General features: G+C 39.1%; 1 protein-coding gene, 1 long non-coding RNA gene, 2 other non-coding genes and 1 pseudogene across 5 annotated transcripts; 1 reads left to right on the top strand and 4 right to left on the bottom strand.

Moving 5' to 3' along the window:
* Window positions 1-42103: 42103 nt before the first annotated feature.
* On the bottom strand, window positions 42104-42240 carry LOC111754818 (small nucleolar RNA SNORA2/SNORA34 family). Its single transcript, XR_002789488.1, has one exon. It is a non-coding gene; the product is annotated as a small nucleolar RNA SNORA2/SNORA34 family (small nucleolar RNA).
* A 33803-nt stretch (window positions 42241-76043) lies between these two features.
* On the bottom strand, window positions 76044-257000 carry Zswim6 (zinc finger SWIM-type containing 6). Of its 2 annotated transcripts, none has more exons than XM_063258220.1 (14): window positions 256289-257000; window positions 138095-138451; window positions 123763-123911; window positions 119972-120122; window positions 99276-99455; window positions 94929-95105; window positions 94510-94656; window positions 91036-91182; window positions 89733-89993; window positions 85689-85824; window positions 82833-82990; window positions 82040-82203; window positions 80228-80309; window positions 76044-78765 (listed from the first exon to the last, which is right to left on the bottom strand). In XM_063258220.1, the coding sequence occupies exons 1-14, from the start codon at window positions 256941-256943 to the stop codon at window positions 77903-77905; spliced, it is 3627 nt and encodes a 1208-aa protein (XP_063114290.1). In that variant the 5' UTR covers window positions 256944-257000; the 3' UTR covers window positions 76044-77902. The 2 variants fall into 2 exon arrangements, with proteins under 2 accessions (XP_063114290.1, XP_063114291.1); XM_063258221.1 differs by lacking the exon at window positions 256289-257000 and adding an exon at window positions 159800-188533.
* Window positions 193912-194017, bottom strand: LOC111754821 (U6 spliceosomal RNA). Its single transcript, XR_002789490.1, has one exon. It is a non-coding gene; the product is annotated as a U6 spliceosomal RNA (small nuclear RNA).
* A 309-nt stretch (window positions 257001-257309) lies between the features above and the next one.
* LOC134478103 (uncharacterized) lies at window positions 257310-258796 on the top strand. The gene is made up of 2 exons (XR_010050497.1): window positions 257310-257391; window positions 257740-258796. It is a non-coding gene; the product is annotated as an uncharacterized LOC134478103 (long non-coding RNA).
* Window positions 258797-270311: 11515 nt separating this feature from the next.
* Window positions 270312-270396, bottom strand: LOC111754819 (U2 spliceosomal RNA; annotated as a pseudogene).
* Between the last annotated feature and the right edge of the window lie 17962 nt (window positions 270397-288358).

Below are 288358 nucleotides of genomic sequence, written 5' to 3'. Positions count from 1 at the left end.
AAGAGGTGCGAATCCTCTCTACTGACTTGTGTACTTTCTGGGTTGGACAACCCATGGGACTCACTGTCGCAGGCTTCAACCACCAGATGCTGGGAAGGAGCAGGGCTCCTCTGTGGCAGTGGTGCTGCACAGTGATAAAGAAGGATGAGCCCAGGGAGCCAGCTCTGCATCTGGCAGCAAGGTCTCGGGGCCAGGTCAGGACAACAACCTCAGTTGTCCCTCCCCACAGTAGTCTGCTGATCCTGGAGGAAAGAAAGCCATGGGGCCATTTGGACCAAGCTTCTGCAGGAAGAATGCTGCCCTTTCTCTGCAGTTCTGGATCCCAGAGTCATGGAATCAATAGCTCAGAAGCTGGCAGCCCCCTCAGAGGCCTGGGCAGACTCCCTTACAGTCACATGGCTCAAGACACTCTGTTCTTTGTGACAGCTGCTTGCCCTGGTGGGCTGAGGACCTCTGCAGAGAACAATGCTTCAGGTGCCCTGAATTCCAGAAACTGATGGAAGATTTCCTTTCGTTCATGCCCCCAGCATGCCCGGCTCACCTGGAGCCCTGTGCCTCCCCATGACCTGAGGCTCAACTGTCATTCATAGTAGGAGTAGAGGCTACACCATATTCAGGGTGCACAAGGGCAGCACAAATACCTTCAGGCTTTTGCTTCATGTAGCTAACGTCAGAGATGTTTTATAAAAACAAGATTGGAGGTCACATTGCTTCTTGGATAAAAGGAACTTTGCTTCAAAGAAATATGCTGGGTAAACAAAGCTAGGAAAATTGCCAAGATACCAGTAGGCAGAGCCAGCCACCATTGATGTTGCCAGAACTGCCAGACAGGTCACTCCCACTGATCAGGGATCCAGAAATCTGCTGGCTGAGACCCTGGGGCTTTAATTGCCCCCTCTCTCAGAATGCAGGCTGGATGATACAAGCCCAAGCTCTTTGCAGCTTTACATTCTATGCATATTTAGGAACTTCCTCCCTCTGGGCACTTATGAAGGAAAAGTCAGCCAAGAAAGGAAAGGGTACACAGCATAACTGAAGCCAGAATGTCCGGATTTGAATCCTAACTCCACCGCTTACCCTCTTTGCAACACTGGACCACGACTCAGTTTCCTCATCTGAAAAGAGGGATTAGTTTTAGTTCCTGTTTCAGGGGCTTGTCATGAGGATTAAATAAAATCATTATGGTGAAGCTTTTAGAAGAGCAGTCTCCAATCTTTTTGTATCTGGGACTGGCTTCATGGACCAGTAATGCTGATGATGAAGAGCAAATTTAAATACAGGTGCAACTTCACTTGTCCACTGCTCACTCACCTCCTGCTTGCAACCCAGGTTCCTAACAGACCACAGATCCATACCAAGTAGGGAGTTCATGGGGCTGGGGTCTTGATTTAGAACACACCCAGCACAGAATAGGCACATGGTAGGCATTTGCTATCTTAACTGCTCTTTTTCCTTTTATGGGCCATCTGAGTCTTTTCCTGTCACTAGCTCAACCTTGCCAAATGGAGTTTGACAAATAGGTTAGGGCAGGGAGTAGCATTTATTCCCTCGTCAGGTAGGGAGGATGGGTAAGGGGTCCCACATTCCTTACAGATTTCCCAGATAGGAAAGGGAAGAGAAACATAGAACCTCGGTGCACAGTGTAACCTAGGTTCCATCCAGATCCCAATCCTGTAGTAGCTTCTCCATCGCTCACCACATCCCCAACACAAGCCCCAGGCATGTGCAAAGTAGTTGCTGCCAACAAGTCATCTCAGACCATTTCCCAACTCCCCAAAGCCATGGCCACCAAAGTACTGGCCAGTAGCTAAAACTAGGTGGAAGCTGAGGAGCTATTAGCTCCAAAGGTCAGGAAAATAACCCTGGAGGACAGGGCAGGTCTCTAGCTCTTCTGGCTACAAAGGGTGAGAATGGAGCATGCCCTTGAAATGCCAGTCATGCAGGTCCTAAGAGTCATTATTCTAACAGTGCCAGCTGTTAGTGGCCAGATATGTTAACAAACACGTGCTGGGCTGGTCACTAGCTCTGTTCCCTTTACTGTCCTGAATCCCCCTCCAGTTTCTCCATCCAACTCTTTCCTTCTAAACAGTACTTAGTTCCCTTGCCCTCAGGTTTATAGTTGTGTGTGGCCAATAGGAAGCACACACAGGAGAAGGAAGGGACAAAGGAAAGTGAAATGACCCAGTTCCTTGCCCTCACCCGCCATGGCCGTGCAGGGTTCCTTTCCTCAAAGTGCAGGTCCCATCAGAAAGTCTTTTCTACAACTTTCATTCTGCCTGTTGACCCTTTGGGGCCTAGAAATGAGTAAGCCTCTTCCTGGCCCCAGCCTTCTTATCTCCCCTTGACACTGCCCTGCCTTGTTCACAGCCCCTAACTCTCCTCAGCTCCCCCCACCCCTGCACGTGCCACCTCTTTCCTGCAGGACCCTGAGAGAGGCTGAGTGCCGGCTAACGGCGCAGAGCTCCATCAGCTTTGTCTTCCCTTTTATCCATATCTGTGTCACAAAGCACATATATAACACATGAAGTACCACTCATGTTAAAAGTATCAATATTTTGAAATGTTCTATTTCACAGACACCTCACTATCACCAGATACTCTCTCTCTCTCTCTCTCTCTCTCTCTCTCTCTCTCTCTCTCTCTCTCTCTCTCTCTCTCTCGTACAATTTACCATAGCAGAAGACTGGAGAGAAACCACAAGCTTCTTTCCTACTTGTTAGCCAGGTTTACAACCCAATCACTCCAAGAGACCACATCAGGGAATGACATGGATCCAAGTAGGCAAAGTTAAGAGCCTTCGTGGATGGGCACACACTGGGACAAGAGCCCTGAAGTCATTTGATCATTGCTTCTGCTTCCTAAAAGGAAGAGAGAACAGAGTGCCACACACCCAGAACTTTGGGGTAGCTTTCCTTCCTTCCTGCTGGGATAATCATGACTGTATGCAGCACACAATTGGCACATCAGCAGCCAAACTCCTGGTAGGTGCCCTGGATTGACCATTACAGAGAAATATTATGATCATGATTACAGGATGCCAAGCCATCCAGCAAAGTCACCGATAATTTAAAATCTGATGGCCATTCAGTGGTGGGTAATATCGTGGACCTTACCCTGCAATTGTAAAACAACTAGCCCTTTCTAATGTAGCAGTTTTCCCATCAAAAGCCCAGCATTTGCTTTTGATTTCTGCTAATCAGTAGCTGCCCCAGTTTTGGCTTTAAATTTGGAAAAGTTAAACAAGAGAGCATGGTATGACACATTCTTCTTAGAGCTCCTGAATGGGATGTTTAAGCAGTTCTGTCAAGTGGGGACGACCCAAGTGAAAGAAGGATTAGGAGGTCAATTTCACTTCTTTTTTTGATCCCAGGAATCAAACTCACAACCTTGCAGCTTCCAGGCAAGTGCTGTGCAACTGAGCTATATCCCCAGCCCACAATTCCACTTTTTTTTTTTTTTCACAATTTCACTTCTTAAAAGAGTAACAGAAACTGGTCCGCAGAGCTTTGCAGAAGACAGGAAGTGTTGCCTGGGAATCTCAGAGACCAACAATGCCAGATGTGACATACATGAACAGGCATAGTGTACATTTGGGTGCATGCCATGGCCCGCATCTATGAATGCATGCACACGCACAAAGACACACACATACATAGAAAAATACAATTCCTCCAACCTATGGGTCTCTCTTGCATCTTATCCACAATTCTTCTTGAGGTCATAGCTCAGTGCCATCATGATTAGAAACTTAAGTCACACTTGAGTCACAGTCCACTAGAATACCTCAGAACTGTGCTTTCAGCCAACAGGAACTGCTGGACTCCAGCAAGTCCAAATCCATCACTAACGACCAGCTTACCAGAGTGGTTAGGTTAGCTAAACTGGTACAGCAAAGAGAAGCAGAAAAGAATCAGTGATTAGCTTGTTGAACAATTAGTGGCTTTGTTTTCCTGAATCTTGGTTTCCTTAGCTGCCAAGCGAGGATGAAAATACATTCCCGGTCTATCTCACAGGAGATGTGTGTGAATTAAGTGATATCTTTTGTATTTTTATTTTAAAAAGTTTTTATTAAAAAAATAAAACAGAGACTAAGCCACTCTGAATCCTGGCCCTGTGGGGTAGTGAATTGATTGCACATCCTTCCCTGGCTCTAGCCTCTGCCTCAACCTGTTCCCCCTATCTTGGCTTTCACAGTGAATGTCCTAGTCATTGGGCTGGCAGGTATCACTTCCATTCCACAGTAGCAGCTGATGCTCCAGCACAGCCTCTACTGCACAGCACACCACCACCACCAGGTCATCCTGGATAAAAGGAAAGCAGAATGCAGCAGAAGAGAGAAAAGTAATAGAACCCAGCTCTCTCATTCTTTGATCGTTGACAGTAGAAGTGGAGAGCATTGGCTTTCCATTCACATGATATAGTCTTGCTTTTCTAATTCCTGGCTTCTTTGCTGAATAGAAGGAATAACATGCCATGGCCTCCACCATTCAAGCCTTGATGGATTCTCAACCGAGCAAACTTCACAAGCACAGAGTCTATACCAGCTCTATACCAGCTCACTCCCAGAGCAAGGAATTAGTGGCGGCACACAGGTGATAAGAACTTCCACAGGTACATGGTGGTGTAACTTAGAAAGAATAGTACCTTCCAGGTCTCATTACATATCCATGTGATCAGAAAAGAAGACAAGAAGAAATTATGAACTGTGAAACTTCCCCCAGCCCTGAATTGAGCTCCAGCCTGTTCCTGCCCCACTCAGGGGCACGAGACCATTGAGTATACACAGCAATGGAAAAGGAAGAGTCCTAAAGGCAGGTGATTCAGTCTAAGAGAGGGGAGGAACAGATGTGATTCTTGCCATTCCTGAACTCAATAGAATCTAGATGTGGGGTGCCACCAACAGTTACTTCAAAAGGGGCTTTCAATGGAACTGGAAGGCAAAAAGGAAGAAAATTAGCAAATAGGTAAAGAGAAGTAGGACCATGCATGAAATCAGACAGATCATGCTATCAACCAAGGAAAAAATGTAACACTGGAAATCATGGTTACTCTTGACTCCTCCAAATCCATACTTCCTGAGAGAATTAATCTAGATCAATCAAATGATTCCAAAAGAATCACAGCCCATAAGACATAAGAGTAGACTTCTTCCATTTTAAGAGATAGCCACAGACAGAGGCAGTGTTACTTCTTCCTTTGAATTCATCACATCCACATGTGATGCCTGGAATAATCTCGACCATCTGCTCCCAACCAGATGACAAAGTTAATGTCAAAGATAGCAGAGGGAAAGAAACACAGAGAATGACTCTTTGATGATATCTCTAATCTAAGAAGAACCTAGCCTGGTGCCTACCCAACTTGGATCCTTCAGTTACCTGAGATAATGGATCTTTTTGAGAGCCAATCTTGATAGGGCTTTCTATTAATTGCAGCTTAGAGTAATTTAACTGTTATAAGAACCCAAACCAGGGGAAACTGGAACATTTGGGTCAGAGTGGACCCACTGCCAGACTCACTGCCCATCTACCAAAGACCCTTTCCCCCTATCCTTTAAGGCAAGAGCAGCCCTGGAGAAGCTGGAGGCCAGTTGAGCCTACAGGTGTGGTATTACCAGTTTCAGCTGCCCATCAGAGTTGACAAGGCACAAAGCCAGCCAGTTACAAAGCCATTCAAGGACTTCTGGAGCACAAATGTCAGGCAGTTGGGGACTTCCTTTTCCCCTTGGGATCTCCCCTCAGCCTTCTCATCAGCTGGCCCCACAGCTGCCAGGCAGAGACTGATTCCAAATGGGGATCGTGAGGCCCCTCTCAGAACGCTATATCCTCTGAACAGCTGGGGCTTTGGGGCACTTGCCCCTTAGGAAAACTCATTCCAGAGCAGGGGATATGTGTATTAAAAAGACCTCCTCTCTCGGCCCCCTGCTAGGCATGCTGGATGGGGTGAAAAGGTCAAGTTGAGCATGTTTCTGGTAGATGTCAGTATTTCTGACTTAGTGTCCTCCAAGACCCATTTCTTGTGCTATTAGTGACCAAGGCTCTCCATAGAGAGGGAAGCCCAAAGCACATCGGTGTTGACTTAATTACCCTTCTGAGATGCACAGGACACCGAGGGTACGAAGCTCCACAAGTATAACTCTTGGGTTTACAAATGAGCCGGTCGGAGGTCAGGGATGACAGAGGTGCTCACCACACCCTGTAACCACAGGAGCCAGAGCTAGAGTCCCAGTCCTCACTCATAGCCAGTATTGTTTCCTTCCTCAGCTGTGACACAAAGTCAAAGTGAGGATGACTTAGGCTAGGAAAATCGCTGTGCTACTTCACACAAGTCTCTGGAAGTGAAGCTCCTTTCTTATCTAATCTTTCTTCTTTGCAATCATAAATTGTGAGTGCCAGAGTTGGACATCAGGCTGATCAGTAGCCAACAGAAACTTCTGGAAGTGCCAGCAACCTGCTTCCTAATTTAAGAAATAGGGAAAGAGGTTGTATGCCCATGGGTATTCAGGCCAAGCTTCATGTGAGCTGGATCAGCAGGGATAAGGGCACAGAGCAAGCTGGGGCGCATACGGGTCTGCAGCAGCCATGTGTCCCCTAAAAACAGGATGTGCGAGCAACTAGAGTCCCAGAGTTGACCTTGCCCTGTTGTTGGGCTTCAGGAGGAGACCCTGGGGTGATGGCCAGGCTCACACCACTGCCAGCCTGAGCAGGCCCCACAGAGCGTGGGAAGTGTACTCCCACCCCTCAAGAGGACAGGTACCACTAGCCCAGCACCATGGTTTCCAAGGCCAGCAGCAGGCTAGGATCGTTCTGGGACATTTTTCCTCCAGACCACTTCCACCGGGATCTCTGGAGCAGCCTGTGCACCGTGACTTACAGAAACACCCGTAGGCAGTTCCAGTGTGCAGCCAATGGACTACGGATCCAGAGGTGGTCAGCGTGGAGCACACAGCCCCCACCAGCGTTTTCCCAGCTTGAAAGGAGGAAAGGAGACCTTTCCTGGGATTATTCTGAGGTTGAATAGGAAAAAATATAGACAAAAGGAGGCAAGAAAAATTACAATTTTGAATGTGTACTTTGAACTATGAAACACTATAGCTCTGGAAGGCAAAAGTTACTCAAGCCTTTTTCGTTTTCAGGAAACGCAGTCCAAAACCATTTTTATCTAAGGCACAACAAGCTGAAAATTGGGCACTGGGCCTATGTTTTTCACCTGTAAATTGTGCCTCATCCCAGCAGACCTGCTCCTCAAGAAAACCCTCTACTAAGTGGGCAGCACATCTCAGCCTCAAACCCATGAATGGTTTGCATTCTAAAACAGCCTAGCAGTTGCACAACCTGAAGGACAGTAGGAATACATACCCAGAGTCACCCAAACTGAAGACACCCCACGACCTCACAAATATACCCAGCTACAGACCATAACCTGTCTCTCTCTTAAGGGCCCCCACATTGTTCTGAGTGCATATTTTCAAAATTCTGCATAATAAATTTCTTTATGCCTCACACTGATTCATCTTGAAAATTCTTTTTCTGTGACAGAAGTTAGCACACCCACAACCTACCCTCTGGGTGGGGAAGAGCCCATGTCCCTGTCTCCTCTTGGGGCATCTCCTTGGGCACAGTTCAGTGTCATCTCTACTTGTAGCAAAGGATTTTCCAGTCCGAAGAACTGGATATGACTGGAGCTATTCACAGGTGAGACTGCTCAGGGAATTCCCTGGCATGGGGGAAGAGAGCAGAGTGGGCATCAGCCTACGCTGCAACCCTGTGCCTACCTCCACATCCATGAGTAGGATGACTTGGGCATCTGAGATTGTGTTATCCATCAGGGAGCCACACCACACCATGGAAAAGGGGAGAAGGAACAGACACCCTGAATTGTCTCCTCTCACTTCCTCCCTGATAGCTAGAGGAGCTGCATGGAGGGGCAGTGCAGTCTGTATGTAGACTGTTCTGCCTCCTGCGAGTGCAGAATTGTAGGAGATCTCAAAGAGAAAGCTGGTGCTCCCCACACAGGACAGAGGAGCAAGATGAACTGACTGAACAGAATGGAATTTAACTGCAAATCAAGGTCTCCAAGTCAGACTCCCAGAGACTCAGGTTCAGCAGATCCAGAAGGTTGCTTGTTTAAGAAACTCTGCAGGTAGATATTTTTCCAGCTCCTGCAGCAAGCCATGCTCCCACAGAGGCAACCTCCAGTCCAAAGGCCAAGGTCTCTCAGCTATGGAGAGCCCATGGACTTGATTCTTTGATAGGGTCATTTATCAGCTCTGCTGCTCACTGCCTGGGAGACTGTGGTCAGCATCTCACTATTACAGATTCTTTGAAGGCACAGACACCTCCCCCCATGGTTCATAACAGTGCCAGTCTGGAACCAGTCCGCTATTCGTCAAGGAAACACATGTGAACTTTGGCTTATTGATACTGTGGGACACGATGAAGTTTCTGATAGGAAGGCAGCCACATTGCAGCTCCATAGGAGCTGCCACAGGAAGCGAACAACAAGGCAAGGGCCACAGCTCACATCCTCACTGCCACAAAGATCTCTTCCTCCCCACTCAACCCTCACACCACTGGGAAGGCCCTTGTCCTGGTGGATGTCTCCCCAGCATATATGACTTGCCATGCCCACTCATCACCCTCTGTAGATCTTGCCTCTAGGCACGCCCACCTTACAAGCAGATCTCTCTCTTCTCCCTCTTCCACCGCTGAACCCCTACAGGGCTTTCTGTAACCCATGCCCGCAGGGCCTGGATAGTCACTCCCGACCCTGCTTACTTCTTCAGCCTTGTTTGGTGCAAGATCCCATTAGATTTTATCACCATCAGACTTTCAATTCCTTGAGGCACTGCCACTACTCCACCACCTCCCGATCGGCAGTTCCTCTTCCCTGTACCACAGTGCCTCCCTACAACCACTCATGCTTCATTGCCTAAGGTCCCACTCCCTCCCTTCCTCAGTCCCAGTGCTTTCCCAGCGCTCCAGTGCTGACCCTTGCACAGTAAGTTCCTTCCACACTGCTACTGAGTCATTCTGACTTCCAGCCCCTACTGCACACCCTAAACTTTGCAACAGGAGGGCCTTGATTTATTTTACCCTTACATCTCCATGGCACTGATAGGAATTAGATGCTGAATAAAAATTTGTCTGATCAATAAATAGTAGTGCTTATAACAATGTATGAAACATTCTCTGTCTTAGTTTGAATTTTAAACATCCCCAAAGATCCATGTACTAAAGACTTGGTCCTCAGCCTGTAGCACTATTGGGAGGTGATGGAGTTTTTAGGAGGTGGGGCTTAGTGAAGGAAGTTAGGTCCTTGGAGGCATACCTGTGAGAAGCATGTTGGAACCCAACCCTCTTATCTCTCCTTATTTCCCAGCCAGAGGGAAGACTACTTCTGCCTCAAGTTCCGGTATGATATGCTATCTCACCACAGGCCAAAAGTAATCATCCAAATGATGATGAACTGAAATTGCGACCTGAAATAAACCTTTCTTCTTTTTCAGTTGTATCATCTCAGCTATTTTGTAACAGTGATGGAAAGCTTTCTGAGCTCATTAATGTTAAACTGTGTGGCAGGTTCTGAGGATAGAAAAATGACTGGGACCAAGACTAGATCACAGGGAAAACTAAAATGATCAAGTGAGTCCAGGACAGCTCTCCTCCTCCTGTCTTACATTCAACCATTCTAAATCCCACCCACCATGGAAGAGACAGAGAATATCACCTAATGATAACTTAGATCTCATGAAAAAGGGTAGAGAAAGCAAATGAGATGGTCATGCTGGCCAACAAAACTTCAATAATAACTGACTTTTCCTTCAGAAAATCAGATCACTTAGCCAGGTGTGGAGGAACATGCCTGCAACCCCAGCTACTCAAGATGCTGAGACAGAATTGTAGTTTGAAGCCAGCCTTGACAATTCCATCTCCAAATAAAACATAAAAAGAACTGGGGATTGTGGCCCAATACTAAAGTGCCTCTTAGTTCAGTCTCCGGTACTGCAAAAGAAAAAAAAAGACACTTTAAAAATTTATTTTCTTTTGCAGGGAATAAAGAGAATCATTTAAGAAAAATGTCATCTGGAGGAGACTACAAGGTAACTTGTGTGTCATTTCTTGGTGCTGAACATTGGTGTCCCTCAAAACGTACTGAGATGATGCCATGCAAGAAGATGAGCTTCCTCTTCTTTTTTGAAAATGAATTTACCTCAATCTCAAAAGCATATTCAGTTGAATGTTTATTGAATATCTAACTCTTTACTAACCTTTACTGCTGCAGGCAAAGATGATGCCTGTTTTATAGCCCCAGCATCAGCATAGTGTCCCAGCACTAGTAGGTGTTTAGTAAATATTTGGTGAGGGAATGAACAAATGAATAACACACAGCGAGGTCAGCAGGAGAGTTCATCCATCACTGAACGCTGACCATTAAATAAGAAAATACCATCCTGATGCACTCTGAAAGACAAGGAAAACAAGGAGCAGGGGTGAGCCAAGGTCACCACTGAATCTGATTTTTAAAAGACAAAGACAAAGAGAAAACCGAAAGGTTGGAACCAGGAGAGATGCTATTACACACCACTGATGGATAAATTCAGAGCACTGTTACACCACTGAGCTGTGAATAAAATTCTGCTTACCTAGGCCGTGTTAGCAAGTTTACACATTGTTTGTGTTTTGCTTAGATGAGAACACCAGGGCTGCCCCGTCAGCCTCCATGTTCAACTGTCCCCATCAACTGCCGGCTGTAATTAGGGAGTGCTGAGAACAGGACGTTTGAGAGAAATCAGCTTGCATATTTTTCTTCCATTGTGGCTGGCTCATTTGAATGATAATGGATTGCAGTCTAGGCAGTAACATTGGCTGCTTTTAATAATGAGGCAATCCTGGCCCTGGTCTCAAAGTACCTGTGTGGCCGGTTAGTGGCCAGTGACAAAACAGGAGAAACATCTTTGGGCAATAAAAGGCTGATCTGTGTGTGGTGGGAGACAGATGCTAGGAAATACCCCATTGAAGGCACCATCAGGAGCTTCCATCATTGAGAGCTTCATTTGTTTTATTCATAGTCGTTTTTCCAGCTGAGAGATTTAAAGGCACCTAGCCAGCGGCATCTCAAGGTGATAAAACACTGGGGTAGGCATCCAAAAGAGATGCAGAATCCCTGTCCCCAGGGAAAGGAGTGCTTGACACCCACAGAGCCTGCTTTCTATTTTCAAGGCTGAGAGGTAAACTTGTAAAACAGTTCAGGGGACAGAAGCTGATGACAGCTGAATGGCCCTGCCAACTTGAGGTTTTCAAATACCACTTCAGTTTGAACATGGATATCTTTGGGAGACGGTCACACATGTAGACACTTGACTCCGGACACCTGAAGCTGGTCCGAGAAATGGTAAGGTCAGTGATGAGGGGGCAGACTTTGGATCCAGCTGCCTGAGTCTGAAGTTCAGCCTGTCAATTTCGCAGCTGCAGAAAAGTCATGTGCCTCAGTTTCTCCATCTGTCAAATGGAAAGATGATTAATAGCCAGCTGTGGTGCTGCGCACCTATAATCCCAGCACTGTAGGAGGCCAAGGCAGGAGGATCAGAAGTTTGAGCTTGGCCTGGAAAAGTTAGCAACTTAGAGAGACTCTGCCTCAAAATTTTAAAAAAGGCTGAGAATGTAATGTAGCTGAGGGGGAAACCTCTGGGTCCATGGGGATGGTGAGATGAAAGATGAATAATAATAGTATTTACTTCATACAGAAGGTTTCTCTAAGATTTGATTCTGTAACTCATTATAAAGCCCTTAAAACAGAGCCTATACATATTTAAAACCCAACAAATATTTGCTGTCATCAGTATTGTTCTATGCTAATGCCAGAATGTCCTTAACTCAAGGAGGCAAAGCATGATTTAATGAGATGAGTGCAAGCTCTGGAATTAGACTGATCAGAACATGGCTTAGCAGAAACTAGCTGAGTAATATCAGGCAAGTCACTTACCCTCCTGAGACTCAGTTTCCTCTTACATTAAATAAGAATTCCTAACAGTAACTACTTCATAGGATTGTTTGAGGGATTAATTAAACAATCTATTAAAACAGTACTTGATACACATAATGTATACACAATAAATCTTGGATAACAATGCCAAAATTATGATGCTGCTAACATTACAACATAAGGAGTCTGGGCTTTAGACCGTGAGCAATGTGTCTTTGAGGCATTTTCTGTCCATGACTGTGGACTTGAATTTCACTCTCCCAGCTAGTAAGAAAGAGAATTGAACTGGAAACCAATCAGAAGCTTCTGTGTTATCAGAATGACCGAGGCAGAAGATGGCAGTTGCAAAATCATCCATAAGCCTACCATAAATGCCTCCCATAAATAACCAGGACCTAATCACTCCCAATTAACTTATTTTATTTCTGTTTGCTTCCTTTCTATGCCATCCTTTCCTTCAGGGCACTGATAGGCAAGGTCAGATTGCAAGAAAATGTGACAACCCCCCCCCATCACCATAGTCGCATGTTGTTTAATTTGCTTCAATTTAACAATGCAGCTCAATTGTACTAATAATGCATCACAGCAAGACTTCTCAAAACCTTTCTGGAGTTATACAGGATATTTATACACAGATAAATCTTGTCAGTGACGCAGTGTTTGGGAGTCTGGAGGAGGGAGCACCATAAAGATATTTTGAGTCTGAATCTAGATGCCTACTCAGATAGAAGGCATCTTGGAGAACAATCCACCGTCTTTGGGCCCAAGTCTCAGAAACCTCACAGGAACTAGGCTGTTACTGCTTCCCTGTCCCTCCTCACATTGGTAGCCCCCTTCCCCAGTTCACACCCTCAGCCACCAAGCATGCTTCTCTCTGGGAGTTTGAATCCCCCCAGTCCTTCCCCACTGTGCAGGAAACCCCAGGCGTGGCGACAGGACCACCTTCCCCATCCATCCTCAGGCTGTCAGTGGAGCCAGAATGCATGAACCGCAAAGTGTGCAGAACTGGAGGCCAGACAGTGATCATCATCCTGTCACTGGGACAAAGGGAAGAAATTCCATTATGTCACCTTCCGAGAGCAAGAGACAGCAACAATTTCCCCCATAAACACTGCACTGACACTGTTATGATGTATCTCAAGCACTTCTAATCAGTATGGAAGTGGAGACACTGGGGAAGCTCTCCAGCCTGAAAGCTGCCATTCAGCTGGAACTGTGGGCTTCTGTTGTTATTGAAATGACCTGGCTGGGAGCAGCCACTAATCAGAATGCATCCATCCCATCATCCCATACAGCGTAAGAGTGTTCACAGGGCACGTGCATGTGGAGCACATGTGCACACACCACATACACAAACACACACACACACACACACACACACACACACACACACACACTGCTTCTCTGCAAGTTCAAAATACAACAACAGGCACCAGAGGCCAGCAGTATTTCAAATTAGATTCCACCTTTTCACTTGTACTTACCCATCGCTCCTGCATTTCCTTCCCTCCATATTTAAAAAATGGAAAAAGGTCATATTTCTTCAAGAAGTACTTTTTGAAATTGTGAAGAGAGAGGAGAGGACTTTCATCTTCAAACTCTTCTTTTGCCAAAAGCAGCCGTGGGCTAGAGTTTTTAATGTGTGGTCAACAATATCCAACTATGAGTGTGTTTTAGCTTCATATTTGATTGCTTTCCCTCTAAGTGATTCAATGATTACAAAGAAGGATCAAAGAAATCTGATAGAATGCCACCAAGGTCATGTGACCAGATTTCCTATCACCAGTAGGGGACAAACAGATGTCACATGCTCCCATTCATTAGGTGCTGAGGACAGAGGTATTCTAAAGCCCATTTGGGGTCCTGAAGTAGAAAGTGACATGGGCACATTGACAGTGACCCAGGGAGCCCCACCACAGCAGTGAGGCAGGGCGTGCACCCTGGCTATGGAAAAGACCTCTCAGCTGAGCAAGGGAGAAGCCATCAAAGACACCTATCTTGGTTACCTTTTTCTCATTGCTGGGACAAAATACCCAATATGCAAAGTGAAGGAAGAAAGGGTTTATTTAGCTTACAGTTTTGGGATGTTTCAGTCCATTCTCAGCTGGCTCCAAGGTAGGGTGGCATGGCTGGAGGCAGCCATTCATTGCGGCTGCAAGCAACAAGATCGAAAGGGAAAAAGAGGGAAAGCACTCCTCCTTCCCTCCCCTATATCTTAAACTGGCTACCCATCCCTGGGTGGGCAGCACTCACAACACCAATCCCAGCACTAGACAATGAACCAATCACAAATGCTAGATTCAGCTGCCTTTAACTGCATGAGGCTTTGGGGGGACATTTAAACCATGACAGCACTTATTCAGCTAACGTTAGTCACTTTGAGACCTCAATTCTGTTGCTTTCATTAGTTGCCCTCTGGAGAAGGTCCCCAACATTGGAGATAACAAATAAAACACAAAGCTCCAATCTTACAAACCAAGTGCTTAAGAGGCGTGTGGTCTGAGTCACAGTTTCTCTAACCGTCCCTGTATCATTAAGGTATGTGCTTCCTGGGCTCCCTCTGCTCAGATGACTTGGTTTGAGTTTCTCATCCATGCTAAGGTACTCACCCAGTGCAGGACTCATGACTGAGATCCTCTCAGGGAGTTTTCTGACAAAGGCTTCTGAAGACCAGACCATTACTGGAGGGGGAATGAGGTGCTGGCCCTCAGGAGCTGCTTCTGACCTGTTCTTCCTCAAGTTCCTGGTTAGATCAAGAGGCAGAACCAGCTCTATCCCTTCTAAACATGGCATTGGGGTAAAAAAAAAAAAAAAATGGGCCAAGCTGTAAAAATAATGCAATATTAAGTGAAGCCTCTGGCCTTTTATGGTCTCCTCTGAGGGAGAATCTGATGCTTTCCGTCTCAAAGGAGCAGCTTCCTCCTTCTGTCTGTGGCCTTAGAGGGCCTCTCAGTGGCCTCTCAGTGACTCATTTTCCTCCTCTATCAAGTGGGAAATATAATAGTACCCATCTCACAGGAGTCTCACAAGGATTAGATGAACATAATATGTGTAAAGTGCTTATCATATGTTGAACACTGAAGAATTATTAGTTTAGTATTGCTATCCTTAAACACAAAGTTCTCAACTTTTATGTATATTGGTAAGAGGCCATATTTGAATTTTTCTGACATTTCCTCATCTAGTGTCCCCTCTACCTCACCCCCTCCCAACCACCATCTTCTTATTTAATATAAAAGCCATCTAGCATCAAGACAAGTTTGAGAAAGGGACAAACTAAGGTGAGAGGGCCAGAATTAAAATCTCAGCTTAACACTCACCAGCTGGGCCACCTTGGAAACATACCTAACTTTTTGGTTGTTTAGTTTCTTCTCCAATAAAGAAGAGGATAACAATAAGCCATATCCCTTAGAAATGAGATGAAGGTTGAGAGAATATATGGAAATACTTAGAATAGTCCCTGGCACATAGTAACTACTTAGTTAATCATATGTTTTATGATATCTTGGGGATTACAGAGTTACTTAGAATACAAATTGAATGGAATTCTTTTTAATTTTGTTCTACTTAAATAGAAAGACATTAATGATAAGATCCATTATAGAGATCTTTTATCTCTCAGTTTGCGAAACTTCTCATCTTTTTTAAAGCATGATTTTTTTGTCATCAGTTCATCTAGGGACTAGTTATTAAACTCCCCATAAAATTGTAATAAAATAAGGTTCATAAAATTAAGGTTATGGCATAATACCTGTGTTAGTCAGCCATCTCTAGGAAACAGAACCTACTGAGTTTCTATCTAGAGAGAGAGATTAATTTTAAGGAATTAGCACATGCTATTATGGAAGCAGACAAATCCAAAATCTGCAGACTGCCATGAAGCCAAAGATAATTTTGCAGTACAAATCTAAAGTCTGTCAGTGGTAGAATTCCCTCTTTTCAAGGGAAATCAGTCTTTTTGTGATGGCCTTCAACTGACTCCATGAGGTTTACCATATCATGGAGGGTAATCCACTCTATTCAGTGTCTAGTGATTCAAATGTTAATCCCTATCCCCCCGCCCAAAATCCCCTTGCAGAATCATCTAGAATAGATTTTGACCAACTATCTGGGTTCTATGGTCAAGTCAAGTTGACACAATATCCAACATTAAACCACTATTTATACAATCTATTCCAATTGTCTTTATTTCCATATACACAACCCATAACACTGCCTTCTGGGCCACCATTTAGAAATTCAGACTGTCTAGAGAGGACAAAGATTCTAGCTCTCCACCTCTTGTTCTTCTATTTCCAGCCCTCATGTGGATCCAGGTCCCAGGGCCTTTCAGATCTTCATCTCAGGACTGTCCAAGTGCTACAGATGGAATTAGAAGCACTATGTTTTGGAGGGATATTGCACGCTTCTCTCTCATTAGTGCACAGAAATTCTTTTAGTTCCTATACTTCTTATTAGCTAGATCATCAATTAGTTGGAAGAATCACACAGACTTAGTATCATTTCTCAGGCAGTAACTCTGAGGACCCTCATTTCCACTTGCCTAATGGATCACCGAATGCCTATGTTCCCTCTTGGGATTCTAGTGAAGGAGAGCAGGAGATGAGGTTGGCAAAATCTTTTAACAGAATGGATTCCAGCAAGATGAAGAAAACTTCTCTGAGATGGAGAGGTTACACTGAAGGTATGAAGTGAAAAAGAATTGTGGTGAAGAGGAATCAGGAGAGCAAGAGAGCAACAAAGGCAAACAACAAAAAGGAGAATGGGCCAGCCCACACTATGGGACACCTGCACATCAACCCAAGAAGCTCAATGGGTTTTGGGTGTTTTTGCCTGAAGGTGTTTCTTGCAGTACTAATAGGTGAGGGGAAACAACCAGTATAGGGCGGTCAAAGCAATGCAGAGCAATGGAGAGATTCAGAACTGGGGGTGTAGCTCAGTGGTAGAGTCATTGCCAAGCATGCGTGAGTTCTTAGGTTCCATCCCAGCACTAGAAAAAAGAAAAAAATTAGATGTCCATAGAGAAACAGTGCACAGGGCCTCATTATACATGTGGAAGGCCAAGAGAAAGAGGTGTCAGGGACACTTTGATTATTCAGGTGTTTGTAGCCTCTCAAGCAATCCAGTCCAGGAGTCTCTGGCTTCTTCTGTCTAGCCAGATATTCCAAGTGCCACCTGTACAGCAAACTTCATCTCTATGTAAGAGTGACTGGCAAAGCCAGGAGCTTGGGGCCTCCATCACACAGAGCCAACCACGCACCAGAGGCGGGGCACTTCCATGACGCTTTGGGCAGTCTGCAGGGTTAGTTCTAGGAAGGACAGTGTCCACAGGGCTGGGCTGCTGGCCAGCAGGACTTCTCTCAGCATTTTCTTTTTCTTTTATTACCTTCCCACAGAGGATTATAGATAGCTGGAGTTTGTGAGTTAGATTACTTCCATCCATAAAACAAAGACTATAAAATCTTTTCACCCTAATCAGAAAAAGCATTCGTTTGTCCCACTATATCCATCAATATGTCATATTTAACAGTTACAATTATTGACAGGTGTATAAAACACTTGGTGGCAAAGAAAATGGCCCCCTATAAAGTGTTTATTCTTTTTTATTGATAATAAGTTGGCTTCTCTAGTCCTACCGAGAGAATATGGACCACTAACAAGAGATCAAATCCATTTATATGGTTTCCTACAATCACCACTGTTACTCTGGGGCCCTGATCTAGGCCCTGTCTTTTAAATTTCAGCATCGGTAGGAGCTCAAAGCCCCAAAGCAGGAGCACATTACTTCTATAATAAGGAGAGTAGAATTCTAATAGCATCATTTGCTACCCCCTGTCATTTTTCTTCTTCAAGGCAGTTTGTGCTACTGTGTGCTTACAACTTGAATTTTTAAAACAAGAAAATTCCAACTACAAAGGAATATTAATCAAAGGATCTGCGGTGCCAGGTGGGTACCATACTTAATAATAATAATAGTAATGATAATAATGTGTTAATAATACCACAAGTATAGCTGCTATTTTTCTTTAATGCCTATGTGTCAGGCATTTGACCAAGGCCACAATTTGCCATTGTTCTCTGCACAAAGTTGTCTGGCGAGGGATCTGCTGGGGACTGATATCCACTTGTCAAATTCTTTGTCCTGGTGCAGGCTATGCTGTCCTACAGCAAGGGGCACCATTTTGTAATGACTATGATATGCACTAGTAAATTCTTTGCTTATTTACATATTATTTCTGACTCCTTGGACATCAGTGCTTTTCTCCAGTAAGAAAAAATCCAAGTCTCTCTGACTTAAAAACTCAGCTCTTTCTCATATAGCATTGCCTTTACAAGAAAGAAAACTTAAAAATTGAATTTTTTTAGTTCTAAGGGGGTCATCAACTACAAATATAATTGATACTATTAGAATTGATTATTCTAGTTCATAAATACTTGTTTGATCTATCTATTGACTTCTCTATTGATCTAAGAGATTTGATCATGGATTTCACAAATACCTGTTCACCTGACTTCAGTGAGGCTCTGGAGACCACAAAGTTGAAATTACCATGATCTCCAGTTTTGTATTATCATGAGAAAGACAAGATATCTAGGTGAATAATTAAAACCCTAAGAGGACAGGAGTCAGGGGGCTGGGGATTTAGCTCAGCGGCATAAGCGCCTGCCTTGCAAGCAGGCAGTCATGAGTTTGATCCCCGGTACCGATAAAAACGAAAAGGACAAAAAAAAAAAAAAAAAGCGGGGGGGCGGGGACAGGAGTTCAGTGGAGGGAGACATGTTGGCTCTGAGAAGTTCAAATGGCATCGAAGTCTTAAAGAAGAGAAAACCAAGTACACACATATTGTGGAGGGGCTGAGAAATCCCAAGCAAAAGCCAAAAACCTCCCCCAAAAGAGAAAATGTCACCTCCATTATTCCTGTTCTGGCCTCAACCTCATGATCTCATGACTTCTCCTCTCTAGGACTTACCAGGTCTTTCAGTCTTCCTGCGTCCCGAATACCCAGTCAAGGGCCTGCACCTTCACGTGCACCTTGTCCCATTGCACCTGCTCAGCAGTCCTCCAAGCTTTGATGGGTCTCACATCCCTTCTTACCTATAAGAAAAAGGTGCCACAGTGGTGGGAGGGAAGCCGGTGTTTCAGTGTCAAGCTGTCCGAGACTCGCCATCCCTAGCCTCTCTCTTCCTGGGTCCCTCATCTTATAGCTTGGATCTAGAGGTCCCCACACAAAGCCTCCCACAGCTATAAGTGGGCATTTCTGGACCTGGTGGGAGTCACGGTGTGCTAATGTGGATGAAGGGTGCGATACTGGGATTAAGGCTCTGGATAATGGAAGCCCTACCCTGAGTGTAAATGGCACCATTCAGTAGATTTGTGGCCTGCATGGAATATAAGGGGACAAAAAGAAGGCTGTCATTGCTGCTATTGCTGTTGTTGCTGCCACCGCCGCTGCTGCTTCTGCCTGCCATGCAGGAGTTCTCCTCTGTGGTGCTGCCCTGTCGTAGAACCAGTCAACAATGGACTGAAAACTCTACAAACTGTGAGCTGAAATACACCTCTCTTCCTTAACTTTGGGAGATGGGTACCTTGTCTCAGCAACCTGAAAAGTAACTAAGATGCTTCCCAACTCCATGGAGAAGTGCAGCCTCCCTCAGGTTGCCCCGTCTGCCACCCGAGCTCCCTATCACCAAGGCGGAGGCCAGGTCTCCTCAGTTCTTCCTCCCCCTCTCCTCTCCCTCATAGCTTGTTTCCTAGGTGTTCCTGGCATCCTAAACTCCCCACTCCTGTCAGAGAGAGGCTAGGCACCTCCTCCATCTCCTGCTGGGGCTTCCCCTTTCTGGTTCCCTCCAAGATGTTGTGGGGTCACGGTCTCCCCTTGCCTCCATTTTTAACCCCTTTCTTTTCACATTCCTTTAGTCAATCATTATTTATTGTTTATAATACTGTTAATTATTATTCCAAATGCCAGACACTGCTTAAGATACAGATTTAAAAAATGAAGAAAAATCAGACAAAAATGCTGGCCTTTGCGTGGAGGTGACAATCTAGCTTTCCGCCCCCTTGGCCTCTTTCTCCTCACCTCCAGGTCCCCAATGGCTCGACGCCTCCAAACTACCTTGCTCACTCCAGCTTTCATATCTTCTTCTGCACTCCCCTGGCCTAGACTACCTCCCCTCCCCCCCACCTCCCCGCCCCTCTACCACCCTCCTGCTTTCCTTGCAGAAGGACCCCGCTGTGTGTTCTTACCTGGCCACACTTGTCATCACCCACCTGCTAGACTACCACTGCCTCACTCAGTCTCCACAGCTAGACTCTGGGACCCGTGCAGCCCCAAGTCTCAGTCTTCAAGTCATGGACACCAAACCAAGAACTGCACAGCAACAACTGAAGGAGAATTGGAGCACTGTAGATTTAAATATGACAACTATGTGGGACTGCCTCACTGCAGTGTGCCCCACACTGTTCTAGGCTCAGTTCTGAACTCATTGTCTTAGTTCATCAACTCTCCTCCTAAGACCAAAGTCATTTCTACTCTTACTGAGGAAGACCCTGAGCTTTAGTGAATCCATGCAACTCCCCCAATTCACACTGCTAGAAAAATGTGGAACTTGAATTCTAACCTCAGTCTCTGTGAAGCCAGCTCTCACTAGGAACTCCCTTCAGATTAACAGAAAGTAAGGCATGTTTTATAATCAGTGATTAGTGCAGGCAAGAAACTAACATTTGGGTGACTCGTTTGTGCCCAAAGTTCAAATATATCCTATTTAATTCTTACAATGTCTCTGTACCACAAAGCTACTCAGTATTACTGGGAAGTAACTCCACTAATTTGACTGATAGGCTCAGAGAAGGTAAAAAATTTGCCCAAGGTCACACAGCAAATAAATGATGGTCCTGATTGGGTCCAGGCCTCTCTCTTTCCAGCAGAGAACTCAATGCTCTGCAGCAGGCGTGGGTTGGGGGCAGGGGTCTCAGCACCCCGTGGGAATATGTGGGTCAGCCCAGCACTTTGAGAGCGTAGAATATTTTCTCAATTTTAGCAGCATGATTAACTCCTTTCCAAGTTCCTTTCACAGAGGTTTAAAAGAAGGAAAAAGCTGACCTAATTCCTCTTTTCATATGTTTGTTTTGTTTTTCTCTGCTTTTTTGTGTCTTTAATTCTTACTGCTTTAAATACTAAAATTTGTGCTAGACCTCACTGAGCTTGGAACACAGACTTCTGGATTTCTAAATTCAAGCAGTGGTTTCCCCACCCCTGGGAAGCATTATTTTGCCAGCAAAATGCCTGACTCATCATCCTCAAACAGTGGGCTGACAGATGACCTCAGTTTCCCCACACCAGGCACCATTTTAGAAAGGAAGAAGCAGAAGTCTGAAACCTACTCTACAGGGGCTCAGGTTTGAATTCCAGGCGTAAGACAGGGACTGTTTAAACTGAACAGGATGGAGAAACAATTGAGTGAAAAAAATACACCTATTCCGCACGGTTCAGGGGAGTGGGAAGGGGCAGGAGAGCTGCCCTGGGCTCAAGAGGACCCAAACTGACCACAGAAAATAAAGAAGCTCTGTGGTTGGGGGCCAGAGACAGGAGTGAGATGGCTCAGCATCCCCCAGGCCTTGCCTTCTCAGTTAACAGTGGCAGGATGAACTTGCACACTCTGTGGGAATTTGCCTCCCCACACCCCCAGTGATCTTGCTCAGGTTCCTGTGCCCCGTCTACTCAGCTCCAAGGAGTGTTCAGCCCACTGGCCAGTGAGCACAGCCTGCCTGGAATGGGGTGAGACACCCCTGCTCCAGGAAGTGAATAGTTGTCTTCATTCCCATGAAGAAGGGAAAATGTCATGAGAAAGGCAGGGGTGTGCTTGTTGGGTCAAGCCCAGTGGAGATGTTCACAAGTCCTTCCCAGGTCAAGCGGGGGCTCCCCATAGCCAGGGGACCAGCTTGAAGGACTCAGACACGGTGGCTGGGGAGGAAAGGCAGGATCCTCATGGCTGAGAGCTTGTGACAGAAAGGCTGAGCAGTTGGGGACTGCAGTGTTTCTCAGGCTCAGCAAGTAGCAGACAGACGTGGAGAGCTGGTTAAACCCAAATGCCTGTGCCCCATCCCCAGAGATTCTGATTCAGCAGTTCTGGAGCAGAAGCCCATGAATTTGCGTTTCTTGTGAATTCCCAGGGTCGCTGCTGCTGCTGGTACATTCTTCATACTTTCAGGAACACTGCTTCACTGCCAGTAGCCTAGAACTGCAGGAATCAATAGGGGATTAAAACATTCCCCGCATCTGCCTTGTGTGGTTCTACAGACTGCACACTGCCCAGAGGCACCTGGCTGAGATGATAAGGAAGGATGCTAATTGAGTTCATGCACCACCAACCAAGCCAGCTGCACTGGCCTGGAAAAGGAGGCTCATGTGTCCAGAGAGGGTGCTTTGTCAATTTTGCATTTTTGCACTAAAGCACGCTTAGGCAGTGGTGGCCTTCAGTAAATGTACCTTGTCCCCCAGGATGTTTAACAGGACATCAAACGTACAGCTACTCCGAGACCCTTAGAAAAGTTACAAGGTCACAGAAAACTGAAGCATCCAGGAGTGGAGGAAAGAATCCACATCCCACTCTCACTCTGGCCTCACAGGAAGCCCTATGCCTCAGGAAGAACAAGTCCTTCCCTGGCCTCAAGGCAGGTGGTTGCATCATTTCCTGAACAATCTCAGGTTAGCAGGGAGCCCTACCACAGAAGAAGTGCTACACAGCTGTTCCAGAGCAGACTGCTGGCGTCCCCTTAGGAGCACCTTGGGCCCCTACCACTGGCAGAAAAGTGCTCTGGAGCAGCCTCCCCTAGCCCAGACACCTTCCTCCTCCTCTCCAATGCCTTCATCTGCTGCCCACAGCAAGCTGTGCTCTTGGCTGGTGGATTGTCCCTCTAGGATACCCACACTGTGTTCTGCCCACCAAGAGTCACTATGTGTGTCCCCAAACCTATTGATGCCAGCTGTGGGAGTCCTTGTGATCAAATCCTTTAATTAACTATCCTGTAAATTGGTAAAATACAAAAAAAAGAGAGAGAACTTTTTGTTTTCATGAATATTAAGCTGATTGCTTTGGAAAAGCTCAATGGGGCACATTTCCAAAAAAAAAAAAGATTACTGTCAAGTTAGATAGTGATGGAGAAACAAATGTAAAAAATTGAGGCCGACACAGAAAAGTCTCACAGAATTCCAAGCTCTGATGAGTCCCGTGCATTAGAAGCATGTCCTCTAAACACGCTGAGGGGAGCAATGGGGCACCACACATCTTGGAAACAGGCTATATGCAGGATGTCGGGAACAGATAATCAGCAAATTCCACATCTGAAACAGGTTTTGGCCTTAAATTAAAGGGTGATTAATAAATGCATGTTCATAAAATTTAAGTAGAAATATTTAAGGCAATGTAGGTGGCAGAGAAAGGATGTTGGAAAAGTCTAAATCAGGGTTCCCAGGCCACTTTGCCCCTTTCCAGTTGAGTGACCTTGACAAATACTCATGTTGAACCTTAGGCTCCTTCCCTGAGAGCAAAGGTTTCATGGGAAGAAATCTGCAACTGTGAAGAAAGTGGCTGGCTGCAGAGTTTCCAGCCAGCACCCGTGCACCTCCTCCCATAATGCCTCCATTTTTTTATGAGGAGCCACTCTCCCCCGTAACTATGTAAGCCTCCGGGGCAGGACACCTGCCTCAGGACAGAGATCCCCACATACCACCTGCCTGGCCGCCACTCCCACTTCCAAGATGGCACCTGGCTCAAGTCTGGCCAGTCAAGACTCAGCTTCTCTTGGACTTTATATTATCAGGAAACTGGACTCTGTCCTCTCTGACTTCACTGTTGTGATGATGTGAGTCTAGAGTTGCCTGGAGGGCAGCTAGAAAAGATGCAGGAGACAGCTTAACAAGGGAGGCAAAGTCAAGAATGGAATTGGGAGCAGACAGTGGTGGACGTTATTTGAACCCTGAACTGACCAGTTCTAAAGCTAAACCTTCAATCACATGAGCTAATTAGCATCCTTTTTAACTTAAAACAGTCTTATGAAGGCAAAAACAACTGCAAGCAGTTGACTGGACTGATGGCCCCAGAAAATATGGGAAGAGAATTGAGGGTAGGCGAGAAGAGAGGGATGGCAGGGGCAGGCAGAGATAGAGGGACATCATCTAACAAGTGTCACTGAGGGCAGCTAGAGCACAGTCCTGAAGAGGAACTCTGGAAAGAGTGCAAACCACTTCCCCATCACATTGCCCACCAGACGTGCAAGGGAAGGGATTTCTTAGCTGTGAGACCACATGTCATTGGGTGAGGCTACTCTGGCAGGGACAAAGAACATTACTTCCTTAGTATAGCTAGCAGACGTAGTAGCAAACACAGATGTAGTAGACTTCCACTTCCAGAAAAGATTCCCAAATTGTTGCTAGGGGTGGCAGCTGGAAGCTGAGTTGGCATACACAAAAATGAAGGGCCCAAGAGGATGTGGTGGAAGCCTCTGATCCCCACTACCTACGCAAAAAGTTTTCTCTGAGGTTATCATGCTGAGCATGTGGCAAGTTACAAACACTCAAAATTGTAACCATTATTGATATCATTACTACTGACCAACGGTAGCCACTCTAAACACTCAGCTCCTTAAATCACCACAAATATTATCTTTTTAATCTAAGAACTCTTTAGGTTAAGGTGAACAGGGATATCTTCAAATCCCAGGTTCTCGGGTACTGGCACTAATCACAGCTCCAGGCTTGGGAAACCCCACCATGGGCAGGGCCTTTGCTGCCCCAGAGCATATCTGAAGCCCCGAGCCAACTAGAGCCAATGTTTCCTGCAGAGTTGCTTGTCTTCTAGCTCCGTAAGCAAGCACAGAGGAGAGCAGGGAGAGGCAGGCTGCCAGGCACTTGGTTACAAAGATTGAGAAAATAATGACAAAAGAGACCGATTTTGTCTTCTGCCTCCTCTCTCTCTCTCTCTCTCTCTCTCTCTCTCTCTCTCTCTCTCCTCTCCTCTCCTCTCCTATCCTCTCTTCTCTTCTCCTTTCTCCAAACTCAGTTGTGGTTTCAAGTTTTCTTCTGTGTGTGGCTGGACTAAACATGCTTAAATATTTCAGAGGCTTAGACTGAGAGGTTTCAGTCCAAAGCCCAGTGAAGAAGAAAGCTTTCCCCTTCCAGAGGCCACGGCCAGTCGCTCTATTTGGATCTTGCGGTGGATTGGGGGTTAGAAGCCAGAAGGGCTCTGTGGGTTTGACCTAAGCTGCTCCCTCCCAGGCTGCCTGGATGCACCACCCTCTTCCTGCATTCCAGCCACTCCTGAGTCCCAGGACACATATTCCAGGCACTTCTGTAAGCACTTTACTAACCTATGAGGTACAAAGTATTAATACCTCCATTTAGCAGATGAAGAAGCTGAGGTGCCAAAAGACTGCAAGTTGTTGAGTGAATAAACCAAACATTTGGGTTGGTGAGATATAGGCTCTGTGTTTCAGAACAGCACACTTGGAATGCATGGTTTATACAAGCTGCAGTAGTTTGTAGCTAAGGTGTCCTCCAAGGATTATGTGTCACTGTTTGGTCCACCAGTCCATAGGCCCTGGGGGTTACTGTAACCTTCAGGGGGTGTGGCCTAGGGGGAAGAAGTTAGGCTATTGCAGAGGTAGTAGGACCCTTCTCTTCCTCTCTCTTTGCTTTCTGGTCACTAAAAAGTGGACAGTTTGCTCAATAATGTGCTCCCTCACCATCTTGGTCTGTCTCACACAGAGCCAAAAACAAAAAATGGATCCAACTGACCATGGATTAAAACTTCTGAAACCATGAGTTGATTGTGCTGGGTATTTTGTCACAGAGGCAGAAATTCAACTAACACTCAAGCCCAGGTCAGGTACAAGCTCCCTCCACCCAGCTAGAAGATTGTCCCCGTCTCCCCCAGTCCCTCTCTGCCTCTCTCCTCTGCTCTGCCTGAATATGGAAAATGGTGGCTCACTTTCTAGCTACCACTGTGTTCAAAATGTTTTCAAAAGGCCGTTCCTCTCCTAGCTCTCTTGCCAGTCCTGGCTGAACAAGGTATGGTCTATTCCTTTGGCCCTGTGAACTGCTACACTGCACAAAAGCTACATTTCTGAAAAACCAAGGCAAAATTTTAAAAGAAGTCAAAGAGTACAAATGTCAGATAGAGCCTTTGACCTTAAGCATACCCAGAACCAGCCAAACATGAATTCAAATGGCAGCTTTGCTCAGTTGGGTTTTTCTCATCTATCAATTGACAACGATAGTGTCTATTTGATATGGTTGATGCAAGATTTGGATTAAACAGCCTAGGCATGGTTGGTGCCCAGTACAGGGCCTGGCATACTATGGGCTTCCAATATATGATCTCTTTAATGGATGAAAGCAGTAGAACATGCAGAGGTTAACTGCCCTTAGCTCCCAGGGTGATGGAGGTGGTTTTGCTGATGTTGTGAGAAGGACAGCCTCCCTGGGAACAGACCCTGTCTGGGGAAGAAAGTCTACTCAGTGTCTGCATGCAATGTAGGGCTCACTTAGCCCTGGTTTCCTGTGGGTTGTAGCTGTGAACCCATGGCAGCAACTGGCTTGGCTAGGGAGGGGCAGGGGAAAGAGTCCCTTCTTGGTCCCCACATCCTCAGCCCACACACCACCTCCTGGGACTCCAGCCTTGGACTGAACGTGAACCCTGCAGTTTGTGAATTTGTTTGCTTTGGACAAATAATGACTTCCTGTTTCTTAGAAGACAGAGAAAGCTTCCCAAGCTCCTCTGCCAGGCAGCAGCTCCGCCCAAACAGCAGGGATGTGGCGAAACAAATCAGTGAGTGGGGGAGGCCCACATACCCAGCAGCCCCCAGAAGCAGGGCCAGGATTTGAGGAACTCACAGGGCACTCTGGCTCTCCAGCCTCCCAAGCTTTGGTGGGATCCTGGGAGCAGTTTTAAGTCTCAAGAGGCTCACTCCCACACACAGCTTCTGCACTAGGGATGTCTCCCCGGGCCTCAGGGAATTGGTGCAACAACTCTGCTTCCCATGCCACTTGGCAGCTCTTCCTCCCCACTAGAAAGTCTAAATGCCTCTCTGTCCAAACAGCATGCCAATCTTATTCCCATCTCCAAGCTCGGTACATCGTCCACTTGTCTTCTGCTCCTCTTACAGGCCCAGCTCAGGCCTCACTCCCTACAAGAAGCCCTCTGGGATTGTTCTCAAGTCTTGTATTCACAGTCCTTAGCACTCAGTACTGCTCACTTGAGTTAGTCTCATTTCCACAGCCCTAAGCTGTAAATTCTCCAATGTAAAGGATTTTAAAAATTATCAATGTATGCAAGAGCTTTACAGACTAACTTCTTTTAAACCTATACAACCCTTGTGAGATAGGTATGCCTTGGAATACGTAAATAGTATGCCCAAGATCACAGATAAGATAGCTGTGGCTGAATTAGGCAATGACCTAGGTCTGATTCTAGCTCCTATTTTTGAGAGCACTATGAGATGTTGACTCCTGATAACAGTTGATTGCCTGACTGGATCAGTAGTTCTCAAAGGGTGTTCCTAGGCAGCTGCACCCAGGAAATCATTAGAAATGCAAATCCATGGGGCCTATCCCGACCTATTGAACAAGAAACTCCAAGGGTAGGACCAAGCAATCTGTGTTTAAAGCTCTTGCAGATTTTTTTGGATGCTTGCTGGTGTTATAGACAACCTAACAATGCCAGAATTTGCAAAACTTTTTCCTTTGGGGATTGCTCTGGGCTGGGTAGGGTGTGATGTGTCCCCTAAAGGATGATGTGCTGAAAACTTGGTCCTCCATGACGCAGTTCAAGGAGATGGAACCCATAGACCATGGGAGATAATGCAAGGTGATTTGGCACAGTCCTTGGACATGATTAATGTCATTCTGATGGGGTGAGTTTGTCCTCAGGAACCCAGGTGGCTATTAAGTGCTGCACACAGCCTCTACTGCATGTGGCTATTTCCCTTCTGTTCCTCTACGTGCACCACTCACCCTCTCCACCTCACACCACAATGCCATCTCATGTTGCAACATGGCAGAGTCCTTTCTTCCCAGAGGCTGAACAGACAGTGCTGATCAGTTTTGAACTTCTAGTCTCCAACACTGTGAGCTGAGTAAGCCTCTTCTATTTAGAGAGCACCTCAGGCTCTCAATCATAAAAACATGGAATGTACTAAGCCTGGAGAGTCAACATTTTCGTGTGGATCAATGGGCAAATCTGCAGCACGAGGCACTTGTATAACAAGACAGAAAACAAATTTCTAGCTTATAGGATGAAGTTCAATGTATTATCATAATCATCATTATGATTTTTTGCAAATACAAATATAATAATAAAAAGAATGAAATTTGTTTGAAAAAGACATCGTCTAGCTTAACTGGGTCTCAGAGTTAACGTCAAATCAATCACAGATATTTATTTGGAAAAGGTTTTCTGGCTGCCAGTACAGAGTGGGAGGGGCTGGATTGAGCAGACTCTCAAGTGACACCTGGATCCCTGCAGATCCCAGTAACACTGGGAACCTCGGGTCAATTTCTGTCTAAACTGAGCAGTCCCTGTAGACAGTTTGGTGAATCCCCACCTCCAATCCCACTCCCCCTACCCCCCAGAACAGTTGTTCAACCAAATTGACAGATTTGACCAGGCATTTTGGCATGCTGCACCTCTCGGCTGTCCTTGCCTTACATAGCTCCCTGATAGGGAGAACAGCTGTCCAGCCAGGTGGCTGAGCAGCTGCAGGAAGCCCTCAGCCCTGCTCCTGCCACCACCTGTGGCTTCTGTCCCTGCCTCATCTGGCCCCTCCTGAACGTCCCTTGGGCTAGTCCCATAAAGCCAGTGTTTCCCTCCTTGCTCCAAGAAGGTGAGTGTCTGCAGAGAGCTTACACTGACCTCCTTCCTCCTCCAGTCTGTCTCTTTGGCCTGACCTTTTCAGCACTTATCTGAACTGAATTTGCAGCTGGAATGGACTGGAGAGCTGAGACACAGAAACTTACAATCTGCATTGCTCTCTTAAAAAAAAAGAGAAGGAAGTAGCAACAGCTAGGGTACTTGAATGGACTTGTGTTCCCCAAAAACAATGCATTTGAAGTCCGAGGTCCCAGAACCTGTGAATGTGAGCAGATTGCAAGTGGGACCTGGAAAGTCAAAAGACAGTTGAAGAGGTCTCTGAGAAACCACTTTGGGAACAGCTAAACGAAAATCAGCCACCAAGGCCACTTCGCAGCCACACGCTGCACATTACAATCACCTGGAGAGGTTTTGTTGAGAATTGACAATCACCTGGAGAGGTTTTAGAAATAATCTTTGCTCATATAATGATGAGATCATACAGGATTATGACAGATCCTAGCCCAGAGACTAACATCCTTATAATAAGAAGGAAAGTTGGACACAGAGACACAGAGAGACACAGGCAGAACACCATGTGAAGATCAAGAGACAGAGAATAAATGCACCTTCAAGCCACAGAACACCAAGTTTGCCAGGACCTGCCAGAGTTAGACCAGCGTAGAGCAGGTTTCCTCTCGGGTCTCCGATCGTGTCTATGCCTTGCTTGCAGACTTGTAACTCCAGAACTGAAGGATGTAGTTCTGTTGCTATCAGCTACCCAGTCTGGGGCTTTGTGACAGTCTCCCCAGGTAACAAGGGAATTGTAAAATACACAAGAGCCATCAGAATAACAAAGGAGGAAAACTCATTATGGTTTCAAAAACCCTTAGCGTTTGAGATTGTGCTTATGACACAAAGTTAAACACAGATTTCAAAGCCAATTTTGCCACTTTTAAAACATATTTTTGTACACATCAATACTTTAAAAAGTTGAATGAAAATACAATATACCACAGAGTTCACCAAAAAAAAATGTATATACAAGAAGAAGAAAAACTTGTGTCCATACTTTATTACTAAATTTATCAAGGCATCATGAAATTCATACAAGTTACTTTATATCTCCACAGTTACAACAGGTGCTCACAGTGGAGGCCATTAGCTTTCAGACATTTATTAGTACGGCGAACTGCCAAATGTATATACATTTTCCTGGCTGCCTCTGTTTTTGTTTTTACTTCAGGTAGTTCTTAAAAATCAGAAGACCATAGTAACTTAAAAAATTAAATGAAAGCAATGGTCCCTCTGAGTAACAAAAGACAATTGTCTAGACTCAGAGCGGTTTCAAAGTGGGCCAGGAAAAACCTAAGGACCAGGAAGCCACTGTGGGAACTATGGAAATAAAATCAACCACCAAGGCCACATCACAGTCATACACTGCACATTACTATCACCTGAAGAGGTTTTGTTGCTATTGTTTTGTTTTTGTTTTTTTAGGAAACCAATGTTCAGGTCTCATCCCAGGTCAACTGAATAAAGCAGAAGAGATAATTGTATGAAATTTAAATTTTATTTTAATCAGTCTTTATGTTTAGAAAATTCTACATGAGAAAACCTGACTTTGGTCCGTTAGTGAGGCAGATGACAATTTTACTAATAGGTTAGGACATTGGTCTGTTATTAGCACTATTAAAATTTATTCACATGGACTTTCTTCCTTTAAAATCATAACATCAAGTCTGGGAGTGGTGGTGCATGCCTATAATCCCAGCACTTGGGAGACTGAGGCAGGAGAATCACTGCAAGATTGAGGTCAGCCTGGCCTACACAGTGAGTTCGAGTTCAGCCTGAACTATACAATGAAACCCTATCTTAAAAAAAAAAAATCATAAGATCAACATCATCATTATCACAGTGGCCATGATTATGTCCATTTTAGAGATAAGAGATCTGAGACTCAGAAACTTTCAGTAAACAGGGTCATAAATTGATGAGTGGCAGAATTCTAGATCTCTAGAATCTGAAAGGAAGAATTTAACTCATCGCCTTCTATATTCCATCTTTGGAATTTGAGACATGAATATACAAGTTAGGAATTGGTTAAGCTTTTGTACTTACTCAAATTCAGACCAGTATCTGGAGCTCTACCTTTCCCAAGCCTTACAGTGAGCACACATCAAAATTCCTCCTGTGTGGATCTTGCTAGTGTAAATCATTTCAGAACTCAAAGTCAGGAGGCTCCCCACTTTTGAAACTGAAAATAGTGGAACTATATCCTTAAAAATCTTCACTTGAAAGCCAGGACACAGCTCAGTGGCAGAGCGTTTACCTAGCACATGTAAAGATCAGGATTCAATCCCCAGAACTCTCCCTAAACACACACATGACAGTAAGGTGGCAAGACCAGCCCATCTTGTTGGGTATGGTGGCACATACCTGTAATCCTAGCATACCAGTGCTCGGGAGGCTGAAACAGGAGGATTGCATGTCCGGGGCCAGCTGGCTAAAGGGTAAGGTCCTGTCTCAAAACAAAAAAGAAGCTATTGCTCAAATACACAGAACCCACCTCTTATGGCAAGCAACTAAAGAGTCACCTAAGAAGCTTTGAAAATTCCCAGTATCCAGACTACACCCCAGACCAAATAGCAGCAGGGCCTCCTAGTGGGACCAGGCATTGATTGCTTGAAGTTCCTTAGCAGGTGATGAGTAGCTCAAAGCATTCCAGAATTCTTCCTAGAAAAATTCTGGAGCATTAAATAAATAGATAGATAGATAGATAGATAGATAGATAGATAGATAGATGAATGAATGAAGGCTTTGCCCTAGGCCATATAACAAGTATGGATCATATTTTAAAAAACACTCCCTGCCATTTGACCTTGAAACCCTTATGCTAGTAGAGGCAGGTGCAAAATTTTCTTTCTCCTATCTGCACCTCCCCCTCAGCTCTCCTTCAAACCAAGCCACCTGCCTCTTATCACTCAGAAGCCTCCTCTCACCCTCCTATTTTAGGGACCCCCCCCCCTTCCTACCATTTTCTAATATCTGCACCTCCACAAGGGACTTGAAGAACAAACCCAAAACCACAGCAAACCACTCTTCTGTAATTTGCTGGGCTGTCAGCCTAAAAAAGACTAAACATTCCCCTTTTTTGTTGTTTAAATGATCTGTAAAACAAACCGTAGTTGTGGTTTTGTTTTCCAGAAGCAGTTTAGTGAATTAGTTTGCAGAAGCAGAGCCAATGTACCCATGTAGCTACATAACTCAGAAAGGAAGATAATTCTCCAAAGAAGCCTAAGTTTACATTCACTTTCAGGGTATAAGACACACACATGCAGTAATAAAATACGGGGAGCAAGCCCAAGCACACAAAAGGATCATCTTTGCCATGCAGGACATAGGAACTGGCAGACAGGAAGATGAACAATACCGTCGAGACAACAATACAGATCATGACTCCCTGTAGCTGTGGCACTGCCCTTGCTTTCCACAGACCCTTGGCCTTCTTGCCTATTCAGTGGTGCCAGGTTCTCAAGAAGCTCAGCCCACTGTGGGCCTGTGACCACCCACTGAGTATTTACTGTCCTCTACTCTGTTCCAAGTTCTGCTCCAGATGCCACAAGGGAGACCAATGACATAATTGATGCAAACATCACATGTCAACAAGGAGTTACTAGATGTCCATCAGGGCTGAGAGCTGCAGAGATCATAGATGGGGACCCTGCACCCAAAGACTCATGATTTCATTGAGGAGCAAACCCAACATAGCTGAGTCACAGGGTGCATGCAGTCCTTCTGCAAACTCCACTGAGCACACTTTATGCATCAAGCCCGCTGCCTCCTTTCTGGGGTCCACAGTCCATGCCCTGAGGAAGTTTCCAAGCTCGGCTGAAGCCGGGCTGGACCCACATGAGGGCAAAGTAAAGGTATGCTGGGAGGCCATGGGTGGTGGCTGAGCCCAGTTCCTCCTGCCTCCTTCCTTTCCTCAAGCTCGCCAGGCTCTTTCTGGATCCAGAGCCTCTGCCCCGCCAATCACTCTCCCTCCTGATGTTCTGCTAATCCTCACAGGTCTGGATCTCCTTTACAGGTCATGCCTCTGAGGAAACATGCCTACCATATCACACCTGCTCCTCCACAAAGATGAGCCACTCCAGCATTTTTCCATGTCTCTTGCTAGTTGCTTCTTTTCTTCATTACCACAATATTGACTCATTTTATGCATTCATCTGTATAATCAGATCTGTGTCTGACCCCCTTCCCTTAAATACACATTCCATACAACCACACAACCTATTCCTTACCTAGCCCCTACCATAACCCAGGAGTACACCTGTGATCAATGTGCTCCAAACATGTGTCAGTTGACTGAATGACCAAGGTGATGTAAATCTGATTGCCACCACCAGTGATTCCAAGAGTTTCAACAGCCAGGAGAAGTATGAGATGCCGGTACAGAGGGTTTTCAGTCGTTTAGTAATATTTGAACTGATTCTTGAAGGACAAATAGGCAGAAAAAAGGAGTAAGAGGTTCTGAGTCAAGAGGACAGCACAAGTAAGGGCTAGAGCTGTGACAGCATTCAGCCCACTCTGTAGTTCACTAAGGTAACAGTGAGTGAATGTCACGGCTATTTTTCGCTCATTGCTGAGACCAAATACCTGATACCCAAAGTTAAAGGGGGGAAGAATTATTTAGCTCACAGTTTGTAGAGATTTCAGTCCATAATTGGCTGGTTCCAAGGTAGAGTGTCATGGCAGACAGGCATCACTGAGGAGAAAGAGTTTATGGTGAGCTGAAGGTAGCAAAACAAGCAAGAGACAAAACAAGTCTCTTTTTGTGCCTTATATTGTATCTAGGCTACTGGGATTAGGATAGTACCAAACCAGTCAGTGGATGATGGAAATCGCTCACTCTTAATCTTACCACCCTTAATTCTATAATGAATCTATCAAACACTTTAGATTCAACCACCTCTGAGAAAGCCCCACCTATGACTGCATGATGCTTTGGGGGACATCTAGGCACAAGTTATAACACGGGGAAAGAGCAATAGAAGAGGTCTGAGGCCAGCTGGAGAAGAAAAAAATTCAGAGGTTTGGGCAAACAAAGGTGTGATTTCACTCCATTGTGAAGTGTGATGGTCAAGGAAAGCATGGGGTCATTCCCCTGTGGTTTAACAGTGCTGAGAGTCACTTGCCAGCTCAGGAAGCTTGGTTATCTTCTTGGGCTTTATGGCTACTTTTCTGCACCCCAGAACACATCCTCTGTGGTACACTATGTCTATTGTGAAAGTTAGTTTTATGCCTCATCTTGACTATGCTAATGGGTGCCCAGATATATGGTCAAACTTCTGGGTGTGCAGATATGTCTATATTAGGTCAACATTTGAACTGATAACAGATTACTAACCCCATTGTGGATAGGTCTCAGTTAGTCAGCTGAAGGTTGGATTAGAACAATAATGCAGAGTCCCTACCGAGCAAGAGGGAGTTTCTGCTGGCTCTGGATTGCAGCTGAAACAACAGATGTCCTGGGTCTCCAGTGACCTGGGACTGACCAGTCTCCAAAATTGCACTAGCCAGTTCTCCACAATAAATCACCTTGTATATCTAAATTTATGCTGTTGATTCTGTCTTCCTGAAGATCCCTGACTGAGTATCAGGCAAAAAGGAGAAGGCAAAAGGCAACATAAGGACCTCACAAGAAAGAGGCAGGTGAAGGCAGAGCCCAGCAGCTGGATGGAGGTCTCTGTTTCCAGCTCACTCTCCTGGTCATCGGTTTCCCAAAGCCAGCCCCCTGGATGGATGCAGGTCCCAGTGCATCAGCAGCAGGCTAAGCAAGTCAGTGCCTAAGAGATTCTAAATGGTGGCCTAACCCCAGTCCATCAATGAGCTGTACTCTAGCCATAGGTAAGAGTAGGTCTTCTGGCTGTTGACCAGTGCACCAACAGGAAGTGACCACCTGACTGCTTTTTATCAATACTCTGTAGACAGCCATCCTCTACAATCCAAGTCTTCCCCAAGAACAAAGACATCCCCAGGCATCTGTCATCATTTCCTGCTGTTCTGCTCCTCACTCTACTGCCCTCCATTTATTCTTCAAGCAAATGGGACTACAATCGCAAGGGAGAGTTCCATAAGGCAAGGAGGTAAAAATGAGTCTCCTCCAGAGATAGTTAGGGAGAGTTCAACTGGGGGATTTGGGTTCTCAGACCTGAGCTCATCTCCTCTTGTGGACGTGGAGGCAAATATCTCTCTATCTCTGAGTCTCTGTTTCCAGTGGTATCTTCTAAGGTCTGTGGTATCTGCTAGGTCTCTTATTTGCAGCAGCAGACTCAGGATCCTGTAGGACTCCGTTCTAACAAAACCTCTCAGGATATGAGGGGTCTGCCCCATCTTTTGCATTTGGGCTCAAGAATGCTGACACTCGGGTTTGTATGAAGGGACTTATCTGTGTTGAGGGGAGCCATGGGGAAACATTGGAAGAAGAAGGAGAAAGAGGAGGAGGAAAAGAGGACGACAGGAGGGGAAGCAGGGGGGAGAGCAGGGGAGAAGAAGGAGAAGGAAAATAACAGGAGGAGGGAGAGGACGAGGAAAAGGAGGAGAAGGACAAGCCAGGAGACGGACCAGCTCACCTTGAATGACCATGAAATCAGGAAGTGTAGTTCTTACAAGTTCATGCAGTATGGACTCTGTGCATATGTATATGTGTGTGTGTGAGAGAGAGAGAGAGAGAGAGAGAGAGAGAGAGAGCATTTTTAGAGATTTTTATGCTACCAGATTTAGAGGATGGAGAAGTAATTCTCACTGATAGATTTGCCTAGCATATATGAGGCCCTAAGTTGAAATCCCTACTACCAGAAAAGGAAAAAAGAAACCACCAGATTTAGAGTCAGCAAACTTGCATTTTATTCAGTCGTGGCACTTATTATATCACTAAAAGCAAGTTAATTTTGTTTAAAATACATTGAATGAAACTCTTAATAGCTACCATGGTAGATTAAAATGGCCCCAAATTCTCTGCTATTCCTCCCAATGCAAGGGGCAGGGTTTTTTTTCCCCTCCTTTCAGATCTCAGCTGGCCTCTGTGACCTGCTAGCTAATAAAACATGACTATCTACCAGGTATAATTTATTTGCAGCCTTGAATGTTCACGGAGGTCCTTGAAACTCTCACTTTCAGATGTTTCTCAGGATGCCCGTCTTCATGTTCTGAGAATCCCAAGCCACACAGAGAAGGCCTTATGCCATTCCAGGCCTGCCTGCCAGCCACGTGAAGGAGCTGTGTGAGATGCACACACCCAGGGACAGATCACTAGCACACCTCACTCAGAACAAGTGACAACGGTGCAAAATGAATTGACAAAACTATAAAAAAGAGCATCACAAACCACACAGCACTCCATAAACGTGAAGGGTCACTGCTAATGTCATCACTTCCTGTACTGCCCCTCTTGTCCTGTCCCAAAGGGTAACTCTGGACCCTTGTTTCCGCCCCTGGAAATTTGCTGCCTTAGCTCTGTACCTGAGCTCTGGGGTTCTTTCTGGTGAGCTTTAAAAGAGGCCTGGACTTTAGAAAGTTCTGGGGTTGCCTACCTGAGGTTCCTGACCTATGTACCTACACTCTCGACCCTAGCTGCTCCCAGCTGACATTTGAAAGCCTGGGCTTTCCAACACCCAAACGAAGGTAGAAATGGGTGTCCACTTGTGCTCTTAGAATTGGATGCTCAGAAACTGTCCCTGAAGTGACAGTCTCCAGACAGAATCTGCACACGTGGCTTCTATGGACAAGACACTACCGTGAGGCACCTCAGAGTTCTCCATTCAAGCAGAGGGTCAGAAGGACAGCAGAAGGAAGCAGGGTCATGGTCAGTGTACTGTGCTTTCTTCCCTGATGGTTTTGATAAACACACTTCTAGAGGTGAGACTAACTTCACCACGGCACATCCACTGACAGACCCTTCGAAACTACCTTCAATAGAAATCTTTATCTTTTTCACTGCTTCCAGAATGACATCAAGTAAGAGTCAGCAGCAGACACTTTTTAGAAATTCATTCAACTGTTGAGATTTCCTAGTCATCTGTGGTAGAAATAAATGAGGGGAACTTTGATCAAGAAACTAGTTTTTTGAACATACAATTAACGACTATTCTGGGTTCCCCGCTGGATTCATGTATGCAGTTGGGTTTCTCTTGTTATCTGCCCCCTTGTTTCCCTAACCAGTCAGCACAGACTAAGCATAATGTGTCACCCTGCTGCCTTGTAAGTCACTGTCCTCACACCCTCTTCGTATAACTGCAGGGGGCAATGTCTAGGGCATTATTTGTCTAGTGCCCTTTGCTAGCTGTGCTCTCCTCTGAAGAATGGGGCCTTTAGAGTGTTAAAAACCTGAAAACAACATCTCCTAGATCAGTTCCTACACCAGTTGGCTTCCAGTTAGGCTCTACAAATGGTAGGTCCTGGGGAGACTAGAAAGAGGAAAAAAAAAAAGGTACCTTTATGTTTCTTCTTCTAGTGGAGTCATTAGCATCACCAGTGGCAGGTAAAGGGGGCAGTCTTGGGCACAAGTGGCAGGAGCTCTGGCTCCTACAGTAGTAATGTTCCAATGCAGATTCTTCAGCATTCCAGGCTCCTGCTGTGTCTGCGCAAGCACAAGCTTTTGGCTTCTTGTGAGTTGCAAGCAACAGCAAAGGTTCGTCTTGAGTTTGGTGTAACACTGCATACCCTTCTGCAACTACAGCCTAGGAGAGGTAGTATACATATACTTCCTACAGCCTGGAAAAGTGTCATGATTTATGTCTATCTAGATGTTGCCCCAAGGCCTCATGCACTCACAGATGGGGCTTTTAGGAGGTGACTGAATCATGAGGGTGTAACACTTGTCAACAGATTAGCTAAATATGATGCTGGGAGGAGAAGCCTGGTCAGAAGTTGTAGGTCACAGGGGCCATGGCCAGGAAAGGTCTATCTCCTGATCTCTGCTTCCTGTCAGAAACGTCACCAGCAACCCTCTCTGCCACGCCACCCTATCCGGGAGCTAGTCAACTATGGACTGAACCATATACAAATCATGAGCCAAAATAAACTCCGTCTTTAAGTTTTGAGTGTTGGGTATTACGTCCTAGAAAGGGAAGCAACAAAGACAGTAACTTTATTTTTCTTTTCCTTTTATTTTTTTCCTAAGTCCTGTGGTACTTCTGACATGTCCTGTCCAGCAAACAAATCCTTGTGTTGGATTCCTTCTGTCTGAAATTCCTGGAGTGGTTTTTAACACCTTCATTAGACTCTGCTGCTGCTACTTAGTAGTCTAAGTTCCTGTGGAAGACACTGTCATTGGCCATTTATTATCTATCCCTCACCTTTCTTGTAAATGAAACTACAGCTTTGATCAGATCAGGATGATTTCCCAATAAATACTGATTTTGCTATTCTCCTTTATAGTCAAGAGTAACCATGTACCAGTTTGGAGTTTTCAGAAAAGGTTTTGTTTTCCTGATAAGATGAAACAATAGGACTAGTGCCTTCACTTATATCCTCTGATTTTCTTTTTTGAATGAAGATTGGATGTTTGGACTGTGGCAGCCGTTTGTACCCAAGAATCAACAAATAAAAGACAATGCTCTAAGGATGACATAGTGGCAAGACAGTAAGAGACCAAGTCCATGACAGCCTTGTTGGGCATGGTCTACCTCAACCCTAGTCCATGCATCAGTCCCATCCCTGTCTTGAATTCTGGAACTTTCCTTATAATTCCAGTTCTACTCAGTTCATTCTGCCTTTTTTGATTACACAGGTACACTGGAAAGTGGTTTCCAACTCCTGCTTAGCTCAGTTTGCATATATAGTCAAAAAGGACTTTTTCAGCAAATAGACAGTGACAGATTCAGGAAATAAATATAGGACTATTTCCACAGAGAAGCTGATGAAGGGTGTAGTGCATCTGTCAGGATCCACCCACCAGTATTTGACCTCCCAGCTCTCATTTTGGTTGCCCTTTATAAAGCTCATCACATAACTCTCATTAGAGCCTCTGAGATAAGATGGAGTAAGTCAAAGTCTGATTATTCGGGTCATGCCTAATAACATAATATCACAAATCCTTCCTGTTCACCCTACTTTTTCCGTTTCTTGTCTCGCCACAACTGGCTGGGGTGTCCTGCCCTCCAGGAGAGAAGGCAGCAGATCTGGCAGCAGGTCTGGTGTGATCAGTACCGAGCCTCACTTGAGTCTCCCTCCCAGGGTGATGCTGCCCACTGCCTGCCCAGGCTTTAATTAAGTGGACATCTTCTTCCCACAGAGGTACAACTGCTGTGGTTTGCCAGTGTCTTGAAGCCAAATTAGAATTTTAAAAATCCTCTGCGTTATTTGTTGAGTTCCCTGATCCCTTGTGGGAATCACTCTACCCCTAGTTCTTTAGGAAGGGTGGCCAAGGGCAGTGGGGTGGGGGAGGACTGAACTGGTCCCCAGTCCCAGGCATATGCCTCGTTAATGAGGGTCCTATTTGTGAAGAAAGGGAGGGAATGAGGAGAAACCTCATTTCTCTCCTTCGATTTGTTTTTTAATCAAATCAAATTCTTAATTACATTTGCCTGGAATGAAATTATGCCTCTGAAGAGCTTCCAGATGGAGTGAGGAAAGTGACTTAGCTGAACTCCACAGCCATTTTGATCAGAATTCAGTATTTTCTCCCCCAAAGAGCTGCCACCCCAGGGCCTCTGCTCTGGGGGACAAAGGGCACTTCTTTGCCACCTCACCCTGCGACCATTGCAAGGGACTTCTTTCCTGGATGGGCCAGGGCCTTCCAAATTTAAGGATTTCTTATAAGGTGGCTGGGTGGGGACCTGGAAAGCAGTCCGCTGAGGAGCCTGTGAGAGTTACCATCAGGAAGACCAGGGTCCAGAGCCAACCACTCCCTCACCAGCTGTGCAGTACCAGGAAGCACACAGCCTCTCTGGGCCTCAATTTTCACAGTAGATATTTCTTACCTCACAGGATTATTGCAAAGATTAAATCATGTGGTTTGTGCAGAGCTTTGATTTCCTCTGCTTCCCTTATCTTCATCTGTTTTCCTCAGAGAGAGGCTGCCCATTAACACAATTAGAATAAATTCTAAGATGCTTCTTCACTAGGAACTTTTTTCTGTCGGCCCAAAGTTTTCAGGATTTCATGAAATGCACAAGCACATAGGAATGCCAATTGTCTTACAGAAATTTTTCTTTTCATCTCTACCCTTGCCCCATCACCAGTCCTGAGGGTCCGCCATCTTTGGCTTCATGACAGGGCTTCCTGAATCTTCCCTCTCCTCTCTCAGTACATATTTTTCCCACCGAGTGCCATATTCCACAAGTTTTATTTTAGTAGAGCAAGTGTAAATCTAACTAAAGGATGATAGTCATGTGTGTAGCCTCTGGGAGCCTAAGAGGGACAATTCCTCCATACTCCATCCTGAGCCCACCGCTAGGAGGCTCAGTCCAGGACTCAATTCCAGTCCAGGTGGAAGAGAAGGCAGCTGGAAGGAACGTAGATGCAGTGATGTGGGCAGAAGAAACTCCCATTGAGCTCATCTGGATTCCTTGGATAGGATCAATTGACTACCTGATCAAACAGAGGAAGTGAGATTGTCAGGATGGACATACTCAAGAACATCTCATGCCCTGTGTGGGGCTGGCAAGCAGGGAAGATGGCATTGTACTCAGTGGGGAAACCCTCAGAGTGGTGCAGCACACATCTAGGATCCAAACCAGTTGTTCCCTGTTGGTGAGATGTGTCACCATGTCACCGTGTACACATGTGGAACTCCCTGAGAGCCCTTGCTTTGAAACACACTTCTAGGATTCTTCCTTTTAGATTTCATCAGTGGTTTATATCCAGCCAATCTGAAATATTTCATTTATTCTTCCCTTGGCCCAGGTTCGTTTCCAAGAGGAATTAAAGGCAGAGGCTGCTCCATTTTCTCAGGAAAATGAAGAAATTCTGCTCCTTTCCTTTTCCCACCATCTTCTTCACTCTCCGGCTTTCAATTGAATGGAACCATGGTGAAACCCTATGCTTCTTAATCCAACATTATGAAAAGTCCTGTTGAGATTCCTTCATATGCAGAACAACAACCCTAGAGTCAGTTGTAAACCATTGGGTTTAATTCACTGGCTTGTTAAAAATGGTGTATATATATATATATATGTGAGTTCTTGTGCTTCAAAAATTCCAGTCCAGCTTCTTAGGTGCTTGACATCCAGTCCCAACTGCATCCGTCCTCACCTGTTTATAATGTAGAGTTTGAAAAGCTAAAAACTGTACTCAGTTTTTCGGGAATCTCCCAGTGAGGAATACTATATTCTGCCCAAGGAGATGTCAGCAGAAGCCACAGGGAAGCACTTCCCTTTCTGAATGAAAAGCTAAGGCCTCTGGGAGAAAAGGCTGTGATGCTCCCCTTCTTCTTGCCCAGGTACAGTCAGTCTCAGAAACAGGAAACTCCAAGCTGCATGCTGAGAATTGGGGGTCCAAAGACAAAGGAACTGACAGCATCCTGGAACAGTTATACCAGCCCTGGTCTGTCTACCTCAGGACTTCTTGTTATTTAAGGAAAATAAAGTCCAACTCAGTAATGTAAATGCCTTTTGGTTAAGTTTGCTGTTATTTGTTCTTTGGGGTTTTTTAAAATTTCTTTTTATTTTTATTTTAAAGGGGGTAAAATTAAACACAACAAAACAGAACAAAATAGGACATAAGAAAGCAATGTAGAGGGCCAGATTTAGCTCAGTGGCTTAAGTGCCTGCCTGGCAAGTAGAAGTCATTCAATCCCTGGTAACAAAAAAAAAAAAAAAAAAAAAAAAAAAAGAAAGAAAGAAAGCAATGTAAAAGATGTAGAAGTTAGACCAACCTGAGATCTTCACTGTCTATCATATTGTCTCTTGTTTTCTTCCAAATAGTTGTCCATGTCTTCGCATACAGAGAATTCATGCAAAACAACATAGTATAAAACTGATCCGAACAGAATCAGGAAGGCAATTTAGGTCTTCAAAACCAGACAATAGGAAAGTCACTAATGGCTGTTGTAGAGTCTCTCATTCTCTTCAAAATAGCTGTCCATACTTTCATGTATATTGAAGTTCAACAAAACAAAACAGACAGGGAGGGAGAGGCTACTTGGTTTCCCAGTGCTCCAGGTACCAGCATGGCAGGGTCCCAGTAAACACTGGTGGCTCCCATCCCGGGCTGCCACAGCCTGTCACACTCACAGCTGCTCACCAGGTGGGGAGGGGTTGCTTCAAGTTGTTTCTTTCTAATGAATTGATCATTTCACTGCCCGAGTTCTGAAAGGGTCAACAGACCATACAAAGATATCTCTTTAAGCTCCTGCTTGAAATCAACAGTGTCAGGAAGTTGCTGGCCTTGATTCAGGGCCAGGGTTTACTCTTATTTGTAACAAACTTTTTCCTAAATTAAACAACCATGATCCCATAGAAATACTGAAGACTCAACAGATTTCTTTCCCTCTTATCCTAAAGAATCACAAAATAAAGGGCTAAGTTTATTTTGGTGGTATAGGGAAACCAGTCAAGAACAGGAGTTCAAAATCATCATCTCTAGAACTGGGGTTAGAGCAGCTAGTTTTGAATTATTTGTGTTACAGATTTTCTACTTCTTTGTATTGGAGGATTTTTCAAAATCTGATATTTAGAAGGCTGGATGAGAATCAAGTCTCCTGACACAAAAACATGAATGGTTTCACTTCTCAAATGTTCCAGCTGGATGTTTGCCAAAGTTTTTATCTCAGGGAAACTATTTGCTGAGGTTCTAATATTATGTAAAATGCTGAAGCAAGGCTTCTCCCAGGGGATTATATTAATATTTAGTTTTATATTTCTTCTGATGCTTCTAATAAATTATGAACTTCTTAAAAGATGTCAGAGGTCAGCTATCTTTTTATTCAAACTGATAAGCCACAAATAAATGCACAACTCTCTGGCAGAGAGGTTTCCAAACCATCTTGATGTCTTTGGACTCCAGCTTGCTGTTCAACAGTTGCTTGGTAGAATCTGGTTTCTGACATGATGGATAAGTTCTGGGATGATCAATCACTGTAAATCCCCAGAGCCAGGCAAGATATCCAAAGCATCAAGAGGTGGCTATAACTTCCAAGAGAATGAAACTAGAAAACTTCAGAGAAGGCAGCCTATGTGTTCTAGTCTTCTCATGTAGCCTAAATCTCCCCCTGGCCAGTCCTGGTTCCTTACAATTTCCTATGGTAGTTCTTGGACCTTGATAGTGGTCTCATAGGTTATTATATGAAAAAATGAACATGCAAATGGAAGGACAAATTGATGAAACATGCATGGAGGAATGGATGGATGAGCTTCCACAGGGGGAAAAAAACCAAGACAAAGTGTATATGATTATGTGATTATGAAGAGTAGATTATGATTATGAAGAGTAGATCTAGTTGTTTTTTTTTTTAATCTAGTTGTTAATAAAAGCTTGTTTATCAAGTTTCAGGAGAAATTTAATGAAAATGGCAAATGGGGAAAAGAACAAGTATAGTATTACTTTAGCAAAAAGAAAACTTAGTCTACTCACTTGAATGTAGGACAGGTTTCCTGTCTTAATATAATAAATATTTCCATCATCCCTCTTGCCTACTCATTTGTTACTGAACCCCCAACAGAACAATGTATGTTAACCATCAGCACAAGTATGTTATAATCTGGTGTTCCCCTTGACTAGCCTACTGAATTTGCTGTCAGATATCTCAATGGCCTCCAATATCCTTGTCTATAGCCTCTTATGTCATGATTATGTGAGTTTTGACATTTCTGACTACTTGTTAAATTCCCTCATATTTTTGATGTCTATATCTCTACACTTCCTTACTCTTTCACAAACTCTGACCTGTTTTTCAAATGTTCTGTCTCCTCTGATCCCAAACCTTCCCTCCACCTTTCTCCTCATGCTGCACTCTCCTGACGATCTCAGCATATCTATGTCTTCTAGCTGTCATCCTTTTATAAAGGATGCCCATGTGACATCTTTGCCCTCGATGTAAAACCTGGTCATCTGGTGTACATATTGACTTATTAATGAACATTGATACAGACTTTGTGATGTATGAAGTCATGTTGCTGAACATTAGAGATACCAAGAAAAACATAGCCTCCTTTTAGGATAACAAAACGTAAAAGAAACAGTAGTAAGATAGTAATACAGCATAATAATTGTCAGCACAAAGAAAGCCCAAAGGCAGAACTTCAAGGGAAGGGTAAGGGGAGGGTGGCCCACTGATGTGACAGCAAAGGACATTCTAGGCAAAGAGAACAGCAAAGGTATGAAGACTCCAGAAGTCATGCACTGGTCAACCAACAATGACTTCCATCAAACTTAAGCTGTGTGTTTGAAATTTTCACAAAATAACAGTCCCTCACATTTATATTCAGTCATTATCAAACACCAGTCACTTTTCTAAGTGCTTTTCCTACATTGACTTATTTAATATTCACACATGCCTGAAAATAAATAATATTACCTTCCTTTTCAGATAAAGAAACTAAAACCCATCTGTAACATGAGCTCAGTGACTTGGTTAGAGCTTGTAAGTAGTAATTGCCAGAGCAAGCAGCTTAAAGATTGATGGTTTGTTTCATGAAACAGAAACTTTTCTCTCTTTGTTTTGTTTTGTTTTGTTTTTTTGTATAGGGAATCAAACTCAGGACATGGCACTTGCCAGGCAGGCACTGTGCCAGTGAGCTATATCCCTGGCCAAAGCAGAAACTTTCAAGCTAACTTAAGCAAAAGTGGATTTGCTATAAGGTAGCCGGATGCGTCCTAGAACCCAAATGTGACAGCTGATAGTCAAGGCTCAGGAGAAGTAGCACTGGGGCTGGGAATTCTCAGACCAAAGCAGCTACTTCCTTTCTCCTTCCTCCATCGGATTGTCGCTCATCTCGGCTCCTCCCTAGCTGTGCGCTCCACCCTGCTCCTCTCTCTGCAGTGGTAGACTTGCTTTCTCTACTTGTTCATTTGGAGACTCAAAAATGGTTTCCTTTTCCCCCAGACTACAGCACCTTAAAAATCCAGTACCTATGAAGACTATCATAATCACGTGTACTAATTCCAAATTTTCATGAGCTTGCGGTCACCACTTCCAACTCCATCAGTTATGCCCAGTGGAGGACCGTGTGGGTGCTTGGGAGGGATTCCAAATGTGGCTACAGGAGAAGCAGCTGTCAGAGAAAGAAGTGTAGGATGACTTGGCACACATCTGCAACGGTACCTTTTACAGTTTCTCTTCCATCCAAGTGTACTGATTCCATTCTTACTTTTCTAATCTCTCCCACACCGCCTTGCTACAACCCAAACATAGCAAATCTCGAGCCATACTCCCTTAATCAAATCTGTCTTGCTTCCCTATTTCAGTCAATGACAACATCAACTTATTTCCTGCATTTTAACATTTCAAAATTAACTCCCATGGCTCCCTTTCTTTAATACACCTAGTTATTCTGCCTTGCAGTACTCAAAAAGTCTTCTGGATTGGTCAATTTTTTCCATACCAAAGGGTCAGCCACTGTGATTAAAAATGCAACAGTGACCATCATTATTTGTAAATCAGAAAGCCAGACCAACAGACCTATTTTGCTCATGAAGCTTGAGTGAAATCAACTGACGAAAAATCAAATAGCTAAGCTATCTTGAATTGAATCAAGAAGATTATAGCCACAATCACTATCACTTGTATAAATATGAAAAGTGTTAGAAGATGCAGGATGACCCAGTGAGTAACTTTCATCCAATTAAGCAATGGCATTGGCTTTAGTCTGCTAGTTAAAGCTGAACTGATGGAACTGCTGAGAAAATAGTGAGTGAACAAGACGGCATTGCAGCAAAGAAGGCAACACACTGAGAACAATGAAGGTTTCAAAACAAAAATGGCCAACCAGGATTGAGGTCCCCAGCACCGGGCTGGTAAATGCTTAGCAACTGGGCTCTCAGGGGGCAAAGAGCTGAATTTATACTGATTTATATGGTGTAACTATTCCCACCCTGGGCAATTTTAAACTACCAACATGACCTCACTAAAGGAGGAAGGAGGAAGAGAAGTTTGCATTTGACCCTCCTGAGTCAGTGGAACCCTGTCTCCATCCATCTCCATCCTGGCTTTCAGTATGTGCTAGAATGGAGGGAGTTCACCTATGTGAAAACACTCTGGAATAAACAACCCCTCACTTCAGCCGAATAACTCATCCTAATGTCTTTCTAGTATTTAAAAACAAAATGGAAGCGGCCTATATGTCCACCAACAGATGAATGAATTTAAAATGTGGTATTTACGCAGAGTGGAGTACCGCTGTCCCATAACGTAGGATAAATTTGAGTCATTTATAGGAAAATGGATGCACCTTGAGTCCATAATTGTCATAGCTTGTCTTATATGAGAAATTGAAAATATAGATAAAGAGTGAAATAAAAGATAAATAATAGGAAATAAGGAAATAAATTTTGTTCAAATGGGAAGGGGATCAAGAGATGGAGGGAAGGGCCAGGGATTTAGCTCAGTGGTACAAGTGCCTGCCTGTCAAATGTGAGGTCATGAGTTCAATCCCCGGTACAAAACAAAAATAAAGAAAAAAAGAGACAGAGAGAGATGGAGGGAATGGGAAGGGAGGCGAGGAAAGGCTATGAAAAAAAGAACTGAGATTGTTATGTCCATGTACCAACTCCCCACAAGGGATGTTAGTTCTACAAAAATGGATTAATAAAAAATTTTTCTTTTGAAAACTGTAGCACTCAGAAGTCTGAGACAAGAAGATGAACACAAATTTGTGGTCAGCCTAGGCCACATGGCAAATCCAAGGTCAGCTTGAATATACACCAAGACTGACTCAAACAAACAAATGCCAGCAATGACAACCAAAAAACCTCAATAAGAGCAACAAAAAAACTGTTCCACAGCCAAACACTTCTTCTGTTCTACCACAAATCAATTTGTAATCTACTACATAAATGTATAAGACTGACTTTAAAAAGGGGACTTGATAGAGAGAGGAAAGGAAATTCCTGCTGTGATGGAGTTGGACTTTGATCTGGACATGGTGGGCAGCAAAGAATTGGAGTGAAAGAGGCAGTTCGGACAGAGAGATGGATTGGGACCCTGCAGGAGGAGGGAGGAGGGAGAACGCCATAGACCCAGGTTCCTGCAGCTTCCTGTGGCCGTAGCATTTGGCCAGGGCTGCACTGGATGGAGGACACTCTAGAAGCAATGTGATCCTGGGGTGGGCTGGCAGTGAGGAGTGTGCATGCATGTGAGTGTGTGTGTTGTGTGTATACAGGGCGTGATGGAGGCGAAAGTGTTAAAACTATTCCAAAAGAGACAATAAAGAAGCCCTCTAGGGTCAGAGGCCTAGCATTTAAGGGAGGCGGCAAGGGGAATGAAAAGGAAGCAGTAGACTCACGTGACCCTGGTCAAATAAAGAAGCAGCTATTCCTGCAGGCGCCGACCTCAGGGTGGGAGCACAGCGAGGAAGTGGCCTTAGGCCCTGAGCTCGGATTTGCACTAAGTGAGCCAAGAAATTCATTCATGGGTCAGAGGCAAATGCACATTGCATCTTCCCACCCATCTGCGTGGACATCATAGGTCACTGTGACACTTTCAGTGTTGGCCTCTGGGATTCTGGGCGTGAAGACATTTCACATCTGGAGATGTTTCAGAGATCTATTTTTTTCCCAAAGCTCTTTAGAACATGCTCAGAAACTTGATTAAATTCTTCTGTTCACCTTCTATTTTTGTGAACTTGAAATTTTTAATTTAACTTCTTAAATATAAAAACCATTTCTATTGTTCAAAATTCAAAAAATATGAAAAATGACAGAGAAGGTATTTCTCTCATCCCCATGTCCCACATCTGTGCTGTGCTTACCTATAGTCACATGTGTAGTCACTTGATCAGTTACCTGTCTTCCTAGCCAGCGTCTCTTCCGCCCCTTGCCTCCTTCCCACCAGTCCCCACCACCTCTTTACAGTTCCACCTCACATGTCTTTACTGCCCCTTTGCCAGCAGTCTTAGCCCTTACACAACCCCAGCTTGTGTGTATGCACTCACGCGCACACGCACACACACTGAAAGGTGCATGCTGCTCACAGCTGCCACCCCACCCACACACCGCACTGCTTCCATAGTGACTGCCACCCAGTGCAGCCCTGGACAAACCACTTTGTGGCCAAAGGAAGTTGCATAAACCTGGTGACCAGGCCAGCCCCACCCAGCCTACTTTTTTGAACTCATGCTCTGCCCATCCAAAACCACCAGTGCGCCTGCCTCTTGATCCCCCCCCCAAGTGGACCCTCCTTTCCTTCTTCCTCCCTTGGGTCTCAGTCTAAAGTAGCATGGAACTGCTTCTTCCTCTCTCATTCTTTCCATACACACGTCCAGATCAAATTCCAAATGAATCATGTCAACGAGGATTTCCTTTCCTCTGTTCAAGTGCCCTTTTCAAAGACTGCCGCACACATTTCCTACAAAGTATGCTAGATTGCATGTTCCTTAAATGAAATGAATTTGTGGTGAATAGATCTCATCTTGTTTCTCCAGATTCAGCACCTACTTAACAGAAACTGCAAACCTCCCCCAACACCCGCCCTGCCTGTTTTCCCCAGGACTGACATTTTGCCCAGGCACGGGGCCCCTTGGCAAAGGTAGCATTTACTGGCTTCCTGTGTGTTTACTCTGGCTCTGGCCTATGTTGTTGTCAACAGCCGGACCGAAGGACACATGCAGCTTCCAGTTTTCCTCTTACCAAGGAAAGCACTCTGCCCTCCCTTTCTCTAGCTGCAATGCAGATGTCTGGGCGGTCGCATTGGTCCCAGCAGAGGTGAGCAGAGTACCCAGGTATCAGAATAGAACAAACATAGGAGCTTGCCTCAGACATCACAGGCTGCCTTCCTAGCCAATGATGTTTGGTCACACAAGAGAGAAATACTTTCCTGCTGGGTTTAAGCCATTATCACTTTGGGACTAGCTTCCAACAGTTGCCTTTGTATTCTAATATTCTTCAATTCTGTGTTTACTGAATTAGGTTCCTGGGTGATAGGTTCAAGGTTTGTATAGGAAATAAGAAAATGAAAAGTATTTTCCTTTATTACTTCAGATTGAAGAGTTAGGTGGCCATACCTTGCAGAACCCATTTCACGAGGTCCTATCAAACAGAACTACCTTAGAAACCAGAGTGAAGCTGCGCTTGCTTTTTGATTAAATGGTCCTAGATCAAGTATACCCCAGTTGTGCCAGAAATCAGCCTCACTGTAAGTCTGGCACTGTGTGGCACTTATCACCCTGCGGGCTTTGCCACATTAGAGGAGACAAATGAAAAATTTGGTCACAGAACTGTGTGACCAAGAGCAGCTGCTCAATCAGGGCCTTGGCGAGCATTCTTTCAAAACTTCCTACAACCCTGAATGTCCTCTGACTTTCTTCTGTGTTTAACGTTCTGGTTTTCTAAAGTGACAGAGTCCCCAAGGAGTCTGTGCATAACACCAATGAAGGGTCATTTCCTCATCTGTGAGTTCAGCTGACACTTACCCACCCCCACCTCTAAAGCCAGCCTCCAGTCCCCTGAGCCCATCAGATGAACCCCATCCCAGGCTGCTCAGAATGTGGCATGAGGGCCAGAGACAGTGTGTGGCTGTCATTCAGCAGAAAGCACCTCAGCTCCCTGCACTGCCACCTCCTCTAACCACTAGACTCGCATCTTGCGCCTTACAGGAACTGTGTGCCACATGTCAAAGGAAATGGGAGATACAGGAAATGGGCTGCCTTGCTAACCAGAGGGAACCAGAACCAGAGCAGCCACACAAGGCACACAGAGCCCTTGGCAATCTGTACAAGCCAGGCAGTATCCACCCATTCTAGAGACAGTTAGGGCCTGGGTTCTGGAGAGTTAATTTTGTTTCTTTTTCCCTAAGCACAAAGCACTGAAGATTCAAAGTAGTTTCATGTGTGTGTGTGTGCCCCTGTGTATGTGCACATGCATGTGTGTACATGCATGTGTGCATGCATCGGTATACATGTGTGTGCATGTATGCATGCGTGTGTGCGTGTGTGTGTGTGTGTGTGTGTGTGTGTACACAGCTTTAAACATGGCTGAGGAGCAGTCTGAGAGTTCTGTAAACACACAGAATGGACAGTAGGAAAATCCAATTCTGAAAAGGAGTCCACACAACTTTGGGAGGTACCCTGACACATCTACTCAAACCATACATCCAGTCCACCCTTTCAGAGCCCCATTGTGGCCTTTATTGCTGGGGTGACAGGACCCCCACAGGGTCTGAGTATCAGGTTGGGGTTTTCCCCTTAGCTCATCCTCCCTCCTCTTCAGACTAAAATCACTAAGCCCTGCTCTTCCACAGCAAAAAGTAACGTAGATTTTACTTAAACTCTTGTGTGTGTGTTGGGGAGATACTGGGGCTTGAATCCAGGGCCTTTGCACTAAGCTACAACCCCAGTCCTTTTAACACTTTTTTTTTTTAATTTGGAGAAGAATCTCGCTAAGTTATTAAGTGGCCCAGGCTGAGCTCAAACTTGTCATCCTCTCACATCAGCCTCCCAGGATGCTGGAATTACAGGACTGATCGACCTTGCCCATCTTGGGCTTTCTTACTCCTCTCGTTGCTCTTTAAACTCTATTCCCACCAATAACATGCCTATGGAGGGACATGGCACCATGGTACCACTGGGACTGGCACCTCCTTGGGGCAGGGATGTCAGCATCTATTCCTGCAGTATCTATGGTATGCTGCATGACACCTAACATGGGGGACTAATGAACATGTGATTAGCTGCATCAATTTGCTCAGAAGGATTCATTTTCAATGCACTTTGAGATAAGGTAATGGTCAGGCCACCCCCACCGTCAGATCCACTGTATCCTCCACTGCGAGCAGACAAAGCAGGGAAGAGCACACACTGCCTGTGTGTGGCCCTGGTAGTGGCCTTGCCTCCTTCCCTCCAAACCTCCCTCCTTCAGGAAGAAGTCAGTAGAGAACTCAGCAAGTGTCGAGATTTGTGATTAGAAGGCAAATGAAAGGGTATAAATTACTGCTTCACAATTGCCGATGAAGATTAAACACCAGAAGACCATGACTACCTGAGGTGACAGATGGAGGTACCATCCTCAGAAGAAACCAAGGGGCCTACTGGCTTTAGGGAGGCTACTCCTCACCTCAGACCCATGAGGGAAGGCATCTGAGCTCAAGGCCACCACCTCTCTTGTGCAGGTTGGCCTAGGGTAAGAGAGGAGGAGGGAGCCAGTGGGGACAAAACCTGCTCTATACCAATGGCTTCATAAGAGGCTGTTTTTCTGTTGGCACCAGAATAAAAGTGGCCTTGATTTTTCCTAGCAGGCAAAGAGCCCATTTCCCAAGTACCTCCAGTCACCACAGCTACAGATTCAGCATATATTTGAGGTGGTCCCTGGTCCATTTCTGGGAGGTTTCTGGCCAGTCCATCTTCCTCCTTGTCACTCTCAGGTCTGTGTGGCAGAGAGCATCAGGGATCAAGGTATGGACTCAAGGACAAGCACACTGTCATATCCTCCCTTGCTCCCACCACTCCAGAACTCAGACAGAAATAGCTCCTATTGTGCCCGCCAGACTCCAACCCTGGGCCTTGCTTCTGTGCCTCTGCCTGGAACATGCCTTTCTCTCATGTCCTCAGGACATTCCCTTGCCTCCTGGATCTCCTCCCTGAAATTGCTCCCTGCTCCCTCCACCTGTCCTTAACTCCTTCTCTAGTTTTATTCCTCTCCATTGAATTCATTGCTACCTGATTATTATCAGCTACTCACGCATTTTGTTTGGGGCTCCCTCTCCCCACCCCCTTCCCCTGCTCCAGAATGTAAGTTCCCTGAGGGCCACTTTGTTCCTTGTTCCACACTGAATGCTCACCACTCAAGACAGGCCCTTAACATAGTAGATGTTCAAATGCACTTAAGTGTTTGTCACATACATGAAGAATTGTTATTCCCATTATTGTTACCACTTCGATGTATAAGTCACCCTGGCATCAGAAAGGGGCACTAATCCATCCAGGAGCTGCCCTCTAAGGGAGGAGGGCTTGCATTAGATGCCCAGGGCCAAGCCACAAGATAGGCTGATTTCTTTGCTAGGGCTGCCATGATAACAACCACAAGTTGGTGTGTTCATAGCAGAAGCTTTCTGTCCCACATTTTTGCTGTGAGATCAAAGTTGGAGGGTCTGACTCTTTCTGGCCAGAGCATGTTCCATGCTTTTATATGAGTCTAGGTTTTGCTGACAACCTTGGTGTCCCTTGGATCACAGAGGTGTCACCTCTTCCTGACCCTACCTCCACCTGCATGCAGTGCTCACCCCACATGTGTGTCTGGGCCCCAGGTCCCCCTTTTTATAAGAATCTCAGCCACTCTGGATTAGGGTTCACATCTGCTCATTACATCTGTAGTGACCCTATTTCCAGTTCCACGTTCTGGGGTTCTGGGAGTCAGAGCTTTAATAGAGGAATTTTAAGGAAGGCAGTAGGGACAGGTGCGTGATTCAGTCTTACCACTCCCCGTCTTGTCTGGAAGCCAATTGCCTTCCTGGCTCTGTACTCTCTTCCTTCCGTGCTCTCTGCTTCTCAAGGGAAGGAGCTTGGACTGCAGATGGAGTTGGCTCCAAACTGGCCTGAGAGCCTGCATCACTCTTCCCAATCCCTCTCCTAAGACGGTCATTGTCTGGGCAGTGAAAGCCTCCTGAGCCCCTACTCTAGCCTAGATGTAAACTGAGTCACCAGGAGAAATAAGCTATGTCCCTTCTGGATCCAGCCACTACCCATGTCTCGTAGGATTAGTCACATCCAGACACAAACCATCCACACACTGCTCCTCAGGGACCCTCTGGTCAACCCTGCAAACCCAGACATGGGGATGAATACAATCAGATCCTTAGCGGGCAAGCGCTCTTGTGAAAGCAGGTTCAAAGTAAGCCGTGCTGCCACTGTTGTCAGGTGGAAGTCCCAGGGGCTGGCCAGACAACAATACCAGTACCTACTTAGGGCTACTGATGTGAGCACTTTGAGAATGGAAATGACAAGATTTACCTTAAGCAGCAGCCAATATATTCTCTCTGTGTGGCATGTAGATCTTTGGAGGCCTCATTGGGGTTTATTATAAAGCTGCCCATTCACATCAGCACATGAGGCTGGTGTCATAATGGCAACAGGAGCCCTGCCTGGGTGTTTCATAACCCACAGTGACGTGGTGGAGCCGGCCCTGCTAGACCCTTACTAGGGTTAAACCACGTGCATGTCACCCTCTCAGGAAGGGCTCTACAGATCATGGGGATGAGTCAGTCCTGCAATACCTGACATGGGGATTGTACCAGAACTAAACTGGACTATTTGAAACCCAGTGGACTGAGCCCAGGTATGTGACCTTGACAAAGCCTGAGCCCCAGTTCCTAGTACTGCCTAGAAAGGACAATTTCCTTCCCTCCCTGCTAGTTGTGATGATGTAGAAGCCATGCACATTGCTCATATGCAGTAGGTATTCACTCGTGCCAGGAGGGCCTTTATTGAAGAAGGAAAATCCTCCAGGAGCATGTGGAATGTGCATCAGCCCTTGCATTGACTAGCGCTGTTGCTGCCTCCCCCACCCTGGCGGTGTCTGCTGCAGCCAGAGATAGGGCGGAGCCTCCCACACCAATGCTCTCCGTGGGCAGAGGGTCTGTGGCACCTTTTCTCCTGCCCAGATTTAAATTAAAGTACGAAATTTGCATTTCTGTCCCTTTGGGACTTGGCTCAGTGTCCGAAGCCTCAGGTTTGAAATACTTCTGCTCCAAGGAACTGCAGGTTCAAATCCCTGAGGGATTTCTGCTAGGCCTGGCATCGTTCTGAGACACATCATTTGTATAAATGCAATTTAGGGAAGGCAGATCTTGCGGAGGAGGCCTCTGGAAAGGAGAGATGGAAAGCCAGGGTTAGTTTCGTCAGGGTTTCTCTGCCTCTTTACCAGATGTCAGGCGGAATTGTGTAACTTTGCAGAGGCCAGAGAAAGTGCAAGGCGTGCCTGTGTGCCAAGGCCTCGTCCCTTCTTGTTTTACTTGTGAATCCTTCATCACTTGCTTTCGTCTCACTGCTTCCTGCTCTTCGATGGTGTGTTCTAGATTGCAGGGCTTCTGCCTAAACCCCTGCGGTCTGGAGCGGGACCTCACCTTCCCTGCGCCACAGCTTGTGAAGGGCAGTTTCATCTGGTGGTTTCTGCTGCGGCCTCCAGAACCATGGCTGATGCATGTGCACATCCTGGCTTTTCTACACCCTGCCTATAGGACCTGGGACACCTTCTGTGGCTCACACCCGGAGTAGACTTAGTTCTGCATTTTGTGAAACATCCAAGTGTTACTGCCTCCCAGGGTTTGTCACATAATTTAGCTGCCTTGGCTTTGGGGACTTGCTAGATAAAGGGTCTGCAAAAGAGCTTCCTGATTTCCAATTGCCTGGACAGGGACATCAAGGACAATCAGATTTACCAAAGGCTTCTGTACTTCTGAGACGCACGGGCTTCTCATGGGTCAGCACACGCTAATGCATATGGCTTTTGAGGGGCCCTGGTTCTCAGGGCTCTGAACTGCATGGGAACAGTACAATGGGCCCTTGAGAGAAACCAGAGGTGGAACCAGAGGGGCCTTTTCCCAGGGGGACCCCAGGAAGGGATTAGTGAGCAACATGTTCACTAGGGAGAGGTGTGTGATCAACCCCCACACTCTGGAAACCAGACAGTGGACAGTAGGGGAAAGCATGTTGCACAGTCTCAATTGGGCCCTTAGTTGGCCACACAGCCCACTCGGGAGCTGTAGCAGCCTTACAGAGTAACACTGGCTGGAAAGGGAAGCTCAGCCTCAAACCACGTGTTGATCAGTGGTGAGTTTATTCCTTGGTTTTGAAGCGGGTGACAGGCAGTGCACCATAGCATCCATCATGAGCTCCCACCGAACCTGCCTCTGTCTTTATAAGTAGAAATGTTACTCTCTTGTGTTTTGGGAGCCAAAGATCTTTACCAATTAGTACAATTAAAAGACAGTGTTTCATTTTGGTCAGGGTACTCCCAAATATATCTTGGTCACTCAATTCATTGGCAAATGGCAAGAAGGATTCAATTGTAGAATCCTTGAGTCAGAAAGGAATTGACAGGTTACTTACCAAACTCTTCCCCAGGACAAGACCCAGGGCACTCAGCTGATGGTCTCCAGCCTCTCTCTGCCTGAATGTCCTGGTGGTGTGAGGGAGTCCCCCCACAATAAGGCCTGAAATCACTGTTCATCAGCCAGATCTCCCTAGCATTCCAACCTCCCAAAAAATATCACTGACAATTTACAAAATGAATTCCTCAGCAATAGATCATCCTTGTGCTATCTGAAGACAAACATTCTGTCTCTACTTCATGAGCACCAACTCTGTGCCATTTACTGGACAAATGTGACCTCTGTGTCTTCCTCCTGAGCCTTTGTGTGCACATGGAGTTGCCTAGTCTGCAAGAAGCGTCACTAGGGTCACACAATCCCTGTAACTATCCTTGGCCCCCACCCCAGGAAATCAGAGAAGTTTGCATGGGAAAGAAGGGACGTTGTGTTGGATCTGGAAAGATGAACACACGGTCTCTTATCCTGGAAGGGACAGCCTTTCAGTTTGGGGGATGGGACTTAAAAAGACCTGGAACATTGGAGGGTAAGAGTGAGCACGTTTGGAGAAAGCTTTAAATATGGCTGGAGCTGTGGTCTTTCCTGAGGGCTGTTGCTCCCCAGGGGACATTTGGGAAAGTCTAGGGACATTTTGTCACAATCAGGAGTGGTTACTAATGACATCTAGTAGAACTCCTGCAATTCACGGAAACCCGCACAGCCAAATACTTTCTTGTCAAACATGTTACAACTGCTAAGGGTGAGAAAGCCTGATCCAGAGCCTGCAGCAAAGGTAGGATTGTAACTAGGGAAAAATGGGGACTAGATTCTCCACCAGAGCCTAGATTCGGTTGAAAAAAAAATTTAAAGAATGATTAAGAGTAACTGGAGTCAGGAAGATTATTTAGGACACTATTGGTATTATCCATTCCTTTATTCTATGTTGCTTCCCCTGACAATTTATTAAGTATTTAGTGGGCATCTATTATGTACTCATTTCTGTGCACATCACTGGAATGTAATGATGAGTAAAACAGACCCATAGTCTGTAGTTTCATAGTCTGAGTACAGAAGAGAAATGCTATCTAAATAATCCTACAAATATAAATACTCACTAGCAGATATAATGGGAGCTTCCAGCAGATAGGACTAAGATGACTGAGGGGGAAGAAGTTTGCAATGAAAATCTTGCCAAAGAATCAGAAGAGACCTTGTCGGTCAATGTACAAGAGAAGACAAGCATTTCAAGGTAAATTTTCGAGGCTGAATCACAGGACTTCCCACTCTTGCTGTAATGGGCAGGCAAGGAGATGTCAGTGCCTGGACTAGATTCTGGCTCCAGGCACTGTGTTGATGACAGTGGCCACAGCAAGACAGGGAGGGACAAGAGAGAGCTCAAGGTGCAATCATCAGACCTGTGACAAATGATTTTGCAGTGCATGGCAGTTCCCAGAACCCCCAAGTTTCCATGACACTGAAGCAATTCAGTAACAGCCACTGGTTGGAGCTGCCTTTTTCCACTCTGGCTCATTTTATTTCAACCTGTTATTTCTGGAGGAGCCCATTTACGTGTGACACCCCCAAGGCCAGCAGGGTGGGTGACATTCCCAAAGTCACCCAACTTGTTAAGGCCTCAGATAGACCTGGCCCCAAGTCCCCGGCCCTGAGGACTCAGAGTAAAGACAGAATTCCACATTCCAGTCCCCCACTACATTCCCCAAACTGCAGCACCTTGGACCTTCTTCCAGGGGGGCAACTTGAGCTAACTGGATTTGGAAGCATTTCAGCTCCACTGTGTCTTGTCCTCTGCAGTGAGATCATAGCAGGAGAATGGGGGAGATGAGGTCATCCAGGAAGCAGAGACAAGCTGGGGATGGAACCCAGGAATTCATGAGTGAGAAGGCACAGCCTGCCAGCCCTTTCCAGGATCAGGACACCAAAGAAGCCACAGTGGATGTGCTGATGCCCATAGGAATTGAGTCACCCCAGTTCTTCTGTCCAACCCCAACCAGCTGTTAAACAAGACTTTTCCTGTCTCTCAATGTTGCCTGAAGCCCAAGAAAACAATGGAGGCTTAAAGCTGCCTCTGGAGAGTGAGGTACTGGTCCTTCAGGAAACATTCTCTTTGTCTGGAGCCTAGAGCCGGAGAAGAGGAAGCTAAGAAAGCTGGAGACAGTGGAGCAGAGAAACTGATGGCAAGTGTTTCCCAGAAAGGGTCACCTGTACGAGAGGCTCTCTACCAGAGAGTGAGGGGACAATGTAATCTGGTTCTCAAGGAATCTACTCCACAGGGAGTGTGTTTGAAATGCTTGGAATTAGGGGTGGCACAGAGGCTGATCCTTGAAAGAAAAATGCAAGGTGCCTGAGAAGGAGGTAGAGACTTGAACGGGTCAAGTGCCACCTGCTTCCACGTGGGCCCTGGAAAGGAGCCAGCCAGAGAAGGCAGAGAGAGAGAGGAGGGGAACCCAATGTAGTGTTACACTTCTGGAACCCCAAAGTGGAGAAGCATTGCTTATGTGAATCGTTACAAGCAGAAGACCACCAGGAAGGGAAGAGTCTCTAAAGAACCCTCAAAAGCAGCCTACATTTAGGAATCCTTGGGGCCTCGGCTCAGGTCAAAGCTCATTCATGGGTCTGTGTGCTTTTCCTGTCATGTTCCTCCTGGTCTGTACCCTGTGAGGCCAAGAGAATAGCTACAGGGAAACAGAGGAGGTAGGACCTTCCTATGACAGGATTCCAAGGTCAGGCCCCAAGTTTGTATGTATGTATGTATGTGTGTATGCATGTGTGTGTGTGTGTGAAGATTGTGTGTATGTTGTGAGAGTGTGTGTGCATATACATGTGCATGCACATGTGAGGATGTGTGTTTGTGTGTGTGTGTGGCTGTGACAGTCAGACAAAGGTAAGGATGTGAAACATATGAGTGAATAGTGCTTTGGTTTAGGTGCACTGAGTTTTTAATTTCTGTAGATAACAATGATTCTGGATGACAGAACAGGTTGAGTGGAACGGTGCATGTGTCCTTCCAGGCATGGGGAAGGTCTGATGCAATGGCACATGCATTGTACAAAGTCTAACTCAGTTGATAAGCAGATTGCCTATCTTCAAAGAAGGTAGGCGGTCAGACCTTGCTTCTGAACTTCCTTGGCCAGGCTGATTGCAGTGGCAGGGAAGGACAGCAAGAACAGGCTGGCAGCCTGGGACACACCATGGCCTCTCCAGGTATCAGGAATCCGGCACAGAAATAATGTCCCTGGGCTGAGGAGAAAGAACTGGACTCTACAGGAAGAAATTCCTAGCCTTGGGACCAACACAGCCCACAAGAGGCCCCAGCCCCAGGATCGCATCCAGGCCAGGGAGTTTGCCTCTCTCCCACACCATATGGATAGGGTAGTGGCACCTTGTGTCCCCTTTGTGTCCCCCTTGCAAGGATACCGATGTGAGGGCTATGTGCTTTCCCAGGAAGTTGATGACTTTGTGAATGAATTCCTCACCTTGAAGCAGAGAAGGCTGCTGTCTGCCTCTCCTCACTGATGCTCTGGGTTGGGACAATGAAGCCTAGGGTAGTTTTATCCCTGAGACTGGGAACTGACCAGTTTAGTGTTCATGATGTGGACTTGATAGAAAGTAGCCTGGGTCCACAGGCCATAGCTGCACAACTGCAGAAAAGAACTTGGACCAGGCTCTCATGCGAACTAAGAGGAAGGGCCAGGGATAACCAATGACAAGCCCAGACCTTCACCATTGTACTCTACCAAAAGTCAAAAGCAAATCTCTTATTGTGACCGGTAGTGTGATCGTGGAGAGGTGGCTCAGGGTCAGTTCCTTCCACTGTGAAGTGAGGGGAATAATGCAAACTTCACTTTATTGGGCCGTTGTTGGGATGATTAAATAAAAAGGAGAACAGAACGATGACAGCAGTGCAGCCACACAGGAAGTATTTAGTAAACGTTCTTAGCTCAAAAATAAACTCTAGGAATAGTGTCTTTGGCTACCCTGTGTCATGTCAGCTTGCCTGTCAGCTCATTATTCCATCTGCTGTCCCTCAGAGGTCATGCATACAAGTCAGAAAGACAAATGTAGGGTGTTAGCAGGGCAGTCTGCAGGCAACCAGGTTCACCAATGGACTCACAGTGTGAAGGCTGGACTTTGTCACCCTAGATTTGTCATCAACCATCTTTTTTACCCTCAGTGACCTGTCAGTGCTGGAGATTTAAGCCAACTATAGTCACATATGGCTTGTGGATAAGCCAGCCTGCTACCAAGTTAATATGAAAGAGAGAGGAGGAGGAGAGGAAGAGGTGATCCCTTCCTGGTGTCTTCCTGGTTTCTGCAATTTAGATCTCTTGTGCCTTCATCTAGTGTATTAACAGCACCAATTGTGAAGTAGATGGTTCTGTGGGCCTGGGAGACCTCAGCGTTCTCTATTATGTATTGGTTGAATTAGTTTGGTCTTCAGAACCTCTAAGAACTTACTTTTTTGTTGTTAGCAGTGGTTTTGTGGAACAAGGTCTGACTCTTTGGTCCAATCTGGTCTCAAACTCGTGATGCTCCAGACTCAACCTGCCACAGGCTGAAATTGCAGGTGTGGCCACCACCATGGCCTGAGTGACTAGCGATGATGTTCTTGGACTCTGTCTCCTGAAGCCCAAGACGGTCCCAGCTGTCATCTCTCGGAAAGCCTTTATGCAAATGTCTGACCCAGGCCACCAAGGCAGTTGTCAGCTCTAATGCAAACATGGCAATGGTACCATAGCGTTATCTAAAGAAATACTCCTGTGATTTCTTCTAAATCATTATTCCACATGGCCAGAGCCAAGAAAGAACCAACAATTTGAGGAAAAAGGGAAGAGTTGTTGTAGAAAGTATACGTAAAGAATATAAAAATGAGAGTTGAGATCAAAGGATGCTCAGCATGGAAAAGATTCAACCTAGGTGCTGGATTGTATGAATTTTGCTGCTGGACAAGAAATGTCCACTTGCCTCAATTCCAATAATAGTCAAATTCTGTACCATGATGCATTGTTGTGTCTTTGGTGTAAAACCTTGGGTTCCTGGGGTAGGTGTTCCGGCTACCAGAACTTCCTCCCACTGGGCTTCCCCTGTAGATGAGTGGACTTTGGAGCTGGGACCAGGATGCTAGAGAGGCCCTGGTTGCTGCTTTGTAATACAAACTTGTTGGGTAACACATTAGTCTGAATGTGCCCCTCTGAAACCTAGGAATCACCAATGTGATAATATTAAGAGGTGGACCTTTAATAAGTGATTAGGCTATGAAGGCTCCTCCATCATGAAGGAAGTCAGCCATCCTTATAAAAACAAAGTCTCCACAGAGGGAAGTCTTTTGCCTTTCTGTTCTGCTGCAGGAGATTATAACTTCCTTTCCCTCTATTTGCCACCCCATAAGGTGCAGTGTGAGAGGTGCCATCTTGGAAGCAGACAGCCCCAGCTCTCATCAGACCACATAACTGCTGGCATGTCAGTCTTGAGTTTCTCCATCTCTAGAACTGTGGAAAATCCAGTTTTGCTCTTTACAAATTAGCCAGTCTTTGATATGGTAGGACAACAGTACAAAACAGACTAAGACAAGTATGGTTCTCTCAGCCCAAGAGTGGCAGGAATGTGTGTGGCAAAGGATGGCATCCTCAGGGGATTCAATGGCTGCATAACAGGCTCAAAAGTGTTCCCAGTGGATAAGGCCAAGAGGAAGCTCAAGCCAGCAGAGAAGGACCCAGGCAATGAGTCCTGATGGAAGGGACAGTGGAGAAGTCCAAGCCCTGCAGTAGGGACAGAAAACAGGACTCTGAGCTATGTTAAGTCCTGACCACCTTTGGTTCTGGTCTGAGTAGCACTCAAAATAAACACTGCTTTTCAAGGGTGACTGAGTGTGTTTGGTCCTTGAAATGGCAGAATCACTCATCAAATTGTGTGCAACCGATGAAGAATAAAAGATAAAAAGCAAAACAAACACACAAACAAAACACTCTGTGAGCTCACAATGATTTCTCCTGGATGCTCCCCTGCCACTGCGCCCTTTGAGAATCAAGGGGCCATTTCCTGAGCACTTCCGCTACCCCATGGACTGAGGAGGAGATCCCATTCTTACATTATATTCTCCAACCCTCACAAAAAACAGGCAGGGAAGATATTGTTAATTCCATTTTATAAGTGAGGAAACATTAACAAAATGGGTTTAAAAAATGGCCAGAACACTCTTACATTACTCAGGGGAATACAAATGGTACAGCCACTTTGGAAAACATTTTGATGGTTTCTGAAAATGTTAAGCAAAGTTATGTGATCCATAATACCACTTCTAAACATATACCCATCAGAATAAAAAAAAAATGTCCACATAAAACTTGCATGTGTGTGTTCACTGCTGCATTATTCATAAAAATCAAAAGCAGAGAATCTAAATGCCCATCAGCTGATGAGCAGATAAACACAATGGAATATATCCACTACCACATAATAGAATATTACTCGATAAAAAAGGAATAAAATATGGATACATGCTATGACATGAATGAACCTTGAAAACATGATGTTATGTGAAAGAAGTCAGACTTACATAAAACACCACATTTGCCTGCATTTATATGACACAGCAAATGTATCATGACAGAAAGTAGAATAATGTTTACCAGTGGCAGGGAGTAGGGAGGAAGGGAGGGCAATTATTAAAGGTTATGGCATTGCTTTTTGAAGTGATGAATATGTTCTAAACTAAAACTATAGAAAATGTATTTAAATCACTGAGTTGTATACTCCAAATGGATAAATTCAATGGTATGCAAATATTTCCCAGTAGACCTGTATCTCAGAACTAACATTGGTGGATAAACCTAATGGACATCTGTGCTTAGAGAACTGAATGTTCTGTACTGCTTTTCCAAGAGCAAAATCAGGTTGCACGGACCTCTGGTCCTGGGTAGATCTGGGCATGTTGACCTTGGGTTAGTTAGTTAGCCCTTGTATGTGAATGTCTAAGTCTTTTATGGAGACGAAATAAGAGAATATTTGCCTTAAACCCCCATATACCTGTGCATAAGTATTTAATTGTACCATTAATCTCATATCCTAGCAGAATGACTCAAAAGAACAAAACAGGGGAAATCAAAAAGATGGTGGATAGATAAAAGCAGAATACAGAGGCTCCCTGAGACAGACAACTCAGATGCTGAAACAAAATATCATGGAGTGGCCCGGACAGAGGGAGATGGATCTTCTCGACCCAGGAAGGAACTAAAGGGAAAAGAACCAGTCAAATATGCAGTCCAGGGCTATTATTGGAGCAGCTAAGATTCCATGCTCTTGCTGCAGTGCCCGAATTCCCGCTGCTTTGACTCACTGGAACCGCAGTCGCGCTAAAGTCGGAGGTCAGTGAGCCTAAAGGAGAACGGAGCCAGCAAGGAACCTGCATTGGCCTGCAGTGAGCGCTGGGAATAAGACCTTTCCACAGGAAAGGGGCACCAATGGGATGACATTTTGGAATTGGGCAGGGCTGGCAAGAACAAGGAATAGATAGCAGTGACTTCAGTCAGGTGTTCCTTTCCCAGACCAGATTGGTGGGGTATTCTTGGTTTGGGTCACACTCCTGGCTGGGACCCAATAAGTTGGCCCAAACCAATTCCCTACACAGTGTGCACTCTAACGCAGTGAAGGCCTCAGCAGGTTGACTGACCTGGAGGGGAGGGGCCAGCATACACCGCCCCTGTTTGCACCTCAGTAGCACACTGGAGTGGGCAGAAATACCCAGCCAGCTGCTTCAGAAGAACGATAGCCAACAAGGAAAGGAACTGGGACTTCCTGTATACATCTGTATGGAAGAAACCAAAAACATGACAAGAGGAAGAAAAAGTCCCCAGCCCCCATCCCTAAGAGCACTGATCCAAGAGAGGTAAATACAAAAGAGACTGAGGGTAACAAACATGTAATATCAGACACGGCATCAGTGGGCATAAAGAAATAACTTCAGGACCTCATAGATGAGCTCAAAAGTGAAATATTTAATCAAATAAAGCAAGATATAAGTAAATTAATAAAGGAAATGCTAAGCACCTCTCAAGAAGACACAGACAGAAGAATGGAGGAACACAAAAAAAAGAGAGAAACATTCGATGAAGAAAATAAAGAAAATATAGAATACATGAAGCAAGTTCAAAGAGACTACCAGGAAATAAAAAACTCCACTGAAAGCTGGCAAAATTGCTTGAAAGAAACTAAGCACAGATTATCAAAACTTGAAGACAGGTTTGCAATGTGTGATCATGGAATAATTTCTTAAAAATAACAAGGAAACAGGCAGTAACAATACAAAAGCTAGAAGACAACAAGAGAATCTATAACTTAAGAATAAAGAATGTGAATGAAGAAGCAGGGGTACAAACACAGGAACTACAAAGGCTATCCACAGAAATAATTAAGGAAAACTTCCCCAAAATAAGAAAAGGAAATGATATTCAGATGTATGAGGCATACAGAACTCCAGCCACCTAAAACCAAAACAGAGCCACACCCAGGCATATAATAATCAAGATCCCAGAAATATAAGAACAGAATATTAAAAACCATCCCAGAGAAAAGTAACAGATCACATATAAAGGAAAACCCATCAAAATCACGGCAGACTTCTCGACACAGACCATCAAATCAAGAAGAGCCTGGAGTGAAGTATTCCAAGCCCTGAAAGAAAATAACCTCCAGCCCAGATTGATGTACCCTGATAAATTGTCTCTAGAAATTAATGGATAAACAAGATGCTCCCAAGACAAAGAGGAACTGGGGGAATTTGCGACCACCAATCCAAACCTACAAAGAATACTGAAGGACATTCTAGAGAGAGAAAAAAGTACTAGGATTTCAGGAACAGTGGCAGAGAGGCCTCAATGAATGGAGCAGAAAGTGGAATGAAGGAGAAAAGCAGACAACTAATGGCAGAAAAAGAGCACAACAGAAATGAGGCAGAGAAGGTTGGCTATAATCTCTAATATAGATGGCCTTGATACACTAAAAAAAAAAAAGAGAGAGAGAGAAACACAGGCAGAGTAGATCAAGAGGTAGGATCCACCGAGATGCTCTTTATAGGAAATATAATTAACCTGAAAAAGGGTTACGGACCAAAAATCAAATATGAGAAAACAATGCTTTATGTGACAGGGAACCAGAGAGTAATAGGGGCAACTCAACCAGCAGCTGCAGATAGGTTGGAAAGACAGGCTTTAGTAGATAAAGGAATACAGCTTGAGATCAAGTCCAGGATGGAGAAGGTTCAGAACCACTTAGGTAAATAGCAGGTTGCCCCCCCAATCTAAAAATGGAGGGTATTGGTGAGACCCAAAAATGCACAATGCACCCTGAGGAGTGAAAGGGGAGAAATAGTCTTTAAAAAGAAGGCAGAGGATATTGTTAATAGTATATCAGGATTTAAAACTCACATTACTCACTCTTCTCTGCTTAGATTATATTCTGTCCCAGTTTGTCTACTTGCACTAGATCTGAGGGCACAGATAGCTATCCCAAAAATAACAGTATATAGTACAGTAATCATCCTCCATTTCCTATTAACTTAATCTGGAGCCCTGTATAACTTATACTGCTTTACAATGACTGATCTTAGTTAAATCTGGTTTCTTTGATTGCTGTTTGATATCAACAGATTTTATTCAAAACTGTTATGATTGATAGTATCAAGTCTGAGAGTACAGGCAACTACACTGAAGATGACAAGATTTACTATGATACCCATTCTGGTTTGATTATTATCTGTTTTTGAAGTTTAACACTATCTACAAAGTTTTGTTTTTATTAATATTGTTATGTACTTCTATATTCAATTATGCTATGTCTGATGATATAGACAATTCTATTGAAGATAACAAGAGACAATACAGTAACCTTTGTAGAACACCTTGTACTATTGTTTTATATGACTTCTTCATTTCATGTGTTTATAGGAATATGTTTTGTTTTGCCTTGCTTTGTTTTGTTTTTTCCTCTAATATAGGAAGGATGGAAATACATGCTGAGACTCATGCATGTGTAGAACCTATAAACAGTTTACGAGAACTGATCTTATGACACACGACGAAATGAGCAGATACTTTGAAGCAAAAAAGACACTACAGTGCCCAGTGCTGACCTCAGGTGTCATGATGTGAATCCAGCAATACTATTATTCTTTGTTCAGAGTGGTTTTAGCCTGATTTTGTTTGTTTAATCTTAACATAAAGGTGTGGATAACTGCATGTATGTTTAAGTGTACAGGATTGATAACCATATTACTAAGTTTTGTTGGATAGTTGAACAGAACTGTTTGCAGTCTCGCTGTTTGAATCCTCACTTTGTATGCTTCACTTTTGTAACTGGAACAACTATAAGAGGACAATACGTAATCATCAACTAGTGATATTGTAACTGTTTATTTTTTCTTTGAAAGTGCATATTATTTCTACCCTTTTTGTTTTGTTTAGTCTTTTTTTTTTAAATAAAATTAAAGAAAAAAAAAAAGAGAACAAAACAGGCTCCAGCTCTGGAGAGTGACAAGGGCATGAGTGAGGAGTCCACAACAAGAATCTGGGAGTAACAATAAAGTCGAAGGCTGCCCTCGTCGAGGACTGAGGCTCAGGAACAAAAGCGCAATTCATGAGCCAACAAATGATACTGAGCCTTAGGCTGGTAGAACTTTAGAAATGGAAAGCTCTGTGCTCTGGCTACGCCTGGTTCTGCCCAAGAGTGCAGAGGCTGACTGCAGCAGCAGGGAATGGGGTACACTGGAAATAGGGCTCAAATGTCTGGCATTTTCAAAACAAGCAGCACAGAAACCCGAGTATTCTCAGTACTTTAATGATTTTGCCCCATCTCAAGTGGCAACCTGAACTTCAGAAACCTATTTCATTGTAAAGGTTTTTTAAGAAGCCGTGAAGATGAGGGAAAGACCATGGAGCTATTCTAATGGCCTCAGCCCTGAGGGGGCGAAAAGGAAGCAACACCCCTTTACAGTGAGTCCCAAGCACTGCCATCCTTCCTTCTTCTACCGTACCTTCCAGCGCTTCTCTTTTGTTGAAAGAACAGGGAAGGAAAACCATGTAAGTATATGGTTAAAAACTTGGTTCCCGATTTTCAATGCAATCAGCCCACTTAAAATTCAAGAATAGGACCATTCTTGGTGATGGAGGAGCTAGAAATATGGTTAATAATAAGCTCCTCAAAGATTACCAGAAGGTAGAATAAGATGGTGAACAAATTATAGATTCAGAATCAGGTAGAAGCAGGGTTATGCTTGAAATGTCTTTAACCTCAAACACCAATCGCAAAGCTATTGTAAATATGACTTCTAAAATTCCTAGTGTGGGGTCTGACATCGTAGGCCTCAGCACACTGTAAGAAGGTGGTGATAGGCACAGCCACTGGCCTCAGAGGATGCTGAGAGTCAGACCACCATGACGAATTAAAGGCCATTGAGTGGAGAGGCATTGGCCAGGTAGATGGCTCAGCTGACAGGCACATACCCTTGGCAATTTGACTTCAGGTCTCAGGACTGAGGCAGATTCTGTATTAGCTGGAAGCTTCCAGCAGGGACAATACTACTTCCAGGGATCCATCAAGGCAGCTGGCATGAGGTCAGAGAGGAAGGCACATCTTAACATGTGCATTTACAAATGCGATAGAGAACTAACATCCAGCAGTGTTGGGCAGGCAGTGCTTGACCTCAGCGAGTGGCAGCTGGCCCACCCAGACCATTCACAATGCCCCAAATTCTGCAAGGCCTATGGAGATGCAGTGGTTCGGAACAGCTCATCACCCAAGTCTTCCTCTGTCTTGGTCTGAGGCTTCTTTTGAGATCTTGGATAAGAGACAGAGAGAGAGAGAGAGAGAGAGAGAGAGAGAGAGAGAGAGAGAGAGAGAGAGAGAGAGAGAGAGAGTTTTTCCTCAGGGCTATAAAATTTCCATGATGAAAAGCAAATAGTGCTTGTATTTTCAGGTGGCCTCAGGTCTGTAACCTGGAGTTACGCAAAGAGAATTCAGAACCAAGCCAGATAAGCCAGGGGAGACAGAAAACTCTGCAAAAGGGTTGAAGAAAAAGACACAAACTTGAGGCTCAAGAAGATATATCAAAGCTTGGGTTAAACTGTTGATTGGTTGAGTGGTTCATACAAGCACATGGCATAAATAAAATTATAAAGACAAAAAACAAAAAATTGTCTCTCTTACCTTTATATCCTAACAAAGCAGATCACTTCCCAGAGAGTAGTATTAGTAACAATTTTTGTACATTCTTTGAGAGATAATCTATCAATTTTATATATAACATGTACAATTCATATATATATATATATATATATATATATATATATATCCCTCCCCACTTTATAAATGGCAGTATATTGTATATTGTTGTGATTTGCTTTTTTCTCTGCTTAATATATCTGGGGAATGGCTCAATAATTGTTTACTTAAAATTAAATCTTTTTGTGCTATCATCATTTACTGCTTTTAAAAGTATAGCTGACTTCCAGCTCTAAAATATTTTTGATTCATTGTGTGTGCCTTCTTTTTTCACCTCTGGAGGAACGTATTATTTCTACGTGGAATGGCAGATTGACATACACTCTTATTTTTTAGCCACAAATTTCACAAATGATCTAATTCTGAATTCACAGCTAAGTGGATTCCATGCTCACCACCATTTCTTTTTCCAGGTACTCTGCTGATCTCTTGGCGATCAAAATTGGCCTTGGAGTTTTCAAAATGTGGTCGGTGAGACTGTCGGTCTCATGTATTTGAAAATGTTTTTAATTTGATCAACATGTTTCCTGGGTGTAAAAGTCTTAAATTTTCCATGTTTTCTTTTCCTGTTTTGGAAACGTGTTGGTTCGTATGGTGGAGAAGTTTAATATGATTGTCCCTGGTAGATAGATAGATAGATAGATAGATAGATAGATAGATAGATAGATAAACAGACAGATGGACAGATGGACAGGTAGACAGGGTTCTGTACCTTTCCAATTTGTTACTTCATTTACTCTGACTTGATGTTTTCTAGGCCAGATTTCCCTGGACATGCTGTGCCCTTTCATAGCACAAATTCAGGGCTTTTATTTATGTAAATATTCTTGAACTGTGTCTTTGAGCACTTACTCTCTTCTATCTGTGCATTCTTTTTAGGGAGATTTTTTATGGATCTTCTTAGACTGATATCCCTACCAGTATCTTCACATTTTTCTCAAACTCATCATTTTTAACTCATTTCACTTGATTTTCAACTGTTTGCTTCCTGCCTTCTTATGTTCTCATCATGCTTTTTCCAACATTCACTGCTCTGTGTCTCTTCCTTGCTCTCCCAGCTCCTGGGAAGTGCAGCACAGTGGTTAAAGGTGAGGGTCTTGAAGTCAAGGTTGTGGAATATAATTCTGGTCAAGTTCTTTTATGTTGTTGTTGTTCTTCTTCTTGTTGTCTTCTTCTTTCTTCTTCTTCTTCGTCTTCTTCTTCTCCTCCTCCTCCTCCTCCTCCTCCTCCTCCTGCTTCTCCTCCTCCTCCTCCTCCTGCTTCTCCTCCTCCTGCTTCTCCTCCTCCTCCTCCTCCTGCTTCTCCTCCTCCTCCTCCTCCTCCTCCTCCTCCTCCTCCTCCTTCTTCTTCTTCTTCTTCTTCTTCTCCTTCTTCTTCTTTTTCCTCTTCATCTTCTCCTTTCTCTTTTTTGAGACAGAGTCTCTCTATGCAGCTCTGGCTGTCTTGGGCTCACTTTGTAGCCCAGGCTGGTCTCAAATTTGCAATGATCCTCTGGCATCAGCCTCCTGAGTGCTGGGATTACAGGAGTGTGCCACCATGCCCAGCTTGATTTCTGCATTTTTAATATGAGTAAATCAAAAATACTCATCTTATAAAGGTATTGTAGGGCCGGGGATTTAGTTCAGCAACTCAAGCAGTTGCCCGGTAAGTGCAAGGCTGTAGGTTTCATCCCCATTCCAAACAAAGCAAAACAAAACAAACCCACGAAGGTATTGTAAGGGTGGATGGATTAACACATAAAGTCACTCTGCACACACACACACACACACACACACACACACACACACACACATACACACACACACATACACACACACACACCATAAATTCACTATAAACTACAGTGGACACCTTTTAAGGTTTATATATTAATAAAAGGAAGTAATGATGTTAATAGTAATAGCTATTTCTTCCTTCAGCTTCTATTTCTCTGTTTTGAGCTCTTCCATGTGTAATTTATAAAATGCATTCATTTTTTTTCAAATACGGCCATCGTTTTCATCTACTTGATGTTCAATTTTTTCTGGTATCTGTTTTCTTAAAAAGTTGTTTCGTTTATTACTTTTTACTCCTCGATTATTCCCTTTCAATAAGGCTAGCTCTCTAGACAAGCTTTTTGTCTGGATTTCAGACCTGAGCTTTGGACCAGCAGAAATTTTCTGCACATTCATAATGCTATATATGTGAGGCATTTTGGCTTTCACTGAACTCAGCGGTCACAAGACTGGGTGCAGTTAGAATTCTCTCCCTCTTCAACAAATTGCCAACTTGAGAGATAATTTCTGTGTGTTCATCCAGCCTCAAATTCTGCCAGTTGCTGGGTGGCATCAAACAGGACCTGGAGAAGACCCTCCTGCCTCCCATGTACCTATGGCCACCATTGCAAGCAGGCAGGGGCATGTGCAATTTGATGAAGCATGACTCACAGTTGCTTGGTTTCTCTCTTTACTTCTGGTAGGTGGTGGCTTTCACTCTTGGGAAAAGGGAATACAATGCCATAGCCATGCCTTTCTGTTCCACAGCACTAATGGAGTACTCAGACCCCATTAGACAGGTGAGAGAGAGAGGCTTTGGCAAAGGCTCCCCTCCACTTCGCTGAAGCCACCTTCCCTGTAGAGTAGAGCTCACTTTGCATGGTTTATAAAAATATTCTGAGATTCCCAACCTGCTGAAGGTGAAATAGAGAGTTTCAACACCTCTGAGGATCTCCTCATTATGCATATATACTTCAGAACCATAACAACCAGGATACCTTTAATTGGAGAATCAAGACAAACCCATTCAGAACTTTGGCTGTTTTACAGTAGAGAAGTTACAGTCACTCCCAGACGAGGAGCCTTGCGAATCTTGGAATTACCAGAACCAGAAGAACCAACTGGGTAACAGTCAGATGAGAAAATGTTTAAATTTTCTTTAAATTAAAAAAAAAAAAAAAAGATGAACAGCATCTGAACCTGTCTAGTTCCTCTTCAGTGTACTTGAGTAGGCCAGGCAGGGACTTCCAAGTCACCAAGGAAGTGGGCAGAAAGTTATTCGCTTCCTGAACCGGAAGTGCCTAGCAAATACAGGAAGCTACTTTCTCTCTAGAGGGAGGTTGTATACACAGCAAGGCCTGCCAAGACCCAGGACCCAGAAAGGCCTCAGAGGAAACAAACCACTGACTCAAGGTCACTGCCTTTATAAAGTTGGTGTGGGAATCCAGGGCTGTCACACAAAGTGTGCAGAGAGAGAGGTACTTGAGCAGATCATTGAGCTAGAAGGATGTGCACCGCCCCGCTTCGGTTTCACCTGTACCACTAGCAAGTTACTCAGGACTCCCAGGGGGAAACTGAAGGGTAAGGAGACCTTGAGTTTGAATTCGCTGCCTGGCAATCTAAAGAAATATTTTTCACACATCATCATTAGTCTGGAGTTCCCCAGAACTCCGAGAGTAACAGCAATCAAAATTGATTTGGGGAGTTTTATCTGTGAATTCAATTTCCCCGTTCCCAATATGGAAGCTCAGTGGCTTTGTTTCACTGCCAGTGAGGGGACCTACAGGTTTGGTATGACATGTAAAAGACAAAACAAAAAGGCATTTGATCACCAGGCACAATGGAATGGTTTCAAGTAGACGGGATTCAGTGTCAGCTTCTTGCACGGGCCTGGCAGGGAACTGTAACTCTCTGGGCTGCTGCAATTTGTAAGAAGGCTCATGGCTTCAGAGTTCACTGCCTAATTTTTTCCAAGCTCTCATGTTTTCTTAGGTGCTGTAAACATAGCATAATGTATTGGTTCTCTAGGAAGCCGTCCCTGTCTGAACTTTTGCTGCGAGAGTGTTTTCTTCCTGAATGCGTTTGGTTTCCACTCACAGTTTTCGCCTGTGCCAACATGTGGATGTCTCTCTCTAGTTTACTGGGCACTCTGTGCTGCAGCATTCTGTGCCCTGATGGTTAACTCAGCTTCCAGAGGGAAAAACAGCTTCCTTGTGTGGGGCTGTGGTCCAGCTTTGCCCAGAATTCATTTTAAAAAACAAACACTAATGGTTGAAAAGCAAAATTCCTCTAAACCGGGCTGTTTGAGAGCTCACGTCTCCTTTTCCAGTCCATCTTGTTGCATAACCTACCCTTTATGTAACACCCTTTATGGGAACACTGGATGTGAAGTGCAAAATAAAAACGCTCCAAAAACAGAGCTTCATTATGCAGATTCCTCCTCTAGCAAGCCAGGCTGGGTTGGGGGTAGGAATGAGCAGGTCTGATAGTCCCTTGGGTGATCGTAATGTGGTAGCCGTGATCAATGCGCGAACTCTGCTAGTCTAGATGATTCAAACACTAAAAGATGTATTAATGTGAAAGTAATTAATGATCCTGTACTCTGATTTCACTATCTTTTGCTAACCACTGCTGGGATGCAGATGTGATGGCAGAATTTAGATTAGTCAACTTGGACCCAGAGTTGGGAAATGTGGTTGTACTTTGGACTGCCAGATGAGCTATTATATTTTTATGTGATTTCAGATAAAGACATCCATATACACATATATAAAGGTGGATTATCTTGACTTGGGTGAAGATAAAATGATAAGGTCAATTGCTCCATGGAACAAAAATGTGAAAATTCAGAATAGTTAAGAGTTTTACCCACTTTGACATTTAAAGTCTATTGACAATCTCTCTTATGGGGCAGAACTACATCTTGTATGTCTTTGGGTCCTCTACAGTGCTAAAAGCATAGCACATGCTCAATAAAAATAAAAATTTCATGAGAAGGAATAGAACATGATTATTGATGGGTGTGACTCTGGGGTCAGTTGCCTGGATTCAAATCTGACGCTAGTGGTGTGACTCTGCATAAATTTTCCCTACCTCAAATTCTTCAGTGGCAAAATTGAGATGGTAATAGTACATGCCTTATAGGACTTTTCCAAGGAACAAATAAGCTAATCCATAGAAAGCACACGTAAACAGCACCTGCTACATACGACAGGTGAAATGGGCTAGCTATCATTGCTGTGATTATTACAGCAGTGACGATAACCAAAACCATTTTATGGGACCAAAATGAGCTAGTCCAAGGCCTTATTACCCTTCAGTATCTGCCGATTTTAAAATGAAAGCCATGTTCAAACCATTCTATAGTATTTCATGCACTTCATTTTGTATTCATGAAAGGTATTTGTAAGTTAGCAGCCCACTTAAAAAAAAAACACTGATGACAGAAAACCAAAATTCCTTTTACCATGCCTGTTTGAGGGTCCATATCCTTCTAATTAGGGTTTATCAGTGCAGCTGGAAGGATTCTCTTCCTCAGTGTTAATACACACAATGAATTAAGGAAGTCCTCTCAAGAAGTAAATTGTTTTTTCTTTTTTACCTTCTTTCCATCTCCTCCACTAGGCATTTCCACTTTGTCTCTAAGGGAAAAGAACCAGAAGGCAGTGGCTGTTTTCTTCCTTGCTAAGTGGAAGCTGCTTGCCTGAACAAGGCCTGCCTTCCACACAGAGGGGGATTCCTAGCAGGCCTAGGAGTGCCAGTCACTTCAAAAAAGGTTTGCAGCTTGTAATGGTTGATATAGTGTGTCAATTTGAGCAGTTTAGTAGTTTAACTGAGAGACTTAGCAGAGAGCCAGGGTTCTTTGTGAATATCCTCACCCTGTGCAAAGGAGGGCCAGGAGATTTTGTGAGTGCTACACCTGTCCTGAAGCGGGTTAGGCTGGGGTGGGGGTGGGGGTGGTCTGTGTACAGTATAAGGGAAGAAGCTTGTTTTCCCTTTGGGCTCTGGTTGCCGCCTTGAAGGGTTGCCCCAGTGCCCTGCCATCTTGTCTTGGAGTCAGTTGATTATGGACCGAAATCTCCACAGTGAGCTAATAAACCTTTCCTTCCTTCATTTTGGGTGTTGTGTATTTTGTCCCAGTAACAAGAGAAAAATAAACAAGTCACATTTTGGGGGTAATGTTTGATGCTTCTCATGTGCCGCAACTAATTTCAGGAAAAAGCTCGGCTCTGAGGCTGTGACTACTTGCCACTATCTCCATTGATCCTCTGGACCCAAGCGCCATCATCTTCCCCTGGATTATTTGTAATAGCCTCCTATCTGCCTGCCTCTCTTGCTGTCCTGAACATACAGCTGCCATGTCTCAAGTTACTTCATGATTTTTCTCTATTACTGATCCTTTTTTTTTTCTTTTAAAGAGATTAAGACAAATCAGGACATAACAAAGCAGATGAACAGAACAATGTAAGCAGAAGACAACCCATAATTAACAGTAACTACCATGATCTCTTTGCAATAGTTGAGTATAACTTCATATACAATAGTATATGACTTCATATACAATAACAAAATAGCACAAAAACATTCAAGAGAATGAGAGTATGCAGGGTCTATTACGGATTCTTTGGAGTACTCTTCACCTACAAGCTCCTGTAGGAATGACAACTCTCTCCCCATCTCTTTCGCACCCCTCCTCCACCCATCACTGTCCCTCCCGTCACAATGGCTTTGCTGAGTGTTCTACATGATGCTAGCACCTTCCCACATTCCCACCATGAATCAGCACTTGCCGTGGCAGCTGTTCTAGCTCTCACATCACATCAGAGGTCCTTTCTGACCCCTACACCTAATCACATACCTTTCCCCTACTTTTCCTTGTGACATCCTCCCTCTGAGAATAAGCATTTTACTGTCGATTGTCTTGCTTGTGCCAACAACCCCATGAATGATGATCAACCCCCAACATTTGATGAATGAACCACTTAGAATCCTTCCAGTACCTATTTTGTTTTGTATTAGCTAACCTGGCCCACATGTTCATGTAAAATAGCACTTTTTTTCCCCTCAGCCGCCATTTACTAAAATGTATTGAATTAATGACATTTTCCCCTAAATTTTCCAGTCTTCTGACCATTTATCTCCTCAGTCAGCTGCTGGTCTAACTACTTTTTCAGCAACTTAGAAGTTCAAATTCTCCTTTGCTACGTATTATACTATTACAATATTGTGACTACAGTGACCGGTTGACTTTTGTTCAATTGATATTAATATTTGAAAGTTAAATTTATTTTTCTCCAAAATTATAGCTCCTATCCTCAAATATAATCCTAAATAAAGTTGAAATTCAGAATTCCTGTCTGGGTTCCAATTGGGAACTCACTGTTATTAAATTAAGCTTATTATTTCTATTGCTTTCTTCTGCTATTCAGATTTTAACACCTGGACTTTTTCTAGCACCAGACCACTGGAGATAGTAAAACACACACATATCAAATCATTGACCAAAGAACTGAAGGCATGCAGTTCAGGCATGACGACTAAAATGGGGTGGGCAAGCAAAAGCGTCCTGATCTCCTTCTCTTTTCTAAAGGCCCACCCAAAGACGGTCAGTGAACAGAAATTTTTACTGAATGACTGTATCTACTATTAACCACCGTCATCACCAAATTCAGGTGCAGTAAGAGGTTGATTTGTCAGAATATCTGTCTCGGCTCCTTCTAGAGCCTTTTCTTCTTCCTTGGATGCCGTATCTCTCCCCATTTTAGCAGTCCCCTTCATTATGAAATGTCTCAGTATTTCAGTGATCTACAAATATACACTTGTCCTTAGGTAATTTCAACTTTCACAAAACTGAGATTAACTTGCAAAAAAGAAGCAACCTCATAGCACTTTATGCTTATTTTTATTTCTTCTTGGCAATAATGGGATTTTAAATGTCGCCATAGACTCACTTATTTTAACTTCCACCTACTGGCTTAACCTTTTGACATTTGCAATCTACTCTAAGACTGCATGTTAAAAAGAAACTTCTAGTATATTTTCAGGAAGTATGCTGAAAGTTGTACCTTTAAAAAGTATTTCTCAATTTCATTTCTGGATAATTCCACAAGAATTAAAAGGAAGGTCTCTGAGAGGCTGCATTCATTAACAGCGTTATTCACAACAGCCTGGATGTGTAAGTAGGCCAAATGTCCACTGATGGACATATAAATAACAAGCTATGTATTATACATACAATGGGATACCACCCAGCCTTACAGAGGAAAATGTTTCTTCTCGGGCTACAACATGGATGAGCCTATTACTTGTTAAATAAGCCAGTCATAAAAAGACAAAAAGACTGCATCATTTCCCTGCAGCAGGTATCTAAAGTAGTTAGATTCATAAAGACAGAAAGTGGTGTTTACCAGATCTGGGAAAGGGGGTGGCAGTTGTGTAAGATGGGGAAATTGCTAGAGATGTATTTTACAGCAATTCCAAGGTGCTTTACTGAATGTACAATTAAAATGCTTAAGATGGTAACTTTGGTATTTTTTTATGCACAGTGATCACAGTGATCCTCTAAAGTGCTATTTATAGCTATATGGTGTAGGTAGAATTTACCCCTTATAACATCATTTCCTCTTAAACCACACACACACACACACACACACACAAGGCCTCTCTTGAACTTAGTATTTATTAAACATACCAAGTATGAAGCATACTATAGTTATTATTTAGAGAGGGATGACCACTTGGTACAGACTGAAACACATCAGCTATTTTGTCTTTTGTTTATCCTTGTGACTATGTTATTTATGTCTGTCTTCTCTACTAAATAGACAGTAACCTCCAGGGGCTGGTTTGGTTCTCTATTATATCTCCAAGGCCTAGAACAGTGCCTGGAAAATAGCACAGAAATTTCTACTGAATGACTAGATCTACTATTAAACACTATCATCACCAAATTCAGGTGTAGTAAGAGATATACCATAAAGGACACAGAATCAACTTTCAAAAAACTAATTTTAATCAAAACAAAAATTGTTGATCATTAACAAGTTTATAAAACAGTGATTTAGTTACATAAATAAATTGATATCAGTGTATCAAATCTTAATTACTTTCAACTTCATGAGCATGTTTACATGGGTGATGAAGTACAACCTTTTTTTTTTCTTTTTAGCTATTATAATAAATAAAATGGAGCGCATGAAATAGTTCTAAACAAAAATACCTACAAACATACTTCTAGCATGTTCTCTAATGAAGGGAACAAGAGACACTGGACAACTTTTGCACCAAAACATAAACATTGCTTTAAAAAGCACAAGGTTACAGAACCATCAGCTAAAGAAAAGACACTATACTGTAACCAAAGTTGGTATTTTAATAATATAATGAACAGTTTGGTAGTTAGATCTCCAGTTTGGTTATTTTAAAGCATTAAGACAAGGCAAGATAGAAGGCTGCTTTTGTTTTGAGTAATTCTAGAGAAAATAAAATATATCTTAAAAAAAAAGAAAGAAAACTGAAAAGTAGAACAGTCATACCTACACAACTTTCTGTCCTGCACAAAGTCAAAATACCTATGCAGAATAGATATATAATATATATAATGTTATTTGTGCACAAAGGTTAGCTTATTATTAGCTCACTGCAAAGGCGTAATGTATCATATGTCAATTGATTTGGAAAACATTTTGTGTTTTGTGTCAAAAGGATATTTCTTTTAAGTTTCCTAGGCTAGGAGGCACGAACCCCAATTCCGGCATACTGAATATTCTTAATGCTAAGGCTTGCTGCTCTGGCTGTGTGTTTTGTTGTCCTTCTTTACTCTAGTGCCTGTTACAAGCATGTGTGGTGTAGTGGTTGTTGTTGGTGGTGTGTCTGTGTGTATACATATATATATGTATACATAAATTGTATAAATATATATACATATATAATTTCTCCCAACAGATCTCAGTCCAACCATGCAATCCAAAAAGTGGCTCTGCACAGATGCCCAGCACGAAGTTCCACCTGAGCCAACCCTGAAGCAAGGCGCACTTTTAGTCCTTCTGGTAGGTTTTCTCTCAGTTGTTTTTTTTTTTTTGTTGTTGTTGTTGCTGTTTTTGTTTAAAACCAAGCTACTGCAGCTTCAAGTATTTTGCATTACATAGAATATTTTTATAAATTAGTTAATGTTATATTTTCAATATTCAGACATATACTATAATATATATACAGTACAATAAATGCTCTCATTCTTTTTTTAATTTTTTGGATAAATCCCTGAGAATGTATGTTGACAGTCGCTAAGTTTCCACATGCACAAGCATCGTGTGCCATGCTTCTGGACGAACAGCACTGCAAAGCCACGTGGGTCAGCCTTTTCACTACTAGTATTTCATGTTGTTGGTTTGTTTAAATATGCTGAAATGTAAAGATGAGTTACAAAGGAGTAAAGCTGAATCCATTCGAGGTACTTATCACAGGATGGAGGTGTTCTGTTTGGTTTTTAAAGCCATTTCAATTATTTTTTTTTTGAGGCTGTGAACGTATACAGAAAACAGGAGAGCTATGTGGACTTTTGCCACTTGACAACATATACTCAGTGTAAACCAAACCTTTTAACCTCTCTCTCATACAAAACCAATAAAAAAAAAGAATTAAAAAATAAAAGCAAAGAAAGAAAAAGGGAAAAACTAAAACACACAAACTTTCACAACATGACAATTTAGTCTGCAAACGCAATATAACTATACACATATAATACCGGTGTGGCTCTGTTCTTTAAGTTAAAAAGGGTACAAAGGCAGGCTCAAGTAAAAACAAACCATCCCTCCCATCCCCTCCCCTCACCCCATTCATACAAGTTCTATCAACCAAATCTCTCCCGGACCAACATCATCAGTTTCTTTTTGCCTTTGTAGATTTGTTTCAGGTTGTCAATAAACTGTGTAAACTGAATGTGTCCATCATGCGCCATGAGGAAGGTCTCTCGGGCCTTGCTGAGGAACTCTATAAACTCGCTATAGTGCCGAGGACTGATGTGTGTGAGTCGTGAGTGCGTTGTGTTGATGTAGGCCCCGATGGTGGCATCCAAGAGTTGCCTCAAAGGGGCTTTGTCCAGTGACATGAGCTTGCCCGAGTTCCTCCTGCCATGAAGTCCCACCATGCCCGGAGTGGTCAGAGTGCATCTGCGCAAAATGTCCGACAGTACCGTTGCACACTTGACACTCTTGACCACCAGAGGTATTATAGCTGCCAGCTCATTTTTACCAAGGGAGTGGCTAAGTGCACAGGCCCACAAAACATCATTAATGGCAGGGTGCGTGTCCTGATTGTAGCTCAGGTTGAGGTGGGTCATGGCCAGGGTAGCCAGCTTGTAGGCCCTCATGGGGTACCCACGGTGCTCCATGTACCGTGCTATGGTGAAGAGCTGTGTGTAGCTCATGCCGGTGGTAGCAGCGTCCAGGACAATTTGGTATGCCGTCTCAAAAGCTATGTGATCCTTTTCACACAGGGTTAGCGCAGAGAGGGCACAGTTCTGCGGGTCCTTCATGGCACACTGCAGAGCAAGTGTCCGGGCACTGCTGGCCAACTTCTCCTGCTGGTGGCAGTCCAGATGGAGGCGGACGATTGTGCTGTTGGACATCACGGTGGTTGCAACAATACTCGTGGCTTCGGTGGGAGTAAACAGAGTAAACCAGCTCTGCATGATGCTGTCTAGGGCATAAACACCTGCAGGGAATACAAACAAGCCCTGTTACTGACGAGGAGGCTAGCTAGGTCTCACTGCCACTTTTATAATCAATGCTTACATTGTTAACCATCACAGGACACGAGCTAGCCAGAAAATCTTGTACAGTAAGGTGTCTGGGAGCAACCTTTTAGAATAAAGTTATTATGGATTGTTATTCAGTGAAATGCCTGAAAGGAACATGAACTTCCTATAATAAAGAAGCAATCCTCTTGGTAGCTGGTATTTGTACTGTGCTGCTTGCCATTTCAGACAATGGCTTTTTGCTAATGAGTGCTAGTTCACTGGGGCCTCCTGTGAATTATCCTCTAGAGAACTTGAGACAGAAGTACAATATTCACCCAAACAGGGACTCTATGTGATGTTTCTGTGTGCAAGTTTGTCCACACACAGAATTTTAAGATACATGAAGATGCAAGAAAACGTTACTTGCAATCAAGAGAAAAAAGAGTCGAATAGAAGTGGATCTACAGATGACTCAGTTGTCGGCAATGGCTAAAAAGATCTTTAACCACCTTAATTATACAAACCCCATATACCCCATATCTAGGAAAACCCTGAAAGCACATGATCTGATGAGAAGGTAAGTAAGTCACAGAGAGAACTATATAGTAATTTTAACTCATATTAGCTTTGTATTGCTTCAGTAACATATGACCTAACATAATATCTATTTTGAGACTAAGTACTCAGTCCCCAAAATAACAAATTGTTACACATTAATAAAAGAAAAATAAGAATGATTTTATGAGATCTCCTGGGCTAGCAAGAGGTATATATCCATATATTTTCAATGCAAATAGGAAAGAGAGAAAGAGAAGGGAAGGGGAGAAAACAATAGAGAAGAGAAGAGAAGAGAAGAGAAGAGAAGAGAAGAGAAGAGAAGAGAAGAGAAGAGAAGAGGAGTTTAATCAATATTCATCTTATATAGCCACAATTCTGTTTGCCTTGTCTTCTTTCTGGGAATGTGCATTGTCTTGGTAGTGATCTAGTGGAGCAGAGGGGAAAGAGTAGGCTGATGGGCCTCACAAATTGAACTTTATAAACAATTGGGATCATCTTTTGGCCAGCTACCATCTCTCACACGTCTGACAGTCTACCAAATTATACCCAGAGGTGGTCATTTCTTTGCTGGGTACTCAGAAGATGGGAAAATCTTTATAATCTTTACATGTGCTGAATAAAAATAATTTAATCATAGATTTATTGTTTTAAATAAGAAATTGGGGATCCCAAAATATGCTAGTTTAGCAGATGAACAATGCAAGTGTGCAAATGAAGGCTGGGTTGAGGAGGTGGGAGGGTAGGAGGCCCTGTAGGGATTAAAAGAGCCAAGGGCCTCGGAGAAGTCAAGGTGACAGAACAGTAGTTGTCCAGACTGGGGAATGACAGGGTAAATCCTATCATGAGACATCACGGAAAACTCCAGCAGAGTCTACCTACCCACTTCAGTAGCACACGTCACTAGCCACCTCACCATTTCCCGGCGTCGCCAATTTAAGGTTGACAGTGTCATTCGCATAACCTATCAAGGCAGAAAAACAATGCAGAAGATTATCCTAAATCAACGGAAGAAGAAAATATTTAATTCTAAGGTATAAAGCAGTAGGCAGATTCTCTACTACCAGAAGGATGAAGAGTACTTTATTTACAGCAAAGATAAGCACATGCACCTGGGATTGTCCTGGGTGACACCCTGACTGCTTCCTGGGAAAAAGCAGTCCACAATCTATTAATTTTGAGTTCACTGGGCATCCTGGGCAACTCACTTAATCTGTTTTCATGTGAAAAACCAGAGAACTAACCAGGAGCTTAGACATAGTCCAGGCCCTCTTCTACCCAGCTTTAATATTTCACGGTTTAATTTGTGATGTTTTTTGTGAGCTTATTTAAACAAAGAACCTTCCTTGATAATGAAGCATTTTAAAAACAATTTCAGTTACTGTTTCAGTCTCTGGCTGCTACTTCTGGTAATTCTTTCTGTGAAAGAAATAATCTTGGGCAAACTCGGTAATTTGATTTTTATTTTTCACTTTCTAAAAAAAAGTCCCTATCCTCTTCCTATTATGTTCACTTTTTATGATTCAAAACACCTAGTGACATAACATCCTGAAAGCCTCAGAAAGCGCTATAGGATTAACTTATTAGGTCCTAGGAAGACGGATGCAGGGAGTAAACTCTCACTAATCAGCCATTTACCCAGAACAGATAACATTAATTTTTCTTTCTGCATCATGTTTTTAAGATGAGGCAAATAATAACAAAAAGCCAAATAACAAAAATACATTTTTAGGGGCTGGAGGTTTAGCTCAGCGGCATAAGCGCCTGCCTTGCAAGCAGGCAGTCATGAGTTCAATCCCTGGTACCAATAAAAAAGAAAAAGACAAAAAAGTATATATATATATATATTTTTTTTAAAAAAAGAAATTTCTAAATTGTCATTTTATAGCTAATAACAGTAATCTCCTATACTCTCTACTTACACAGAACTTCATGGTACAGTGCTAAGTATATTTTCCAATGATTTATTTCTTTAAATTTTATTAATATAATCGCTACACGGAATCTGTAACTAGAAAACTAAATTTGTTATATAATCATAGCATTCTATTTCCCATACTTTAGGTAATTAGAGTATAACAAATTCTTTCACTGTTTTTCAGATGAGAAAAATTAAAAATGTTAATAGAGATTCCATGAGAAAAATAGAAACGAACTTTCCCATTCCTGGTTTATACCATAACCTGTTCCAAAACTGTAAAGAAGCAAATATCTATCTGTATGATCAACTGAAAACGTTTTCTGTCATGCTGAAATCTGAAACTGGACTCTGGTCCAATCATCCCTGTCTTTATCTAATTGTCTCAGGGTTACTGAAAGGGAGCTAGAACTGCCAAATGCAAATTTCAGTAAAAATCCGTACTTCCTTTAAACACATAACCCTACAATTGAGAATTACACATTCTAGCTTTACTCTGGTCTCTTACCGGCAATAACTAGTGTCCACTCATTCAAAAGAGAAACAATATTAAGGTCATACTTTAATTTTATAAGTTGAGAAACAAGGCTTCTAAATGTATAGTCTCTGTACTGCCCACAACTCTCAAATACAAATACAGTACTCTCCTGAAGTCTAACAGATTCGTTTCTGAAGAATCATTTACTTGCACTAAAAGCTCAAACAAACACAACAACTCTAAGAAGAGTCTTAATCAGCAGTCGTTAGTACCCCAAAAGAGATAATTGCCATTGTACCTGCAGGCCCAGCTCCAGAGACACTTTCAGAAGAGTGATGTCTGGCAAACTGTCCATGAGAGTTGCAATTTTAAATGCATCTTGGGCAAGCTTGAAAATGTGGGATGAAGAGTGAATGTTTTTCTGGATAGATTCTAATACTGTTTCCAGCCTCCGAACATCACCTGCAATGAACAAGAGCAACCCAAATCAAACCAAATCAAATATAAGCAAAAGATCCATATAACACTCCCAACCCCCCCCCCCACACACACAGAGCAGGAGGAAAACAAGGAGAAAAACAAAACATAAGGCACAGTTTACTTGACCTATCCACAGATGGCCCCAATGTTACAACTAAGTGTCCACAGTTACTGCAATGTCTATGACTTTCAGCTTCCCAGAAAAGTCCACTGAGGGAGAAGTCCACCCTCAATGAGTAAAGAGCACACACAACAGGAATTCACATGTTCTAACTGGTTTCTACTTAGATCTTCTTAATGAATATTTCAAGGACAAAAAATTTTATTTGTAACCAAAAATTCTGATCGGTTTTTTAAAATCTCAATCATTTACCTTTGGCTTGGCAACGAAGCTAAAGTTGCCACCAGGAAGTTTAATGATACTAGTAAATAAGGAAATTGCCAGGTGCAGGTGAGTAGCACCTGTTCTACCTCATGAAGCTAATATATGAGGGAAGGACCCTTTACAAGTCATCTGACATTAATACTACTGTTGAGAATTGGGTTTTTAAGAAAGACTCTTTGAAAAAAGCAAATAAACATACAAATGCAAGGATTCTGGACACTAGTACCTTTGGCTGCAGTTAGCATGGTGGATGCCAGCTCACACTGCTGGGATTCAATGTGGCTTAAAGTGAACCAACGAGGGTATCGGTTGGGAACAACTGATGCAATGTGGTGTGGGCGGGTGAGGTCTCCCGTTGGAGCAGTAGATTCCAATACTAGTAACCTATAATAAGAAGACAAGCAAAGGGGCCTTTAGTCACCACTTTCATACAACCTTGGTGGCAGAAATGGAAATGGCTGGCAGAAACTAGAGCCGTGGTAGATGCTGAAGACCACTGTGCAGGACCCTGATTCAGGAAGGACTGGTACAGTACCCTCTGCTGTCTGGAGCCCAAAGTCACCTTGTTAATGCTCATCATTGCCACCTAAGAGATTTCATTTATTTAACATCATTCAGAAAACTGTAATACTCTAGGAAATTAAAATGTTTAACACTGAGGAACTTTGAAACCCATGTCTTGAGGTTTACCTGCTACTACTGAATCTTATCATTCATTAAAAATTAAAAATCAACAAAAACTGATAGCAAAATGGGTATTTAAGACTGAGACAGCACAGTCAATGATCAGTAGGTAGCTCAGGTAAATAAGCTTAACCTAAATAGGACAAGTTTAAAACAACCTCTGTTTTCTCTTAAATTTCTAATTTCTGCAGTTAGTTTCTCTGACTGCAGGAAATTGAAATTAAAATGTGTTCTATTGGTAACTCAGAGGAAATGGCCATAACTGCACTAAGCATCTGTTCCTTGACAGTTTTGCATAAATTCAGTGATTTCTTATTTCTTTTTTTGGGGGGGAGTCTTTTTTCTTTTTTTTTTAATCGGTACTGCAGATCGAACTCACGACCGCCTGCTTGCAAGGCAGGTGCTTATGCCACTGAGCTAATAAATCCCCAGCCCCAGTGATTTCTTACTTCAAGCTACCTTAAAATAAGCTGATGAAGTTAACAATTTTCAAAAACAAAGGGCATACCTAGTGATCTCTTCTAAACGTTAAGCATCAGTGAGATGAATAAAGTAGTTGCAACTGAAATAATTCCTTTACAATAATCAAAACAGTGGCCTTTATCAAAGTGTGTCACTGTCAGGGACTACGGACTAAGCCAAAGACCAAGAGTTAGCAAGGTCTGGAAAAGATGCTGGCCTCCAGGCCTCAGCTAAGAGCAGTTACTATTTCATGTTCACCTATGGACAAAGAGATGTTAGCACTGGAAAGGGTGGCAAGGTAGGCAATTAAATAATCACACTTCTTACAAGGCTGCTAGTTAGCTTTCTCACAAAGTCAAGTGTTGTGGCAGATCTTGCCAGAGCCACTAGAGAGAAACTGGTCACCATCCTGGGAAGATGAGAAAGTGAGTATTGCAGACACCCTTCTGCAGCCTCCCCACCTGCCTCCCGGCTGCCTTGAGAAGCTCAGGTGGGCTCTGTGACCTCCTCCGTGCAGGCCTGTGGCTGGGATAGTCACGGCAGGTGGAAGAGAAAGGTAGAAAACCGTTTCCCTGTACCCTGCTGTTTCTCCCCATGAAGAAACTGCCTGTGCAGCAACCACAGGAGAACATCAATTAATGCTGAGCATTCATTAGAAAAGCAAGGCTTTCTGCCTGGCAGATACCATTACATAATTCAGAACCTTACTGAAGCCTTATGCTAGTTCGGTGTCATACTCTACCAGTGGTAGTAGCAAAAGCATCTGGTGGTATCATAGCATTAATATCCTTCCCTTTAAAACAAAAGTAGAGTTTTTAGGGTTAGAATAAGTACAGAGCTTCGGTCTCTACAAGACTATTTCAGCTTCCAAAACTGGGAATAGGATCTATTTATTATAAAAATATTCTCTAAATACAAAACAAGTGGGCTCAAGCAATTTGGTGGAACTGTTACTTTTATAAAATGCTAATATTTGATACTTTAAAAACAGACAGGAATACTTACAAAGTTTCTCTAATAATTTACTGAGATTTCACATTGCCAAGGAAGTATACTGAATTAAAGGATATTAGTCTTAAAACACACTGACACAGGTGTACAGACACACACTACCCTACCATGTAAATGTTGGATATAGGTGAGACAGAACAATGCACACTACACTTACAGCAACTTTGGGAACACTGGCAGCTTATAGGCAAGGATTGTTTTTGAATCTTACACTGGTTACAGAATCTTTGATGAAAATCTTATGGGACCACATTGTTCTTTGAGATACTCAAGCTTCTGGGCCTTACAGAATTTGTTCTTACATAGTTAACTATAATGATGTCTAATTATGTGCTTTCCATTAGAAAGACAGGAGGGTTTTTATTAATTTTTTTAGACAGGAAAAGAACAAAAAGATCATGTTGTAAGGAAGGTATACATTCTCTGTTGGCCCTTACAATTTAGAAAGTTATGTATAATATTTAAAAATATAGTCTATAAACTCAATTAAGAAGAATCCACCTTGAACAAATTCATTATAAAAACAATTATTTGATGAACTAACTTTTACTATATTTGGTCAAGAATATTTGCTATTTATCATGGTTTCAAAACTTGAATTTGTTCAAAATGATCACTTAAGGAAGGCTTAAACTGTAGTAGTCTTATGGTTACAATGGCCTGAAATGGTACTCCATTCTCATATTCTCGTATCAAAAGAATTGTCAGGACAAATATAAGTGTGATAGCAGTTAAGGATAAATTCTTCACTTATTTTAAAACAAAATGAAAGCAACAAATCACTTCCACAACACTCCATGAAGCATAAATATGTTTAGCTTTTCTGCTGCCTACAAGAAACATGAATGGATGTGAAGTTGGTTAGCAGCCTTTGCCCGGTGGGAACTTTGGCTCGCCTCTGCCCAGCTGGGCTGGGTATACATACCGCATTGCTCTCAGTGCAATTCTGTATGCCAATTCAGCATCATGAGGTAGGAGAGAAGTGAAGAGATACTTGGCAAAAGTGTGCATTGGAACGCTCTCCCGATGGATTATTTCGCCTAAACCGCTATATGGTCCGGCTGTGGGAAGAGAGCATGCACATTTTACATTCCTAAGAAGTGAACTCGTATTTCCTATAAAGTATACTTTAAAATTTTTTATGTAAAGTTACAACATACACAAGATGATCTAGTTAAAAGTTCAACATAACTGTTATGTAGAAAAGAAGAGAATTCTTAGTCAAGGTTCTACACAATAGCGACTTGATGTCATGAACAACCCTCACACTGTGCCACGGCTAAAATGAGAACCACCGGACAAAGGGCCTCTAAGAAAGGAGTTGCAACTACTCTTGCCATGGGTCACAAGTGAGCATGGGAACTTGAAACTCACAGAGGCCTCTGCAGTCTAACTGCAGAACCTGTCCCTGGACTCAGGCAGTCAAAGGGGCGTAGACATCCTAGCTTTCCTGAACAGGGTTGCTCTCCTCAGGGCAAAGGTGAGGGAGGACCTTAAGCCATGGCTCTCAAAACAAACTGTATATGCTATTGCTTCTGATGAGCACAGATAGACACGTGATTAATAAAAAGTTACCCATCTGATACAATAAGCAAAAGAAAAAAATGAGTGTAATTGGAAATCTACTATTTTGGGGGCCAAGAGGCCAATTTTAAAACATTATATTTAAGCCATCAAAATTCATTTCTTAGTAAATTCTGACAGGCAGGGCTAACTTCCCCTGTGTTCCCTGAATGTCACTTGGAGAGAGCAACACACTTAAAATAAGTTTTGAAAGTAAACCACAGTGGTCAGTTCAACCACTCTACACTTAGAGGTGTAGTTACTATAAAGTGTTTAATACATTAGTTTCCATGTTACCTTTGGGTAACATCTAGTTCATGATTTCTTGCATTATGGGCCATGACACTACTGCTCAGATTACATAATAATACATTTGTTTTCCATAAGAAAAATTCTGGCAAAGAGTTTAGAATGTAAGAAAAATAGCTCAGAAAAAAAAAAAGGTGAGGGGTTATTTGAACTGGGTTTTGGGTAGGAACATGACATATTCTAGATAGTTTTCACAAAAGTTATTTTTAATGCAATTGTTGGTTAGTTTTTTTAAAATTATTCACTAAGTACTTTGAAAAATCAAAGTACTTTAATTTTATCACATCTATTAATCATTTTAAGATATTTTTATATGTTTTAGGTGATATGACACTGTTCAAAAGATATAGCATTATGCTTGCACTTTTAGTTCTATAACAAAGCTACAGTATTTAAATTACTGTCAGGGGCTACATGTGTACATATCTCCCAAATTTATGTTGAGATCTCAAACCCTGATGTTACAGAGATTTTATGACATTAAAGTTAAATGAAGTTCTAAGAGTGGGGCACAAATGCAAGAGGATTAGTGTCTTCCTAAGAAGAGACTGCAGACAGCTCACTCAGTCTGCCTCTGTCATGTGAGGACATGGGAAGAAGGCTGTTTTCAAACAAGGAAGACAGCCCTCTTTAGAAGGAAATGGGCCAGGCCCTTGAACTTGGACTTCCTGGCCTCCAATACTAGAGAAATAAATACCTGCAAGCTGCCCATTCTGTGCTATCTATTAATGCAGTCAGAGGTAAGACACAATGCTATTTTACTTAATGAATAATCATGGATATTTGCAGTTTATCCATATTTTTCATTTCTCTTCCATTTTCTTTCATTATTTCCCTATCAAGCTCCCAAGTTACATTTTTTGCACTATTCATGCAAAGCTATGATATATAATCACTACTTCTGTCTGACACCTCCCAACAAACCTTTCTGCCAGGTATCACAGAATTAGGTGTGGACTAATAATTGGAGTAAACCCCAACTCCAATGTGCTAAAAACCAAAAACTAACAACTGGTGTTAAGTTATTCCAGAGGTGCTTTTCCAGCATGCCAACCATCCATCCAATATTGTGGCCAGAAAAGATTAACGTTCAGTAACAACACAAGTTACTGTCTCCTTTCTTCTATATCCAGGCCTAATTTATCCCTGCAATTTGCAAAGAGTACAAATGCATGCAGAGCATCATGCCTGCTTACACATGAAGCTCTTTCTTTTTGGAGTTTATTGAAATGGTCCCTGGGCCAGCCACTAGACCACCTCTTGTCCTTCCCGCCCACCCTGGGTGAACCCTGCAGGGCCAGGAAAGGAGAGGAGGCAAAGATGTGTCAACAGGGGCCTCTGCTCAAGCAGAACACCCAGAAAAAGGTTTGAAGAAATGAATGGACTAATCAAAGACTAAGACAAGTTCAAAAGTATTCATGAATAATGAACATGGAGGGATATTTGGAAAGGTAAATGATAAACAGGTATTACCAACTTTGAAAACCATATATCCTTTTCCTGAACCTTAATAATATAATGGAAATCACGTCATTTAGTACAGCCAGTGACAAACAGCATTAAAAAAAGTTTATGCTTAATTATATTGCTTAGATATAGAAAAGAAGCAAGGAAACTGAAGATCAGCGTAATTCTTCAAGCTTACCAAAATGTTTTTTTTTATGTTCACAAAACAATGCAAAATAAACTTCAGGAGTTTCAAAAAGTTAAAATTAAAGATATTTACCAAAATAAAAGCATGCTATTAAAATGCATTATCTCAAGATTACTCTTTAAGACTTACAAACATATAATGTATTTGGAGAAAATATTTTCTTTCAAATAGATCTTAAGCTTTGGACAAATAAAGTAGGTTTTAAAATGTTGTTTTCTCCAAAGCTCCTTCCACATGTAACAATTCAGGATAGAATATAAAAACACCACACTTTATCAGCCTGTCAATCACACATACACACACAAACCCACACACACTCCCTTGAAAATAACATACACTTATCTGAAAGACATAATTTTATCAATCAATTTCAATAAAGGTTATGTAACTATACTGATTTCATTTACCTTTTTGAGAAAAAAAATCTGAAAAACAGCATTAGCCAAAATTTGTTGGGCCATTTAAATCATGACCTTATAAAAAGAAAATTAAGAGTTAGCCTTTGAGATTCTCTGAAATCTTTTCCTTGGTGTATTCCTAATGAGGCCTGGGAAATAATTATAGCATGGAAATTCACTCCTATAGTCTTCAATTCTTCATTACATATGTATATGACTTATTAAAAACACAGAAGTCAGATAACAAGAATGACCACAGATTTCTACTTTATATTGATCAAGCAAATAGGAACATGGCCACCACAGCAAAAACTCACTGAATATGAAAATTACACTTAGCGACCCAAAACATTTCTGTTGCTAACTTAGATTATGTAATTGATTTTCTGCGTATCTCTTTCTCTCACCTGGCTAGCCCTATCAAGTTACTCATGTATTCCCCGCCTGTCCCCCATCCTCACTGTCACTCATTCTTGAGCCACCCCTCTTCTTAACACGATAATGAATTCTGGGAGAGGCCTAGGAGCAGGGCTTTTGTCCACATGTCCTCAGGGGGATTGGACATAGGACCCCTTGGCTGCCCTTAACTTGGAACATGTCCTGGTGTCTTTATTCTCATGATCAATTACATTGGTGGTGATAGATTAAAATTAACTTGCTGGAATTCCAATAACGTTGCAATGGGATTACACATATAACTTTCTGGATTGTGAAGAAAACTAAAAAGACGACTACAATACTTGAGTGACTAAATTCAGTATTTGAGATTACAATAAGGAATGTAAAGTTTAAGCATTAAATGGGACTGATTTTAAACAGGCTATCCCTACATGACATGTTTAATCAAGTGATACAAACTTAAATGTTTGTAGGTTTTGCTTTGGGGAGACTATTTTTTTAAAACAGTGAACATGTCTTTGACATTCTGTAATCGTATCGATCAGCACAACTACCATATTAAATACATTTACACAGTACTCTCAATATAATAAGGATGAGCACCTAAATCAAATTGGCTAAGTGGAAAACTTATTTATCAAACTACCTTCTAATAGGAAGACTGCTTGCTTGCGAAAAATTTTCACCAATGTGTCATCCAATTCAATTTCCTGAAGCTTAGAAATAAGCTGCTCCTCATTCCGGCAAACTTTCTCCTGGGTGTACAGCCCGTCCGGCATGATCCGCTGCTGCCCCAGCCCTATCAGGGCTACTTCCACAGCCAGCGTTAAGTAGGATTCCCCTTCTTCTAAGAATTTGTGTGCAGGTAGATGCTGGTATTCTAGAGACTTGCATTGTCCCATACTTTCTGTAAAATGACATAAAAGAAATCAGAACTAAACTATTTTTGTACATACTTAGATACAAATATTTATTCTATCCATTACTAGTAAATGAATTATTGACTTAATTCACAGAAAGCACGCATTTCATGTTAAAGTGCATACTTTTCCAGTATCTTTAAAAGTGACCATGAATGATTAAATGTGTATGATTTACGAGAGAGAATATCAGAAGTATTTTTCTCTCACTGAAAATGAATCACCAAAGAAAACTAAATCCAAAAAGGAATGATACTAAGAACCCTTAGTAATGAGAAAATATTTTAATTAAACAACAGTGTATCTGCATGATCACTACAACAATATTATTTTAAAGACCGGTATTTAAAAAATGGGTTTCCATACTTTAGTTACAATGTTGAAATTTATAAAGAAAACAATAGAGAATATAACAATGTGATTCAATGTCAGGGTGCTTTTTGTTACCTAGATTCACCCTGCCATGAAGGTCTCCACAGGCGGGAAGCTTGCTTCCTGCCTGACCCTGCCATTGCTCCTGTGATCTTCTCTGTGGGGGGATGATTCTTAATTCTCAAAGGGTCAAAGGGAAATCTCAAAATACATTTTAAAGGAATGTGTGATGTAAAATAGTTTGAAATGGCATTTAATACTCATCTTCATCATTTAAACTGGCAAGACCAATTTAAAAAGCAACTAAATTAAATTTCTAGTTCTAAACTCTATGATGTCTATCTTTGTTTTTTTAATCTCTAAGTTAAAGAAAGTCATAAACACAAATTCTTAAGATGTAGAATCCCTGGTAAGAGAATGGTAAGATAATAAATACTTTTGAGTTCTTTACACATAGCGTCAGCTCTCACGCTGACTTCTCAGTCTGTGGAAGCCTAACGGAAAGCACAAATATGCTATTTCCTTGTTCTCCTGCCGACCACAGGACTGTTAACTACACAGCTTCATAAAGCACAGTGTAAAGAAAAATGAAGACTAATGCCACTCAAGATGTAAAAAAAGAAAACACAATTGGACCAACGTGTGGCTTTGCTTTACCTGTAAAATCTGAGAAGCCAGGGCAGCTTTCATCCTCAGTGTGGCAGGCTTCCATGAGGCTACTGAAGAGAGTACCCACAGGGTCCAGGGGGTGTCCGACCCAGCCTTCCAGATTGGTTATGGAGGTGATGCTTTTGTGGGGGAGCTCTGTGTAAGAGAAGGGGATTGAGAGATGGGAGCGGAAGGGACAGGAGAGATGAGAATAGGGGTAAGGTATGCTTTGCCACTCAACTCCGATAAATTAGTTCTGAATTCAAATGAACATTCACTCCCCTTTAATTAAAAAAAATTAACCAATCCAAAACTATTTTAATCCCCAACTTGTGAATAATTACGAGTTCTAAACGTTCATCTGTACATCAATATCAGAAGTACTAAATTCTCAGAACAGCTTCCAGATAGTGATTTAATTCATGTGTCCAGTATGCTAAGTTGATGTCACCACCTGCACTATTAAATCATGTAGTATAGGGAAAAATAAATTCCATATTTTCTTCTGAGTAGCTAGGGACAATTACCCCTGCTTCCTTAGGTATGGCATTGGAGATGATAAAGAATACGCTCTGGAACTATCAACCAGATGAATCAGGAAGCCATCTTTCGATATGACTCACTGTCTCATATAAACTGAGGTCTCGGGGCAGAAGGGCCCAGGTCAGGTTTGGACTCCTACATGAGTATCAGTTACCCCTGTATTACTTTCTTTTTTGTTTGTTTGCTTGTTTAAGGGATCTCCTTATGTATTCCACACTGGCCTCAAACCCACTATGTGGCCCAAGCAGGCCTGGAGTCATGGTGATTTTCCTGACTCAGCCTCCTGAGTGCTTGGATTACAGGCATGTGCCACCATGCCCTTCCTTATTCCTTTATAAAAGTCTTCTTTATTATGGATCTTCATTTGAGGCAGGGTCTTTACACAAAGGTGAATAATAGCAAAAGATTAGTATTTAGAAGAAATATAGTAGTTTCTTTCTTTTTTTTTTTTTTTTTTTGTAAAATGTTAGTGCTTTCAACCTAGGATATTGAAGAGAAAAAGCAGCAAAATTTTAAAGATGTATGTTTCTACTGTTGTAAAGTACTATTTATACTCAGGTGTCTACTCAAATAGTAGTAGTTCCTTCTTAAAGGAAAATATAATAAAATGTATATATACAAAAATTATACAAGCAAGTACTGACTTCTAAACAAAAGAACTGCTCTATGAATTCAGCATTTCTTCAAAAGACTTCTGGTTTGAATTATTAACTATCACCACATAAAATGAAAAATGGCTTGACAGAATGTATAAAGATGTATTTAATTTTGGCCCTTGAGTCCTTGGAAAGATCTGTCCCTCTGGTTACTGTCACTGGCTTTCATATATACAATTAGCATGAAACAAACAAACATGAGCTTTACTCTTGGGAAAATCCAAGTATTTATGTTTTGCTAAAAATAAAAAGATGTAGATGGGTTAAGGGAAGTGCTGTGTTTATACAAACCAACCTATGGTGAAATGATGGGAACTGAGGACATGCAACAAACAAATCAAAAGAGGAGGGTGGTGTTTTTAGAATCAAGAAGCTGACAAATCATGGCAAACAGTATCACAAGTGTTGAAGTACTGCATTCGCTAATCCTGGACCATTAACAAGTAACTGCTTTGGCACTTTGGATTAAGAATAGCTACAAAAACTCTTACAGACGAACAGTAACAACAAAAAGACAGGGGAAAATGGAGGCACTGATATAGAATCCTAGTAATACTTAAGAATGTTCTGAAATGAAAGTTTTCACTGCTTACAGGATAAAAGAAAAACGTGTCTAATGATAATGACCCAGACTTAGGTTATAGAACTGTCTCAAAGACAATGAAAGGAATCTAGCCTAACATGCATTCTAATTTATGTAAATGAACTAATAACATTTCTTAAATATTGCAATGTTTTTACAAAACAAGTTTTTAAAGTTTTTTGTAAAAATCCATGATAATGATTTTTAAAAAGCAGAGGATCAATATGAGCGAGTTCTTTTGGTAGTATTACAAAAGTGTTCTACTCTCTCCTAGTCTGAGTATTATCCTTTATACCATTTAGAAATAAATGCCTTTTGCCAAAGATTGTGTGTTTAGGGAATGAAGGATTTCAGAAAAATTTTCCAAGAGGTCTAGCAATGTATTTTGCAAGCACCATTGATGATGTGAAGAACTGAACATACAGAACTGAACAAAGTAATCACACATCAGGGTTATTTACATTTCAATCCCATCTGAGCTTCCCTTTCTTTGGTTCAAATTGTAACACTGGAATGTTTTTCACTGTATAAGTGACAGTGTTTGTTAGCATTCATAATACTTTCAACACAGAAGGCATTAAAAGTTTCAACAAACACTCGCTCTGACGTCCAGCCCATTTCAACAACTTTTAATAATTTAAACACAAGATTGTGCGTATTAATCCAAGGATTAAAAATCAAAATATAACTAAACAAACAAAGTAAAAACATAAAAGTCAAACAGCAATTAAAACTAGCTTTCTTGATAAAAGATTACAAAGTAAAATTGAAATGAACTAACCAAATAAATATAAAGCTAAATGTGTAACTATAGAAGGAATAATAAATACATAGATTAGAAAAAGCATACACATTTCATTATCTGAGCAGGGCCTTAAGCATGAAATACAACCTTTTGTGACTATTATCATGGTACTTATTCAAAATTAAAAAGATTAATAAACTTAGAAAAGAGTTAATATGTTCTGTCAGCCAACAGCTCACTACCATTTGCACAACAAAAAGAAAAAATCCAGGAATTTAGTTCTAATCACTAAACAAATATGCCCTGATGCACAAATTACCACAGCTAAAAAGTTTCAGAGTGCTTGACCTTGAGGATGTCAGCCTAGTTTTCAGGTGTGTGTGTTTTTTACAGTTAGTTTAAGCATCTTGATAACCCTAAAGACACAGGCTCCCTGTCCCACAGAAGAGGCATCTGACTCACAGAGCACTCAGGTCATTCCCTAGGGTTGCCAAACTGAGACCTATTCCTGGAATTCAAGCAGACGAAGTTTATCCCAACAATCCTGCCAGATTTTAGATGCACTTTCACAAAATAAGTTATTTGACTGGTTTTTTAGATGACTCAGAAATATTTGTTACTCAATTAAAAAAAAAACCCTCCTTTTAAAAAAGAATTAATTAGTCTAAGATATTTTCCCCAGTGCTGAGGAATGTATCCAAGGCCTTGCAAGCACTCTACCACTGAGCAATATTTCCCAGCCCCTAAAAGGTTTTGGTAAAAATATTTTCTTACAATGTTTGACCAAGAAAAAAAGTGCTTAAAATTTCTTACACATTAGTTATCAAGTACCTTCAAAAGAATGGTAAGTACAGCCTTATGGTTAGGGTTAGGCTCTCCTGAAAGAACACAAAACCTAGCGATGCCATCATGAAGAGTCCCATTCCACTGGGAAAAAAAACCTCCTCTGAATTCACCTTTTTTTTGAGTCCGGAACATTTCCAACTGTTTTTGTTGCTGTCGTCTTAATGTGTTAACAATAGCTATTGCTAGTCGCAGTGCTTCTCTGGGGTACCCGTGAGACTGTAATGCATCCACTCTTGCACAGGCTGTAGGAACATGTTCTGAAAAAGAAAGCCAAGGGGCAAAGTTGCCACTGTCAGGTATATCTGTAGAAACAGGATTTAATAGTAAGATGTTTCTCCCAAAATACTATTAAAAAGACATGAGAAACCATTTCTGAACTTGGATTTGAATGAAAAAACTCAGCTCCTATGCCAAGCATTCATCCATCTCCCATTGAATCCCTTAATTCTCTACCTCCCACTCCAATAATGCTATAGAAACTAAACAAAGAAGTAAGTCATGGAAATGTCTTTCCGGTTTGGCCACTTACCATGCCAGAGGGGCCACCCGCGAGAGTCAAAGAGGGAGTTTTCAGTGTCGTCATGGTAACAGTAGTTGGTGTATAGGTCACTGTTGATAATGTGCTGCAAGTGGCTATCCTGCCAGTGGAGATCGCATGCTTCGATGGCTCGAGTGAACACTGTCCGATGTGGCCTGTTCGATGAATCTGTTTTTTCCACAATTCAGAAAGCCGTGTCAGCTATTATTCACATGTGAATAAATCAGTCATACCATTCTGTGGCCAGATGTTCATGAACACACCCACACACATTGTCTTGCACCCCCTAAGCAGAAGGGTGAAGGCTGAATATTCTCACATCCTAAATTGTAAGAGGCAAGTCAGCCCAAAGAGCCGCCATTCATTCACTCACTTGCTTTATCACACACAAACGTTCTGCAGCCATTAAAGCTAAGGTTAAAGGCATCCTGCGAAAAGAATTGTCAAGTCTAGTTTCCATGCCCAATACACTCAAAGAGGCACTCGGCACAAAATCACATGAAAACTCACTGCTCCCCACTTCTGAGGTGCTGTGGTGGGCTGCCCCTGATGGGATCAACAGCTCTCACAAACACTATGCAAGAGATGCGACACCAGCCATGGAACCTTTCAGGAAGATGCAGTCAGACTTTAAAAATATGCATAAGGGTTGTGCTTTTGGTTGTATTTTTTAACTATATTGTGCGGTTTTGCACAATTAAAACTATTATGCTTCTTGGGATATAATGAATAAATGCCAGTTTATATCCCAAAGGGCATAAATGCATATATTTAACATTTCACAAAGCCACACAACATAGCTACAAAACAAACCAGCGCACTTACCTTGCCCCTACAGGCTGCCTCCTGACTCCTGGGCAGGTTCCATGACTGGTGTGATGTCCCCAGCATAGTGTATGCCGGGGCATCACAAAAGAGCAGAAGCATACACTCCGAAGAGGGTTCAAGTTTCAGGACCTGACGGAGAAAAGAAATGTTTGGGGAATAAAGGATATTCTCACCTTAGTTCTTGGGACTATTCAATTTCTAAAGATTCTATCTATATTCCCATCCCTTGGGTCCCCACTCCAAACTTACCTTCAACTGTGGTGCAAGACTTAGCAAGCCTCAACTGGAAATCAGGATAACAAACTATTTGTATTTGTGTGTATTTAACTTAGCTCAAATTAAATACATATACAATAGTCCTTCACTGTTCTCAGATTCAACTAAATGAGAAGAAAAATCTGAAGCTTCTTTAAAAATCTGAAACTTTCATATCCCTGTCCCTGGACATTTGGCTTAGCACAGACATGAGAGAAAACATTTAAAAAAAAAAAAATCAAAGAACTCTGAGCTGAGAAAAGACTGGAGAACTCATCTCGTCCAGGCTCTTTGTTCGGTGGCAGAATTAAACAGTGAGGAAAGGAAGTAAAGAGACTTGCCAAGGTCCTAGCCAAGCAGTGACAATGAAATGAATACACAGCCACCCTTAACTCCAAATTCAGCTAATCCAGCTACTCAGATGGGCTTTGGACAAGTCTTTAACACAATATCACTTCAGTGTAGTCTCAGGTCAACAAAAAGCATAAACTAATGACACCACTATTATGGTCTCTCCCTTCTGATTCCTTGCTAGCACACTGCAAATGGGAAGAGTGGACCCTACTTTTAGTTGCCTTTTGAGCCTATTAGGGCTTTTTGCTAGGCAAAATAAACATGCCCAGACCTCAAAAAATGGTTCTATGGCTTCTCAGTCAATCAATCAAATGTTGCATGGTATAGGTCTCATGTATTTTTTAAGTAGCTTTGTCATTTCATTCAGTTTAGCTCATATTATAGAAATAGAATTTAAAACTAAATAAAGACTTTAACACAGAATCTTAGTATTATGTGTGCATTAAAAGAATGAGCTGAGGTCTACCAGTTGACTTGCCTCACTATCTATGGTACTTCTAATAAAAGCAAGCTGTAGAATGATTTCATTAAAAAATAAAAATAAAAAGCCGAACTGTTTACATGTTTGTGTGTGACTGTGGGAACAGGGTAAGATATAGAGGACACACACCAGACTTTCAACATTAGCTAGCTCTATGACACCAATAAAGCCAATGGTAACAACCACCACCACAACAAAAAGTAAAAACAAAAACCCCAAAGCTAGATTCTCATGAAATTATATTTAAATGAAAAAGAAGACTAAAAAGTCCTATCATTGCCTGAAAAATACAGAAAAATTGATTACATACATAAAAATGATTCAAAAGGTACACACAGTTGAAAATCTACTTTGATGAGGTATAATATTTATGGTCAGTCTTTATCTTGGATATATGTGGTTATTCAATTTTTGTAGTAAAACTGAAAAAGAAAAACAGGCTATCTTGATCCAATTTTTTTTGAATAATATATACTAGAGTTTACACAAAATTTCTAAATAAAATGTATGTAAAATTAAACAGTAAATTTACAGAAGTAAAAAGAGAAAGTTTTAGTTTTTAAAAACTAATTAAAAATCAGCTTATTTGATATATTACAATTTGCCAGGTCAACAAAGTACTCTTCTATAGATTCTAATGGGTTGTTCATGAATTCTAAAAATTATCCCTCATGAGCCCTTCACACTCCCTGTGCTGTGTAAACACATGAAGTCCTGCCCATGGCCTGGCTAGATGCCCTGCAGTTCAGTTATGATGGATACTGCTGGATTCCGGTGGCTACAGTGGCTCTGCCCTATAAAAAGTAGCACTGCAGAGAAAGAGCTGGAGCTCCAGACTCACTCTTGACAGTCCCTCAGGAGGATGTGGATGTTCTGCAAAAAGCAGGTGCCCTGTTGCCTTCAGGCACTAGAATTATAAATACTGCCTTTGGAAACTGCCGAGGCCAAATCATGAGTGAAATGAACCGTGGTGTCTGGAGGCTGGATCACTTCCTACCAGCTTTCTAAAGCTTATGAAATAAATATTCATGTTTAACCAAAGGTAAGATAATAAATGGAAAGCAAAATGATTAGTACAAAATATTATAGTGGCAGTCCCAAAAAAGCAGTGGAAAGCAAAACACAGAGAACTCTAAGTATTAATAACAGAAAAGAATTAACAATTGCTTATACAGGTGTCAGCATACCTTTCCTAACAATGAAGAGAATAAATAACTGACAGCTAAGCTTGAAAAGTCTAAGCATCTGGAAAGAAGTCATAGGTGGGAGGAGCTCATTTACTTAGCAATAAAGACAGGACAGATTTCAAATCCAGGACTGAATTCTCAAGCTATGCATCTCTATGGAAAGCAAAGCTAGACACACATCTTTCCCAGTGATCAGACAGGACCTTGTGAAATAATACGTAGTTTTCCTATAGAGACTGAAGATGCTTTGCTAACATCACATATGAACTAATCATAATGCCAAATTATTATGTGGCCAGCAACACACAAATGATGATAGTTTTCATTCTGTAATCCTTCTAATTTCATTGAATTCCCACTTTGCTTCTATTATGACTTTCAAGTCTTTCATACTTTCTCAAAAAGGAGGAGGGCACAGACAGGCAAACACAGTGGTATGAATTAAGAAATGCAATTTGTATTTGCAAGAGTTAATCAGGTAAGAGTTTGGTTCTGAAAGGAAAATTCTGCAATAGCTATCAAGGTAAACTGAGGCTAAGGAAGAATGTTTAAAGATGGGAAGGATGAGAGTGGATGAATCTAATAGATGAGAAGCTGAAGAAACAAGATAGAAATGGCAAGAAAGAGGTACTTCTGGCAATGTCTGGGAGTATTTTTTGGTTGTTCCTGAAACTGGAGGGCATGATAGGCCTACTGAAAAAAGTGAGGACAAGTATACTGGACAATCCTTCCCAATGCAAAATTTTCCCAGTCCAGACACCAACAGCATACCATGCTCCTCACAGTCTAGCCATTAAAAATTTCCTTGCTATATTTTACAACTAAGAATTTTAAACTAATTACAGGGTGGCCCAAATATAAACCAACCAACAGATATGTACTCAGAACTAGACAAGCTTCTCTGTATTTTTTTTTTCTTCTTAACAAGGTAATATACTGCTAGCCTATTCTCTGAATTTCAAATTAAATCATTAATAGACCTTTATAATGCATACTAACTAATGTGTTAGGATTACATCTATCTGTATTCTGAAAAAAATTAAAAAAGTATAGAAAGGCCTCAGGTAGAATTAAAACACATACACACGTTCGCAATCAAAACATACGAAGTTTTTGAGTTATAGTAGGTTATAAAGTATATAATATCACTTTCCAATATATTAAGTTACCATTATAAACACATGCAGGATGAAGTATACAGACAAGCTGAGCAGAACACTACTGTGGACTCACCTTGGTTGGCATTTGCACCCTGAGGCAGAGCATTGGTTAAGTTGGGTAATTCACTGCCGTGATTTCCATCTTCCCATGGACAGACATCAACACTGTTCCATTTTTTCAGCTGTTTTAGCCAGCTGGCCTTCTGTTCTAACTTGCAGTGGGGGTTTAGAACTATACACATCCACAGAGCACCTTAGAAAGAAAAATTTCAAAAATTAGAAAAACAGCTAAAGATAAGCTACTTCAAGATGGACTGAACTCTGACATTTTTATAACTCAATTCTCCTGTTATAAACCACAAATCTAACACAGAATTTAAAGGGAGGGGGAATGAAAGATCCTAAATTGGAACCAAAGACCTAAATACTGTTATATATAAAGATGAAATGTATTTCACTAGGTTAAGAAAGACCTAACAAGCCAGACGCGTTGGTGCACACCTGCTAGCATTTGAAGATTGAGGCAGGAAGATTACCCAAGTTCAAGCCAGTCTGAGCTACATGGTGAGTTCAAGGACAGCTTGTCTCAAAAAAACAAAAAAGTTATGTGGTGGGAGGTAGCAGATAGAAGAGCGTATTTCTGCATGCTCTATCAAGCCCTTCTGCCAGGATGCTTCTGTGTTGGAGCCAGTTGCTTATGGACTAACCTTCCTAAACCATGAGCTAAACTTTATGATGTCTAGCAATGGGAAATCTGATTAATACAGATATTTTAGACAAAAACATTAATAACATGCAAAACGATGAGGCTCAATAGACAATGTCTATACACTGATGGATGCTGCAATATACCATTGCAAATTAGTTTTGCATAAAAATGGTATTTACTTTCTAAAATTATGTTTTTTTACAGAAAAATAATAAGGGCATATAGTTTCCTTATAAAAATTTCAATTTTATTATGTTTATGAATTGGTATCCATAGATACATATGTATATCAATGGAATACAAATAGTTTTGGGCAAAAAGAAAGTAAAATAGATCTTCCAAAAATAAAATTCACAATGAGGTATAGTGGCACATGCTTATAATCCCAGCATTCTTGGCAAAATAATAACTTGAATTAGGCTGTTAAAAGTGTCTGTAATACTACCAAAACTGGAAAAAAAGCCACAAACAAAAAGTTAAATACAAATAGAAGTTAAACAGAAATTAAATCAAAATATTTAAAAAGACTCAATCAAAATAAAGTAGTAAAGACAGAACAGAAGAATGTGGGAGATAAAAAACAAAATTAGATGAGACCTTAATTCAAAAATATTAATTCCATAAAATACGAATGATCTAAATGTATCAATTATAAGAAACAGCTAAGGGGCTGGGGATTTAGCTCAGCGGCATAAGCACCTGCCCTGCAAGCAGGCGGTCGTGCGTTCGATCCTTGGTACCGATAAAAATGAAAAAGACAAAAAAAGACAAAAAAAAAAAAAAAAAAAGGGAAACAGCTAAATCATATTAAAAATCAAGAACAAAGTCTATGTTGTGGATAAGAAATCTAACATAAATGTAGTAACTGCTTTAAAAGTATGAATATATACCACAAAATACTGTCAGACAAATGGCACATTACACAATGATAAAGGTACTCCAATAAAAAAATAACTGAAAGAAAACAAACAAACGTGTAAGTATAGACGCTTCTTTCCTTTCTCAATCACTGAAGGGATAGGTTGACAGAAAAATAGCAAATGCCTAAACAATACTATCAGCCAATTAAACCAAACCGATGTAAACAGAACATTCTACCTAACATTATGTGGCACTCTTGCTTGAGATATCTAGATTAGTTCATTATGTTATCCAAATACTATTGTTTCTACCATGTGTGAACCCTTCACTTACAGTCTTGTTGGAAGACCAGGGGTTTGCAAGTGAGGCTTCCCTGGGCTATCAAGAGCAGGCTCTATGCTTACCTTTTATACCAACTTATCCATAAATACTTATGAATTTCAAAAAATTAGGCATAAAACTTCCTAAATTATAACATGTATTTGTTTTTAAGATTGTAGATAAGAAATCACACAGGTTTGTCATCAGGGGCTACAGACAATAAACAAAAGAACATAATAACTGCTGAATAAACAAAGAAGCATAACTCAATTCACATACATATATTATGCACACACAAAAATTGTATGTGTAAATATATATATATATATATATATACACACAATTATGCAAACAAAAAGTTGGATAGTGATTTCAGAATCTGTATTTCTAGTATAAGGAGTTTTTAGGCTTGCCATGGAGAAGAAATGTTAGTGAATATTTTCCAAATAAAAAGTAATACTATAAAACATTTTAAAAAATTCTTATTGTTTCTATTCAGCATCACACTGAAGATTTTAGCAAGCTCCATAAAACAAGAAAAGCAGATTAAAAGTATAGACTGCAAAGGAAAGCATGTACATGATAACTAACTACAAACAAAGAACTAATATTTACACAGTCACATAAAAGTTCAAAGACAAAATGAAACAAAAACATCTTGCAAATTTATATGCAAAATAGGAACAAATGGATATCAGGAAAGCATCGTTTATATTAGCACTGAAAAATCATGAAATACTTAGTTTACAATTCTATCAAAACTTGTACTTTGCTTAAAATGATTAAACACTAATGAAGAAATCAAAGGCAATTTTATAAAAAGTAGAGAGTTAGGTTAATACATTAAAACACTCAGAATTGTTGATATGTCATTTATTCTCAAACTATTCTATAAAATGAACAAAACAAAACCTCACCCAAAACCCTAGCAGGCACTTACGAACACACTGATAAGAATAAAATAATCAAGACAATTTTAAAGAAGGGCTGAATCAGAAAAAAGAAAATAAAGGAATCAGAGTACCTGAATTAGAGACTTCTAATAAAGTTATAATAATCAAAATGGTATTGTATTTGCAGAAAGATAGGCACAATTATCAATGGATGAGAATAGCAAATTCAGAAAAAATTACACAAATATGGTCGATTCAAGAGAGAAAAGTCTTTTTAACAATGCTGGAATAGTCAGTCATGTAAAAAAAATCTAAATTCACACATACCACAGATCTCATTTAAAAATTAACTTTAAATGAATCATAGACCTAAACATAAAGCTTAAAACCATAAAACTACTGGAAAAATAGTAAAATAATTCTTGGGTTAAGCAAAAATACTACTAGGTGCAGTACCAAAAGCATGATCCATGAAAGAAAAATTAATGAAATGGGCCTTGACAAAATTAAAAACTTTTGCTCAACAAAATACAAGAGAATGAAAACACAGGTTACAGACTAGTAGAAAATATGTGCAACTCATATAGTGTATGTAATAAAAGACTTTACTGCAGAACAAGAAAAAGTGTCTCAAAACTTAGTAAAAAAAAAAAAAAACAACAGAAATAGACAAAACTGAAATGATATATATCAAACCAGGAAAAGACTTGCAGAAAACATAAATAAGTACTAAATGAAAGAAGTCAGTCTGAAAAGATTGCATACTGTGTAATTTCACACTCTAGAAAAGACAAAACTAGAAAACTAAAAAAAAAAAAAAATCTATCTATAGGCAGCTGTCAGGAGGAGAGGACAAATGAATAGGTGGAGCACAGAAGATTTTTTAGTTCATTGAAATTACTTTTATCCTTAAGTATTTATGATATATATTTTACAATCTTTAAAATTAAGTAACATTATTACAGTTATAACCACCATTTACTGGGTGCTTACTACATATTACAGGTTATATTTTTAGGGCTTTAGAACCACTTATCACTAACTCACTACAGTAATTCTCAGTAATCAGAATTACTATGGCCATTTCGAAGATGAATGCCTCAGTCCACTCAAGCAACTATAACAACAATATAAACCGGATGGCTTACAAATAACAAACATTTATTCCTTCCAGTCTGCAGGATGGGAAGTCCAAGATCAAGGTGCCAGTGGATCTGGTGTCCAATGAGGGCCAGTACCTCAGACAGGAGATGGCAACTTGTTGCTGAGTCTTCACAGTGCACACCGTTCCTTTCAGGCCTCTTCCAATTCCATTGTGATCTAACCACCTCCTAATATATCACCCTGGTAGTTAGGAACTCAAACACACGCCTGGGGGAGGGTGTCACAAACATCCCCACCACAGCCATGGGAAGAGGTTGAGGTCTTTTCAAAGCAAATACTAAATATCTTGGCAACTTTAAACAATTTCTGTGACTTTGAGGGAAAAAAATTCATAAAACTCATTTTAGATTTTTGTGCTTACATTTCTCTAATTAAAAAATTTCCATTTTGAAGATTAAGAGAAAAATTTTAGGAAGGCAAGTCCTTATTACTTTGCCTGTAACATTTTATCATTTACCTTCCTAAAGAGATGTTTCATTCTGAAAGGGTGTTCTTAATGTTAGATTCAAGTTCAGAACCATAATAGATATGGTCTTTTATCTTAAAAGTTATCACTACAAAAGCTGTAATTAGCTTTAATAGCCAAGTTAACCAAATTGAGTGAGTCATTTTCCAAATTTTATTAATTTACAGTCCCACTTTGGGCATTTATCTCCTTTCCCTCCAATAAGCCTGAAATATTGGTAATTTAAAATTAAGCTCTTTGATGATTAAACACTTCATTCTGCCATTTTTGTGAAATATTAACCCTTTTAGCATTCACTTAAAAATAGGTTAGAGAACTTGATGAGAAATAAGCAAACCACTTTTAGCAGCTAGCAGAGGACCTTGGCAGCTTGTACGGTGCTGCTGGTTTTTGCATGAAAGATGTCCAATTGTTTGCTCTGAATCAGTGAAAAACAAATTTGATACCTTTACATTGCTTTCCTAGCTACAATGCTGCAAAGCATATAATGCAATTGTCATATGAGTACATATCATCCAGTTTCAGAATGATGTAGGGCACATTCCAGTTCCAGCTTTCTCTATACCCAGCATGCTTTCACTGTATCTGTCCACCACTACACCTAATACGTGCTCAGTGATTTTAGCTGTAACACAAGGCAAAGTAAACCAAAACTAGGAAGGCAATCTTAGTTTGCGATTTTCCACCAAAGTAAATGATCCTAATCCACTTAGCAGACTTACTTCATTCATATCCTATACCACACCAACCAAGTGAACAGAATATAACACATCCTAAAAGCTCTTTGATTACTTCTATAGTCAAGCAAAAGCAGAACGCCAGTGGATGTGAACCTATGCAATCAGCAATCAACAAATGTGGGCAATACGAGCTCACTCTGCATTCTCTACCAGTTTTCCATCAAATATCTGGGTGTACCAACGGTTACCATCATTCTGCCTCATCTTAGATATTGTCTTGTATCTCTAACGAAAAGAAAAATTTGTATCAACAAGTTTTTAAGTGGAAAGAGCAAAATATGGATCACCAGCCACAAGATCTTGGGCAAACCCACTTGGTCTCCCTGTGATAGCATTTCCCTTAAACAGTAAGGACACAGATTTCATCACCTGCCTTAAAGAGACTTCTTAGATTGAACTACTTTTTGCAAACTTTGTTTACTCAGCTCTAAGATGTACACCCCTCGATCCACTTTTGAGTTTAGAAAATTGAGATTCAAGTTCAAATGCAATTTGAGCATTCAAACTGCAAATGAAAAACACCCTTATAAATATTTTTAATGTAATACAATTAAGACAGCAAGTTAAACAAAAAATAGTGATATTGAATACAAGCTAATACTGTCTTCTTATATAATTAATTTCTACTTCCATACAGAAATATTTTAGCTGCTCATTTTCTTTCAGTTCTAGCATGCTTTTAAAAGTGACTTGTGTTCCCACAGATACTACTTTTTCCAGCCTGCCGGGGTCCACACCCTGTGCTCAAAGGGATAGAGTTACTTGAAGGTCTGAGACACTGCGATAAGGTTTCCCTCACTCCTATGGAGGAGCCCTTCTCCATTCATGCCAGTCCCAAAGGAGCTGTTTAACATTTTCTCTACCGCTGATAACTTCATGTCAAAGGATAGGCAAAGGATGCAGTGCTAACGACCTGTGCCAACCTGAAACCTCACTGCCAAAGCGCTTCTCATCTATCACCCACTTTAAATTCCTTTCACAGTCTGAATACCCCAGTTCCAGCTTTCTACATAAACTCAAAACTAAAAGTGATCACACATGATTAGTGAAAGAGAACCTGTAAGTTAAATCAGGTGAAATTTGGCATGAGAATGTGAATGTGAATATGAGAAGAATTATAAAAATTATAAAAAATGAAAATGTGTTCTATTATTTTCATAATTTAGATTTAATTTTGAAAAATATGCAACATAGGCCAACTTGAGATAAAGTTAAGGACATATAAAAATTCAGTATTATGTATTACTCTATTTTACATTTTAGGGGGACACTTGGCATTTGGTAAGTAACCATTAGAAGAAGCATGAAATATTACTAAATTCACTACTACTGTTCTGATTAAAAAACTGCCTTCAAGTTGTCGGCTTAACGTAACAGTGGGTCATTATATCTCACAATCCTGCAGGCCTGAAATTCTCTATTTCTCTCTGCAGGAAAGCAAATGCAGGCTTTCCCATTGAAAGACAGTGCCACAAAGAACTATTCTCACACATGAACTCAGGGCTCCAGAACTGAGCCTTTCAAGAAACAAGTGGATGCTGCCTGCTCATCACTTAGATTATCATCGCCAGAAAATTATCAAATACAGTCTCATTCTCCTGGTCAAATATTTATAAAGATTGCCCAAGTTTAAGAGAGGAACTCACATCTCAGACAGTAGCAAAGTATGTGTGGCCACAATGACCAAAAAAGATTATAAATATGCAAGATTATGAAATGGAAAATTAAGTTATTTGCCATATACAAGTATCCTTGTTTATATGTGAGAATTTTTATCTTCAAAACAATAAATATTAGTCTTTCCTAAAGTTATAAATTAAATAGAAGTGAATTATTCTACTGAATTTATAAGATTTGTAAGAAACAAGTTATTTTTCTTAATTATCATTATTATACAGAAAATTTAAGGACAATTTTTTAAAATTTTGTTTTTACTGATACCTGTTTACAATACATAATGATTATTTTCTTTATGGTGAGTTGGTACATGTGCATAACACATGTTAATCTTTTTTTATATCCTTCCCATCCTCCATCTTTTGGTCTCCCTCTCTCTTTTTGCAAAGGATCTACTTCCCTATTTTCTATTATCTATTTTTTCTTTTGCTCTTTATTTATACTTAAGGTTTTCCATATAAGACAAACCATGTGATATTTAAGCTTGCGTTCTGATTTCACTTAGTATTATGGACTCAATGTATATACATTTTCCTAGAAAATGACTTAAGTTTATCCTTCTTTATGTGAGAGTAGGATGCTACTGTCAATAAATGTCACATTTTCTTTACCCATCCAGCTGCTGATGGACATATAGGCTGCTTCCGTGATTTAGCTATTATAAGTTCTTGTGTTATACTCACAGGTATGCGTATGTCACTATAATATGATGTCTCTAAATCTTTCAGGAGGACACCTGGTAAGTAGAATAGCTGGGTTGAATGGAATTTCTAGTTTTAGTTTTGTGAGGAATCTCCATAGTGTTTGCACGAGTTTATATCCCTACAATGTAGAAAGCTATCTCCTATTCTCTGCACCCTCACCAGCATTTCTTATATTTGACTTCTTGATGATCGCCATTCCTTCTGGATTAAGGAGAAACCTGGTATTGTTTTAATTTTCATTTTTACAATGGCTACAGATAGTGAACATTTTTTCACATATTCATTGGTCATTTACTTCTTCTTCTGAAAAGTATCTATTTCAGTTGCCCATTATTTGATCAGGTCCTTTACTGGGAGGGTGATTTCTTTGCATTCTTTTTATAATGTTTTAAGATTACAATTTGGGGCTGGGGATTTAGCTCAGCGGCATAAGCACCTGCCTTGCAAGCAAGTGTTCATGAGTTCGATCCCCGGTACCGGTAAAAAAAAAAAAAAGATTACAATTTGAGAAATTTTATTAATAGCAAGGCCCCCCAAATTAGTACTGGAGACTGATCCAGCACCTACACACTGGGCTGTATCCCCTGCCCTTGTAAATCTGTGGGTTGTTGGTTTTTTTACTCTTTATTTATATGATACTGGGGATCAAACTCACAACCTCACACTTTCCAGGCAGGTGCTTATGCCACTGAGCTAAATCCCCAGCCCCTGTGAGGGGGTTTTTGTTTTATTTTGTTTTTTAATTTTGAGACAGGGCCTCATTAAAAGACTAAGTTGCCCAAGCTGGATTCAAACTTGCAATCCCCTTGTCTCAGCCTCCCTGAAAGTTAGCATTACAGACATGTGTTGCCACTACCAGCTCCAATGGCAGTTTTAAAAGACTATACAAATTATAGTGCAACTTTAATATACACATATTCTATAACCTGAATCTATTAAATATGAATATTAAATTTTCTCACTGTTATTTACCCCTTCTAATAGTGGAGGAATAAATATATGTAACAGTGGTTCTCAACCAGAGGCTATTCTGCTTCTAGGGGACTTTAGCAGTATAATTCTGGTTGTCACGAGGTACGGAGAATTAATGGTAGTTGGTGTGTAAGTCTCAGGTTGATGCTAAGCTATTAACAGAATGGACCCTCACACATACAAGAATTATGCAGTCCAAATGTGCCACATAGTAGATACAGATATTACACACATATATTTATATATTATATACATATATTTTTTATATATATGAATGTTGTTAGAACAGTTAAATTAAAACAAAATCATTCAACAGTTAAAAAGTGCTATAAAGTCAAGAGAAAAAGGCATTATAAAAAATTAAATAGTGAAAAAGGTATCCCAACACACTGCAAAATTAAGTGCTGGTTCGTACACTAATATTTAGCCCTTCAAGGAAAATCCTAATAATATCATGTTACTTATGTTGGGTTCCTAATTAAATGCTACATTTAAAGTTTTTAAATGTCTATCTTTAGGGTACAGAGATTACTTCATCTAATTTAGCTAACATTACTAAAAGTGAAAGGCATCTACACTTATTTACCTAACAATAACTGCTGCCATTTACTGAATCTTTACCTCACACTAACCCTGTGCTAAATATTTTATATATTTTATCACATTTCACTCTCATGAAACCAAACAAGCAAGCAATTTAAAAGCACTGTCTTGTGGATAAGAAAACCTGAGGTTCTGAGAGAAGCAGAAAAGTGACCCTGTTATTGAAGTATACCAGGATTTGGTCCAAGGTTCATGTTCCCCCCAAAACCAAATCTTAAATACTATGGTGTTTGAGCTTCTATCCAACTTATGTGGTCATAAATTTCTTATGGAAGTTAGGAATCATACGCATTTTAGTCTTTTGGGGGGTGGGGTACTGGGAATCGAACTCATGACTTCATGCTTGCCAGGCAGGTGCTTACGTCACTGAGCTAAATCCCCAGCCCCACATTTTAGTCTTTTGACAGAATCATTTTATTCCTGTTTCAGCCATATAAATATTATCTAAATTATCTAAATAAAATATTATCTAAAATTATTAAGTATTTTTAAATGTACAGTTAATAAGCCAACCCTATCTTTATTTTAACCATGTGTTCTTAAGATACTTAGCCCATGTCTCTCTCACATGTAGGAAATTACATTCAATAAAAAACACAGGTTCATCTAAAGAGTCTAATTAAACAAAACAAAACTGCATTTTTCAGCACTGATAGGAATAGCAAAGAAATAATTTCACTGTAGATTAAAACAGCAGATACATAATAAAAAGCTCAACTTAAGATTCAAGATTGATTATGTGAGTCAGAAGAAATCTGCTTCCCCTGAAAACATTATGACCAGTTCTGTTAGTTAAGTCTACATCAGCACTTCTGGATAATGTGTGTATGTGACTGAGTATGCTTTCTGTCAGGTGGAGTATATTGTTGGGTAGAGTATTATGCTTTGTAACTGAGTAAATCACCTGGGCATTCTTTCTATTGTTAACCCTGCAGTCAATAAAAGCTGCTTTTTAAGTTCCTTCTTCATGTTTTTGTTGTTAATATCAAATCAATTCAGCAATTAAAAGCTACACTTTTTTGGGGGGGAGATAGATTACTGTAATTAATATAAAGGGTATACTTTTTAAAAATAAAAGGCACCCTTTGAAGTGTTTATAAATGTTGCTCTTCTACTGACAGTGGGGAGTAAGGGCAGGTCACGGGAGACAAAACACGAGGACCACCAGTGCTTGTTTCACACATGCATAGAAATAAAGGCTGCTGTATTTAATTTCTACTTTTTAGCACAATGCCTATTCTTATGAGGTAATAGCAGGCAAAGTAAAACAATTATTTTGGTATTTGCAAAGGTTCAATAGATACAAAATGATTCATAATATTAATTGCATTTTTTTGTTCTTAGAGACTATTTTAATAGTCTAGAATTTTATGCATGATCCAATTAACTAATTGTATTTATTTAGGGGTTATGAAATGCCTAATTGCTATCACAAGTAGTAGATCATTGCAATAATTAGTTGTGGTAGCAAAACTACAGTCACAACATTTTTTGGGTCAGTCCACACTAAAACTGTGACCCTAAATAAAGTATTGTTCACAGTATAGTGAAGTCTTAATACTAAGTCACCCCATGTTTGGAAAACCAGTTTAACTGGTAAAAACATTCCTCTTTAAACCTGATATGCTAGTTTTAAATTCATTAAAATATTTCTGGAAAAAATTCAAAATAAAACCTCAAGGATACTGAAAAGAGTTGCGAGACGGCTCAAGTCAAGAGGGCTAAATTCTCAACTGGTACATAACTGGTTAACATTTAACTAGGCTCTGTGAAAATTCAGAGTAAAATAGTTACCTTTTCTTGTCAAAAAAGAAAAACAGACCATAGATATTCCAAAGCAGTTAACTGGTATCCTAGATAATATTCCTCCTGGGCAAACCTGTGGCCCTTAACTGCTCAGCAGTCTTCTCATCCCATTTAATTTGTCAGTGCTGTGGGGTCAACATGCAGGATTGATCAAAAACTGCCTGACTTCATTAGGAGCCTGGTTCTAAAGGACAAAATCAAGAGCTAGCTTCTCCACTCCTCAAATACCTTTCTTCTTTTCAAAAGAGAGAGAGAGGGAAGGAAAGACAGAAAAAAGCAAAGAGAAAAAGAAAACACAGAGGAAGATGATATCTTATTTTGATACATAGAAAGGGGAGTCACTACTTACAGGGACCTGTAACACTGGCTGCTTAACCAAGGCAACTTAAAAACAGGCCTGGCCCTAGCTCTCTATATTAACTTGTTTCCAAAAAAGCCTTGACTGACAGAAAATTGTGTTTAGAAGTGACTTATTTAATTCTAATATATGAAATAGTTTAGATCCTAAAAATTTTCAGAAAAATGCCAGAAGTAAGATTATAAATGTCAGAAGTAAGATTATAAAATCTTACTTCGACAGCTGTCTTAGGCTTACACTTTAATTTTTCTATTTATTGTTTCTTGACTAAATTATAAACTCTCCAATAGAAGCAGCATCTACGACATAAACATTGGATTCATGTTATTCTTCTTGCTGTTCTGGTAAAGATTCAATGGTCCATTACCCATATTTATTTATAAGCACTTTCCTGAGCCACTGGTACAAAAACCCTCTGCATTTAGCAAGCAAACAAATTTAAGACAGAAGACATTTCCTTAAAAAAATCATTATTAATCTACAGTATCATGTTCAAAAATATGCTTTTGTACTATACTTGTGTGAGAATCCAAAGAAAAAGTGATTCTTACAGCATTCTGTTAGAACAGAAATATTTTATTCATAAAAACAATTTCTTAACAAACCGACTTTTCTGTGAAGTTCAGAGAAAATGTAGGATGGGTGTTGGGTTTTTTGGAAAACAGAACGTTTCATTTTGCTCTAATTCATTCTATTACTGAATTAAACTTTGATGTATTAGCCTTGACAAGTGCTTCATGCTGATTGTATTGTGTATGATAGTATAATCACTCCCCATGCATTTCCCACTGGCTGGCTGATTAATGCAATAGATTACCTGCAGCACTGATGGCAAAGGGGAATTGGTGCCCTTCTGTACTCTACATTGTTTGTATTTCAGTGTGTGTGCGTTCAGGCACACCCAGGCACCTATGAGCATCTTGTACATGGCAGACAAGGCTGGAGAAAGCAGAAGAGCAGGGAAAGAGGAAACTGGGAAGATAAATGCCTTTCAGCTGTTTACTATCAGAAATGTACTCTTTCCTAGTTCCGAGCATGTATCTACTATTATACTTTTGCTGTTGTTCATCAAAACACCAACTTTATGCCAGGCAATTTTTTTCATTTTTACAGGAAAAATAACTTTTAAAAAAACTGTGTTACTTTCAGTATTCTAATTAAAACAGAAAGGGAAAAAAGTGAGAAGATCTGAAGAATGGCCACAAAATTACCTTCAATGTCCCAGTACAAAGATACCAAATGACAACAAAGTATTAATACAATGAGTGGTTTAATCTATCAGCTTAGCTGGTCTACATGTTTAATCAATCTGTCATGGTGAACAGGCTACAGGTTATGCTAATAAGCTCATCAGTGATGTATGCTGAAGGGCAGAAGAGGACTTTTGTACTCTTGATACCATTTTTTCAAGCAAGATTTTTCTGTTTCAAATCTGTATTTTGCTCAATTACTTTGTCTGGCATCTTGTCATCTGAACCTCTGATTTTGCACATCCACAAAGGTACTGTACTGTGCTTTTTAATGTAAACTCGTTTGAGACTCTATCTGATACCTACTTTATGAATGCTTTTCCAGATTTACTGAAGCAAATGCTCCCTTGGAATAAATGGGGATGGGCAGCATGACTTAGAACAGGTGTGGTGAACCCTTGAGAGACTGAGTACCCAAACTGCAACCCCAAATCTGCTTATTTATTGCAAAGTGTCAACACTGCAGTTAAACCCAAACACTGAAGTTTTAGTTTAGAAAAAAAGCAACTAATACGCTTGGCTCGTGTGCCAATGGAAAGGATTCTGTGTGCCCACTGTAGCACCAGTGCCACAGATTTGCCACCACTGATCTAGAGCCAACAGGGCCCAGTGATCATGGATCAAAATCAGAGACATCTGGCTTTCTGTGAAAATCATGAAATTGGAATAAGCCACATTTCAACAACTACTGTCATGCACTTGCTTGTTTTGTCACCAGGTCAAAGTCTGAGAAATAACCTAAGACCAGTTATTAACTCACTGAAGCAAGTTAATGTCAAAAGGCACCAATATTTTACTGCATAGGGTTCGGTTCTTAATTTAGCATTGTACCTCCCCTTAAAACATACAAGGCAAATTTATTTAATCATCTTTGCCACATTTTTAAGACTGACTCCTGAAAAGCCCATTGAAGACAGTGATTATCAAGTACACGTTTTTATTTTGTTTCTTTTATCCTAGAAACATGTTTGCAGAAGAAAGCCTAGCACGTAACGTTGTAAAGCCACACTGCTCTGGTTGAGTAGGATGTCTCCAGTATGCTCTTTCACCACCTACTTCCCTAGAGGCTCTGCTGAGCACCCCTGACTAGGGACAACCACTTCTCACTGCCTTGGGTTTCCTTCCCTCAACAGCCGTGAAGCACTGTGCTTGGTGTGAGCACACATCTAGCACACACGGCCTAAGTGAGCTGCTGCCTGTGGCGGCTCCTTCTCTTAATCCAGCTCCTGGCAGCTCAGAAGCCCTGTGAAGCCTTTGGGAATCTTGAACGGTTTAAAATGCAGCCTCTGAGACCTTAAATTTTGTATGCTGCCACTTCAGGCTAAGAAATAGTGAAAGGACAATTGCCTCAGCCTGGCTTTCTTCACTCTTTCTCCCTACTTTCACCTTCCTCTCTACCTAGAACGTACTACAGAACAGCAATCTAGAAAGCAGACTTCCCTCACCAGATTTCCCTTCCATGGGCGTTTCTTGAGGGAAAGTACAGTATTAACTCTTAGGAAGTAGGAAAGGCCAATTAAGAACTTTTCTAGAAATTATTTTGAGAAGAAAAGGACACATTATGCAGATTTGAGATTTCCACTAGCCACTAATGTGAGATTATCTACTACCAATAAATTAATGTTAAGAGACAGATAACATAAAATAAAGGAACTGTAACCCACTCTTCATACATATATCCTGCCTCTGGCACACTTCATTAAAAAGGTGACTATGAAGTGTACTACAATGAACCTTAAGGTATCCCCTAGCCAAGTCTCCATGGTCTGTAATTAGAATAGTTTTATAAAAACATAATGTATCTACATTTATTATAAATTACCTAATTGTATACCTAAATAATTTAGACAATGACTATCACTAAGAATCTTCTATTGGTTAGGAAACAGAATCTAATCTAACTAATATCTTTTAGTCTTAAGAATCTGCTATTTTCTATTACTACACTAAAATGTTTTTCTCTGTTTCTGCTCTTTTATGTATAGGCCACTCTTAAACCCTAGAAGATGCAACTGATAGAGAAGGATAGGCAATACTATCACACAAGAAGTATTTATCACAGGTTTGCTCACAGAGAAATTCACATTCTCTTTTTTGGCTAACTTCTGACTCAAACTAGAAACTTGTCAGCCTACGTAAAGATGCAGAGAATAAACTTTTCCCATCCTCACGGCAGTGCACAACTCAGAGGCTTCTGGTCCAAGAATTCAGAGTTCTCCGTTTCAAGAGACAGAAAGCAGTAGGACCATACAAAAAGAACCAGCCCCTGGTAGTAAGAAGTCGGCCATCCAAGAGCAGTGCTGGAGGGAGGCGAGATTGTATGGAGACAAGAGCTAAAAAAACAGAAACAGAGACTGGTGCAGAAGCACACTTCCCATTCTAGAGCAGGACAGTCATGTGCAGGAATGGGCTGCAGAGCCCACAGACCTGTGAGATCATTAAGTATTGGTAACTGTGTTATTAGGGCAAGGTACAGGCCAGGGCAGACAGTGAGCTAAAGGTCCTTATTGGTTCCTTAACAAAGGGGGCTAGAGAATGAGATCAAAACCTTGCTGCATCCCATCTGTACCGTCCAGTCATCTGTATTTCTGACAAGCTGAAGTTAGTATAGAATCTCAGCAGCATATATCTGGCTATTTTCCATCAGTGTGCTTGTTTTCTCAAAGAATCTGCAGGTCAGAGTCCCTATAAACAGAAGTGCAAATGAGTGACTACACTGGAGTAGGTAAACGGCCACCTACTATAGCCAGGATGGTGGCACCATGGGAAGGCAGTCGGGTCAGCCAGCTTTTCCACTGCAACCTAGGCAACAATTGTGCCTCTGCTCTGCACAGAAAACTCATGTGCCAGAGAGGCGTTTAACAATCATTTAAAATAAACTGATGATATTATCTAGGCTGGTGATTAAGTTTCTGAAGTCACCTAGGATTAAATTCTTGTTCTGGTACTATGACTTCAGGTAAGTTCTCTAGACTAAGTCTTTGCTTCAGTTTTCTTGCCTGTAAAATTAGGTTTAGAAATTGCCCCCTATCCCTACCTCCTAGGATTGTTTTAAGGATAAATAAATTAAGGTACGTAGCCAGGTATGGTTGCACATGCCTGCAATCCCAGAAGATGGGAGGCTGAGGCAGGAGGATTGTCAGGGCTAGCCTGGGTTACATAGTAAGTTTGAGCTCAGCCTGAACTACATAGTGAGACCCTGTATCAAGAAAACAAAACAAAACAAAAAAGTATGCAACAAAATGCCTGACATGATGATGTTGGCAACTGTATTATCATGAAGACCTGAAATAAAATGGGAAATAAACCAAACCAAATATATATATATATATATATATATATATATATATATCCTATGAAGTCTGTCTACTCTCTCCACCCCCTCCCCTTTTAAGTAATAGTGAAAACAATAACATTAGACTGAAAATTTTAAACCGTATTTTTGATAATAAATTTCAAGCTTGTGTACCCATCTCCACAGAACTCATTCCTGTTTTGTTCATTTTGTCTCTTTTTTCTGAAGTGTTAGCACTGTAACTTAGCTCCATGTACATCTTATACAATCATATTAACTTCAGTCTATACACATTTTGGTTCTTATTTTCCAATGTAATTTAAAATGAAATTACTTTATCAAAATCTCAACTCAATATGAATGTTCTAATTTTACATCTGCTAACATTTCCATCTCTGTACTCCCTCCACAGCACCACCAACACTAAAATCAAATATCAAATGTATCTGTTCCTGTGGACACAGCAAGTGATTAATACATACTGTTGGAAAGACCACCATAAAAAGACTAGAAAGAAAAGTAAAAAGGCATCAGCAATGGTAACAGTGGTAAAGCTGTACTCTCCTCTTGCCCAGAGGAAGACCAACCAGTAGGTAGCAAGAAATCCCTGATATGTGGCAATCAAGACTGCAGTCAACACGGACAGCTGTCTCAAAGTTCCCAAGCCCACAATGACATCTTGCTGCTGCAAGGGAGTTATAGGGATTCCTGTTTTCCCTTTTGCACCAGCAAACAGCTAACTCCTTACAATGGCAAACCACTTGAGAATGCTTCCTAGTTCTCAAAGAGAAGTAGTTACTCCTTAGCCACTCATGAACCACCAATAATTTAAAAAGTAGAAAGCCTAAATTGAAATTTACCATGGGAACTAAAGAGCTCAAAACAGTAGGGGGAGTTATCTGAGAAATGTAAGATGGTGTTCCTCAGGGATTTCTTCATAATTATCTCAACTGCACAAGCTTTAGAAATTTATTTCTGGCTATGCACAAAGACTCTCCTAGAAGATCATTCTGAATATGTGACTTATGCATGTTTTCTGCTTTATTCAAAAATAATGTTTTAAATTATGTGTATTTGTAATACAGAATAGTGATGTTAGTTTTGGTTAATTAGTGCATGCATATAACCTATCTATAAAAAATAGATAAATTTATAAATACTACCAGTGCTATTTTGTATGTTACTTAAAATAAAGTTTCCATTAAAAAGAGAAAAATGTCAGTGCTTGTATTTGGGATGATAGACGGGACGGCATTTGGGGTTCATGAACAGGTAATTTTTCATATTTTGAATAAATGTTGTCCTACTGAGTGTTGTTAGATAGTCTGATTCCAAGTGCCCTGAACCTGTACACCATGCCACCTAGGACCCTAACCTGGAATGTGATAGCTTGCAGCTTCAATACAAGTGGTCAAACTAACCTTACAATGAAATTCAATCAAGAAAAAAAAAAGTCTAAAACTATAGCATTTTCATTCACAGAGAGTTTGGTCCTCAAATGAGAAGATTTAAAAAGAATTCCACAAGATACCATGTAGTTCTTACGTGCTTGGTGAGCAGATCATAGTATAGCCCATCCTTTCCTTGGGAAACAGGATTTAGATTTAGATGCCACAAAGCAAAGCACATAAACTCATCTCAGAGAGAAAGCTAAGTGCTTAAAACTTGAGGAAAACCATATAATTCTTAAAATCAAAATTTTAAGATTTCTTCCTGGTGATAAAACTGTAATTAAATCTTATTTAACTGTTTCCTCTAATGACATCCATTTTAATTAGGTTTTAATAGACTGGCAGCCACAACCTATCGTTTTATGAAGCAAAGTAAAATTACAGTCTAGAAAGACATTTAAGGAAAGAGACCCATCAACGCAGATGAGAGGTTAGGATCTATCCCTAAAGACCCCCCACAGTAATTAAGTGAGCTGAACAGACAGCCATTCGGGCGAACAGTAGGTGTGCTCACCACCAACCAGCACGGGGTTGTTCTTTGAAATCCAACAGTTATTTCTGGGATCTGCTTTTCAGAAAACGTGCATTTCCCTGAATAAAAGACTCCAACTATAGGAGTATGTGTCCTCCAGTTTCTACCAAATGTGCAGCCTCTACCCTATGACAACAGAACTGTCTTAAGCTTGTAATGTATACTTTTTCTTATAAAGGGGTTACGATATGACATTATTTATCTTGAAAATACCATCATATGTTTGGGAAAATGAACATCATGTACAGAAAGTAAAATTAGTATCTGAAAAACTGATTCATGTACAGGATAAATGCATCTGCAAATGTGATGCATTAAACAAGATCTTAATAGCGTGCATCTGTATCTATTTCATACATTATGAAAACCAAGGACTAAATCACGAAAATTAGCTCAGACCAAATGAATACCACAGGCATTTATATATTAAAAAAGAAAAACAGAATAATCAGTCTCTGTATTAGCAAGAGGATGGGGGAGAGATGGGCCTGTGGCTACCACAAATACATTTGCATATATTTATTTGAAAGGGGAAAAGTTAAAATGAATGTGTTCTTTTTAAAGTAAGTTTGAAATATCAACAATTTATAATTTTCATAAATCAAACAATAAGAATGTTAGAAAGAGATATCTGGCCCTATGAAAAAGATTTTTGTAATTTCTGAGCCAACAATCTGATGACTCTATATCTCTCCTGCCAAGAAGCAGTTACTTGGCTAAGATACTCTCACTTATACACTCTCATCAGATGAAAGCTTCCATGCCAGAAATCCTTTTTTGTTTTTTTTTCCTGGTATGTTGGCCACTGCCAGAAATGGACCCATCGAATCTACCGGTGCTAAGGAGTTAAGCATCTGAGATTTAATTTAACAGTTTCAGCTTTATTAAGCTGTCACAGAGCAACCCCACTTTGATAACAGTAGCTGCTCCAATTATGGCTTGGTTTAGGGTTGACAAGTATAATGATTCATTCATGGCACATGAGAAGCAATAAAAGGTTGTTTTGCATTACAGCTTTAAAAATGTGGGCACTTTTTTCATTTAATTTGTCACTTAGCTTTTGCTAAGAGGACATTTAAATTGCAGTAAAAGGCAAATGGGGCTTTTAGTTTAAATGTAATCCCCATATTTAAATGATCTGTAATGGTGCAGTGTTGGAGTGGGAACACTATTGTCTCACAGTGGGTCCTGATGGTGACATGTGACATTTGTATTCAGGTCCTGTATTATCCATGTGGCTAAAGGGCTTCCAATTTCATTTCACAGCCAGAAGCCTGCAGAAAACACCAATTAACTTGCAGATCCCATTTGCCGACAAAACTCAGCCTCTTCTCAATGTCTGGCATCTGGCAGTGCTCAGCATTTAATTCCAAAGCAGAGCCTTGAAGCAATGTGAGCCCTGTGTAGGGGCACAAAGTCAAATTCCCCCATTTTATTAAGAAGCAAAAGCCTTTCCTTTGTAGTCTAGAAGGAACTTTTAGTTAATTTTTTGGTGAATGAATACTAAGATGTGATAACAATTGTTACTTGTATGTGGGATTCTTCACAAAACTTAGAACCCATTAAAATGGCAAGCGCCATTTTGCCATTACAGTACACAGGAGAATTTCTAACAGTTTAATAATGATGGACGGGGTAGTGGGAGGAACACAAGAAACTGCCTTCTTCATCCTAGTCTGAAATCAAGAACTTGTATAAAGCCTGGTTCCTAATTAGAAAGTAATCCTTGGAGGGCATGGCTAGAGTCAGCTGGTAAAAACTTCTACCCAATGAGAATTTATACTTTTGATTAAGGATTGAGATACGTAATTTTCAAGCCCCACTTGGTAAAATGAGATGTGACTATGACTTAAACGTAAACACTGTAAACTTTGACTATGTCACTCATTCTGGTTTTTTTTTTTTTTTTTTTTTTAGTACCAGGGTTCAAACTCATGACCTAGCACTTGCCAGGCAGGCGCTTATGCCGCTGAGTTAAATCCCTGGCCCCAACTTGTTCTGATTTTGGTAACCAAAATATACAGGTGGTACTTTCCAAATCATTTATTTATAATTCTATGTTTTCTAAGCACTAAAGCTCTTTTTTGTCCCTACATGGCCCCTTTTCACTGTAGTTCCTTAACGTTGATTCTTTCTACTTTTATAAGCCAAACAGTCAATTCAACATGTAATACAGTTATAAAACTGAAGAGGATTTATTTGGAAAAGTAAAAATTCCATATCCTATGAAAACGTTTGTTTAAATGATACATTACTTGAGTTATTTAACAACATACTGTGGCCCCAAATATCATTCCAACCATGGAAATTATATACTACAGTTATAGATGGATTTAAATTCTGACTAGGGGAACCATTATTTCAGGAGACTCATACAAAATATCAAGATTTGAGTTTTCTAAGATACATTTTTTTTAAAATGCTAGGAAAAAACATTAACAAGTATTTACTATTTGGCAAATGGATCTAAACCTCCTAACCTCCCTGGACTTCAGTTTCCTCGTCCATAAAACAGTTCATCTCAAAAGTCCCAGATTCCAATTATGGTCATACTGTACCTTCGGAAACGACAGCTTCTCTTGGTCTAGACCTGGGATCAACAAGCACTCAGCTCTAACTCTGTGGCAGCCAAATATAAATATTCAAACATGGCAAAGGGACTCCAAATTTTAGCTGAACTGATTATCTACTAATCTACAAACAAGCAGCTCTATATTAAACGACTAGATTAAAATAATATCTCCCCACCATGTATTTAAAAGTAAGTACCCACATTTACTTTCCTCAAGGAAAAGCAACTCCCCTCAAATCCTGCTAAGGCTAGCTCAAGTCCTCATTCTTCTTCTTCTTCTAACCAGCAAATACTGGCAACAAGTTCATCAGCAATACTGCAACCATATTTTTAAAACATTCCACTGTGGTCTTTCTCCACACAACCAAATGGTACTCTGTAGGAAGCATATTTACCCAGCTCATCCCAGAGCTGCCTGTATTTGTCAGTCATCGCAGTGCCTTGTTGCCTCCAAAGTGACAGGCGAGGGTCAGCCATGAATTGCTCTGTTATCAAGGTCAACATACGGGCGCCATTGGAATCCCTCATTTTCAACATCTCCCGCACCTGAGGGGAAAGCAAACCTTTAGAAAAATGTTGAAAGAAAGAAAGGAAAGAAAGAAAAGAAGGAAGGAAGGAAGGCCAACTTCCTCAATAGCAATATGAGAGACAAACCACTTTTCCCTTTCTTGTCTGTGTGTGTGCGCGTGTGTGAGAGACACAGAGAGACAAAGAGAGGCAGAGGCAGCTTCACACCAACCCTTTTAAGCAAATAGAAGTAGTTAAAATCTGATCTCTATCCTAAATTTCAATTTAATCAGAGAAATGCTCATTGATTCTGCTTAGAAACCATGAGGAAAGTTTCTCTTACTTTCCAATTCCAAAATTTTTTCCTTGTGTTTTACACATATGATTAAGGTAAACGATTAAACTGTGTTTCATATGTCAAGTATAAGCAAATTTTTGATGCCTCCATCAAACTATCTCTTTTACCTAAACTGAGTACACTTAGTGGTCAAGATTATATCCCAACAACATAGATAAAAGGGTAATTTTTCAAAGTAATATGATAATGTTTTAACTTTTTTGAGACAATTTCATATACCATATAATTCATCAACTTAAACTATAAGGTTCAATAATTTTTACTATATTCACAGAGGTGTACAAAAAGTCATTTAGTTTTCTAGATAAATTAGTAATTTTAAAGTCTTTTGCTACATTTTTGTAATGTAAAGATCAGCACACAGTTGCCCCTCACTATCATGGAGAATGAGTTTCAGAAGCTCCTGAAAATACCAAAAGCTGTGGATGTGCAAGCTTCTTCCATAAATGACACAGTATTGCACATAACCTCTGCACATATTCCTGTCTCTTCGAATTTCCACATTACAGCACTTATAATACTAGCCATCATTGGTTATACTGTATAGTTTAGAGAATAATGACAAGAAGAAAACTCTGTACATGTTCAATACAGATATAGTTATCACTGTGGGTCTAGCTACATCTTCAGTCTGCTAAGGCAGACTGTGGATCCAAAGGGCCACAGACATTCACTCAGGTAAGAATGCTCTCAAACAGTAAGAGGAAATTATCCAGGATATGGGATTCAAGAACTCTCTTCCTCTGTTTGAATGATGCACAAAGAATAATCACTGACTTAATAAACTTACTTGGTGTCTCAAGGCAGAACCTCAAATTCTATCCTTTTTGTGTGCTCTACAGTTCAGATAAATGAAAGAATAGAAAAAGAAGGATAAGTCTGCAGGAAACACTAAATGAACTCATCCATTCTCAAAGTAGCTATGTATTCAACAAATAAGCTATGTATTCAACAAATAAGAATCCTAACTGAACACCAGCTGTGACTGTAAGAAATCAGGAAACACTAAATGAACTCATCCATTCTCAAAGTAGCTATGTATTCAACAAATAAGCTATGTATTCAACAAATAAGAATCCTAACTGAACACCAGCTGTGACTGTAAGAAATCACTGGAGCAAGGTGCCTAGCTGTAGATAAGAGAAGAGGGGGTTCTACTTTTCAGGATTCTCCTCATGTGAAAGGCAAGTAAAGGAGGAAGTGGCAGATCAGCAATAAACACAGAAACCCAACAGATCCTGCCTCACACCTTGACCTGACAAACACTTGGAACCCCTCACTTGCTTTACAATAAGCTCTTCAAAAAACTCAAAAGCATTTCTACCCTGAGTCACAGAGGTTGTATTCTCAAAGGGTTATTTCAGTAAAGCTAAAGAATTTATTCTCAAAATGGAAGTGCAAAACAGTCATGGGAGGAACCCTGGGAGGAACAGAGAGAGATGGCATTTACTGCCTAAACAGTTTTATTTATACTTACGCTTATTATTCAATCTTCAAACAACTATGTAAAGGAGGTCACTATTATAATCTCCATTTATGAATTATAAATCCAAGGTTCAGAAAAGTTAAATAACTAGCCTGAAGAGTAAGGATAACAGCTAGAATCAGAGCCCAAACCCAAATCTGTCTTAACTCCAGGAGGTATACCATTTCCAAAATTTGATGTTACTTCTACTTCTCATGGCATACACAATGCATACAGAATATATAGGGGAAAAGTAACAAAGGCAGACCAGTATAATACTCTTTGTATATTGTTTCTACTTGGCCAGTGTTGACATCAAAACATATTTATATGTATTTTAACACTTTTTAGATGTTTCAATACATATTATGCTTTCCATTGTCAGTGTATGAATGGGTTTGAATTGATATTTATCTTTCTGATAAATTTCTAACTTATTACTCAGTAATAGTAATGAAATAAATACTGTAACACATATAAAGTAGAACTCTACTAATTAAATTCAAGTACATCTATAGCCTAAAAGTAATACATTTTCAGAATGTTGACACTGATGAATTACATGAATTTAAAGTATCTGTGATTATTAGAGAATGATCAAATCATATGTTAAGTAGTTTTAGAGTTAAATGTAATTTCATTCACTTCTTGGAAAACTGGAAATCTACAGATGGCCTCTAAGATAGATGTTTATTAAAAATACACTATTTCCTGGTCATACTCAATAACAGAGGTCATCCTAATCCTACAACTTTTAATCACTATAAACGTTAGAGACATAGCTTAAAAAAGTATCAATGAACACAGTTATCTGTTTTCCTACCGTATTTATTTATTTATTTACTATTACTTACTTAGTTAACTGGGAAATCAAATTCAGGACCTCATACTTTCCAGGCAGGCACTGTGCCGCTGCTCTATATCCCCAGCCCTCTCGTACCTATTTTAATATGTTAATCATAATGATGGTGGTACCATCAGTGAAAATATAAAGACGTTTTTACCCAGTATTTAGAAATGTCTATAGTACTAGAAATGCTGCACAAAGCAAGATATGACTTCTGCTTACAGGAACATGTGACAACCTAACTATTTTTTAATCATGAGTTTTAAGTGATCAAACTGAATGCTACACACCATCATTCAACATCACTATCAAAGCAACTTTAGAAGATACGATACTATTAGTTAATTTTATAAATGAGGATGTTGACTTTAATTTGCTAACGTTCATATGCTTAATAAGCTTAGAATGCTGATGTCTGTATGACTCTAAAATCCATGCTTTTGAAATTAACTTAGAGAGATGCTGACATTATTATACTAAATATTTAATGCATATTTTAAGAATTTTAATTAATAAAAGAAAAATCTTTTTTTAAAAAGGTATGTTCAGCCGGGTGTGGTGCCTCACACCTATAATCCTAGCATTTGGGAGGCTGAGGCAGGAGGATTGTTTGTGAGTTCGAGACTAGCCTAGGCTACAAAGTGAGTTCAAGGACAGCCCGAACTGCATAGCATGTCAAAAAGACCAAAAAAAAAAAAAAAAAAAAAAAAATGTATGTTAAATAACATCAAGTCATTTATTTTGTTTTTACTATTCAAAGTAGTTTTTCAAAACTGCATAAATTATCATCACTTTACTAATAGGAACTGAGAAAAGGAAAATATCTCATCTTTGCGTAGGGTCGGCTAAACAAACTAAACCTTTAACACAATACAAAACTTTCTAACTAGTTCATTAATTTGAACTTTTTCTTTAATAAAAAAGCTTTGTCATTTGTAAAAATGATCTTTAACAGTTTCTTTGTATACATAAGTAGTAAGAATATTACTTTAAAAATAAATAGTCATACCTTTGCAAAGAGCAAATTAAGCTGCTTCCCTGATCCGTGGTACCCGCCCTGGGAAAGGAACAGTTTAACCTGTTCTTGAACCTGCTCTTCATCTAAGTGCCAGCAATTTTCATCGTCTATACTAGCACCTGCTGTTGGATCAGGAGCACCTAGAAATAGAAAGAAAAAAGTAATACATGTGCTAGAAAAAACACTGTGTCCAACAGATTCTGATACAAACTTGCAAATAATTAAGATTATCTATTTTTACCTAAACATTTAAAAATACAATCTCAATTTCAATTATACACAAATTTATGATCAAAAATAAAAAGTAAAATCACTTTAATTTCTAAGACTTGAGATTTTTTGATATGCCAAATGCAGATTACTCTACAATGAAAATATTTCTGTTTTTAAAGGTCAGACTTTTGTCTTTAGAGATGAATTTATAGGTTTTTTAAAAGAATTCAAATGTCACAAAAAGTCATAAGTTCTATTGTGTAGTATATACACATAGAAAATTTTTTCAGAGACATTAGAAAAATACAGAAAATTAAAACTCAGCAGAGTGCTTCACTTACTACGTTGATTCATGAAGCCTTCACTGTCATCTGCTGCTGAACAGACTACATGCTGACATAAGTCTTTAGTTGCAGAAAGCTGAAGATTAAAAAGGGAAATCAAGCCACACGGGAACAGGCAGTGCAGCTGTTGTACTAAACCAGGCTGTAGTATCACCTTGCCAAACTGCATAAATATTTTATTGCTGAAGTACACACAAAAGATAACAGCTATGTAATAACCTGTATGTGCAGACTATCGCACAAATACAAAAAACACCAAGATATTTAGGCAAACATTAAATTTCATTATTTATTAAGAAAGTAAAATGATATCTGAAGGCCGAAGACCGGTAAGAAATAGAAAAAAACCCTAAAAACTACACACACACACACACACACACACACACCCATTTCATTTCATCAACCCTAAAAAAGTACATTTGTAGCGGTAGTTTTATATTACTTTTCTTGTCTTGTAATGATCTATACCAACTCAACTGACCAAAAAAATAGTCACGAACATCTCCTTAGTACCAGGAGCTACTAGACCTTAGTAGAGAAAGGCAGTAAGTTCCTTTCCTGAAAAAGCATTTCGTTCACTCATTTACTCAGCCAGTCAGCACGTTTACTGTGTGCCCAACTTGCCAGCTTGCTTCTTTGCTAGACTTGGGGACAGAATGGTACACACAAAATAGACATAATTCCTCTTCTCATTCAATTTAGTTTAATTCCCAGGTTTTCAAACTTTTTTTTTACTGAGAACCACAACAAAAAATATATTTTATCATCATGCTGACAATGCTTACTTGTCTGTGTACTTGCATGGTTAGAGTTATTAATATGATGGAAAAATTTTGTGGGGAAAAAACCAGAAATACTCCTACCATGAAAGAAGAGTTCTGTTAATCTGTACGTGGCCTCATTTTTGGAATGAGAAAAAAAGCTTGCCATAATCTTATACACTGATTGCATAAACTATAAAGGGTTGCAATCCACTATGTGGAAAAACTGCTCTAAGCTAGATACTGATCTCATAATCAGAGCTATTGATCTAAGCTAGATATTGATCTAATAATCATATATAAATATATAAGTGAAGATTACTCAAAGGAAGAAGTCAGAGGTCTGGGAAGCTACAGGAGAGAGCTGAGTTGGCTTGGAAATGTTGGAATAAACACATTTAGGAAAAATGGCCCGGAGCTAAGACCTGCCACGTGCAGATTAGAAGCTAACTGGAAGTTAACTAAACACAGGGAAGAGAAGAAGTAGATCTGCATGTGAGGTGGAAAAATACATGGAGGCAATAAAAGTTCATGTAACTCTTGAGTAGAAGATGAGGGCAGGAGCACTGCAAGTCAATCCTGGAGCAAGAAACAGCAAGATTCAGAGGGTCTTCACTGGTAAGGAGGTTAGTTTCTTTTTCCCTGAGAGTAATGAGTGAAAATTCACGATATGGATACCTGAAGAAGAAGAATGGAATATTTTGCCATAAATAGTAAAAAGTGTTTTGCGCTAATATGCATTGATTTCAACATTACTATGAAATCTTATGCAACCATAAAAATGGAGACATTCCCTACACTGGAAAGATGACTGAGATACACTGTTGAGTGAAAAATATCCAGGGGAAGAAAAAAAAACAAATAAAATGTACCACCTTTGTGGTGGTGGTGGTCTTGGGGATGCTAGGCAAGTACGCCACCACTGAATAGCATCTTCAGCCCAATAATATCAAAAGCATTTATAAACAGTATTAGCATTTCTTTATAAATACAAACACATCTGAGAAGGCTATGTAAAATGAGTACCCTAGTTACACGGGGGGAAGATTCTTCATTGAATAATTTTATATTTTAAAATCTCTGGAACCATGTGAAATATATTTACCTATCTAAAAATGTAACCTTCAACTGAAATATGGAGGATAGACTGGGGAGCAAAATATAGAAGAAGAAAACAAAGAGAATGCTATTCTTGATAGTCTATAGAAGACGGTAACTTGAAATCTACAACAAAACCAGAAAAGGATAATCTGACAGGAACTTAGGATATAAATAAAAAACATTTGACAAGGAAGTGGGTATGTGATATAGGAGATACAAGGGTGTGCAGAGACATGAGTTTCTGGATTAAACAAGAAGACAGATACCTGACTCAGATACTCACTGAGTCACAGACCACTGAAGAAAACTAGGTCTCCATGGTGGGCGAGTGTTAGGTCCTTAAATTCAGTTTAGGTCGTTAAATTCAGATGTGGCAAATCTGAAATGCCTTTTAAAACAGTGAAGAAGAAGGGACAGGATTTCAAGCAGAGAGCTGGCCTAAACTTAAAGGCTGGGAAAAGAAGATGAGCAAGGAGGGCAAGAGGAACAAGTGGCCTCATCAGGAAAACCTGAAGAGACTAGCTCTTCCAGAAGTCAGGAAGAGAAAGTTATTCCACACAGAGACTGGGCTTTCATCTGTCCTATTCATCACTGCTGTCTACTACCTCGCCACTACTGGGCAGCAATATTCTTATGAGGAAAAGAGACAAAGGTATGTAAATAATTTTTTTCCACTAAGGAAAGGACTCAAGATTCTCTATTTGAAAGGTTAAGAACCACTGTAAAGTACCCTTATGGACATCGTCTCATTTTCTCCTTACAACGTTCCTGGAAGTGATTACAGACCATTAATTCCCATCCTACAGAAAGAGAAACAGGTTCCAGTGGTGACTTGTCCACAGCCACACTGGTTAACTCCAGTCTTCTGGTTCTCCCTGCCAAAGAACATGTCCCAAAACCCTACAGTTAAAGTTGAACCCTTAAGTCATCAAGGCAAGGGCTGTCGACCTTAAATCAAAGATAAATTTAAGATATTGTATCCTTGTTAGGATGATTCTTTCTTATATGAAGCTTTATACAGACACATGCTGAGAAGTTAATTGCTAGGTCTACAAACATATCACACAGGGATTCAGGGGCCTTACGTCACACACTCCCAATTCTAGGAATATCTGCAGCCATATCCTTTGCACACAAAAAAGCTATAGACTTTGTACCAGAAGAGATTCTCCAAACAAATGAACTACAGGGTGAAAACTTTAGTTTTAAGTTTTCCCACTATCTTGTTAAAACTGTGCTTGGAAACAACACATTCCTCCTATTTTTCTTTTAGAGAAAATTCCAACTAGCTAGGGATCGAGCATTTTCACTGTTTCTTCTGATGAACTGAGTTAAATACATCTTCTTTCTATCCTCATAGTGATTATTTTCCCCAATTTTTGTGGTTTTTCCTACTTCTTTGTTGGGACTGTCATCACAATAGAGTTCTGGGAGTCCTTTCTTAACATTGCTTGGTTCAGGGCTGACTGCTGAGGCAGAGTCACACTGAGGAAAGACGTGAGCTTCAGTTTATCACAACAGTAGCCAAGTATTTAAAGTGGATCTGAATTTAAACTGGAAAAAAATATGAATTGGCAAAGTGATCTACATTCGGATACACTCCAACAACTTCAGGATATACTCAATTCTTAATTTTTTCCTGCTAAGAACAAGAAGTGATAAGAAGGATCCAGGAGTAACTCGTCACTTAAATTACACAGTGCATTTTTCCTTGAAATCAAATAATCTTTAACATATTCTATTTCAAAAAGAAATGTGAGACTTTGAAGTTGTTTCAATGGACCACTTAATTTACATACAGATTCTGTTTCTTGCCCAAATAAGAGACATATCTAATAGCAAATGAATAAATGCGTAAATCAAATTTTCTCAAGTTTTTAAGACACTTGCTTCTGATTTTACTTTTTATTTTTGGTAAGCCAGTGTCAGAATTAACTTCTTGAAAGTACTAGAGAGAGAGGAAGAACATTAGAAAACGGCCCATGAATAAAGTTTTGCTACAAATAGTCTGAGTTTACACACAAATTGAAAGGCTATTCAGGGTTCCTATATCTGCACTATAATTCACAGATTTTAAGTATGGGGCACAGTTTAGAAAAGCTATATCCTCTGACAAATTACTTAAGCTCCTCAGGTTGCCATTCCTCAACTTTAAAGTTCTATAAATGCAGGAATAGAAATTAACTGAGAAGTGAAACTCAGAAGTCTGCCCATGCAATGTAGAATACTGCCTAAATTATAAGAATGCAAGCAAGGCTGGTCCGAGTGCAGTGGTGTTTACAACTAATTGATCACAACCAGTTACAGGTTTCTTTGTTCCTTCTCCACTCCCACTGCTTCACTTGACTAGCCTTAAAAAAAAAAGAAGAAGAATGCAAGCAAAGGCAACTAGTGCATAAATAAAACATAAGTTTATATGTTCTTAACATTCTTACCCAATGTTTATATTCATTTATTAAACTTTAATACTAAGGTTTAACCATTTAAATCCTAATGTATCTTTATTATACACCATTATATAATAATATATATTATATGCATTAGAGTGTTGCCTAAACCTTACATAAAACGTAAGATCTGCAAAATGTACTTCTACCTGTTGATGACTATCATCAAAGACAAACTTCTTAGCATTTGAGAAGGAAACAAATGCAAAGAGAAACATAATTAATTTATTATTATACATGTTATTAGATATCCATTCCTCAGCTGGGCAGGAATCAGAATTTCTATGTGTGTAAATTAAATGGCCCATTAAAATGTTTTTAAAGTTACCATGTTTTTATACTTATTTATAAGTATAAGTGCTTTAATATTTACAACTGTATAATTAATCTTTGTGGGTATTTTATTACTGAAGCTTAATTCTTCAGTTTCAAGCCTTCAGGGAAAGTGAAATTATCTGGTGAGGATAAAAAGTGAAAAGGTTTAACTGTCACTCATTCCCAAACAGCAATAGTTTAATTTACCTCCTCCTACCTTGGCGATATTACATCACAGCTGGATAGCGAAGGAGAATACACACACACACATAAAGAGCCACAAAGCCTTAGGTTTCCCCTGTCTACCTGTGACTTGGTTCTTTGTTCTGATTGCTCCCAGCACCAAAACTCCCTTGTTCCTACAATTCCCAAATTAAAAGCATACCAAAATTCCTGAGGCATTGTTTCAGGATTCACATACTGATTCACATACTGAATCAGGGTCTCTCCTAAGAACAAAAGTAGGAGAGTGGACAGTGGGTTTTATTTTGGGAGAGAATGTTAAGTGTGGTGACACATTCTGGACCTTACTGAAAAGTATGCAGAGTCTGCAGCAACACACAAATGCCTCTCCAGTATATGGAATGAGACACGTTTAAAGATGTGCTTAATGAGAAAACTATTTCATGCTGTGGATACAGTCACTGCTAAGCATCAGACAACACAAATTATTTTGCACATTTTGAGCTATAAAGATACGTTCACAATGGGCTTATGCTATATTTGGTACACCAAGTTACCTGTAGCTTTTTCTAATGGGGGAGAGGGGCTGGTGGATATTTCCTCTCTTACTCAGCTGAAGAACAAATTCAAGATGTGAAGGTAAAACACTTTGCCTTACATACTTAATATTTTTATTCTGTGACCTAACTGCTTCTAGTAACGCTATAGTCCAAATAATGCTTTTAACTACTTACACTTATTAACAGTGTTCCTTTTGCTGAAATTGTCAAATGTGACCTATTTAGGAAGAATGTAGTCAGCAGATGTCTTACATTGCAGAGGCAATTAATTTAGTCTCTTTTGGGGGACCAATAGAAGAATGCTATCTCCCACAGTTTTAGTGCCTGCTGTTAACACTAGAAAACATTAAGTCTGTGGCTTACAAAGGCATTGGTACACCTGTCTTACAAGCTAACGGCAAGATCCTGACATCAACCATTGGCACTGAGATTAAAAAAAAAGGCAAGACAGCAAACTTCAGTGATCAGACTCAAATGAAAGTCTTCAGAGCTGAGAGGCAGAAAAAAAACCCTAAAAAACAAGAAGAATGCTAAAAAATAATATGCACTGAATAAACACACCCTTTGAAAAGATTTAAATTTCATCCTGAATTAAATTCTTATTTCAAGGTGGTGACTAAGACATGCCTTTATTTCAATTTACAATTTTGCTATAGTCAGAATCGCCGCATCTTCACCTTCTATCCTCCGAGGTCGGCCCATGTAGTATGACTGCCATGACAGAGTGCAGTGTCCTCTATAGAAGTGGTTGAGGGACAAGGTGCCTTCTTAGTTGTGGGGCAGATGGCAGAATAAGGCCTGGTAGACAACGGACTCTGCTCTCCTAAATCACTTTCCTTTCAGCTGAATGCTGAGGAAGGGAACAAGTAGCACTGCTATCAGCATGTCAGGGTTAGGGTTTCTCCGCTATTACTTTCTCTCATCTGCCTTTATTACTCACATTTTGTTATCGTTTAATTTACTTCAGGAGTTCAACAGTACACTTATTCATGTACAGATATCACCATGCATTTTACATGGATAAAAAAGATTTGTACATTCTTCAAAACTCATTAAAAATTGAAGAGTATAATTATACTCAATAAAAATTAATATAATTCAATAAGTAAGTAGAATAACAATGTTCATTTTGATAGATGCAAATCATAAAAAAAAAAAAAAAAACCTCCCCGTGTGAACACGTATCACAGGAGTCACTTCCCAACATTTCTTTAGTAAATGTATTATGACTGGGTGTGATAGTGCCTGCCTGCATTTCCAGGACTCAGGAGGTTGAGGCAAGAGGACTGTTCCAAGTTCCAGACCAGCCACGGTTACAAAGTGAGCTTAAAGCCAGCCAGAATTGAGTAACAACACCCTGTCTCAAAAAGACTGGGAAAAAAAGTATTAGCGAATACTCACTGGATGTGTAATCCCAGCACTAGGGAGGATGAGGGACAAGGGTCACCATGAGTTTGAGGCCAGCCTGGGCTACATAGTGAACTCAAGGCCAGCCTGTACTACAGCGAGAGAGAACCTGTCTCAAAAAACAACAACAAAAAACATAAAACACGAACACTTAATTCAAAGTTCTCAGGTAGTCATACTTTTACAAATGTGACTTCAAATTTATTAAGTGAGATCTACCATGGTTGCACATTTTAAGAACAGTGTGCTCAGATTGCTTTAAAAAAAAGGACAACTGGTTCAGAATTACTTTCCACGACTGGTTTATTTATTACTGCCCTTGAAGACTCACATCATCTGCCATAGATGATGCGGACAACAGTAACTAACTAGCCTTTACTCATTAGTCCTCCTGCTCTTATGAAGTTGGTACTCTTTATTGTTCACATTTCACAAACAAGAATATTGAAGGCTCAAGAGACTGAGTTACCTGACCCAGTAACCAAGCTTGAAAGCACAAGGACCAGTACTCTATAATCTAAGCTAACTTGCAGAGACAGGAGTCAAAAGCTCATCACACCAACATGCAGAGATTCAGGGTTCATTAAAGGAAAGAGGGGTGGAAACCGCTTACAGCTGGTAACAAGCCTTTGTTAAATGTAAGGGCTAAGGTGGTGTCAGAGATCAGTGCAGGGTATGAGAGAAGGCAAAATTTGAAGCTGAAAAGAGAAAAGATGAAGAATACTAAACTAACAATATACTTAGCTGTCTCTGCGTTACCCTAGCAAATTCCTCATAGGCTGGAAATTTGTGATTCCTTCCAATTAAGAGCCTAAATTTTAAAATTTCTTTTGCTAAGGTAAAATGTAAAAACTTCACATGAAGGGAAAAATACAGTATCTGTAGATGATCTTTTTAACAAATATATTTAAATCATATTATAAAAACATCAAGTTTTGATTATAACTTAAGGGAAAACTCGATCATTTCTAGAAGGCAATTTTGGCAGTAAGAATAAAATCCAAAATGCATATACTATTTGCTTTAGCATTCCTACTACTAAGATTATTCAAAAAAACTTGCACAAATTTACACACACATATACACACACAAGTGTAAGTAGTAGGGAAAAAATGGAAATAACTTTCTTAAGGTTTCTCGTTAGCTTAATGGTTAAACAGATCCATGCTATGGAATACTATACAACATTTAAACCAGATATATTTGTACTAAAAAATTAATCCATGAAAGATACATGTAGAGAAAAAAAGCCCGCAAATATGAACTGCTTTTTGAATTATACTCATTTAAAAACTACACATGTGTACACATTCTGTGTATTTGTATACATGGAGAAAAATGTCTCAAATCACATAAGGGTACTGTGGAAACTAAGGGAGTCACTGGGAGTTGGGACCTAGTGATGACTTACTTGGTTTTTTTTTTTTAATACTTCTATCCTAATATAAATTTTTCCAAAGTAAATTCTTATTCATTCAGTTTTAAGTTTCATACTATTACACTTTCAGACAGTATAGTTTGAACAGTGTTAATTCCCTCCTACAGAATATATTTGCTAATTATATTGACCACTGGTAAAGCACACCTTTGTTTCACCAACTGTCACATCAAAATGCTTTTCAGTAAAAAGGATATGCTAGTAATAATCAAATTATCTCCCTTGGATACTTGTGAAACTGGTTGCTAATGCAAGCTCAATTACAATGAACATGAATGACTACCTACTGGAAACTAAAAAGGAGAGCTGTGACACGATGCTCTGCATCACACAATGCCAACTGCCACTCACTGGTAGATCTGGAATATGTATATGGGTAATGTCGTTAAAGAATAGATCTCCAAGTTCCTACTTACAACAAAGCAGAGTGGAAGAAGATAGTATTACATGTTGTGTTTAACAAATACAAGTGCTTATTACATTTTAAGCACTGTGCTTAGGAAGGCTACCAAGATAACAGGTCAAAGTATCTTCCCCAAAGGAGCCCACAAATAAAAAATTAAGACCTATGCTGTGTGAAGAAGACACTGTTGAATAGATATTTGTTTGTTTGCTGCTATGTGGGAGAGCCCGAACAGAGAGATACATAAGATGACTGGGATACAAAAGCATCTGGTGAGCAGGCACAAATGGATTCATCAGTTTGGTTTTGTAAGAATCCTGCACCAACTGAAATAGGAGAACAACACACAAATGCATGTCTGGGCAAAACTACAGAAGGTGTACTTTTGTGGTATGGATCCTCGGCTCCTGGTATCTCTGCAGATGTACTACCAGCAAAGACTGAAAATCAGATCAGAAAGAGATCTTAGCCATCACATATCAACCCTCAGCCAACATGTGAATAAATCCCCTCAATATGGCTCAGATAATATCTTTGGGTCAAGGGATGGTATCTTATGTCAAGGAAGTAAAAGATGGGTCTGCCTTACTTTTAGAACTGACCCAGAATCTGTGAAGTAAAAGGAGTCAGTAGAATAAACTATTTTTTTTCTCTCTTCCAAATCAAGATTAGCAATTATCATAGTTTCCTCTCAGTCTATCCCTATGTTGTAATCCACCTAATACAAGCCAGGGGTAGTAAAACGAAACGACCGAAGAGGAAGATGTACATGCCATCAGTCTATGGAAAGCAAGCTATCTCCGACTTCAGTTTTAATCATCCACTTCTCAACTGGTTTCTGCTCTTTTCTCAATTACGATATGAGGTAAGCTTTGCTATCTATTATTACTGTACATGTCTATATGATATCATTTTAAACATTTCCAACAGTGTTAAAGAAGATGGTGAATGTTTTAAATATAAGAAAAATGAATCCACACATTCCAGATCACACAAGTCTAATACATATCAAAAACATACTGGCCTCTAGTTTCCAGATTTCAAGTGTAATATTCTGGCCCTACACTACAATTTACCAACCTATAATATATCTCCTGTAATAAGACGCATGAAGATCCAGAAAAGTCTGAATTGAAATAACTATGAAAATGGAGTTAATATTTAGAAATTAGTGAACTTCTAAATAAAGTATGTAGCAAAGACATCAAATTCTTTTTTAAGAATAGAGAAGGCAGAAGGTTTTATTTGACTATAAAGGAAACAGCAATTTTACATAAAAGATACAGAACTACAACTGGGAATTTCCGTGGTGGGCCATTAACATTAACTATCTTACAGCCACTTTTAGCATACAGTGGTTAATTTTACAACATAATTAAAATTATGTGGGCAATTTTATGAAAACATGACAAAACATAAAAAGGTCTATTGACAAGGACTGAACTATTATGATGACTAAGGCTATATTCCAACTTCACTGAATCTGTGTCTATGGAGAAATTACTATGTATAAACTATTGCAATTATAAAATTTTAATACCTAATTTATGATTGGGCATGAAACCAATGGAAAAAACCTTCAATTCTTCAAGTGTTTAAAAATATTTTACAACAGTAAGGAAAAGGATTTTAAAAAGCAGTATGGTAAGTTCATATGGAACATACTATTATTAACATACTTTCTGTTTACTTATAAATTGTATTATGCCTTTCTTTCAAAAAGGATTTAGATAAGCTAAACCTTGTCTTCATAAAAGCAACTAAATCCTGCCTTAACTCTATTTAACTAACAAAGTAAAAGTGATAATTCTCCTTAGAGAAAAATTAAATCTTCCCAATAGTCATGTTCAAGATACTTTTCTCGGAGGAAAAATATACCCACAAAACCATTTAAGAAAGTACTGTTTGAAAAAGATATGTAACAAAAAGAGAATGTTTTATGTACAGATATTAGAGGAAGGTGGGGCCACGTAGTCAAATAACTGCAAAATATGCTTAATCCACCCCCTACTTAGTCATTGATCTACCAGTTAAGAGTCTCTAGGGAGCAGATTTCTATTTCATCACTTAAGGTCATGGCCTGTTTCCTAGCTCTTCTCGTTTTTACCACTTGTCACATGAGAATGGAAGGCAGGAAGGTGGTTTGTGTAACTGGCCCATTGCCAGGCTGTGAGCAAATCTGATGATAAATCAAGTGGAAAGAGCTAGTAGTAGTATAAACTGTTCAAGTTTACTGCTCTCATGAAACCATTCTCATACAAAAAACTATTTGAAAATCTCACTGAGTCTAAAGCTAACCTGCATTCTGTCCTTGATACTCCCTTAGACACTCTTCCTTCCATTTTTAGAAATTGAAAGAAATGATATCATGGGAACACTTTCAGAAGCAGTCTTAGTTTATACACAGTTTCACTAGCGCCACTATTCCAGCATGGAAACGACTTAAATATCTTCAGATAAGAAACTCTCCAGGAGTGCTGCTATCCTTCAAAACAAGGAAGAAAAGATAGTCAGCATCTAATTACTGCTGTGGAAAACTCAGAAAACAAAGGTTTCAGGGGTTATATAAACTAAGAAAAAAAGAATGTAAAAGTCTGAAGAAATGCTTTATTCTACTCTTCTCTACTGAACAATTTAATAAGCCATCAATAGGCTCCTGAGAAATTTCTGAGATTGACTGTTAGATGGTCTGAATTTTCACAAGGCAGCAAGATTCGTGACAGATGACAGGACACAACAGACGATTTCTTGAAAAGTTCTTGACTACATGTGCTTTCAGTGGGTCGAACATACTTGTGTAGCACAGTTGTTTACACCATTTAACATCAACAGGCTCTGCCAAGTGAAAAACTTTATGCTTTATACTTCTTGATAGCTACTAAAACTGAACCTGACATGGGTACACTAGAACAAATATGGCTACATGGATGTTTACTGTGTGGGGTTTTTCTTTTTTGACATGAAAACTATGTACCTCATAGTACCAGGGAATTTGTAAAAGAATGTTCACAGCACATATATTCAGAACAAAGGCTGGGCCTAGTGGCACAGGCCTGTAATCCCAGCACTGAGGAAGCTGAGGCAGGAGGATCACTTTGTGTTTGAGGCCAGTCTAGGCTACATTGTGAGTTTAAGGACACCCTAAACTATATAGTGAAACCCTGTCTCATAAACAAAAATAAACAAAACAAGAAAAAAAAGAGGAGAGGGGGAGAGAAAGGTGGGGAGGAGAGAAAGGGAGTCTGCCTTCCTGTCAGTGAAATGGACAAATAATGAGATTCTAATAGCAAAACTACTATAGAGCTGTGTTGTCCAGTATGGTAACCCTAGCGACATATGGCCATGGAGTATATGCAGTTTGACTACAGTGTGATTTGAGATGTGCCCTAAATATGAAAGACAAAAGGCTTCAGATTTAATATGAAAAAGTAAAATAAATTAAAACTCTTGCTGAAGCATTATTTATAAATGTTGTAGCATTTATTAGTATAAATGTAAATCCTTATTTTGTATATAACGAGGAAAGAAAACATTAAAATTAATTTATTGTTTCCTTTTACATTTTAAATTGTATCTACCAGAACATTTAAATGCATACATGTGGGTCACATTTTTCTAGTGGACAGGGCTACTCCAGATCAATGACAATGAACCACAAGTAATACATGAAACAAAATGAACAAATTCAAAAACACCATTTTGAGTCAGGATCATGGGACTCACACTACATGATACATGAAGTTTAAAGATCATATAAAAAAGTTTACAGATCAAACTAAACAAAACCAGGCACAGAAGTACATTCATGTAGTCCCAGCACTCTGGGAGGATGAGGCGGGAGGATGAGGCAGGAGGAGCCCAAGATGGGCAACTCTATCACTTATTGAGGCTCGGTCTCAAAATAAAAAATATAAAAAGGTGCAGTGTGGAAAGCTTGGATTTAATCCCTAGTCCTGCAAAAAGAAAAGAAAACAACACTGCCAATTTAGTGATGACCATAAAAAATCTGCCTAGTTACCAAGGGGAAAACAGAGGGCTGTGACTAGGAAGCTCTCCAGTGCTGCATCTATTTCTTGGCCTCTGTGGCAGTTTATTCAAAGTGCACACTGATATTCTAGGTACCACTCTGCAACTTACAACTTAAAAGTATTTTAAATGATTGAAAATAATTATTTTCCCTATCAAGTAATGATTTCAGAAAACAAACAAACAACAACCACAAAAACTTAATAAGGCTAAGTGACCCATCCTGTACCTCAAATCCATATAACTAAAGAAATGTAACATTAGGTCCCTTAACTGCCGAGGTAAGACTACATTGTTTATTTACCATATTTTAAAAGATTTTTTTCATATGCTTTTTTTCATTGAATATATAGATTAATAGGTTTTACTTTGACAGTGCTATACACACCAGAGCATATTCTGATCATTTTCACTGCACCCCTCATTGTTGGTCCTTTTTGCCCCACCCTCCTGTCCAAATGCTTTTAAAGCACAACTATATTTTGACAATATTATTTCTCCTATATCAGTATACTATATTAAAAAGTGTGGTGGACATATTTCTGAAAAGCTGCACATAGTCTTGTGAATTAGTAGGTCTACAATGCACAAAATAAATACTTGGTAAATGTGTTTACAAATAAGTAACATATTTAATGTGTCAAGATATAAAAGAAACTTTTGTGATTTCTCAAACTACCACTTATAACCTAAATATGCTAAATACACTGTAGTATTTTTCTAAAAATATAACCTGAGGCACCTTCTCAGAAATTTTCCTGCATTGGAAAATAAAATTTTACAAAAAAGCAGCAAGATTCTGAATATGTACAAGTTAGTTTACTGAAATAGGTGAATAAAATTACTTTTAAAATGCTTTTTATAACTAATACCTAATATAAACATAAGAAAATATAAAGAACCATGCTTTTAACACATGAGATTTCTCTGAGCACAAAAGCCTTGCCACCCATCATGAAATCTTCAAAAAGAAATGTTTTAGGATACAAAACTAAATTTGAAAATTTCTCTCAAGTATCAAAGAACTATGCTTCTGACCTATTTCACATTAATTCAGTTGATACAAAACTAAATTTATAAATGAAACAATCTAGATAAATTTATAGAATGAGTGTCTATACTCACCATGAACTTGGTTGATTTCTGAATTCTGGGAAAGAATTTCATCTGCTAATTTTTGAGCAGTTGGCAAAACTTCTGTGTGGTGCACTGTGATCAAATACTGTACAAACTTCTGTAGTTGGTCTCTATTCATTTGAAAGAGAGTCTCTGAAATGGGAAGATGAAGCTTGACCTGATCTGGTTTGCGGATACGGTATAAAGACAGTGCCACAACATGAGCACAATAAAATATGTCCTTGTTTCCACAGCTGCAGGTCACTGAGGTAATCTTGCAACGATCAAAGCTGATGGCCACGTTGCAAACAGTTTCTGGCTCCGATTGTATTGCAGGTTCTGTCACTGTGCCACTCAAGTGGAAACCTACACGAAAGAAAGGGGCGAGTTTAGCTTTTGCATTCAGATGCCATGGAATCTGACTCTTACAAATGTGTGGTACTGGACAGGAAGAAAAAACTATGACAGCCTTTATTTTCAGTTAAAAACCTTTAAGCTATTAACTCTTTAAGCTATTCACTCCCTCATAAAGGTAAGAAAATCAACAGATACGTTGAGGTATTTTATACAGCCAGATGAAAACACTTATTGTAGTACGTCGCCATCACACCTATAGCAAGTTATTAGAACATGACACTTTTAAGCCATCAAGACTCTGTGTCTATAGTAGACAAGACAAAAACCTTCTAAATCACTGAGATCAAAGGCTTGTCTGCTTCCTTTTTCTTATCTTGTAGAATCAGCCCACTCAGCTTTCTTTCAAAAACAAAAAGCTCTTCCTTCCCTCTGCTTTATTCTAGGCCGTCACTGGTTTGCTCCTACCAACATTCCAACTTTGAGGGGGACTCACTTACAAACTTTGATCAGGTAAAATTTTAAATGTAACAACCCTTTCTGATATGGCAGTATTTATGAGCAACTGCTGGTACAGCTGCAAAATTCATGGAATCTCATATCCATCACCAGTCCAAGTAACTCATAGGGATTTCTTTTCTTTCATATTGGAAAGCTGGTACAGATAGATGGTCATACACACAGAGAGTAAAAAAAAAAAAAATTACCAAAAGGGAAGGGTCATACTGTAAACTCAAAATTACACAGAAATCCTCTACAAGCTCCACAACCAATGGCACATACTCCATGACCATTGGCACATATTCAACGGCAAAGGATAAACATGAAGGCAATGAGCAGGGGAACTCTTTGGCTTCTCACATGCAGATTTACCTCAGAATTGCAAGTTCTTGATAGAAATCTGAATGTTACACAATAAAGTCCTTGGCTCTCTGTCAAACTTCTGCTATTTATGCTACTTTAATAAAGTCATGGAGCTGGCAGGCCACTGTTGCTCTCCATTCACAAAAAGAAAGGTCTTTACCCTATGGGGACTCTCAGAGAGGTGGAACACAGAGGTACAAAGATATATGCTTGAGCAACAGTCAGAAAACACCAAGAATTGACACATAGGAAATACGTACCCTCACTTGCCTCCTCTGACAGAGACTACCCAGGCCAGTCAGAAGAAACATTACGTCATATAATTCCATGTTGGTAATTTATGTTTGGCACTACTTAATGGATGAATGTACCACGTTTTTACTAAATGAATCAGTTCTAAAGGAAAATTCATAAAAATGGTACTATCATTGCTTCACAGTAAAAAAAAAAAAAAAAAAAAAAAAGAAATCTGAGAACTATCACAGGATAATCATGTGTTTTGTTCCTCAAACATTATCCCTGTGTCAGATATTCCAGCTTCATTTATCTCTATGGATCAAGAAGTTTTTCTGAAAAACCACAATTAAGGGATACACAGAAAATATAAATTTTTAATGTCTATTTTCATGCAACATTATGAAGAAAATGTAAGATGAAAAAAATACCTGAGAAAATTTCAAATATGAAGAAAAACATAAGAGCAACCTTGCCTTAATCCATATATACCAGAAGCACCACAAACCTATAATAAATCCACAAACCAACTAAAAATCCATTCAACAGGCAAAGACTAAAATAAAATATATCGGTGACCATAAAAGAGTGTCCAGAAAGCTCCTATGCATATTGTGTACTTTTAGTTCAGGTAAAACTGTTTCTGTCACATGTATGCTTACAAGGATCATAACTCAAGTGACTATTATAAAATCAACCTCTTCCCACTTTATACTGTTATATCTCTTGCCTGTTAAGTCCAAGTCTTTGTGTCTCCATATGATTATTAGAGATCTCTTCTAACCATATGCAGAAGCAAGACAAGGGAAGATAAAAAAGAATACGCCTAGTCAATGAAGTCTCCAAGGGTCACTGAGATTCAGTGGCAGAATTCAGCTTTGTATGTGAGAGGTCCTGGATTCAATCCCCAGGACCATGCAAAAGTTAAAATTATTTTTTAAAAGGCTCCAAGAGGATAACCAAGTACATCCTTTAAAAGAGAGTGATTTACATTATGAAAGAAGAGACTCAGGAAAACTGATGGAGCCTTCAAAATGCTTTTTGTAAAAATGACCTCCTTTACTCATGTGAATTGTACAGTACTTCAGAAAGAAGTATACTATCAAATCCTGATATTGTACAATTATGCTGAGGGAAAATTCCACATATCCATTAAACATTTTTATTACATGGAACATTTACTATTCTTGTAATGCATTTTCAAAAGCAAACTATAAAATATTGACACATACACATCTTATTAAAAAGTAATACTTCCTTAATCTGGTATCATCAAAGATGAAGGTAGTTCATGAATGTTCATTTTTTAAGTAATTCTAGGATCATCTTTCGAGTATAGTATTCAAGTTCCCTTAAAATCCCAACTATTTTGGAGGAAACATTTCTAAATGCTGAGAGCTCCTGGTCATCCTAATCTGCTGACCATTTTTCAGGCGTTACCAATCAAGACAGCGGGGACGCAACAACTGCAAGTGGCAGTAGGATTAAAGAGTTCTTTCGGTTATTTTTCTCCACTTATCTCCATATGGTGACTCCTCTCCTATACTGCTGGTCTTTTTTCTTTTTTGGTAGAAACATCTTTTGTCTCAGAACAGCCATATCTCTACTTTGATTACTTCTATAGTAGTATTTAATAGTTCCACTCAAAACACATACATGAAGGGCAGCTGCTGTGTTACTTTTTCAGACCCTGCAGTATAGTCAGGAACCCTACCCGACTTTACTTCAGTAACTGTGTAATAGTGTATGTTGGCCTCACCAACTTGGAAAGCCTTGGAAATTTTGCTAATACTATGGGTATTATACCAAAGATCATACCAAAACACAGGAGAAGCAAGAAGAATATTATTCCCTCAACAATACCAGAAGCCCTCTAAGACAACCCTCCCAGCCTTATCCCCCACTCCCCACTCCTAGGCTGGGTTTCTCTTTTAGGCCCTGGGTGACCTGAAATAAAACAGTGCTCCTGAGGATTGATCTTGCCTTTCTAGGTTTCTGACCAATTGTTTTAGGATAAGAATTAAGCACACAAAAAAGGGCAATCCTGTACTCTGCTGTTAAAACATGAAAATTTAACTTTGATTTCCTTTTTTATTACTATATATATGCAATACATAATGTAGTCATAGATACCAGTATATACACATATCACAACTTGATCTTATTTTGTTTTAAAGAACTAAAACTGATAAAATTATTATAAACCTCATCTTAAAAATGTTTATATGAGTTTATAAAATATAACTTAGGAAAAAGTTAATCTTGCAAGAATAAACCTCACAGGGCAGTCAAATTGTTTTATTATTACAAAGTCACACAGAGCCCAATAAAAAATGTTCCCATCCATGGTTTCAATCTGCAAGAACCGAAAAGTAAGGCACAAACCAGGAGCTCAGCATTGTATGGTCCTTGGGAAGAGAGAGACTGACAGGTTCTGTTATATCAATGCTGTGTGCCCTGGACACATTATTTAACCTTTCTGAGCTTCTGAGCTTTCTGAGCTTATTTGAGCAAGAAAGTGGCTAGAAATATGCCACAGGGATGTTTGGGGGATTAAAATGAATAACATATGTAAAGCACCTGGCACACAGTAAAAGTGCTCATTAAATTTTATTCCCCTTTCCTTCCCTTCCCAGCTAGAAAAACAGGGGGGAAGTACAGATACTCTCCTTTCATCCATAACACTTTCTAAGCTACTGGAATCTTGTGGGAGGAGGTAGCACTCACAGAGTGCCTTGGAAAAAAAGAGATACTCTGGTTGAAGGTAAGGAAACACTAGAAAAATCATTTGACAGCAAACAAACAAACAAACAACCACTTCAGAAAGACATTTGTATCTCTGCTCAACCCAGCTCTTTCCCCATTTTTCCTAAATTCTATGTGTGTTAATTTCATACACGTAGAAAACATCCCATATGATCACACAGAATTGTTTTTAAAAACTTTTAGTAATCATATATACTTCAAAAATGTCATAATGCGATGATTCTTATAAAAAGTATGGTCCTGGGATCCCACAAATTCCCAAATTCCTTTCAAGGAGCTGATGATATTGAAATTTTTTGTAATTGTATTTAGACATTACTGACCTTTTAAGCCATCTCTTGTGAGTTTATATTTCATATTCCAGAGGTTATACGCATTGCAACAGACTGAACACAGTGACAGAAAAATCCAGTTCTCTTCTATTTAATGCAGACATTAGGTTTGCACAAATGCAAAACATTACTATTTTTTACTAAAATATTTTTGTTTGGAGGACTACAGCTATTTTTTCATAAAAGTATATTATGTCTGTTCACATGTTTTATTACTAATATTTATTATGCATTTTAACATTTTCTCAGTTTCAAACACAGTAAGTACCAACAGCTATAACCGTATAACCAGAAGCATGAAAGACTCCTCCATAAGAGACCCGAAAGTTGAAGAACTGCTATTATTGCACATCGCAATGATATCGAAGAAGTAACAAATCCTTTCCAAGCTGTCCTTGCTGAGACTTTATTTGCACCTGGATTTTAGAGTAGGAGTCAATAGTTAAATAAGCAACACTGAAGGGGCAAATTTCTCAGTCATGAATACTTCCTCAATCGTCTACATTAATTTTACAAAGATTAAGATTTCTTGGAAATAAACATTTAATTCTTACTGATGTTCAAAAGTAAGCTTTTTTAGAAGATGGATTTTTTATATCTAAGATTAAATGTTAGCTGCGTAGAAGATGTATGGTGTCAGGTTGGAAAGACAAGTTTTTAAACACGGAATTTCTAATGATTGGCCATTTTATGCATACATCAACTATAAAATGGTTATAAACTCAAAGTATTAGAAAATTTCAAGCTAAAATAAACTAGCAGATATGAAATATACTAAAAACTATTCCTTTAATGGCACATTCTTTTCAGAAAAATATGTGCTCTGTACATAAGGAGCTCAAGTAACATATTCTTTGTTGAAGAATTTAACAGAAGCACTGGTGTAGTACTTACACAAATACATCTTTCACTCTTTTCCTAAATAAAAAGAACCCCAGGGAAATTAAAGGCAGAAACCTACTCACTGAAATGTTATAGCTGAAAGGGTGGCATAGTTCTAAGAGATTTTTTTTTTATTTTCTTACAGTTAAATCTAAAAATGTAGGTGTTAACATTTAACACTCTCATAACAGTATTCACTCCTTAACTGAACACACTGGATTGGCTAATTATATAACAACTAATATTTATTTATGTGTCCATGATAAAATAGGTGATTTGATCACTGTCCCTAAAAAAACCTAATAGTAAACCTCTTTTCAGAACTACTACACATAATCCAACACCCTACACTGCAATGATCAAAAATATTTTAATTCAAATCATGTGCAATCTCCAGATCAGCACTATAAGGGCCCAAAATGGAGACAATGAACTCAATTCAAAACCAACCTATCTAAAATATCATATTCCTTCTTCAACCACATAATTTTCTCAAAGGGAAATCCTAAATTAAACAGTCTGCATCCTGTGAGCTGGCTAATTAAATTCTCTAGTCCTAATTTCTTATACTAAGCTTAAACAGCATAGAAAGACATTAGGAGATTCTGCCAGCAGTCACTAATGAATCAGTTTCCATCTTACCAAAAAAATTATTTTTTAACACAAAAAGCTTTTATTTTAAATCCAATTTGAAAATGCCTGTTTGGAACAACAGAATTACTCCTATACTTCATTAATATTTGAGAAACACAATGGTAAATTAATGCAAAGGCCAGACTGTAAACCACACACACCATATAAACAACATAAAAATTTATGGAGTATGCACTGGATGGGCCTAACCAAGAGTTCCCAGCAGCATTCTGCTCATTATTCGTTTTGCTTTCCAGCTATTGTTGATTCTTAAGACCATCCCATACAAAGATCCAATCAATCAGAATAGTGGTATTAGCTATGAGTGATATTATATAGTTACTTAAAGTTATTTCTGAAGAGATACTTATTCACTAAATTGGCTATCTGCAAAGGGCACCTAGAAATAGCACTGGTTTAAGTGGAAAGTGTTGGATTTACACAACAAGAACACATGATTCTGCATCACCCTAAATCTTGAAGTGGGTAAGGGTAGTATATCCTATCTGCAATCACCACCACCACTGCCTACTGAATCAGGTGGGCAGCAGGAGAGGGTTCTGATAAACACATCTGGTAGAATCTAAGTGTTTCCAAAACTTTGTGTGAAGCGCTTAGAAATGTGTATTATTTGTTTCAAACTTTTAAATTTAAGCTGCTTTCTTGGATACCAACCTTTTCCTGATACAAGCAAATGGCCAATCAGCCTCCAGAAAAGTGGGGAAGAGTAAAGCAGCCCTCATCAAATCTGCAAGGCCCATATTGCCTCCATGTTTGTCAGTGCTGTTTCCTTTCCTCCTCACTCTGGTCTCTTGTCCAGGTCCCCAACTTCTGAAGTACAGATGAAGTACATCAGAACTCTCTGTTTCCAAAAGTCTTACATATCTCCACACCTTTCTCTGTCTTATTTCCTAGAGTTCAGACTCTAAATGATGAGGGGACAGAAGATTCCTTTAAGCAATTATTTTTGTTTTTTCTGCTGTGGCATGCAACCACCTTCGGAAATGTTTGGTTGTTTGCTTAGGGGAAGTGGTAAAAGGGAAACTATGATGACTAATTCTATTTACCAGGACCAAGAGGTAAGGAAAAAAGTGTGCCCAGTCTTGGGAAGGAAGAATGCAATCTCTTTAGCCAAATTCCTCCATCCACACTCCAGAGCTCTGGCCTGCCTCTTCAATCTCAGCAGCAGCACCACCATTTCAGTCCAAATACATCACTACTAGTAATGCATTGAGTCATCCCAGGCTCTGACACAATTCATTCTCACAATCAGTATTAAAAGCAGACCCAGTATTCCTCTTTTCCCATGCAGAAGAACTGGTGTCCTCAAGGAGAAGCAGTGGTGGGGCACATCGGATTAGGTAGCCCTGTTAAGGAACAGAAGGAACACCAGGCTTCTACAATCCAAATGATAAAACTGCGCCGATAAAATGCTTCCATATCAACACCCCAAAGATTAAAATTTTAAAAAGGAGGCAAATTAATAGATCCACTTTATGACTAAATAGGGTTGAGATTTAGAATGCTTGAAAATAAAGTACTTTATAGTAACAAAAACTGGTATTATAACTGTTAATATTACAGCTATACTATCCTAGTTCATGTAAAAACCTAGTTTTAAAAAATCTAAAAGAATATCTAAATTTCTAAATTATTAATCAGTGTTTACTTTCAGAAAGGTTGCTTTACAACATCACATAGGATTCCCCTTAAATGAGGATTCTTTATATATTAGAAACAATCCAACTAATGGGAAAAAATTTGTAACTATTTTAGGAACATATTTTTTCCAAAGGCCAAGCCTATCCCGCATGAGAAAGTCAGAGACAACAGAGTTCAGGATAGCACAAGGAGGGTGAGCATTTCTGAGACAATTACAACCTTCTAAAAGCCTTCCTTCAAGCTCCATCACACCTCTACTAAATTAAATGACCTTAGGCAGATAACTTAGCCTTAACTTTTTCATCTACCAAAGCAAAATGATAATAATAGCTATCTTGCATGGCTGCTGTAAGGATGAGATGAGAACTGATAATGTTTGTAAGCAACCAGGACAATTCCTTTTATGGAATGTCTGCTACTGTCATTATTGTAATACAAATGCTGTGTGCTCTGGGAACTTGGCATTTTCAACATGTACACTAAAACTGGCCTGTCAGAGTGAGTGCACATGATCCTGGAAATGCCAAGCGCCCCAGAACATGCTGGCATTTTGTTATAACAATAGACAAAGGTTTGTTGTTGTAGTAATTCACCTTTTACTATTCTCACACCTTCAAATTAATTGAACTATCATTTTTTAAATTTTCCCACTTTACAGAGCACAGTCTTAAAATGTGATGATTTCAACCAGAAGAAAAAGGGCATGTAAAAGACCTTTTCCTCAAACTAACTGTGAGTTTAAGTAAAACTTCACCCTTCCCTTTAAAGATGTCTCTAATAAAATATAAAACATCCCCTTTATCCTTTATCCTTTATCCTTGAAGTTTGCCTTCCTTGTGGTAGTGCCATGAAGTGAGATGGCCAGAAGTACTTTTACAGCTTAAGTCTGTCTTGTTTCTTACTGGAAGATTAAATAAAAGTTGGAAGACAGTAATACTTGCAATTCTTGCTGTAGAGAAAAAGTGATCACAGCTTTCTCTCTTTTTTTTTTTTTTTTTTTTTTTTTTTTTTTTGGTACTGGGGATCAAACTCATGACCTCACGCTTGCCAGGCAGGAGCTCACACAGCTGAGCTAAACCCCTGGCCCATTCACAGCTTTCTGAGTTCAGCAATTTATGACCTGACAAGCAGAATGAAGTTACAGATCCTGCTTTCCTAAAAGAATCTCAAAGAACACTCTCTGAATGTAAGTTATGGTTATTTCCCTATGAAAATCTGGCAGAGGAAAAGATCCTCTCTGCTCTGTGTGTGTTTACAAACAGTGAGGCAGGTATGCTTAACTTGATTAAATGGTACATTTTTATCTTAAATAATTAAGCAATAGAAGAAAAGCAGACACAGGTCATCTGTTCACAATTTAGCTAAAATCACTGAAATTTACACCCATATCTTGAAGCAGTATAACTACAGGTAATTTTTGAATTTGCCTTATGTAGTTGGTTTTGGAAAAGTGTCTTTTTTTCCTAAAAGTTCTACAATGAACACACATTACTTAGAAGGGTAAAAATGCTTTCACTGAAAGTAAAAAGTGTTCAAAGTGCTTCTAAATGAAGACTCTAACATACAAATAATTTTTAGTGCATGTTCTGGGAGCCTCATAATGAGCCTTCATGCAGCTTGACCCACACTGACACTGCCCCCAAGCCTGCTTTGGCAACAGGACACTGCAAGACTCTTCTTAGACCCATGTTATAGCTTGGCCACAGTCCAGAAAAGATGGATTACACAACTCAAAGAACAACAAAGTAGACAGAGACTGGGTTCTCAATTCTAATTTTAGCCTTTATCTCATTTTACCGCCACGAGCAAGTTACTATTTATTGTTCCCTTTTCTTTTCTCAGTTATTAAATAAAGGAACAAATACTAGATGGTTTATTTAAAATTATAGAAACAGGAATCAGTAATGGCCTGACATTAATGACAAGAGAATTACACACACACACACACACACACACACACACATCACACTCTCACTCATATGGCACAAGACATTTGACTTGCCCTGGCTACTAGTGGTCATCTCAAATGACAACTTTGCCTCGATGTAGAAAGGAGAGAAAGGGTAAACATTGCAGTAGCTATGGTCATACAAGTGCCATTGGCAAGTATTTACCTAAATCTCTCTATGAGATTCTTATGAACACATGTAAGACTAATGTATGCAAAATGCATAAAATATAAAATACGAAACACTTTCAAAGGCCATTAAAAATGGAGTGAAACCAATAGATTGTCTTGTCTGCCTTCACTATCTAAAAAGACCATGTATTCTTTTCCTTGTTTTCCCCCACACTATGAACATAGGTGGTCACAACACAACAACCTGTTTACACTCTCCTACTTGGTAACAGGGAATGTACAAGTCTCTGGGGAAGATTACAGTTCTAACAAATTACTGGATTATTGGACAACTGACAGTTGAGGAGTAAGGATGGGCCAGATTCAGAAATAAGTAAGATCTCTTCAGTAAAAATACCTACTTTTTTGTATTCTAAAAATGGTAAAAGGAGGGAGAGGCATTCCCAAAGGCATAAAGTTTGAATTATGCTGCATTTAGTACTACCCTTTGGAGATTCAGAAAGCACATCAAAATGATAATGGCTTCAAGAAGTTACAGAGTAAAAGAACTCCTACTGAGCTTTAGGTACCAAATCTTTTAAAGAAGAATGGCAGTAAAAGGTACAGAACAGGGCTATCAGAAGTGAAAACAATTCAGGATGAGCAGCGAGGCTGCTAAACAGAATGACAGATTCAAGTGGGTTTAGAAATCATAAATCAGCATGAGCCAAGTGACACTGCCCCTCAAGATTGTTGCAGCCCACATAGACATGTGTACTTTAAAGTTTGGATACGCTGCATCATCAATATTATTCATTCATAATGAAAGAACCAATGATTTATGGAAAGGTAAATTTTCTGAAAACCAACATCAAAGAAATTACAACAACATCATTACATGCATCATAATTAGAAATATTTGATCAGAGTTCTGTGTACTTTTTTTCAGGTCTTGCATGTAGTCCAAATCAACCTGCAACTTGCTATGTTGCTCAGGATGACCATGAACAATCCTCCTTCCTCAGCTCCCTGAGGATTGCAGTTTTACCCTACAATCTTTACTCAGAATGGCCAAGAATGTGTTTATAAGATTTTTATATCCCAATTCTCAAAACTTTGAGTGATAAATCTCACGTATCTTCTTCTGGCATAAATATGTCTTTGTAAGAGGACCTAAGAAAGTCAATGAAATAAACATAGCATTAAAATTTATTTCATAACATACTAAAAAAGACTTGTGGTCCTGTGAAAGATGGTCTGGTAATGTGGTACTAAGAAGAACCTAGACCAGAGAAAGCATGACATATATACTACCTTGTTAGTATTTATTGTGTGAGTGAATAAATGAATGGATGAAGGTAACTTTTTCAAATTAATAGGTTAAATGAAAACTGGTATTATACCAAATTGTACCAAACTGCTCTACTGTAGGAAGCTGCAAGATAACAAAATATGGAAACAAATAATCTACATGCCCTACCCAGTAAGCACATGTGAAGAGCAGTTACTAAGACTCAAACTCTTATTGCAGAAAATATCCCTCTTTTCTAAATGTGACATTTTTAGAATCTTACAAATAGCACTGATGCCACACACTACTCTAAGTAACAATGTTTTTATTCTTATGAAAGCAAAGTATTTATAATGTAAAACAAACAAGCATTCCATTTTAACCTGGGAGAACGTGTTACCAAAAAAATCAGAAAAATTCAGCTATTGGCCCAAAAGATCTACCTACAATTTTTCTTTCAGTATCAAATGTTAAATAAAACTATTTGTGAAATGTTAAATGTAAATGTTAAATAAAACTATTTACTAAACTTTAGGATTTAAAAAAACTACAATAGATAACAGAAAATACCTATGCCTAATTTTTCAGTAGTATCTATTTGTTCACATAGAAATGTAAACCCAAATGGCCTCAAATGTGAAAGAATACTATTTAAACGGCAATCATGTACATAGTTTTAGGTTTCAGAATCAAAATCTGAGTCTGAAGAATGGCTGTGTAAGGGACAGGAACTGGCCTGGGGAAGAGCCTGGAGTTTCTCCCAATTTTGCTACTAGTTGTTTAACTTCAAGCCTTTGACTTTATTTTCGTATTAGGACTTTGTTGGAATGGCTGGAGATTGAGGGGTCAGGGGTGGGCTATACATCCTTGAGGCATCTGAAGAAACATATGTTTCCCCCCAAATTGTAAAAAAGTATTCAAGAGTATTTCCTTGTCACTCTTCCTACAAACCTTTAACTCTAAAATTTTTAGATTCTAATAAAGTCAAAAGCAACCAAAATATGTATACAAATATTCAAACCACGTATGAAAACCTAGACTTTTGCCTAAAATAATAATTGCTATTATATTTGGTTTGTGAACTTTTGAGAACACTTTTTAAAAAGAAATTTTACTGTATTTAAAATGTGTATTTTTATGCCCTTTAGAGGCAAGTTGGATATTATCCACATATCCTCATACTTACAGGCAAACATACTTATCCCAGCTCAAAGAAAATGCATTATCCATTTGTGACAATAGGGAACACATTTAAATATAGTCCCAGATAATTAGGGCATCAAAAGTTGAAATGAGAATAAATCCTATAACAAGTTTTTAATGGAAATTAAAGCAGAGAAAACACAGGAGAATAACTGGAAATAAAATATATGATCTAATGACTGATTACTACCCTATTTCATCATAAAACTAAAATAACATACATATTAAATGCAGACAAGATATTGCGCCTTAACAAAATAAGATATATAGGCCATTTCTTTAATCAATTCAAATTGACTTGTTCATGAAAGCAGTTCCCTTTACATTGCATAAAATGTAAATACAATGTATATATGCAAAAAGGGAAATTACAGTTAAAAGAAAAAGCAAAACAAAACAGTAACAAAAAAACCCTATCTGAGACATGAAATACAGCCAACATTTCAGGTTCTAGAATTTTGAGGAAAAGGTACAATGGTCATATATTTATAAATCAAATATACTAGCTCAACAAATGCTTCATCATATGTAGTTTAAATAATTTTTTTGGCAGAGTGTGAACCCTGCCACTTGGGACGGAAATAAATTCATCTCTTCTCTAAAGTAGAAAGGTAGTCCTAAATTGGAAGGAGGCCTAATCTCCAACAGAAATCTAATTCCCTACCTGAGAAACCTATAAATGTCAGGATTATAAAATGTGTTAGGAGTACAGACAAAGATCAGTAAGAGCTATAGTAGTATCTTCTTAAATGGTTCTTCTGTTTCATTTTTCTTCCCTCTTCTAACATTTGTTCTTTCAAATTCTTTCTACAGTTCTAATCTCTACTAAACATCTTTGTACCTTGCCTCTTTTTATTATCTTTCACTCCACTATCAGAGACATCTCTATGTACATGTGTGTACAAGAAGAAATGTATCTGAAAAAGTTCAAAGAATCTTTTCTTGTAGCCATATTCCAAATCAATCCCAAACCCTACCTAAATTATTTATAATTAGCTATGGGCATCTGCAGTTACTCCAACGATCAAGACTTTCTTCCCCTTTTGGGACAATATGCAAGTAAGTATACTAGGAAAGCAAGTCTAAGTTCACAAAACGTTTTTATATTTCCAAAATCAGCATTTTATTTTAAAACAAAAGTAAAAATCTACTCAAAGTGGAGAAATATTAGTCAAAATAATTTCTAAAAAAAGTAAGCAGTCCTCTTTCACTGTCTAGGAGGATTGGCCTGAATCAAACTGTTTTTTCCTAAATGACTATATAAAAACTGTAACACATAACATCTTTCTGTAAAACTGCATTCTCATGTAACAGCAGCAGCCATACTAATGATAAAATTTTTAAGAAAACCAGAAATCAAAGGTTGATGATTCAAGGGAAACCTAAAATGCATAATCAGACTAAATGAGAATCTGATTTTCATGATCATGACCTTACTACACCATACTCTATTTTTTTTTTTTTTTAAATCTCTCAACAATCCTGAAGAGCCAAAGATTCAGCCTCAGTAACTCAGGAAAAGATTACTCTTGAAACTAACATTTTCATTTTACCACACTGATGGAAGTGTTATGAAAATATATCAACAGCTCATTAACTTTCTTAACAATATTTTAAAAAATCTAATTGAACACTTGCTTGATGACTCAGGTGTATTACAAAACTTACTACACCTGTGTCCTCTCAGCAGGTCCATGAAACCTGCCCCAGTGGGCTACTGGATCCTTACAGAGCTCTGTAGGCCAAGGCCAGCTCTGCAACCTCCCTCTCCTTCCTTGCAGAAGTCAAGGGCGCCTCCCTCATTGCTGACACTTTGCTTTACAGCTGCAACCCTCCTGCATCTTCTACAGTGCTCATTTAAGTTTTCTACAAGTTTGGAATCTCATGGTTTTTGGGAGCTTATAAAATAAAGAATAAATGTAGTTTGAGTATAAGTCTAAGGTTTTCTCCTAAGGTTTTTTTCCTATGACTTAAGTTTTAGGCTTCAGTGCAGGGTACTGATTAAGTTAGCTGAGCAGTTTCAAAGGCTTTTCTCCTTTGTCCTTGTATCTGTGCTATCAACTGTATCCCATATAAAAAGTAGAGGAAAAAAATTAACTTTTAAACTTTCCAAAATATAAATTATTCAGCATATGTGATGAAGTGGTAAGGCGTCTGTCTTAATTGCTACTGTCTTTATTAACCAAACAAAGTAATTTCTTTACCTGCCAACATATGAAAATCATTTTTCTCTCAGAAAAAAAGATAAATTTAGTAAGGCTAGAATTATTTTTCCCATAATAAATGCTGCTTTAAAAAATAAGACAACAATCAAATCTTCCTAAATACCATTTTTCTAAAGTTTTTCTAAGTACCATTCTTCAATACAAGAAACCAAGGCTCCTTGGACAAATGGCAGATTCTAGTGCTGGCACAAAGGAAATACAACATAAGCCCCAGGAATCTGAAAGTGCTGTTTTGCAAGCAAGCACTTGTAAATATTTTAGGGAACTATCTTAACCTCGAAAGGCCTCCAGTGAGCAGGGTATGGTGGTACATGCCTGCAAATGTCAGTACTCTTAGTACTCTTAGAGACTAAGGCAAGAGGGTCACAAGTTTGAGCCCAGACTGGGGAACTCAGCAAAAGTGTCTCGAAATAAAAAATAAAAAAAAGTAGAGGTCCAGATAGTAACTGCATGTCCTCTACAAATATGTATTAATAACTATAGTGTTTTTAGGATGTATCTACAAATACTCCTTGCTCCTACATGTAGAGTTTAATTCTCTTTCCCTTGTGTGTGGACTAGACCACAGTGACTCTAATGAAAAAATAAATAAAATAAATCACTGATATTCTTGACAATGTTGAGAGTTATATACAACATTCTTCCCACAAAAATGAAAACAATGTTAGGAAATACATGAGGATTAAGTAGGCTTAGTTATTCCACAATGTACATCAGAACATAACACTGTAGATGATAAATATGTACAATTTTGTCAGTAAAAATTTTAAAAAGACACCAACTAAAGTAAAACATGTAGTACCTTTGAATTGGAGAAATTCAGCAGATACCAATTAAGCAAGTTAACCTAACAATGAAGAAGTCATGTTGTTATCCTATACCTCTAATAAGATGTAATAAGAAATACACAAACATCATTTCTGGGGTATTCATGCCTAAATCATCAGAAAAGTACTACATAACTGAAATTGAGGCACAGTCTAAAAACACCTAATCAATATTCTTTGAAAAAAGTGTCAAGGTCATCAAAGACAAGGGAAGACTGATAAATTGTCATATGCTAGAAGACACTAAAGAAATGACAACTAAATGAATCAAATCTTCAAAGAAGAGGAAATGTTTTAGAAACACTGAAGAATCTGAAGAGTCTGCAGTTTGGTTAAAAGTACCTGTTGTTAATTTCATACATTTTGATAAAAATATCTCGGTTATTAAGCATTAACATCAGGGGAGGCTAGGTAAAGGTTATGAGAATTCTACTATCTTTGCAACTTTTTTATAAATGTGAAATTATTTCAAAATAAAGCTTTATAAAAAAGACAACCTGTCAAGTGTGGTGATACATGCCTGCAATCCCAGCACTGGGGAGGCTCCTTCAGGAAGATTACTGAGTTCAAGGTCAACGTAGGCTACATAATGAGTTCAAAGACAGCCTAAACTTCACGTAGTGAGAACTTATCTCAAACAATAAACAAGTAACAAAAAAACTCTGATATAGTTACTTAATGGTAGCAAACACAAATATCTAAGCCACGAAGATCCTTTGCACCACTTAAGCTAAATTCCTAATATTTTAACTTAAAGATTAAAAGGATTTTTCATGCCAAAAGAAAAAGAAGAATTGTAAAGAAACACACAGATATGTGCACAGGACACATACAAAATAACTGTCATCACTGCTTTGTTATAAAAGGCTAGCAACCCAAATACCCATCAGCAGCATAATAACTAGAACATAACCATAAAGTAGGATATCATACACCTGTGGGTAGAAATGGACTACAAACATTCATGCTATGGCTCAGATATAGTTTGCCCCCTAAGGGTTCACGTATTGGATGCTTGATTCCTTTGAAGCCATGTGAGAGATAAAAGGTCTGAGGTAGGGTTTAGTGAGACAGTCATTGGGTCACAGAGAAAACACCACTCTCCAAAGATAATGTTGGTAAGTTCTGATGGGTCCAGTTGTTCTAAGCAAACACAACCACTGAATCAGTCTTCTGTATGGCCATGTGCTCCTGCACTTGGCTCCTCCAATGATGACATTAACCATTAAGAAGCTCCAGCCAGGATATAGCTCAGTGGTGTATGAGCCGGCCTGGAAAGTGCATTCTAGGCACAAAAATAAATAAATAAAAAGCAGCTCCAAAGTTACTGATAATTTTATATTTGTAAAATAACTAGTGGATGCACAGGTGTTTGCTGTATTGTTTCCTAATTCATGTATATATTTCAAATATTTGTGTGTTTATCACTAATGACCAATAAACATAATTCATTACATGCTAAAAATGCTCATCTCTAATAATTTCAAACTTTAAAGAGTAAATTCACTTTGGGTCTAGAAAATAGCCATTCCTATAAAACACTGCAGAAAGTATGACTTTCCCTCAGAATCTACACTATAAGAGCAAGCTTAACTAATGAAGTTCAAAGTCATGTTCAAAAACTTGCCTCCTCCCATATAAAAGGAAAGAACCTTTACTGTATTTCTTCTGTCATCCTGGAATAAATTATTTTCTTCCCACAAAAGAAAGAAGTCTGTATACTGGCAAAGGCAACCAAAAGAAAGCCTCTCATGCTGCCTCACATAATTGAAAACCCTTGCCTCTTTTACAGTCAGAACAAAGTTAACACTTTAAGAAAAATGTGTCCATAGCATCAAGCATTACCTGTACCTTATTTTCTGAAAGCAACTAGTTATTCATAATAAGCCCTCAAACTTTAAGATTTTTAGAATAACTAAAGGTTAGTTATTATATATGGGTATAAAATACAGTATAAAAATCAAAGTAAGAGTGATTGCTTTAGCTTTTTAACCGTCTCCTTGAGCAATAATAAAACCAACAAAGTTCCCTAATTACGAAGTAGTCTTGGGCTTACTCTAAATCCATACCTCTAAATATGGAATTCTCAAAAGAGGGGACTGGCCAAGATTCATTATAATGATAAGACGGAAGTATAAAATACCGAAAATATGCTTTATAAATTGAGGACTTCAATTTACATTAAACAATTTTTTAAAACGTAAGTTAACTTATTCTAGGTTTACTGTATCTTTGCTCAGTGAGAACTATTTCATACCACATAAAAATAAAGAAAATTCCAGTCGAGTTCTGATTCCAAAGGGAAAAAAAATACTTGGAAGGCACAAAATAACCAAGGTAAAGCTCAAAGTCATATTTCCCTTTATGGGGCAATCTGCATAGTATTATAAAATTTTGCTTTTACAAAACTGTAAAACTGAAGGCTCAAGGTCACTGGAAAAATCAAAACAAAATAAAAAACAATTTATTGAAGATTTCAGTATTTTCTCTAAGTCTCTTGAAATATAAAGAGCAAACTTTTGAATAATGTATTATAAAAGATCACAATTTAAACATAATTTAAATCTAAAAGAAAAATATAAATAATCTAGTTATTCTGTCAAACGAAATTACTCCGATATTTGTACCCTGACTTTCTCAATCTAACTAAAACATTCCTGCATCACTATGCAAGTTACCTACTCAGGCTTTTTGAAAAGTCTAAGAAAGCTCAAGTTACCCCAGCTAATAGGAGCCAAAATATGAACTACTTCTTCTGTGCAGCTGTAAGCAGACTAAATCATTCATAAATCAGTCTTTACTGATCACAATGGCAACAACAACCACACTAGCCAGACAGTCTTCAAGAGTCAGGACATACTTTTAAAGTAACAGGAGCTTTAAACTACAGACCCTGGAAACAGACTTCTTGGAACCACATTATCCTTAAATAAATAAACCTCAACTGAATGAAGTAAATTTACAGATAGCCCTAAGAAATACACAGGCCTACTCAAGAGTTCCCAAAATGACCCATGGTAAATGTTGCCTCCTGCTTGTATTCATTTAATTCTCCCCAGAGAGCATGTTTATCCCGGCCCCAAGCTTTACCCTCATAAATCATTTTGCTTGGTTCACAGAAGGGTAAGTGAAGTATTTGCTTTGTATACTACATATCTACTTGGTAGTCCGTAAATATTTAATAACAATACTCAACTGATTATGCAGATCAAGCATTTACAGTGCAGCAAATTACAACACAAGATGATGACCAGGATGTGATAAAATTCCCAACAGTGGCCAGTTCTATCACAGGGCTTTCTTAATCCATGTTAGGGAAGATGATGCAAGGTGGCAACTCAGGGCAATGTTGATTTTTAGCTGCCCTATTTATACCAGGTTTTTTTGTTTTATTTTGTTTTGTTTTTACAAATCATACGAATGAGAAACGATTTTAAAGCAACAGTACATGAATCTCTGGAATGCATTCCCACTTGATTCCTACTCTTCCCTTCTCAGTAGCATGGAAAAGCTGAAGGGTCTTTGTCAAACCACTCACAGACGTTCATTTTTACTGCCCTCACCAGCGCCCATTTCACCTGTGAGGCAAAAGAAATTTGAACAAATCAGCATTCCTTCAACCTATTCTGCCACTACCAAAGTGTCAGTGGGAAAAAGTAAGAAAGATAATCTAAGGTGGGAAGAAAAGGGGACCAGTGTAATAGTGCCCGAGGGTTCAAAAGGCTCCCTAGACTGCTACTCGGAATGTCTAAAGTCAGTTAGGAGAAGGCAGTATTTCTGAAGTAGAAGCTGTTGCTTTATTTTACTGAATTATAGCTTCAGCAGAGCCAGTTCACAGCATGCTACACCCCTTCTCCGTGTGCCTTTCTGGTTAACTGGCAGTACAGTGACTAATCACTGATACTTCTGGTTAACCTTCACTTTTTGGTTACTACCTGATTATACCTAAGAATCAGTCAAGACAGGAATTTCACCCATGGCTGTCCTCTTACTTGCATCACCCTGTCCCTATCCTAAGGTAGCTACACTTACCAGCGAAGAGAGAAGCATTAAAGGAACAGAGTGGATCCTCCACAAAGCTTTGGAAAACCTACATTATAATATATTGTACTCATCTCAGCTATGCTAAGTATGTGACTACTACAGCCATTACGACACAACCCCAGTAAAACCAAAGTACTACCTTTTGAGATGTAGACTGGCATATTTTTATTAGAAAACTGTAAGATAGTATGTATGTATGATCTTATTCAAAACTAAGCTATGATAAAATCAAATGAAATGAAATATTAAAACTAAAATTCAAAATAATTTTTAAAAGATAAAAAAGCTGAATAATTCTAATTTCAAAATGCTTTCTTAAGACACTTTCAGTAATGTTAAACATGGAAGTAAAAGTCAGTGTGTACTTGTATAAGTGAAAAATAGACCTTGAATTCTAACACAAAAACATCTAGTTTCCTTATAGAATAAACTGAGAGACTTAAAAGGAGCTAACATGACTATTTTTTTTAAAATGGCCATACAACCATGATGGTGGCATACACCTGTAATTCCTGCACTTGAGAAGTAGAGGCAGGAGGAGCACTGCAAGTTCAAGGGCAGCCTGGCTACCCAGTGAACTTCAGGCCTACACAACTAAACTCTTGTCTCAAAAAGAACTCAAATAACAAATGGCCACACCCTATTGATATATGTGCTATTTTTCCTAAATTACGGTTCTGCTGTATTATCAGGATGAAGCCATCACTACACAAAACACTTACCAGGAGTCATCATTATTATTAGGACTACGAGATGGCCAAAGGCTTTAAAAGAGAAAAAAAAAAAAAAAAAAAAAAAAAAAAAAAGATGTTCTGCTTATAAGGACTAATGTGGGAGGTTTTTCAGCCTCTTCCTCTTGCAGATGGCATTCCAAACAGATAACTCAAAATATCCTGTATAGTCTACCTACATAGTTCAGGCTGGCCCTGAACTCCTTCGTCAGAAAGCCCAAATTGGCCTCAAACTGGTGGTGATTTTCCTGCCTCAGCCTCCTGAGTCCTGGAAATACAGGTGTGCACCTCCCTGACTGGCATTTAAGAATCTCTAGTCTCAGTGGATTTCTACTCCCAACTGTAGTGGTAAATTGATTGTGTCAACCTGAGACATTTAAAAACTTAACCCACCCTAGGGTGGCTCGTCACCTGGAGGTATAAAAGGGAAGGGGAAAGGACAAATGCATTCCATTCTTTGGAAAAGCTCCAGCCTTCGACTTTCCACTGGGACATCGTCTCCTTCCAGTATAGACTTTTCAGCTTTCTGGCATAGACTCTTCAGCCTCCCATCATAGATCCTTCGGCCTCCTGCCACAGACCCATTAGCCAGCATGCATGCTTTCTCATCCGACTCTGTGGCTGACCATTGTAAGCCAACCTTGTCATTTCTTATACATTTGTGCATCCCATGTTATATCTGTTTTCTCTACTAAAACCCTAATACACCAACTATGGTCTTATCCTTTCTCTTTATTCCTACGCTTATTTTTAACTTCCACATGGCAATAAGATTCATCCCAAATATTACTTGGTTCAATGTTTTTTCATTTAGCTTTGAAAGATGCACTGACAGAAGTCTGACCATAATGCTACCTTTATATCCGAGAGAAGTACAATTTTAGTCTGCCTAATTACTAAACTCTGACTCAAACAAAAATTGTTGTATGTGAATTTTAGTGATTAACAACAGGAACGAAGACCAAAAATTTCAAACTTGGAGCCACTAAATTGCCATAAAGTTTTTAACTTTTATATATGACATGATGTCACATAGATTGTCCCTAATAAACATAAAATCATTAGTTCATACAGTTTCCACTGCCAAAAATGCCTGTCCTCTGGAAGTTGTAGTTACTTGTACAACCAATATCAAATTCACTCCTCAACACAACAAAAAGTCACTATTACCTCGAACCTTATCACCCTTTATACACACGCGCGCGCACACACAGTTTTTCTCTTCTGTGCACCACAGTACTTTTTGCAGACTGTTCTTGTCACATAACACTATGGTGAACTGTTTACATGCCTGTCTGTTTCAGTGGACAGTAAGCTGTTTTATTCATCTTTGTGTCCCCAGTACCTACCAGGACCAGGCACATGGTTGGCACGCATTAAATGTTCAGTGAATTGAACTGCACAGAATAGAAAATTTCTCATTCACTCGCCCAACATAGCTTTAGACCAAAATACTCCAAACATTCATTCTGAGTTATATTTTTGGATGGCAAAAGCAAACATCAATCACCGTATAAATTCAGTTCTTAGATGTGTGTGTAAAGCATTTAAAAAGCATTTTTAAAAGAATTCTTTATGCTGACAATTTAGCTCAACAGCAAAAGTACCTGCTTGGAAGCATGAGGTCTTGAGTTCAATCCCAGGAACCATATTTTAAAAAAATCTTCATACTTCTTACATTTGTGGAGACCAAAAAACGTAAACTGAATGTCTTCAAATCTCTAATGCTCTGCTAATTAATTATTCTGATAATCAGAACAGTCTTTCTCCTATTTGGGAAGGGAGAAAGGGTTGATCATTTGAAAATGTTCACTGCTTCCTATTTTATTATCTATTCTCCAACTATATAAAGTTAGTACTTCACTCAGATTCAACAATATCCCTTTCTTACCACAATGAATAGCACTTACGTGAATGTCATTTTTCTATTTTGCAAAAAATCTGAAAAGAGATCTGGGCCTCATGCCAAAGTGTTGTCAATTTTTCAAACAAGATTACCCTACCAAATCAGTCATCTTTTTTCTTCGATTAGCAGAGAGATTAAAATAGAATTACACTTTAAAATGTGAGCTCCACCTTTTAAAACTGCTAAGCCTTTTATGTCCTTATTATACATTGGGATTTTTTTATTATCTCTTCCTAACATTAAAATCTGTTGCATCGTTTCCTGCCCCAAGGATCTTTTTCATATTCTCGTATTTCCTGATTTGTCAGCAATTATTGAAATTAGCAGAATAAAATGCTAAGTCATGATTTGCATTTCAAGCATACTCCTAGCAATTCATGTTAAGTAGAAAGGACACCTGAACTTTATGTTAGCTACAATTAACTATATTATATCACTATGAAAAAAAAACCCAACTCCAAGAAAATACAACTTTTTAAACATCACTGATATGGATCTTCTTAAATTAAGACTACCATATAGGAAAAACAGCTTGGTCTCATTGTTGTGTCATAAAGAGTAAATATATGTCATTCCTAGTATATGCACACATATCCTAAAATAAGTAATTAAAAATGCTCTTAATGTCCTATTAATGGTAGTACAAAACTGGTAACAACCCAAATATCCACCAACAGTATGATGAATAAACAAAAGTATAGTAGAGGTATAAAATAAATGCTTATACAGAGATGGTATACTATAAACAATAGATTAATAACATAATGTTGAATAAAGGAATAGCACCAAGAACACACAGAATATAATTCGTAACTATCTGTTCAATTGAGGACATGTTTTATCTACCTTTCTGAAGTATTTTACATTTCAGAATATAAAAGCTAGCCTAAACACTTTAGCCTCATAAAATCTTTCACTTGTAGCATTTGTAGGTGCACCAGACTCCAAACTGCTTGAGAGTGGAGATTGATTTTATTTATTTTGGGGTTCCAAGAACAACACAGCAAATGCTCAGCAAATATGGACTAGTTGATAGATGAATGAGTTATGAGCAAAGGAAAATCTCAATCTGCAAATGAATCTTGATGAGGCAGAATGTAAGTCACTTACCTTTCCCTATATACAAGTAAACACCACGTTTTGAAAGTCAATCCCACATTTCAACTAGTTAAATACATTCTCAAATGCCTGTTTCTAATAAACTGCTCTATTGGAATGCAGGACAGTTTTAGTATGTATTCTCTCAAAAGTGTCTGCTGAGCTCAGTTCAATGCCAAATTCTGCTTTTCCCTATTGCAATAAGGCTGCCAGACTCCTGGTTCTCTAACTATATTAATAATTACTTAATTTAAAAGCAAAAACACATGTGCAACCGTCTTTATGAATTTATTCCCAAGAGCTCTAAAATGTTTCTCCATTAAAAAGCACATCTCTACACATCCTGCTGTTCTTGGGAGTTGGAATGCTTAGCCTCCTCCCAGTTCCCTATCAGTCTCCTATGGACCATAGGTTGAAATTAGCTATTCATTACATGTGAAGGAATGCTGGTTAGAGCCAAGCCCTGCAGAGAAAGAGTGCTATTTTACATGTCAATTTCGGTACCAAAGCATCTGCTACTTTACTAATATGTATATTTAATGTCTCTGTATAAGGTACAGAATTATATGCTATTCATTGTTTGTTCTCATACTACATATTCAAGCAGCAGTATTCTAAATTATTTCCTTTGAAAAACTTGCACACTTTTTTGGTCTCTTTTCTGTTGTTGGCTATAACAGAGCATAAATGTATACAGTACAAAATATTAAACATCAAAAATCATAAAAAACAAACAAACATGGTGTCTGGCCTGCAATTATTAATGCAATTTATTTTTTATTCTACACTCATTATTTTTGAATATAGTTTTACATTAGGTTGCTATGAGACAAGGAATAAATGCAAAAGACTCGTTAAATTTTTGACTGCTGCTGCTAAGTCGAGAACACTAAAATTGTTCTGGAAAATCTGTACACTTTTTAAAAGTCATATTTCTAACATGTCTATCTTTATCAACAATACATTCCACATTGAAAGTGTAAATTTTCTGTATGAATTGCAGCAATGCTCACCACTAACTGAGCAACTGAATGCGGGGAGGGGATACAGTAAGGCGAATTTGAGTAGTACTGTCCTCTGGTATCAGTAATACTAATAATACTTCACACTAATAACGAAACAAAATGTTCAATAAGTAACAATCACCCTGGCTGAGGACATTTATGTGTCTTCAGTCCCAACAACTGGGAGAGGTTGGGGCAGAAAGACTGCTTGAATCCATGAGTTTGAGGCCAGCATGACCAACATAGTAAGAAATCATCTCTCTCTGCCACCAACATCTACCCCCCAAAAAGGCAGTATTAAATTTAGAATCCTAAACAGTACTAGATTTCAATAAAAATGTAATGCTTGTGTTAATAGGATTTAAAGTGCAAAAAAAAAAAAAAAAAAAAAAGCCTTAAAGTGCCACAGTGGTACAATAATCTAAATTGGTCTACTACAGTTAGTACCACTATAATTAATAAGTTGTTCAGGTAAATACATTGGGTTATCTGGCTTTAAAAATTGTCCACATTTGTTAGTAAATACTCCCCTCTTTAGTTCTAGGAGATTACAGATGGATTTTACTTTTATGCAGCCTAATGCTAGACATAGGTTTATTAGTATGCTATTCATAGATAGATCAGTAACCAGCTCAGGTGCCCACAAAGAATGATTAGCACTGTTACCATTTGGCTTTTACTCAAAAAGGCCAAAACACAAAGCACAAAGCCTAAAACTTCAGTAACACACTTTAAAAACACTCATTTGGTTTCGTTCCTGCCCCCCCCCAGATGCAGAAGTTCAGGGTCCAGTACACCAAGGAAACAATTCCACAAGTGCCATGTTCAGTAGCATCAATTCCACATTATACTTTAAAGTACACAGGCAATCCTATGGTGCTGAAGCAACCCTAGTTCCTATACTTATCCTCCTCTGAGTGATAGGGTCCTTCTGCCTGGTTTTCACCTGACTTTAAAACAGCTAAGGTAATCCAGACTGTGTGCGCCTTCAGGCAAGTACTTAAGACTCATTTAGCCTTCACCTTCCCTCACCTTCGAGGACAGGCAAGGCAAGGTATGATGGATTCTAGGTGAACAGACAAAATCTATGTGAAATGATATAAGCAACAGAGGAGGATGCCGGCTGATGTAATCAAATCAGCACGACTATTATAGGAGATCGGTTACACTGTTAATGTATTCATGAACAGAATTAGCTCTATTTCTGAGGAGCAAGAATCCATTCAGGTTCCCCTACTTTCTAGCACTTTATCACAACTGCAAGTTTGAATTTTTCATACACTCAACACTTAGCTTTCCAGTAAAAGGAGGCCCCAGAAGATGAGGGTCATCCATCCTAGCACAATGCCTAATCTTTAGTAATGATTCAATAATTGTTTGTTGTAAAAACCTGTGAGCATGACTGAGAATGAGCTGGTAGGAACTACCATACAAACCCACTTAAGTACAAACTTTATAACTACACCAGAGAAGCGAAACATAAATAAGAATTCTATGAGTAAGCTAGCTTAGTCTCATATCAGGGTCTGCAGAACACAGCAAGGTTTATGTGCTTAATGAATAGCGTGGTATGTAACTACCGAAGTTCTTACTTAACTATACAATACAATCAAGAGAAAAAACTAAACTGGAGAAAATATTCTTCAACATTATCAATCTGTAAATTTAACACTTATGATAACTACTACTTACTATTTAGTTAAAGCACAGGTGATGCCTACACTGTACCAACTCTTCATTTGGTGCCAATTATTAGCCTAACTTTTATAAATATAATAAATTGCTCATATTCAATAGCAGCTTTTTTAATTTCCAGGGCTTGAACCTAGAGCTTTGTACATGCTATGCAAGTACTCTCCCCCTGAGCTACATCCCTAGTTCCTAATATCCATTCTAGACTACACAGCAGATGTAATTTTTAATAGGCAATGCTTCACTTTAATCATATTTCAAAAATAAAAAGCAAAACTAAGTTCTTTGTCATTTAAAACCACCACAAACAACCTTAGAAAATATAATAAATCAGCTTCCTATTTAATCAACAATGATTTTAAAATGTAATCCTTAACAGTTGTTTAAAATATGCATAACTAGGTTTGGAATAGTTATTCTGATTTAAAGCAAAAGCACATCTGTTTATGAGTAAGTAAATATAGTCTGACAGCAATTTGGAATATCTATCAGAAGGAATCAACTGCAAGCTTAATAAGCATTATTTGTATTCTACATAATTCTCTATTTGTTCTTTGTAGCCACTGCAGTAATAAAACACACTCAAACTCATTTAGTGTGTACTAAATCCAGGGTACCTAGGCAAAACATTGAAAATTCCATTTGGATGGTTCCCAGCCCTAACAGCCTAACTTTTAAAAGTATTACTACCATCTGGCTACTTGTCTGTGTTTACCAAAACAGTAGCTGTGCACACATTTCTGCAGCAGCTGTGGTCAAAAACTTTAAATAAATCCATTTGGTTAAATGAAAACTCTTGAAAGGAAAAATAAATACAGTATTTTGAATATATACTTAAAATAAATTCTATTACTGGCTTTAATATCAATTTCTAAAGACAAAAGTAAGATTTTACGTTGTATTTGAAACATCTTTATGCTTCCAATCATTTATCAAGTAAGTGACAGAAGATCCATAGATGTCAAATGGTTTGCCCAAGGTCTGACAGCTAGTAGCTGGCCTTTGTCCAGAACATAGGTATTTTCTGATTTCCAATACAAGAGCCTTTTCATGAGATCCTTGCATGTGAATACTGGGTTCCTAGAAATTGAAATGCGCCATGGGAATATAGCATTTAATAAATGCAGGTTAAAAATACTTAAGAGCATGTATCATTTCTATCAAATAGCACTTCCTAAATTATAAAACTTAATTTGTATTTTGTAACTGTGCTAAATTTAAAGCATTGTAAGAAACTTATAAGAACTTGAATTTGACAAACATTTTTCTTTTGTTTTCAAATTCCTTCCTAGCCCTTTCCATAAAAACTAAGTCTACAGGGATGAGACTGTAGCACAGTGGTAGAGTATTAATTCCAAGAATCAAAAAACTAAGTCTATGAACCAATTCTATTTTTGTGGCTAAGAGGCTAAGCTGCTTCTTCAGGTCTAGTGTTAATTTCTTATACACAATAGCTAAATGCCATAATGCAAACTTTCTTCTAACCAAAAAGTCTTTCCTAATTAGAACTATCAAACTTTTAAATGCTCTTTCCTAAAAATCAAACCTAACCCCAAATATAAATTAAGAGACATTTCCTGTGCTTTAAGAGAGGTAAATATAAGGTAGTAAGCCAAATGTGTCCTACATAAATCTTATTAGAAATTTCTCTAACCAAGTTTTTAAAAAACACATTTTCAGGACATAGTGGGGACAAGCTTATCTGTGTTAAGGTGTCATTATCCTTAAATTGACCAAAATGAAGTCAGTTTCCTTCTTGCTTCCTTTCTTATGCTTTCCAAGAAGAAAAAATAAACTAACAACCCATCAACACTAAGTACATGTTCCACTATTCTACAAGGAGTACTACATTTTCAGAGAAAACATTTGACACTAAATTATCTGGCAGTGAAAGTATGGTGGGGATGGTTAGTACTCAATAGGTGAACTCTGTTTTGTTGGTTTCCAGGTGCCTAGAAATTTATCTGAGAGCATGAGAACTCAATGGAAAAACCCAACCTCAAAACTCTTACATACTTGTTTACATTATGCATGGGAAAATAAATGTCAATGCCAGTAGAAAATATCTATAACACACTGGGGGATTAACATCACAATTATTGAGACAAATGAACAAAGAGGTACGCAGAACATCCACAATCTCACAGTTGTTAGTGGAATTATTTCCACCTTACATAAAGAAATCCATGGAAGTTAGATCATACATCAGAGCCCAAGGATAGTTAAGGCAACTGTAAAGTTGTGGTGAGTCAAGTCTTTTTGGTACTCAGTCCAGTGGTCATTCCATATCACCACCCCAGTTTATGTTAGTGGTTTCAAGTAATATTCAGTAATGATAGTAATAATAATACAAAGCTATGGGCAGTGCTTTACTCTGCTTACCTACTATTTTTGCTCTTCCTCTAACTCCTATGAACTTGGTGTCTCAAGCACTGTCGCATAGGTGCTCAGGATTCTATTAAACTACTTGTACATATTAGCACAGACCGAAGACTAATTTAATGTTTTGGAAAAATGGGAAACAAAATTGTTTTTAAAATTCTCTGTGAAAAACAGCCTGTTGTATTAGAACAAACAGTAGCTTGTTCCTATCAGCCCTTTGTTTGACAAGTCTGGGCTGGATAGAAAGGTCACTTACGCCTCAAAGCATCAAATTAACATTTGAAGACATGAATTTTATAAATGGCTATTTGCTGCTGTTCTGTGAATGGCTAATGTAGTTCATAAAAACAGCAAGGAGAAAAACTCACTACTTGGTTGTAGCCAAGTTCCAAAAAAGACCAAAAAGCAGTAACAAAAACAGAAAAAAGAAAATGTAAAACTTTCTTCAGGTAAAATGAACACGTAAGTTTATGTCCATGTCGACACAAACTTCATCTTTTAACAGAAGAATTAAGAGTAGCTGAAATAATCAAACTTTTAACCAAACTATTTAATTACCCTAAGACGATTTCTTGATATATCATAAAGATCGCTAAATAAGATGCCTCCCTGTCACTCATGAATCTCCTGCCCCAGCAACAGTAATAAAAGAGAAACTCCTGGTTTACTTAATATTGCCTTGGTACAAACCATATTTCTCCTTTAAGTTCCTGTTTATTCTTTCAACACAAGCCTATGTTCTTATACATTTGAAATACAAGTCATCATTACTAACTTTAATCTTTGAATTAAATATTAGTTCATGATCAGAAATTACTTAGTTTCACTGAAATTATCAAGGTACAAGAAGTCAGAAATTCACTATACAAGTTTTTTAAGTCATTCATTTTCATTACAGCTCATAGCTAACACAAATGCTGGCATTGTTAAAAAGTTTCTATAAATAGTATGAAAAAATATGACTTAAATTTATGAAAGTAAAACTACTATAGCAGGAAATTTGAGAATTTTACTAATTTCTCAAAATATTACTGAAAATTTTGAGAAAATTTCTGAAATAAGGAGAAAAACCATTATCTAGTCAATGTAAGTGCCAAATAAAATCAACACATTCAATAGATACCTACACTCCAATGTTTATTGAAGCAGTAAGGGCCAAGACGTGAGCTAAACCTAAATTTCCACCGACTGACAAATAGATTAAAAAAAAAAACAAAAAAACAAAACAAAACAAAAAAAAAAAAAAACAGGTACAAGGGCATGATGAACTACTCTACTTCCACAAAAAAGAACAAAATCCCACCAGCTGTGATAGACAATATGACTAGAAATGAAAGTCATTAAGTGTTACTTTTTAAATCAAGCACAGAAAGACAAATACTGCTAATCTCACCCATATGTGGAATCTAAAAGTTGATCTCATAGAAGAGCATAGACTAGTGTTTTTTGTTGTTGTTGTTGTTTTTTGCATAGACTAATGTTTAACAGAGGTCAAGGAGAGTAGAAATGAGAAAGTGAAAAGGAGAGGTGGAGATCAATGGGAACTAAATTAAATAGGAGTAAGACATTCAGGTGCCACTTGGTGACAGGGTGACTACAGATGGCAATACAGTACTGATGCTTTCACCACAAAGATGTGATGTTTAAGGGTAAATATGTTTACCCTGATCTGAACATCATATAATGTATATTCATACTGAAACATCACATGGCACCCATAAATATTTAGTTTTGTGTCAATTAAAAAGTTTTAAAAACAAACTCCAAAACATGAAATTATTTTATATAATTAACTCATGTAGAAATGTTCTATGATGTCGTTCATAAAATCATGTCTCATTACTACTGTTTCCTCAAAACACTTTCCACCTCTCCTCTCAGCTTAACTCCTTATAATCTAGTTTCTATTCTAAATATTTTGTAAGGGTTCTGTTGGGGTTAATTAATGACCTCATAAACACACTATATCACCTGACACTATGCCATAAAAGCCTTCAACCTGGGTTTTGTTACAATTCCCTGGCATGAGTCTTCACTGACCTCTCAAAACACCTTTCAATTATCATTCATGCATCAAAATGATCCTTGAGTATGAGCTCCCTTCATGCAGACTTTCACTGTACAGTCCTGGAGATGTCATTCACACAAACGATGAAGTGATTGGTACCCAATGGAGCTGAGAAATGGAATGGCCCTGTCCTTGGTCTGGCCTCAAGCCTTAACACAGTTAAATTTCCCTTTCCTAAACAGTGTCTCCCAGTCTTCCACCATCAACCACAACACACACACACACACACACACACACACACACACAGTACACAGTTTGGACTGAATTTCAGTCTACATCTTCATCTCAATTTTCTTCTGAGCATCATCAGTCTTCCCTCATGAAATGTTTGCTGGTTATCTCTATATCAAGCACCAATACCACACTCTAATACCACACACTCCAGAGCTGGAAGTTGAATTCATCTCCTGGTCAAGTCTATACCACTTCCAGATGACGCTGATAATTCTTCCTGTCATCTTGGCTGCAGTGGATCTTGCCAAGAACTTCCCCTAAATTTTTTCTCCTTATCTGTTAACTTTGCTTTATTACCAATGCTGTCTCACAGATCTCTGCTCTCCCAACTCAAATAAATGGGCTCTGTGCCCCAATGGTCTTGCCCCTGAAGGTGGGACTATATTCTTCAGGAAACTTGCAGGCTTTGGAGTCTTGCCTCACAGCTCTTTCATTTTTCCTTTTTGTATTTTTACATTTGCTACTTCAAACTCAACTCCCCATATGTATAAGGTATGAGGAGACACACACACAGAGTCTATAGCAGCAGTGGCAAAGCTAGGGCATATACACAGCCCTCTCTGTTGGTGTAAGACCCAAGTGTATGAGTTGTTTTTTCCACACTAACACCTCAGTACTCAGGTTTAATTATAGTGTTGGCACTTTTATGATAAATAAGTGGGCTTTAGGTTGCAGTTTGGGTGCTGGGTCTTTAAAAGGTTCACCCTCATTGGTCCATAGTAAATCTAAAAAACTCAAAACTTGTCCTTGAGTCCCCCTATAATTATTACAATATGGTCATGTGAAGATCGATTCTGAATAATTATATATGCCATGTCACATGTACATATTTCCAATTAAAACACTATTGAATAATATGCCTGTTTCTAGGTTTTAAAAAATAAATTTCAATTAACTCTTCAGAGAAGAGCAAATGTGCCACAAAAACTAGGTATTCAGTAGATGTCTCAGAATAGGAACCTCAAAGAAATAGCAACACATAACTCTTCCTCTCACATATAAAAGGGTTTTGTTTTTAACTCAGGTCTTCCTCATATTTCAAAACATAAAATGTTTTGAAAGAGACAAAAGGTATAAGAAACTGATACATTCTTCTCTGGATTGTTGAGAATCTGTTTTGTAACAGTGGCAATTGCTGGAGTGGGAAATCAATATTTCCTCCTCCTCATCATGACTAATAGTCTGCAAAGGAAAGAGGAACAAGCCACAATTTAATAGCACAAAGCTACTCCAGAAAGTGAGAACAGCTCAGGATGGGCCTGAGGGAGGCCAGTGTAAGAGTAGGAACAACAGATATTATTACAATATGGAGATGGCGCCTAAAATATGACCATATTCTCAATCCTTCAAATATTTCTGGTAGCTCTATAATTTTTTAAGAAGTAAAATAGCCTAAAAGAGCCACCAAAACAGCTTTTACAACTAAGCAAAATTACCATAGTACTGAATACAGTTAGAAACCAAATGAGCAAAGTGATTGAATTCCAGTAGCATTCATGCCTTACTCCTTTTGATAACAACAAACGACATGTCCTGCGTTTCATTTACTCTCCCCCTGCAAAAAAGTTCTGTAACAGGCACTGCTAACTTAAACTGAGTCTTCTATGGTTCCATCCATAGTTAAACTTAGCAGGCTCATTCCTGCCTAGGAATCCTCATCCGGGTATACACAGGAATTAAGGAACTCATCTTGTATAGCTGGAAAAGGGGTTGACTTGTATGGAAAAGATGCTCTGTGTGTGTGTGTGTGTGTGTGTGTGTGTGTGTGTGTGTGTGTAATCAAATTCACTTTTATGGACTGGATCAGAAACAATCACTTTAAATATAAGAAGCTTGGCAATTCATAAGAAGTTAATTAAAATAGTTGATTATCAAAAACTGACACAAACACTGGAACATAAACACCAAAAAACTTAAGAAATATACACAGTTGAATCATTTTGCAACCTTTGTAGTGAAGGCATGAATCATCAATACAGGGCAAGTCTAGGGGAAAATTTTGATGAAAAGCAGAATGTTTTCTTGCTCTTAAAATGTGTCTCCACAGATTGCTTGTTAGTTCCAAGAGAAAAAAAATATCTAATTAGTGAAGAAATTATAAAACACTTTGAGTAATGATCACAATTAACACTACCAATAAGAGCAGACAGATTTCATGTGTATACAACTGTGGTACTCTAAGGAGGACACATTATAGAGGTAGTACCGTGGTGCCTTGGTTCATGAATGCTTTTGCTTCAGAATCATGGAATGACTTAAGTTTGTGAACTGAGGTACCACTGTATTTGAATAAAGAATATGTACCCTGAATCAAATCATGAGAAAAACATAAAAACCCCAAACATTAGAAGTACAGAGAAGTTTTACTCTTACTCTTTAAAATCTCAACCGTCATAAAAGGTGCAAAAAGTCTGTGGAAATGCTGCACAGGAAAGCAGTCTTAAAAAACATGAAAATTAAATGTAATACTTGATGTCCACTAGACTCTTTTATTGAAAGAGGAAAAATCCTATAAAGAATATTACTGCATTGACTGCCAAAGAACAGTGGATTATTATGGACAATGAGAGAAGTTGTGACTGCCTTAGGCTGCTGTCAGAAGCTTGCTTCCTGTGGGCAGCCAGCCCAGGCAGGGAGACACAGCCTGATCCACCCTGTGTGCCCACAGGCCATCATTGGAGACCCTCGCTTCCTTCAGGCAGCTAGTGGCCACAGAGAGAACCAGACAAACACACCCGTGTGCCTGCCACCGTGGGGAGAATCCCAGTGTAGACACACAGGCTGAGAGAAGCAGCCCAACTAACACACACCCCTGGCCTTAGTGTAGCTTCATGGCTCTGGAGAAGCCCACCCTGTGCCCTGCTACCTCCCTGGGAATCTGGGTTCAGAGAAACCCAGGTGCCTATCTCATGCCCCTATACCAGGGAGGGAGAGCAAACGTGGGAAGTGCCTTGGACCCTACAACCAGTTTGTTGGGAAGAACTCAGGAGAATGTCAAGACAAAGGCACAAAAAGCAATCTCAGACCTCCATCCCACATAAAACAAGCCTGGGAAATATAGTCATGCAAGAAAATGAAAGTCATACACCTGAAATCTCTGAAATATTGTAAAAGCAGTCAAATCCGAAATGTCTCAGGTAAAAGAAGAAATCAACATACTGAAACTGCTGAGTATATATCTAAAGAAGATAGATTAAAAAAAAAGAGGAGCATAGGAAAATGATAGAAGCCTTCAATGAATGATATAGGAAGGAATTACAATATATCAAAGAGATTCAAAAAGATATCCCAGAAGTTAAAAAGTCAATCAAAATGTGACAAAACCACTTGAAAGAGAGTAATGATAAGACTTTCAGATCTGGAAGACAGGATTGTAGCTAGTGATCATGAAAGGAAAAATCTCTTCAAGATAACAAGGAACCAGGAAATAACAATTCAACAACTGCAAGACAAGACAAAGAACAGAAATTTAAGACTGATAGGTGTCAGCGAAGAAGAAGGAGCTAACACAAATGAAATAAAACTACTATTTACTGAAATAATAGAAAATTTCCCAAACATGGGCAAAGGATCTGGCATACATATAAGTGAGGTATATAGAACTCCAACTAGCCATAACTAAAATAAATCTATACCCAGATATATAATAATCAAGATCCCAAAAACTGAGCACAAGACCAGAAGAATATTAAAAGCTGTTAGAGAAAAGAAACAGACCGCCTATAAAGGAAAACCAATCTATCATGGCAGACTTGTCCACATAAGCCATCAAGTCAGTAAGAGTTTGGCATGAAGTGCTTCAAATCCTGAAAGAAAACAACTTCCAACCCAGATTGATGTACCCTGAAAAACTATCTTTCCAAATTGATGGAAAAGTAAGATACTTCCAAGATAAAAAACAACTGAAGGAATTCATGACCACCAAACCAACCTCATGGAGAGTGCTGAAGGATATGGTTCTAGGAACAGAAGCAGAGAAAGATCACCAAGCAGAATAGACAACTGAATAAAGAGGAAAAGTGGAGGGCCAACAACATTATGGCAGAACCAACAGATGCCACTTGTAACCATTAATGTAGATGGTCTCAATTCACCAATAAAAGGAAACACAGGGAAAGTGGATCAAGAAATAAGACCCATCAATACACTGCATACAACAGACACATTTAACTCAGAAGGAAATTTACAGACTAAAAATCAAAGGAGAGAAAACAATTGTTCCACATGACAGGAGGCCAGAAAAAAAGTAAGGGTAACTTGCCCATCAATCACAGAATGGATAAAAACAATATGGTATTTTCATACAATGGCAAGTTTCCCGCCTATAAAGTAGGGTAATCTCAAGGTTCTGGTTGGTAAATGGATGCAACTGGAGATCATGCTCATAGTTGAAATGGTATGGACTTGTATGGGTGAATGCCCAGTTATCTCCCTAGCATAAAAAACAGAAGGAGTTAGTGGGATTCACAAAACACACAGATATTGTGAAAGTAACAGAGGAGGAAACACCTAAAAAGGGAACGCGGTAACCACTGTTAATTTCCTACTATCTTGTTGTGAATTCTTGTATTGTTTTCACAATTTTGTTAGGTTTGGTTTTATGCTGTTTTGTTAGATTTTATCTTGTCTGATGGTATGGACAACTATTTTGAGGATGATCAAACTCATGACCTTGCACTTGCCAGGCAGGCACTTACACCGCTAAGCTAAATCCCCAGCACAATTATACTATTGTAATCATTGTAGATTTCCTATTATCTTGTTTTGAAGTCCTATAATGATTTCATTCTTTTGATTGGTTTTCAGTTTTAATTTTATTGTGATGGTATGCAGTTATTTTCAAAAAAATGAGACATTATTATGATAGCCATTGTTGATTTCCAATTTCTTGTTTTGAAGTTTTATATCACTTGCATTGTTCTGTTCTGATTTGCTTTATTCCGTTTCTCTTTTATTCTCTTTAAAGTAAAAAAGAATGTGATAAATGCTAAATTTAGTGAAAAGGACAACTGTACTAACGCTGCTGTGGTATTGTAGGAGAATTATTCCTAAGGAACCCACTATTGAAGGGCCCAGAAAAAAAAAAAATGCCTGTGCAAAGCATGTGTGCACGTGTATACATACACAGACAGCAAAAGTTATCAAGTGATAAAGTAAAACGTTAATAGGAAAAGGGGGGGGGGAGTAAGCATTTTGCCACCTAATTTAGTAAATAGAGATTTTGTTTAAATGCTTAGTAGTAAAAGAAGACTTCACTGTACTATCATCTTATAACTCTATAAATCACACAATGGTCTTACTAACTGCCCTGCTGCAGTACAGAAGGGAACTATGTCACAGGTTTTATTTGCTGTTTTTGTTTTTGAGACAAGGTCTCACTATGTAGTTCAGGCTGGCCTAGACTAACTATGGAGCCTAGACTGGTCTTGAACTCTTGACAATCCTCCTGCCTCAGTCTCCCCAGGGCTGAGGTTACAAGCATGTACCATCACACCCTGCTTATGTAACAGGTTTTAAAGTCATCCAGGTTTCTATACCTACCTGTAAAAGAACAGATACTACATTCTATAAGACATGCTGCATAATAAGAGGACAGAAGAGAAAACCTGTCTACATTAGCCCAGTACTTAAGACCTCTACTCATCTATCCATTTGTAACTAGATAATATGCAAAGTTCAAACTTTCTAGTTTGGCACATGTGGCCTGCAGTCTAAGATAGCTCCACTCTTCAGATTTACCTACTGCCACATCCCCCACATACATACAGCCTCAATCCTATTTCTCAGGCTCGTGACTTTGCATGTTCTGTTCCTTCTGCCTACAATGCCCTGCTATGCTGGCCTTCTATTCCTAAGGCCCCCTTTTCTCATGCCTCCCAATTAAGCTTAAATGCTACTTCCTTTCTGAAGCCTTTCCTGTCTCCACAAAAGTTAGTCCTTATTCCTTTATACTCTGCTCCCCAAAGAATCATGTCAGTCTTACTAGGTTATCTGAGAATTTTTCTTTCTGTGAGTTTCTCCTTAACTAAAATATGAGGCATGTGTCTCCAAGTGATAGTGGTCTAGAAACCCAGTAACTTCCCAACACAGTACCTGTCACAATCACTGATTAGGTAACTAAATAAACTTCAAGCATAACAATGGCTAGATAACTAAAATAAATCTCTAGCACAGATTCAACAGTAAGCACTTACTTTGTGTCAAGTACTACTGTAAGTGTTTTACAAATATCAATTTACTTCTCCCAGTAGTCCTGAGGTGGAGGTCAGCTAGTGCTACATTTTGTCAAGTCTTTGAATATACTTTTTTTTCTCCATTTTTACCTTTCTAAAACGGGAGTATCTTACTTATATGCAGGTGTATCATAGTTAAATAGACAAACTTGTTCTTAGGATGCATAAAGCAATAGTGCTTCTTACAATCAATGGTCTCAGATTTCATCATGTAATATAGTTATCATCCCCGTATATTCCCTCATCTTTACAGATAAGAGACTGAGACACAAAGAGAATTTAACCTGCTGAAGGTTTACAGGAGAAAGGAGATTAGATCTCAAGCAGGCTGGCTCCAACACCCAAACTCTTAAACTACAATGTTACACCCTTTCTCCAACAATAGTGATGACTGGGCTATTAGTTCAAGAGATGGAACAATCCAAAAGTAAGTGTAGGGGATCCTGAGAAGGCACGAAAGGGGTGGGGGGGGGGTGTTTTAGGATCAGAAGCAGTGGCCTATAATGCGTTTGAGTGCCTGAGGAAAAGGCTGAGATTCTCTTTACCCAAATCTGTTCTCTCTGTGCATCCCTGGGGCAGCTTCTTTGTCACCCACCTCAGGAGACATTATCTCTGATAAGTGGTTACCTAGCCTCAGCACACACTCTCAAGCAGCTCCTTTTATTTTTAGAAAAATTGAGAGATTCTCCTTGTCTATCTCCTTCTGGCTTTGGTTCCTGTCTGTCCTCAGAGCCTTCACAGAAAGTTTTAAATCCTCTTCCTTATTTGTGGTAGTACTTATCCTTCAAGAACTAACACCCACAGGCCCTTCAAAACCTGACCAGCCATCAGCAGAAGTGACAGAGACAAAAGAGGTGGCTATATAAAAGCATAAGCAAATAGGAAAGAGGATGAAAAGAAAGGAATTAAGATGTTATATACACATACCAATTCCCCATAATGACTGTAAGTATTATGTACTATACACACGTACTAAAAAACATGAAAAATCAGAGGGGGCAGTTCATTTGTTAAGGATAAAGTAAAGGCTTTGAGGTTTAAAACGTCACGCTATATCAAAATTATTACCATTTTTCTTCCTTTTTAGGGGAGTGTTTAAGATCCAATTCAGGACTTAAGCAAGCAGGTCTACAACTGAGCTATACTCCCATCCTCCAAATTTTTAACAACAAAATGCTAAACTTTTAAACATATGATATCATTTTGGTTTCCAACAGTCTTGCTTTCATTAATAATTTTGGGCAAAAGGCTTATTGCCTTGTGTGATGTACACAATTCTGAATGCACAGACAGCCATTCCTATGACACTGGGCTATAGAGTTGGAATAAAGGAGAGTTTATCACATAGGTGATGCCATCTCATTGGTAGCAATGTCATTTCCTAAAGATTCTTCTTGTATTCTTCACTAGAAAAGAATTGCCTCAATCACAGTTTCTGATCATCTAAGATAAGAAGCTAGCACAAATGCATCATCTGTAATGGTTTCTTAAGTGACCAAGTTAGACTGTTCAATGTCCACCCCTTCACACTGCCCAGCCTCAGACCTGAGCAGTCTCCATTCCATGCAATTTAGCCTTAATGTACAATACAGATAATTCCTGATACCATGCTACAGTAATGGTTTCTCTGTGAGGCCTAAAAAAAAGCTATATATTTTAAAATACCAGGAGGTTCTATATAAAAAACATTTTAAAAACTTATTTAGGCTTAAAATGTGAAGGCAGAATTTCATTTTGCAAACTACAGGCTGATGTGGGCGTAAGAATGGAGATCAGTAGAAAAAAATTTAATCAAAAGCTTGTATGGTGAATATCTACACTGTAGATGTTTTCGGATTCCCTCTTAAAATTATTGTCTCTCATTCATTATTTGTAGTAACAAATGAAGTGACATGCTTTCTACTTATTAAAAAAAATAGTAACACATCCAAAAAACTTACTTAGGTAACCTTTTATTTCATCTGATGATGATCATAGACTCATCTTCTGGTGTAGGAATAAATCAGATGTCTACAACATAGTTTAAACTTTCAGATACACTGTAAGAAGGTGAGGCATTAGTATCATTTTGAAATCTTTAACCTGATCAACAATTTAGTCCTACATTACTATTACACAATTTGCTAATTTCCAAAGTGTGCACTGGCTTTTTGCATGATCATTTTCTAGTGCTGCTATTAATGTTCAGTGTGAAGCCTTACAGGCAAAAATGAAAGATTTTAAAAATTACTATTGCAAACAAAATTTTTGGTACGCGTAGATATACAAATAGGCAGGCATTTTGTTTTTCAGATAGTGACTTTGAGAACACAGCCTCAGGGCACTGTGCTCCAGAAAGGCTGCCTAGGAAATCTGTCCTGGGGGTTGAATTCATAGTACTCAGTGATGCAAGCATTTGGAGGCCTCTGGAACTACTAACCAAGAAGGCCTGGACACTGCTTTAGATGGCAGCATGCATTTGGTGCTGGTTTTACAGGCATGCAGAATGTAAGGCTCGTAGGCCCAGTAGAGGGTTTTGAAGGCCAAACACTGTGTCCGTGAAAGGGTGGTGCATTAAACTGTGAAAAGGAAGCCAAATGTGCAGCAGGGACCCCAGGAAACTGGAGATGTTGGGCTGCAATCAACAGCAATAGCATGAAGCTGAACTGTCCATGTTTGGAGTTCACATCTTTGTTAAGTGTGCACATGAATGACAGAAGGGGAATTTAATAGTGCCCTCCTAGTTTTCAGTCTCGCTTTGACCTGTTGGTTTCTATCCCCTTATTCCTACCTCTTGCAATGGAACTGTTTATCCTATATCACTGTATGTTGGAAATATTTAACTTTCTTGATGATTTTTACAGTGGCTCATAGCTACGAGTTTGCCTTAAGTCTCAGAGGAGACTTTTGACTTGGACCTTCAGCAATGCTGAAACTCGTAGGTGCTTGGCAGTTTTTAGACATGAACTAAATATATTTTGCATAAAGGAAGTACATGTACCTTTTGGGGGCCACATGCAGAATATTATGGTTTATAACTAGGTATTCCCCAAGAATCTCATGCATTCTCAGCAATAACTTCTGGAAGGTGATTCAATTATGGGGGCTTATAGCAGACTTGCTATTAGGAATATGGTCTGGTTGGCCTGGAAGGTTAATCTCTCTACTCCCTACTCCAATACTCTCTGCTCCAGCTACTTCCTTCCGTGTACTTCCTCCACGCCATAAGTAGCTTTCTCCCACCATGGCCCTAGGCCACAACATCCTTCCCTGCAGACAGCCAACTACAGACTGAAAATAAACCTCACTTCATTTAAATTATGTCAGATATTGTGTCTCAGTGACAAAGTAAGACACTAAAATAACCACATTTTGAATAGACTTTACAGATTTATAAAATACAGTAAATCTGACACACCAATTTTGTGAGATATGATTTTTTTTTTTTTTTGGTCTTTCTCCTTTTTATCGGTACCAGGGATCGAACTCACGACTGCCTGCTTGCAAGGCAGGTGCTTATGCCGCTGAGCTAAATCTCAGCCCCGATATGATGTTTTTAAAATAGAAGAAACTAAAGTTCAAAGATAGCAAATGATTAGCCCAAGTTCATACTTATGGAAAGGGGCACAGGAATTCAGTTAGTTCTAAGCCAGTTGCACACTTCACTCCAGCCCAGATCAAACCATCATCTATTACATATCCTCCTCAGTATAAATAATGCAAACAGAGGGTAAAGGTAGCATATTACCACTGTCCTAAAGGGCATACCCCTTATGACAGGTAAGCCTTTGCATATAGGCTTACACTGTATGGAAAAGTAAATGACACAGAGCATATGAAACAACCGAAAATCTAAACTTTTAATGTCAGTTAATTTAAATAGCAACATGTAACTATTAATTACCTTATGGAACAATGAAATTCCATACCAGGAAGACTGGAAGCAGAGCTTAAACTTAACATCTGAATGAGACTGCCTTGAGCACAAATGTAAATGAAAATAAATCTCAGAGACAGCCCAGGGCACAGCACTGGTTCATTTGATGGTTCATAAGAGCTGGAATGGATGTGGTATCATCTGTAGTAACATAACCCATAGATAATAGCAGAATTATCTTTCAATCTTTCTAAACTTCTCTGATCAGTAAAATCCAATGGGTGACCATAAAACTCAAGTCCTGTTGATAGTATCAATCACAAAGGGCAAAGAAGCCAATTGTGCTTTATAGGCTGCAGTGATTTTTCTGGTAGAAAAACATCACTCTGCATAGAAAATACTAAATTATAAATAGGAGCTGAAAGATGAGAAAAGCAAGGTGCCTTAATAAATTTCTTTAATAGCAACATTATATTCATGCCTTGAAGAATTTAGAAAAGTATTTCATCTTATCACAGTCTCCTTATTCTGTCCTCCTACCATCATCCATATGCCACAATCCTCCAAAACAGGTATTTGTTTCTATGTTTCCCCCATTCACCTAGCAAGGCAGTAAGAGATTTCATTTAAATAAAAATGATAGAAGGATTCACATCATTTTCTTTGTGTTAAACCACTGAGCCTTTCAAAACCCTTGCTTAGGTCTTAGGAACAAAAGCAGCCATCATTTTCAATGCCTTTAGCATAATGCACATATTCAAAGCACCTTACCGGTAACAGTAAAAGGACTGGACTGCAATCAAAGTCTGACATTGTGGTTCTGATTCTTTGCCTATTAGATTATATATATGAAAAAGTTATACTTCCACTTTCTGGTAACAAACAAAATCAAAACACATCAGTTACAAGAGTATTAAAAATATAAAAATGATAAATCTCACCACAAAATTTACAAGACCTATATACAGACCTACCACATACTTAAAAACTCTTGAAACTACTTAATTTCTCATTACCTCAGTTTTCTCATTTTTAAACTGATAGAATGATTAAATCATCTCTAAAATAACTTCAAGTTCTCAAACTACCATTCTGATATTTTTAACAGCCTCAAGTTCTTGGCGCTTTAATATGAAAAAATATCACGTCTGTTTACAAAACAAAACTGTAATAGGTACAATCTGCTTTGCATATACAAAGTTCAACAATCTACCCATTCTCCAACTATCAGTATACCGGTTATTTAAGTATAAAAAAAGAGATGTGTGCATTTTTAGCAACTAAAAACAAATTTTAACAATATAGGTTAAAAAGTACCTTCTTAAAGAGATAAGGACTCAATTATCTACACTGTAACAGCCTCAAGTGCCAAGCAGGGCACTTGTCCATGCTTTTATTTAGTTTTCAAACTCTACTCACACACTATAGTCACAGTTTTTTGGCCTTTGGGTTTGTGTATTTTATAACTATGAACCTATAACCTCTAAGAATAACTGCTATGGTTTCAGTGTCCCCTCTAACACTCGTGTTTAATTTAATACTGTAACTGTATTAAAAGGCAGAAACTAAGAGGTGATTAAGTCATGAAGGCTCCTCCCTTATGAACCGATTAATGTCCTCATCATGAGTGGGTTCATTATGACAGCATTATCTTAGTGCTACCACTTGTTTGCATGCACAAAGCCCTGAATCCAATCTACAGCACTGGGAAAGGGAAAACGATGTTCTCTTGCTATCTCCCTACAAACCAGTCTGTCTCTAATTCCCTTTACCACATTATAACACAGCAAGAAAATCCTCATCAAATGTGGGCCTTTTATCTTAGCGTTCTTAACCTCTAGACCCATGTGCCAAAAAAACTATTTTTATGATTTTCCCAGTCGGTGGTGTTTTCTTATAGCAGCAGAAATGAACTTACATAACATCTAAAGGAGGTATTGAAGAAGAATAGCTTTTCAAACTATGCAAAGTTTATTTGGTAATTTGTATTTATTTCTACTTGAAAAATCCATTTTGTAACTAAAGTGGGGTAATTTTAGTTAGCATTCAGTTGGGTACTTTCAGTTTAACAATCTCCTAAACCTGTTCAATATAACATATTGAAATGGAAACCCATAACAGAAATAGTCAGTGAACTGAGTTGTTTTCATTTCTAGAGCTAAAAGTTACAATCTAATTTCATAGTCCACAAAGTACATGCTAAAAAGGCTATACTCTATATCTCTTTTATCTCCTTTTGTCATCTTGCTCATTCATTCTCTCATTGGCCAATTTCTGATCCATGAGCTTTGTGTTTTTCTACTCTTAGCAGTTTATTTGTGTCAATCCATTTTTTCAGTTTGGTCTTGTCATCCAATAGTGTTGGCTGGCAAGACAGCTGGCTAGGGTTAGTGGGCCACTTGGGGCCAAAGAAAGGGGCACAGTTAAGCTAAAGCATTTCCCAGATGATGGATCTACAGACATCAAACACTTGCTTCATACCTCATGAGCATCAGTTTCTATAACCACTTGCCTATCAGGCATACTTGTGGGTCATTCATCATTTCTGAGAGAATCCCCCAAAAAGAGTTCTACTGCACCCCCAGAAGATCAGAGGTTCATAGTTTACAACAAACATATCATCAGCTAAGGGGAAGATCCAAAGAAGTGTAACAGAGGCTGTGGGAATATCTAAAATGTTTAAGCAGCTTTATAGTTTTTGAGAGTGGGGGTGATGCCATGTTTAGAGAGATTTTAGTACTATAGAAATCTCAGGGTTTACGAGAACTGACTCACCTTAAGAAGGCCTCAGTGAGTTACAAGTAGGACAGTATTGTGAGAACCAAACCCTTTGGCTCCTTTCTATCTATTCCTTTCCTTCCCAGAATTCAGATTAACTGAGCAACAAATGAATGTCTTTTGTTCTATAAACTCATGAGCAGAGAGAATACTTCCATCCAGCCCTTTTTGTTTCCAGTGATTCCTAGGGATCTGCATACTTCTTTACCACTCCACAAGAAAGGCTAGGCTGAGATTATGAACAATGATTTTGGTTTTACAGTTAAATCAGACTGCTGGTATTCTAAGCCCTGATAAGCTTATCTTGCACAATTTAAACTCACATTACCTTTCATTGGTAAATATTTTATGAAGGCTTTGGCCTTAAGTTCTCTGTTGTTTAAAGTAAATCAAAAGAAAAGAAAAAGGGAAAAACTTAAAGACCTAACTATTCCTTTTGATACAGAATGCAGCATATATAATGTATATAATACATTAAGTGACTAAAGTTGATACTAAAAGATGACTTCTGGTGATCAGTGATGCTATCGTTTAACTGGGACCTTTATGAACTATACAGAAATGTCATCCAGAACTTCTATGTGGCCACTTAAGTTTCATCTCAAAGCCATTCCAACCAACACATTCTTACAGAGGAATCAGTATCACTATCCTCTAATCTCGGCCACACATCAGATAATACTCTCCTTGTAACATATGAAGCACCTCTGACTCCGTATATTTCAGCTTCTAAACTAAGAAGGAAAAACCTACTTGAGCTCTCCTATTAACTTCTCCATATACCATGTTACTCCAGAAAAGTTTACCAAAATACAAAATTATGGATTCAAACCTGAGTTCAGGTCCCAACTCTAGCATGTTATCAGCATATCCTTGAGTAAGCAATAAACTTCCTAGAGACCACTTTCTTCAACTATAAAGTAAAGATCACCCCTTCCCCCATCTATTTCACAGTGCTCTTGTAAGGAGCAGGGATGAGATAAAATAATGCAGAGAAAGTTATCAGACAGTTCAAGGCACATAATGTCCAACATTTGTTGTAGTTTCTGTTATTGGGTCATTCTGGCTCCACCACTAGAAATGTTTGGTCCTGCTACCCTGTGTGCCATTTCCCGAGTTTTAAGAAAGTCTTATCTAGGACTAAGCCCAGCATTTCCAATCCAATCTAATCTTTATACTTAGGTGAACCAGCCACTTTCAGAAAAGTGCCAAGTAAAGCAATATTGTTTCATAATCACAAATTTATTAGGTGGTTCTACCACAAATATGTAACTAATTTTCAGAACAATAACATGGAAGTCTGGACATACGAGTACTACAAAATTCAAGGGTAATTTGAATCCCGATTGTAAATATATCAATAGAACCCTTTGCAGATAAAAAAATAACACTATAAAATACCACCTTTCTAACTTTCCATCCAATACACAAAACTACAGAGATTGGAACAGTGTCTTGATTTTAACAATATGTAAAAACACAATGGTCCATTATTTTAATTTTAATAAAATATTTAACTGGAAAATTATTGTTTTCCATTTCTATATTATTTTATTGTACATGTTGAATATCTTTAATCTGAAATGCATGGGATTTTTTTTATTTTCAATGTTTGAATATACATATCTTTGGGATAGACTTAATTGAAAATATGAACTTCTCTTGTGATTCATACACACACAGCTTGAAATAATTTTATGCTGTACTTTCAATGTTTCTGTTTTAACTATGAGCCAGCAAAGAGGGTCTAGTGTGGAATTTTCCCCTTGTGGTATCCTACAGCACTCAAAAAGTTTTGGATCTATAGGGAATAGGGAGATTGTGTTAGGTACATGTAGCAACTCTCCATAATGAATGTAATCATTATATACTGCTAATGCATACTACCAGAAAAGTTTTGGATTTTGTAGCATTCTAGATTTTCAGATTAGGGATGCACAACTATACATTGTTTTGTAAAGCTGCTCAAAATCTTTTAGAGAAGAAAAGCCTAAAAATAAGCAAAGAAATACTTAACAGACAACTAATCAAAAGGTAATGGGTGCACAGGGCTCTGAAGCATACACCACCTTATTCAATTTACCTCCCACGCATACTTAATGACCATAGAAAGTTCTTCCATATTGAGTTCCTCCACATGGGAGTTTGTTGTTCTTGTAACTATTACAAGGTATTTCCTCTTCCACGGAGACATGAATTTCCTACTACAAAATAATTTATCCTATGTTACTCAAAACAGTCAATAAACAGGAGTTAAAAATCCCTTTTCTTGGGGCTGGGAATTTAGCAGAGCGGCATAAGTGCCTGCCTTGAAAGCAGACAGTCGTGAGTTCAGTCCCCGGTACCGATTAAAAGGAAAAAGACAAAAAAAAAAGTCCTTTTTCTTCAGAGATGGGGGAAGCCATCAGTGGCAGAATATGTACCTAGCATGCATGGGGCCCTGGATTTGATCTCCACTACTGCAATAATAATAATACTAGGAAAACAAAAACATTTTAAAATTCTGAAACTTTGTGACTATTATTACAATACGTCAACTTGACTAGACTAAAAAACACCTAGCAGATTCACTCATCATCTGCCTTTTAAACTTTATTTAATGCCAGTTACATACATTTTGCATGACTCAGATCTACTTCTCTTGCTTCTCCTTTAATTCAATCCAGGATACAATCCTGTTGGATGGTGCCACCCACAATAAGAGTGGGTCTTCCCCCACTCAGCTTGCTGGCCTAAAGGCAGTTATCTCTGGAAACACGCCACAGACACTCAGAATGTTGAGGTACCCACATACTTTGCATAAAATTTCAAACCATCTACTGCAGTGACATTGATCCTTTTAGAGCTTCCAATGGTACAATCAGCCAGCTACAGAATGTGTGCTGTATGTTTGCCACCCTGATCCAATGAGCTCCACAGATTTACTAGGGATATGCTCAAAGGCTAATAGTCCATGTTCTTTCCTTGTGGGCTGGAATTAAATCAACAGTATGGTTACAGTGGCTATCACTGGCAGTTGTAGTGTGTTGGTTAATTTTCTAAAACTTGAATACACAATAAATACAAAATGAATATAAGTGTTGGTCTGAATGCCTCAATCTCCTCAAAATTTGTATGCTGAAATCCTCACCTCCAAGATGATGGTATTAGAAGGTGAACTTCTGGAAAGTAATTATGTCATTGGGTTGGCACTCCCTTGAATGAGATCAGTGCCCTTATTAAAAGAGGTAAAAATGCTTCTTCACTCTTCCTTCCCATATGAAGACAGAGCAAGAAGGAACTATCCTATGAATTAGAATACCTTCTATGAACTAACTGAACATTGAATCTGCTGGTACCAACGAGGATCTTGAATTTCTTAGCCTCTAGAACTGTGAGAAATAAACTGGTTGCTTACAGAGCATTCAGTCAAAGGTATTTTTCTTTTAGCAGTCAGAATGGATTAAAACAAAATTTCTTTCAAAATGTAAGTTAACTATACAAAAGTAATTTTAAAGGATTCTTATGAAAACAAGGCTGATCCTACCTAACATATTCTACTGGGGCAACAGAGCTACACTGTAGCTTTGGGCAAGCATTTCCATCAGGAGATTCTTTCTTCACTAACATCAAGACAATTGGGCAGCAGTATCTATTGTGTTCTCATCGTTTGTCATGCAAAATGTACGCGACTGGCATTAAATAAACTTTAAAAGGCAGATGATGAATCAGATCATACCTTTCTTCTACAGAGTCCTACTACAGACTTGTCCAAGAAGATGCAAGCATTCATTCTGTATTTGACAGAACTATAGAAGAATTGACAGTTGTTTGGGGGAAAACAAAGGAAAAAGGAAACCCCAAATCTAAGTACACACTCAAAACACTCAAGGCTCCTCTCCAAGTGCACAGGCCTCCCAGGGAGGATTTTACAGCAAGGATGATGGGCTGCTGCAGACAAGCAGGGAGGCAGATCAGTAGGCAGCTATACCAGGCCACCATTTCTTCTGCTACCCACATTTTACATTATTACTAGAATATCTTACATTTCCATAATGGCCTTTTTGCCTTGAGTCCTATCATGAGGGAACTAATTAAAATTATTTCCTTCTGGACAAAGCAAGGCACAGTGAGATTAAAACTAAGTGGATACAATCGTATAATTGGTGACTAAGCAAACTAAGTGAAATTCATACTTCATTCTTAAGTCAGTGTTCAATCAACCAACTATGCCTGTTAGATACTCTCTGAATTTAATGAGATGAACATAGTATTTGAATTCAGGGTAACAGAAAAGTTTACAACTTTTTATACTGCTAATATTATTCCACATAAAATATATTATTGTCCATGGGAAGATAGGACACAAGCCCTTTAAGTCTAGTAAGATGTACTTTAAAAGGAAAATGCACCACTTACCATTATACTATTCACAAACCTAGAACACACTTAAATTCTGTACAATTTCCAATTTGAGTGAAGCATTTGAATGCCTGGGTAATTTAGGGCTGTGTATGTTGCCTTATATCAAAAAGTGCCCTAAGTTTTTGTTGTTTTGTTTTTTCTTGATCTACAAGCCAACTTCACCTAAGCTTGGCTGCTACACATAGGTGAAATCACAGTGACCATCTCTAGAAGTAGAATGCTATTTCTCCTAAGGAAATGATCAAGCTCATTCAGAAAAAGGTTTTAACAAGTTCAAATAAGCCTAAGTCTTCCTCTCATGGAAAGCTACACCCTTTTCTATCAAAAGTTATAATACTCCTTCTATAAATCAGGGGCTCCTGAAACAGTTACTCAAAACCAGGTAACTTCAACAGCCACTTAAGTAGTGTTCCATTATTGGCCTGGCCAAGAAACAAAGTCTTCCATAAACCTGAATGGACCCTTTTTAGATTCTGTCTGCATTCTATGACTATCACTTACACCTCTCACTGCCCAAGATACATCTCCACAAGAGAGCCAATCAACTTGCATTCCTGACTCTGACTCATTTTAACTAAGAACCAGATAACTACCAAAACTCTTAGATGGGATTAAACAAACTGCTCTAAATAGTCAAGAAAAACATGTTTTTATAGTAAAATTAGCCATTATGAAAACAAGATATTTAGAGAAGGGAAAACAGATCTCTCAATTATGAGTCTTGCCTTTAGAGTGGAACAGCCATCTTCCAGTAATTTGCCAAAATGTTAAATCACAAAGTAAGAGAAAAGAAACTCATTATATATTCTCTAGGCCTTTTGGAAAACATGGAATTGTTCCTTTGGCCACATACTATATACATGAGCACCTACAGAAAGGGTGATATTGCAATTGTTGGCATTGTTATAAACAAGCAAGCAATGTGCTTGCCAAGAGAATTAATGTGTTTATTAGCATATTAAATGCTCTTAAGAGCCAAGGTAGCTTCCTGAAATGCACTGAGGAAAATTATCAGAAAATGGAGGATACCAAAGAGAAAGGGGCCAGCTTGCCCTGCCCAGAGAAACACACTTTGTGAGAACCAACAGAAAGAAGCCTGAGCTACTGGAACTTACGTCCCATGAATTCATGGCATAAGTAGGAGATATAGCACTACTGTTCAGTGCCAAATCAGCACTTAAAGTGTTCTAGGCCCTAGATCCAATACTCAGTACTGTTTAAAAATCAAAAGATGTTCTGAATTATAAGAATGCTTTCTTCCTAACTGAACAGCTATATGGCAACCTCTCCCCAGAGAAATGAATATAGTATTTAAGAGTATATTCTTATTGTACCCAGCTAATTGTGTCAGGTCTTTACTCTTCATAGTCAGTATTTTTCTTGCTGAAACATGTGAGGTATTCTGCAGATGTATACCCAAATGCCCAAATATTTATGAAATATTTATTTTGGCTTGAAGATCCTCTAAATCAACATAGGAAAAAGATGTATGAAAATAAATAAGAGGCAGTCTGTGGCATTCCAGTTAAATAAATTGCTTAAAGTACTCTGAAACATGCTTCTTGTAAAATGTCACCCAAAAAGGGTTACATGTTGTTTAAAGGCTGAGAAATCCGCAACAACCCAAAGCCATCATACTTAAAGGTAGTTATAACAGAAATGTATCAATCTCGGTGGTTTTCCACATAATTTTTCTTCCTTTTCATCTTTGTTTTACAAAATTACTCTGAAGAGCTTTTATGATTTCTTTCTGTGAAATGCAAATGGACTTTGGGTAAGAAAAACTGAGAATCTCATTATTCAACAAAAATCACTGCTCTAGAGGCTGGGGATATAGCTCAGCAGCAAAGTGCCCGCCTGGCAAGCACAAAGTTGTAAGTTCAACTCCATGTATCAAAAAACAACAACAACAACAACAACAACAACAAAAAAACCGTATTCTAGTGCCTCTTCGCTGTTAAAAATAACCTGTTTTTACTGTTTCTCTTGGAAAGAAAAACCAAAAAACAGCCCTTGAAATGACATTTTGATGTGCAAGTTACATTTACTTTTGCTTATACTTAATACTTAAAGTAGTACAAAACCCTGGCTTTTAAAAATGAAAAAGAAAATAGTGTTTCTCCTCACAAAGACTATCTATAATAAAAAGTACTAAGGAAGAACCATCCTGTCAGTCACACAGTGCGCCCCGCCCTCTCACTACCAGTCACACACACGTCCCACCCAGACCATGCTGTCAGTCTGCCGCTTTGGCCCGCGGCTGAACCGGTGGCGGCGCTAACGTCAGCTGGCGACCGCGGCCGCATTCCTAAACAGTGCAGACAGACCCACTGGTGGGAAGCTTCGAAAGCCCTCAGCTGTACACGGGAAAGCAAAGGCTTGGCTGACAGCCAGACTCCTGAGCTCAGCATTTTGTAATGCACTTCCTTTTTACTTAACAGCTTGCATAATATCCTTAACCCCTTCTTTACCTGCAGCACATCTTAAACCCTTTTTTCCTGGGTCCAAAATCAGAGCAAACTTCACGACCCAAGTCTCTCATAGAATTTTAATATATTTTCAAAGGATTTTAACATATTATGTCGCAACTTATTTTTCATAATAAAGAGGCAACTTAAATGTACATGCTTTCTTTAACCTACCCAACTTTTGCTCTTCAAAGCAACTGTTCATTTTCAAGCAAGAAAACATTAAAAAGACACACACACACACACACACACACACACACACACACAGAGGGGAATGAATCCAAGGCCTCACAAATGCTAAGCACACAAGGGCTACCACTGAGCTACACCCCTAGCCTTAAGGCAATGTCAAGACCCTTCATAATTCACAGAACTTATTTTTTAAAAGCTCCAAAACACAATGAGCACACAGTTCTCAGATACAGATATACAAATGGCAAATAAACACATGAAGAAATGTTCACCATCACTGGTCATTCAAGAAATGCAAATTAAAACACCACTGAAATTCCATCTCACTCCAGAAACAATGGCAGTTCCATTTGACCCAGCTATTCCACTTCTGGGCATATTCCCAGAACTGAAAACATCATACTGCAGTAATGTATGTGCACCCATGTTTATAGCACCACAATTTGTAATAACCAGATCTTGGATATAACCGAAATGCCTATCAATGGAGGAAAGGATAAAAAAGATGTGATATTTTTATACAATGGAGTACTACTCAACTATAAAGAATGATCACATTGAGATATTTATAAGTAAATAGATGCAACTCGAGACCATACTCATAAGTAAAATAAATCAAACTCGCATGTGTAAATACCATATAGTCTCTCTAGAATAAGAAATGGTAAGAACATAATATTGTTCATTATGAAGGTATCTTTTTAAACATTTCAGAGCCATTTGTATTACTCTGTGAACTGTTAGATCACCCCTCTGCCCTTTCTGCTAGTGATATCACTTTCTTACTACTTTGTAGGAGCTTTTGATGTTTTTAGGAAAGTAGCTTTTGTCTGTAAAAAATTTGCAGGATCTTTTAATACACTAAAGAAATTAGCCCTTTGAAATATGACTTATAAAAATATTTTTTTTGGTTTTGTGGTTTCTCCATATAGAAATTTAGAGATGTTTTTTATATAACTGACTTCTAAACATTCTATTCTTCATGACTTTGGTTATTATTGTATCAGAGATAGAATGCCATTTCATATAGTTTACAGCATAAAGTACTCCTGTTTTTTTGTATTAAATTATCCTATAAAAATGGGACTCAGGATTTTTAGGCTAAACATGTATTAATGATAATTTTAATATAGTACAAAGGAAGATACGTTTTCCATAGGTAAGATCTAGTGCTTGACTTGTGAAAGTCTGTTTATTTCAAATCAATCCTTTTTAAGACTTCTGAAATAAAGCACAGTATCATTAGGCTACATTTAAAGACACAGTTATTTGAAAATGCGTAACTATTCTTTTAAAAGCATAACTTCTACCAGCTATGGCAGGAGAGGAGGAGAGGAGGAGGAATGCAGGATGAAGAGGGAGGAGGGAGGGGGAGGGAGGAGGGAAGGGGACGAGGAAAAGTAGAAAAATAAACTAGTCCTTTCAACTAATTTTAGATAGCTATTAGGGATTACTATACAAGATCTCATGAAATTGTTATGTATTACATTTACAGAAAACATGTATTTCAAGTATATAAAAATACTTTCAATTTTTAATTATGCAACATTATCAGTTGCTGAAAACAGCAGAATCTACTGTTCTAAGATCTAATAAGGCTAGACAGCTGTTTCCAAAAAAAGACAGCAAAATGACACACCTCCAACCACAAAGTTTAAAGTACTATCCCTACATGTTAATGGGAGGGAAGGGAATGGGGAGGAGGAAACTGCCAAAGCAGGGAGAAGCCTTAAACCCTGAGATGCAGAAGATCCCCCTGCAGCGCAGCAGTGGACAGTCAGCTGAGTGAGAGAGCTGCGATTTCTTTCACAATAGCCCCACGTGCCAGAACTCACAGGAACAGACTGAATATCAAAAGAAAGCTTCTGAAGGCATTTTTCCTTGTGTGATAGATGCATGTACATATGCATTGTAAGATTCTGAAATACAACTCATTTATTATAAATAAAGGACTTTAATTTTCTAAATACGACATGGTGTTATATTTATGAAGTTACTAGTTGAAACCCTCAAACCATTTCCCTGTGGAAACTATGACAGAATAGAGTCTGAAAAGAAATAACTTTAAAGCTCTTGAACCTCCACCTCTAATCTACTCTTCTATTTATGTATTTCATAGAGCCCGCATCTTGGCCTCAAGAGAACGATGCCTACTGTTTCTGAATATGTCTTCTGACTTTGCTCACATTTTCCTGTTCTGGGAACATCCTTCCTACAACAGAAAATATCCACTAAAGTCTTTTTCATCTTTTAAGGCTCCAGCTCAGATGCTACCTCCTTCATAATTTCTCCCTCCTCTGAGGAATTAGCCCCTCACAACCTCACTAGCATCTCCATGATGACGATGATGATGGTGGTGGTGGTGGCGGTAGCAGGTGGCAACATTAAGGAGAAAAGTCATCAAAATGTTTAAAATTTTCTATTAGTAAAAGATGAAAGAAATTAAGCTAATACTATATTCAACTGGATCGGACATTATGAAGAAGAAAAATGTGAATTCTATTTTTATTTCTCATCTTTGGAAGGAGTTACCAGTTTTCTCACTACATTTTCAAGCACAAGTTTGTATCAACTTTCAAATTAAAGGGAATATGAAGGAATGAATATATATATATATATGTTAATATATTACAGAAACTAATTCCCACAGTAGGACAATTAATTTCAGGTTAAATTCAACTGCTCCCTCCCTCTTGTTTACTTGTTCCATTTGCTTTCTTTAACCTACCCAACTTTTGCTCATTTAGAACAAAAAAACTGTGACTGTGACTGTCAGTTCAGGGACCCCTGATACCTCTGGCCCTTTCTGTCACATCAGTTTCACCATGTCAGCTCCTGGTATTGAGGTGACAGAAGCTCAAAGGTTAGAGGAGACACATATCCAACAGTTCTCAAGTCAAACCGAAAATCAAAATCACCTGTGTAACTCAAGAAATATGTGTTCTTAGGACTTAACTTTCAGACTTTATGAAGCATTAGAACTGTGAATAGTGCCCCCAATCTATTTTGGGCAAGGGAGAGCTTCCATTGGTGACTAAAATGAAGAAAAGGGGCCAAGGACATAGCTCAGCATTAGAAGTACCTACCTGGCAAGCACCAAGTCATGAATTTGATCCCAGTACCAAACAAATGAAATAAAAAATAAATTAATAAAATGGTGAAAGACATCATTTAAGATGGAGCAGGGCCATTAAAACATCAAAAGGATACGGGAGGTGGTTAAATCCCTCTTCTATCCTGGGTTCACCTGCTCTCTCCTACATGCTCCCTGAGCCCCCTCAAAAGAAGTAGCAGCTACTGAAGAAAGAACAGTAATAGCAAGAACTGAAAAAGTAGTAACTGTATGTATTTTCTTTCTAAAGCACATCTGCCCTCCTCTACCATAAGGTCTGCTACCCACCAATAAACCCAAACCAAAGAGTAAACCAGAGATTAGAGTTCCCTTTGTGGGGTGGCAGCCACAGCTTAGAGAAACTGGAGACAATATGAACTTCAAGAGGGTGATGGCAGCCCTTTGAAGTTTTCCATCTGCCTCAATTATGCCGTTTTTTGCTTACACATAGAAGGAAAATAACATCGCCATTTGGAACAAGAAAAAGTGAAACTGGTTTAATAACTTAACTGGTAAATGTGAAAATGCGGGTAAAAGGGTTTTCTGTGGAATAAAAAAATACTTTTTTAAACTTCCCAGGATGGCTATTAAAGACAATAAAAGAAGTCACCTAATTCATCTGTGAGCATGGCTCATGAAAAATAACTCATGGCACAGCACTTGCCTAGCATTTGCAAAGCCATGATTTGATCCTCCATACCACAAAGAAAACAACAAAACCACTATACTCTTCAAGTGCTGAATTTCTAAATAATTTAATTTCCTCAATGTCAAAAATATCACTTAATTATCCAGAAACTCACAAGACTGCTGCGCTTCTGGAGTTCATCATTAAAAACTGCTTCCTTTAATGATAAAAATTAACACTGACCATGAGCTCTTTCAACTCCTATACAAAGAATCTAAACATGCATTATTTTGTACAATTCCAGAATCTTGTTTACATGCATGTTTTCCCTTTTGGTTTCATTCAAAAGATTCTCTTTTCTTTTGCAAGCGTGCTTTCTAAGACTCAGGACAAAATGTTCCTTTTTCCCTGGCTCCTTCTCTTCTAGTCTCCATGTGATGAAGCACCCATGCGAGAAATAAAGGAGTTATAGGGCTCATAGTAATCTTACTTGTTAGTCTGTGAAAGAGTAAAGCTGCTAGCTGCATATGAATTAGAATTTTCCCGTTTACAATGGCTGTCTGCTCTCTAGAGTAATGAGACTGACCACAAGTCACCTGGTTCAGAAACCTAGGCCATTTTCTACTTTAATTTTATTTTCCTAAATAAAATTGCATTAATAGCCCAAAAGAAGTTCTAAATTTAAAAACTCTAGATTTTTGGTAATATGAAAATCTTTTCCCCAGAAATTACTCAGTTTTTTAAAACTGCCTAGATACAATATGAGGACTAGAAAGTGTTGCCTCCAGAAAGATATTAAAGGCATGTGTCTTCAATTAAATCCAAAATCTTTTTTCCCTCTAAATCAGATGTATAACCTTGGCAAATGACATCATCTGTAAACAGCACATTAGTCTTAGTACAGTGCACAATTACCCCTTTAATTTTATCACAAGATCCACTGAAAGACATCTATTTTCCTCTACATTAACTAAATAATCAACATATAAGCAAAGATTTTCTATAATTTATTTGTATGCCCTCATGATCTACCTCATGGTGTATGTGAAATCATTATTGATTCATTTTCATAAGGCTCAATAATTTATATTGAAATATAAACTAGATATTATACCCAATAATGCAAATTATAAATGTTTCCATAAGGACAAACTAATGGTTATTATGGAAGTAGGCGAATTTCCTAAGTTGAGTGCAACTGGATACTTAACCCAGTAAGGTACAAAAACCTGATGTATTCAACAAAATTGAACTCCACTAGAATTCTAGTTTCTATTTTTTTTTTTTTTGTCTTTTTCCTTTTTTTATCAGTACCGGGGATCGAACTCACGACTGCCTGCTTGCAAGGCAGGCGCTTACACCGCTGAGCTAAATCCCCAGCCCTGAATTCCAGTTTCTATACATAGCCCTAGAACACTGTAATCTCGAAACTATACAATATGTTGTTCTCTGAAGAAAGTCATTGAAGATACTCCATTTGATAAACTTTTGGATATATCATTTCCTATATTTTCTTAATGATTAAAAAAAGTACAATCACATTGGAAAAGCTTTGAATTAAGTCTATACTTCAAGAAATAAAAGGCTTTACACAAACTGGAAGGAAAAAATCTAAAGTAAAATTCTAACTAATGAGTGATACACTATGGTGGCAAACTACTACATAGTTTATGGAACGTTTCACGAATTTGTGTCATCCTTTCACAGGGGGCCATGCTAATCTCCTCTGTATCGTTCCAATTTTAGTATATGTGCTGTTGAAGCGAGCATACTAGTTTAAAACATCTAATGTACCTAATAATTATAAAATTCAAGCATTTATTAATACATCCAAAAAATCATTCTCACCAGTGAACCCTTCTTTCCTTCATTGTAATATAACTGGTTTTATAGTCATTTTTTCTAAGCCTCATAAATAAGGTCTTTCAAAGTATACGCTCTACAGTTGCTTGACACTACACTAAACAGCATCCCATGAACAGAAATACCTACCCATTACTACCTATGTGCAAGATATACATATTATACATAAAGGATATTTTAAGAGTCATAGAATAAAGGAAATAACTCCTTGGATTTTGTCTCATTTTATGACTTTAATGGTATTTTTCCAACCCTTTTACCCTGAGAGTTGGGGTGAAGAGGACAGCAGGTAATTGTGTACATGCACATGTAAGCATATCATATGCATGTACTTTGGAGAAGGCAATTAGGAAAAAGGACAAAAGAAATGGCAGCAGGGAGAGATGAGCTTGGTCTTGCCAACTAATAAAATGCTTGGCTTAGTGGGACATTTGGGTACTTGATATTATTTTGAAACATACTTATTACTAAAGCTTTTTTGTAATACATCAAACTAACAGAAGGTCATAAATTGATGCAAGTAAGAAAATTCTATTACAAAGCACAAGTTACAAAGTACAAAATATGTAAATATAGTCTGCTCTCATCTCCAACTTTGACATGGAATATTTCTGATGTAGCATTATTTCATTAAAACTTAACGCTAATTTCATTTGTTTTTTCAATCTTGGGTATTGAACCTAGGGCCTTGCATGTGTTAGGCAAGCCCTCTGCCACTGAGCAACATATCTCTCAAGCTCTACAATTTTTTTACTAGTTATATGGGAGATGAATTCTATTTGCATTTTAAACTTACCTCAACAATATCTATACATCCGTTATTTTCTAAATGATACATTTTGATCAATAATATTCCTAAAAATTACTGAAATAACACCTCAGTGTATTTCTCCTTATGAATTTTAAACTTTATCTCCCCTCAGAATACTATCAAAAATTAATGTCTTTCGAAAAACTTTGGCATATACTTGTACCTCTGGAAAAAGATTGGAAACCTTAACTTTAAAAGGTTTCCTCCTCATCTTTAGCACCAAACACAGTGCAGGTTAGTCTGGAAATCATGGAGACACTGTGGCTGCAAAGAGAAGAAAAAGTAAGGTTGGGATACGGTTTGATATTCGTAGGACCACTACAGCAAATGCTAACTGCAACACGGTATAAGATAGCCCAAGGACACTAGCACCAGTAATCCTAAAACATTAAAAAAAAAAAAAAAAAAAAAAAAACAGAATTTTCAAGAAAGCAGTTAATAACTTAATGAAAAAATTGAGTTTAAAGCTTCAAACTAAGACAAACTACACACAACCATCATTAAAAGTGAATTATCAATAGGAGCCCAGGACTACTGGCGGGGTCCCTCATCAGTAAAATGCAAAGAAAGCAAAATATTCTAGCTGGCTGCCACAAGAGACTCTACTTGCCTTTGTCCTGGTCTACACTTTCATTAACCACTTGGTATGGACTCAAAGACTTGATCAGTAAGATCATGCAGACAATCACCCAAGGAGCTTGCTAATGCCCAGGGCAATTGGATAATTCAGAACAAATCAGCAGGCCAAAATTAACTCACAAAAAGGATAAATATAAAGCACTCCTCAGAGGCTAAAAACATAAGCTCTTCACCTGTGAGACCCTGCTTTTGAGCAATTCATACCACAGATGTTACAGATAGATGCTGTGCAAAATAAATAAATAAATAAATAAACAACAACAAAAAATTAACCTGGTCTATGTAATGAAACTAGTTTTAAAACTTTCTAAGCACGTCCTATATTGGTTGCATCCCAGCCACAGTAGCGTGTGTTTTTCTGAGGATCCTATTTAAAAGTGACAATGAAAAATTAGAACATTTCAGGAAAGCCAGCATGATTGTGAAAAGCCTGAAATCCCACCACAGAAGGACTGACAGAACTTCAGGACCATAACCTGAAAAATAATTAACATAACACTGTTCAGCATCTGAAGATTTTTTGATGTAAAATAAAACAAATATAGAGTTAGGCCAATAAGAGGGCAAGACCTCTATATAATGCAAAAAAACTACCTAACGTAATTCATTTAAAACTACCCTGAAAACCAAGGGTTCTTCCCCCTTTCTTCAGCGATGCAAAGCAAAGACTGAACAAACTAGACAAATGGTGATCAAACTACCTGTCAAAGATACTTCATAGTTTTATACTCATTAAGGTCATCAAAAGCTACTTTCAACTCTGGATTCCATAAACCCTGAAGATCATCTATAGCAAATGAGTGTACAGGTGAAAAAAAAAAAGTTAGACTAGATATGGCCTTGTTCAGGTATCAACATGAAGTTGCAAAAGCCACCACCAGGAGCCATCTTTGGGGCTCCCAGATCCATACTCTGTATTCTGTTCCATCTTTGCATTGCAAATATCAAACCACTTTGTTCCTCATTAACAGGAGAATATTCTCTCATAAGCATTTCTCTGGACTTGGGAAAGAATGTGAGAACTAGCATCTTTATTTATTCAAGACAAAATTTTGCAGTTGTTCTTCAGTTTCTTTCTGTAATGTCCAAAGTTGTTCAAATAGCCCAAGTAACACGAGGTTTTAATATATGCTGAGACCATGTTTCCCCACTAAGGTCAGTTCTGAGGGCTTTGTAAGCAGAGAACTCCAGCCTCCCCAGGGCCACAGGGAGCATCAAACCTGATGCCCAAATCAGTAAATGCTGCCAGATCCTGGAAAAGGTAAAGGAAGATCTTACAGTTCCTCTGTCTCAAACAGAGATAGACTCTGCACTGCTATTACGGTTTATAGCTAGATGCCTATCCAAAGCCCCATGGGCCTTCTGAAAGGCAACTAGAAAATGGAGACCTGATGCTCATCAGTGAAGGTATTCACCACTGAGTTGATATCTAAAGATGATGTTGAGAGGTGAGGTCTGGCTAGAGGAGGTGGTCAGTGAGGCCTGGATATATTTCTCTCTCTCTTCCCATGGTGTCTTACTGCTTCCCATCACCATACCAGGAGCTGTTTTCTCTCTGCCATGAGGCCTTGCCTTGGAGTCAGCCAACATGGACTGGAACCTCTACAAACTGTGAGCCTCTCTTAGGTTGTGGATGTCAGGTATTTTGTCTCAGCACGGAGTAAATAACTAAGACAATTGAGAAAGAAAGAGAAGTTTCAGTATATGAGAGAAACTGAAGTGTAGTGCCAGTAATTTTCTGAAATCAATCATAGGCAAGAATATATACACACAAATTTAATGTTTTCAATCAAAGTACTGCCTGCCTAGAGTTGCTCAGGAAGACTGATGTAAGAATGCCCCAGTCAACAACTGGAACACAGTAAAGGAGTGGGACTTAAGTTCATTCCAGAGTGACACTGCAGAGAGTGTCATTCTCTGAAAAGCTAGATATGTTGTTTTGTAACCAAAACTTAAAGGGCAGCAAGAGGGACTAAGGAAGCCTTTAATAATTGTACAAATGATGGCTAGATTCTCTTTCTGTGCTAGGTAACTGAATCAAACTCCTGTATTTCCTCTCAAAATCTGTATTCACCAGATTTGGCCCACTGAGACCATTTCCTACACCTGAGTTCGTGAGCTAAAAGGGCAACGAAGACTTCATCTCCAGAAGCCAGCTTGGCTGTCACTGATGGGCTCTCTATGTTACTGACTGTGGAGGTTCCTACTATAGAGCTGAACATTCATAGCACATTCATAGCACACGCAGACCCCAGAAACAAACTGTCATTTTTCTCCTGAAATGAAGATTTATAGTCTCAAGTGCCATTTCCCAGGGCATTCCACTGACTCCCTAATATAACACTGAAGGTGAAATTGATTAAGATCAAATTTGTTAGTGGTAAACTCAACATATTTAAAGTCAACAAAAATTATTTTGATTACTGCTTTATACAAATACATTTTTGTAAAATATTTAAGGCATACCTTACAATCAACATAATATTTCTTTTATATGATATTCACTTTGAACCAATTTAATGGCTTTTAGATTGAGCTTAAATCAATATCCAAAAGTAGTAAATAATCTGCTTACTTTGTAACACAAACAAACTTGGGGAGACTGACAAAAAGACTAAAAGGTTTTCATTTCAGATCTCCTTACTATTTACTATTAGGACAATCATGGGTGATAATTATTCTCTCTGAAAGGTACCAGAAATAATTTTTAAGCTCTATAAAGGCAAACAAATTTATGAGTATTATAATACTCATAAGAGATTATCTCCAGTTCAACAATTTAATTAGAAATAACTGGATGTTATTTTTAAAACAGATCATTTTAACTATTCATGGTCTCCTCCAAAGCTTGTATTTTCTTCCTATATTTATTAAGCGACAAGTAAAAAGTTAAACCAAAAATTTGTATTTTAGAATGTCTAGTTTATGCATATCCCCTTCCCCTTTGTTCTTTAAATTACTTAGACCAGGCAAACTGGACTTAGGTTTAACATTATATAATGCCACTTTTAAAAACTCTGACACTAACACTGTCATCTGACATTTGTACAGCATTTTGCAAGCTAAATAAAGTATTCCATTCAGATTAATAAAAATGTTTCTCACAATAAACCAGTCAGGTCAAGAGAGTTTTAAGTGTTACTGAGATAATTTTATAAACAAGAAAGATGAAGATAATGGAGATAAGTCATATAGATAGCCCCTGACTTAAGATGGTTCAGCTTAATGATTTTTCAACTTTACAATGGTGCAAAAGTCACTATAGAAGCTATATTTCAACTCTTTATCTTTTCGGAGGAAAACAGTATATAATGCAATACTGGTGTCGGGGGCAAATGCAGGAACCAGCAATGAGCTCCAGCTCCCTGTCAGTCGCACAATCACAACTGTGAACAAGTAGCACTCTGCAGTCTACTGCACTGCTAAGCTGTGATGTCTGGTAGGTGTATTAAATGCATTTTTTGACTTAATGTTTTCACTTCAGGGTAGATGTCTCTTGGAGCATGATCCTTTAAGTAGAAGAGTATCTGTACACACAAAGTGCACACCTTGGATATGGCAGAGTTTCCTAAGAAACCTAACCCAGCTTTCTGGTCCACCACATCCTGTCTGCCTTGAAATACAAGATGTACCTTTTTGTTTGTTTTGTTTTGGGTTCTTCTTTTCTTTTGAGACAGTGTTCAGATGAGCCTTGAACTCACTATATAATCCAGGCTGGCCTCAAACGCATGCAACACTCCTAAGTGCTGAGATTACAGGTGTGCAACACCACAGACTGTATCTTCTGACTCACAGACTTATGAAGAAGACCTGTAATCCAATCTACTTGGAGCACTGAGACAGGAACAACTTAAATTCAAGGCCAACTTAGAGAATTTAGCTAATCCTTAACCCAAAATTTAAAAATAAAAATAAAAAATGTAAAAGGGCTGGGGATGCAGCTCAGTGACACAGTACCCTTCAGTTCCCAACCCACTGCCAGAAAAGTTACAAATGTTCTAGGATTTAGTTTCCAAACAATATACTGATTTAGAAAGTATTCCATCAACATCCCCTCAAAAAAAATGCAGCATTTAATAAGCCATTCAAAGTCAACAGCACACTGACCATCACCAGATAAAGCAATTTACTCCCTCTGAATAATTTTATAAAGAAATAAATTCTCTGAGAATGCTTTAATATTAGATTACTAATACAGCCCATGGCTTACTGTGTTTTACTTATAGACTCTGGTGAAAAGATCAAAAGAATAAAATGTCTTAATTTACATAGTAGAAATTCTAAATCTTTCCTGCCAAATCAAAAAGCACAGAAATTTTTAACCAAGTCTTTTCTAATTTTTCAACTTTTATTTGAAAGTCAGGTTTCAAGAAAATCAATTTAGAATTGGGCCACGCCCAGTGACCTCCAAGCAGCTAACAGGAGCCTAAATTCAGTCCCAGGAGGCAAACTTGAATCCCAGTGCACGGGGAAGCTTTGCAACCATCATTCCAAGGCAGTAAGACCATGCTCAGCGTTCCAAATCACAGAGGATACACGCGAAGTCCCTGAGGGCCTAAAATGGGCCACGTCCAGCGAGCAGCAGTTGCCTGCAGTCTGTCCTGGGAGCGAAAAGTGGGCCAGGTGATTCCCAGCACATAGGGAAGCTTTGGAACATCACTCAAAACCTGGAAATACAGAAAACTGACAAAACGAAAGAGCAAAATGCAATCGCAAACTTCCAGCCCAATCCAAGCAAGCCCAGGACACACAGACACAGAAGAAAATGTAAGCTATACCCCTGAAATTCCTGAAATGATAACAACTGAAGTAAAGAAACAACTACGGGAAGCTATAAAAGAACTCAGATCAGAAATAATCTCCCAGGTAAAAGAAATGCTGAACACATCTAAAGAAGACATAGTTAAAAAACTAGAGGAACAATGCAAAAAAGATAGAAACTTTGAATGAACAATAAGAAAGAAACAATGCATGAAACAGATTCAAAGAGATATAAAGGAAATCAAAAATTCCTTCAAAAGTTGGTAAAATCACCTCAACAAAAGTGAAGACAGAATTTCAGACCTCAAAGATAAGGTTGCAACTAGTGAACAGGAAAGGAAAGATCTTTTAAAAATAACAAAAAATCAGGAAATAATTCAATAGCTGCAAGATGATACAAAGAAAAACAACTAAAGTATAAACAAAAAGGAAGATAATAACACAAAAAACATCAACGGGCTATTTACAGAAGTGACAGCTGAAAATTTTTCAAACATGAGAATGGAAACTGACATACAGATCAGTGAAGCACATAGAACTCCAAATAACTGTAATTAAAATAAAACTACACCCAGACATATAATAATCACCATCCCAGAAATCCAACATAAGAACAGAATATTAAACGCTCTTAGAAAAGACAGATCACCTATAAAGGAAAGCCTATCAGAAGCACATCAGACTTCTCAATACAAACAATGAAGTCAAGAAGAGCATAGGGTGAACTATTTCAGATAATAAAGGAAAACAACTTCCAACCCAGACTGATGTACCATACAAAACTGTCCTTCAAAACAGATGGAAAGAACAGCTAAAGAACTTCATGACCACCAAATCAACCCTGAAAAGAATACGGAAAGACATTCCACATAGACATAGGAAAAAACCACTAAGCAAGGCAGACAATTAAACAGAGTGGAAAGGTAAAGAATCAACAGCAGAAAGATAACATGTCAAAATTAAACAAACATGTATCGGTTATAACCATTAACGTAAATGGCCTCAATTCACCAATTAAAAGAAACAGACTGGCAGAATGGATCAAGAAACAACATCCAACCATTGCCTGTATACGAGAAACCAATCTAACTCAAAAGGAAATTCATAGACTGAAAGTCAAAGGATGGAAAACAATACTCCATCCAACAGGATCACCCCCCAAAAAAGCAGGGGTAGCTATTATGTTTGCAGACAATGTGAACTTCAAACCAAGAATGATCCAAAGAGATAAATAAAGGTCACTACATACTAGTCAGGAGAAAACTTCAAGAGGAAGAGATAACAATCTTAAATATATATGCACTAAATTCCAGAGCACCCAGTTATATAAAGCAAGTATTAACAAAATGAAAAACCAAATTAGCAGTAACACAATTATAACAGGAGACCTTAACACACCATTGACACCAAGGGACAGATAACCAGACAGAAAATCAGCAAAGAAAAAACAGAACTGAATCACACCTGTGAACAAGTGGACTTGGTGGACATATACAAAGTATTCCACCCAACAACATCAGAATATACATTCTTCTATTCATATACTAGCCCACAGAACATGCTTAAATAAATGCAAAAGAACTGAAACTGTTCGAAGCATGTTATCAGATCATAGCACCATGAAACTAGAACTTAATGACAAAAGAAACTGCAAATACCCCACCAACACATGGAAATTGAATAATACACTCCTGAGCAGTCAGTGGGTCACAGAGTAAATTAAAGAAAGTAAACAATATCTACAGCAAAGGAAAATACAAATAACTACATCTTACCAGAACCTGTGGGACACAATGAAAACAGTCCTCAGAGCAAAACCTATTGTGGTGAATTCCCATATCAGGAAAATGGACCAAACACAAATTAACAACCTGATGCTACATCTCAAACATCTAAAAAAAAAAGAAGAACAAGTCCAAAGCCAAAACAAGGGAGGAAATTACAAAGATTAGAGCAGAAATCAATGCAACAGAGACTAAGAAAACAATACAAAGAATGAATGAATCAAAGAGTTGGTTCTTTGAAAGAATAAATAAAATTGATAACTCCCTAGCCAACCTTATTAACACAAGGAAAGAAAAACTCAAATTCATGCCGTAAGGAATGAAAAGGGTGAAATTACTACAGACCCTGTGGAAATACAGAAGATTATCAACACCTATTTCAAAAATCTCTACTCTCACAGACTTGATAACACAGAAGAAATGGACAGATTTCTAGAAACATATGAATTACCAAAGCTGAGTCAAGAAGATGTAAATCTTTCTGAATAACCAAATTTCAATTAACAAAATTGAAAATGTAATTAAATCCTTACCAACAAAAAAAAGCCCAGGTCCAAACGGATTCACTGGAATTCTGTAAGAAATTCAGAGGAAGATTTAACGCTAACACTTCTCAAATTCTTCAATGAAGTTGAAAGGGAAGCAATTCTCCCTAACTCATTCCTGGAAGCAATTATTACTGTAATACCAAAACCTGAAAGAGACCCAACCAAAAAAGTGAACTACAGGCCAATCTCCCTAATGAACATAGATGTAAAAATTCTCAATAAAATATTGGCAAACAATGCAGCAAATCATCAAGAAGATTATTCACCATGACCACGTGACATTCATCTCAGTAATTCAGGGATGGCTCCACATATGCAAATCAATAAATGTAATCTATGTATCAATAGAGCCAAAAATAAGAACCACATGATCATTTCTATAGATGCAGAAAAAGCTTTTGATAAGGTCCAACACTTATTCATGATAAGAACCTTACAGAAAATGGGAATAGATGGTCTTTACCTCAATATGATAAAAGCCATCTATGACAACCAAATGGCCAAAAGTTGAAAGCTTATACCCTAAAATAGTGCTGGAAATACTAGTCAGAGCAATTAGATAAGAAAGAGAAATAAAAGGAGTAAAGATAGGAAAAGAAGTTAAATTATCATTACTTGCAGGTGACATGATACTCTACAGAGCAGACCCCCAAAACTCCCTGGAAAGACTCCTAGGTCTAATAAATACATTCAGTAAGATAGCTGGATACAAAGTCAACACTCAAAAATCAATAGCATTCCTATACACTAACAACAAAGTCACTAAGAGAGAAATAAGAGAAGTCACATCCTTCTCAACAGCATCCAAATATAATGAAATATTTAGGAATCAATCTAACAAAAGAAGTAAAAGATCTATTCGGGGAAAATTATAATACCGTGAAAAAAAAGAAATCAACGACCTCAGAAATGGAAAGACATCGCTTGTTCATGAATAGGAAGAACAAACATTGTGAAAATGGCCATTCTCCCAATATTGTTATACAGATTTAATGCAATCCCAATCAAAATGCCACTAGCATACCACACAGATCTAGAGAAATCACTCCTAAAATTCATCTGGAACCAGAAGGAACCTAGAATAGCAAAGGAAATTCTAAGCAACAAAGGCAAGGCACGAGGCATCACAATGCCTGACTTGAAGTTATACTACAAAGCTACTGTAATAAAATCAACATGGTACTAGAATAAAAACAGAACCAAAGATCAATGGAATAGATTAGAAATACAATTACAACTACAAACACACTCAGCCACTTTATCTTTGATAATGGGGCCAAACACATCCACTGGAAGAAAAATAGTCTCTTTAATAAATGGTGCTAGAAAAATTGGCTTGCCATATGCCAACAACTAAAAGCAGACCCATGACTGTCACCATACTAAAGTCTCAATGGATCAAAAATTTAAATATTAAAACAGAAACACTAAACCTGTTGGAGGACAAAGTAGGTAAAAATCTTGAAGACACAGAGGTAGGTAGAGAATTCATGAACAAGAATCAAACTTCACAGAATCAGTTACAGAATGATGAAATCAAACTGCTCATGAAATACTTCACAGAATCAGTGATCACGTCCTATTAAATGTTTTTTGCATTTTGAAAGAAATCTCCGACATAGCAAAAAGAAAACCCACAAATTGGTAAAAAAATCTTAGTCAACTATCCCTTAGACAAAGGACTTCTGTCTAGAACACATAAAGAATTTTTTAAAAACCAGATCCCAAAGATTCAAGACCCATTCCAAAAATGGGCATCTGAGATGAATACACAGTTCTCAGATGAAGAAATACAAATGGCAAATAAATACATCAAAAAAGGTTCAACAGCATTGGTCATTAGAGAAACGCAAATTAAAACAACACTAAGATTCCCTCTCACTCCAGAAAGAATGGCCAGGATCAAGAAAACTATCAACAACAAATGCTGGAGAGGTTGCGGGGGGAAAAGGAACTCTTCTGCACTGTTGGTGGGAGTATAGACTGGTGCAACCACTGTAGAGGTCAGTCTGGACCTCAAATAGCTGGGAATGGAAGTCCCATTTGATCCAGCTATTTCATTTCCCAGAACTGAAAACATCATACCACAATAATATATGTGCACCCATGTTTATAGCAGCAGAATTTGTTATAGCCAGACCTTGGAAACAACCTAAATGCCCATCAACTGAGCAAAGGATAAAAAGGTTGTGCTATTTTTATACAACTGAGTACTACTCAGCTACAAAGAATGATCACATTGAGATATTTATAAGTAAATAGATGCAGCTCGAGACCATACTCATAAGTGAAATAAATCAAACTCTCATGTGTAAATACGTATAGTCTCTCTAGTGTAAGAAATGGTAAGAATACATAAGATAACAAAAAACTCAATAAATACAGTGAAAGGATAAGAATCTGATTAAATGAAAAAAGTAGGGAAAATGAAAGAAAAAGAATATCTAAATTATATAAACATACTTAGGATAGCTAAGATGATTATGCTACAAATTCTGTAAGTTCTTGGAACAAAATAGTTAACATTCCATCAGTTAACTGTCCCTCAGACAAAGGACTTCTGTCTAGAACATATAAAGAATTTTTTAAAAATCAGATCCCCAAAATTCAAAGACCCATTCCACAAATGGGCATCTGAGATAAATACACAGTTCTCAGATGAAGAAACATTCATAGGATTGGAACAATTGTGTATATTATTGTATGGTGATCTGAGGAACTCTAAAAATCAGTATGTAAAATAACAACCCCAGTTATGCTCCTACCACCTTGTTTTGAAGGCCTGTATTATCAGTGTTTTGGGCTCTTTGCTATTGTTATGTCTTTTTTGTTTCATGTTTTTCTAAGAGTGTGTTTTTTTTTTTGTTTGTTTGTTTTGTTTTTCCAATATAGAAAGGATAGGTATACATTTAAAGACTCATGCATGCATAGAACTTCTCCTACACAGTTTATGAGAATCAATTATATAATGCATGATGAAGCAAACAGCTACTTTGAAGAAAAAGATATGGTAGTGATGATTGCCTATTGTCTTGCTTTAAAATCTGTGTCTCTTACATTGTTTTCTTCTGATCTGCTTTGTTCTGTTTTGTTTAGTTTTACCTTTTTTAAAATAAAATTTTAAAACAAATTAATTTAGTATTTACTGATCTTTATTACCATGTGTCTAGCCATGTGCTCATTTAATCAATCATTATCTTAACTCTGATACTGCTTAACTTAGTATTCAAAAATGACACTTTGACAGAACCTCATCTATATGTAGGTATGAATGGGAAACAAAATAAATGCACAGCAAATGGCTTCTTAGCTGTCTCTTTTTACCTGCCCATAGCGTGCTGTCTGCATCTTGGGGAATGCTGTACAAGAAGACACTCTGTGCTACCCTTACATGTATCCTTCCATTAGGTTTTCTGCAGTCAGGTGGACTTTCTTCAAAAATCTGTGCTCAGCAATAAGCAGTTACACAACCTGTCTGACAGGGGCCCCTCTAGTAAAGGATTCTTTCTGCTTACCTTCCGGGATGCAATAGCACCGCTGACAGGATAAGTCACACTGTAGACGTATTACTCCCTCTAGTACTACTGCTTATTAGCGTGTTCCCTAACTTGTAAATGCGGTTTCTTCACACCTTGAAATGATCACAACTGGCTTTTATTTGATCATCATGGCTGTGCCCATAAATTGAACATGGCTAATTAAAGCATTGTGATGGCACTCTATTGTCCCCAGAGAATCAACACACGGTCTGATGCTGTGGTTTGGTCTGCCTGTGTCATATCACCTCCTCCCCCATGTTCCTCTAATACTGGTGGTCAATCATAGGAGCTGTGCTGAGTAACCTGAATTATAAAAACTGTTTCATACCTCCAAACTTGTACAAGCTTTATCTGCTGCCTAAAACATTTTTCCATCCTCTAGCTACCATCTCTCCCTCTCCAAAAATATTTGCTTGTCAGTTCCTTTCATTTCCCACTACTGAGTCCAAGTTCTGCCTTCTCTTTTGGAAGCTTTCAGAGATCCCCAGGAAGAATAGATAACTCATTCATACACACCATTTGGAATGTACTTAATGTGCTGTCAATCAAGCTACATTCTTTGAGGCTGACTTGCTTTCTACTCAGTGAGCTGCCAGATGGGGAAGGGTCTGAGTCAGCTCTGCATTCCTAGGATTCAGTCAGCACTGGCATAAATCAAGCAGTCAATAATGAAAGAGATCAATGTGGCTTGGAAGCCCAGGGAACTCTTCTGATGCAGTGGGTGCCAGAGCCTATCCAGACAAGACTTGGCTGACTCCTTACTCCTAGCCCCTAAGAAGAAACCAAATGGCCCAGTGACCTGGGAGCAAGAAATGAGCAGTTGCACAAGGGTGAGCAACACAAGTTGGGATGCACCAAGAGGAGGAGGACTTAGGAGGCAGACACTTCACCAGCACTCTCTGTGGTGAAAGGACCCCAAAACTGAAGGAGAGGTTTTCTTTCTCCTTTTTTTTTTTTGAGATTTTCCTTTAATCATCAACGCTTGCCTTTTCTCTCAATCTGTATTACTTTGTCTCCTATCTCTATCATTCTGCTTGGCAACAGAAATAATCTAATCTAGCAGGCACTGACATACAGTGATATCCTTCAAACTAAAAGAGGTCCTTACCTAGCCAAAATGCAACCAGTCAGTCAATAACTTTCCTTCCTCATGACTCACACGAACATTCCAGACTTTTAACATAGGTTAGTATTTTAACATAGGTTTCTATTTTATATATCTATTTTATACACCTGTTTTATACATCTGTTTTATTTTAATATAGGTTTCCATTTTATGTATCACACAATAAGGGTGGTTATCTAGTTTTTAATCTCCCTTGCAAAATAATAGCATATTTTTTTGAAAAAGGTAATAATTTAATTTTTAAAAACTATTTAAAAACACACTAAATAGCCTTAAAGTCTAAGAATAGGCATTTTGGCCTATAAATCTGAATGCTCAGTACATTTATTCTAGTAGAGCACAGTTTAAATGCTTCAAGGGGCAAATCATCAGTTCTATGGGAATGCAGACTACACCAAACTGTGTGCTTCAAAATATATTGCTAAAGTATAATTATATTTGCAAAAATACATAAGTAATTCCACTTGTACAAATTTATTCTCAAATTAAGTGGGCAAGATGAATATGCCAATATACTTAGTGTACAACTGTTCAAAGAGAAAACCTGTAAACTACCTATTGAAAGGCTACGGAGAAACCAACCATGACACATATAAAGTACAACACAATTTAGCCACTTCAGATCATATTAACATGGAAAGTCACAACAAAAGACTGAAAATTAAAAGGCTAGTTAAGAGCATATACATTATTCATACTATATCATGATATAGGATGTGAATACAAGCATTACATGCATTCATGCTGCCAAACTATGAAGGTGATAATTCCTGTATTATCAACAAACTTAACTGTGGTATTTTGCTTCTTTACAAGCTTCTATGGGAAGAACCCCATAAAACATCAATTTTTCATATAATCAGAAAAAATTACAAGATTGTATTCTAGCTGGGCGTGGTGGCTCATGCCTGTAATCCCAGTACTCAGTGAGGCTGAGGAAGAAGAATCGTCGTGAGTTCAAAACCAGCCTGGGCTACAAACTGAGCTCAAGGCCAGCTTGAACTGCATAGCAAGACCCTGTCTCAAAAAGATAAAAAAAAAAAAAAAGATTGTATTCTAGTGGAGGCACATCTATCACAAACATCATTTTAGAGGATAAAAGGTAAGAGAGAAATCAAATGGATGCATGTATGTAGTATGTAACTATCATCTGCTGCTTCCTAATCTATATACTTATAATGGAACAATCAGCAAAAGTGATGGACCCACTCCAAATTCATCAAAACTACTTGAAAATACAGCTTTGAAGTCTAAAACATTTACACATAAATATGTATAAATTTTATGTACTGCTCATCACCCTGTCAATTTCAATCAACTTTCTACTTTCAATGAATTTTCAATATTAAAAAGATATATCCATCTATCAAAAGTGTTATTGTTTGAATGTCCCCTCCCAAACTTATGGTGAAAATCACCACCAAAACAATACAAGATGAAACTTGGTTTCTCTTTTTTTTTTTTTTTTTCATTTTGGTGGTAATGGAAATCGAACTCAGGACTTTGTGCTTGCCAGGCAGGTGCTTGTGCTGATGAACTATATCCCTAGACCAAGATGAGACTCCTAAAGAGATAATTAGGTAACAATGGGTCTGCCCCCATGAATAGATTAATGCCATTTTCACAGGAGAGTTAAGAGTTACCCTGAGAGTGAGTTCCTGGTAAAATGGATGAGTTCAGTCAATTTTTCTATCATATGTACAAATGCTTGTTTGCCCTTCTGCCATGTTAATAATACTCAGCATGAGGCACTCACCAGATCTACCCCCTCAATTTTGAACTTCCCAGTCTTCAGAACCTTGACTTAAATAATTTATCCAGTTATAACAAAAAAATTGACTACACAGAAAGAAATGTAATCTTGAAGGCCAGCATATTTGTAGTAGAAGCAGACCTGTAAAATCTGATACCTGCAAGCCTAATATTATGGGAGGCTGAGGTAGGCAGATGGAAAGTTCTCACCTAGGCAACTAAGCAAGACCATAAAAGGTGAGGGTGGGAGCTGAGGGTATAGCACAATGTGAAAGCCCTGGGTTCAATTCTCAGTAACAGAAAATAAAACAAACAAAGCTTCTGAAATATAACATGCTAGTCATTATAGCAGACTAACTGCTCCTGAATATTTTAGGGAAGGTGGGCTGTCCCATAGGGTGAGGAGAGTGACTGGCATACAGGCAAGCAGTTGACAGAATCAAGAGAAAGGAGACACAGAATAAAGATGAAGGAGAAAGCAAGCTCAGTGGCAAGGAGGATGGAAGAAAGGAAAATTCCAATCTGCTTTACACTATGGATGCCCTAAGAAAATGTCATTAATGGCACATTCTCTTTTATAGAATGAGATTAGCCAAAGGACCTGCGTTTTTGTTCCCAGATCTAAAACTACACGTACCCTTTTGTACACCGAGGGTGTAGTACATACACGGCATGCAGTTTTGAAATTTTTCTCAGCCTAGCATGTCCTGATCAAGATATATCTGTAGCCTGCCACATCCTATACTGAAAACACTGATAGTTATACAGGCAGGCCAATACTGTAAGACAGAAAACAGGTACAGAATAGAATTAAATCTGTCAAAACTGTATTCTGAGACTCTTAAACTTTTATTTCCCCCTCCATGAGACACTGTCCAAATGCATTTACTCTTAGAATCATGGCATGTTCGCGAGCTATTGTTACACTGTGAAGTTCTTAAAGCTCCAAGAGCCAGGCATGGTGACACACACCTGTAATCCCATTACTGTGGAAGGATGGCTGCAAGTTTTGAGGACAGTTAAACTACATAGCAAGACTCTACCTCAGAAACATCAAAAATAAAAGACCTCCTAAAAAAGTATAGTTGTCCTTCAGTACACAAGTATTGCATCAAGAAAACAAGTCTTTGATGAGGGAACATGTTCCTGAAAGGATGAGCACTGATTATCAGAGGAGCCACAGAGACTGCCTTGAAGAAGGAAAAACAGACCAAGACTTCACTGAGGGATGGTAGCTTTTTTTAAAGCAAGGATCTCACTACGTAGTTCAGGCTGGCGCTGAACTCACAGTAATTCTGCTATCTTGGCCTTTTGAGTGCTGAGATCACAGGCATGTGCCACCACACCTGGTTGATTTTTTCAATCTCTTCTGTCATTTCTTCTCCCTAAATGAGCCTGGGAGCATGTGCCCCAATATGCCAAAGTGCATTACAAGATCTTTTAAATAAAGAATGAAAACCTGCTCATCTGAAATACTTAAAAGACAAGTCAAAGTCTTTCTGGTGGCTAAAGAACCAAGTTCCAAGTTCAGAATTTCACAATTTGGTTGGGTTTTTAAATTTCATAATTACTTCTAATTCCATGTATGCACTATGGGTTTCTATTCTAAGGTTTCTAAGTAGCAAAATCTCCAATGTATAATACTAATCCCAAGAAAATTCAAAACTTTCAGTCACTACACAGTAAAGTGGTTAAAGGCATCAATTCTTCAGCCACCATTCTGGGCTTGGTGGCTGCTTATTCATTTACCAGCTAAGTAACCATAGACGAGTCATTCAATGTCTCTGACCCAGTAGCCTTATCGTACAATGTTAATATTTTAAAGAAAGAGGTAAAACAATTAGAGCATTACGTGGCACTTACTATTATCACTACTGTCACTGCAGTATCATGCAGGTCTGTCATGAGTATTTCAACCATGTCTCTTTTGGAACTAGGATGTCACCTCCAAATCACTCCAAATATATCCCAAATTGAGAGGACAATGTAAATGCAGACTGTTTCTTATATCTTTAAAGAGCACACTAGTATGTAGGAGGTGTTCAGCTAATACAGTAGTGGTTTTTCAAGGAGTTACCCTTACCAAGTAATGTTTTGAAATGTAAATCGTTTCATCTTTCCAAGTGGAAAGAGGGGAAAAAAGATGGTTTCATAGGTCATTTTGTTTTTCAAATTGTAACTGTGACAAGTCATTAATTTAAACTAATTTTAAATACATTTGAGGAGCATTTAAGTGCTTTTAACTGAAAGAACACCACCCAGTTAATTCAAAGACTAGCACTTTTCTACTATATAACGCTCATACAGGGATTATTTTATCATTTTTTTCTTTATATTCTCCATTTAAAATATGGGATTAACTTGTCTAGTGAAGGAATATTAGTTGAAATAATTGTAATATTCTCCAGCACAACAACACATGTTAGAGGACACGGAATGGTCATTCCTAGTTTTCAGGCAACTTATGTAACTATGTTGTTTGGTTAGGACAGTATATTAACTGTATCTCATTACTGATATTAGCCATTTGTTGATATGAGGAAAACATAGATGGCCCATCTATAGTAGAAAGCTATTTTCAGACATAAGTCGCTAAAGAAAAGAAATACTCTCAAGAATCAGAACCACCGCCCTTTGAACTCTACTTAAGTGCTCACTATCAGTATCATAAATAATACAACAAAAGGCAAATGCTTCCTTTTAAAAAAAGTCTTACCAACTAAAGATAAATGAACCTGCTATAAACCAATGAGGTGAGAGAGCATTGGCAGGAACACATGGGTAAAGAACCTCAAAAATAAATTGAGATAGTAAGGTTCCCTGAGAAAGTAAACTATTCAAAGTTATGAAAAACATTTTTTAAAGCCACACAAAGAAACTTTTAAAACAGGAAAATCTATCAATCTACAAGTTGTTAGATTAGTTTTCTTAAGTACACACATGTTTTGGAAACTTCAAAATCTTGAAATATATTCCTGGTTGGCAACACTCAAGTTTCCAGCTGCCTTTACATTTGTTCACTTTGTCAAAGCTCTAATTCTACCAAAGCCCTTTGTCCTACTCGAACGCCAGCTCAGCTCACCTTACTGGAAAAGCTCTTCTGGTTTTGTCAGCTGTGCCCATGATAAGCAGCTGGGAAGTATGGAAAAACCATTAACTATTGACTGAAAAAGAGTATGGACATAGAATTTCACCATTTGTTGCAGAAGATCTTGTTTTAAAAGTGTAAGTCAAAAAATGAAATTAAAGCCTATTCATGCTCCACACCTGCTCAGAAAAGCTTTACAATCACCAACCCATGTAAAACAGTCACAGCTCAACTAAAGGAAGTATTTATTAATCCTTGTTTAAACAGAGAGAAAAAAACCTGCCGAGGCACAAAGGCAAAAGCAAATCATTCAGAAGTAGGAAGGAAATGTTCACTGACACACTGGGGACAAACCAAAGGTCTCTCTGAGGTCTGTATTTTCCTGATGTAGTACTCTAAATAAATGGCATATACAGGACAGGCAGCCATCCTTTGGTAATGCAGGCAGGACAACTTTTCACAACTTCAAAGCATTAAAAAATGTGTACCCAATTAGTATGTAATGTATAAAAAAGCAAATGCAGACCTGTCTGTATACTTCCCATCTTTAGCAATATTATATTGCTGGATAAGAGCAGTGCCAGTGTTCCTATTACCTCCTATTCTTTCCCTCCACCAGGAAGGGTCTCCCTTGAATCCATGTAAGATCCACTACCCCCTAAAACCTTCACATTAAAACTAACCTTAAAACAAATTCAACCAGAATCAATAGTATTTGTCTGTATTCAAAAGACAAAAGCTAGGTAGCTGCTCCTTAAAACTCAAGCAAGTGGACACCATTATTTTAGCTACCAGGATTTTGTAGCCCTTCTGCTGCCAGGACACTGGAGCTGAGGAGAAGTTCCTAAAACTACTCAAGAGTTTTAGGTAGGCTTTCAATGGAGAGCCTAGCTACGTGGGACAATATATGCTGTACAAAGTATATGCACTCCCAGGAAGCAATGGGGGGGAGGAAATGAACAATGACAGACACTAGACACAAGTTATCTCAATTGATGTCACTGAGACTCAGAGTAGTTTAGTAATTTGCCCTAGGTCACAAGGAAGGAAGCACTAAAATAAGAATCCAATCCACATCTCCCTTACTACAAAGCAAGTGTTCTTCCCATCAAGTCTGCTACCTTTCATTACTTTACTCAGCATCATCCTGCCCAGAAATAGTTAAGCTTCAACTACATGCATACATGAGCATTCTCCCCCTGGCAACCCACCAGTGCACTCAGTTTGGATAGCAACTTTTAACACTAAATTTTTTCTTTTTGCCACTTTTGGTGACTATCTTTCTCAAAATCGTAATTTCTGTAATTGTCTTTTTGAAAAGAATACACCGAACACCACTGCCCCACAAATGTGTTGTCCATGCCTGCACTGTTTTGCCATTAGGGACGAGATTCCATTCCCTTGAGGTACACAGAAGGAAAGGACTGCACAAGCCGTGGAGGAAAACCCCAGAACTACTAGTTTCCCTTCATAACATTTTTCTAAGCTGTAAGGGGAAAGTATTAAAAATACAAAGTGAAAATTCATTTATATGCAGCCCTATGGATCTCAAATTTATTTCAGCAGCTTCTGGGACACAGGTTCCAGTACCTCATCTATTCACTCCACCAGCACTTAAATTTCATCCCAGCAAAAGGAAACGATGCCTTCACTATCACAATTAGTCTTATGTCTGTCTTTAATCTCATGAATTAAGATTCAATTATAGAAAATTAACAACTTGTCATGAGGTTTTTATGCCCTGTGAATCTTTCTTTCCTGCCTGGGTTATGTACACTGTTTACCACCATGCTTGTTCTAAATACTTTTATACAGTTTAGAAGTCTTTTTAATCACTAAACATCTCTGTTTTAACAAAGAGCAACATTTTAATGTGGCAGATATGTTTAGTTTTCACTAATGTAGCCTTGCCCAACAGTATTGAGTTTGAACTTCATTTTTAATTTTTCTAAATTTTTCTAGAAAAGTGAAATCCATTTATATGCAGCACTATGAATTCTACTGCGTAAACAAATTCAAGAGGAATTAGCATACATAAGAAAAAAGTTACTGTTATCAAGTATTAAAGAACCACTAGAATCATTAAAATAGTACTGTTACACTAGAGTTATCAACCTTCCACGATCTTCACTCAAAACAAGAGCAAGGCTTCAACTGTGTCTCCAGCCAGCTGCCAGAGTGAAAAGAGACAGCCAGCCAGCCAGCCAACTACTCCATCCTCCATTCCATCACCTGCCTTTCATTATCCTTGTACTTCCAAACTGCCCAGATCCTTAACCCAATGCGGCTGCTTGTCAGCTGTCTAGGCTCTTTGTTGTCTGTACAAAGTTATTCTATCACTATCCCTGACAGTTGAAAGGAAAAGAAATGTTAAACAGAAACAAAATACAACGTGTCTGAGAATTCAAAATACACAGGACAAACATATTTTTAGGTAAAAAGGTACTGCATAGTTTTAAAATTCTATGCATGCTATTTTCAATAACATGCTCTATTAATAACCAAAATACTTTCCCTGTGTGTTCAGGTTTTTTGACTCTTATTTATCACACTACTATCAGATTAGTAACTATATCCACAGCTTAAAATTAGAGGAAACTTCACCTGAAAAGATGCTGAGGTTAAATTATACCAAACATGGTACTTGAAAGTAGTATACTATTTAAAACTATGTTTATTGTATTTCCTGACTTTGTAGATCCCTGCATCTTTTTTTTTTTTTTTTTGACGTCTTTTTCCTTTTTCCTTTTTATTGGTACCAGGGATTGAACTCAGCACTGCCTGCTTTCAAGGCAGGCGCCAATGCCGCTGAGCTAAATCCCCAGCCCCTGATCCCTGCATCTGAACCCACTGCAAATCAGCTCCCTTAAGTTTCTACTTATATCCTCACACACCCTAAACATGAGAAAACTATTAAAGAAATGGAACTATTAGCACCATTAGAGTCCAGTTAATTGTGTTACGGATTGAACTCTCAAGTCTCAGATCCTAAGTAAAAGTGTTTCTCTCAAGATTATGAATGTTCAGTGCCAAGGCAAGGGGCAATAAGGACATTCACGTAATTCCTTTGAGAAAATATTATACACAAATTGAACAGAAAAGACTGTATCCTCCTTTCCAAAATATAAAAGTGTAAAGTCAGGCTATTTGATCACCAAATGACAGCTATGTATGAAAAGAGAAAGTAAGGTCACAAGGGACTGCACAGGACCAGGCATCACCAAGCCAAACCACACTTGTCTATCAGATAACGTGCTGCTACTTAGTCTTAGCTTTTGGCCTGCATTCTAGTCCTCATTTTCCTTACATATATGTATCATTCTACTTGATAGTCCTAAAAACAAAGATCAAAAACTTTATAGTAGTAAATGTGTCAACCAATTCATGAAAGACAGCCACATCCCACATCCATGAAAAGCCCAAGTAAACTCTGTGTTTGTTTTTAATCGATTGTACTACATTTACCCACAGTGTAAACTACAATATAATGCACTGAGATGGAGGAATCTATTCAGTCCACATAGTAAAATAGGGAAAAACAGACCTTCTCATAGCATCCCAAAAGTTGGCTACATGGAGTTCCAGTTGAACAGAGAAAAATATATCACAAGACAATCAAAGGATAACCCTGTGTATTTTCCATAACCAAGAAGTCAAATGTCAAAGAACAGAACATTACCAACAACAGAAAACCTACAGTAACCCCTCATCTGTAGGGTATATATTCCAAGCCCCCCAGTGAATGCTTAACACCACGTCTGATAGAGACTATGTTCTTCATATATATATATATATATATATATATATATATATATATATATACATATACACACACAATGATAAAGTTTAATCTATAAATTAGACACAGTAAGAAAACAATAAACAGAATGAGTATGACAATATACTATGATAAAAGTTATCTAGAATTTTTAAATTATTTCTAAAACTTTCCATTTATTATTTTTTAGACTGTGGATAAATAAAAACAGGAGTGCAAAACTGTAGGCAAAAGGAGACTGGTGGACAGACAATTGCTTACCACTGAGGCACATGTGGACCTTTATTCATTTAGGAGGAAGCCATGACATGATGATGTCGTCACTTAGAGCTTACTGTTGAGGAGATGTACTCTGCCTCAGGAGATTCAATAATAGACACACACATGCACACACACTGTAAAGATGATTTTCACTTTAAAGAAAGAACTGTCAAAATGGTATTCCTTAAAAACAAGTTATAGAATGATCAATTATACCAATGTATCGTACTGTAAAAAACAATAAATGAAAACGAACACATGAATGAATTTATGCTTGCAGTAACAATTCTAAATCAAGGGTTAATGTTTTTCTGCCACAAAAACCAAAGAGAGCTGAAGTTATCTGAAGAAGACAATGACCAATGCAAAGGAATGTAATGTCCTTTGGCTCCAGTCCAATAAACAAATATTTGAGTGCCTATCAGATACTCCTATCTGATCAGTATTTCCTACATCTCCACTTCCTAACCTGACAAACAGAAAGGACTCTGACTGTTCATGGATGCGCGCCCTGGTGTAATACCTCATGCTCTATTTTGTCAAGATTTTAAAGAACAAAAGCGTAAAGATAACCATACTATTATTTTCAAAGTTAGGTTTAAACCTAGTAAGAAAGTCAATCTACAAAGGCTAATTTTTATAAAAATTCTCTGAGTACTTTACTACTAACTGCGCAAATTCTGAGAATAATTTAAATTTATATAAAATCTACTAATGAGAGATAAACAGAACAAAATAGTTCCAAGGCTATTCAAAGATAAAAAGAATAAGGAAAGCCATTTTCTCATCTTAAATTTTATATAAACAAGCTTAATATTTTGCTTACCGTCTCAGATATAACTTGACATTTGCACTAACAGTCCTTTCTCTAAGTGTGCTCATACTTTTAAGGTCTCTTCAATGGCAATAACTGGATCCCGTATCTATCCCAAGACTTGGACATGCTAATAATGTCAAACTCCAGACAAGCCTTCTTCCATAAACAATGTATAACCAGAATATAAAAAACTGTAGAGGGATGTTTTTGTTTTCTTGAGAAGGCATTCTACCAAAGGTTTCATCTTGTTTAATTTTCACTTGATACTCTATGAATAGCAAGACCAAATACAATTAATTCCTCATGCAAAACATCTCACAAAACAAAAAATAATGGAAATAAGAATATTCCTCAAAGAGCTATTTACCAAAATATACTAGAAAAGCAGCACTACTTTTTTGTAGTATTAAATTCTTTGTCTTCATACAGTTGTCAACTCAAAACCAACCAAAGGACCCTTTGGAAAAAATGAAACCACAAAAGCACCAGATTACTCTACCACAAGTAAATTGCTACAATTTTAAGACGACAGTTTATTTCTGTGCAGTTGTTCAGACAGTAAAGATTTAAAGGAAAAGAGAAGTAATAAAATACACTTCAAAAATCCAAAAGACCACGTTGGGCACAGAAAAAATAATTCCCTTCACGAAGTCTAGCCTTGAAATGGCAGTGAAAAAACACTTTCGATTATTAGTAACTACTTTGAAAACCTGTACTCCAATAAATTGAAGAATCTAAAAGAAATAGATTCCTAGGTACTGAACCAAGATGACAAAAACTGTATAATCTAGTAACGGGTAATTGAAGCTAAAATTTAAAGAAAATCTACCAACTAAGCCCAGAACTAGATGAATTTATCACTGAATTCTAGAAAAATTGCACGGAAGATCTAACACCAGTACACCTCAAACTCTTGAGTGAAACTGAAAGGGAAAGAGTACTGTCAAATTCATTCCTGGAAGCAAATTCATTCCAAAATCAGACAAAGATTCAACTTTAAAAAAAAAAAGCCTATAACCAATCTTATTAATGAAAACATACGCAAAAATCCTCAACATACTGGCTAAACAGAATGCAATGAATCTTTAACGAGACCATGATCAAACTGGCTACATACCAGGTATGCAAGGATGGTTCAACTCAATAAATGTGAAACATCACATAAACAGGAGCAAGGAAACAAATTTCTATAATCATCTCAACATACACAGACTCTTAACGAAATCCAGTATCTGTTCATGATTTAAAAAAAACAACTCAACAAAATAAATACAGAAGGGCATAACTGCAATCTAATGAGCCATTTACAATAAACCTACTGCCAACATTTTTCCCCTTTTTGCTTTTTTTTTTTTTTTGGAGGGGGGGGGGTTTACCGGGAATCAAACTCATTATCGCGCTTGCCAAGCAGGCACTTATGCCGCTGAGCTAGATCCCCAGCCCATAACTTATTAAATGGGGAAAAAATTGGAAGCTTTTCCTTTATTAAAAGAAATAAAGAAAGAAAGAAAGAAAGAAAGAAAGCTTTTCTTGAAATCAAGAACAAGACAAAAACGTCCACTTTTACCATTCTGTTCAATATAGTACTTGGAATTTTAGCCAGAGAAAACAGGCAAGAGAAAGAAACATAATGTATATGTAAGTATAGGAAAGGAAAAATTAAACTAATCTTACTAGCAGACATGATCCTTTACACACAAAACTCAAAAGATTCAATCAGAAGACTTGCAGAACTAATAGATCACACAAGAAAGCAGGATACAAAAGCAACAGCGTCCTGCATACTAACAAAAAGAAATTAGAAAACAGTACCGTTCACACTAGCTTTAAGAAAAAGTAAATATGTAGGAATCAATCTAACAAAGAAAGTGAAAAAACTCTATTAACACAAACCATGGGACCAAGATATAGCTCAGTGGCACAGCACCTGCCTGAGCAAGCACAAGATGATGAGTTCAATTCCCAGTACCAAGAAAAAAAAGAAGGAAGGAAGGAAAGAAAGGAAAGGGAGGGAAAAAGAAAGGGAGGGAAGGAGGGAAGGAAGAAGAAAAGGAGGGAAGCAAGGAGGAAAGAAGAAAGGGAGAAAGGAAGGGAAAAAAAGAAAAAATAGTACTCTCTAAAGTAAGATTTATGAAAACAGCAGATAATGGAAAGACATCCCTTATTCCTGAATAGGCAGAACCAATACCACCCAATAGCCTAAACTTTCAAAACTGATATACAGATTTAAGGCAACTCCAATCAAAGTACAAGAAGCATTAAAAAAAAAAAAAAAAAAAAAAAAAAACAAAAAACACTCCTCACAGTATTACAGAAAACAATCCTAAAATTCCTACAGATCCAAAAAAGACCCAGAATAGTGTAAGTAATACTGGGCAACAAAAGCAAAGCAGGTGGCATCACAATTTCAGATTTCAAGTTACATCACAAAGCTGTAACGATAAAGGAAACAGCATTTTACAGGCACAAAAACAGGCATGTGAGTCAACAGAACAGAGCAATGGATGCAGAAACAACCTTGGACACACGCAGCCAAACGATGTTGGACAAAGGGCCCCAAAACATACAATGGAAGAAAGACAGCCTCTTTAACAAATGGGGCTGAGAAAACTGCCTAACCACAGGCAGAAGACTGAATCAACAGTAGACTCATCTCTCATCACATACTACACTAAAATCAAAACAGACGAAAAATCCAAATGTTACAACTCTCAATAACATAAGCATAGGCAAGGACTTTCTGAGTGGAACCCCAATTGTACAAGAAACAATATCAAGAATCAACAAACGCGATTATATTTAAAAGCTTCTGAATAGCAAATGAAATAACCGATAGTGTGAAAAGGCAACTTATAGAATGGGAAAAAAGTTTTGTCAGGTATTCCTAAACCAGTACTAATATCTAAAGTATATAAAAATTTCAAAAAAAATTAATCATCCCCCAAATAAAAGACCTAATCAAAAAATGGGCAGTTGAAATGAATAAACACTTCTCAGAAGAGGAAATACAATAGCCAATAAATACAGGTAAAAAAGTTCAAAGTCTCTGACCATTAAAGAAACGCAAAGTGAAACATGTTCATTCATAAAGAACAGCTACGAAGAAATCAAGTAATAACAAATGCTGGAAATGCTATGATGATGGGAGAGTCCTTCTGTATTGTTAGTAGGAATGTAACTAGTACAACCATTATGGAAATCAGTTACAACCATTATGGAAAGCAGTATGGAGATTCCTTTAAAAAGTAAAAATAAAAATAGAAATTCCATTTGACCCAGGTATCCCCCATACTTCTTTATAGCTTCCTGAAAGTGTTAATCATAAGTTACATACATAGCCATGTTTATAGCACCACAGCTCGTAACAGCTAAATCCTGCTGATAGCCTATGTCTATCAGATGCATGTATAATAAAGAAAATGTGATGCCATACAGAATGATATATCTGAATGATTTTTAGGAAAATGGATTTGAAACCATAATGTTAAATGAAATAAATCACTTACAAGTTTAACTATTTCATGGTTTCTCTTACATGAGAAACTGATACTGTAAGTATGTTAAAGAACAAAATAGAAGATAAATAGGAAACAGAGATCTTTAGCAAATGGGAAAGAGATCAAGAGATGGAGTGAAAAAGCAAAGGAGAAGGGAATGTAAACATAATTAAAATGTGTCATTTACATGTCCAAACTGCTCATGGTAAATGTAATTATTACGTACTATAAATATGCACCAACAAAACATATTAAAATTAAAACATTTCTGAATAAACTGAAGACACAATGTTAACTTCCAAACTATCTTTTTAATTTCACTTAAATTACATTACAGCTTGAAACTGAAAAAACATATGAAAAAGTATCGCTGTCCTAGTCTCTCAAAACCAAAATAAGATTTTTTGTGAATCTTTCTGAAGATTGTTCATGAATATACGTGTCATATATTTGAGAATAAGAGACTATTTGTCACCTTGTACCATTTCAATAATCATAGCCCTTATCAGTAATTTCTTCGCTTTTTAAAATTTCATAATATTCCCTCTTAAATGGATATTTTATCTAACCAATCTTCTATCATGCATACTTGTTAAATGGACAATATTTTATCTAACCAGCCTTCTATAATGAATACTTGTTTCCAAGTGTTTCACTATTTACTACTATAAATTATGCTTCAGTAAGTCTTTACATACACTTCATTTCATTTTAGCATGGAATTATGCAGTCAAGTAGGTCTGTTCTTTTATGATTCCGATGAATCCTGTGGAATTATTCGCCATACATTCTATCCCTGTTTATACTTCCACCAACAATGCCTAACTACTCTTTTATCTCCATACTCTGAGGTCTCTGATTTCTAAAACTTGGCTCAGACACTAAGGAAACTTACCCAATGTCTCTGATGTTTTAAATGTTTCCTTGTGTTGTCTTTTGACTTTACTCATGGTAGTTTTCAATATTCAGAAATTTTTATTTTTTGTGAAGTCAAATTTTATTTCTTCTGGTGGCTCAGGATTTTACATGTTTTTAAAATCTCTAAATTCTATTTTAAAAAAAGCTTATCAACAAAAACAACACATCTTAGGGCTGGGGATTTAGCTCAGTGGCATAAGAGCCTGCCTTGCAAGCTCATGGTCATGAATTCAATCCCCAGTACCGATAAAAAAAAAAATAGCTTATCAATAAAATCTCTAAATTACCTTTAAAAATCTGCCCTGTTAAACTGTTTCTTTTGAGATTTTGCCTTCTAAATTTGAAGTTGCATTACATTTAAAATTCGTTCTGGTGGAGGTATAAATTACAAATCGAATTTTGTTGGGCTTTTATTTTTTGAGATGGCTACTCAGTCATCCTAACATCATATTTATTGAATTAATTACATCACCAATTTCAGATGCCACCTCTACAACCACTTTTATCATGTCCTGTGTTTTAGGATCACTTTCTGGTTTTCAAATTTTATCTCATTGATCTGTATATCCATACATGTGCCTTCATCACAATTTTAATTATACAACACAATGATCTTTAATATCTTACTAGTAGTAGATTCTACTTTTCATTACTCTTCTTTTTCACAGTGTTGTTCTTATTGGAAGCTCATTTCTGTATTTAGCATTAGTTTAACAAAAAAAATCCCATTGGCATTTTTATTGGGGTTACTTCCAATTTACAGCCAATTTTAGGGAGTCATTTATCTTTTAAGAAACATCTCTAGTATCTAAAAATTCTGTTTCACCAAATCACAAATGGTATGATTCGTGTCTTAAGTGGGGCATGCCTATTTCATGATCTTGAGATAGCAGTCTCTCTCACAGGTCACAACAGTGTGTGGCATTAATTTTCCTCTGCAACCAGTATGGCTGGCTGAAGAGGCAGAAGTGATTAAGACACTGATGAATTCTGGCCTGAACAGTTCAGGGTTGATACCATTTTGGCATTAGGAACAAAGAGTGGAGGACAGGTCTTTCTAGAAATACAATTGTTATGTTTGAGGCAGGAGCATTACAATGATGCACAATGAATAGCTAGACTATAAGAGTCTAGAGCTTAGGAAAAGTTAACATTTGAGCCTGGCACAGAATATTTTAATAGCAAACAGTAATAGGAAAGAGCTCAGGAAAGGTGAGTAAAATAGGTGAAGGGTAGCCTCTCTGCAATTGAACCCTGGCACAGTGGCACACATCTGTAATCCTTGTCACTCAGAAGGCTGAGGCAAAAGGATTCCAAGTTTGAGCCTAGTCTTGACAATGTAATGAGACCCTGTGTCAAAAATAAAAGAGCTGGAATGTAGCTTAGTGTAAAGCACTGGATTCAATCACCAGCAGTACCAAAAGAGAAGGAGGAGGAAGAAGAGGAGTGGGAGGACCACTGAGCTACATTCTAAGCCCTGAAGAGGACTCTTTTATTTAAGTCCCTACAAGATTCTGCCATATTTAAATGGCATTTATGCACAATGGCAGAAAGGAAAAGAATTATTCCTTCAATAATATCCTAAGATACAGGAAACAAACTGAAACTGCTACTCAGTTCTGTAGTGATTTTAGTGAAAAAATCTCACTTATCCCTCATGGTGTTGCATTTATTCACTCTAAGGATAATTAACAAATAAACAGAAAACACCTCTGCTGCATACATAAAAGTTCATAAGGGAAATTTGCTTATGTGTAAATCCTAGGAGAACTTTTATAACACTAAGAATGGAAAACAGAATTTTTACATTCACATTCCTAATATTCAGTCTATAATCTGTAAATTATGAAACACATTTTCTCAATTATGTGAGAAAAAATAAGCTGTGAATCCAATAGGTAAAACTATTCTGATACAGTCACAGATTAAAAGTTTTCAGACATCTCAAAATGAAACTGATGACTACACAAATGGTTTGGTTATTTATACCCATTGAGGCTCTTATACGGCATCCTAATAGTCTTGTCTTTAGGTGAAAGATTTAACAGATTGCCCTACTAATTGTTCCCTGGACATTCAAAACACAACACCATGTGATCTGGGGGTACAAATTCCTATATAGAACACATGTTAGAAAAAAGTCAAAAGTACATGCCTCATCAACTACTTCCAAATAAATAAAACTGTTTACAATATCCAAAACCTAGTATTAATGTACCAAATGAATCACTAATTGTTTTTCTTTAAAACAATATCAATTTGAGTAAAGGTATTAAAAATTATTTTAAACGTAATTACCCAAAAAACTTCTGAATATTTAGGTATAACACAAGAGTACCCACTTTAAAATTTTAAAAGTGAAAACTGTATCTTTATCATAAGCAGATAGTTGGTAAATTCATTAATTTTAAGAGTATAAAATATAAAATATAGGTTTCCTAAAGAGGTAATTTATTTAAACCAGAAGAAATAGAGAACTGAGTAATAAACTTTCAGAAAGGTACAAAAATTTTTCTAAATGTAAAACAGAGATCCTGATGGGAAAAAATATGACTCCTAGAAATAAAAGATCTCCCACGTGTCCCAAACACACTTTATCTTCCCATACTGCCCACTCCTGGAGGCCTAGCAGAGGTGCGCACCCAGCCACCAATCTAAGGCCAATGCTCTCTCCTCTGCTATGGCCCTCAATGACTATTCCCAAGAGATGAAAACGAAGACAGCCATACAGTTCATGAAATACAAAATGCAACAAACAAGCAAACATGTGAAAATATTTAACTTCCTAAGTAACCCTGAATTTTCACATTAAAGTAACAGGTAGCTTGGGATTTTCATTACCAAATTGGGAAAATATGAAACTATGATAACATTCAGTGACAGTGATCAACATCTGAAACTGATACACAACTTGCCAACACCTCTAAGCACCACAGAAACATCCCTTATATCTTCTGGCCCCATACATCCTCCTCTGGAAGTTTACACAAAATATGGGCAGATGGAAAGAGAGCACTTACTACATATGTAGAAAGATGCTTGTCTGAACTTTGTAACCTATGAACAAACTAAATGCACAAAATACGACAGTGGTCAAGTAGAATATGATAAACAATTAGTTCATTACCTGTCATTAGTAATTATAAAATGATATAATAAAAATGCTTTTTTTAAGCGTCAAACCAAAAGAGCTGGTTATAAAAATGTATACAATGCTCAAGAAAATACATAAACGGAAACACCAAAATAGTGACTATGGTTGGTTATTACAATGAAGCAAAATTATTGTTCCCACTATCTCATAAAAGTTTCTATAATTTGGTTTCTTCTATTAGTTTAATGCAGTTTTTAAAAATGGGGAAAAGGGTTTCATAGGATATTGACAAAGTTTAAGAATGAGTACAGAAATGTATATTACTTGAAAGTTTTTCCAAATTGAAAAACAGTAATACAACTATGAAGATGCCTCACACCAGGTATTCTACCCAAGCTTCTCTGAACAGACTAGCAATATCTCTAGGTAGGTTGACAGGCAAAAAGGCAGGCAGGCAGACAGATCATCATTTTAGAGACTTAGAAATTACCTTAAAAGTTATTTAACTCTAAATGCAACCGGAAAACCATGAGCTTTAGGTTGAGATGTTCGATATTCTAAATTATACAACACTCTCCATTTTCCAGACTGTTTTTAAGTAAAATGTGACATCCTAAGCACTCAGCAAACTCTTTCCAGGCAAAGGAAGAACTACTCACACCTTCTGACTCTTGATCAATCTGAAAAAAGTCACTAAATTAACAAATCATTTTAAATAATGTTTTGACTATGAGTATCTTCCCCACTAGACTGACAGTTCCTGAGGGAAAGAAGAAATTGCATCTTATTTAGCTTGGTTGTTGGTTCTCATTTAAGCATATAGAGCTGTGCTTCATGAGTATACAATCAAAAAAACTAAAGTCCCATGAATAAGGATAAGCACAAACCACCACTCAAGGGCTTGCAAATCCAAAGATACCTTTGTAAGATGTTCAAAGTGCCCCTGAGAGCAAAGTAAGCTACCCAAAGCACGAAATCAAAAAGTCCGGTCTAGCCCCCAGGTCACCTACACCTAAACCCTGGAATATTTCATTTCATCAACTCATAAAGTATACATTATAACAGCTCTTATGGATTTATTCTTTTGGTTATTTATTCTTTTGGTATACAGTGGTTAACAGAAGGCTCACTTACCAGAGCATATAAGAAGAATATACTTGAGTTTGATCCAATGTTCCCATTTGTTAATTCCACATTACTAATTTTGACTCTCATTTACGTTCCCTCGAAAATGGTGTTGATTGAACTAAATGTTATATGAGATAAATTCTCCAATAGGAAATAAGGCACTTAGCTCACCAAGACTCCCACATTTTCTGTTAAATCACTGGATCTTCAGATATCAGAAGAAAAAGAAGCATACACCTATACCCAATATCCAATGCAGCAATGTTATATTACTAACAGTGCAAAAAAATATTTGTATATCACTTCATAGTTTGAAACACAGAATCTCATATAAAAATTTTTTTACAACAATGCATCCAAATTTTCTTTGTAGCTTTCAACATGCCTCACTGGCTCACAGGTGCCTTTCACAGACAGACCCTTTAATTTAATACAGTAAGTATCATTTTCTCATTATAGAGATGTGCTAAGTGGGAAGCCTTCATGATTTGCCAAAGTTCATACTACTGCTAAATGTCAAAGAAGGAACTACACTTAGGGGTGAAGACACGCACATCTAACCTTCTCACCATGCCAGTTCTCCAGAGAGCCAATCGACTTCCATCTGGTGAAAGCCATGAACAAAGAGAAATCACCTGGTGACATCCCAGACCTAAGTCCTCCTTTCTGGACAACTGACTAGCATTAAGAGCTGTTTCATCTACTGAAACACGTAACAGAAAATCCAGTTCTTTACCCAATGGTGATCATTTTAAAAGTAAGGCTCCTGCTGAGCCAAAACCTAGACTTTTCTAAGAATTTGTTTAAAAACTGAAGGAGTAACCATCATAAAGGAAAAAAATCAAAGGTAGATTTCTCAGATTTTCCTGTCCTCCTTTTCTGTTTACATTAAGCAGGACAGTGTTTCAATTACCTAGAATGATATCAATTATACTACTTTACATTGATAAATGGTCTTTGTTAAACAACAGTATTTTAAAATATTTCAACTGAGTAAAATGTTTCTCAAATTTATTAAACATCTCCTTAAACAAAGACTGGAGTATCTACTAGGAATTACTAATAATTACTTTTGTATATAAGATATAGTAGCTAATATGTTGTGAGTTTTTACCATGTGCTAGGCCCTAAGCCATAGATAAATTCACACTGAATCCTCACAACAATCCTATAGGATAGTTACAAACCTCTATATTTGTATCATAAATGTGGAAAAAAAGGCACTGAACATTAATGAGTAAATCAGAAAGTAACACAACTGGGATCTAAAACCAGAAAATCCAACTATCTGGTCTAAAATACTCAGGAAAGCAAGAACACAAGGATTCGAATCCTTGGTCCAGAGTTTGCCAATTAATCTTGAGACATGTAGGAAACAAAATTAGTACCTCATTTTTCTCATTTGCAAAAAGAATATAAGAGCTGATATGAGTTCCTCCATCATGGAATCATCATATTTTAATGCTTAGAAAGCAGTGAATGGCTCACACTGAGAATCCAAGAATCTAGTCAGCAATAACACAATGACTCTTTGCGGGACAGTCAGGCACTCAAAGCTTTGGCCCCACACCAAATAGCCTCAAACTGCTCTTCTTGAGTTCATGAGTCACTACCACTACCACCTCGCCCTGTTAGGCTTTTACTTTCTCAAGCTATCACTTAATCAAGTTGGCATGCTGAGCTGCAACATGCTTGTATAAAGGGCCTCCTCCTCCTTCCATCCCCTTTTAGATAAATGACTAGGCTTCCGAATGACTTTAAAAATAAGAATATCCAAGTTATGAAGTAGGATTCAGGCTCTAACTAGTCCAGAGAAAAACTCTGGTATAGGAATATTCCAAAATGCCTAATATTGACTTTTCAGAATATTTTTTTTTACTCTACTCGTTTGGATGGTTTAAACAGTGTTAAAGACGCTATTTTAGTCCTACAGATAAACATGGAAGCACACGAAAACGTGGCACTGCTACTATGTTATCAAGTCATATATCCAAAGACAAAAGAAGCAAAGTGGTTTGGGGTTGTTACACTGGATTACTCAAAGCATAAAAGCATAAGCAGCCTTCTCCTCTGGCTCTTGAAGGGTTAAAGGTTAGAAAAGACATCTAATACAAGAGAGGTCTCAGGGTTAGGATGCTGTATAGAAGAGGAACTAAGTACTGCACAGATGTTCACATTTTGCTCAGTGGGACAACTTTTCAGCACCCTACCTAATCCAATGCTCTGTAGTCAGTCAGCAAAGGGAGCTGACTCCACCTTTCAGTGATGAGTGCATTAGGAACACTTAGTTCCTGAAAACCACTAAGTGGTAGAAGAAAGCATAATCGCACTGTTTACCATGAGACAAAGTCTTCCCTGGATTAAAATAAAAGCACACAAAGGAGGGTGAAATGGACGTGATCATACAAAATGCATTTGAGGTGTCTTGAAAACAGAAGAAAAGCTGTCAAATCTGAAACAAAGCTTAGAACATTCCAGTCTTATAAAGCAATTATTATCAAGCACTACTGTATTTCTGTGCCACACCATTTTGGCTGCCACTCTTAAAACATTCTTCAAAATTTATCAAGTAACCTACCCCCTATCCAAGAGGCTGATCTGTAACTATATAATAGGAACAAATGTCACGTTAACTTCCAAATTGTTCTTATTATCTATCTTTGTGGCACTGAAACTTCAATAATAAACTGATGAAATGTGTTACATTCAAAAATGCTACAAATCATAAAAGCTTGTGGTCAGCAAATTTTTCCTGGACAAGGCCTGAAAATATTTTAGGTTCTGAAGGCCATAGCATCTGTCATTACTCAATTCTGTTACTATATAACCAGCCATAGACCAGTGGTGGAGAACCTACCATACACATGCTACTGCAAGTTGTTTGTATCATTAAAAGCTCTCAAAGGTTCACCATCACTGTTACAAACAATTCAGGAATTGGTATGATCTGAATCTGTGTGCTCTTAAAATTCATCTGTTGAAATTCAATCACCAAATGATGATACTAGGAAATAGAGATCTCAGGGGAGGAGGGGTTTAAGAGGGGTTTAATGCCCTCATTAATGGAACTAGTGCCCTTATAAAAGAAGCACGTGAAAGAATGGCTAAACAAAATGTGGTATTTATACACGATGGAATACTACTGTCAGAAAGATGGATAAATTTAGGTCATTTGTAGGAAAATGGATGTACTTTGAGTCCATAACATAAGTGAAAATCAATCAAACTCATAAGCTTAAACATTGCATAGTTTCTCTTCTACAAGAAAACCAAGATAAAATGAAGAGCAAAATAAAAAAATAGTATTAAACAGGGAGATAAATCTTTTGCAAAAGGAAAGGGGACAAAGAGATTGAGGGTAAAAGAAGGAGGGGAAGGGAATGAAAAAATTAAGATGTCTTATGTACATGTATCAGTTTCTCACCTGTACTCCAAACATACTAACAAAAAAGATCCCTCTTCCAACCTCCACATGAAGGCATAACCAGAAGGCACCATCTATGAACCCAGAATGGGGCCCTCATCAGACTCCCAATGTAGCCGGACACTTGTCTGGGACTTTCCAGACTCCAGACTTTTGAAAAATACATTTCTGCTCTTCATAAGCCACCCAGTTTATAATATTTCTTATGGTATCTTGAAAGGACTAAGACACAAACTAGTAAGCACAGACGTGTTCCAAAAAAACTTTATTTATGGACTCTGGAATCTGAATTCCATGTAATGTTCATATATCACAAAACATTATTCTTTTCCAGCCACTGGAAAGAAAATGTGGAAAGTGTTCAGTTTGCAGCCTATACAAAAACAGGTGGTAGACAGATATGGTCTATAGGCCGTAAACTTGCTGATCCCTGGCTGACAAGAGAGGATCCTAACTTTCAAAAACGGAGATGCAAAAACTCACCAACTGCAATCTTCAGGTTAGGTTATCTTCAAATCTAGAGGTGGTATGCTATATAGTTTCTGAAACAGAAACTGTAATACAATCTGAAAGTCCAATCCTCTAAAGTTAATATCAAAATGTTAAATAAGTATGTATCTTTTTTAACAACAGTTAAACATATCAGAGTTTCCCTCTGGAATGACATGTCTATTCTAATACTCAAATAAGCACAGTTATTTTTATGTTTGTCCTTCGATAGCTAAGTTCTCCCCACTTCCAGACGTCAACTGAATATTAAGATAGTATCAATAAATTTCTCCAGCAATATAAAATATATTTATTTCCTGAAGTTTCATTAGAATATGTTTGGTCTACAAGGACACATCAGAGAAAGGATTCTGAGAACATGGAATTAGTCAACTGCCTGTGAGCTTGGTAAATGTGTACAAAATGTATACAGACAGATGGGCATACAGATATATTCAAAACTGACTACATGTATCAGTTGATTTTAAGCAAGAGTACTCTTTTCAATTCCATGTTAACAATTCTAAATAACCAAAAGGCTCATCTAAAGTTCTTTCTCTCCAGGGACTCTCCAAAAGTTCTCTCTTCTACTTGGGATAGCTTCTTAAACGGGTGCTGTTCCCTTGTATTAACACTTTTCTTTCATCTAGTTGGTCTCAAGGAGCTGTGATCAACCATCTTCCCTTTGTGTAGTGCCTTTTGGGGTGGAGAGAATAGTGCACAATCATGCATGTAGGAAGTGTCCTCATTTAGGCAACTTTGTTCAAGGTGATGTGAAAAATCTAACTAGGGGGCTGCAGATTTAGCTCAATGGCGTTAAGTGCCTACCTGGCAAGCACAAGGTCATGAGTTCAATCACTGGTACCAAAAAAAAAAAAAATTAATTAGGATAGGTTTTTGTCTTGAACCTAGTGTTGATGGTGAGGTGATCCAGCTTGGTGTTGCCCAGAATCTGAAGATCAGTGATTCATCCACAACATACATGTTTTCTTTTGGAATATCATAGTATCTCAAAGTTTGCATTTGGAGGGGGAAAATATATAGGTAGAACATTGATTTTGGACCAAGAATACTGACTGATTTTAATTTTTAATGTTCTTAAATTAATAATGATTCCATTTATCTAGATCTTGCTCACAGGGTACATGCAAACAAAACACGTAGTTTCTTACAAGGGTCAAACTACCAGTTTTGGATTATCAGTAACCTAGACCAGAATAAAGTCCCAAAACTTTGCTCTTCCTGACATACTGGAAAAGCAAGGGATTTGTTCTTTTCTTCCTTCACTTTATAACTACTTGTTATACTTAAATATGTCTCCAAATAAGTCAGCGGGTTTTCCACAACCTAAACCAGAGATACATACACGTGTGTGCCATAGCAGGTTGAAAAGTCTAAAAGGTTCACCACTCTTAGTTATCTCTGAAACAATTAGAATGACTCAAGAACAGTATTTTTCAAATAGTGAGATGTGATTTATTCACCAAGAAGGCAAAAATCAATATTGTGCATAACAGAAAACAGTTTTAATGGAAATGAAAAGGTGCTACTGAAAACACATCAGCAAGCATGGTACATCTTAAGGGTTAAGGCTTCTCCTATGAAACTTTTATTCCTGCTATTATTATGTACAATAATGTATGTGTACAGTGTGTTGTAACATAAGTGTTTGTTACTTTGGAGGAGTGGCAGTCTAAAAATGGTCCGAAATGCCTGCCAGATCTAAGTAGACATAAAAGATAAGCAATCAGGAAAGCAGTCAAACCGAAAAACAAAAACTATAGTCATAATTACCTGGTGGCTGCTATGGATGAGGGTCCTATAAAGGTCCATGTGTTAAGGGCTTGGTACCCAGAACAGCACCACTGGGTGGTGGGAAAACCTTTGGAACCTGTGGCCTAATGAGAGGCTCTTGGGTCATAGGATGCCCACTCTCAAAATGTATTGAGAGACCCTAGCGTCTCCCCGGTTCTCATATTCTCTGCCTCCTGGTTCGAGTGGGTTTGCTCAGCTACCCACTCCTGCTCTGCTGTGCTGCCTTGTCACAGGCTCAAAGCCACAGGGCCAATGGATTGGGACCTGGAATCATGAGCCAAAATACACCTTTTCTCTTTGTTTCCACGCCATGAGCTGAGCAGTCTGCTCTGCCACACACTCCACTGTCATCCAACATGCCCACCAGAGAAACAAAGCAACTGAGTCTACCCAATATAGGACTGGAACTTCCAAAATCATGAGCTAATACACCTTTCTCATTATAAGTTACTTATTACAAAGCTGACTAACACCGGGGTTTGGAAAGCACTGGCATGGCTGGCGTGTAGCAAAGGGAAATCAAGAAAGTCTACCCTCAAACCCCAGGGACACCAAAACTTCAAAGATGGCAAACCACCAAAATCAAATGAAGGAGTGGGAGAATTGGCAGAGATTTAGGAGGGAAACCAGGAAGCTAAGGTTCCCACTGGACGTTTCCTATACTGGAGAGAAAAGTAAAACTAATTTAATGCTAGTTGTGGTGGCACATGACCGTAATGACAGCTACTCAGGAGGAGGCAAGGGGATCACTTGTTTGATATCAACCCAGACAACATAGCAAGACCAACTCTCAAAATAAAAAACTGAAAGAGCTAGGAATGTAGCTCAGTGGTAGAGCTTCCCCTGGGTTCAATTCCCAGTACAGCCAGAACAAAACAAACACCCCAAAAGTTACAAGACAATATCCCTTTCAATTTTCCGATTTTAAAAAAAGTTGTGTATAAATAAAAGAAAATTTAGCAATACCTCATAAAGAAAATTTAGCGGGTAATGAAGATTTTTAAAAAGTCCTACTGAGCCTGGATATTCTGCCGATACCTATTCTGGGAATATTTGATTTGGTATTTTAGGATGTGTACTATACATCAAGAAAAGATGCTGGTGTCCATTTAAACCTTTTACTAGTATGTTTGAATAAAACACATGGGACAATCACATGATGGCTATTTTACGACTTTCTAGAAGTACCCAATCACATCATAGTCAATCTTGTTCTTGTATTTTCCACCGTCTTATTACAAACCTCACACTAAATTTCCTGAAAGGCGAAAGCAGCATGCTTAATCTGGAAGCACATGCTCTCAACAGAAAGTGTAATGGAATAACAGGGTTGCCCTTTGTTTAGACTGGAGCTGTTCCAGAGCTATTATCCTGAGCCTCTGTCAATAAAAACCACAGACTGTAATGTTCTGGGCTGCAGACTCATTTAAAGGTAACGAAGGTCTCTTGAAATGTTAAGATCTATCATGATTACTCTAAATGCCTCTGCCCTAGTTCATAACTTCTTATATGGTTGTACTTTTGGTCTTTATAAAACAAGGCATTTCCTAGGGTGTGATGGTAACTTTTTTAAAAATATTTACTGTACTTAGAAACAAAGCAACTACTGCTCAGGACAACCAGTATGTTAGAGTCAGGATGATACTGAAATGGACCTTCCTTTATTGGAGCTTCCTTTATTGGATAAGAAACTGAGTTTTCTTCCTTTCCAAGAGAAAAGAACCTGGCTGCCAGAACCAATCAGATGAAGGTTTCGACCCTAATATTATTATTTATCAGTTTCTTCATTTTTAAAAGAAGGGTAACATTGTCCACACTTACGAGTATTGAGGGGAACAAAGCATTTAAAGCACTTAGCACACTGTTGGTACATGTCTGGTGCTTAAAAGTGAGTCCTTCTGTCCCCATTCTCTTTTCCTCCTCCCCCAAGGCAGAGCCCAAACTGCAGCACTACTCCATTCCCCAATGACTTTACCATACAAACACACAAGGGCAAAAGGCCACAAGAAAGTACACTTCATATTTTCATTAGTCCTTAAATACAAAATGAACACTAAGTAGCTTCTTATACCATGTCTAAATCCCAACTCAAGCCAAGAGACAGCAACACTCTATACAGAAAGGGAAAAGAAAGAAGAAAACCAAGAAGATTCAGTGACATCAGATCTTCTTGGTTTACTAAACTTCTTGGCCAAGTTTAGTATCACAAAGGTCAATACTAGAATTCCATATAAATGGAATTAGTACCAAAAGCCACAGAAAGATCAAGTATGGGTTATAAAATCAGTGGTGACCTTGAAAAGATTCCAGAGATGAGTGAAAAACAAAGACAATAAAGAAAAAGAAAAAGTAAGCCCTAGAGAAGCAAAATGAATGAAAACAAGCACTCATTTGAGTGTTCAGTGATTTAAGGAGGAAAATCAAACAATATCAGGTATGTAGGCAGAGGGCTAAGATCACAGAATCTGAAATCAGCCTGCCTACATCCACATCCCAACTGTGCCAAGTAAGTGTGACCTCAGAATTACTTACTATCTCTGTGCCCAGGTTTAAGATCTGTAAAGTGAAGGGGAAAACAAACAAACAAAAAAACACCAACCAAATATTTCTAACTCCCTTGTTAACTGTCCTCTGGTTGGGTCTACCCACAGGAAACACGCAGAACACTGCAAGGTGAGAAAAAGAAAATGTCGTTTTGCTTCTTGTCTCTCACATTACCTCCAACAGCAGCAACAGACAATGTAGGCTCCAGTGTCACCCATCCGTGATTTCAAAACAGCAGAACCAGTGATGACCTCCAGCAAATCTGTAGAGCATGCAGAGCAAGTTGCCTGACAACATACTGGTAACACCTTTTTCTCTGCTTTGTTCTTGTAAGTTAGCTGTACTATGTGCGCAAGTACACACAACTTTGACTCTTATGTTCCAACATCATCCTTCATTCTCCCATTGTGTGTGTGTGTGTGTGTGTGTGTGTGTGTCACACTGGTCTTTCAACAGCACTGTAATCCAGTTTCTATATTCAATCCTCTCCGCTTAAAATACCTAGTGTGCATTTCAATCTCCCGGCTGGATGTTAATGCGATAGGGATAATACTTACTTCCTATGGTAGTTATAACAAAATGAGTTTAAATGTACATGAAACCACTACCTGACCCCAGAAAGCATTTTATAAATATGAACAATTGTTTCTCCACAAGCACCTTAAAATCCACATGCCCAAAATGGAGCTCCTTGTCCTCCACAGACTCTAATTTTCAAATTGATCCTATCATCCATTCCTCTACTCCAACTTCAAATCTGAGTTCTTTTTGCACAACAATAAGCAAAATCCATGGTTGCCTCTACAGCAAGTCCTTCTTCTTCCCTTCTTTAGTACAAGCCTTTATTATCTCTATCTAGTCTGGATCAAGCAAGGTCTTCCCTTCCCCAGGGACTCCTCTGCTTGTAGGCTCCAGTCCATTTTGCAATGCCTCAGTGGTTTTATTTCAAAATGGAAAAGGGATGCAGTGTCTCGAGTCACTGTGCACTCCTATCATTAGAGGTCCACAGTCATTGGCCCATTCCACCACATGAAGGTCTTTCTGAAGTTTATCCTTATTTAACACATATCTCCCTGTATTGCTTCCTAGCTGCATCCCTGTATCTTGTATTTTGTCAGTCCCATTAAAACTCCCTGATGTCACAAATTTCTCCTTGCCCTCTGGTTCCTCCACATCTCTGCACAAAATAATCCCTTTGGGTGGAATGTCTCTAACTCCCTAGTCTTTGTTAGCTTCCTTTTACTTCAAACTGAACATCCTTTCCTAGCAGTTTATCAAACCATCATTATGGGAACTTACACATGAGTTAGAAGTGGTTAAGTATTGAGCTCCTATCTCTTAAGTGTTCTCCACATAGCACAGCTCCCTAATAAAAGATGAAAGCTGCAAGGAAGCCCCAACTCTTAGGACAATCAGTCCCCAAGGCCATCTGTCTCTACCCACCAGCCCACCAGTGTACCATCAGAAATCATCTCCTACCCTACTCAATTATACAAAATATTTATGTGTCCTATGAAAACACTGGAAAACACTGCTCTGTAGCATCTAGCTTAACACCTTGCACACATACACACACACAAACAGCTCTGGTATTCTACCAGAACTCAAAATACAGAAAGAACACCTCTCTTTTCAAGTTTTTACTAACAGCACTCCCTATTTTTGAAACTTACAAGTAAAACAAAACCAGTTCCCCACCTACCTGTAATTCTTTCTCAATTTTTGAAATGTGTACAAAGCTAATCACTGGAATCATATGTCCTTTAACATAAGACTGTAAGTCCCAGACTTATTTTCATTCACAAATATTAGATTTTATTTTGGGTCATTAAACATATAATTGGATTCTAAGAACTCAAAACACAGTACTCAAGGGGCAAAAATGGTGATTAGTTTCTTAAGCTTGTATATCTTATAAAATTTAAAACAATACTACTTCAAATAAAAAATACTAATACTAAAGATTAAAAGAATGAGAACATGCATTACATTTTTGCAGAGATTCTGAGGGGATCTTCAGGACTTTTTCAGTTTAAAATTATTTCTAACTTTAGTATTACAAAATACAGTTTGCATTTTTCTCATTACAGTTCTATAGTTGTAACTATCCTTTCATCTATCAAGCAGTTTACCATGACAGAAAAAACAAAGGGAACAGGGAAAAGACAGAACACTGGAAAAAGGAAGTCAGGGGCTAATATTGAAGGGCAAAAGCACACACTCAGATGACAGAACTCAGGAGTTCGATCCCTGGTACCAAAAAACAACAACAAAATGGCAAAACTTAGATGTAAGCAATGAACAAAATAAATGTGAAAACACTGCCAGTATTTCTGGAAAAAGTTGTCAAAACGAAACTGAAGGCGCTTTCCGTATCTGCCATGAGATGGCGCTAATAACCAAAAACAGTTTGGTAACCCCTCAAACAGGAACATTAAAACAAGCCATGGATTAAAGTAAAAAAACTTTCAAAAACATAAGGAACTGTTTCCTAAACTCACAGATGCTGGCTGCTGAAAGATTTCTTGGACCAAAGTAAAATTATAAAAGAACATTTTGGGTTTTGTAAGCAATTATATTCTGAGATTATCTTTCGGTATTAAAATTTCATATAAAATTTTATTAAAATATGGTTTTGATTTAAAGTATAACCACTAGACTGCCAGTTCTGAGTTTGTCTGCAAGCTCCATGTCTGGAGAGCTCATCGCTGCTGACACAATTTCTCAGGCTCCTGGATCAGCAGGCTTTTCTTTGAGAGGCACTAATGAATAATCAGCGGAAGCCAAGAAGAAAAGCAGCTAGGTATTTCCCGTGCTGTTTCGCAGCAACAGCTCCACTTCTTCCACGGTTCCAGTCCCTACCAACCCCTACAACAAGGTTCCAGTCAGCCTCAGGGAAGCCTGGATCCTGAATTCCCACCATCCAACCCTAATCAGCATTTAATCCTCCTGCTGTTGTTAATCCTTCTTGCTGCCTCAGTTCCTCTGACCCTTGTGTAACCAACTCTCTTGCAAGGATTTTTTGCCTCAGTGAACCCTGACCAGCATATTAGACCACTGGTTCTGCTTCTGTTAAAATCACCTGGAAGGCTTTTTAAAACCCAGATTCTAGTCCCTACCTCAAGAGTTTCTGCGGTGCAGCCCAAGAATGTGTGCCTCTAACAAATTCCCAGGTAACAGAATGGACGTACTGAACCTGAGACTGGTCTTTGAGAAGCAGGAGGTGGGGGAAAAAGCCATCGTTATGTTGGTCTATCTCCCTCCCTGTTTTCACTAAACAGTAAAAAACCCAAAAATTTCAAAACTCAACTCTTCATTTCCATACTCATACCCAAAAGACACTTTTAAACCCAATGTTCTTAAGGAATAAATTTCAAAACCAAATATAAATTTCTTAGGAGACAGTCTTGCTTTACAACTTCAGCCAGGCTGGTCTTAAATTCACGGTACACTCCTCCTGCCTCAGCCTCCCAGAGATTATAGTCATGTGCCATCGTGCTTGGCTAAAAGTAAACAAAATTTTAGCACTCACTGTTTATTTTACCCAGAAATAAAATTTTAATTCTAAATCCCATAGCACAGAAAACTTTTTATGAAAGTAAAATAGATTTCAATTCTTGGATTACCAGAAAAACTTAGCCAATACCAAATTATCAGTAGTCTATCTTGGGAATGTAAGATTTTAAAAGTCTCAAATAATTTAAAAGGCAATTAAAATCAGAGAATAGAGCTTTATAGCCAAGTCTTAAGAATTACTACAGTGTTTAGATTTATTCTGGCAAAGATTTGAAATCAAGCATGTACTCAACTCATAGGTGAGTTTTGTACACAAGAAGAATTTGTTATGAAACCAGAGGACCTACAAACCCCCCCCCACTAATAAAAGAAAATGTGAGATACATACGCAGTATTTCCTAGTTATATTAAAGAGTAAAAAAAAAATAACATTAATTTTAATACATCTAACACAAAATATTATTTCAGCACTCAGGAGACTGAGGCAGGATGGTCACCACAAACTTGAGGCCAGCCTAAGCTACCAAGTGAGTTCAAGGCCAGCCTGAACTGCACAGTGAAATTCTATCTCAAAAAGACAAAAAAAAAAATTATCATTTAAAAAAACTGCATTTTGCTTATACTTTTTAATTGGACTAAGTCTTCAAAAGCTGGTATACATTTTATACTTCCAGCACATCTCAATTCTGTCCTGTCACATATCAAATGCTCAAAAGTGACATGTAATTAGTGGCTACTACATCAGACAACGAAATTATAAATAGAAATTTGTCAGTCTAGGGGCTGGAGATTTAGCTCAGCAGCATAAGCGCCTGCCTTGCAAGCAGGTAGTCATGAGTTCGATCCCCAGTACCAATAAAAAGGAAAAAGACAAAAAAAAAAAAAGAAAGAAAGAAAGAAATTTGCCAGTCTCTTCATTGAACATACTAGTACTGACCGTAGTGGCAACAACCTACTGGGTTTTTTTCATATTTATTTATGAATTACAATTTTAGGAATGTGTGTTCTCAAAACACTTAATTCAAAACCCAGTTAACATTTTGGATCCTGTCACCTAAAAGTCTCTCAAGAGAATTACACTGTAAACAGGTTATCAACACTGCTGGTTCACCTGAAGTCCCCAGGCCAGGCCCAATTTCAACTTGCCTTTCTCTTGACCCAAGGGACGACTTGGCAACCACTACAGGACTCCTCTGGTTCCCCAGGCTAAGGCATTCCCCTCTCCTGGGCTTGTGAACAGGGAGCTAAGTCATAGCTACCAACCTAAATCTCTAAGCTGAAGGATTTGGTCTTTTGACAGAAGAAACTGGTGTTACCCAATCATTTCACATTATTCAGGAGCAGCACAGTTAACTCACCTAATAGGGCTAGAATTGTTATTTTAATTCAATTACTTCATTACTCATGATCAGTGAAATGAGACCAGACAGATACTCTATATATAGTTTTAAATCTAAGTACACTAATAGGTGTTTTTACTTTAAGTCAAGGTACAGGTGATATCTTTAACTAATACAACTGATCGTCAAAAAAAGTCAAACATTAATCTCATTTTATTGTCTTGAAATTCTGTATCATCACTTTTGTGCATTTTTATATAAAAGACTGATCACTACCTAAGAGTCAAAGAGTAGGGTATATACCAAGTCACTGAGTAAAGAGGCAGACTATATCACAAACCTGGACTTTAAGAAACACACTTGAAATCCAGAGTAATCATACTAATTTACTCTTAAAAGCTAGAGATGAATGAATTTAAACTATGCCCTAAAGAGATGCAGGAGGCATTTTTTCTCTCCTACTACCCAACAACCTCTGAATGTCTCAAAAATAATGAACTACTTCTTCATTTATCGGAAGTAAATTTTCTTTTGTACATAAAACTTGCCATAGTATAAACACACTTGTGCATATGTGCAAGAATAGTGAGATAATTGCATACCTTTGGGGCTTAAATACATCTGGTGTCACATCACACCTTAGGCATAGTTATTTCATTTTAAGCCATTCACTCTAGAGAGTAATTACTCATCCTATAACTTGGTCATAAAACACAGAGTTCACTTAATGTTTCAGCAATCACATAAGCACAGGTGAATTTTTATATGGCACTTTTGAAAATCAGATGACAAAAACATGTAAGTTAAATGTCTGTGTATATATTAATAAAGTGCTGAAAGTATGACAAGTTATACAAACTTCCTAAGTCTTTAACTTGTGCTCTTGAAGAGTTAGGAAAATACTCCCCAAGTAAAACACACTTCATTCATTTATTCAACACACTTTTATTGAAATCAAACTACATGGATAAAAGACTTCCCAAGGAGCTAGAGATAGAAACACATATACACAGACATAACCTATATGGAGTTTCTGCCCTCTTGGAGCTTACAATCTAAACAGAGAGGTAGTTTTTAAAAGTCATACAGAAAATTATGATTAAGGTTACACATGAGAGAATCTTTTGCCAGAATTCTGACAATAAACCAGGGCATAAACCAGAAAAAGCCTGTTCATTCTGTGTAGAAAAATACAAATGGGCTAAGACAGGTGTGAGGGCAGTTTGGTCACAGCTGAAGGGCAAGGGAGAACCTGTGCAGGAGGCAGAGTTAGGGCTAGGCCATGCTGGCTGCAGGACATTGAGTCTAAGAGCTGATCCTTGCCTGTCCAAAGTTCACAAGTCAACTGACACCCTTATGTACACATGAAATCCACACCTACTTACATGTATACAAACAGAATATATGAAAAAAATTAAACAGCTTTATGGTACAAATGGTAAGAGCAAAAAGGCTGTGTACAGGTCAGAACAAGGAAAATGCAGGACGTGAAAACTAATCCAGTCAACTTCACTGTAGATACTAACTTTTGGAGAGCTGGTAAAGAATCAAGTAGATGGTTGAGGTCACATCATCACAGTTTTCAATGCAAGGACCTAGAACATTCAGAAATAGAATTTAAAACACACACACACACACACACACACACACAAAAACACGATTTCATTTCATAGTAAATTCCTAAAATTTCACTTGAAAGTTTTTTTAATATTTTATTTGAAAATCTTTACATCAGGGATAAAACGCTGTTGATACAAGATTCCAAAAGAAGGTATACATCTTAAGTACAATCTTACAACTTAAGGAAGTCAGAAGCACAGATCTAAACTCAGAAATGTATGTATTCCTCCATCTTCTACTCGTCCACAATAAGTGCTTAAGCAAGCCTAATTCCAGTAGCTACAGTTTATCCACAAACTGTCCATTCTATTCATGAATATCCACTGATATCAGCCATTCTATCCCATTTTCAGAATTCTAGAGTTGCAAGTGAAATGAATTCATCAATTAGAATAAAAAAAGAAACTGAGAAATTCAACCATCGCACATCTTGAATAACAGCTGCTTTTTTCAGCTGCATAAGAACAAACAACAATTATAATCATAATAAATTAATAATAAAACAATCTGTGGATAGCAAAATTTATCTAATGCTTGAATGGTAACAGGCAGATTTAAAAAAAAAAAAAAACAATGCTTCCTTTCTCCAAATACAGTATCAGTGCATGAAAACTGCATAGTTTTTGGAAAATTCAGAAAATAAAATGGAAGAATTTAAATAAAACTGAAATATTGCATAAAAATAACATTTTGTGTGTATAGTTCTTTGGAATTTAAATATTTCCTTATTTTTTTCCAAATACTTTCATGTATTATTAGCAGTTTCAAAAGTGACTTAAGTATAATTAGTCAAAATCTAAGGACTGGTGCAAGTTCACAGCCAGGAGGTGACCTGCCTAGAAGCAGAGGTACTGAAATAAACTAGCAAAGAGCCCTCTAAGACTCCTGAGGGCTTAGGCTTCCTCTTCAGGCTTATGGCCATGTGATCAGCAAATAATACCATATGCTTACAAAAATGGCTAATTGCTAGGACCTAAAATGAGCAGTACCTGTGATCGTCAATCTCAGATTAAGAAATGCGCAAACAGCAATTTATTAATAAACACATATGCTAAAACATAACTTTTAAAAAAGAGTATGAAAATTTACCTGTCTTTAAATTACAAAAAAATACAGAATACATCAAATCCATAGAGACTAGGAGTATGTTAACTCTTTCCTTCTGATCTGCATAAGAACCTACAGAAAAATCATGGATTTCCCAACTAAAAGAAATTGTGCATAGCACTCTCATAAAGGCCAGAGATAAGTCAAAGGTCCAAGGCAATTCCTCTTTCTTTTCCTTCCTACACACATGGAAACACCTGCACACAACACATGCAGGTGCATATATAAACTGTAATTTTAAACGTTTATTTCCTCCCTGTTCTTCTGGAAAATAAGATGTATGGCTGAAATAATCCTAGGCTTTAGAACCTAAAATAGAACACTGTTAAGAGTTAAAGCAGTGACTGTTTAGAAAAGAACACATAAACCAGGATTCAGTAGTCAAATGAGAACTGACAACTGCCCAATATTTGGGTAACTCACCCCTCTTAAGAAAAATACTGTTCGAATGGCTGCTTGATACAACCTAATTTATTCAAAACTAAGTCGAAGCAAATTTTACCTCAAGGAAATGTCATTAACATTTTATAGGACCAGTTCATAAGATACTCCTACTAACTAGCCAATGTCTATTCCCAACATCTAATATGTTTTTAAATTACACGAGCTTTGCAACTCATCTGAGGGGAGAAAAGTTTTCAGAAAACTAATGTTAGTCTTACCAATTATTTTATAAAGTGAAATAGCAAATGAAAGGAAAAGGCAATCTCTTTCACAAAGGCATTTACAATACAAAATTGTTTTCTCAAGTCATTCAAAAGTACTATTCTGAAATGGAAAAAAAAAAGTACTATTCTACATGGAAATACTCAAATTGCATTCTATTTGGATGCGGGAATCATCACCAAAACTTCCACAGTAAATAAAGCTTTGAGAATAGCATTTTAGTTACTGTTACAAGAAAAAGTTCGCTCAAACAGCAGAAAAGAAACCTTACACAGCATCCACTGAAATACATGATAAACCCAATACTAAAAGCCAACCTACCCTTTCGAAAATTCAATGGTCATATGCTTACTCAAAATATCTCACAAAGCTTAAGTTACAGGAACTCAAAATTCAGAAAATCAAATGGTAAAATTTGGAGTTATTTTTTTTTTTCAACTAAGATAATTTCATTCAGACATCCAGAGGTCTGGCATATAATCTAAGCCTGTCATTCACTTAAGTTACATTTCAGTGTCTGCTACTTATGTACTACACTGAAACTATTAACAGCTGGCTATTCTCAATTTTTTTTTTTTTTTTTTTTTTTTGTCTTTTTCCTTTTTATCGGTACCAGGGATCGAACTCATGACTGCCTGCTTCCAAGGCAGGCGCTTATGCCGCTGAGCTAAATCCCTAGCCCCAGCTATTCTCAATTTACAATTCGACACTTTTCTTCTAAACTAGCATAAATTAGCTCTCATTTCAAAATGGAAACTTTCTGTAATTCTCATGCACTCCCCCAAATAAAAACTAGAGACATCTATTAAACAGAGGAAACTCAAATGCAGTATGCTTTTTAAATATTTACATATTTTAAGTCAATGTAATTAGCCAATTGATGGGTCCCCATAACAAATACACTTAGAAATCTGCAATCCTACATAGCATTTGATATACTCTGAAAAGCATTTGATACCTCTCTTTAGAAGCTGTCTTTCATTCCTTCTAAATGTTACATTAAAGGTGAGCACCACAGTTGTGTCCTCAAATTTGGAAAAGATCGAATCTGACCAAAATGGGTCTCTTTAACAACTCCCTTGTAGAATTTCAGAAGGCCTACTTTCACTTGAGCAATTTATAGTTTATCATCTAATAAGGAAACCAGGTTATCTAAATGAATCTGGTCTGCTATTAGAAAAATATTTTACAGTATGACAGTATGCAAAGTATAAAATGTTTTAGATATAAGCTTCTTAAACTATTTGGTTCAAGTCAGTTTTGAAGGAATGTATCTGTGATCTCAGTTCTATGAGAAGCTAAGGCAGAAAAACCCAAAGTTTAAGTCCAGCCTGGACAACTCACCAAGACCCTACTCTCAAAATAAAAAATTAGAAAAGAAAAAAAGATCTGGGGATGTAGCTCATACATAGGCCCTTGGCTCAATCCCAGTACCCTAAAATTGGGAGGAAACTATCTGATTCAAAATTCAATTTTAAATTACTAAAATTGTTCCACAACTCAAAAAGATTAAAAAAGTAAACAGCAACTTGGAGTATATTTGTAAGCCTAGTCTTTCAGAAATGCAACACTCAATATACAACCCTAACTGAAAGACTTCTTGAACTTAGATACATTGAACTTACATACATTTTGACTTGTAACATCTCTTATCTTTATCAGGTAGTTTGAAGGATAAAAAGCAAGAGACAAAGGTAAGATTTTATATAACATTAAATATACAGCCCAATGAAATATACCTTCAAAGGAGAGGGGGATCCCCTATTATCTGATCATGACTACTTAAATGTTTTGTGTTAAGAGTTTAAAACCCACCACAACATACACACCCACAAATATACATATACAGTGCAGAAAATACAAACCATATTACTGTGTCAAAAAAGTTCACAGAAAAGCAGAGCTCAGAAATTTGATGATTTACCAAAGTCAAAAACAAGCTACTGCTAAGCTATAAATTACTAATACAAACCTAGACCTTAATACTTAACACTAAACTTTAAAGTAAACTCAGTGACTAGCTCCATTATCACCAATTTTCTGAAATATCTAAACTACAAAAATTAAAAGTTTTAATGACAAAATGAAAAAACCTTGAGTGCAATAAAATCTATTTTAAAACAAGTATATTTTGTACTGTTAAAAATAAAAAGATGCCAGGCATGATGGCACACACCTGTAATCTCCATACTGAGGAGGTTGTAAGTTCAAGGTCAGCCTGGGCTGCAAAGTGAGACCTTGTTTCAGGGGAAGAAAAAAAAAAGGCAAAAAAAAAAAGACTTATAAAAGTTTGTTTCCCAGAGTAGCATCCTTATTAAAAATAAAAATACAATACTATCGAGATCTCTGGAATTTCCTGCTATTTATGAAACAGCTTAAACAAAATGTCTTTTTAATTACTTGCTAAAAGAGATCCATGAAAACTACAAAGAAACTGTTCTGATGAGTTTTAATAAAGAATGTTATCTGAACACTCTGTTTATAAGGAACTCTCACAACTCACTAGTCTATTTTAAAATGACCTACAGTGTTTTGGTTTTAATCAAGCTTGTTAAGCAGGAGCTGACATCATTTATATGACTCAATTTAAATTAAAAATCCATAAAAGTCACATACTACTAATGTAGTAAGTTCATATGTGACATATTACACACACATACCTATAGAGATTCGGACTTACCAACTAATCTCCAAAACCACTTTCAAGTGACTACTACAATCACCAACTGTAAAAAGACACCATCTGGTATATTTCCTACACTGCGGTACAGTTCAATGTACTGAATACTGTCTATCCTCAAGACATTTTATTTTCTAGTGAAATTTGTTTTGATCTTTAGAGTAAGAGAAATAAAAAATATTCTTAGATCAAAGTCAGTAAATTGCCCAACTTGCTCTTCTCCAAAATGTAAGCATCTGTTTTAAAGATAAAAATATAAATAAATTCTTAATACCTGCCCTTCTATAAGCTATTGGACCAGCAATTCACCATTCACACTCTATCACTCAACTTAGGCACTTCATTTTCACAAAAGTAAATTCAGCAAAATTCAACCAGCACCAACCTTTAAGACAAAATAAAAAAAGAAATCAATTTCATTTTATCTGTAATTATTTTGGCCAATTATTTTGTACTAGTTTAGCAAGGGTGTCAGATCCATGCACTAACTAAACCTCTCCTGACACCAAACACTTCCAAGTGTTATTACACCACTTCACTGTTTGTACTCTTATTCACAGGTTAAGTCCATAGTGCAGCACAAATCATCTCTAAGAGACTCAGCTTTTCATGATACTAATACAGAAAAAACACATCTACTTTCCCAAAGTCTTTTCCAAATACAAATTCATGCTGTCATTCTTTTTTCCTCCCAAAATTGTTCAAGAACAGATACAAAATGATTTTCATTTTGAGTACAACAGATAATCAAGTAAGTTCGTAAGTTTATGTATGCATCCAAAAGTTTAAAGTTCAGTTCGCAAACATAATCTTAAAATCTAGACCTGCATTCTGGTTTTTCATCTAAAATCTAGCCACTCTCTGTAAGAATGAGTAGTAAGTGTTTTGGGCTAAATGTATTACTAGACCATTAACTCCACCTAAATGCACATAGATGTCTTAGCAAAAAGAACACTGACAACGGGAGAAAAAAAAATTTTTTTAAATGTCTAAAGACACCTATAATTATGTGAATCAATTCTGACTCCAAACTTCAACAGCAATGGCAATTTTAAAGATACTGAGGCATATTAAATAAATGAGGTAAATGTCTTTTAGTGCTACACAAAACCAAAAATTACTGAGCTGGATGAAAATTTTTCAATCTTTCTCTTATATAAAATAAACTATGTCACATGTTAAGTTTTATTACTCATGATGAATACAATTATTTAAAAACATGTAAGGTACATTGTATTTCAAAAAGGTACAGGTAAGCCGAGTACCACATCACAGAATGTGCTTGAAACTTCGTTCCATTTGATGAAAAGTTTAAGTTTTTAACATATGCCAGCAGTCCCACAAAGTGCTGGCTCTGTGCCATTATGGCTTGCTGCCAGCCTGATATAGGGCCAAGCTAAAAATAGCAGCTAAGCAGCAGCTGGAACACATAGGTCCTTCTGACCTCAACTTTATTTCCCTAAATCAAGGGAGGCTGGAAGGAGAGGACAAGCACAGGAACGAAGGAAATGGAATGCACTCCCAGTAGGTAGCTATCTCTTCCACTATGTCTTGATTTCTACTAAGCCGCCTACTCCCCACTTTACCAGTCCTGTCCCAAGAAAAGAAAAGCAGAAGGAAAAGATGGAAAAGAATCTAAACAGGGAAGGGAGAAAGATATTAGACCTCCAAGATAGGCTGAGCTTCTCTCTCTCTTGCTCTCAAGCTTCACTTAATTCTACCATCATGACAAAGCAGCCACTGGTCATTTCAGTCCTCAGCATTTCCTCTGTCCAGAGAAAGTATAAAGTATATTACACAAGTGCTATTTGGAAAACACAGAGAATGACTACAAGCATTAATAATACAAAATTCTTGCTACTTAGGCTTTTGGTTAAGATCAAGTGAAGAACACAAACTCCAAGTGCCAAGAAGCTTGAAGAATGCTGAAAAAATTAAAAGTCCTAAGCAATAAGAGTAACATATTAAAGCTTCCTCACTTACCATGGTCAGATCACAAATTTCTGGTACTTGAGGTTTATGAATTAATTTTCTGACGCTTTAGTTTTCAATACTCAGGCCTGAAACAGGGCCTCCTCCTGGTCCTTTATATTTTTTAATTGGGGATATGATCTCACTAAGCTGCTAAGTTGCCCAGGCGAGGCTCAAACTTGCCCTCTTGCTACCGCAGCCTCCCAGACTGCTGGTATCACAGGTATGCACCACCTCGCCCAGTTATGGCAAGTATTTGTAAAAGTTGTGATGGTCTCCTCATGGAAATGAGTTCACAGAAAGGCATAGGAGGAGCAAAGGTCCAGCATGACCAAAGGTAGTGCTGCCTTCAACCTGAGCAGACATTTAGCAAGACCAACACTTGAAAAGGCTCAAGGCCTTGCCCCCAGTACCTGAGTAATGCCTATACTGCATTCATAAAAGTGATGGTCACTTGACAGCAAGCATTTACTGGTCTTTACAGATGTGTTTAACAAGCACATACAGACTCCTACATTGGACTACCATATATAAGAGAATTTAAAGTCTGATTCCATGGATTCATTCAACACAATATATTCTTATACATATTTTTTGCATATCTTCCAGTAGTAGAAATCAGATACCAATTAATTACAAAAAATGCATTAAGTAAATAGACTGGTAAACACGGCCAGACCAGGCAGCCAGTTACCTGAATTTTAAGCAGATTAATTCACTAAGTGAGTTTCCAATTTACCTGATTAGCTTATTGGGTTCATAAGAATTTAAATGTACTAACATGTTCTAATACACCCCTCCAGTTAGTATCAGGGTGCACAACTGCACAGATACAGCTATAAAACTATTCTTTCAAAAAAATGTCACATCTAGGCTGGGAGTATAGCTCAGTGTTCCAAGCAAAGTTCCAAAAGAATATCAAATGTCTCTACTAGGAAAAAGTAGTATTAAGTTTAAAATACATAGTGCTTTAAAAGAATCTTAAGGGGCTGGGGATTTAGCTCAGCGGCATAAGCACCTGCCTTGCAAGCAGGCGGTCGTGAGTTCGATCCCCGGTACCGATAAAAAAAAAAGAATCTTAAAATGAGATAAGTATGTAATTTCTTAAATAATACTTTCTGAACATATTTTGTAGCATATATATTAGATCTAACCTGTAAGTTATTTTTCTTTCAAAAGTTCAACTTCTCATGGAGGTTGAACAAGTAGCACCCACCACAATCATCTTCCAAAGCTGAATACATTCATGAAAGACATTGCTAAGCTGCACATGTAGCTCAGTGGTATAATAAGTGCTTATCATTTGTGAAACCCTAGGTTCAATCTCAGACTGGGGAAAAACAAAAATAGACATTTTTAAAATGCAGTGTTTTTCAAGTTACACTTAAAAATACACATTCAAAATCACAACTACACTCAATTTAAAATTCAGGTCACTGTGAAAGTCACTCTGAAAAAAAAAAAAAAGTCACCCTGAAAGTAGACAATAAGATCACTAGAACAGGTGATGGTGTATCACTGGCAGCAACGCTTGTTAAGAGCACAGCTCAAAGGGGTTCTGTCTGGCTCTGTTATTACTAGCCTGAATGGCCTTGGAGAAAAGTTACTGCATATGCTTCAGTTTTCTCATCTGTAAGATGAGAATAATACAGTCCACCTGGAGTTGTCAAATACAAAGTACACAAAGAAAGGAAAGCAGTAAGTAGCCTATTAAATCTTAGCTGGTACTACTCTACTATTAGTAAATAATGTTGGAATAAGAATTCAAGCTAGGCATGGTGACCCACATCTGTATTCCCAGTACTATGGGAGGCTGAGACAGGAGGATCACAAGTTCAAGCCCAGCCTGAACAATTTAATGACCTAGTTAGACTCTATCTCAAAGTAATATTTTTAAAAAGGCTGAAGGTACAGCTCAGTACAAAGGTCCTGGGTTCAATACCCACAACCACACACAAAAGAAAAGCCTTACCACAAATCATATTCCACTAGTTCAGTGAAGCCTTACCCTAAATCATACAGAAAATCTCTCGGATTACTACTCAAGGAACAGTTCTACATCCAACAGAGTTCTGTTTGTATTATTTACTGGTCATAAGGAGGATGCACACTGACAACAGAGCGGTAAGAAAAAACAAGTCAAATGCAGTATGGACATTATTGTAAACATGCTAAATTCAGACTAAATATTTGATTGGATATTCATTTCTAGTACTCTTCCTAAGCAGTTTGAACTGTTAAAAAATTCTTAGTACACGAGTGTTCCCATACACTTGTTTATATTCACACAGCTATTAGAGTTTTGTACAGGTAGCAAACCTAACTAAATTTTCCTGAACTTTACTCTCATAGCATACAATTTCCATACATTTTGCATGCTGGAACCATTTCTGAATTGCAGTCATTAGAATTTATCCTGAAACAAAAATGGTATCTTAGAATACTTTGATAACATTCAATAAAAGGTCTCCAAAACTCTATATGTTTGTTCTGACTTCTCAAACTACCAAACAATGCAAGTGCATAGGAGAAAGCCCAAGTGACAGAAAAATAGTTGATGTTTTTCCATTTACTGTCCCTCTCTGGACAATCTGCTGGACCTCAGTTTTTTCATTTGAAAAATGGGAAAAGCTCAATGTTAACTTTTTATCTATAAAAATCTCTTAGCTCTATGAGTAACAACATAATAAAGGGGTATTTTATTTATAATAGTTTCTCCGATGGTACACCTATACATATAGGTCACTTGAATATGGTTGGAGTGAAATATTCAAATTAGACCTGGGATCATGTCTCCTCTTTTGTGGAGTTGTGAATCTCGTGAAATACACCATAGCTGAAACGAAACTAGTTACCAACCTAAGAATTGTACAGATACAAAACATTTAGCCTACCTTTACAACAGATTATCAGTTGAAAGTTAACAATCCAAAATTCAAAATAAGCAGTTTTGCAACCTAGTGTCTTCAAAGCTTTATTTTTGCTTGATGAAAAAAATTAAGGAAGCATTCTATTTTTAAAGAACTGAAAACCACGTACAAAGCATATTCTTTGTAGCACAGAGCACTGAAAGCAACAACTAAAGACATTTAGATTTTTAAAATAAATCCCACACGCTTATTCCTGAGAACTGAGTTAGGACAGAAGTGACTTTCTCTTTCCATTGAACAAAACTAATATTTTTCTCCAAATTGTCATTGATAATTGATTTGATTGATATTAACACTAATTTCTGGGAAGGCAGTAAAATCTTCCCAACCATTATAAGGAGAAAATAGCTCATATTTTCAAATTTAAACTAGTCCTCAAACATCTAAACAAAGACTAACAAACAAAACAAAACGAAAAAAACTAGGCTATTCTGAGAAAACTCCATTTTTAAATGGTAATTTTGGGGAGGTTAACCAAAAATAGTTTTGAGGGTCTCACTCACAATCTGCTTTTGGCGGGGAAAGGTGACTTGTCGTAATGTAACAGTTTAAAGTAAGTCAACAGCAGTTTAATTACTGCCCTATGAAAATTTCTAAGACAAAATGACTTTGTTTTTTCATATGCATTAGTATATATCTAAGTGAACAAAATAATTTCCTTCACTGAAAAACTGCCTAAAATAAAAATGTAATCACATACTTTTAAAAGAACAGCTTTCTTAGAAAACACATCATTCTCCGATATCATCCTGTGCAATAAATGTATTATTTGCTGAAATCATATATTCTTAATTAACCGCTTAATGAGTTTGAACAAGAAATGCTGGTCTGTATTTTACTATGTGAAACATTGAAATAGCAATGAATTACGAAAAGACGTCTAAGGTATACATGTTAAAAATCAAAAGAATAAGGACTTTGACTGGCAATAACTTTTTATTAAAGGATTTGTTTCACATGCATCCTGGTGGGTTTGTTTTGTTTTGGTTGGTTGGTTGGTTTTTTGTACTGGGGATGGAACTCATGACCCAGTGCGTGCCAGGCAGATCCAGATCCTTCTGCTACTGAGCTACATCCCCAGCCCAATCCTGGTGTTTCTGAAAAAAGAGGAATCAAAGTCTCACATCTGCAAAAAAGAATTAAATTCAATAGAAAAGGGAAAAAGATTAGGATGGCCTTTCCAGTTTAAGGATGTACTCATAGCACAACTGTGAAAGAAGAAATGACAAGACTGAAATAAGAGCAGAATCATTTGTTTAGCCTAAATCTTCAATTCCACCTTTCCATTACTGTTAGCCTTTGGGTCATAAAAAATATACTATCCATTGAATATTCTGTATTTCTGCATTAAACCAATACCAATTTTTGGAAACAAAGTACCTTAACAAAACACCAAGTACTCCTCACCTAAATAATGAACGCTTAACTTGGCTTAGAACATCACAGAGGACATTTCAGGTACTAAAATACTTTCAAAAATCAACTGCAAGTAAATATCTGAACTCATCAAAACACACACACAAGACTAGTTTCAAAATTTCCTGTATATACTGTAGTTTTACCCTTATCAAAAGGTAGAGGGTGGGCTCAGTGCCAAAGCACTTGCCTAGTACGTGTGGGGTCCTAGGTTTGATCCTCAGTACTAGGGGAGAAAAATGGCACAGAATGTATAATATCCTATACAAAATCATTTTAGATCATTTAAATCTTGAAAATACATTCCGTAACACATACTATCTAACCAACATACATCCAATTCGGAGAACATATTGGGAATTACATCTCTAGTTACCTCTCAACTGTAAAGAAAATCAAAATACTCCAATAAATGCATACTAAAATTTTTATTCACCTTAATTCTAACGATTCCCTTTTAAATCCTTGTCACTCAAAAAAAAAAAAAAAAAAAAAAAGAAGACAAATTTTTAAGTCAATTATCTGAAAAGACCACAATAAGAATGTGTTACAGTTGTATACGATGGTGCACGCCATCTCAGCACTCAGGAGGCTGAGGCAGGAGGATTGTAGTCTGAGGTGATCCTGTCTCAAAAAACAAAAACAATAAACAAAACATTAATAAAACCCCAAGCAATATTCTTTCTTCTCAGAAACAATAAACAGAAAAAGAAAAGTATAAATTTGCTTAAAACTCATTTCCTAGCATGATGGCACATACCTTTAGTCCAACCACTCTGGAGGATGAGACACAAAGATCACAAATTCTGCCCAGGCTGAGCAAGTCAGCACGACCAAAATAAAACAACAGTAATAATAATAATAATAATAAAAATCAATTTAAAAGGTGTGGCGATGTCGCTCAGTGCAAAGGTCCTAGGTCAGCCAGTACCACTGAACAATAGAAACTCATTCCTTTTCAGCCTTCTCATTCAAAAATCAAGACTTTTTGTTTTGCTCTTAAATTGAATGTTTAGTCACAAATAAGGAAACTCTCTAAAAAACCCAAATGGTGAAACTAAGTCTTCACAAAGGAATGGTACCCTCACACAACAGTCAAGCGTGCACACACATGTAGATGCTGATTCCCCAAAACAATGTAAATTCAAAAATCAAGAATAATTTTCTAAGTTTACTACAAAATATATGCTTCTAATAAAACACCCAATAATATGACAGGCCTAAACAAGTAAAATCCACTCCTCCAACCTCACCCATTCAGTTGACTGCTCTTCTCCAGAATTACTGGCTCTCCCTCCAAAAGTCTCTTGGGAGGCCTTCCCCATGTCTTATGAATTGACATAGGAGTCTCTTCTTTATTTTAAACACAACTTGCAGCGTATTATGAAACTTTCTATTGGATTTAAAATGAAATATAGAGGGGATAGGGAAAAAACAATTAAAATATTATGTACATATACTAATATCCCATGATGAATGTATTTATGCACAATGAAATTTTTTTGGGGGGGTTTTGTTTTTTGTCTTTTTCGTTTTTATCAGTACCAGGGAGCGAACTCACGACTGCCTGCTTGCAAGGCAGGCACTTATGCCACTGAGCTAAATCTCCAGCCCCACAATGAAATGTTTAAATTACATCAAAAGTAAAACAAATGAAATATTCTAGTCACTTTTCCTTGTTACATAAATCTTTCACTTTTCATGGTTATATGGTACTCCACTGAGTAGTTCCTGAACCTTTCTGACAGAAACTTCGGTTGATTCCAGTTTTTCAGTATTGCAAACCATACTGCACTGCTATAAAAAACATCTTTATGGACTACAATCAGTATTATCTGTTGATAAATTCTATAAAATGACACAAGAAGATTCTGTTAAGTGTGAGGGCAAGAAGCATTCATTTCTCCTACCTCCCTAATCAATTCTGGTTATATTACTATCTAGCTCTTTTTAGTCTTTAACAATGTAGTAGATGAAAATGGAATTTCATTTATACTTAATGTAAGAGCGAAAAAGAGCATGTTGATTAATCATTTCTTAGTCTCTGAAATGTGTTGTCTGCTTTCCTGCTGTTATTCATGTTTTTTGACCAATTAATAGTTTTCTGCCCCAGTTTGATCAAATACAATAATGTATCTGTCGCAGTTAGTTGCTTATCTTGGTTTATTGTGGTGTTTTCAGCCCTACAGAAATTTTAAACTTTTAATTCAAGTAAACTTATCTTTCCCTTTATAATCTGAGTTTTAGCTTATTTAAGGGAGAAAGCTTTTTTGCAAGCAAAAATTTGGGGGGAAACCATCTCGATAGTAACTTCTTAATCATTACTTAAATAAGGCTAATAATATTTACATAAAAGCACCTATGGAGGCAAACCCCTTTCAATATTGTTTAACGAAAATCAATCTACTAGTTTTTATAGCTCTTCTATAATCAACCACCAATTAGATACTGCTTACAACTAGTATACCAAAGGTGTTATTACTTTTAAACTTCTTAAAATCTAAGGGCTGCAAAATAACTACCACACAGACTTAATTCCTGACAAGCCCAAAGCTCTTGGCCCTGAATCCTTAATTTTTAGCAGCACAAATGTAAAATAAAATTCACAATTCGAATAAGCCCTACCGTAGCTATAATTCAGTCCTCTCTACAAAACTCAATGGCTACTTCCTGCAAAAACAAACTTAATTGTGCAAAAGCAGAAAACTGCTCATAGTGATAACACAGTATTCGTCTTTTCCGGTGCAGACTGTGAAACAAAATACATCCCCAAAAAACCGACCTCAAATCACAATTATAAAGTAAGCCGCTACGTGAATTAGTATTCCAATCCAAACTACCGCTTCAAGGGAATTAGGTCCCGAGCTCAGCCTTCCCATTCCCAGCCCGGGGGGAGGGGCAGCTCCTGAGTGCTCTCTCCTTCAGTGCCAGCTGCCAGGCGTTTAACAGCCTCCCGTCTCTATGCTGACTAGCACAACCACTGCAACTTGGAAGTTAAGGAAATTGGTAACCCAGAGGGGAATAAAAGAGTATTTTCCACGATTTGTACAGCACTTGTTTAGCACGTATGTGTTTCCCAAGTGGCGGTTAACCCTTGAAGCTGCACTAGGTCAACTCTTCAAACTCTTCACACCACTTCACACCCACCACTGCCAATTCCATTCAGTGGCTTCCCTTCCTTTGGAAACTATTCAGATAGTTACTATTTTCTTTTTACAACTACTCACCCAGGCCTCTTCCACTGATGAAAGCAGGCAAAGCCCACGCTGTGTGTCTGTCTCCTAGAGAAGATTGCATCTTTTATTTATCGCCCGTTGGCTTTATTTTCACAGTGAATTCCTGGCTTAAATGCAATCAGCCAAGAAACCCTCCCTATGTGCTCTCCTGTCATTCCTCATTGCTTGCAAGCAGAGTCAAGCACAGAGGGGGAAAAAAACACCTCAACACTGCCAACCAAGCCAAAAAAAATTCACACTCCAGTTTATTACACTGAGAAACCATAGATGCCCTTCAATCCTCAAGGAAACTAGCAAAGAAACAAAAAAAAAATGGCTACTTGAAAAAATGCTAATTAGATGTTAAAAGAGAAAAGGAAAAGAAGGATGGATAACCTCAAAGCACCCCTCCCCCCAAAAAAGGGTGCTGCGCACAGAAAAGGCAATGCTGGGGGCTACCTTTGAAAACACATGACCACACACAAAACCACTGCAGATTGTGTTAGAATTCAAGTAACCAAACAGGATTGAAACAAATTTTAATTCTTCTAAGGCACTTTCCATACCTCCAACCAATCCCAAATAAGACGATAAAGGGAAATGACCACAGTTAAAAATCAAAAGAGAGAAGACTCCCCATCTATCCCCATTCATCTGGTACAGCGTTGAGCATGCAAGTCCAAGGAGACTCATATGGGAGGGGGGTTAGAAAATACACCACTGGCACTCAGAAGAAAAATACAGGGAGTGTGGAGTCTCACTACGGTATTGTTCATTTCAGTTTAGTTCAAACATTCCCACCGCTAAGACTGGAAAAGGTATCTTGGCAGAAAAAAAAAAAAGGAAAACATTTTGGGGGTGGAGGGGCAGGGGCGCTTTTAAACTCAGCATTTTGGGATATCTCTCATGGTCTGTCAGAGAAAGGAGGGTGTGCAGCTTTAAATCACAAGTCCCTCTCTCTCGCCTTTGTCAAATATCTCCTACTTCACAAGCCTTGAAAAGAAATGAGACTCTTTTGTTTGCTTTTCCCTTTTCGCGGAGGGTAAGAGAAAATGGAAATGGGCACAAATAAACCTGGAAAAAAGAACAAAGTGCGGGGTCGCGCCGGGCAGCCGCTCGAGGGACGCTAGAGCGCCCCGCCAGCCTCCGCCCCCGCGCCCGCAGCCCAGCAACCATCCCGGGTGCCCCGCGGCTTGCCCGGAGGACAGCGCCCCGACCCTGCTCGCATGAGGTCGCTCCTTCCACCTCCACCCTCCACGGAGGGGCCGGCCGGCCCACCGCCGCCGCCGCCGCCGCTTCACGCAGTGCCCGAGAAGCCAGGAGTACAAGGAGCGCGCACCCCTGCGAAGAGCGCTCGGGAGAGCTCGCCGGGGCCCGACTGCGCTGCGACCCCGGAGTGCCTCGGCCGCTCCGGCCGTCGGGGCCAGGGCGGAGCGGCGGCCCAGCGACGTTCCGTGCATTCCCCTCCCACAACTCGCGGGGGGAGAGGAAGAAAGAGGAGCGGCAAAAGCCCAGGAGAAGGGGCGAGCGCCGAGCGGAGCGGCCCGGCCCGGCTTTGCCCGGCCGGCATTGTCTGCGCGACTCGCGCCCCCTCCCCCGCCCCGCACGGCCCCGCCACACACCCTCGCCGCGCCGGCGGCCCCCCGCGCCTTTGTCCGCGTCGCCCCCGAACTAGGCGAGAAGCCCTCTAGGATGCGCGCCTGAGGAGATGGACACAGCGGCGCGGGCCGGGGGCGCCTAACCCGCGGAGGGGCGAGTCCTGCTGATTCATTTCCCACTTGCGCCGCCGGGAGACGGGGGCGGGGACCGGCTGGGGGACCTTCCGAGCCGCGGAGGGCGCCGGGGAGGGGAGCCCGCGGGGGAGGACGGACGGACCGACGGCCTGCGGCTGCCCCGTGACTCACCGACTTGCAGGACGTTGTCTACGCAGCCGCTCTCCAGCAGCGCGATGCCCCGGCGGAAGGGCAACCGCGTCTCGTCGCCGCCGTCCGCCGCCCCAGAGGCCCCCACCGACGGGGCTCCGGTCCCCGCGGCGGCAGCGGAGGCGGCGGCGGCGGTCGAAGTGGCGGCCGGCGAGGACGAAGAGCCGCCGCCGCCTGCGCCACCCGCCCCGCCGCCCGCGCCACCGGGGCCGCTGCTGTCGTCGCCGGGGCCGCCCGCGGTGCCGCCGCCGGTGTTGAAGGACGAGTACATGCAGATCTCCCGCTCGCTGCGGGGAAACGACCAGTAGACGATGCGGCGCTGCACAGGCTCCGGGATGCGCTCGAAGCGCTCCTCCACGCGTTGGAAGGGCCACTTCTCCGCCACTCTGCGAGCCGCGATGTCCAGCAGCGACTCCGGGCTCTGAGTCTTCCCCGGCGGCAGCAGCCCCAGCGCCGCGCCGCCCCCGCTTGCCGTCGCCGCAGCCGCGCCGCCCGCTCGCGGGCCCGGCCGACAGGAAGAGCTGTAGCCACCGCCCGCCCCGCCGCCGCCACCGCTGCTGCCCCCACCGCCGCCGCCGCCGCCCGGCCGGCAGCAGAGCCGTTTCGCGGGAGGAGGCTGCTGTCCGCGCTCCGCCATGACCGCGCCGCTTCTAACCCGACAGCGGAAGTGCCTGGACCCTATAAACGGCACAAGGAAGCGCGACACGCACACGCCGTGGCGACGCCACGCTGCCATCTAGGGCCCGCCGCTCCTTGTAAGGGCACGAGGGGTGTGGCCGCCAACGTGACGTCAAGGGCGAGGCGGGGCTCCGATAGGGAGAACCTAGGGAGGAGGCGTGGCCTATGCAAATCACTGGACTGAAACATAAATAGAGCATTTGGCGGACACGGGGGCGGCGGGGGTGGAGGGGTTGGTGCCGGGTGGGTTGTGAGAATGTCAGGCCGCTGTGACGCGGAGGGCGGGGCTCGGGGTTCCCGCGGGAGGAGGCGGGCCGCCGGGTCCAGTCCAAGGTGGGTAGGTCCTTGCACCCCCAGCCTGTTCAGCTTATTCCTCCAGTTCCCTGCCTCCCTTTGATGTCGGACAAGTGAGGACGCGCCTCGTGGGTCGCAGCGGGGAGGGAAGAGGAGCGGGGTGTACTGAGAGGAGGGTTCCGGGCTAGGTGGGGGGCGGGGCCCGCAACCCGATGCCCCACCCCCGTCAGCCTGCCCGCGGGGGAAAAAGCCTCTAGGCGGAGGAGGCGCGTTCAAAACAAAGAAATGCTGCTCCGAGCCCCGGGGACTCGAGTGGAGAGGAAAGCGGAGGAGGCGCGGCCGCGGCCCCTGCTTCCCTTCCAGTCGGACCAGAGGAACTCCCCCCACCCCGGCCGCGACTGCGGCGCTGGGGGCGGGGAGGAGGCTGTGCTCGGTGGCTGTTTTCCACTTCACTTTTACAGACCCGGGTGGGGAGGAAGAGCGCCTGCCTCCCTGACCTGCCAACCTGCAGCGCACCGAGCCACGAGCCCCGCGTCTGCTCTGGGAGCCGTGCCAAGCCGAGCTAGCTAGGTACTCCGTGCTCGGATCTGCCTTGCCGCTGCACCGCGCAGTCCCGAGCCGACCGCGGCCGCCCCGCCTTGCACTCTCTCAGCCCCGCCGGCCAGGAAGTCTCGGGGAGCCGGCACCGCGCTCCAGACCTCAGGTCCTGCAGCTCCGGGTGGAGCACACACCCGGGCCATGGACTTAGCGAGCGCACCTTTGTGAGTACACACGCCGCGGGGGCAGGCGCACGGCCCCGCCGCCTGCAGACTGGAGCCCGGTGCGCGCTGGGGCCGCGACCCGGCTACGACCTCGCTCCCGCGCTCCCTGCCGCCTGGCGGCGTCGGGACGGGTCGTCCTCCCCTGACGAGGCCACGGGAGCCGGGCAGTAAGAGAGGAGTGCAGAGCGCCGGCGTGGGTCTGCAGCGGGGACTGCACTCCTCCGAGGTCAGGCAGATCCTGTCCAAGCCGCAGATTTAATTGCCATGTTAGACACCCTGCCTCCTTGCCCCACCTCCTGTTTTTACTGTAAACAGTGTTAGAGATACTGTCCGGTTGTTGAAGATAAACCGTATCTCCCTTGACACCTTCGCGTCTTCTCAGGTTATTGGCTGTTACCCACAGCCGGCCTCGTTGCCTGAATAGAGCACTACTGGCGTTTTAAATAAAATCTCGAATGCAGGGCCAAAGGCGGCGGAGACCTTAGCTCTTCCTCGGCCCTGCCCGAGCTCCTGGCTGCAGGTCCCTGGAGATGGGACGCTGGCCGACTTTCCTTTGCTGCTTGTTAGGAAAATTTTGGTGACATTATGTTTTTGTATATCGGTCTGATATTTTTCTGGGCACCTCCTCAACGCCTAGGAAAAAGCCTTGGCAGAGGACTGGGAAGATCTTCAGAAGCAAATGGATGGCGAAGTCTCTTTCCTCCAGTTGTTTCATTTGTAGATCTTGTTAAAAATAAAACTAATTTTAAAACATGAATGACCGAGTCGAAAAGACCGTTTGAGCTCTATGTATTCTGCCCAGAAAAACGCATCGTGGTAGAATTTAAGCTTGGATAATTACCAGGCATTTTCACACGTACACAGCAGGGTTTAAAGATGACAAAACCAGTGCCCCTAGAGAGGGTAAATGACTCATTCAGGGCTGTATAGGATATTAGTGGAAGAGCATTAGTTAATTCACACTAAACAGGAAAATAGACACCTTAAGAGGTGCCTTACCTTTATTTCCATATTACAATGAACCAAAGATTTAAGGCAGCGCCCTTCTCTGGAAGGTGTCTAGTTTAGTTCTAATTAAGGAACAAATCATGGTCTCCAGCTGCTGTATCTGATCCAGTTTATCCTGCAGTTTCTGACACTGGTCTCGCCCTCTTGAACTGACCCTTGCACACACACACACACACACACACACACACACACACACCTTTCCCTGACTTGCTGCTTTCCCACGACTGTATTGAACTTGTCTTCTTGTACCCATTTTTAGTTTCTCTTCCTTCAAATTGGTTAACCTACACCCTACAACCTATTGTGGTCCTCTGTATTTTTGGTGACCCACCCCTGGAGAATTTTCACCACTCACCCCAGACCTTTTTCCCAAAGCATTGTCTGTCAACAACTCATCTCTTGCGTTTGTGTGACCTTCCTGCAGAGTACAGATTCTCTTCTTTCTCTTGAGTTTTTATGGTTCTGTCACCTGTTCCCAGGTCCCCAAGCTATATTTCTCTTTAACTTTGGCTCTTGCCTGTGACTCTCACGTTTTTACTTGCTGTGTTGCCTCTCCTGGCCCTTTTTGCTGCTCACAGTCAATTATTCCTCCTCTTCACTCTGCAAGAACCGCCTCACTGGTGTGATTGTATAGCCTTTCCTCCTCCAAATCCTCCTCCACCCAGCTGCTGCGCTGACTAAAGTACATTTCTGCTGGTGTCACCCTCCTGCTCTGAAGGCTCCCTGCTGCCTACTGAAAAAGGCCAAACTCAGATCTGATGTCAACCAAACCCAACTTTCCAGTCTCTGACTAAAACTCAAAAGCATATTTTCCAGTTTTCCCAACAGGAATTTTATCTTATCCCAACAGAACTTCTCTACTCCCCACTTTTGCTCAAGACAAGATGTTACTGCAGTCTGCATTCACATTCTCTCTGTGTGCATCTCTCTTTCTCTCTGAATCAATCTCTCTGCCTCCCTCCCTCCTCTCTGCTTCAACTTGTCAAATTCCTACCCCTTGCTTCAAAGATTTGTTCAAATACTACTTCCTCTGGAAAAATCCACCCAGTGTGATGTCTCTTCTGGACCTCCCTAACCCTTTGGATCTTTTTTGTGATATTTGTACCAGGCTGCACAACATCACAGTCATTTACTCTTGCCTGAGCCTTCTCACTGAGCCTTCTCACTTCCCTGGCAAGGAATTCTCAAAGAGTTGGGAAGATTCCTCCTTCATCTCTGTAGTTCAAGTGCCCAGCACTGCACTGCAGGCTTCTGTGACCCTAGAAATTAGCTACACCCTTGAGCCAAGTGATGCTGTGTCATCATTGGCTGTTGCTTGTGCCACCTCTCATTTTTGAGGATTTATAGTGTTTTCTGTACTGTTCATGTAAGGCATTACTAAATTTATAATTGCCCTTTCCAGCAGGCCTCTACCCCAGGGACTAAATCAGGGGTAGAATTGTCTCAGTGTTTACCATTGGGCAGTGGTAAGAAATCAAAGTACAGAAAGTCTCCAGCTTTCAGATACAGTGACTCATCACATCACATCATACAACATTAGCCAGTGTGGTCAGGGGCTAGGCTCACAGGCAGACTTCATAAATACTACTCCTGGTAGCCAAACTGATGTACTTAAGGAAAGAAGAAAGAGCTTCCTGCACTGGTCCAATCCACCTGGCTCCTGGCAGCTGTATGCGTAAATAGAGGGATGGAATGGCAAAGGGATTTATTGAAAAAGAGCAATAAAGTCGACTCCTAGCCAGGAATCTAGCGTGACTCCTCCATTCTCTTCTAATTTAAAAGTGAAAATTTGAATTAAATGTAACAGGCTTATCAAATTCCTGGAGCAGTAGTTTTTGGAAACCCCTATAAGAGCACCAGAGTACAAGGCACACAACTTCAGAGCTGATAAACAGAAATTAACGTGGCAGGCTCCCCACAAGTCTTCTTTACATTAAAGTTTGAAAACTGCCCTTTTGTGGCAAGAACACACAGTCCAGGTGCTTGGGAGGAAGAATGCAGAAAGAGAAAATGACTGCCTCACCACTATTGTTACTCATTCCAGTTAATTAACACAATAATTTGTCTTTAGTAGGAAGATTCCAGGACATGGAAATTGGATTAGATCTAAGAAATGTAAATTCCTCTGAAGATGGACACAGTGGTATGTGCATTTCTATGTTTTTTTTCATACAGGGATATATTTTTATAGCTAAAGCCAATTATGTTCTGTAGAATATAATTCAATTGGGCCGAGGATTTAGCTCAGGGGCATAAGCACCTGCCTTGTAAGCACAAGGGCATGAGTTGGATCCCTGGTACCAAAACAAAAAACAAAAACAAAAAAGAATATAATTCCATTGTTTAGAGGGGAATAAAAGTCTAAAATAGCTTATTTAACCTTAGGCATTATTCTCCCAGTGGAAGGACAAAGAATTTAACACTGTGACTAAAATGAACAAAGAATGAGAGAGTAGCAGTAACAATCAGTGAAAAATGTTCGATAATAAGGGAAAGTGCCAAAAGAGTCTATCTGACCACTCATTTCCTACAAATACACTCTTAGGCAAAAAGAAGTGGGCAGGGAATGATCAATCCAGAATTGATCAGTTTAAAACAGTTGCTCCATCTTTGAAGAAGGAAAAAAATTGGTTCATTTTAACTTCATTAAATCCTGGAGAATCAAGCCACTACTATCTTACTATTGATGTTTTTAGAGAGCATACATATAGTTCTTTACAAACAGTAATTTATTTGAAGCCACAGCCACCCTTATACAAAAAATGAACGAAGACACTGAGGCTCAAAGTTATATGGCTCCTAATCAAGCAGATACTGAAATTCAGTCTGTCTAGCTACAAAGCTGGAACTTTTTCCATTATCCATTATTTCCCAAACTTGCCAGATTGTAAGAATCACCTGGAACTCTTGTTAAAAATATAGATTTTTCTTTACCTTTTCTATGAAGACTTTGACTTGTAGGGCTGGGGTGAGGCTTGAAATCTTTTTAACTCATTATTTGGATAATTCTTCAAAATAAGCACAGTAGGGAACAAAGTATTTCCCACCACATTGTTACTCACTAACCCACACTGTTCCATTCGTTATGATGTACTCTTTGAAATTTTCTCGAATTCTCAGAAAGTGTATTCACCCCACTGATCAACAATCTTTTCTACCCTATTCCTCAGAAAAATGTGTTCTGTTAAGATGAGAGCCTTTAAATTTATCAAGAATTTTGAAAAATAAATGATTACATATAAACATGTATAATAACTCTGGTTGCCTCATACTTTGTAATTTGGACAATATTTTCACAACCTCTAGAAGTAAAAGGTAAAAACTATATAAAATCTCTACAATTTCAGTATTGTGAAAATGGGAAAAAAGGTCTTATGAAATGAAAATGTCTCAGAACTGGAATGTTTACCAGGCCTCAAAACAAGCTTACAACCTAGTGGAAGCCAAAACATTTAATTATAGCTTTTAGAGTTTCTCTTTCATTTTGCAAGGTATATTATTAAGATTATCACAAAATAAAAGAATTATTTAATTGCATAATGTAAAGATATATATATATTTCAGGGTTTACTTGTATTAACTGGGTAATCCCGCTTTTAAACATTGAAAAAGTGATGCTATAGAAGAATTATAATTTAGAAAATGAATGATTTCCTCAGAATTACATCAACTTACCGTTTCATTCTTCATCTCTATTATGTGATACAGTACAAGAAAAATACATTTAAAATATTAAATGCTACAGTATGAACACATTCACTAGTGGCCAAAAGAAGAAGGATATATTTACAGAAAATAATGTGGTTCCAGAAATCATTTTTGCGGGGCTGGGGATTTAGCTCAGCGGCATAAGCGCCTTCCTTGCAAGTGTGCGGTCATAAGTTCGATCCCTGGTACCAAAAAAGACCAAAAAAAAAAAAAAAATCATTTTTGCAAGCGTATAGCATGAACATTTTCCAGAGTGATCCAACAGTGTTCTGTTCATTCACATTCCTACCTGGAAGAACTAAAGTAGAATTTAGACTACCAAGTAAATTTAGGGGGCACCTTAGGTGTAGATAAAGCTTATTTGCATGAAAGAGATAAATGTCAAAACTAAAGTTGAAAATGTGAAGATCAAACTTTAAAATGGATTTATTAAGGGTATGTTATCACCTACAATATTTATAAATATTTAAGAACTCACTTCCTGTCAAGAATAGAATTATGACAATTCAGATGTGGAAAGTGTCACTTTCAGTGACTTTGTTCAAACCTAGAATTAGATAACTTGTGAAAATGAAGAAGTTGCAGCAAACATTGGCACATTGGACATTTTTTTCAACATGAAATCTAAATTAACATCTCCACGGAAGCATACTACAGGAAAACCAGAGCTCTGCAGGAGCTTTGTGAGAACATCCTAAATACACAGCTTACCCAAGAGGTGATTTACTTTTTCAGCACCAGAACTCCTGCGAAGTTTAACCTTGCAGACTAGATATCTTTCTTTCCTTTTTCTTTTCCTAAGCATATTACAAGGGCTTATTATAAGCACAAAGAGATTCTCTAAGATGTGCTGTGGTATTTAAGGTTGTCTGTCTGTATCTAAAGGCTCAGATTGATTCATTGTTATTTTTGTTTGTTTGCTTTTGGACTTGTTTTCTGTTTTGTGCTGGGGGTTGAACCTTAGGGCCTGGCCCACACCCACACCCACACCAACACTCTACCTCTGAGCTATATCCCCAGCCTTTTGCTGCTTCTGTTCTACATTTTCTTTGATTTATTTCTTTTCCTTTCTCCCTTCTCCATTCATCTTACTTCTTTTACTTAGTGTTTATAGTTTTTCCCTTGTTTTTTGTTTTCTTTATAGTTGTGCTGTTCCGTTATTTTTACTTATTGTCATATAAACACCAATAACATTCTTTCTCTTCTGAATTTTTACTTCCCTTTGGCTGTGGCATGAGAATACAAAGACACTGCTTGTCATAATTGTGTGTAAAATAAAAATCAATTGCGTCCTTCATTAAACACTACCTCTGTTTCAAATATGCACAATCTTTGTGATACTTGTTTTGGTTGCAGGCAGACTTCCTGGATCCTAGCTGGGGCTCAGATAATGGGGAAATTTTTAAATGTGTCAACTGGTTTCTGAGAGGTTAACACATGGTGATAATTGTATTAGTTGGCTTTCCTATTCCTGGGACACAATATCCAACACCCACAACTTAAGAGAAGTTTAAGTCAGCTCACGTTTTAAGTGTGGAGTCCACAGTCTGTTGGCTTCAAGGCAGAAATAATATGATGGAAGGCACTGCTGAGGCAAGCTGTTTAATCCATAGCAGCCAGAAAAAAAGAGAGAAGGGAAGTGCTTTGGAGAATAATAAACCTTCCAAAGGCATAGCCCCAGTGACATACCTCTTGCCACCAGAGCCTAACTCCTAACAACACTTTAGCCGTGTGCTCATCAACCACTAATCCATTGATGAGTTTGGAGCACACATGACCCAGTCACCTTCCCAAAGCCACACCTCTTAATATGTGAGACTTTGGGGAGGCATTTTAGATCTCAACCATAACAATAGTCAAAATCCATGATGACTCTAGATGCCTACCAAATTGTCATGCATAAAATAGTGTATATTAAATATGATTTAGGCTTAAAGTATTTCATAAAATTACAACCTGTGGAAATTGGTGCTTCGCTTCCAGAGTCTATGACAATATTCTGAGAGTTCAGATGAACAGGAAGCTGCTGCTGCCCCCGCCCCAGGTACATTCAGTTACGACTTCAGTTCTCCCTGGCATGAGGATGGCTGCAGAGCAAATCTTTGATGTGCTCATCCTGTGAAAGGCAAGGCTATACATTAAGGAATGGCCTGGCCTGCCCACCTCTCCAACGGGCCAGGCAAAAGCTCATTCCCTTCACTTTGGGGCTCTGCCAAAATGAGGCACTCAGGCCTGCTCTCAGTTCCTTGAACACTCATTTCCTCCAAAGAGCTCTGCCCAAAGGTTCCCTCTGCCAGGATGTGCTCCTTCCCTGTTCCGTCCCCCACAGCCTGATTTTCTCCTCCTCAGCTTAATCACACTTCCCTAGGGAAAGCCTGGCTACCCTGCCAGGTCAGTTTGGCCTATTACATGCTCCAGCAGTTATACAGACTTCTCCTGGGAGCCCTTATCTGAGTTGTAATTTTTCATTTAGTTGTATGTAGGATAGATAACCTGGAAAAATAGTAGGTGCTCAATAAATATTTGTTCACTCTGCAGAAGGGAGGGAGCAAGGGCACTTCAGCTAGACCGGCCTCCACATTGTGGTGAACATCAAGGTGAGCCAGGAGAGCAATTTCGAACAGCTTACAGTCATTCAATTGCCCCCACAGCCTGTGAGTCTTTCCTTTCAAGAAAAGAATAAAATCTACTGGATGAACATTCAGCAGCATGGTGTAAAGCTATTACTGCTACATTCTGGAAATCATCACATTATTCCAAGCAAAGAAATAAGAAAATCTTCCCAAACAAATGTCAAAAACTTTACCACACTGTCATGCATGCTGCCTGTAGCATTTGTCTTTTGTTAATTTTTCCCCCCTGGCTTTCATCTCAAGTGTCTCTCAAACTTTGGCAATTTCAGGCCTTCTAGTTACCATGGGAATAGGAAACAATGATCTCAGAGACTAGGAGTGGGGATATATCACTCTTGGGGTTCCAGAGTTTTCAGCCTTTAAGAGTATTTGTGCATTAAGGGAATGTGGATTTGAAATCTATGCTTCTGTGTCACCAAAGCATATTTACTTTTGTGCCTATAATGTGTTAGGCATTGTACACTGCCAGGAATTCCTTCACCATAAACTGCTATTTAGAAAGTAATCCTGCTCTCCTAGATGTGGGTTCTCAGCTTTATCCTTAAGTGAAGTTTACATTGAAGAACGTGGACTACGAGCTCTGTGTGAAAACCTTTCCTTTTTCTTCTAGATAACCTGCTTAACTCCAGATATTTTATAGATCCTAGACATGAGACTTACCAAGAACCTTACTATATACACTCAGTTGTAGTTGTTTCTGTCTGTATTTCACAGATAGACTTAAGTATCTTAACTTCCAGGGCAGAAAATAAACATTTTATGTTACTTTTGTTGTTGCAGTTCCATAACCTTAATAGTTAATAGTTGCACACATTTCCAATAAATTTGAAAAATAGTTATAACTACATAAATTGGTTTTAACATGTTAGAATACACTGTATTATAATAACCCACACCTTATGCCACCGAAAGCATGGAAGTTCTCTGAATGAAAGATACGGAGTTTTCTAAAAAATAACTTTTGTTTGTTTCTGCATGGAAATTCAGACTGCTGGCCTCTCTCTCTCCTTTAGGGATTCATTCACTATTAAATACCTGATGAATTGCACCCCACTGCAAGTCCCCACCGCATCCCACCGTAGACTACTTTTTCTCCCCTGCAATTATGGCCATAAGCATACCCAAAAGAAAAAAAAGAATATGCAGAGGAGGGCTCTACCAAAAAGGTATGTATATTTGAGAAAGGCTAAATCTTCAGACTAAAGATATTTCTTGATTTCCCATTCAGTCATTAGAGATTTCGTTCTTTTGTACTTCATGAGACCTCTTTTAAAAATATCAATCAATATCATTCAGAGGGCTAAGACCGGAAGTCATTATGGGCTTATACTCCCAAGGGATTCTTTAAGATGATTCAGTGCCAACCCATGTAGAGAACTGAAGTCAGGATGGTCCTGGAGGGTGGAGCTAGTAGGTAGAGGGAATCTGGTACACTTGGGGGGGGGGGATGCTGAATGAATTTTACTAGTTCCACCTTGGATTTCACACCTTCAATTCATGAACTGCCCTTGAAGATGTCTTTCTCCAGAATCCTGTGTTGCATATTTGCTCTTCTTGCCTGGATTTTTCTGTGTGTATGTGGTTGTGCTTGCACGCTATAACTATGTGGGAATGCCTGTTTCTGTCTCCTAATCTTTCTTTGTCATATGACACCAGTTTGTTGAGCAATGCTAATGACAAAAAATTAATTCAGATTACTTGTTGGATGATTTAGGTTTTTTCAGCTTCATTAACAGATAGTCACTGCACAATGGATTATTCAACTAGGTTTTGCAATATGCCTTCAAGGTGGCTAGACTAACTGGAAAGATGCAAGGGACGTTAGGAGAGGATCACATATGCACAGCTATTATGCTTTTTGTGGGATCTTGTGTTTGTCTGTGAACTGTCTGTGCACATTCCTGGCAGCTCCCCTTCCATATTCTCCATGCACCGCCTCTTCCCAGCCTCTCCTGGCTCTACCTTCAGATCTCGCAGTTACCAAACCTTCCAGCCGGGAATGCAGGCTGAGTTAGGCCTAGCACTGTGCCGAGAGGAGTATCCCTGTGTGCCTGCAAGTGAGGCAACCCGGCCAACTTCACCCCTTCAAGGTCAGAGTAAAGCTGGGAGGTGAAAGATGTGTGGCCAGAAAGCAGGGAAAGGTGCCGCTGAGGACACAGCCAGGTGTCTGGCTGCCCTCGGAATATGTTTCTTTTGCCACACCCTGAGGAACAAAACATCAGTAACAGAGACCTGACTCCCAAGCCAAAGTCACACATGAGCTTTCTCCAACCCCTGAAAATATTCTGGTGGGACTTTTGGTTGGCCTGAGAACAAATGAAAGACCCCCACCCCACCACACACATACACATGCAGAGCCCCCCAACTCCCAACACTAGCTCTGACCAACAAAACTCAGTTTAGCTCAAGTGACAGTGATTTGGGCAGGGTACTGGACACAGGCCCTGGCATCCACAGCCAAGTTCTGTTTTTGCAGGTCTAACACAAGCCACTAACTCCTCTGGCCACACAGAGTGCTCTATAAGTAGGACCAACCCTGTTTACCTTTGACAGGAGCCATTTACAAAGGCTCCTTGGGTTTGTCAGGGGTTTTCTCTTAACATTTGTCAATGACCATTGTCAGGTGTTGCTAGGGTTCCCAGAGAAAGGTTTCACTTGATTGGCTAAGCAACTGTTTTCCTCAACCAATCCAAATGCTGTGCCTGGGGGGGGGGGTGCTTAACAAGATAGAACAATATCAAGCACAGACAGACGCCTTCCGTATACTAATAAGGCGTCTGGAAAAATGGAATTATAGTGTGTAGGAATCCCTTGCCCCTCCACAGCTCCAGCCATGTCCTGTTTGCTACTCAGAATGTTACAGCATAAGTTAAAGTCATTCCCACTGATTGGAGGATATCAAGATTTCAAAGCAGGCGAGTAACCATCCTAAGGAGGAAGTAAAACTCCTTGCTCATTGTGTTTTACAGCCGTCCTTAGTAAAACTGCTGAATTGTAATTTAAAATATTCCCCCCTTTCGAATAAGTGCAGCCCTTAAAAACAGGAAGTGAGAAAGGCACACACGTAATGTCAACTGAACATTCACAGACCTTCTACCACAAGGAAAAGTTGAAAATCACAGAACAATCCTACAGATTCATTTTAGAATGATGACAATGAGGGTAACCATCGAGGGAGGCATTATGCCTCTGGCAGCACTCTCTGGGGCTGAAACCTGAATGCCAATTAGGAAACAAATGAAAGACAAATATTAGCTTGAAGGGAAATTTGGATCTGGCCAGTTCATAGACATTTGGAGATTCAAATAGACCTTATGGTACCTAATAAAGTAAGAGCATCCTCGATGGTAGCAATGGCTGAGCCCTCAGAAAGCATCACTGCCAGGAAGCCAGATGTTTCTCTCAAACTCTGATGATAGAGCAGAAACAAACACCATAATCTTGCCTGAAATGTAAGTCAAGCTGCTGTATAATATTGGTTCCCTGTCCAGTTATCAGTGAAATCACAAACTTTTTCATTTTTATGCCAGTTTTTAATTAGCTACAAGAAAAGTCTCTTAAATCTTTCTTGCCAGACTCTGCTCTCAGACCCATAACAGAAAGAAAAAAAAAAAGAAAAAAGATGGAGCTGCCACTCAAGAATATTAGTGGAAAGAAGAAAGGGCAGGAGGAAGGAAGAGAAGAGGAAAAATAAGATGTATCAATGTATATTTTCTATGCATCCATCCTCTACCACCCACAGCCCCTATCCAGCCCCTATCCAGCTCATGAAGGACCCCGTGATCACATTAGGAGCTTTAACTTGGTTTTAGACTGAAATGGACTTCAGAGTTCTACAATAATGTGTGTGATGTATACATTTTTGAAGATGCTCAAAGTGGGAGAAAAGATTCTAAGATTGGGTAGTTTCACCTTCTATCTCCACTGATCTAAAGACGAATAATCTTGGGGAGAAAGTTATTTTGGAGGACCACTGGCCCCAGGACTGCTTCATCATCCTCCCACACCAAGGTCAGGTACTTACTTTGTGCTACCTACACTTTAGGCCAGTAGGGCCCATGTTGATTGGATTTTGCCACAGATCATCTAGTGTCTTAGTGGAGACTATTAATACTTCCATGGGAAAGAAAGTTAGAGAATGTTGTGTTAATTCTTTGGTTACATGTGGTGCTAACTGCACTTGTTTGTGCTCTTGGCAATATCTTAGGAAGTGATTTAACCCACTTACATAGCTGGGCATAATTTGTCATATGTCTCACACATTAGCCTCATTTATTTCTCCCTTCTGACTACCTCAATCATGTTTGACTGTTAATTACTTAACCTCAGATTAAATAGTAAAGATCACCTATTTAAGTTTCACCCCATTCTTTTCCCGAGCTGCAGTTTCTAGTAAAAAAGGAATAATTAAAAAATACCGAGGAACAGAAGAAGCAAACAGTCTTGGATAATCTACAAGTAAAGACAATAATTGGAGATCACTAATGATCCCTAGGAGCAGATGGAATCAAAGAGGGAGCTACTCAAGGCAGTCTGCATGAAGGGTGGAGAGACCACATTCAGCCTACAACCCCAAGATAGTATCTGGGGGGAAATCAGATCAAAACACCAATGGAGTTGGGGTGAAGATGATGTTAATTTAGTTTTCAAAATGTCATGTCTCGATTGAGTGTTCTTTTGGTCCAAACAAGAAACAAAGAGAAAATTCAAACAGCTTAATGGACAAGAAGTTCTATTGGCAAAAGATCTGAGGTAAAATCTTGGGAAAGGCTTCAATGTGCAGTCGAAGAACAGGCCAGAAGATAACTACATCCCTCTAGTTAGCTTCTACTTTTCCAAATCCTGCTTTTTTCATAGGAAACTATTCTCATTTCAGGCTAATCTTCATTTTGTGCCATGCCATCACTGACACCTGCATCACTCTGTGGATTTCCTTCAAAAGGTTTAGTTTTTAAACAGGTAAGAACCGATATTCCACTTGATCTTAGCCAAAAGGCCAAAAAGCAATGAGGTTTAGTTTTTAAAAAGCTTCTTGAGGATGACTTTTTCATTCATCTGTATTACACATTCAAACTATTTACAATGCAACCTTTCAATAATATGTGACTTATAAAAAGCCCATTGATTATATCAATAAGCCTACAGGCTGATTTGATTGATTTGATTATGGTTTTGTCAGCGGTGGCTCTTTCCAGCCATCCACACCACCAGGCAAGTTAGAAAACAAGTCAAAGTGGGTGATCCACAGTTGGCTTTATCCTCTGGGATGCTCTTGAGCAGTTTTTACAGGTTACAGGTGTCTCTAGTTGTTCCAATAGATGTTTCTTAGGCAAAGTCGTTTATCACACTGGACCCAGGAAAACTTTCAATTTTCTTGAACCTTGATTTTTGGGAAAATCACTTATTAAGATCCATATGCTTTGTTTTGGTCACTAAAAGCAATATCCACAAAAGAAAAAATAAACCAGACTGTATCAAAATAAAAACTTCTCATCAAAAAGAGATCATTAGGGCTGGGGATTTAGCTCAGTGGCATAGGTGCCTGCCCAGCAAGTGCAAGGTTGTGAGTTCAATCCCCAGTACCACAAAAAAAAAAAAAAAAAAAAAAAAAAAAAAAAAAAAAAAATCATTAACAAAATGAACAGGAAAGCAATAGACTGGAAGAAAATAATTTCAAAACAAACATGCCTGGGGCTGGGGATCTAGTTCAGCGGCATAAGCACCTGCCTTGCAAGCATGTGTTCGTGAGTTCCATGCCCAGTACAAAAAAAAAAAAAACCACAAAACGGATTGATGGCTAGAATATGTTAAGAACTCTCATTTGCTAATAAGGACAAAAATTTTTTTGTGTGAACAGAAAATGAACAGGAACATTGCAAAAGAATTGATATGAATGGCAAATATGCACATGTTAATGTGCTTAGTGTTCTTAGTTATCAGAAAGATATAAATTAAAACCACAATTACCCGCTCTATCTACCCATCAGAATGGTTTAAAGTAAAAGGCCCAACAACACTAAATGTTGGCAATAAACTCTCATCCACTGTTGGTGGGATTATAAAATGGTACACTCACTTTGGGAAAAGGAAGAGCAGTTTCTACTCAAATAGATCACCTGTGATCTAACAATTACACAGGTAGGTCTTTTCCCAGGGGAAATGAAAGCACATGTATATCAGAAGATTTGTATAACAATGTTCACAGCAGCTTTATTCACAATAGACAAAAACTGCCCAGATGTCGATCAAAAGAAAAATGGATATACCAATGGTAATGTAGTCATACAGCGGAACAGTGCTCAGCAGAAGGACTGAGCTACTATTACACACAAAAACACAAGAAAATCCCAAAAACATTCAGACTCAAACCCTTTGATCCCTTCAAAAGAATTCTAGAATCAGCAAAAACTGATCTATGGCAATATATATATATATATATATATATATATATATATATATAAAGGAGTTGCTTCTGGGCTTGGGAAAGAGAATGGGGACAAGGTTTAACAGGAAGGAGGCATGTAGAAACTTTCTGGAGTAATGAAAATGTCCTAGGTGAGGATAGGTGTTTGGGGAGCTGGATATATATTTATTAACATTCATAAACTGTGCACTTAATTTTTATCTTTCAATATATGTAAACTTTACATCAAAACATTAAGTACTGAACCAATGTTTTTACATGGAAATTGAGTGATACCTACAGTTTTTGCTTGTTTGTCTCATGGTACTGAGGCTCAAACCCAGGGATTCATGCATGCTTGGCAAGCACTCTACCACTGAGCCACATCCCCAGCCCTACACTTTATTTTTAGATACATGAAAACATAAGATGGATTAATGAAAGAGGGGTGTATAAGGATATATGTATAAATATACCTGTACAAATATATGACAAAGCAAGAATAGTAGATTTTTAATGGTAGAATCTACAGGTATATGGAGTTCACTGTAAAATTCTTTCAACTTGGTGCATATTTGAAAATATTCACAGTAAAGTGTGGAAAAGGTATGTGCCTTTTTGGAGGGTAGACACTTCAGTCATTCATTAAGTCTGAATGATTCCTTTTTCCTCCCTTTTTTGTAGCAGGAGTCAAACTCAGGCCCTTGTGCTTCCCAGGAAGGTGCTGTGCCCCTGAGCTATATCGCTGGCCGACTTCACTTTTTTTTTTTTTTTTTTTTTCGTCTTTTTTGTTTGTATTGGTACCAGGGATCGAACTCATGACTGCCTGCTTGCAAGGCAGGCGCTTATGCCGCTGAGCTAAATCCCCAGCCCCTCCGACTTCACTTTTTAATGTCTGTATTAACAGGTCATAGAAAAGCTGAAGGCTGGGGTTAGAAGAATCTCATATCTGCCTTCTTTTTCTTTTCAAATATAGTTTTTCATAGCTTTTTATTAGGTGGACAAAATAAGCCAAGAAATGGTTATTATAAAAAGAGGGAAAGACTTGTGATTTTAAGAACAACAGCAAAACTCTTACTGTCAAATATTGAATATCTAAAGTAGGCACTCATTCCAGACTTTGTAGAATCAAGAAATTAATGGAAACACTAAGACTGCATCCTCAGAACCACTGAGGAATGATAATTACAGACAGTATTTTTGGAGCAGACACATAACCTTGAGTCCCAGGATACCCTCGAAAGCACTCTAATAGTATGCTATTTGTGGAAGGTTTTTCCACCTTTAATAACAGAGAAATAATGTTAGAAGGAAAAGAAATTATTTAGCCACAGGGGTGTCATTATTGAGCTTCAGCTGAAGGCCCCCTTAAAAGCATCCATATGGTAAAAGAATATGTTCCCCACGAAATCAAAACTGAACACATCAGAGACTTTTGAATATTTTTTTTCTTGAATCTTAAAATGGATTTGTGCATATTTGTGAAAAGTTTTATGATGTGCTATCTTCCAAAGTGAATGATTATTTATAATTCATAAAAGACCCAAGAACAAGAAAATTTTCCCCTTTTATTAGCCCTATAAAGTTAGACCAGCTGATCTTTTAAAACATATTACAGACATCAAATCCTCCTTATGGCTGAAGTTTCTCTCTTCAGACTAAATGGGAAGAGGCAGCACTACTGAATCTGTTCCTCAAAAGCTGGTAGGGTCCAAATCTCTTTTGATTAAATGTTAAATAAACAAAGCATCACTCTCCAAGCCAGTCACTAAAGACACAGAAGGGAAAATGCTTGGAATGTTAAACATACTTTTAAAATCTTGCACAGCCTTTGTAAAATATGATGGCATTTTAAAAATTGGATTTTCTTTTCTGTTTCCAGCATTTAACCGATCTTGGGACACAGTTGCCACATCATTTCCTTTCAGCTGCTCCTGACTCTGTGAGTCAGAGCCCAATAGCATGAGTAAGAGTGACTTAGGTCAAGGAATGTGGGCACCATGGACTTGGGCCCGTTGCTGGGAGCCCGGATGCCAGCCTCACCTGCTTATCCCTCACTAGTCGTGATAGCACAGAAAGTTACCTCCTTTGAAGTATCTGCTTTCCTAGTTCACCCCGCTTAGGTCACTTCTGCCTCCTCTGCTCATGTGCCTGCTACCCACATAAGAGAGTTATATAGAATCTGAGAGTTCTTAGTTAAATATGGAAATAGCAAATGGCTTTGCTTTCTTTGAAGTTGTCTGCCCTCTAATATTCTAGATGAGCCTTGTCAATTCTATTTTAGAATCTTCTGAAGGTAGAAACTGTTTCTGTATCCTGACTTTTAAATGCCTTGACTTAAAATATGGGTTGCTAACTGCCAAACACAGAAGGTCAAGTTCACTTACAGAACTTGGTCAGAAAGAACTGTCCCCTCCTCCAGTTCTATACCATAACCCTGCTTTCACTGCTGCCCACAATCAGTGATTTCCAGTCGGTTCCAAAGTTCCTGATGCATCATTATATAACACAAACGGTAACCCAACATCTGTGTCTCACATGGCCCTCTCCATCAAGAAGTGCACTTAGCCAGTGCCAGACCCAGGGACAGAGACACACACATGAGAACCCATGACCACTGCCTGTCAGGAGTTTATAGTCATGCAACCCTGGGGACACTGTCACACATGATGCCATGCCAGCTCTGAGCATAGGTAACTTTCTGTTGTCACTTCACGAGGGCCAAACCAGCCAACAAACAAACATAGCTTTGTCTCAAAAAATGCTCCTGGGTTCACAAACTTTGCACACTGATTTTCTATGCTTTCCTCCTCTCACCCGGCAGCATCGTCCACTAGAACATGGCACCTAATCAAGAGAAAAACTAATGATAATAGGAAGAATTCAGGATGAGGCTGAATAAAACACAAATAATGTCAAATACACTCTTAGTCTAAGCACAGTGACTCTGACTTTCTCTCCTCCTTTCCAGACTGTTGAACCCTCCTCCAGAAAGAGACCCTTGCAGCCACAATGCACCTGTCTAGTTTGCCCAAATCCATTCCTCAGTCTAATCATCTTTCCCATCTCCAGAGACAAGCTATGGGATCGTTTCTTTTGAAGGACACCTAAGTATAGCTTTCTTATCCAGGAGCCACTGGGTTGTGTCATTTGAAAAAACTGTTTTGTATTTTTTCAGGGACTGAAGAAGAGAACTGAATACAAAAGAAACCTGGGTGGGAGGAGATGCCAAGAAAGCACCCCAGGCTTCTCTTTATGCTGCACCCAGCCAAGACTCTGACTAAGAGTAGGGATTGTTTATGGCATTCCATAAATAGGCCAGACAAGCTCTTTGGCCAGTACTCCTTGAAGAAGTTTCCACCCCCCAGGACAAGGCCAGAGTTTCCTGGTTTGCCTGCTGCAGCTCACCGAGGCAGGGTTACAGGTATGCAAATAGCACAGGTGGATCAAGATATGGATCCTTTCAGCTCCAGAGGTGGCCAGGGCAGTCACCTGTAAAGGGTAGGCAACTATGCCCTACCTTTTAATGGCTGGGTTGATAAGAATTCTTCCAGAGAAGTGACCCTGACAGTGCCCCCTATTTGCCTAGGGGCCAGAAATTCTCAACTGTCCTCAGTCGTGTTGCTGGTGGCACAGTGTGTAAAGGACTGCTCTTAACCTTAAAACCCTCCCCCTTCCCTTCCTTCCCTCTTGTCCTACACCGAAGGTGAGCATTTCTGACTGCTTTTTGGTCCTGTGCTTACGGCTTTTGATGAAGTGTCACTAGCCCTCTGCTTCCAAAACTTCTTCATCCTTGCTTGGTCCTTTTCAGCATAACGGGTATATTGCAGAGATAGTGCAAGCCACTTATATCATTTTATTTTATTGTTTTGTTTATTCATCTGGTACTGGGGATTGAATTCATGACCTTGCACTTGCCAGGCAGGTGCTTGTACCACTGAGCTAAACCCCCAGCCCATACTTATATCATTTTAAATTTTAACATGTAGCCACATTTTAAAAATATTTTTTAAAAAACAGGTAAAATTAATGTTGTTGCATTCAAACTTCACATTTATTTATTTATTTATTTATTTATTTATTTATTTTATCTTTTTCCTTTTTATCGGTACCAGGGATCGAATTCACGACCGCCTGCTTGCAAGGCAGGTGCTTACGCCGCTGAGCTAAATCCCCAGCCCCCACATTTATTTATTTTAAGTACTGTTTTTGAGATAGAAGCCCATGCCACGTGATTCATCCATAGTAGCACATTCCAGAGTTCTAGTACTGCACTCAATTTCAGAACACATTTTACCACCTCATAAAGAAACTCCACACCATTAACGCTTACTTCTCATTTCCCTCCAAATCCCCCTGCCCCAGCCCTTAGCAACCAGTAATCTACCTTCAGTCTCTATGGATTTGCCTATTGGCCATTTCATGTAAATAGAGTCATATGACATGTAGCCTTTTGTGTCTGGCTTCTTTCACTTAGCGTAATGTTTTCAAATTTCATCTAGGTTATGGTCTTCATTTTCATAACGTATTTTATTTATACCACTCTTACCCAAAATATTATCATTTCATGTAGTCAAAATAAAAATGATGGATGATATGTTTTATTTTTCTCTTCACACTAAACTTTTGAATGTTGGTATGTATTTTACACTTCTGGCACATCTCAACTAGACCAGGCACATTTCAAATATCTAGCCACATGTCGTTTCTGGCTCCTGCACTGGCCAGCATAGTCCTAGGCAGAGTCCTTTCTGTCCCTCTTTAAAGACAAGAACGCCTTCCTCACTGGTCACTACTCCACTCTTGGGTACCCTCTCACCCCGCCAGTATCTGTCCCTTCATTCATGGGTGACTTTAGGATTTTAAGGTGGTCACTGTGCTGGGATGCTGAATTCATTTGTAGAGGGCCCTGCATCTATGTTTCTGCCTTGGCCATTACAACTGAGACCCAGGCTTGGGTGGCTGGAGCTCACTCCACCTGCCAGCTTCACTTCCCCAGACATCCCCAGACTCATGGTGGGAGGTGCATCTCACTAAGAGGAAGCTTTCTGTTTCCCTTCCTGAGGACAGTGTTGGATACTTTAACAAAAGGAGTTTCTCTCTTACTTTTAAAAACAAGTCTATCATTTCTTAATTTTCTTCCTAGTACATTTTGCAGCCATTGTTTTTCTAATAATAGCTCTAAGCACACAAATGAAGCTCACTGGTAGTGGTAAATTTGTGAAATTGCTATAAGCTCCCTCACAGCTCTATCCTGCTGTTGTCAACCGTTTCCCTCAAGAAAATGGACGTTTAATGAGTGCAAGGGATCATCTTATTAGAATGGCTCATCAGCTATCACCTGATTGATTCCAGGCTCCAGAGGGAAGACAGAAACCTCTGGTGCTGCCACAGACTATGAGAAGGCAGGAATTTCAATAAAAAGCAGTGCCTTAAATACTGAAAGCGAAAGCATAGTATTTATCTCAGTGTGGCTCTGTCTATCTAGTAATATGTATTATTTCTCAACATTCATAGTTCTTGACAGCTGGCGTGGTGGCACATATCTGTGATTCCAGCACTTAGGAGGTTGAGGCAGGAGGATTGCTGTGAGTTTGAGGCCAGCCTGGGCTACAAGGTGAGTTCAAGGCCAGCCTGAAATGCATTGTGAGATTCTCTTTCAAAAAGTAAAAAACAAAACAAAAAGAAAAATTCATAGCTCTTAAAATTGTCACAGGGAAATGTTTGTGAAATTGCCTTTTTTAAAATAAGGAAATACCTATAAAATTGGGGACTATGTTGTCTACAAAATGAAAGATTGAAGGAAAGATCATTAGGTATAAACTTAATAGAGATATAAGAACAGTAATATAGCATCTTTCCTGTTTCTCCAGAAAGCAAGAAGGAGGGAATGAACCAAGGTAGAGATTTGAGGTTGACTTGAGTAATTCCTGTTACTAACATCCAAGAGAAGGACATCTCTACAGAAGTAGCTTTAGGGTTTTTACCAACATGCACTCTACCAGACTTTACTGAGCACCTTATAGAGCTTGCCAGGTTTGTGTCTATTTCTGTCTTAGGAATTAAATCAGGAAGATTTCACACAAATGCTTCGTTAGAGTCTGGTATCCTAATTTGAAGTATTGCTATTCCTTTATGCAAATTTTCTCTCTGTCTCTGTCTCTCTGTCTCTGTCTCTGTCTCTCTCTTTCACACACACACACACACACACACACACACACACACACACACACACACCAGGAATCAAACCAGGGTATCACAAATGATAGGCAAGTCCTGTACCACTGAGCTATAATCACACGCCTTTGGCTTTTCTGTTTATTCACAGTTACCTCTGAAGTTCTCGAGAACCCACAGAGAGAGAGACACACACAGAGACAGAGACAGAGAGACAGATTTAAAAATTAAGAATTATTCCGACAGCAGAAAATGTCTCCCACTACACAAGTCAAAACTTCCTCAGTCTCTTGATCAAACAGCCATTCGTAAGGCAGTGGAGAAAGACAGCAATGGTAGACACCCTGGAGGTCTGGAGACGTTTTGTGAGTTTATTTATAGTAGCTATTTCCTTTCAGTTATCTCACAGTGTTTTTTGTGCAGAAGATGGCAGCACCTTTGCTACTCTAGGATTCCCTGCTAGGCCTCACCCAATAAACTGTTTGCTGTCAGTGTTGAGCAGTCTAAACACAGTGCCCTGGGGAATGTGGTAAAATCTCACGTCTTTAGTGACACCTATTCAATGACTTGTGGAGAACCAAGTTTTCTTGGGAGCACCTGGCTATGACTCTGTTTTCCCATTGTAATTAATTTTTGCTTTTGTGAGGCACATTCCTGAGCAGGGTGGCTACTTTTCCTGGGGATACAGGTCTACTTCTGCACCACTCTAAAATTACTTCAGCGGTTTCCAAGGCAATCCTGTGTGATCCCAGCAACTCTACTACAGCTGTCACTTTGAGACCATTTGAAACATCTTAATAGTCCCATTTTTTCCTTTTCTACTCGCTTATTTCCAAATGGAAGGAATTCTTATGAGGTAATAGGGTGGTGAGGAGGGAGAGAGTTTCCTTTAACTCCTGCTGGTTATTCCTTGTTATGCTTGCATGGATTATTTGCATCTGGTCTCTATTTGTTAAATCAATGTCTGTGTTTGCATCACAAGATTGAATTATAAAAGGACTTCCATTTTGAATGGTTAAGATCCACAGAGTGTTTAATGCTCATACACACACACACACACACACACACACACACTCCCTATCACCACAAATAACAACCACCAAGTTCCCAGCTAGAGATACAGCACTGGGAAAGCTATGCTAGAGAAAGAAAAAAGATTCTCTCACAGATCATCATAAAGTTTTTCTGGATTCAATTTCCCCTCTTCTTTTGAAATAAGATCGACTATCCTCAGCCCTCTACCTAAAGAAAAATACTTGAGACTTGACAGGAAGTGGTGTGACAGACCACCCAAGGACAGAGGTCTCTGATGTGAAAGGGAAAAGTTAAATAAAAATCTAAAGATGATGTCAAATAGATGGGAATGAGTCATGAGTATTTAAAATCCCGTTTTTTTCTCCAAGGAAGGTCTCTATGCTAGAACACTGAGCTAATTGCTCAGCTAGGAAAGGCTGGGTGGAATCACTTTCAGGCCCATACCTCAGCCTTAGGGCAATGTACAGCTAACTTCTCTTTTCCTTTTTTGTATATTTCCTTATCACCATCTGATGTGTTTTGTCACTGCCATTAAACTGTGAAGGTGAAGCCAAAGAACAGATCTTGTTCCACTGAGTTCCCTTCTGAGTCCTGTTATGGAGGAGTTACTCAACCTGCCTGGCTGGGCTTTAGTTCTCACTTGTACTATTATCACCTTAGACCAAAGCTCTCAGTTTGAGATTCCACGATTTGGGAGGGCAGCACCTCATATCAGAACGGTGCAACTCCCTGCCTGATTCAGTGGCCTGGGTGGCCAAAGGAAGCAACCACATCTGGGTTGCTTCCCCTCTCACCTTCTGAAATTCCATGAAGTAATACTTTTTCACCTAAGCTTTTTATCCTTGTTAAAAACACAAACTCCCCTGGGAACAGCAACCTGATAAGTTATCTGTGGTTTAGGGCAGATAAGAGGAGGATACAGAGCCTGCGGGCAAGGAGGAGGAGACAGCCTGGAGGGTGGGACAGGAAGTTCTTGCTGTCAGATTTACTCCAAGCCTTTTCCTTAGGGTGTGCTGGTGTGGATACATAGAATCACTCTCGGTCCTGGGGCTCAGCAGACTGCACTGTGAATAAGAAGCTGTGAGATTTAGTGAACACTGACTGTGTACCAGAGAATGCTCTGAACACTCTCCCTGAATACCAGTCCAGAATACTTTCAGCTGGCCCTATTTTTCCCCCAATTTGAATAATAGGAAATGTCACACAGGTAGGGGGCAAGACCCAGGAAAAGTTATTGACACATAATTAAGCATGCCCTCCCTCATCTTTTCCCGCATTTACTCAGGATTTTCATCCTCCTTCCACTCTTATCAAAAGACTTACCTCAAATAATCCACATTAACCTCAAATGTGAGAAACAAGCAGGCATCAAAGTAGGCAGAAATGGAGTTCTGGTCACACATGAGTCCTTCCACAAAAAGGACTTTCAAGAAGTAACCGCCAATATGTTGTCATTGAGAACACTTTGAAAATGTAAACGGTGACCCAATACTTTAAAAGTGCCCAGGGATTTCTCTAAATTGCAGCACACCCACTGATGTGCAGCCCCAGCCCCTGCACTATTGACTAAACAGAGGTAATGACCATGGCAACCTTTATATCATTTTACACATGTGTCTGGAGGTCGCCCTGCTGGGGTGGGGGATGCTGCTGTTCTGTGTCTATGTGCGCTAGCTAGAAGGCATGTATTAGCAAACCATGGACTGAGAAAGTTCAGCTTGGGAATTTGAATAGGGAAGATAGACTACTTTGTGTTGGAAAGTTATGTAAGAAGTGGCTCCCTAGAATCAAGATGACTTCCCAGTCATTAGGAGGCCAGGACAATAGCAATCAACAGCACAAGAGACCGAATGGCTTGATGCCTTGCTCCCCACAGCTGCTGAGGGCATACTTTCAGGGCTTCCTTAAATGCCATGGGATGGCACTGAAAATTGGACTGCTCTGAGACAACCTCACAGCCCTGCTTATGGAGCACGCATGACCAGGAGCTGACTTTGGACACAAGTGTGCCCCCCCCCCCCGCGCCCCCGCCACCCTTGCCTGCAAGGGGCTCCTGCTTTAGTTCTTAGGGGTGGAGGCCAGCAGCTATTTGCCTGTCAGACCCGAATTGCTCTGTGGTTCTGCTGGGTTCTTCCTGGGACCAGGTTCTTACCAGCCCACATAGCCAGGAGCACAGGGAAAATAGCTGGGCTTCCACACCAACCTCCACAGCCTACCCTGTGAGCTCAGGTTCAAGGAGTTTTACATATAGTGTGACTTTGAAGTCTTTTAATGATCTTCATATAATTCACGTAAAAGAAACAGTTCTTTGAAGCAAATCTCTTAAACCTCCAAAAATTGTCTGTGTAATTTGAGGGCTCTGGGTTGAATCATCTCCCTGATGAACCATGCAGAGTTCCCCAAATTTCTCCATCCATAATTATCATTAGAGGCCACATTTTGTGTTATTGTTTACAGGCAAATATAGGTTCGATTTGTTGAGATTTTTGGAGATTTGTAACTATCATCAAAATATTGATAACTTTTTATTTGTTTGTTTTTGCAGGCAGGGTCTTGCTTTGTAGTTCAAGCTGGCCTTGAATTCACTATGTAGCCTAGGCTGGCCTTGAACTTCGCAGCGATACTCCTGCAAGTTCCCAAGTGCAGGGTTACATGTATCACCAAGCCCTGCTGTGCCTTTCTCTTACCCTTGTGAAGTACAAGTAGTATATATCTTACTTGCAAAGAAATTTTTACTTTCATGATGACCTTGGCTTGCAACTCCATCCAGTGCTCCTAAAAGTATTGATATTTTATTAAGTTGGGCATACTCTTCGGTCTTTCGATTATGGTGACAATTAGAGCCAGGCAGAGAAGAGTCTATCCAGCCCAAATATGTTTTCTTTGTTGTTTATTTATTTATTTACTTATTTATTTTTGGTACCAGGGATTGAACTCACAGTCTTGCAGTTACCAGGCAGGGCCTTACACCACTGAATTAAATGCCCAACCTGCAAATACGTTTTCAATTAACAAAAGTTAGAGCATTTCTATTTTATTCTGGAAGGAAAAGATTTTTTTTTGAATAACTAAATCTACAGTTGGTAATAAGCTCATTACATAATGTGTTCAAATATCAACCTTCACTTTCTCCTTGGAGTACTGGTAGGAGCTTTAACTGATGGAGGGACGGAATTCTTCACATCTTCTTGGAGAACTCTGACTATCCCATAATGTCTTGTCCTTAGGACTGTGTTGTGATGTTAGTGTTTCCTTTGAAAATGTTGATTTCTAGATTTTATTTTATCCTATTTTTCTATTCTATTTATCTAGGTATTAGGGATCAAACCCAGGACCTTGTAAGTGCTCTACTGAGCTATACCTTCAGCCTGATTAATTTCTTTTGTAAAATACTATGTTTAGGTACTGAATCCTTTTTGGCTTACTCCTAGGGAAGCTTTGTGTCCCTGTAATGCAGCTATTGCTGGGTGATGTACAATTCTTGGTGTCTTTAGCTGGGCACTCAGTGTTTGTAGTCTTAGTCTTGAGGGAAGATGACAGCTGCCTCTCAGCACTGAGGCAGGGGCAGGGACATTCAAAAGAAGCAATTCCTTTAAATGTTTCCTTCATTTGAAGAATCATGAGTGTGATCGCCAACTAGCCCTGTTTATCACCTAATGTTTTGCTGCCAGAACTTTATGCTCAGTGTCACCTGAGTACATGAGCATTCACATCCTTGAGGATACTGACATGTCTTAGCGGCAACACAGATGAGGTAGTTGGGCCATGAAGGGCATTTGGCCTCAAGCTCAAAAGTACCCAGACAGTTACTGCCATCCTGCAACAACTGTGTATAGAAAAACAGACTATCACCGTAAGGTGAATCCTAAATAAATCTACCAGACCCTGAGTTCTTGGGATTTCTTCAGGGGAAAAGGCAAATCCTGGAGTAAGGGTTGAAATGTATAAGCTTCTCTGTCTTTTTAAGGACTCATACCTGTTGCTGGAGTGATACTTTGACAATTTCTACAGCTATGACTACATAGAATTTTTTTTTATATATCATCACTGTCAGGCACCAAACCTCTCTCTTTGGCAAAGTGCATCCCAGGCCATGACAATGACAGGGATGACTAATAAGTACTCTTAACAGTGAAAGGAGACATCTCTCACCCACATTGCCAGTGTATGGGCGAGAATCTGGGTGTATCGAGAAGTGCTGGTTTGAAAGAGGGGTTCAACCGAATGAGAGTCAGCTGAACACTGGAAGAGCACTGCATTACCTGTTGGAGAGCTGAGCCTTGGCTCTGCTCTTAGAATCACTCTCTCCACTTGCAGGCAGAGACAAGGCACCCAGGAGCTGCCCAGGGAGCTGCGAGTATGTTCAGGCAAATGTGAAATTCAAGCTCTGAAAGCTAAGCCCCAAATCCAAACTGCTGTTACGCAAAGCGCTCACAGATTGGCTAGCGTCTGATTGTCGTATGAGGTTACTTGTTGGCATGTGCTGAATAACTCTCTCTGACATGCCTGTGGCTCGGCAGTGGCATTCCTTCCTGAGTCACCACTGGCCCAAGAGCCTGATTTGGGGAGGAGGGTTCAGAGCTGTCCAAGAGGGTATCGTTTTTAGATGAAACCAAAACCTGCGATCCTGATTTGCTGAGGTCATCAGGCTTCCTTTTGCTATCTTTGAGGATGTGCTGGTAGGCACTTCCAATGAGCATCTGAAGGATCTGAAGAAACATATAGGGGGGGATGCACCTAACTGTTGAAGTGTGGAATAGCTGTCTGTCATCAGCTGGATGAGAGAATGGAAAGTCCCTGCCAGAATTTCAGAGGCCACGGGAGATGGCATCCCTCATGGGAGCAGCATTAGGCCAATTACAATGCTCAGCACTTTCCCAGCACGCTGGGTTCAGAGCTCTTTGCAGTCAGTTTGTTTCTTTAGCTGAGTTTCTTAAACATACATCACCCCTCGTGGAGGTCTCTGGGCCTCCACCCAAATGCTGAAGGATACAAAGAGGAGAAGAAAAGACTGAGCAATCGACTCCACTCAAAGAGAGAAACCATGCCAACCATTTCAGTGTTTCATTATTCTCCAAAAGCCTGTCAATACTTACAGTGGGGAGACTTAAGGACAGCCAAGTTGTGTGGCAAAACAGGAAGTTGGCTACAAATTACAGAAATGTGGGCAGTCACTGGAATCATGATATGGACTGTGAAAGAAAATTTAATGACATGGAAAATGTAAATAATACATTGTTAAGTGAAGATAGTTATAAGACAGCATGGACAAATGACTATATTTTGTAAACATAGATGTATTTTTCTATGCCATGAACACACATACAGTAAAAACTAAAAGGACACAAGGGCTGGGGATTTAGGTCAGCAGCATAAGCGCCTCTCTGGCAAGCCTGCAGTTGTGAGTTCGATCCCAGGATCAAGTATACAAGTTAAAATGTTTATAATAATGTTTCTAGCATAGAGTAGTTATAAATGATTGTCCTTTTTATTTTCCTCCAAATCATCTACAATGAATGTGCTTTAATTTTGCTTTCACCTTTACCATTTTTTATTATAAAATAAACCATGTTCACAGAATAAGGTTCAGGCACTACAGGGATGTGTAAAGTCTAAAGTACAGTTTCAGGGCTTAGGATATAACTTCTGTGATACAGCTTTTGTCTAGCATGTGCAAGGCCTTGAATCTGATCCCCAAGACTGAAAAAATAAGAAAAAAGTGAAGTGCCTTTTAATCTTGCCCAAGAAATAGTTTCTTCATACACAAAGCTATAGCTTCAATTTTGTTGTGGAATATTTGCAAAATGTAATTGCGTCTTTTACATTTGCCATATCTGGGACATCGTCCCTGGGCTATGTGAATATATTGTCTTCCAAAAAGAAAGAAGTCAGTGTAGATCTCAGCAAGACCAGTAAGAAGTGAGAGTCACCCCATTCGCTCTCCAGGTCTCCAGCCTTGCTTGCTATACAGGCTGGCAAAACTATGAGTGGACACTGGAATCACAGAACATCAGAGCCGAAAGAGACATATTCTCCTTCTTTGCTCTTTCCAATACTGGGAATGGAACCCAGGGCCTTCACACTGAGTTACTTCCTGTGTTCTTTTTATTATTATTATTATTATTGTTATTATTATTTTGGTACTGGGGATCAAACTCACAACCTTGTGCTTGCCAGGTGAGCACTTACGCCACTGAGCTAAATCCTCGGCCCTCTTTTTTAATTTTTTGAGACAGAGTCTAGCTAAGTCACCAAGTTATTTGGGCTGGGTTTGAACTTTCAGTCCTCCTGCTTTAGCCTTCCAGAGAGCTAAGATTATAGGTGTGCGCTACCACACCCAGCTTCAACCCATTTCTTAAGAGAAGGGACTAGGAGGGTCCAGTGACCAGCATTCACATCTACTATCACCCTGTTTGTACAATACTGTTTTCACTATACCAAAGGACATACAACATGAAAGAGTTACGATTCAGCATTTCTTCAAGAGCTTTCATCTTGCTGAAGTGTTTTGAGCCCTAGAGTTCTTTAAAGAACTCGGGGAAGATTTTTTTCCACTACTTTACAGGTAATACTAGTGACATCAGTTAGGCACTATGCACCAGGTTCTAAGCTAAGCTGTTTACCTGAGGTATCACATGGGAGGTTGGTTCTGTTTTTGTGCCTCTTTTTACAAATGAAAAATTAAGCCTCAGACACATTGAGTAAAAGTGTTGACGATCTCATAGCAAAGATGTGATAGAACCAAGGCTTAATGCTATGTCTAGTCACTTTCAAACATTGAACTCTTATTTCTTGCAGGCTCAGTGCATCAATTCTTTCCCATACAACAACTTTTAATTATTCCTTCTTTTCTCCCTTTGTTATTTTTAAACAAAAGAAAACAGGAATGACATTAGAAAACATCATCCAGTGTCAGGCAGGGTTCAGGGGCCCCACTTGGTGTTCAGAATATCATGCCAAGATCAGGGTAAACACAAAACGCCCAGTCCAACCACAACACTTCTCATAGTTGGCAAAGAAGTTGCCTGACAATTTTCCACCAGGAATTCAGCATGTCCCATCCAAGGTGGCAAACTGCTTGCTCCCCAGGTGTTTTTCTTTCTTATGTAATTGTGCACTCCTTTCAACTTGGCCAACGTGTTAGTGCTTGTAAGTGAAGCTGATCTTTTTTTCAATCAGACATACAATGCACACTGAGTCATGTGTAAAAGCCCTGTCCAATGTTTTTATTGTGAACAAAGCCCGAAGGGCTTCATCTTACAATCCGTACATGTGTGTCACCCTCAAGGAGGGCAGGCCAGCCTGGTGTTGCAGTGTGAGGTCATTTGCACGTAAAGCAAGGCACCTTGGAGTGTAGGGGACTGGCACACAGTCCACCCACGGCTGGTCTTCCAGACGCTGGAGGTTTGGGACTGGCCTAGACATTTGCACGACAGCCATTTTCATCATTTGCTCATCATCTCCACTTTCAATGTCTCCAGGTTTCTACTACCTCTCTCTGCCCTACCCATTTTGTGATTTGGTTTCTCTCTGGTGTCCTGGAAAGTTATGCTAACTTCAGTATAGCTCCATAAAGCACAGAGCTGGACCCTTTTTCCTTTATTTCATATTCCTAGAGCCTCTTTTTTACTCCCTATCCTGTCTCTCACATGTCTTCTCACGCTTTCTCTGCTGACCATTCTCAACAAACAGGCTGCAGTTTCCACCTTGAATGCAGAGCCTTCCTGTTGAAATGATTCAAAGCATTGGCTTGGGGGCCAGCTGCTTCCGTAAAATTCTCAGCACCTGTTACTCACTGACTAGGTAACCTTCAAAAAGTTCCTAAGCCTCTCTAACTCTCATGTTCTCTGTAGATCAAATGGAGATTATAAAAGTCTTCAAATTGCTGGATATCTTACATTTAGGTCTAGAGCCCCAGCTTTGGGTTCCAGACCTCTATGTGCTTTAGGCAGATGATCTTGACCAAGACATTGGCAATTCTCTCTGCTGGAGTGTCCCCATTCATGAGACTGATAAAAGAGGATTTACTCTCTTGGTGTCCCGTGAGATTAAATAGTTAACTTGGAATAGCACTTGACACATAGAAATCTTTAAACCTTCTCTGTCTTAATATTTGTTCATGCTAGAGTGGTGCTTGTCCGGGGCCCTCAGGAGCTGGTACTTAGAATTTGTTAGACACCTTTATTCCCTTGCTGTCCATGTCCAGTGAAGGCTGATCATAACTTTTTTTTTTTTATCCAGGTCTGCTTTCATAAGTGCTGCACTCTGTTTTCCACACCAGGTGAAAATCAAGCTAACAACAAAAGAACCAGCACTGGAAGTGAATCGTGCGGTAGGTTTTCTATTATAGTTTACTGTGCTCTTGTCCTGATTTGGTAGGTGGAACAACTACCACTTCCTCAATAGTTTTGTACAACTTTTGCCAATCATATTTAATTCTCATTTTAAATGAGATAATGATATATGAAGAGTTTAAAATAGATCTTGGGGCTTCACACTCTGTAGTTCTCCTTTGTTTAAGTCTCTGAAACTGATCTAGCTGCATTACAGAAAACTTAGAAGTGCAAGGAAAGGAAAAAGAAAACAATCTTTGCTTAAGTCTACCACCTGTGGTATTTTGTACTCATATTTTCATGCACTGAAAAAAACTCACTTTAAAAAAATAATTCTACTGAGGATCATTTCAGAAAGTGAAGATTTATGCTTACACTGCTAGGCTCCTCAAACTGTACAAAAGGGTGCACCTAGAGTCCGATTCTCTAGTGACGGGATGAAGCCCAGCATGTATGATCTCCTCAAACAGTCACCAGATCAAAACATCCTCAGTGTCTCTGGAAGCGTGTAGAGCTGGGTGTTCCTGCCCATGGTTAATGTTTTTTTGAAGAGAAACTTCTAGAACTTATTTGCTGCTACCCAGCTGGAGGATAATGCAGCAGCAGATTGCTTCAGAAGCCCTCGTGTTAATTCTCTCAGCAGTGAGCCACGGTCGTGAGGTGTCAGTGAAACACATATGGAGGTTCAGGTTCATGAGTTTCTCTTTTGTGAAAGTAACTATCACCTTGGTTTACCTTCTGCAGAAATTCTGCCTTTCATGCAGTACACTTATTTTAAGTGTGGAGTAACGAATATTTCTGATTGGTGAAGCCTTTGTATTCTGTGTATTCACTGCCTTGTTCCCATCCATGCTAAAATATTCTTTACATAAAGCCCCTGAAAGATTTTATTTTAGAGGTGGAAAGAATATGAATGTAGCTAAGAAAATCTTTCAATTTGGAAAAATAATTTAAAACCTTTAGAGTATAAAGTCCTAAAGGGCAAAAGAACTCTACAACAGCAATAAAATTGTCAGCTTTTA

Source organism: Cavia porcellus, unplaced genomic scaffold (genome assembly GCF_034190915.1).
Source record: "Cavia porcellus strain 051 isolate PalLab524CR breed Dunkin Hartley unplaced genomic scaffold, mCavPor4.1 scaffold_11, whole genome shotgun sequence".
NCBI lineage: Eukaryota > Metazoa > Chordata > Mammalia > Rodentia > Caviidae > Cavia > Cavia porcellus.
The sequence above is the reverse complement of the archived record's forward strand: the minus strand, read 5'-3'. Positions and strand labels throughout refer to the sequence as shown.

Bases quoted from the DNA above. Each gene is read 5' to 3' on its own strand.
- Zswim6 (XM_063258220.1), bottom strand. From the start codon at position 256,943: ATGGCGGAGCGCGGACAGCAGCCTCCTCCCGCGAAACGGCTCTGCTGC. The intron at 138,452-256,288 runs GTGAGTCACGGG...TCTTTCGTGTAG, and splicing joins AGACAACGTCCTGCAAGTCG to GTTTCCACTTGAGTGGCACA. The intron at 78,766-80,227 runs GTAGGTAGACTC...TATTCCCTGCAG, and splicing joins GACGTGTGCTACTGAAGTGG to GTGTTTATGCCCTAGACAGC.